Raw genomic sequence first — 288,358 nt, forward strand, 5'->3', positions numbered from 1 at the left:
GCCACTGAGTTATCACTTTTGCCTTATGGCACGGTGCTCCGTCGTGCTGCAAAATACATTGTTCTAAACCAAAGTGTTGTTGAAGTTGCTGTCGGAGGGTGTTTTGGTACCATTCTTTATTCATGGCTGTGTTTTTGGGCAAAATTGTGAGTGAACCCACTCCCTTGGATGAGAAGCAAACCATGAATGGATCCTTTACTGTCTGTATGACACAGGACTGATGGTAGCGCTCAACTTTTCTTCTCCGGACAAGCCTTTTTCCAGATGCCCCAAACAATCGGAAAGGGACGTCATCGGAGAATCTGGCTTTACCCCGGTCCTCAGCAGTCCTTTCAGAATCTGACCTCTTTCTTTGAAGTTCTTGATGATCCTATAAATTGTTGATTTAGTTGTAATCTTAGAAGCCACAATATGCAATTCACCTGATGACTCTTCACAACATTCTGGAGTTAATGCAAATTTCTATTATAAAAGCAGCAACTGTTCCAATTCCCAAACCATGACTGTAGATGTTCCAGCTCTTCCAACCTTCTCTTTGCTCAGAGTTCAGAGTCCACATGACTCGGAGCGTAAAGGCCGTGATCCAGAGGCCATTAGTAATTAGAAAGCTGCAGTTTTATTAGCCTGTGTGTGTGCAGGAACATGAGGGCAGCACAGGAGAAACGGTGAGCTGTATTAGTTTGCGTCAATCTTCCTCTCCCACCTAAACCCTAAACGGCGGAGCTTTTTCTGTCAATCCTTGTGTCCTCACCTCCCGCTGTGTCAGTGCAACTCACCGACTCGCACACAAACACCGCATCGGCACTGGCATCGTGTCAACGGAGCAAATGTGATTCTGATTATTAAAGCTTCATAAATCGGTTTCCCTTTAACATCATGAAGACGCCTCTTAGATCCAGTCGTGATGTTTTTTATTAGCATTTACAGTTTGGTGCCTAAAACTTTCCACCCAGCGCTGAACCAGAACCCGGCCAGCGTCCTCTAACAAAAGGCTTTAGTCTGCAGCAGCACTCAGCTCTCCGTGAAACGAATCTGCAGTCGTTGCATTGTGAAGCTGCGGCTCGGTTCTGCAGTGATGTTAACGTACTGTAACACATGAGCGGGCACGCAGATTTTCACTGCAAGACTGGGCACATTTGTTTTCATTAACACACATTCACTGACCAAAGTTTCTCCCTTAGAGACTCCGAAGCTGGCAGGATCTCCAAAAAAAGCACAAAAATACCTTGTGTGTGTGTGTGTGTGTGTGTGTGTGTGTGTGTGTGTGTGTGTGCGTGCGTGTGTGTGTGTGTGTGTGAGGAGGCTGGAAGCTTGAATTCACACTCCTGGGAGTATTGGTCTATAGCTTCTGTCGTCTAGACAAAAATAATAAAACTGCAGTTGTTAATGTTCTTGTCGCCTCTTACTGGGCTGAAGAAACAACCGTTTCATACGCTGCGTGTGTTCCTCAGAGCATTGGAGGGAAATAAACGTCTACTGGGAGAAGGAAATGAGTGGAATTTCACAAAACCAGAGAAAGATTTACCTACGGATCGTTTCTATCTATTATTTGTGCAGATGGACGGCATGAAAACAATTCTTCAAAAGAAGGTTGACCAGCTCAGTGGCCTAGTGTCTGCCTGAGACTGGAAGATCGGAGGTTCAAATCCTGGTCGGGTCACACCAAAGACTTTAAACCAAATAACTCCTAAGTGCAGCCACTGCTGCAGCTCACCGCTCCCCATGTGTGATGATTACTTTCATGTTTTAGTTGCTGCGTTCCACTTTTGCCGCTGTAAAGCAGCTAATGAGCAAAACTAGATGGAACACAGCCCTCATAACATGGACTTTTCAGCTCTCAAGAAGCTGATTAATCACCCACTAATCCATGTCATCATGTAGGAGCAGATAAACGTGTAAACCATGCAGGATTGTGGTCCTCAGGGATTTGTGATTGGTTACCAAGGGTGATGGTGGTTGAGGGGTTAGGAGTTCACCCTATAATTAGTGGGTTGCAGGTTCGAATCCAGGCTCACTCAGTCATGTCAATTGCTGCGTCCTTGGGTGAGACACTTGACACTGCTTGCTTGGTGGTGGTGGTGGGCGGAGGGACCGGCGGCGCCTGTGCTCGGCAGCCTCATTTCAGTCGGTGTGCCTCTGGGCAGCTGCAGCAATGATGCAGCTCATCACCACCAGTGTGTGTGAATGGATGAATGATTCACTATAGTGTAAAGCACTGTTGAGTCCTCCGACTCAGAAAGGCACTATACAAATGTGCATCGTTTACTGGTCCAGACCATTAGAACAGTTGTTTAACCCCATTCTTGGGTCACTGTCCTGCTTGTTTACCTTCAGGAGACACCCGATTAAAACCAATGAACGATAAACCGACCTTTACTGAAATCCAGAACGTGCGGAGGAAGTTTATCGTCCATGGAATCAGGCGCGTTGATCTCACGCATGTGTGGTGTCCCTCATGGACCCGGATTGGGCACCACTGCATTCCAGAGAAACCAGAACCTCATTAGTAGCTCAATTTGGTTTTGTTGAGTGATGACTGCAGAAAAAGAAAAGAAACATTAAAATCTGCTGCTTCTGAAGTCCTAGTGAGCTGGTGAGGCCAGAACCAGCAGATCAGCAGGATCTGGGACAAAGAGATGCCTGTTTAGAACCAAAACAACACAAGAAGGGGAAATGAATGCAAGAGAACAGCTACCATTGAGTTTACCAAATGCAACGGAATAAAAAAATGGTTAAACATCGGAGAGGTTAGACGTAGAACTGTGTGTTCACCCTGTTTAGAGAAACCAACCAATTATGGGCTTGTTATTCTTCCAACGCATGTAACAACCCCAAACCCACTGGGAATGTGTGTGAAACCATAAACGGTCATTTTTCCTGACAAGTCACGTTTCTCAAATGAAGTCTTAATCCTACATGACAGGAAAGGTTTGCTCGAATTAAAGGAGAAAATGGGAAAAGTGGAACCTATTTTTTTATTTAATGCTTTTTTTTTGTCATTTCTTACAGGTTGGCTGTCAACAAGGAAGCCTCCGGCTGTCTGAAGCTACCATGAAGGCTCAACGTTCACAGGTGCTCCACAGCAACAGAATTCCCATTTAGTTGAAGGGAAGGAAGAGACTTTCCCGAAAAGCCAAGAAGCCTTGCGGTTTCTTTAGCTCTTGTGGAGCTTTTCTTTCGTTTTTGTTCAGCTATGAAGGACTTTTTTCTTCTTCACCACAGCAGGTAGAAGTAAAACTGCAGAGCTGCGACAGAGAACTTGCTGTTCAGAGCGATAAAGCTCACCACCTTAAAGACTTTCTCCGGGATTATTGAGGCAATAGTGACGGTCGTTTTCCTGTTTCTTATCCAGAGCCATTGTTCTGCTACCTGGTCCTCTGAAGATTTTCGGGATTTTAACGGTTTAGACTTTAGAAACTCCTTGTTTTTCCACTAGTAATATATAAAAGTTACAATTTCAATCAAATCAATCAAAGCTTTATTTATAAAGCGCCTTCCACAACCCTGTCGGGAAGCCCAAAGCGCTGAACACGGTACATGAGAAGTACATTTCACCCAAAGCACTTGCAGAGGCCGCAGTGACTGAGGCAGAAGGAGCAGAGGTGATAGGAGGGCAGATGGTTTCCCTCTTCCAAAACTCCTACAGATGGATGAATAAAATATTGGAATAGAGGAAGTCGTGACATCTGGTTGAGAAGTGAGGGATTCTCGTTCCCTGTCTTTTCTTATTCTGCTCACTCTTGTCACTACTACCCCCCCACCGGTCCTCTCCATCCCCCGTCTCTGTGGACGCAGGAGTTCAGCCGGTCACTCAGACAGACAGAAACAAGCTTGAGCGCCGGCTTGTTTCTCCTTTTCTGCTTTGTTCCATCTTGCCGTGACCCCGTGCCTCCACCCCCGCTCCGCTTCCGTGCTCCCTCCCTCCTCCTGCGCTGTACAGTGTGTGATGGTGCACCCCCTCCTCTTGGTCCTGGAGACATGCCTGTACAGGAGATGGCGGTGAGTCCTGTCAAGTCTCTGCACTGGGAGCAGTTCCCCTCCATGTCGCATCGCCGAGTCTACTGCACCCCCGTCTACCACGAAGGCCTGCTGTACGTGCTGGGGGGCTGCAGCGAAACTGGCACGCCCCTGGACAGCGTGGAGGTCCTGGATGTTGAGAGCCAGACGTGGAGCCAGCTGCCGCCGCTGCCCACGGCGCGGGCGGGGGCCTCAGCTGTGGCGCTGGGGGGTCTGGTGATGGTGCTCGGGGGAATGAATCAGCAGCAGAGCCCTCTGGCCTCGGTGGAAGTGTACCATCCCGATGAGGGCAAATGGGAGACAAAAGCCTGTTTAAGTCAGCCGTCGATGGGAGTGACCACAGTGGAGAAAGGTAAGAGGTGTGTGTGTGTGTGTGTGTGTGTGTGTGTGTGTGTGTGTGTAACCCCACTTTGAGGTGTTGTTTTATTCAGCTGCTCTGCACTAAAAAGCCATCTGAGCCGTTAACTTTGAACACACACCTACATAACTCCCAGTGCTTTGTCCTATCGAGGTGTTCCTATTCCAGCCACGCACGGCGAGCCTGTCAAGCTCCGGGTTTTCCTCCATCCTTCACGCCACGAGTTTGCAGGCTCTTGTGTTTGCAGCGCTAATGTTAGCTGGCAGTTTTCATTACAACATCTGATATCAGATTAGATTTCTCTGACAGTTTAGGCGAGACATGCTTTTGCTGAGTTTTGTGGTGGATTTATGGGACAGAACCTTTACCCGTTTCGGCTGAACAGTCCTGAACTTGTTCAGAAACTTTCTCTTTACTTCAGGAAAGCATAATCTTGTCAAATCACTGAAATATTAATTATTCCACTCATGATGAAACAAGCCGTTTTACTCACTCGTTTCTCTCTTGTTTTCAATTTGTCTGAGTTTAGCTGTGCAAACATCCCCTCATTAAATAAGAAACTTCTCATCGGCTCATTAAGGAGTGATGAAGAGAACCAGCTGTTTTGGTGCTTTTGTAAGACAAGCACCAACAACAGGAGGGACAACGTCAGAACTCAGGAGCGCTGAAATAAACTAAATTAGCTGTTAAATGTGGAAGAAGCCCCTGCAGGCGTTACAGGTGCTGAAGGGTCTCCAAGTGGAAGCCGCTCAGATGTGATTAAAGTGGAGTGCTGCTGGGGAGTAATGCTCAGAAAGCTGCCGCTGGGTTCTGATTAGAACCAGATAGCACGTGGGAATCGCAGCATGACCGCTAAGTTTTGTCTTGGGGATGTAATGTAGAGGCTCCCATCATTCAGCTGCAGATGTTTAATGTGAAAATTTCACATTTAGTGGGTAGGTGGTAGGGATGGGTACCTTTGACATTTGAATCGATTCGGTACAAATTCCCGCTACCTACGAATCGATACCGGTACTTAACGGTACCGATTTTAGATACTTTTGAGTGTTTAATATTTTAATTCTCTTTTATAATTAAATATATATTTTTCTCAATATATAACCATATTTGATAAATATCACGATAAATATCATACAACTGTTTGTATTTTAACATCGTCCTTGTAGTTTTATAAGCTGGTAATTAAACTGAAGCAAACATCTTTACTGTGAACTTAATTTACTGTGTATCTTCATTCCTTTTGCCGTCCTTTTTCTTTGATTTTTCCTACTGGGAAGTTAGAATTTCTGAGGAGAAAGCGAACGCACCGTTAGCTGATTACAATAGTGGCAATGGAAGCTAATTTATCAAGCTAACGTTATCTTAAACAGTTTATTTAACTGCTGGAGCAGATTAAAACGATGATGCCCCACACTTAGATCGTTGTCGCTGGTTTCATCTTCACCAATCACCCGTCGCATTTAGTAAAGTGAAGCCAAACTTTAGAGCACGTTCATGTTCTTCTAGTCGGAAATTCGGAGTTCCGAGGAGAAAGCGAACGCACCATTAGCGGAATGGAAGCTAACATATCAAGCTAACGTTATCTTAAAAATTTTATTTACCTACCGGAGCAGATTAAGATGAGGATGTCTCACTTAGATCGTTGTCGCTGGTTTCATCATCACCCAGTTACCCATCACATTTAGTGAAGTGGACCCAAGCTTTAGCGTGCGTTGTTTCTACCATGCTGCTCTGTTTACAACTGGCTCGCAGGGACTGACGACATAACACTCTTGCGCATGCACAACTGTCTAGGCAAGTTCTCGTTATGAAGGACTGGTACCGAAACGAGGCACCGTTTCAAATTACTTGAATCGGTGCTCAGTCGGTACTATGGAATTCGGTCGGTGCCTTAAAAAGTACTGAATTCGGTACCCATTGCTGGTAGGTGGGGCATTTGCTTGTTAATTTGTTAGTAAATGTGACTTTTTTCCCACTTTGGAGTGTTTTTGTGCAGAAATTTTAACTAATGTAGTTTCTTTGCACATTGTATTTTATTTACCCATACTGTAGATGAAGTTTTTTTGTTTGAAGTGGTTTCTATTTATTTTATGGGTAACACTTCCTTTTACAGTCCCCTAATTATTAAGTACTTACATGGTAATTACACAGCAAGTTAAAGTGTATTATTGTGTAATTAAAGTGTATAATTGTAATAAGGTGTAATTATTGGATAAAGCAGTATTTACTTAGATTGATAAAATAAAAACTAGAACTGAACCTGAGTTATACGGTAATAACTGTTTAAGAACTCGGAAACAATAATACACGTTTCCTTACCATGTAATTACCATGTAAGTACTTAGTAATCATTGGACTGTAAAAGAAAGTGTTGCCATCTTATGTTAGAATGTCACGTTTGATTGTTGAACAAAAAAAAAGGAAATATATTTCATCACTGTACTCGTGAAATAGACTGAGAAGCTAAAGGCTAGTCATATAGCACAGCCAAAACCAATGTGTGTAGAGCTCTGCTCTATAAAACATTATTCTGCTGTTACAATAAGTAAAACTTTATTATGTAGCACCTCGTAAGGCATTTCCATGGCAATAAAAATCTCTGCATGTTTATTTTCTGACAGGCTTTCCCATTAAAGTAACACAGAGTTGTTTTCTACTCCTCCACCCTGCTGGTTGAAAGTGGAATTACAACAATTGTAAACCACCCTGCTGCAGCCTGTTGGTTCCTCTCAGAAGCATGACTCAAAACCATGGTCCTGCTGCAGCAATGAGTATAATTCCCCTCCTTCTCAGTCTGTGATCAATGAATGCTGCCCTCCTCTGTCAGTCAGCTGGCCCGCAGAATGCCTGACTGAAAAGGAACGGCTCCACAATGCTGTCAGGTTCCTCAGAGGCATAAAGTCGGTTTTCCACAAGGTGGAAGATAAAAAGGCGGCTTCTTTGGAGTGCTGGAGGGGAGATTTCTTTGAAGAAAAAAGGAGGTGTCGCACGCAACCCGTTTTCAGATTTACGTCATAAGATTGTTGGCTTAGTTTCCCACGAGATGACTTCTGGGTCATTTTCAGACCACATGAATTCAGTTATCCTATTGCTGGACCATTAAATGTTATTCTGCTGATTTTTATTGACAGTGGTTTCATTTTTGTATTTTAGCACACATGAGCAACATCAAATATCTTCAGTTAGAGGAAAATTTCTTGGATGTAAAATGTTCTTTGGAGGAGGAAAAGAGAGTTGTTAATGTGTCCGCTTCATATTTTATAAATATACAGATTCTGTTTGTAGAAGGAGCTCGTTACAGTCGCTTGTAGGGTTGGTTTGCAGATGGAGTGATGCCCTGAGAGTCCTTGATTCAGCACCTTCTTTACTACAACCTACGGGATCAACGTCCTGGTTGATGTGGACCAATCTCCGACCTGTCCATGCATCTCTGAGTATCCCACCTTTGGCCTCGGACTCTCGTCCCGGTCACAACAACAAACAGGCATAAAAAGAAAAAAGACTTTTTTCTTCCAATAATACCTATGAAAATTAAAGTTTTGATTAGTGATGCACCGATAGGAAATTTTTGGGCTGACACCGATATCCAATATAAAGATGTTTGCAGATACCGATAAACTCACATTAATGCTTCTAAAATCAACAGATTTTGTATAAAATGAAAATGATCAAAACTGAATGTACATTATTACGTACACACACCACACACCACACACATTTACGGTTTTGAGATGATTTCATTCACTGTCACACGACTGAACAATTACACATCACCCCCCTCACCTTCTGAAACAGGCAAACTAATGGAGACCAGATGGAAAAAATATCGGTTGTTAACTCATTCGCTGCCAGCGTTTCTCACCGTTTTTACAGTTTTTTAAGAGTCACAGAATGTTGCGCGCTAGGATGATGTCGGCGCCAAAACAACCAAAACAAAGCGGAGACTCACCTCTTACATCAGGAAGAATCCGCGCGTTTCGAGCGTTATCCGTTCTTTCATAATCCGTTGTTGAATTGTGATCGGCAGACGCTTTTCCGGTTCGCGCCTCACTTTTTTTTACAGCAGCGGCCCAAAACGATCTCCTAACACATGGATGTTCTGCTTCCTGATCACGTGACGTGTGACGTATGCGGATGAAGATCGGCTTTAGAGCTGGGGTGTTTGTTCTCACAGTGCGGGGGCTCGTCCGACGCCCACACAGTAGAAACATGCAAATGACGACTTTTTCCAGTGGCAGTGAATGAGTTGATATCGGCCCGGTTTTATTTATCAAACCAATACCGATATGTTAAAAGATGACTAACATCGACCGATACCGATATTGATGCCGATATATTGTCCATCCCTAGTTTTAACGTGATGAAAGGTTTTGTTCATTTTGAAGACATCAGAGCACTCGGGTGCACAGAGGACCTTTTTTAGGTCGCTGCTCTCTTACTGAGCTGTCCTTGATTCGCTGCAAACTAATGATGCACTTAAGTCGAGTTCACTTCTGTGAACATGTGAATCACTTCATACTCATATTTTATTTTGCATTTAGCAAATCTATATATTCAACCACTGAAATCACTTTCTGCTCAGTATTTACATGTTTGTGTTTTTTTATATGTAAATATTTTACATGCATGTAGTTCAAGGATTTTCCCCCTTCGTACATCAGAAGATAAAAAATTAAAATGAGCTATTTCACAAACATGTTATGCAACCTTTAGAAATGATGATTTTTAAAGGGATTATCCTCCACCCCACCCGGGATATTTATGAAAACACCGAAAGCTCCAGATAATGACATCAAAGTGGCATTTTCTTTGAAGACGTGGTATTTAGCTTAAATGAAGGACTAAACTTAAAAAAAACTAAACTTTTTACTTATCTGGAACTTAACTGACTGAGCGAAGCGTTTCCTGTTGCAGGAATCAGTCTGATGACAGCAGCTTCTCCTGGTGCTGAGGCAGAGATGCACTGCAGGGCATGTGCTCGGGTGTCTGCACGCTCACGTCTAACCAAAATCATCGCTTTTTAAAAGATTTGACCACCGGGGTGGCGGGATGCAAACACCTCACCCACTCTTCTTTCTTTTGCATATTTTAATGTGACATCACAGTGAAGAGGCTAATTCTAACCACAACATTTAAATTTAACACATGAAAGGCTAGTAGCTTTCTGCAAATAAATGTATGTAGATTTTGGATAAACACTGAAAACTCAATTCATAATTATTATTCAATAACTCTTTGAGAAATTAAAATGGAAATGAATGCACAGGAGTCAACAGCTGGCAGATACTTAGGTCAGGAAAATCTTCCATTCATATCCACAGAGGGGCGGGACTTAAAATATGTACTGCAACCAGCCACTAGGTGGCACTTGGGCTACTGCATGACCATGCTGTATGCTGGAGTTGTTCTCCCTGCAACGTTCAGACTCCTTACTCCGCATGTCGGTGTAATGGAATTGAATTAGAATTGAATTAATGACCATAGACATTAAAGATCCATATAGAGTATGAACCCTATCTAATGGACACTGGGTTATTTAAATCAGAAGGTTGGTTCTTTTTATTACAGGAAATTTAAAAAACACTTTGCATGTACTGAGAGACAAGAGAAGAGAGAGAGACTGTCAAACGTTTAAGAACATTTATTACTAAATAATTTTAAACAATTTAACAAGACTAACTCTCTAATGATGGATGTTTGTTGGAAAGAAGTGTGAGGTGGAGTGTGTGTGAACGATGTCAAGTTCAGAACCTCTGTGTCCGGAGAAGCGAGTCGGAGTGGGATATGATGTTTTGCTCCTAACTGATCAATGTTTGAGACTCGAAGTCATAAACACGAGACGCCATTTATGTCGCATCCACATACCCTGCAGTGAGACCTCCGTACAGATCCGAATGCCAGGTCCACGGACCCTCCTCTAGTACCGGAGCCGATGAAACGGCATCACAGCACGACAAACCAGTCTTTGGATAGTCTCCAGGTAAACAGCGACAGGTGTTTCACAGCGTCAAAAAGGGGACCCTCCTTGGGTCAGCGAGTTCAGCTTTTATTCTGAAGGAACCGTTGTTGATTGATAACGACAGGTTTTTCCCAGCTTGATAGTTCTTAGCTTAAAAGAAAGTATAGATGGCCTGTCCATACTTCACATAGCATGCGGTGAACTTCAGGGGATCTTGAGATCTTGTTGAATACTGACTTAAAATGGCATTGGAACTGTTTTATTAATCTGGATGTTTTTGATTCTGGACGAATCAAAGTTGACAGATTAAATAAACACCAGAGACTCGCCACGCTTCAGACGGGGAAGATTCTTATTGGATCAGCAACATCAATGTGTCATGTGATTATTTACCTTAGTGTATCAGTGTGTCTAGTGACTAGAATAAATAAGTCCCTGGTTTACTTTTTAAAAACATCGGTCTAGCCACACCCCCCAGGAGCCTCGACAGGCCACACCAGTCTTGTGTCTTGCCAATGACGGCGCCCTGTTGGTTTGGTGGGTGGGATGATGTGAGGGAGCAGAACAGGAAACATGGTAGTGGGTCGTTTGAAATGGTGTAGGTACCAGATAAGCTTGAGGGCCTGCGCCCGCCGATGACGTCACACTAGATGATTGGCTGGACGTGTGACTTGCGGATGTTACACTACCATGTTAGCATGTTGACAATGAAGCTTTCGATTGGCGGTTGTAGTTCTTCGTAGGAAAAATGGACAAACAAATCCATCATGACCATATCTGGTGTATTTAAATAGTAACGTCATTCTTTGAGTAACATTTGTATGAATACATGTAATTGTAATTTTAGACATACTCATGTTAACATTTATTTGGTCCAGACCTTTTGGATACATGCAGCCCTCTTTCTCTCGTGGGACCAGCTGGGTGGAGCGATTATGGGATGTTCAACGTTGCCTACTAGGGTTGTCACGGTAACCGGTGTAGCGGTAAACCCCGGTAAAAAAGTTGACAATAATAATAACTGTCTTGTTTTTAAAAAAAATATATTATCTTGGTGGATTACCGTGGCTGCGGTGTGGGCGCGGTGATCCTTACCAGCCACCGTATCATCTGTTGAAGTTGCCGGCGGCACATGCGCACTTTGTTGTTTACAACCAAAACTTTCTTGAAGCTAAAGCTGAAATAATGACCAAAGGAGGAGACGGCAGTGCTCAGGACATTTATTATCCCTCAAAGAAGACAAAGTCAGAAGTACGGGCAATTTTTGGATATTTGAAGAATGCCGAGGGACAGTTGATAGAAGACGGCTATCCTGTTTGCAGCACGTGCAGAAAAAGTGTCTGTGAAAGGCAGCAATGCTTCAAATCTCATGACACATCTGCGTGACCATCACCCACTACTCTACAGTCAACGCAAGGCAAGCTAAGGTTAGCGTTTTAGCTAAAATGCGTGATCCGAGGATTTGGGTTGAGGGAGAATGCAACGAGTCGCTATATAAAGCAGCCGCAGCGCCGCTACCTGCATATAAACCGTGTCGCGGACACCGCCATGTTGAAATGACGCTATGCATTACGGGGCTCCCAGGGGCAGATAAGAGTTGGTCTCTCTCCGAGAATAATTATGAATTTAACAATGATTACTGCCTGATGACATTTTCCCACATCTGCAAAGCTCACTGGAAGGACACAAACCGAGGACAATATTTTCCTGATATAGGGTTTATTACTCAAGTAAGGGTAAAAAAGTATCTGATTAGAAGGCTACTTGAGTACTGAGTATCATCTAGTCTAATATTTTTAAAATGATGACATCAAACAGACAAAAAGTAAGAGGTTATGGGCAAATATTGGTATTTTAAAGACTAAAGGGGAAAAATGTAAACAAATAAACAATATAATTACAAAATAACACATTTTAGGCAAAATTTAGACACAAACTGAGGACAATATTTTGTAACACGTTTAAAAAAATACCGCGATAATACCGAAAACCGTGATAATTTTGGTCACAATAACCGTGAGGTTAAATTTTCACACCGTGACAACCCTATTGCCTACGCATCTAGTGGAACGCCTGTGTTACAGTTTTTGCATTAAAATAAGACCCTCTACGCGTCGTCTCTCCTACTGATTCTACATTTGTTGTAAGGAGGCTAACGGTTGATTTCAGAAGCAGCAACGTGAGACCAGAGGAGAGCGGAGCAGCAGTTTGGTGAAATAAGTCGGGCTGTTTTATTGCCCCTGAAGTCACCTTGTGTTTTCAATTGGACTAAGTGCTGTGCTGAAGTGGAGTTAGCCCATCTTTAGTTTGCATCTATTAATTTTAGATAAAAAAAAAAAAAGCTAATTTAAATCTTTATTTAAGTCACTGGTTTTTGTATCCTTTTAAATGCTGGTAGTTTTTTTCTTCTAGTTTCTCTCGGCTGAATGAGCAGAAGATGGATGATGTTTGAAGCTGAATACAGCAGGATATTTTTTTTGTCAACACAACACAAACTACTTGGAGAAAATGCAGGCCTTGAGCAAAGCATTGTGCACTCATCGTCTTACAGTGTTGCTCAGGGGGAGCTCCTCTACAGCAGAGGTGGGACACAAGCTCTCCATTGATGTTAGCCCCCATAGACCTGAGTGCAACACAGCCTGAAGGCGTGTGGAGTTCAGAGCACAGCGAGGCTTCTCTCAGCCGAGAACCCCCTCACACTTATCAGCATAAGTGCTGCTGCTGCTCTCCCCACCTACACATGCTGACTGCAGAACATGCAGCGAGAGCCGCCTCTCATCCGGAGATGGGCCGGATTATCGACGCTGAGGTGGATGAGAGTGGCAGAGCAAAGGTCCGCGCAGAGCCTGTAGGAAGTCCAAACCTGATCACTTTAAAAGTCAGACCATTCCCACTTCTTCTGCCACGTTGGTCCTGCATACGTCTGGATTTGGACAGCTTTGGCTGAAGACTGAGTTGCTGATTCTTCAAAGTCAGAGCTCAGATGACTTATTCTGGAAGCCCGCTGTCTGATGACTCTCTCAGTTTACTGTAGACTCTACTGGCTGCGCCTCATCATCTCTGCCGGCGCGCTTTAGCAGGGGCAGCCGGAAGCCCTGCTGGGAGTTTCATTAGGAGCTCATAGAGAGGATGATTACAGAGAAAACCTACACAAACCAGAGCTGGATGCCTGACATCAGGGCTGCATCATGAAACAACACCACTCATTTGTGAATCTTGTCCAGGGTGGGGAGCTTTCTGTGCCCAAAGAGAGAAAATCAGATAAATGAGATGCAAAAACGGGAGATCGTCTGGGTTTACCATGTAGCCGAGGCAAATTGATGATTTTATCTGTTATGACCAAGAAGATGTAATATTCTATATAAATATAAAATATTAACCTGCGAGGTCTTTATTGTAATTATTCAGAAGATCTAGGTTCTTTGCTTTTTCAGTGATCAACCACACTTCATGTTACTTCAAGAAAGAGTCAGGTTTATAAAAGTAAGAATTTATTTTACAAACAATTTAAAACATGACTAATTAATTAAGCATTAACTCCTCCAGACCAAAACATCAGCGCTGCAGCGCAAATAGTCAGTGGTAGAGTCGTGTTGCTGTTAGCCAATCAGAGATGAGCTGTTCGTAAATCAGCAAATAAGACTCCAGATCCGGCCGTTTTTGGTCCTCCGCTCCTTCCGCCAACTTTTACTTCCTGAGGCAGCAGCAGCTCAGAAGGTAAGTGGTTTGTCCAGTAATTGGAAGGTTGCAGGTTCGATCCCGGCTCCGACTGTGTCCTTGGGCAGCCTGCTGGTGGTGGTCGGAGAGACCGGTGGTGCCTGTGTTCAGCAGCCTCGCCTCAGTCAGTGTGCTGCAGAGCAGCTGTGGCTACATCGTAGCTCATCACCACCAGAAGATGGCGCTACACAAATAATGACCAGTTACCACTCCTGAGACGAGCACCAAAGCTTGTCTTCCCTAGCATTCACTTCTAGACTGCAGCAAATTTACTCAAATAACGACTGAATGAGGGCTTTAAGGGCTTCCAGAAATCACTCCTTCCTTTTTTAAAAGGTTTTCCAGCCGTGGAGACACTCGGGACTCAGACCGGAGTCCTTTTAAATCAGCTCTGTTTAGGGATGTGTGCAGCCACTGTTCTCCCTCATAGCTTCGGTTAAAGTTACCCAAACAGAATGAAACTGAATACAGCACAGGGCATTGTGGGTAAACAGCCTCGTCTGTTGCTCATGCATTGTTACAGTTTGTCTGTGCAACAAACCGTGTCATTTTATGCAGCAGCCTGTTTGTTTTCATATGGAGGAAATGGAAGTTACGCCATATAATCTTTTAAATGAGCAAGGCATCTCCATTTGTCTTTTCCTTCAGTAAACCCCGATGCAGCCGAGAAGAGAAATGTATCCAAAAACGTTGGACAAACTAAAAGCTGCAACCTTGTTCAGTCCCAAAGTCCACAACCGAATATTAAATGTGGACAGTTGACCTTATTTGGTGTTTTCCTTTTCCTTTCCTCTGGACTCACTCAGCTGCAGATGTAAAAGACCAAATTATACCCAACACCCAGCATTCCTGTTAATCAGCTGTGCCTAACCCTAACCCCTTAAAGCTGCATTACTTATCTCTGCTGCTTCAGTCTGGGCTCATACAAGCACTACACACACCTGTGTGCGTGCGTGCGAGAGAGAGAGCGAGAGAGAGAGCGAGAGAGAGAGCGAGAGAGAGAGAGAGAGCGAGAGAGAGAGAGAGAGCGAGAGAGAGAGAGAGAGCGAGAGAGAGAGAGAGAGAGAGAGAGAGAGAGAGAGAGAGAGAGAGAGAGAGAGAGAGAGAGAGAGAGAGAGAGAGAGAGAGAGAGAGAGAGAGAGAGAGAGAGAGAGAGAGAGAGAGAGAGAGAGAGAGAGAGAGAGAGAGAGAGAGAGAGAGAGAGAGAGAGAGAGAGAGAGAGAGAGAGAGAGAGAGAGAGAGAGAGAGAGAGAGAGAGAGAGAGAGAGAGAGAGAGAGAGAGAGAGAGAGAGAGAGAGAGAGAGAGAGAGCTGACCTGACCTGACCTGACCTGACCCCAGCCACAACCTCCACATACTACCACCATGATGATAAACCACCACGACTTTGCTAAGGATGTTTTGTACGTGCTCTGAAGAAGTATGTACATAAATCATGGAGCCCCCTGCATTCTGCAGGTCTGAGACACTTTTCTGTCATCAGAGGATCCTGACCACATTAATACTGAATGATGCTCCCCTTCAGGCCCACAGGCACAATTGCACTCAGTGCTGTGACTCATTCATGCCAGACAGACTAGAAATTCTAACTTAACACAGGATTTGATGCAGGACTGGCTAATATAAGAGCAAAACAAAAATGTGATCCTAAAAAAAGATTGACTTGACCCTAATTAGGGCTTGATGTTGTTGAAACGGGAGTGTTGCATTTGCAAACGTGAGGAAAGAACAGAAAGTGGACTTTGTGGAACCGATATATATGTTGAATGTTTTTTTCCTATCTCCAGAAGTTGTAATCCCATTTCCACTTTCTGAACTTCTGGGTAATTTTACCGGACTTTCACCATATGAACGGGTTTTCATTTCACCGGGCCGGCCTGAAAGCACCACCTGGGCCGTTTTAGGGACCAACCAGTACCTGGCAGAGGTATGACCAAGTCACTGCTTTGCAAGGCACAAGTGAGTCAAAAGTCTTTCTAGTCAAGTCCAAGTCAAAGACAACCATGTCCAAGTTGAGTCCAAAATCAATGATATGGAAGTCCAAGTCAAGTCCAAGTTCTTAACTTAAAGAGAAAGTCATCCCCTACTAGATTCTTACTCAACTCCCACTTCCTGTTTGAAAAATGCAACAAATGCTGTTGCCTAGCAGACCGAGAGGGTGGAGCCGCTAACACACACACACACACACACACACACACACACACACACACACACACACACACACACACACACACACACACACACACACACACACACAGGCCCACAACGACATTGTGACATCATATGGTACCAGCTAACGTTCTAGGGTACCTCTTAGCCAATAGCGATGGCAGATTTAAATTGAAATGCAGTGCAGAGTTTTTACCTGACAACGGCACAACACTGAGAGTTTTAGGCAGAAAATTTAAATTTTAACTAAAATGCACTAAAGTGCAAAACTATTGACGACACCTGTCTGCAGCACGATTAGACACACGTTTATATAGTTTATCAGATAAAAGTGTTGATTTGGGGGTGACTTGCTCTTTTACAAGCTTTAATCAAGTCATCTGTCTGACTTGAATTTATTAACAATGATAGTAAATAAATAAATTCCAGAAATAAAGCTTCTTATAGCGTCATTTATTTGCTCAAACAGGAGATAGTGCTGCTGCATTCAGCAAAACAAGATCAAACCCATGGTTTTTGTCCAAGTCGTGCCCCTTTTTGTGCTCAAGTCATCATCAGGCCAACAGATGCAAGTCGATTCAAGTCGTAAGTCATTGGCGTTCAAGTCCGAGTCAGGTCAGAAGTCATTAAAATAATGATTCAAGTCCACACCTCTGACACCCGGATAGGGTATGCACTCAGAAAGACTTGGTGGGACTCGTGTATAAGCCAAATGGGCATTTGTTAAACTGGAAGAGTTGCTGGTGAAGTGGAACACTGAAAATGTGGCAGAAATCCCCTCGTGGCGCCTTGATTCACCCCGCTTCGGGGTGTCCTACTTGGCTGCTTGTCTCACAGCCGTCCTCCCTGTCCCATGAACGGACTAAATAACGGCAGCCTTTTACAGAATAAAACTTTTAATGTTATTAATGTCCATGGACACCTTTTGGCGCCGATGGGTGACGTCCCTCTCTGTCGAAACAGCGACGACATGCTGACGTCTTGGCAAAGACTTAAACGGGCTGACATTACACGGACGCACATCGGCCCACGGGGGCGGAGCCATCATATGTTCCCTGTCGTCTTCCCAACAGAAAGGCAGATGTTGATGGAACGAGTCGTTATCCTGTCAGTCCAGCCAGAACAAATCTGTCCTCCAGCCTTCAGGTCATCCGACGCGTGACATTCAACACAGAATCATGACCCTTTTTTACAGATTTCTTACCAAGTGATAAATATAGGTTTTAATGACATTTTAGGCAAATGCAGACTCAGATCCAGCCATCTGCTCATCCTTCAACTCTAATGAAGACGTTGCCCGAAGTTCTTCTCCAGACAGCCGAGCAGATGCTGCAGAAATGGTCCAAATAGTTTCTGCTACATCAGAAAGCTTCGTGTTTGTGGCTTCATGCTGCTCAGTCTGAACTTTTATGTATCTCTCGCTTACAAACGGCTGGAGCCTCTTGACATTAAAACCTTTTTTTATCTGGAATCATTTAAACTGTTTTCTAATGAGCTACAAGAAATCGTTTGGTCACATTTGTTATGAATATGAAGCAGAAATCATCTTTTTCATCTTAGTTTTACCTCTTTGGACGTTTTCGACCCTTTTTTCTTTTCACATTTATCGTTCTTTATGCCTTCTCCCTACGGCCGTAACACTCTTCTGTTCTGACTTCCTCTCTGCATAACAATGGCGAACGAGATAATAACGTATTAGTGTTGTCTCAATGACGCTGAATATGGATGAGTGTTCCTTATTGTGGCTGAGAGCAGGAAGAGCCACAGATAACACAGTTTACCCCGAGAATGATGAACGCTGGTCTGAAATAAGCCCTAATTTGATCCGTACGATCTGATCCCAGGTCTGTGCAGGGACGGAGGTCGGCAACATAAACAAGGATGCTGAGATTTTTCTCCAGTCCCAGTTCAGATGTTTAGATTTCACAATTAAAAGACAGAAACATGAACGCTGGAGGACGTCGCAGTGGTGTGGGCAGAAAAAGTTAAAGAGCAAGTCACCCCCAAATTAACTTTTTTTTCTGATAAACTATATAAATGTGTGTCTAATCATGCTGCAGACACGTGTAGTCAATAGTTTTGCACTTTAGTGCATTTTAGTTCAAATTAAAAATTTCGGCCTAAAACTGTCAGTGTTGTGCCGTTGTCCGATAAAAACTCTGCACTGCATTTGGATTGAAATCTGCCATCGCTATTGGCTAAGAGGTACCCTAGAACGTTAGCTGGTACCATATGATGTTACAATGTCGTTGTGAGCCTGTGTGTGTGTGTGTGTGTGTGTGTGTGTGTATTTGTTAGTGGCTCCGCCCTCTCGGTCTGCTAGGCAACAGCATTTGTTGCGTTTTTCAAACAGGAAGTGGGAGTTGAGTAATACTCTGGTAGGAGTGACTTGCTCTTTAAGTGTGATGCAGGAATTAATGTTCTGGTGCAGTTGTTTACTTTTCAAAGCGTACGTAGTGGACCTTGTTATAAGAAGATGACCTTTTATTGATCCATCTGGAGAATTAAAAAGAAGTGGAAAACAGAACAAGACGGATTTGTAAAGAGAAGGTTTTGGAACTGGCCGAGAGCGAGCTGCTGCAGCTGGGTCCGCTTTAGCTACAGCTAGCATAAAGGTGAAAAATCTTTTTTTTTTACATAGCGCCTATCAAGATAAAAATCATGAGGCGTGTCACAAAATGAAAAATAAAAACTGATTAAAAATTATCTTAATGAAAAATGGAGGGAAAAGAAGAATTTAGATGAAATAATGTGAAGGGAAAAAGTCACAGAATCACTAGAATGACAGATCTGGTAGGAACAGCGCCATCAGCTACATCAGCCCAGACAAGAGCAGAGCAAATAGAGAAAGAATAGAGGATAATTGTGTCTGGATGTGGATGGAGATTACATTTTACAGCAGCCTGATCATCATTTAAATACGTAAACCAGCACCTGTGTTCTAGTCCACGCTATCAGCATTACTTTAATAGAGGTGTGTGTGTGTGTGTGTGTGTGTGTGTTCCACTTCAAACACTGATCTAACCAACCAGACCAGCGTGTCCAGTAACATATTAATGTTACAATTAAACAGTTTCTCTTCATGTAGGCTAGGAACATTTCACCTGCCGTGGCCCGACGGCTTCTGCTCCACATAAACTTTGTGCGTGATCAAATGTCTCTACAGGAGCTTTCTGAGCTGAAGAGGCTATTCTGCCTCAGACTGGATGAGTCATGCGTCTCTATATTGGAGACGGAAACGAGCGCTATTCAGCCAAAGTTTCATAACTTCGTCTTCGTCTTCGTCTTCCTCCGCTTATCCGGGTCCGGGTCGCGGGGGCAGCATCCCAGTTAGGGAGCTCCAGGCCGTCCTCTCCCCGGCCTTGTCCACCAGCTCCTCCGGCAGGACCCCAAGGCGTTCCCGGACCATATTGGAGATGTAACCTCTCCAACGTGTCCTGGGTCGACCCGGGGGCCTTCTGCCGGCAGGACATGCCCGAAACACCTCCCCGGGGAGGCATCCAGGAGGCATCCTGACCAGATGCCCAAACCACCTCAACTGGCTCCTTTCGATCCGGAGGAGCAGCGGTTCTACTCCAAGTCCCTCCCGAATGTCCGAGCTCCTCACCCTATCTCTAAGGCTGAGCCCGGCCACCCTACGGAGGAAACTCATTTCGGCCGCTTGTATCCGCGATCTTGTTCTTTCGGTCATTACCCAAAGCTCATGACCATAGGTGAGGATTGGGACGTAGATCGACCGGTAAATCGAGAGCCTGGCTTTCTGGCTCAGCTCCCTCTTCCCCACGACAGATCGGCTCAGCGTCCGCATCACTGCAGACGCTGAACCAATCCGCCTGTCGATCTCCCGATCCCTCCTACCCTCACTCGTGAACAAGACCCCGAGATACTTAAACTCCTCTACTTGAGGTAGGACCTCTCCCCCGACCCGGAGGTGGCAAGCCACCCTTTTCCGGTCGAGAACCATGGTCTCAGATTTGGAGGTGCTGATCCTCATCCCAGCCGCTTCACATTCGGCCGCGAACCTACCCAGCAAGAGCTGAAGGTCAGAGCTGGATGAAGCTAGGAGGACCACATCATCCGCAAAAAGCAGAGACGAGATTCTCCTGCCACCAAACTCGACACACTCCACACCACGGCTGCGTCTAGAAATTCTGTCCATAAAAGTGATGAACAGAACCGGTGACAAAGGGCAGCCCTGGCGGAGTCCAACCCTCACTGGGAACAGGTCCGACATACTACCGGCTATGCGGACATAACTCACGCTCCTCTGGTAAAGGGACTGAATGGCCCTTAACAGAAAGCCACCCACCCCATACTCCTGGAGCGTCCCCCACAGGGTGCCCCTGGGGACACGGTCATAAGCCTTCTCCAAATCCACAAAGCACATGTGGATTGGTTGGGCAAACTCCCATGCCCCCTCCATCACCCTTGCAAGGGTATAGAGCTGGTCCACAGTTCCACGGCCAGGACGAAAACCACATTGCTCCTCCTCTATCTGAGATTCAACTATCGATCGGACCCTCCTCTCCAGTACCTTGGCGTAGACCTTTCCAGGGAGGCTGAGGAGTGTGATCCCCCTATAGTTGGAACACACCCTCAGGTCACCCTTCTTAAAGATGGGGACCACCACCCCGGTCTGCCACTCCCTAGGAACTGCCCCTGATGACCACGCAATGTTGTAGAGACGTGTCAACCATGACAGCCCTACAACATCCATAGCCTTGAGATACCCAGGACGAACCTCATCTGCCCCCGGGGCTCCGCCGCTGTGTAGTTGTTTGACTACCTCAGCAACTTCTGCCCCCGAGATCGGACAGTCCATCCCCAGGCCTCCCAGCTCTGGTTCCTCCTCGGAATGCTCATTGGTGGGATTGAGGAGCTCCTCAAAGTATTCCTTCCACCGTCCGACTATAGCCTCAGTTGACGTCAGCAGCTCCCCATCCCCACTGTAAACAGTGTGAGCGAGTTGCTGCCTTCCTCTCCTGAGGCGCCGGACAGTTTGCCAGAACCTCTTTGGAGCCGATCGATAGTCTTTCTCCATGGCCTCACCAAACTCCTCCCACGCCCGAGATTTTGCCTCGGCAACTGCCACTGCTGCACCCCGCTTGGCTATCCGGTACCTGTCTGCTGCCTCCGGAGACCCACAGACCAGCCACGCCCTGTAGGCCTCCTTCTTCAGCCTGACGGCTCCCCGAACCTCTGGTGTCCACCAGCGGGTACAGGGGTTGCCACCACGACTGGCACCGGCCACCTTACGACCACAGCTAGCAACAGCCGCCTCGACAATCGCAGAGTGGAACAAGGCCCACTCGGACTCAATGTCCCCCACTGCTCTCGGGACGTGGTCAAAGCTCTGCCGGAGGTGGGAGTTGAAGATCGTCTTGACAGGTTCTTCTGCCAGGCGTTCCCAGCAGACCCTCACTATGCGTTTGGGTCTGCCAGGTCTACGCGGAATGTTCCCTTGCCATCTGATCCAACTCACCACCAGGTGGTGATCAGTTGACAGCTCCGCCCCTCTCTTCACTCGGGTGTCCAAAACATACGGCCGCAGGTCAGATGATACGACTACAAAATCTATCATCGACCTGTGACCTAGGCTGCCCTGGTACCAAGTGTACCGGTGGGCATCCTTATGTTCGAACATGGTGTTCGTTATGGCCAAACTGTGGCTTGCACAGAAGTCCAATAACAAAACACCGCTCGAGTTCAGATTAGGTGGGCCGTTCCTCCCAATCACACCCCTCCAGGTCAAGCTGTCATTGCCCACGTGAGCATTGAAGTCCCCCAGCAGGACAATGGAGTCCCCTGATGGAGCACTATCTAGCACTCGTCCCAGGGACTCCAAAAAGGGTGGGTACTCTGAACTGATATTTGGCCCATAAGCACAAACAACAGTCAGGACCCGTTCCCCGACCCGAAGGCGCAAGGAAGCTACCCTCTTGTCCCCCGGGGTAAACCCCAACACACAGGCAGAGAGTCTCGGGGCTAACAAAAAGCCAACCCCAGCCCTCCGCCTCTCACCCGGAGCAACTCCAGCAAAGTAGAGTGTCCAACCCCTCTCCAGGTCTCGGGTTCCAGAGCAAATGCAATGTGTCGAGGTGAGTCCGACTATATCTAGCCGGTACCGCTCAACCTCTGCCACAAGCTCCGGCTCCTTCCCCGCCAGCGAGGTGACGTTCCATGTCCCAAAAACTAGTTTTCTTGTCCGGGGATTGGACCGCCAAGGCTCCCGCCTTGGTCTGCCACCCGATTCGCATTGCACCGGACCCTTCATGTTCCTCCTGCGGGTGGTGGGTCCACAGTTGGACGAGCCCATGTATCCGGTTCGGTTTCATAACAGCGAACGTTTTTCCAAGTGACACGTCCCTCAAAGAGACCGGGTTTCCAGACCGTTTCAGTGGGAGGAAATCTTATCGCATCGCCGTGGTTCAGCAGCGAACCCCTCTACAGATCTTCAGCTCACTGTCCACTGTGTGCGCTCCGATCCGCGCTGAGCACATGTCCAGTATAAAGCTCTGGTGTTCTGATGGGAATCATTTCTTGATTGATTTAGTTTCCTCCGGATGTGCGTAACGATTAAAATGCCAGCTCGTCTGTGTGCGTGTCAGTGTGCGTCGGGGTAATTCTTTCAAAACAACCAACATCCTTGAGTTTATCCGTCAAAATAAACAGTCTAATGGAAATATCTGTAACCTGCCATTTAACTGTTTTGCCTTCTTGTGAAGATTGTTGCAAAGAGAAACAACTAAACTTGATTAACCCCAGAGCCACGCGCACTGCGCTGTACTTCTTGTAAATGAGGGGGAAACGATTTAATCGGATCCTTTTCTTTTCAACATTGTTTAATGTAAAAGTTTCATTCAGTACAAACTTTAGTTACACCAATCTAATGAGACAGAGCCTGGATTTGTATTCTGAACAGTTTAAACACGTTTAAAATGGAGACATCTGTGATGCATCTAAAATTCGCACCTGCTCAGCTATTATGGAAATTAAACTAACAAGATTTTAGGCACAGACAACATCCCCCACACTTCTGGAAATCTTGCAACGCGCCTGGGTGTGTGTGTGTGTGTGTGTGTGTACTCATAGGAAGGTTATTGGTAAGAATAATTACCTCTCGCCCTATATTTTATTGGTCATATTGTTATGGCTGATTAATATTTACATTTTAACATTGAGTTTCATTTAAATTAACCTTGATTTAGTGACGACTGATTCAAAATAAATGTATTGTCTGTCTGGCTTTATTCTGCTCACATAAGTTATTAGTCATTAAGACCTAAAATCATCAGCGACGATAGCTTATAGGTCAGAGGTCAAGAGCTTTTCAGACTCTAGGGCAAAGCAGTTCTTCAGTCTTGGTTTCTGGGCTTTGAGACTACTCAAACATCTGCCTGAGGGAAGGAGAGTCAATCACGCTGAGTGGCATCACCTGGTGTACATGTCCTCTAGAGCAGCGGACCTCAAACTGGGGTTCCTGGACCACGAGGGTCCGAGAGCCATCATTTGGTGACCTCGTGTGAGACCAGAGGACTGCATGTGTGTGTGGTTGAGATAATTAGCATAATGGACTATTATGAAGGATCCTTTCAGTACTTCTGGATAAACATTTTGAAAACATTTTATCCTCGTAAAAGATCTCTGGCCCCCAAGAGTTATTTACTGTAACCCTTGTTTTACTCTAATATCGGCTAAAGCAGGCTAGAGACAAATGTTGAGCTGATGATGCTGACGGGGAATTAGAAGCCAATAGTCAGCTCTAGAAATATATATTTTTTCTATTAGTAACAACTGAATATTACAGTGAAATGTACCGTGTTGACCCAAATATAGGACGAGGTTTTATTCATTAAAAATAATTTTAAAATGTGGGGTCATCTTATAACCGAGGTCTAACCATTCACACACTCTGATATTTGTCTGGGGTTGTTACATCACCGTAACAGCAGGGGGCGCCAGGCTGTGTGGTCTTCACAGGAGAAAGGCCCGGAGCAGAGTGGACCAGAAGTGGGCCAACTAAACAAGCTATTAGGTAGATTTATGCAAATTTTAAGATGACAGTGGTTAATTCAGCAGAGGTGCCAAACATGGCATGCATGGATGGCGGTGAGGATGATGCTCAATGGGAGGAGCTGGCAGGTGTAGCGATCTGATGGTACACCGGACCGCAGCAGCATGAGAGTGAGTGAGTAAAGCGAGGCGGAGGATGTCTGTGAATAAAAGCCTCATTTGGCTTTTGGGGGCGACGGTGGCACAGGAGTTAAGTGCTCGCCCTGTAATCGTGAGGTTGCAGGTTCGAGCCCCACTCAGTCTGTCGCTGTCGTTGTCGTTGTGCCCTTGGGCAAGTCAATTAACCCCCCTTGCCTGCAGGTGGTGGTCGGAGGGACAGGTGGCGCCAGTGCTCGGCAGCCTCACCTCTGTCAGTGCGTCCCAAGGCAGCTGTGGCTACATGGTAGCTCATCCCCACCAGCGTGTGAATGTGTGAATGACTGATTGTGTTGTAAAGTGCCTTGGGGGGTTCCAGAACTCTAGAAGGCGCTATATCAAATGCAGGCCATTTTACCATTTTGATTTCACATGTCGGCAAAGTTCTAATAGTTTGCATTAAAATTATGTTTTTGATCAGTATTTGTTCTCAAATTTTCTATAAAAACAGTTTATTTAAAAGCGTTTTTCATTTTGTTTTCCTGAAGATTAGTTTTGGAAATGGTGGGTGGGGGGTGGGGGGTGTCCTATTTTTGGGTCAATAAAGTATTTAGCTACTTATCAACTTACTGCGTCTGACTCGTCTATGCTCATCATCTAGAATCTTCTGGTTCTGATCCCTAGCTGGAAACAGCTCACGTAACGGGAAGGGGGAGAGTTACTCATTTGTTTTGAAAGATGGACTGCATTACCCACATTTGACCACAGGATGTCATTCTTTCTTCATGCACCTTTAATTTGATCACCAATCTTGGAAAACCCCTCCCACCCATTACTTTCCGCTGCGGAGACCACGGACAGCCCCTTCAGAGGCAGACTGAGATGTCCCAGATGTAAAACAGAACGCTACCGTAGGTCATTCACTGCCTCTGCAGTAAAGCGTGTATAACTCCTCAGTTCAACTGGTTTTATCCTGGTACACAATAACACCAATGTGGTATTCCGTATATGCTCAGTACTTGTGCCGTACCAGATGTATGTTAGCATTTATGTGTCCTTTATGCTACATAGTTCCGAAAACCCAAATTTCCTTTTTATTCATTGTTTTAATGGTTGACAGTTATAATAATATCTTATGCGTTTACCTGCAATCTTGTTATGAGTTTTCTTCTTCCTTTTCTCTAAGTGTTTGTGCTGCTGTAACAAGTCCCCACTGTGGGATTAATAAGTCTTTTCTATTCTGCTCTAATCCCTCCTGAAGTTAAATCACGTTGGTTCTTAGTTCCTTTGCCTAATCAGCCGCTCATTGCTCGATAGCTGATGTCTTCTTTGACCTTTTACTTCTCTCTACTACTTCTGTCTGTTTTCATTACTCTGACCTTTCCAAAGAGTTGATTCAGATCAGTCAAGCTCTGATCTTCATTTACACCTGACCCTGGCCTCTCTTCTGTCTGCCAGTCAACCACTGTCCTCTGTGCAGACCCTTGTACATGTTATCGGGTGAAGCCTGCAAAGATGAAACCTTCGTTATCGAAAGGAAGAGGATGTAAATGGTAAATGGCCTGTATTAGATATAGCGCCTTCTAGAGTCCTGGAACCCCCCAAGGCACTTAACAACACAATCAGTCATTCACCCATTCACACACACATACACAGAGTGGTGAGGATGAGCTACGATGTAGCTACAGCTGACCTGGGGCGCACTGACAGAGGCGAGGCTGCCGAGCACTGGCGCCACCGGTCCCTCCGACCACCACCAGCAGGCAACGTGGGTTAAGTGTCTTGCCTAAGGACACAGCGACAGACTGAGCGGGGCTCGAACCTGCAACCTTCCAATTATGGGGCGAGCACTTAACTCCTGTGCCACTGTCGCCCCAATTCCTACATTTATTTTGTGTTTGTTTAGATTTGTTATTCTATGTTCATCAGCATATATTTTTTATTTATAACCACAGAAGATGTTTTTTATTCAGTTCTTTGAAGAAGTTTGTTAATCAGCCTGATCTTATAAAGCTAAACCTGTAAGTCTAGGTTTTCATTTTTTAATGAGGAATATGTTACGTGCTGCAACACAGTTAAGTGTACAAATGTCTGTAATGTCGTTGTCGTCTTCCTCCGCTTATCTGGGTCGCGGGGGCAGCATCCCAACAAGAGAGCTCCAGACCGTCCTCTCCCCGGCCACCCCCACCAGCTCCTCCGGCAGGACCCCAAGGCGTTCCCAAACCAGATTGGAGATTTAACCTCTCCAACATGTCCTGGGTCGACCCGGGGGCCTCCTGCCGGCAGGACATGCCCGAAACACCTCCCCAGGGAGGCGTCCAGGAGGCATCCTGACCAGATGCCCAAACCACCTCAACTGACTCCTTTCGATCCGGAGGAGCAGCGGTTCTACTCCGAGTCCCTCCCGAATGTCCGAGCTCCTCACCCTATCTCTAAGGCTGAGCCACCCTACGGAGGAAACTCATTTCGGCCGCTTGTATTCGTGTGTAATGTCTCCGTTTTTATTTAGAGTGAAAACACAAACCTGCAATTGCTTTTGACTAAGTCAGCGGTTAGTTTAGCCTAAACCGTGCTACAAGAATTAACCACTTTTTCTGTGAAAGCAGAGACCGATTTGCCTCCGTCCTTTAGTGATTAGTCATGATTCATCTCTCAAGTTAATGCAGGTTAACTACTTAACTCTGACTCTGACATAAATGATCTGCTAATGCATACAAATCCTCCCTCATGTGAAAATCTTCAAAAATCCATTAAATAATTAAATTAGCAATAAAAACACACCCAGTCGTTGCCTCGTCGTCTCGTCTTCCTCCGCTTATCCGGGTCCGGGTCGCGGGGGCAGCATCCCAACTAGGGAGCTCCAGGCCGTCCTCTCCCCGGCCTTGTCCACCAGCTCCTCCGGCAGGACCCCAAGGCGTTCCCGGACCAGATTGGAGATGTAACCTCTCCAACGTGTCCTGGGTCGACCCGGGGGCCTTCTGCCGGCAGGACATGCCCGAAACACCTCCCCGGGGAGGCGTCCAGGAGGCATCCTGACCAGATGCCCAAACCACCTCAACTGGCTCCTTTCGATCCGGAGGAGCAGCGGTTCTACTCCGAGTCCCTCCCGAATGTCCGAGCTCCTCACCCTATCTCTAAGGCTGAGCCCGGCCACCCTACGGAGGAAACTCATTTCGGCCGCTTGTATCCGCGATCTCGTTCTTTCGGTCATTACCCAAAGCTCATGACCATAGGTGAGGATTGGGACGTAGATCGACCGGTAAATCGAGAGCCTGGCTTTCTGGCTCAGCTCCCTCTTCCCCACGACAGATCGGCTCAGCGTCCGCATCACTGCAGACGCCGAACCAATCCGCCTGTCGATCTCCCGATCCCTCCTACCCTCACTCGTGAACAAGACCCCGAGATACTTAAACTCCTCCACTTGAGGTAGGACCTCTCCCCCGACCCGGAGGTGGCAAGCCACCCTTTTCCGGTCGAGAACCATGGTCTCAGATTTGGAGGTGCTGATCCTCATCCCAGCCGCTTCACATTCGGCCGCGAACCTACCCAGCAAGAGCTGAAGGTCAGAGCTGGATGAAGCTAGGAGGACCACATCATCCGCAAAAAGCAGAGACGAGATTCTCCTGCCACCAAACTCGACACACTCCACACCACGGCTGCGTCTAGAAATTCTGTCCATAAAAGTGATGAACAGAACCGGTGACAAAGGGCAGCCCTGGCGGAGTCCAACCCTCACTGGGAACAGGTCCGACTTACTACCGGCTATGCGGACCAAACTCACGCTCCTCTGGTAAAGGGACTGAATGGCCCTTAACAGAAAGCCACCCACCCCATACTCCTGGAGCGTCCCCCACAGGGTGCCCCTGGGGACACGGTCATAAGCCTTCTCCAAATCCACAAAACACATGTGGATTGGTTGGGCAAACTCCCATGCCCCCTCCATCACCCTTGCAAGGGTATAGAGCTGGTCCACAGTTCCACGGCCAGGACGAAAACCACATTGCTCCTCCTCTATCTGAGATTCAACTATCGATCGGACCCTCCTCTCCAGTACCTTGGCGTAGACCTTTCCAGGGAGGCTGAGGAGTGTGATCCCCCTATAGTTGGAACACACCCTCAGGTCACCCTTCTTAAAGATGGGGACCACCACCCCGGTCTGCCACTCCCTAGGAACTGCCCCCGATGACCACGCAATGTTGTAGAGACGTGTCAACCATGACAGCCCTACAACATCCATAGCCTTGAGATACCCAGGATGAACCTCATCCGCCCCCGGGGCTCCGCCGCTGTGTAGTTGTTTGACTACCTCAGCAACTTCTGCCCCCGAGATCGGACAGTCCATCCCCAGGCCTCCCAGCTCTGGTTCCTCCTCGGAATGCGCATTGGTGGGATTGAGGAGCTCCTCAAAGTATTCCTTCCACCGTCCGACTATAGCCTCAGTTGACGTCAGCAGCTCCCCATCCCCACTGTAAACAGTGTGAGCGAGTTGCTGCCTTCCTCTCCTGAGGCGCCGGACAGTTTGCCAGAACCTCTTTGGAGCCGATCGATAGTCTTTCTCCATGGCCTCACCAAACTCCTCCCACGCCCGAGATTTTGCCTCGGCAACTGCCACTGCTGCACCCCGCTTGGCTATCCGGTACCTGTCTGCTGCCTCCGGAGACCCACAGACCAGCCACGCCCTGTAGGCCTCCTTCTTCAGCCTGACGGCTCCCCGAACCTCTGGTGTCCACCAGCGGGTACGGGGGTTGCCACCACGACTGGCACCGGCCACCTTACGGCCACAGCTAGCAACAGCCGCCTCGACAATCGCAGAGTGGAACAAGGCCCACTCGGACTCAATGTCCCCCACTGCTCTCGGGACGTGGTCAAAGCTCTGCCGGAGGTGGGAGTTGAAGACCGTCTTGACAGGTTCTTCTGCCAGGCGTTCCCAGCAGACCCTCACTATGCGTTTGGGTCTGCCAGGTCTACGCGGCATGTTCCCTTGCCATCTGATCCAACTCACCACCAGGTGGTGATCAGTTGACAGCTCCGCCCCTCTCTTCACTCGGGTGTCCAAAACATACGGCCGCAGGTCAGATGATACGACTACAAAATCTATCATCGACCTGTGACCTAGGCTGCCCTGGTACCAAGTGTACCGGTGGGCATCCTTATGTTCGAACATGGTGTTCGTTATGGCCAAACTGCGGCTTGCACAGAAGTCCAATAACAAAACACCGCTCGAGTTCAGATTAGGTGGGCCGTTCCTCCCAATCACACCCCTCCAGGTCAAGCTGTCATTGCCCACGTGAGCATTGAAGTCCCCCAGCAGGACAATGGAGTCCCCTGATGGAGCACTATCTAGCACTCGTCCCAGGGACTCCAAAAAGGGTGGGTACTCTGAACTGATATTTGGCCCATAAGCACAAACAACAGTCAGGACCCGTTCCCCGACCCGAAGGCGCAAGGAAGCTACCCTCTTGTCCCCCGGGGTAAACCCCAACACACAGGCAGAGAGTCTCGGGGCTAACAAAAAGCCAACCCCAGCCCTCCGCCTCTCACCCGGAGCAACTCCAGCAAAGTAGAGTGTCCAACCCCTCTCCAGGTCTCGGGTTCCAGAGCCAATGCAATGTGTCGAGGTGAGTCCGACTATATCTAGCCGGTACCGCTCAACCTCTGCCACAAGCTCCGGCTCCTTCCCCGCCAGCGAGGTGACGTTCCATGTCCCAAAAACTAGTTTTCTTGTCCGGGGATTGGACCGCCAAGGCTCCCGCCTTGGTCTGCCACCCGATTCGCATTGCACCGGACCCTTCATGTTCCTCCTGCGGGTGGTGGGTCCACAGTTGGACGAGCCCATGTATCCGGTTCGGGCTGGGCCCGGCCGGGCCCCATGGGCGAAAGCCCGGCCACCAGGCGCTCGCTCACGGGCCCCAACCCCAGGCCTGGCTCCAGGGTGGGACCCCGGTAACCCTCCGGGCCGGGTACTCCGACTCTTCATTTTAACCGCCATGAAAGATCCTTCGAACCGTTCTTTGTCTCACCCTTCACCTAAGACCAATTTGTCATGGGAGACCCTACCAGGGGCACTAAGTGCCCCCAGACAACATAGCTCCTAGGATCATTAGGGCACTCAAACTCCTCCACCACGATAAGGTGACGGTTCAAGGAGGAGTTAACTACTTAACTCTGACTCTGACATAAATGATCTGCTAATGCATACAAATCCTCCCTCATGTGAAAATCTTCACAAATCCATTAAATAATTAAATTAGCAATAAAAACACACCCAGTCGTTGCAATACTGGTAACAAAAGAATAGAAACTCACATTTAATCAAATTTGTATTGGTTTTAAATTCCTCGGCTTATTAAACTCTCTCTAGACCTCTATTATTATCCAGCACTTTATTAGACAATAGAGAACATAAAAAGGCCCACATATTAAAGGATTGGCCTCAGGTTTTAAAGGAGTGAGTTCTTGGAGCCAGAACGTTTGTCTGATTGTGGTCCGTGCTTTGGCAGGGATGTGTTTTGTTAAGGAAACATTTTTGGGGTTCATGTTCAGTTGGTTTGGCTCAAAGAGCCTCTCAATCCTCTCGTGTGAACAGCAAGTCCTCTGATCAGGATTTTTCAGGGTCATGCTTATCTAGGTTTTTTATGATTCCAACAGAGTACATATTTGAAGTGAAAATGTGGCTAATAGTTCTCCATATCTTGAAAAAAAAATCAATATAAAACTTAATGGAAGCTTTTAAAATGTAAAAGGTGGGTTAGTGGAAGAAAAAAAAATGAGTTGCTCTGAAAAAGTCTTGTGGCCTTTGAAGAGCTGATGAGCAGAAAACGCAGGAAATAAAGGTGATGCTTTGTAAAAAGAAACGTATGTTTTTGGTTTAGAATTTACGTGTTAAAGTCATTGTTTTAAAGTTAAAGTCCCATTAGTTATCACACATTGGTGACTTCAGCAGTTTTGGAGACGTTCTAAGGGGTGCTCTTTATCTGCTCTACAGCTGTTAGCTGTTATGCTAGCGATTAGCATTTTCAGTTTGCTGATTGTTTCTGTTTGCATCATGGCGGAGCCTGGAAGTAAAAGTAAGAGTTTTTGTCCAACAGTGTGGATCTTTTTACTTTGTGGTTCATTTTAGTATTGGTTTGCTCATGTTGGCATTAGCTCATTGTTAGCACTAGCTACAGCAGGCTGCAGCAGGCATCATTTGGAATTCTAGAAGGTCCAAGGAAGATCCCGCCTTTCTCGCCTCTGAGTGGCTAGAAAGGCTCTACTGCGATTGGCTATTTCATTTAGCAGCAAACCGGCTGTCCTGCTAAGTGCAGACTGTCCTTCTGCCACTAGTAGAAAGCTGTTTTTGGAAGTTTTGTAAAGAAAATGTGAACTTAGCGCTGCAATAACCATTCTGTCCTGTTTTGCAAAACATTTAGAGTTTTATTTTTCATTAAAAACTGAAAATGTAACATGTGAATTTATAATCTTGTTGCATTTATCAAACTGTTGGACTTACTTTATATCTCGTGGCTTTCAAGCATTATGTGCCTTACCTGGGTATGACATTTAATAAAACTGCCCTATTCTGCCTAGCTGTGTGCATCAGGTCTGTTTCTTTACTAGAATAATGAAAACCGGTGAAAAATAGGTCTAAATCATGATCAGCTTGAACTTAATTTTTGATTAATTGATACACATTTAATCTGATGGTGAGAGATGTGCTCTAACATGTAAACAGCCTTAACCTATTAAAGTGAAGACATAGGATACCCTAATGAAGTAATAAGATTACCTCAATAGAGCCAACAGATAGAAGGTCAGTCTACAGTGTGATAAAATGCAACAAGATTTATTACAAGTTCACATTTGATGTTTTCAGGTTCTTTCATGAAAGAAACTCTGTTTGTTGCAAAACAGGAAAGGATGTTTATTTCAGCGATGAGTTTATATTTTCTTTAAAAAAAAACTCGATCTGACCGTAAACATAAAAACCTGCAGCGAGGGAAAACCGTTTCCTCTTAAATGAAGTAGCCAATGGTAGGAGAGCCCTTCCAGCCAATCAGAGGTGAGAAAGGCGGGACCTTCCTTGGACATCCTAGGATTCCAAAAGATGCATGCAGCAGGGTTGTTTACATTAGTTGTAATTTCACTTTCAACCAGTAGGGTGGAGGAGCAGGAAACGGCTTAGTGTTAGTTTAAGAAGTTATTAACCGTTGGTTAGTTTTCAGGTAGCAGAAGCATATTCCAACAGCAACAATTTTTTTTTCATAGCCACTTATTTGATATAATAAAAGCAATAACTTTTTCTTGGTTATTTTCTAACTGTTGTCTACTCTGATGGGAGATCATCAAAGTTGCACAGCTGCATATTTTCTAAGCTGCTTTGTAGCCGTGCACAGAATCGCAAGTCATGCATCATGCTCTGCCGTAAAATCAAAACGATCCCATACCAAGAATGCATGGATTGGAATGGGTTTCCCACTCCTTGTTAGCAAAGCTTTGAGATTTGGTTATGCGAGTCCACTTCAGGGAAAGATGAGAATCTCTGAAGTCTCGCTGCTCCTCTGCGCCAACAGGAGCCAGTTGAACATCTCGTAAAGGTGCCTTTTTAGACTCCTCTGACTGGAGGTGTTTCAGGCGTGTCCCACTGGGAGGAGATCTTGGTGAAACCTGGACTCACAGTGAGTTTAAGCAACGCCTACCTGAACCAGCGTCTAGAGGGAGCAGGAAAAACCAGCGAAGGGGAGCTGGGTGTAGCTGGAAATAGCAGGATTTTTTCTGACAGTACCAGAATACTTTCACTACTACAGCGAGATGGTGGCGGATGAGTTAAATGCCTGTTTCATAGGGTTGTGGGATCAAGTCCTGCTCAGTCTGTGACAGTCGTTGTGTCCTTGGGCAAGACACTTAACTCACCTTGCTTTCTGGAGGTGGTCGGAGGGACCGGTGGTGCATCGCTTCTGTCAGGGCATCACCACCAGTGTGTGTGCTTGTGTGTTGACTGGGTGTGTTGTAAAGTGCCTTGGGGGGTTGTGGAAACCTAAAAGAGCCCTATGCACCTATTTATGTAACCCTGCAAGACCCAGAAATGATCTCTACACTGTCACATCTACTTAAGGCAGAAATTTAAAAAAAGCATTTTAACATGAAAAAACATATTTTGGGTTCTATTAACACATTTTATGGCAGTTTTGAGCTCAAGTATTAATGAATGTATGAATAATTCAATTCAATTCAATTCAAGTTTATTTATATAGCGCCAAATCACGACAAGAGTCGTCTCAAGGCACTTCACATAATAAAAATTCCAATTCAGGTCAGTTCATTAAGCCAATCAGAAATAAATTTTCCTATATAAGGAACCCAGCAAATTGCATCAAGTCACTGACTGGTGTCAGTGACTATACAGCAATTCTCATACCAAGCAAGCATAAAGCGACAGTGGAGAGGAAAACTCCCTTTTAACAGGAAGAAACCTCCAGAGAATCCTGGCTCAGTATAAGCAGCCATCCTTCACGACTCACTGGGGAGGGGGGCTGGAAAATCTGGAACACCTTACCTTGAAAGTCCTTGAAATTGACTTAGGCGTAGAAACCATGTAGTTACACCCAAAAAAGGCCGGATTAACTATATGGGCAACTGGGCAATTTCCCAGGGCCCGCGAACTCTAAAGGGTCCATTCTCAAAGTGGCGCAACCAAAAAAACTATAATTAGCACACGATCGTTCATGTCCGCACATGTTCTCTACTTTCTGTCATATTTGTGCCCGAAGCGCTCTGCTACTGCGGAGCTCATCACCTGTGCTGCAGTGATTTCACCTCACTGACGCATCGAAACGCGCTCTCCGCTTTGCGGTCAGGAGATCCCTTTGATCTGCTCAGAAGTAACTGATGAGGTGAAAAAGTAAGAATCCAGGCTGCAGTTTTTCTGGAGAGTTTAGAGGAGATGCAGGAAGATGAGAGTCAGACAGGACAGGAAAATAGTTAAATAAAAACACGAAAACAAAGTAAAATGTTGGTAGATTTATCTCCACAACACGTTTTTACTGTATAAAGCAATACGTTCTACACATGTAATATTTATACATCTGACAAAGTTCAGATCACCTTAAAAAACTCAGTCACACACCCAGGGTCGTTTCAAGGCATTTTGGGGGGCCAACGCAAAATGACACTGATGCTGTAGTAAAACAAAAGGTATAATAATTTGTTATTAATAAAACCTTGTTGTAGCGCTAAAGCAGAAAAATGAGATTTTGTCATAAATATGCAAAAATATTTACATATGAATTGTTTTAGAGCCCTTTTATTGGCAGAATCTGATATTAATTTGGTTCTTACAAAAAATGGGTCCCAACCTGGTTTGTGTGGCGTTGCCATAGTGTGACGTCATAGGCACAGATCCCCTGTCCTCTTTTTTGGAAATGGAAATATGGTCACCCTATATTAAACAAACTGTCCACCTGGGCTTTTGCGCTGCACAGAGACGCTTCGCTGCCTATGACTTTGAACGTCAGTTGAGAGCGGTTGAGAGGGCCTCAAGTTAAGACCCTCACCTCATTGGTCAGTCCACATGAGGTGGGTCAAAGGTTACCCTGAGCGGGTTACGTGATGTCAGGCAGTATTCAAGTATTGAGTATATTTACTGCATATTACAGTAAAATATTCTGTATGTGACCAAATTATGGTGATCCTTGGGTCGTGATGATGGGGCCCTTGAATATTGTTGCCCAGGGTACAACAAAGTGTTAATCTGGCCCTGCACCCATCCATCCATTAGATCTTTTTGGAGTACTTTAATAAAGAACCCCTATTTATTTACATCCAACCTATTCATGATCACTTGAGTTAGTTTTACTGAACATTATTATTTTGGTGTACATCATTACTGCAGATGCACCAGTGGACTAAATGTCTGTCTTCCTCACAAATGAACATGTTGAGCTAAATTACATCTCCCGAACCAGAGAGTGTGTGCTGCTACGTCCACTGATGAACCAGTGAGTTTTAACCGCATGAGGAGCTCGTCAGATGAATAATGCAGAGCTTGAACCCTGGTGGATCTGTTTGGTGGAGAGAGAAGAGAAACCGTCTTTCTGCTGTTCTGTGACTATGAGCAGAATGTCAGAAGACACACGAAGTCGCCATGTCAGCATTTTATTTTACACAATCCCATGTTTTGTGGTCCATAAAGCTCTTAGGCGACGTGGCGGTTGAATTCTCTTCACAGCCTCCACAAATAACTGACTTATGAAAGCGAATGACACACACTTACACACACACACCCACTATTTATAGAATCAACCGGGATGCTCGGAGTGCTGGGATGTGTCTTGTTTTTTTCCATCTCTCTCCAGTTTTTGATGAGAGAATGTCTCTTTCTATTCTCATCCATCATCTGCTGGCTTTGCCACATTTTGTAGACGTTTGGAATGCTTCGTACGAAAACAGCGCTACCATTTTAATAGTAAACCTCCTCACACTTCGTTGTTCCTCAGATGTCTGTGAAGGTTCTCAGTCATCCAGGTCATGGTAGTTCTTCATTCTTTCAAAGCTCCTTAGACTTGTTCCTCAGATGTTCTGGCTCACTGAGCAGACACTGAACACTCTTTGTTCTTTAGCAGTCGATGTTACATTTTTTCGTCACATTTTATGACATACCACGGAGGCAGTAATGGAGGAAATGAGTTGTCTTTAGGGATTCAGAGAGTGACCTTCAAGTTGAAGTTCAGCTACTCAGCCTAAATGGAAACACCCTTGGACCACATGCTGGAGATACTGTTTAAAGGCCGTTTAAAGAATAAAAACCAAATGTTTACAGTAAATGGGTAATAAAACACAATTTGGTATGAATTAATGACATATTTTGTTTATTAATATCTGCCTTGTAAACCATCCTTTGAGACTCAAGCAGCCTGTTTAAATTTAAGAAGACCAAAACCCAATTCAGACTTCTGAGAGATGCAAGATAAATCTGCATTATTATCGGTGTTGGTCGATGTTAGTCATTTTACAACATACTGGTATTTGTCGGATATTAACAGATGTTCCCTTCTTGTTTCCGCTTGTGTATCGGTTTCGGGATGGGAGTGGGGTGGGGGGTGATGATGCATAATTGCATTGTGACAGAGGTTCAAGATTAAAGAAGCTTTTATTGTCATTAAACCAGCGTCCCCGTACAATGAGATTACAGTTTCAGAACAACCTGTCCCGAGATTAGACATATGCAGATTCAACAGAACAGAATCAGGCGAATGTCTGTATTCAATCCTCAGGGAGTTTTGTGTTCTTCAGCCAAGACCAAGCAGGGAGCCAGATTCAGATGACGGGGTTATAGTTTTAGAAGCTTAAATGTGTATGGTGTGCCTATTATTTATTTATATGTACATACATATAGATATAGGGGTGTGTATTGACAATAATCTGCCGATACAATATATATCTCAATACAAGAGAGATGATACAAAATATTGCAGTACTAAAAGTTAGACAATATTTGCAATTTTTAAACAGGACTTAGTTGAAAACTCAGATCAGATGCTTCTAAAAGACATCCAGTGTTTTCATGAAACCCCATTCTTTGAATTGTACCACACAAAAGAAATAAAATGTTTGCTTGCTAATCCTCAATATGCATCGATTCAGTAACACAAAATATTGCGAAATTTCAGCGAATCATTATTTTCTTACTTGTAATATTGGTAAATATTGGTTTTCAGATGTAACAGCGATTTTAATGTAGATATTGGCCTACGTTTTCACATTGGTGCATCCCTGTTAGATTTTATTTAATATCGATTTAGAACCAAAACAAGAAAATTTTACAGCTCCAGTCTTAGTACCAGACAAATGATGCCACATGTGAAGTCTTCCAAATGTCCAGCATTGACTAAAAAGCATCGGCTTCTTTAGGGGAATATTCTCTGACAGCGACTCTTTTTACAGCAGCAGAAAAATCTGAAATCTGTCTTTTATTTTGACAGATGAGAAAAGGGTAAGAGGGCACTCTGTGACTCATCACCCAAAGAACAAGAATATTCCAGTGTCTGTACAAGATCTGCTCGGGGTCCGTCGACTGCCGATGACGTCAAAGTAGTTGATTGGCTGAACATGAACCTTACGGAATTATGTAATCACGTTACGTTGTTATCACGTTACGTTGGTCCAGGCAAATTTTTCTGTTGGAAAGATGGACAACTTTTACAAAGAAATCCACCATTACCTCTTTGAAAATACACTTTAAGCATAGAGCTGCATGTATATTAGGGCTGAACGATTAACTGCATGTGCAATTTAATTGCGATGTGACAAAGAGATTTTCTAATCGCACAGGCTGCAATTTGGCAGCCAGTGGTTAGCGCAATGCTAATATACGTGGAAAAACCCATAGGAATGCTAATGCTAATATCACCGATTACATTCTTACAAATTATGAATTAGAAACGTGCCAAATGATTACATTTGGAGTCTAATAGAAAGTAAAACTACCATCAATCAAATAAGTACAGACAGGTATTTTAGTAAAGCCAGAAAACTTTTAACTCGAGTTTTGGCTAGCAGCTATGAGCGTAACTGAACTACGCATTGCTTGTGGAAAAACTAAACACAAAATACTTCAATAAACTGGACACACTTCTTTCCTGCAAATACAATTTCACAGGTGTTGCTAATACCTATGATCCTTCAAGGGATGTGCTCAAAGAGGAGTTCAACATAATGAATACAATATAGTGTTTTATTTTACAAATACCATTATAAACACAAACTTACGTCTTAAGAAACATTATTTTAATAACGAAACTGCTAAATTCTTTCCAACAGTATAGATGTATAGTGTATTTTGTCCGAGTGGGTTTGCCGTACTTTGACGTCATCGGCAGTCGAAGGACCCCGAGCCGATCTTGCACACGAGCAGATCCTGTACCGACACCGGCACAGCGGTCTCCATCCTGTACGACCATTCTAGCACCATTTCTCCTGTTTTTTATAGTTTATATTTCAGAGCCCCAAAATCTGCTTGATCCCTAACATTAAGAGGTTATATTCAAGTGTGACTCTTTTCACATTTAAGTGGAATAAACTATATAATTAAAGCAATTATGATCATTTAAGCTTTAGCAATTACTTGAATATTTGTAAGGATAAAGAAAAATAAGCTTTGCAGTTAGAGATGAATACATTTTTTACCATGATGCTCTGAAAAAAGCAGACTACAGCTCTCTTTCTGGTTCCATGTTAATTATGCCTTCTGCTTTTTTCAGATATGTCAAATGTTTTTGGCTTTTGTGTGAACTTTGTCAGAATTAAATTTACAAAGTCAAAATCGAGCATTTATGTAGGCTGATTCTGGTGATGAGAAGAAGAACGCTAACCTACTTGCATATTAGCGTCTTTCTGCAGTGGAAACTCCATTAGCTATTAGTTTTTATTAAAATAACAATACGTATCCAAAACATTTAACAGAAATTTTACAAACACAAACATTTTAGAAATATACATTTCAGTTATTTGTTTATGTTTATTTATTTGGCAGACGCTTTTATCCAAAGCGACTTACATTTTATAACCTATAGGGTATGTTGTGATCTGTGAGGGAAACCAGAGTACTCGGAGGAAACCCACGCATGCATGGGGAGAACACGCAACTCCACGCAGAAAGGCCGCAGCCGAGTTTCGAACCTGCAACCTTCGTACTGCGAGGCAACAGTGCTAACAACTGCGCCACCATGCAGCCCTAAATCAAAGGTGGCTTCCAGTCAAGACCACAACAATGGTTTGAAGTTACAATGCAATGTCAGGCTTATATTGAGCCAGCTATGGTAGGAAGGAGTCAGCCAGGAGTTGAACCTAGAATCTTCTGATCTGTAGTCAGACGCGTTATCCATTGCGCCACTGGCCCTATGTTGTCAATCAATCAATCAATCAATCAATCAATCAATCAATCAATCAATCAAATTTTATTTGTATTGCACCTTCTACAACATTATCGGAAGCCCAAGGTGCTGAACAACGTCATTAAAAGAAAAACATTCCCAGTACATGGGCATAAAAGCAGGATAAAAACATAAAATCATAAAATATCAAGCAAACACTATTACAGATAAGAGATATCGGAATAAGACTAATCGATTAAAAAACAAATGTCGGACAAAATAAAATCAAGTATCTGGGTTAAAACGAAGAATAGTTAAAACCATAATGTTAGGGCAATTCAAATGACCCTAGCGCTCAAACGCAATCAGATAAAAATGAGTCTTTAAACGAGACTTAAAGACTTGAAGGGATGGTGCCTGCCTAATGCTCCGTGGCAATTCGTTCCACAGAGTTGGAGCCAAAATAGAAAAAGCACGACAACCCCTTGATCGAAATTTCGACCGGGGGACCACCAGAAGTTCCTGCTCGGCTGAGCGAAGAGACCGAGATGGAGCATACCTTTACAAAAGCGCAGTAATGTATGAGGGGGCCCTGCCCTGGAGGGCCTTATAAACGAGAGTTAAGATTTTAAACTTTTATCCATAATTTTATTTTAAAATGTATTTTTTTAGGTTAATACACCAATTGCTGTGTTAAAAACTATAGAGATGTAAACTTTTTAAAAATGGTGAGCAGCAGAAACACATGTATTTCTTTTATCCTGATTATTTCTTTACTCATTAATTGTAATATTTGTATTTTGTTTTACAATTATGTCTTGAATAAACAAGATCAATATATGGTTTGACTGAACATTAATATGATTTGTTAACACTGGCTTTTCCTGGGGCGGCGGGGCAGCAATTTTCTAGGGTTGGCAATGGCCACCCCTGGCCACCCCTTTGGGGCGCCCTTGGCTCTATACTCCTCAGACGTCCTGATGTCAGACTCATTCCTTGTAGAATTACAGAAATGTTCCTAAAACTTTTCACTCTGTCATCAATCGTTTTGGCTCTTAAGAGGAAAACAAACCGATAAAACCAAAGTAAACTGCTTTTAAATAATCTATCCTTTACAGAGTAATCTCTAGTCATTTTTCTCGTCCTCTCCTTGTATTTTCCATGACTCCATCTTGTGTTCTGTTTGGATGACAGATGCGTCGTTTGGCTGCTTCTCCGTGTCCGAGATTAAGACAGATGTTGGAGAACCTGGAGATTTTTGGCTGGGACTTCTCAAACCTGCCAGCAACCATTAATCAGATTCTTAAACCATCAGATAGAGCAGACACGGCTCAGTTTCTCATCATAGCAGCCTGTGACGATAAAATACAGCATCCTTTTAAAAATACGTTTATAAAAATACTAGGAGATCTGGATGATTGATCATGTTTAATAAATCAGAAAAATCCATAACTGGTTACTGGAGCTACGGCATCAGTGTGCACGAGGAGTTATACAGGGTGGTGATTTGTTACTGAGTTAAACACCAAACAGCATCTCCCCCCACTGGTGGAAAATGGAATTACAACGGTCAAAAAACAACCCTGCAGCAGCCTGCTGTAGCTAGCACCATAAACGAGCTCAAACTAACACAAGCCAAGTCTTACTAAATAAGCTACAAATTTAAAAGATATTACTTACAAGTCCAGTTGCAACAAAGCCAGGTCACCATTAGTCAGTGATTCTGTAGCCTCCTTTAGCTCCCTCAAACTAGCGAAGGCTGAGCCGATGTTCACTCTGATGTTAGCTCTTTGCTTCGCCTCCAAAGACGTTACTCTGTGACTTTTACTTCCAGGCTCCACCACGATGCCAACAGAAAAGCAAGCTTCTTCTTGTGTTTTTTATTTACGGGCGAGAAACTGCTAGCTTAGCATGGAAAATGGCTAACAGCCGTAAAGCAGGTAAAGAGTCCGCCTGTGGGTACCTGGTCCACTGAACTGTTATGCGCTGCTTCTGGTCAGCAGAGGGCTGTTAATGTCGTGTTGGTAAACACCACTTTTTAAGGAACTGGTTAAAGTGTTAAAAACTGCTTAGTGTTGCTTTTAAATGCATTGACCTGCCGGTCAAAGATCAGCGAGACGAGAGACAAGGTGCCGAATGAAAGGGAACTGATGTTCCTCCGAACTGGTTCAGGGGGTCAGGTGATCCAGCTGACTGTGACTGATGGAGGTCTTGTGATGAAGACACCACAAGCAACGTTCATGAGGAGCAGCTGGGCTGGCAGATGATGGGGTCAGGTGACAACAGCGGAGGGGCACAGGTGCTTCAGACTCGATTTAGGGGCATTTTTACATCGGATGCATCATACTGAGCACAAACTGTCAGTTTTAGTTCCACCTCGGTGTGAAAGGGACCGTGTTATGACCCCCCCCCCCCCCCCCCCCCCCGCCCCCCGGGCCACATTTATACGTGAGTGTTTGCATTGATCAGCATCGTCATTACTTATCTCTTAAAACAATTATTTTGCACCCAAGAAAACAACTGAATTGGGACTTTATTTATTTTTTTATTTTTTTACAGTTTTGCGTTTTTTGGGCCAAAATATAAATTTTCGTTTTGACTTTTAAATTAGCAGAACACATGAGCCACTCAGCCGAAAACCTTAAATAATCCACGTTTTGTTCTTTAAGTGTTGATTAGTTATAAATGGCCTGTGTCCTACCTGCAGGATCATCAACGTTCATTCCACTTTAATGTTGAATTCATTTAGTTCCAGCTTAAAGAGCAAGTTCACTGAGAAACTGATTTTTACCTGTTATTTTTGATCCTTGAATGATTACATGAGTCTTACAAGCAGTCAGAAGGTGAAACACGCTTCTATCCGCATTTCCTGCATTAGCTGCCAATCACAGGCAAGATGTTTGCTTATAATGAGCATTAATGAGTAAGACATAATTCCTGCTGACTTCTGCACCCCACTCTTCCTACTAACGTCTTCTTCCTGAAACAGGAGCCCGGGATCTTTTTTCTGCTGAAAACAACTCGTAAGGAATTTAGTCGCACTCCAACTGTATTAAAGGAACATCTGAGTCCTTTCATGTCATTGTCACTTTAAAGAACAATAACAGTAGAAGATGCAGTCGACTCGGTGTTTGGCTTGCAAGATAATAAAGGGAAGGGAGTCATAACAAGTAAAACATTTATAATGTATACAATAAATATCATATAAAATGGAGAAAAATGGACCATTTGTCAGTTCTGTTAGTTTAGCCACTTACAAAACAGGCATGGGTCATTAGAAATTTCATCAGGAAAGAAGAAGGTTTCCAATGTGTTTAAGTCTTTCTGGCATCCACCAAGGCCAGGCGTGAGGAAGGAGCGAGTCCATCTTCGTGTTTATTGTAAAACCAGTTTTCATTCCTCCACAGAACTTGTGAGCGAACCATCAATCATCCCGTCAACAGTAAAACACACAAAGCGCTGGCCTTGCAGACTGAGGCGGGTGACCTCCAGAACCCCTTTTGTCCTCAACTGGATTTTCTGAATCAATGAATTAGGTTTATGACTCTTTTGTTTCAGAGTTCGACACATTCATCATCAGTTCGCGAAGCACCAGGTGCTTTCTTATGGCTCTTCTCTGCACTCATCTGCATTGTAAGTTTCCTGCAAGGAAGACACTGCAAAGAAGTCACGAGCAGCAGCGTGCACCGCCGTCGTGGACTGGAAGAGACGGGGAGGGGGGCCCGGAACCACAAGCTGATTGGCTAAAATCTAAAAGAGTGACACAGATACACACATGAATTTATGGAGACAGAAAAGTGGGAAGAAGGGAGAATCTAGGACTCAAAGCACTTTTCCTGTTCACAACACAGCCGAGTAGACGTGTATGTTAATAATGTGCATTGTAAATCACACACACACACGCACGCACTCACGCGCACACACACAGACACACACACACGAACAGACACACACACACACACACACACACACACATACACACACACACAAACACACGCAAACACACACATACACACACACACACACACAGAGACAGACACTCACACGCACTCGCGCACACAGACACAGACTCACACACACACAGACATGCGTGCACAGACAGACAAACACACAGACATGCTAGCACAGACAGACACACACGCGCACAGACACACACAACACACACACGCACAGACACACACAACACACACACGCGCACACACACACACGAACAGACACACACACGCACACGCGCACACACACAACACACCCGCACGCACGCACGCACACACACACACATGCACACATGCACACACACACACACACACACACACAGAGACAGACACTCTCACACGCACTTGCGCACACACACACACACACACACACTCACACACACACAGACATGCGCGCACAGACAGATACACACGCACAGACACACACGCGCGCACACACACACACAACACACACACGCACACACACACACACACACGAACAGACACCTACACGCACACGCACACACACACACACACACACACACACACACACACACACACACACACACACACACACACACACACACACACACACACACACACACACACACACACACACACACACACGCAGGCTGCTTCATTCAGAAATGAATGAGTGCGAGTACAGAAAGAGGCTATAGAGGCGGTTCTTTTTCTTTATCAGGGCAGTAATGTTGGCAGAATTCCCATGCCGCCTTTTCCAAACAGTGATTTAGCCCAACTGTGCAGGACTTCATCTAAAAACTATTAATGCTTAATGCTTTTAGCACAAAAAGCTGCGGGAAACGGCGAGCTGGAGACAACTCTTTAACTTACTAAAGTGATAAATGACATTTTCTGTTGTCTATAAGCCCTGTTTTAGTGTGCCACAGTGGCATGTCACAACTTTCATTTGACTTTTTAGATGGTAAATCAAAGATTTCTCTGCTTCTCTAGCAGGACGAGGGTTTGAGAGCCAGGGAGAAAACAGAAAGGAGGCATGAAAGGAAGCAAAGGAAGCCCATGGTGTAGGAAGTGACTACAGCGGATGGAGGAAAGATGTTGGTTAAGTGTGTGGAGGAATGAGTCAGGGACACAAAGGGTGCGGAAAAGTGGCCGTCAGGCTGGAAGCTGCTGGGGACATGAGGTGTCTAATGAGGCCCGACACCTCTGCATGTCCACAAGGACAGGTTTTTATTTCAGTGTCTTCTGAGCATGCTCAGTGATGATGAGCAGACTGTTATTATAGTGAAGGCTGATCCACAGGACTAATGAATGAAATCTTGATTTATTAGAAAAATTCACATTTTCAAATCAGAAAAAGGTTTTCATTAGAAAATATTTAACTTCCTGCTTCCTGAGCTTTTCATTCTTTTTTTCTTTGGTTTGGACTCATTTTTCCCCAAAGATGTTTTGGATTCGTTGGACTTCATTGATAATAATTAAAGGAATTGTTTCTGAATATTTAGTTTTCTGGTATACTTTCTCCCAAAAAACAAACAAACAACTGATTATAATAAAATGTTATTACTACACATTCTATTGTTTAGAATAAAAATCGCGCAAAAATACAAAATACTGATTGTCATTTAGTAAATTTTACGATACTTTTTTGCTAATTTGAAAGAATTTCTCCACTTAGGAAATGTTCCCAGATTAGATGGAAAATGTCTTGGAAAAAATAAATGATACACACATACCATTACGGTAACACTTTAGTTTAGGGAACACAAATTAACCATTAATTAGCTGCCAATTAATTCAATTCAATTCAATTCAAAAATACTTTATTAATCCCAGAGGGAAATTAGAGTTTCAGTACACACAATTCAGAGATCAGACATACATACATAGACACATGACAAGAATTGGTGACTGTGGTCATTCGCAACCCGAGTCGCGCTACTGTAATAAATCAAGAGGGTTTATATGAGGATAGAGTTTGGGGAGGGAAAAAAGGCACTTCAGAGTTACCCCCCACAGGGAGGGCAGCTTTGCTATGCAAGAAACACCTCAGACAGAAATGCACACAGACTTCAGACATTACACAACATAAGGATCCACTAGGTGGGGAGGTAGGGTTGGGACTCTCCTCACTTCAGTGCGTGCAGCTGCATGGAGCAGCGCTCATCACCTCCGTTTGGACAGGGGAGGGAGATAATGGGTTAGAGAGCACAGTGACTCCTAGATACGGTTCCACGGCCTTCACCGGTCACAGTCCTGCCCAGGCTGGGATAGGGAGAAAGGGTTTCCATAGCGACAGCAGCAGTCCACATTTCTTCTGACTGAGGAGTTTTCACTTCACCCTCACAGGCTTCAAGGGCACTAGATTCAGATAAGAATTGTTTTGGGGACAGACAGAGATAATTTCCTCTCTGCCTTACTGTTCTGTTGGTCCTCAACCCCTCTAGATCCAATAATGGCGTAATTAATCTATCCCAATCCGTGCTGATCCGTCAACTTTCTCCTTGATGGAATCCACCTTTTGTGCCAGAGCCTGAATCTCAGCCAAAGTTCCAAGCTTACGACTCATCTCGACAATTATGAGTTTGAGAGTTTACAGCACGATGCATTCCATCCCTGAGTGCCAGGATTGAGCCAATATTCCTCGGAAGCTTGTTAATTTTCCGGTAAGCCAGGTAACCGCTCAGGCCAAACAGCAGGAATCCCGACACCAAAACAATGAATATCCAAACTTCTTCAGAATCCTCTACAGACAGTTGAGAGAGGCAGATCAGGTTCCACTGTTTCCATGAGTCCACGATATACCCAGCTGGCTCTGTCCCAGAGGGGCATCCGGGAACCCCTTCCCCCATTCTCATCGTTGAAAAAATTTTGTCAATCGCGTTGAGAGACCAACTGACCAGATCCATTTTTAATCATTTCCAGTTTCCAGAAAAAAATGCAGAAAGCGCAGTGCACACGAAGACAGAAAAAAGAGCCTTGGGATAAGAAAGGAGGGAGAGGAGAAAAAAAAGCGTCTGTACTCTCCAAGAGCCGGAAGAAGACGCATATTATAATATGCATATTAGTGGACTACTAAGTCTGAGTTAGTCATTATTAAGCTATTATTAGGTGCTTATTAACAATGCTGTAATTCTAATATTAACAGGCCATAAATTAAGAGTTTTATCAAAATAAGCCATTCATGATGGTTTATTAACCGAAAATAAATGGTTTGTTACTGATTAATGCACATACCTATTAGCTCAAATCAATATGTGGCTTTTAACAAAGTAATTCAAGGGGAATAGTTATTCTGTGTTAATAACCAAAAATATTATGTTGTGGTATTATGTAAATAAACACCAAAATCCAGAGCCTAAACAACAATCAATTAACCACTTGTAAGCACTAATATGTTCCCCTTGAATTACTTCTTTAAAAGCCACATATTGATTAGGGCTGCAACAACGAATCGATAAATTCGATGAAAATCGATTACTAAAAGCGTTGGCAACGAATTGCGTCATCGATTCGTTGTGTCGCACAACTCTTCCAAAAGCGCCCCCCCTTCCCGCCCGCCGTTGCGCGCAGACAGATCAGCGCGAGGGAGAGCCGGCAGTTGTTTGGAAGAGGAACATGGCAGAAGCAGCGAGAGTCAAAAAAGTAAAAGCTTTTTAAGTTTGGGGGCATTTTCAGTTAAATCAGGTGAAGACATGCGTTACCTGCAACGTTTAGGTCAGACTTAGCATGGCACGGGATGATGCAGCGTCTTAAACGCAAGCATGTCGGGATCATCAGCGAGGAAGGAGAGAACTCTGTGTCCGGGTAAATTAAAAACTTTTCAAAAGTGATTCATCCAAGTCCCGGATTATTACACAGGCTAGACATGCCCTAAACTCGTAAAAAAGAGTCTAAAGTCGTGAGCGCGACGCTTATGAGCGGGGGGGACTCGCGCTGCTGCGAACCGGTTCCACCCAAGGCCGGATTAACTGGGCAATTGCCCAGGGCCCACGAACTCTAAAGGGCCCAGGGCACGAGCACAATACTGTATCTATAATTTCCCGCTTTATGAGGACTATGGTGACCGTACGTTCCGTTTTCCCCGGACATGTCCACTTTTCACTCTCTGTCCGGGGCGTCCGGACTCCGGGTTCTTGTATTGATGAAAATGTCCGGCTTTTCATCCAGGAGCAGGGATCGAATTATGGGGGAGCTGTATATCCTACACATCCGGGGAGCCGGAAAAAAGTTTTCTATATTATATCATTTTGGACTCTTTTGAGCAGAGAGCGGCACAGCGCATTGCTGCGCAGCGATCCAGGCAGCTGCTTCCAGCGCACGGTCCATTCTCAAAGTGGCGCAACCAAAAAACTATAATTAGCACACGATCATTCATGTCTGCACATGTTCTCTATTTTCTGTCTTATTTGTGCCTGCAGCGCTCTGCCACTGCGGAGCTCATCACCTGTGCTGCGGTGATTTCACCTCACTGACGCAGCATCGAAAACGCGCTCTGCGCTTTGCGGTCAGGAGATCCCTTTGATCTGCACAGAAGTAACTGATGAGGTGAAAAAGTAAGAATCCAGGCAGCAGTTTTTCTGGAGAGTTTAGAGGAGATGCAGGAAGATGAGAGACAGACAGGACAGGGAAATAGTTAAATAAAAACAAGAAAACAAAACAAAGTGTTGAAAAGTAAAATGTTGGTAGATTTATCTCCACTACATGTTTTTACCTATAAAACAATAAGTTACACACATGTAATATTTATAAATTTGATACTATTCAGATCTCCTTCAACACTCAGTCACACACCCAGGGCCGTTTCAAGACATTTTGGGGGCCAAGGCAAAATGCCCCCCCCCCCCCCCCCCCCATATCTGGGCTCCCCAGAAGCCTCTGTGTAATACATACCCTCTCCAGTAGTGTTAGTTATACAGTGTTTATAAAAGCCCCTCAGGCATTACTGACATGTTCTAATATTATCAGATGAAAAACTAAATTATCAGACATGCTGTCTCATCTGCTTCTTTTGTAAACTTGCAGAAAGTAACAAAACCATTTGAAAGCCACTATTTGTGGATTCTCTGAAAGTTTCCATGGAGTGTGGGACAACTTATTTTTTCAGTCATTTTTGGAAATAGTGATAAATTTTGATTAATTCACAGCCTATGTTTAATTACATTTAAAAATTAGTTGTTTGACATCCCCAGTTATAATAAATGTCTACAGATGAGATCAAACAAAACAGATGAGAATTGCCCTTAAGCTGTTTAATTGGACCAAGCATTTTAGGTCACAGATAGGTGTAGCTTAGGGTCTCTGTCTATACACCTTATAAGACAATTTAGGTGATGGCATGTTGTTTTTCTGCTATTGAACTGTTTTCTAATAATGTTATGTTAAATAAAGTGAAGGAAGGAGAGAAATAACGTTTCCCTAGCAGTTTTTAAAAATTTCCACATGTAATCCGATTAATCGATTAATCGTGTCGAGACCCCATCCGATTCATCGATTATCCAAATAATCGTTTGTTGCAGCCCTAGAGCTGATTAGTTTGTGCATTAATCAGCAACAAACCCTTTACTTTTGGTTAACAAACCATTATGAATGGCTTATTTAGATGAAACTCTTCATTTATGGCCTGTTAATGTTACAACTACAGCATTGGTAATAAGCAACTAATACTAGCTTAATAATGACTAGTCCAGACTTAGTAGTCCACTAATCCATCCATCCATCCTTTTTGATCCGCTTACCCAGAGTTGAGTCGCGGGGGCAGTAGCCTAAGGCGAGAGGCCCAGACTTCCCTCTCCCCAGCAACTTGGGCCAGCTCCTCCGGGGGAATCCCAAGGCGTTCCCTGGCCAGGTGAGAGACATATGGGCCATTCCCATCTTTACCGGGTAGCCCCAGTCGGCCCCAGCCTGGCCCGGTTGATTCCACACATCCTTGCCTTAAGCCGATGTGGGCTGATTCTACCCACCAATCAGACGCTTGCTCTAATGGAAGGTGTGAATTTGCTGTCAGCAGTGGGTGTGTTGGCTCTGGTCGGCCTGAAGCAGACCCCCTCGAAAAGAGGGCTGAAAATGAGCCTTGGTTGGCCCGGAAAAATACCAGGCAACCCAGATATTTAAACAACCTACGCTACCCGGCCCGGGCCGACCCGGTACAGATGGGAATGGCCCAATAGTCCCTTCACCGTGTCCTGGGTCTACCTTTGGGTCTCCTCCTGGTTGGACGTGCCCGGAAAACCTCACCATGGAGGCATCCAGGAGGCATCCTGACCAGATGCCCGAGCCACCTCAACTGGCTCCTCTCGATGTGGAGGAGCAGCGGGTCTACTCCAAGCCCCTCCTGAATAACCAAGCTTCTTAGTTCCTTCTTCCGGCTCTTGGAGCGTGCAGACACTTTTTTCCTCCTCTCCTCCATGTCTTATCCTCAAGGTCTTTGTCTGTCTCTGTGTGCTGGGTGCACGGCTGTTTCTGCATTTTTTCTGGAAACTGGAAACTGAAATCACTAAAATGGTTGATAAAAAATTTTTCAACGATGAGAAAGGGAGAAGGGGCTCCTGGATGCCCCTCCGGGACAGACCCAGTTGGACACATCATGGACTCCTGGAAACAGTGGAACTTGATTTGTTTATCTCAGCTGTCTGTGGAGGACTCTGAAGATGTGTGGATATTCGTGGTGTTGGTGTCAGGTTTCCTGCTCATTGGTCTTGGAGGCTTCCTGGCTTTACGTAAAATTAACGAGCTGTCGAGGAATACTGGCCTGCTCCCGGAGCTCAGAGATGGTTTGCACCGCTCTGTGAATTCACAGACTCACATAATTGTCGAGATGAATCGTAAGCTTGGGACTTTGGCAGAGATTCATTCTTTGGCACAAAAGATAGATGCCATCAAGGAGAGAGTGGACAAATCAGCACGGATTGGGATAGATTAATGTCCACTATTGGGATTTTGAGAAGTTGTGAACCAACAAACTGTAAGACAGAGAGGAAATTATCTCTGTCTGGCCCCAAAGTTAAGTAAAAATCCAACAAACTGAAGTTTTTATTACTGCACCGCTCTAATTGGGTGAACGTTGATTCTCAGAAGTGTAGTTTTTGATTTGGCTTTGTCTATTAACTAAAACCGTTAATGAGGAACTGAGTTTTTCATCAGAGGAACATCTCAGAACGCATCACACTGACCACCAGTCGGATCTAGAATTCACTTGAAGAATTTGGCCTCAAATTTTAGAACTTTGCATGGATCACTGCCTTGATCCAGCAGTTCCTTCCCCATTTGCATTTTCAGGTTCATAATCCAAACTTTTAAAAGGTCTCCACAATCACTTCAATAACAGAATAACACACCAAAACACTTTTAGTACAAAACGCCCTTTGTTAGACTTTTATACCTGTTATTTTTCCATTACTGTGCATTTTAGCTGCGAAGCAATTTGTGACTTTTCAGTGAAATGGGCTTTCATGTACAATTTTACCTTACTTAAAAGTGTAGACCCACTAGGGCTGCACGATATAAAACCTGCAATGTGCGATAACAGTGATTAATATTGCGATGACTATATTACTTGCGATAAACACAAACTTAACTCAGGAACAAAAATAATCAAAGACAAATACATAAAAAATGACAAAAAAAAATCATAAAAATGAGAAAAGCAAAAGATGTGAGGAAAGGGAAAACAAAATGAACAAAAAAGGCAATCAGTGGATGCCAGGAAAAGCAGAATCAGCAGAAAGAGCAGAAAAAAGCTAACTCAGGTGTTTGCTAACCATCAAAATTAAGTGTTGGGACGGACATGAGAACTCATCCAACTGGCCAAATGGGTGAAGAGCTCTATTTGATTTGTTAAAAAAAACATCATGCTTCCATTTGATTGACAGAATGCGTTATGTGTAGCAAACATTTGAGCTGATCATTCATTGCAATATTTATCTGTTGTTTGCGATATGCATATTGTGCATGCTGATATTGTGATAACGATATATTTACGATATATTGTGCAGCCCTAGGACCCACTAAAACCAAACACTGGGTCTGAAGAAGCAGAACATTCATCCATCGTCTATACCCGCTTTTCCATTCAGGGTCGAAGGGGGGGATGGTGCCAATGCACCCTGGACAGGTCGCCAATCCACCGCAGGGCGAAACAGAACATGAGTGACATAAATAAAAGACGACCAATAAACCAAAAGGCAAAATTTGAGCCCATCAGACCACAGTCGAGGTTTTAAAAACAATGTATTTTTGCATAAAGTTGAATAAATGTTGCTTCTTGTCTCCACATAAACACTCCACTGTGTTTATGTTTATGTATTTAGCAGACGCTTTTGTCCAAAGCGACTTGCAGGTGACTCTGAACCCTTTTGCCCAACCCCGTGACCTTTCTCTTTAACCCCTGCAGCTGTGAAAGCATGCTGCACATTAAGCAGGAGGTCCCAACCACACACCAACTTAACCTTTGTTTGCTGCAGGTGTAAAAAGACGGGAGCTGCTCAGTGCTGACACAACAACATCACCATCAGAAAACTCGCTGCCCTGGTTATGCAAATACATGGCACAGAATAACTTTGGTGATATTTTTATACCATCGTGGATTTTCTAAAACACATACTCATTTTTAAATTGATTCATCACGTGTAATAGCTTTGCAGTGATTTAAAATAATTTTCCTAACAGGTGTTCCATCTTTGCCGTGGAGGTCTAAAGGTTATGTCAATTACTACGATTTTGAATAAATGCTGCAGTCCCAGCAAAGATGTACTGACCTCATTTAGAGAATTAATGTCCCTGAACAAATGAGACCTACATTAAACACACGTCGGTTTTTCTCAATCGTTTTAAAGGGTAAGATGATGCATGTGAGGCTGTTTCTGCTCATTTATTACAGTAAATCAAATGAAATCAGGGAAAGGTGAAGTTTGCGCTCAATCTTCAAATGATGGTGCTCACGTTTTTATTCAATACTTCCAGCGTGGACTAGAATTTCTCTGAATCTCCCAATAAACCCATTTTCTCACTTAACATGTACAAGAAATACAAAATGAGCCAAAAACGACGATATCACCTCAGTGGTGGGCTGCAGCATGTGTTTTAATTCCACACACTTCCATGTAAACAAATGTAATCATTTCCTAATTAAGGAACAAATATGGTCATGTTGGCAGCCAATAACAGTTTTATAAGCGATAACATTTTCTAGTGAAAATTAAAGTAAATGAGTTTTTATCCCCATGGAAAATAAATTTACTGATAAAAACCAATGTTGGCGAAAACTTTTGAGCCACGCCTGCCAAACTGGCCAAGATTGGCATTTTTGAACCACAAAGGACTAAGTCCTCGCACGCTTCAGAGTTGTATCTATTTAAAGAGCAAGTCACCCCCTACCAGAGCCGAACTCCGCTACCACTTCCTGTTTGAAAAATGCGCCACAAGGAGGCGTTGTCTGGCAGACCGAGAGGGCAGAGCCGCTAACGTACACACACACACACACACACACACACACACACACACACACACACACACACACACACACACACACACACCTCAAATGCAGACAAGGCAGCTGAGATGATGGCCGATTCCAGCCTAAATTATTGTCCCAGTTCGACCCTTGCACTCTCCCAGTAAACTTTACAACCATCAATCAAAAAAAAAAATCAATCTAAATTTATTTACGAAGCGCTTTTCATGCAAATGCAGCTCAAACCGCTTTACAATATTAAAAACAACCAAACAGCAGTCGGTTTCCCACTCCTCCCACACAAATTCACATAAGAGATCCCCTTTGTTTCTCCCTCCTCCCACCCTCAATCCCATCCCAAGCAGATGAGAAATCCCACACACACACACACACACACACACACACACACACACACACACACACACACACACACACACAATAGAGAAAGGGCAGCTGGCTGAGTGCAGATGTAGTAGATACAAAGAAGACGAAAACACCATCAAAGGAGCCAACTGCACCAGGGGCACCAAGATTGGCAGCAATAGCCTTGGCAAGAGTAGACATGGGAAGCACCCCGGCCGCCACAGTCCACCGCTGCCCCCGGGGCAACCGGCCCCCACAGAGGAAACACTAGTTTACTAATGAGACTAAGATAACAGTTAAGAAACAAATTAAACATAAACAGCTGATAAATAAAATCTAAATAAAACACAGTGATAAAAGATGACCAAGTAGAAACATATAATTACATTTATAAAATATTGTACAACAAACTATTAAGACTGGTTAAAACTAATAATTATTACAAGTTAAAATAAATATGTAAGAAAATATGTGTTATTTAATTAAGAGTAGTAAGTAATAAAACACTGATAAAATATATGTTAAAAATAAATAAATAAAAGGTAAAAACTGGCTAAAATTGATCATAATCACTTAAAAGCTATACTAAAAAGTTGAGTCTTGAGCCATTCATCTAGCGGCCAGCAGTTAGCATTTTGGTTGCCCTCGTTGCCCCCGCCCATCCATCGAGTAAGTAAGTAAGTAAAAGTTTATTTATATAGCGCGGATCTAACATCTGAATGCTGCTGGTCTGAAGAAGTAACTCGTCTGAAAACCCACTTCTGTTCTGGTGGTGGTTCAACAAGCAGTCTGTGAAACAACATTCACATTCTGGCTCGTTTTTTTAGAGCTCCTGAAGATCAAATCTGACCATTTCTACAGATTAAACACTTCTTCAGTCAAGGAACCTGTTCCTCTCTAACAAAAATCCTCTTTGGAGTTCTAGGCAGTATTTAAAGTGCAGACTAGATAAGTAAGAAATTGTTTCTTCACAACTGTGGTGACTCAGCTTCCTGCTAGCTACATGAAGAGACCGGTAGTTAGTAATTGCAGTCCAGCAGAGGAGGGATCTGGACTCTAGGAGGAGGAGCAGATCGTGAAGATGCAGCAAGAACCCCATCCTGCTGCCTGCAGCTGTTGTGTACAGCATTTGTAGCAGAGACAGGAAAATGCATACATGAACCCAAAAACTACTTTAGGGGTGTTTCTCACAAGGAAACGGCAATTAAACATGGTCAGAAACTCATTTAGTGGATTTTGCATGATAAACTTTAACAGGCTTTCCTTTTGTCATTGTTATAAATGCATAAAGAGGATAGGCTAAAACCTCATTTAGGCAATGAAAACCCCTTAAATACAACAAGCTCTGTTTGAGCTGCTTTCCATCTGATAAAGATTTAGATTGGCTTTGTCAGACATTCTTCCTAACGAGATAAAACCCAGCATGATCATGGCTCATTATGCAATTCTAGCTTCAAAGATTCAATAGAGCTCCGGACGTCACGTGACTCTCAGAGAGTAGACGCCATGTTGGCAGGCAACAAATGTAAACAAAATGAACGGGATCGGCTTGGATTTTACTTCGTCGGAATTTACTTCACACTAAAAACGAAGAAATCATTTTATAAAGTCAGAAATTAAATAGACTAAACACCTCCGACCCTTACCGTGCCCCTGGGATACTTTTTAAAAACGCCAGAAGCTGTCCGAGCGGACTTCTTACCGGACCTGGCCGGGGAACGCCTTGGGATTCCCCCGGAGGAGCTGGCCCAAGTGGCTGGGGAGAGGGAAGTCTGGGCCTCTTGATGCTACTCACCTGGTAACGTGTAAAAAAAATTTCTGTTTTCGGCTGTATTTACTCCTCCTGGCGGCCTTCTTTGCTAAAAGCAACATTCCTAAGTGAAATCTGTGTTTTCCTCCCACAGACCCGGAGGTGGAGACAGGGCGACACGTCCGTTAAATCAGTGTTTGAGTTATTATTTTTACTGACAAGTAAAGTTTTGAAAAGAGTCATTATTTTAGTTTTCCAGTTCATGACAGGTGACAGAAAAACAAGCAGCAGCCTCTCAGGTGTACAGGTGATTATTATGGGCTACCAGAGCTCACCATGCTGGGTGACAGGAACAGGAACTGCCCACACAACAACCTCAAAAAGATGGTCTCCCTCCTTCTCATGGCAGCCAGGCTGGGTTTGATTGGTAGATTTAAGCCCTGTGTGATCCTTCACCTGTGTGACATCAGCCCCTTTTCATTATCATACATCAGCTGTTAGGCAGATTTGCTGATCTAAAATAGTTGAATGGAAAAGGACGTTCAAGAACACCAACAGGAAGCTGTTTGGCGAGCGTGACTCAAGAATCTGACCTGATCTCTGCATACGTTTTTGCTCAGAGTAACTTTAGATTTGTTGCTTCTAAAGGTTTTTAGACGATGTCCAAACCTTCACTCAGCTGATTTGCAGTAGTTTACTTAGACAAACAGAACTGACAACAAATCAGACCTTTTAGATAAATGCTGCCACCTCCTTGCTCGTTATTGCGTGAAATGGAAAAGTCACGTGTGGTTTTGCAAGGGTCCGGTGATTTAGTGAACCAACAGTGTGGAACGCCGCCGTTTCCCGTCTAAAACACTCCGTGGGAAGGGACGCTCCGCTGAGCGTGCTAGGAGAATGCTCCATGTGCCACTTACGTATCCAGTGGAAAGGCCAGGTTAGTCTTTGCCATTTTGTATTTTTATAAATAAAATGTATTTATCCTAAAATAGTGAGATGGTTTTTCCAGCGAATCACTCGTTCCCCACCTGGAAGATGTTGTGTTTGGTCAGATTTACTCTGAATTGATAACTCTGTGATTGGGACAGAGGCGTGTCCAGGGATTGGCCTGGGGTAGCACATGCCTCCCTTGAAATCTGATTGACCACCCCATGTGCCACCGCACTAATTTACCTTCAGATGGTCTTTTCATTGTCCAGAAAAGACTTGAGGGTAGAACAAAAAAAAAACATAACCATTGGTGCCACCCATGCACAAAGTTGTGCCTCACCTGGGCCACCCCATTTTAAAAGATCCGGTCACTCCACTGGACTGGGACTGGCAGTTTGTGGAATATCACACGTAATTATCGTTTATCTGTTAAGTGTTATAACATGTAGACAAACGGCCACCTTCTGTAAGAGTTGCAGCATCCGGAGTCTTGATTAGAGCTCATGCTGGAACAGCTTATGTTCCTCACAGCAGACCATGCTGTTGAGTTGGTGCAGAGGTGGGGGGTGTTGCAACTCTGCAGGTGAGCTGCTTTCAAACGTCAGCGGAAAAAGGACGAGCCTTTAAACTGCAGTCCTGCTGTTTTTGGTTAAGACCTTCCCGGTGGACGCTCGCAACATCTTCTGTTACTGACAAATGACTCGAGCTCCCCTGGGCAAACAAACCTATCAGCCAATGAATCCCTAACAGCATCCTGGTCTCTGCTAATGGCCTGATGTCAGGGAACACATCACTATAGTGGAGAATAATTAGTTATGCACTGACTCGCCACCTATAGAGCAGCTCTTGTGTTGTGTTTGTGTGATCCTTGCGAGGACGTGGGCTGCAAAACTCAGCGGTTTGTTATTTTTGTGGATGTATTTCAGAGCTTGCTGTAATTTAATGATCAGTGGTGAACATTATGTGTGAGGTGTACCTGGTGGCTCGATGCTACAGCACCTCACCGGGATAAAATCAGATCATGAATACCGCCGCCGCCTCGTCTCCAACCTGTTCTGTTTTGGAGGAGGACTGAATTTGCTCTAGAAATGAGATCTGCACCCAGGTGGCTGTCGAACCATTTATCATTTTAATAAGGCGCAGCTTGTTTTAGGGCCCTTTGGTGCTTCTTCTCTTTACTGCGTTCTTTCACCAGGGGCCAAAACCAGTTTGACAGATTGCAAAACATCTCTGCGTACAGCTGCTCGGCCCAGTCAGGGGTGCCACAGGTAATATCCTAAATAACAGGTTTGCGATGAGGTATAACTACAATTTTGGTTTTGCATCTTCAGTGAGTGGTGCCATGCTGATTTTTTTATTTGTTTTTCCACCCAAGCTAAGAATCACATCCTGCAAGGCTGACACAAAGTTTTCCTTAGAGGAAAAGCAGCATAGCTTCCAGTAACGAAGTTCACGTGCAGCGAGAGTTTGAAGGGAGTTCTACGCTCTGCTGGATGACTGGAAATATGCTACATTTATTGCACTGCTCCGGAGTGCAGTGTGAAATACAAGAGATGAGGATATCCAGAAATTCTGCTTTTGGATTTATTTTTAGATTTGTTCTAAATTTTCCTGCAGGAAAAACACCAGTGTTGGTTTTTTTATATACTCATAACCTCAAGTCAAAGTGACACTTGACATATTTTTTAGGAAATCATGACGTTCCATTGGGGCTCAAGCTAATCTTTTCTTATTTGTCTGTTTCCATGGTTTCAGTGCTTGGTGAGGACGTGTTTAAACTGGGTCACTGTTTCATGCAAGCTGATCATGAAAATAGTCTCCTACACCTATCTCCTGCTTTAGCTTCTTATAGAAAACAGACGGTAAAACTCTAGGATTAGAAAATCCTGACAGATCTACGTCACACTGTCACTTAACATTCATGGACTCACCCATCTGGACTCACGACGGGGAAGGCTGGTGTTGGTTTAGCGTCCAGGAAACGGCAGAGAACGTCTAGGCTTGTAGAAGCTAATCATTAGCATTAGCAACTCCACCACACTGCAGAACTCCCCCAGATTTGTGTTATTTGTGGAGATAAAACATCAACGCTGTTGCGTTGCTTTTAACCATAACGTGACATGTCCAAATATCAGGAAATAAGACCTCATAACCTGCCATCTGAAGCTCAGCTGTTATGTGGTGCATCGGTATATTTTTTCCCCCCAGAACGACTTGCAAGGCATTCATTCCTACTAGAGACCACTGCAAATTTATTCAATAAATGAGTGATCTACACCTTTAAAAAGACATTCATAGTTTTTTGTGTGTGTGCAGCAGAAGTTAATGCTATACTTGATAAATTACTAGGGATGCACCGATACGATACTGATACCAATTACTGATACCGATACTTCTACCACACAAAAAAATGCAATGAATTGGAATACAGGTTTTATTTTCTCGTCTGTTTTCAACAGGAAAAGACTGTGAGGTAAAAAAAATAAAATATATTAATAGAAATGATCACAAAACTAAAATATTAGGTGAACATTGGCATTGGTAATGGTTCCTGGTATTGGTTAACTTTTACCAGTATCGGTGAATCCCTACTAAGAAGAAATTATCGCTGCATTTCATCCATTTATTATCTTTAATTCTTCGCAAAATCAAATTTTGAGAAAATGCTTTTTTACGGAAATCCTCAGCTTTAGGGTTAGTGGTCTGTTTTCCTCAAATATAACCTCTTTACCTAAATTCTTTCTGGTCAAGAGGATAATAAATGCCCTCTCCGAGGTTATTTGGGTTAACTGTCTGAGATCATGTAGTGCCTTCAACTTCTAGACAAGTCTAATGGTGGATTCTGACCAAATCCGTAGAGGGAGGCCATTTCCATAACCCTCATTAATTTCCCGTCTTGCACTCTGGTGGCAGCATGGTCAGTTTAGAGTAAGAGACACCTCGTTTCCACAGCTCTGGAATTGCATAAAGGTCCGGTCTAATTAATGCAAATTGGAGGGGAAAGAAAATGACGATGACTTTGAACTCTCACAGAATTAAACTTTCCGCTGAGTTTCTGTAGCTTGTGCAACACTTCACTTCAGCTGAACTTTTGATTAGAAACACAAAGTTCACCGTTTGGGTCAGAAATGCTGAATTAGAAGTCAAACCTGTTTATTACTGAAAATCCTGATTCCTCCTGTTGACCTAGCAAGTGTGTGTGTGTGTGTGTGTGTGTGTGTGTGTGTGTGTGTGTGTGTGTGTGTGTGTGTGTGTGTGTGTGTGTGTGTGAGGACCTTGTGGTGGGGCAGAACCACAGCTATATTGTTGCGGTTACGCTCTGCTGTTCTGCTGAAATCCTCGGTGGAACGTCAACTAACGATCCCTACGAGTCTTGCATTACCACTAATCTTACCGAGTGATTACACAGAGCAGAGGGCACCAGATTAGTGGACGACTGTGCCAGCCGTGGTGAAATAATACGACTGCAGAGAATGGTTTCTGTTTTCAAGTGACCAAGACTTGAATTTAGTTTCCTTTTCAGAAGAGAAACGAGAATTTATTTAGTTCTGAGGTTGATTGTCTGGCCAAAGGAGTGGTTGACCCCTTCCAGTTGGAGGAATACCAGTCTGCACAATGAGCCGTTCTCACAACTTCTGCAGGTCTCCGAGAAAACGGTCGTATTTTTCTGTCTCCTATTTACCATATTTCTGTGACCTTGCCAGAAGCAAGCATTGTTTTTTTCCCGTGATAACAAAACGTTTTATGCAACATTTCAGTTTCAGCCGACTCTGAAAAACATTAAAATGGGATAAAATCTGAGTCATCACAGATGTCTGGTTATTAAAGTGATGGTTTTTGGGATGGTCTGATGTGCTTCATCCAAGGAATGCACGCAGGAGGAAAGAAATGTACTTATTTAGGTTTTGTAGCATCACCTAAAGTCTGCAGGCAGTCAGGAGAATTTCAAAGCTAAAACATGATGAATCATTTCAACAGATGGACAATAATACACCCCACTAGGATCTGGATTGTTTAATCTCATTTGCCATCACCCATCATAACCCTAACCCTTTCCATCATTCCGGCACGGCACATGTCCATAAGACTGTTCCACTTTCAGCCATAGGAGATGGAAGCTAGGACAATTTATTTTAAAGTGGACATTTTCGTCCATAACTTTGTAAAGTTTAGACATTATTTTCATCCAAACCAAATTAAGCATCAGAGTTACCATTAGGGGTATTTTTGACACTGTAACACTGATCTAGACGCCCAAAAGTAGTTTCAATCATTCGCTGCCAGCCGTTTCCTGATCCGTGAAGCCCTTCTCTGCCAGCGTTTTTCAGCGTTTTTACAGTTTTTTTAAGAGTCACAGAACGTTGCGCGCTAGGATGATGTCGACGCCAAAACAACCAAAACAAAGCGGAGACTCACCTCTAACATCAGGAAGAATCCGCGCGTTTCAAGCGTTATCTGTTCTTTCATAATCCGTTGTTGAATTGTGATCGGCAGAAGCTTTTCCGGTTCGCTCCTCAATTTATTTTACAGCAGCAGCCCAAAACGATCTCCTAACACATGGATGTTCTGCTTCCTGATAACGTGACGTGTGACGTATGTGGATGAAGATCGGCTTTAGTTCTTACGGTGCGGGGGCTCGTCCGACACCCACACAGTTAAAAAATCTCATGCAGTGAATGAGTTAATTTAAATAAATCCGTTTCGATTATACATATCATTATTAGGTAGTCAAACTATCCTCTAAAGAGGTGAAGTTCTCCTAATGATGGAATATTTGGACTGAAGTTTTCTTTTTCAAGTGGATAATTTTGCCCATTAAAAATTGAGAATAAAAACTGCATCTGTCATAGATTCAGCTGGATGTCTCCATTGCTGGTCAGTTCATAGTGTTTCCCACTGAGAGACAATTGCCGCACACGCGGCGAGCTGTCGCAGCCGATTTGTTCAGCGTGGCCACGCGTAGGATGATGGGTAACGACGTTGCTTTATCGCTACGTTTGAGCTGTGTGAGCGCCGCTGCTCGCCGTGTCCACCACCCTGTCATCAGCCAGCCCCACCGCCGTCAGATCAGCACAAGGGGACAGATCAGGGCGCTAGAGATGAGCACGTCTGGAGAGGACATCAGAAAAAACTAAAATATGAAGCTGCCTGGACGTGTGTGTGTGTGTGTGTGTGTGTGTGTGTGTGTTACCTTGCTGTCACCTCAGGTTAATGCCACCTACCTTGTGTTTGACCAACAATGGCATGCCAGCAGAACATTGCAGCTGCCTTGTCTCAGTGTCTCATCATCTTCGCATGAATACACACTTTCTGCATCTTACTGACATGTGACGCTCCCACGTATTTCCTCGCGCGCGCGCGCACACGCACACGCACACACACACACACACACACACACACACACACACACACACACACACACACACACACACACCTGGATTGGTGAGATTCACCCACTTATTGATGATGCTTCACATCATCTTCAGTGGAAGATCTTGTTTAGCGGTGAGCGCACGCTTTAGCTCAACCGTGCAGCGTCCTACAGACGCATCGTCATCAACTTTAATCCCAAACCTCATTTAAAAATTTCAGAGCTGATTTAGCTGCAGTTTTCCTTGTTGGTTTAGAAACCCCAGCAACAAGGTTCCTTCTGCAGTTACATCTGAACATCATAATCCTTTCTGCCGCTGCTAAACAAAACAGTCCTTTGTCCTCAGACAGAATCAATTATGTCCGCCTTTGTGTGAGAGGAAACCACTCTGAACAAACAAAAGCAGCTGCTTCCAGATGTTTCAGCTGTGAATTTACACTAAATCAGATCGATGCATCATGTAGAACCAAGCAGCAACGGGAGATTGTGGAGATGAGGAGCCACATCAACAGATGTTTATCTAAACTGAAGCGTTGCTTAAGACTTACACCAGAATAACACATCTAAAGGACACTCACACGGTGTTACAATCCTTGGTTTCGGCGTCTTCAGATGCTCACAAAGGTGGGATTGAGTTTATTCCCAGAAAAGCTTAATTTTCAGTTTTGTTCTCCAACTCTCTCACCCTGAGCTGCTGCTTTCCTGCTCATGTAGCTGCAGACTGAAACACCATCTGCCATCAAGGCTGCTGGAGTCGACTCAAAGATAATGTCCAGGTGATGGATTTGTCTGGCAACCCACCTCCATCTGTCCAAAAGAAGACATGCATTGGACTTGGCTGTCCCTCGGAGCATTTTTGTCCATCATGGGTCCAAATGTCAGAATCTGAATGAATTCAAACAGATGCGCAATCTGAAACTTCCACTTTCTACAAGTCGTGACTAATAAAATAACTAGAGATTATGGTGGATTAGTGTGTTTGAACAGCACAGGAGCTGGTTTAGGGGTTGGCTGAGGTTCTGATAATCTGCACGAGAAGTGCTTACATAATCGCTCATTAGTGTTAATTCAGTAAATGACTTTGTGGAGGGTGGAAGCAAGATGTGGATGTATTCTGTATAATTTACCTTACAAAGAGACAACAGGGTGTGTTTCCACTATCGGGTCACGTTACCGGAACTTCCCGGCATGAACTTCCGCTTCACCGGGCCGGGAAAACGGGACTTTTTCTGGGCCATTTTCAGGAGCTTTTGGAGTACCTGGGCAGGAGTAGGTACTTGGAAAGTCCCGGTGGAATAGTTGAGCAGAGCTTTGGTCAATTCACTCTGGTTTTACCTCAGTGGGAAATGACCAAAACAAGCAGCGTTCGTAAAATTAGAAGAGTTGCTTGTGAAGCAGAATGGAAGCACAAGCAAATGAGCGCTGTTGGCTCCTTAAAAATCACTGTTATTGAAGTCCCAACATCAGAAACCGAAGCAGAACTCCCCCCACAACGGCGTACTTCACGAGGCTTCAGTGGCTCAAGCAGCATCGTAAAAAACGATGCTTCTTCTGGTCATTGAATGCCACATTTTCCATCACACAGCATCGCTACCAGTCCTCTGGATGGAACAAATTGCCGTAGTTGGACAGAAACTTTCAATGTTACTGTGTGGACACTTTTGGGTACTGATCAGTGGCGTTGCTCACTGCTGAGGATGCAGCATTTGTATTGAGACGCAGCAGCTGAGAGGACCAGGCCATCGTAGTGCCTGGTCAGTATCCCCTTACCAGAAACTTCTGACAACAGAAACGTACCTATTTGCTCCTTATTGTGCTCTGCTAGCTGGTGTTTCTTTGCTCATGTATAAAAGAAATACTTACCAGTGGAAAAAGGTAAAGGTTTTTGGGATCGGGGGCATTTGCCAAAGAACGGGCAATCCCATAAACTGATGTCTTAACGAAAATCATCAGGCATGTCAGGAAAGCTGCGCTTCATCGTTTACTCCAGTCATGAATAAGTGCAAAGGGTGTAATATGGAGCAGCAAATTCTTGGTAGACTCACAGTTGACTACATTTATATAAAACAGTGAAGCAATCAATCACAACGCGGTCCTTATTTTAGGTAAGTTCTGTGTTCCTAAAAACATCTGGGCTCAAATGTTACCTGGTCAGTCAGGTTTCAACTTAAGTTTGAGCCTTTTGTCTGCGGGGGTGTCTCCTGTCACCCTGAAGCAGTTAAATCTGGGTTTAATCAGATTCAATCAGTCAACCAATCAATCCTTATTTATATAGCTCTTAATCATACAATACATGCAACTCAAAGTGCTTAACAAATTAAAAAGGCCCCGCATACTCAGAATTTTAAAAACAGTGACGATAAAAAACCTTCACAAAACTCATCCTCCGGCACACACACACACACACACACACACACACACACACACACACACCCCTTCCCCCACGGAAAAAACACAATGAACTGAGATCAGATGAGCCAGACCAGCTAAAATAAGGAAACGCCATCAGGGGGGCCATCCGCCCCGACAGCAGCAGCCGAGGCACCGACACAGGGCACCCAGGGCAGGGAGGGCCTAGACCCCCACCGCCACCCAGGCACACCTGGAAAGCACCCAGACCGCCACAGTCGACCACCGTCCCCGGGGCAGAGGTCTCTCAAGAGGAAATACTGGAAAAAGGTTAAATTAAGGTTAAAATATAAAATCACAAGAGCTAAAATGAGAATTGTAATATAAAAAGTTATATAGATATTAAAATTATGTCAATCGTAAATCTTTGGTAAAAAAAACTGTTTAAAAATAGCACGTATAAAGAAAGAAAAAATAAATAAATAAAATAAATAACCTAATTTATTCATTTTTTTAAAAAAGTGATAGTAATTATTTAAAAGCTAAGCTGGGAAGCCATTGTCTACGTGTCATCAGCCCGGGATGCTCCGTTCAAGCCTCCGAGCCACTTGATGCTTTGGAGAAAAGGAACAATTTAAAGGCATTTTTTTCATTGAAAAAAGGAAAATCGGGATTTTACATGATTCCTCTCTAAAAGTGCTTTTCAGGTGTCAGTCATTGGTCTCTCTCTCTCTCTCTCTCTCTCTCTCTCTCTCTCTCTCTCTCTCTCTCTCTCTCTCTCTCTCTCTCTCTCTCTCTCTCTGTGCAAAGTGAGGTGAATATGAAGAAAATGTGACTGTGTGGTGCGAAGGTCAGGACACGGAGGAGGAAACAGAATGTTCTACATGTCTTCGTCCCCAGAGACAAAAGCCTCCCAGATATCAATACCGCCTAGTTTTTCTTGAAGAGCAATGGCTTCCTCACTTGTCAGATGAGACTGATGAGTGTGGATTTAAAATCAGTAGCAGGGAGTTGGTTCAGTTTGTGTCGACTGCACAGGAAATGTTCTAAAGGTTCTTGTTTCCGGGACAGATCAGCACTTTGCGTTTAAACCGTTTCATATTTAGAGATTTTCTTTCATGTTATTATAGAAAAGCTGCATTTGTGTTTATTTTCCTCTTGTCGGACTGTTTATGCAGGATTTATTAATTCTCATTCTGCTTGTCTTTGCAGAAAAGTCCAGGAAACATCACAGTCAAATGATTTGTGTTGGGGATTATTTTTCCAGAATATTTTAATTTAGTTGCAGTGTTTTTGCCGCATTATAACACGTTACCCTGTCAGAAAAAGATCCCCTGCTATGCTGCACTTATGCCACAATTTTGCACAACCTGTTTGGTTACGAGTCCGTGTCCCGAGTCTCCCTTTAGGAATAGTTGATAGTTGGCAGCCTTCCCTAAATTTGATGTAACTTGATGAGTTTCCTGTGATTCATTTTAACAAATGATTAAAGACCAAGTTCACTCGGGTTTTCCTACATTTGCAGTGTTCTCTAGTCTAAATGAATGCCTTGTGAGTCGATCTCCGTGAGACAAAGCTCTTTTGCACTCCTGCTTCAGGAAGTCAGCCAGAGGAGTGGGGAGCACAAGACGGCCGGATTTGGAGTCTTAAGCTAGTTTTCCAGGAAAACTCAGCCTAAAACGTGGTTTGAGTCAGCCCATCTGAGTGTAGTTGTGTTCCCATGCTTGCTCCATGACAGAAAGTGGGTGTGCCCCTCATAGGTGCGGGGGGAGGGATGGGGCGGACCCGCGGCTGTCGCAGGGGGTGGGGGTGCATGATTTTTCATGAGAGGATCAGTAAACAGGGTAAGGTAACCTGTATGCTCCACAGAAACACAACTCAGCTTAAAAATGGTGGTGTTGCTGGACATTTATTTTAGTTTTATGGCTTTTTGTCAGACTCTGAGCCAGGAAATGGCTGCAGGCAAAAAACTCCGGAGCAGCCAGTGACTCCACCCCCAGCCAATCAGCGGCCAGAATCATGATGCCGGCTTGACTCAGCTTTGCCAGGTACCTCAATGGACCAGGAACTAAAAACGGGAGAAAGTAGAGTGAAAATACCAAACAGTGTCCATGTGATTAGTGGTCGGGCCGAGCTGCACCGGTCCGAGTTACTTAGTGCTCCTGGAAAACCACCTTTACATAATGTTATCTGGACCTCCTGCTTCTGATTGGCTAACTCTACCAGTGACTCTGTTTGCTCTGCAACGTTGATGTTTTATCTCCACAAATAACACAAGCCTGGAGGAGTCCTGCTTTGTGGTGGAGTAGCTAATGCTACCAGTTAGCTTCTACTTGCCAAGACGCTCTCAGCTGTTTCCTGGACGCTAACACAACAACAACATTCCCGGTCGTGAATCACGATGGGTGAGTCTGTGAAGACCATTGTTCAGTGTGATGTAGATCTGTCAGGCTTTTCTAATCTGAGCGTTTCCCATCTGTTCGGTGGCTAATCCAGGAAATCGACTATTTTCACATTTAGTCTGCATGTTAAGCTCAAAGTGACTGATTACATTTGAAGTAAAAAAAAACAGGTTCTCCGTTTGCTCTGCAGTGAAAGATTTGACGAGAGCTTCTTTCAGGAGAGCATCATCATCGAGGGGCTTTTATTGGAAATAAAATTTCAAATGCATTTTAGATTTGTGCACACTTTACAGCAAAAGACAAATGACACCCCTGGGTCTCCTAAAACTTCCTTCTCTTCAGCGATAACGGTTAATTGAAAGCTGTGATTTGAAGGTTCATTTAAAATGAAGGAAGGGGAGAATTCACTCATCCCTGAACACATTACTGCCCCTCCAGGGAAGCTAGGGCCCGGTACTGCTGTAGGTGCACTAGGAGGTCATTTAACCCTGAAATGATTCCAGGGTGCCATAAATGCACCAAAACACTAACGCGTGTCTGCAGGAACGAGCTTAAATAGGACGGATACTTTTGAACCATGTAATTACGAAACTTCAAGCACATTCCTTCGTTAGCTGTTTCTGTCTGTCTCTGCAGCCATAATTAATGCAGCTTTTCTGTGCCAGAGCTTTTTGATTCCTGTCAAACCCAATGCGATCGCCACTCATTCTCGGCTGTGAACCGACCCTTTTATTGGGCTCCAGATCATGAGCTAATCTCCTCTGCGAAAGATTTTCTAAAGTTTGATGTGTAACAAAGGCAGAGATTCGCTGCTGCTAGGTAAAAAAAAAAAAAAAAAAAAAAGCTTAATGAGGCGTCGTACCAAAGTCGGGTACTGTAATTATGATTCTGAATCTCTGCCCCGGTGGCACGGCGGCTGCTGGAGTGCAGCAGGTGCAGCGGTGTCTTATGAATCAGTTGTTCCAGGGAGATCTGTGAATGTCGGCAGCAGAAACACAACGGGCGAGGTGTGAGAAAAGGTTTTTCATCAGGTAATTAAAGGAGAGCTGCATCACCGCGGTGAATTAGACAGGAGGTCAGGAAATAAACAGCTTCCTGTTGGCTGATTGCTTCTGAGAGAGTCTCAGGAGATGCTCCAGAATTATAACTTGGCTAATGTTCTCTTCAGTTTTACATTTCATTATTTGTCACCAACAGTTCTTTAAACATTTTGTTTTAAAGGGGTGTTACGTCGATAAGTGTCCCCCCCTCGAGATCTGTTTCTTTTGCACCCAGCTGGGGGTTTGAACCATCGTCTCGCAAAAATTGTGTGTCCTAACCCTTACCCTAACCATAACCGTATAATAAATTATAATTTTCAACAATTATATTTATGCAAAATATTAATTTTTGGTGACAGGGTTATTATGGTTAGGGTAAGGGTTATTTCTTGTGACTGGGTCATTTCCACTTGCAGCTGGGTGCAAAAGAAACAGATCTCAAGGGAGGGACACATATCGATGTAACGGGAACTAGGAAGTTTTGGCTTGCTTTTAGCACCCCTACTGTCCGTTTGAACTAAAAGCAAAACTAATCTCCCTGCTGTGCGTTCGTCTAACAGCTGAAACATCTCCCCGGACTTCATTAGTGTCTACAGGAGTGATTCATCACTAAATTTAACAAATCAGCCGTGTTCATGATCTAAGACATGCAGGAAATGGGCTGGAAGCAGACTGCAGTACCAGTACCTTTCCAAACAGAGCGGCCCGCCAATCTAAAGTGGAAATAGAACATTCTGGCTAGAGATGGGGGCTGGGTGGACTTTCATTAATCATATAAAGCATCTTTTTTGCACATGCTGGCTCAAGAAAAATGATTACCGTATTCTCCGGAGTAAGTCGCACCAGCCATAAAACGTATAATGAAGAAGGAAAAAAAAAACATATATAAGTCGCATTTTTGGTGGAAATTTTATTATTTTTCTTACAAAATCTGAGACCAAGCATTTCACATTGCAAGACAAGTACCGGTAACAATAACAGATTAAACAACCAGGGCGCAGCAGCGCGCCACGGTCTCCGGCAGAGGATATCAGTGTTTAAAACCCTCACAGCGGGACAGGGGAGCTCATTCCTGGTCCGGAGCCGGCCTGCAGCAGCGCGGTATAAATAAATTGGTATATAAGTCACTTTGGTATATAAGTCGCAGGACCAGCCAGACAGAAAAAAAGTGTGACTTATAGTCCGGAAAATACGGTATACTATGGAAAAGTTGCAAAGTGTCCCTTCAAATGTTTTCGATTCTAAGACGGAATGCAGAAGGTCATCTGTGTAAACTCAGTTGACTTCATTAGTAATATTATCAGTGCTTTTTAACATTTCTTATGTTTATGGTGGGGATTAACTAATCAACCTGATCCTCTAATGAGGAACTTTAGATCACCAGCTGTTTGTAACTGGTGTCATCTTCCTGCTGTTTGTCACCCATTTCCCTTTTCTTTAGTTTTCTGGACACGTCCCAAACTTCGTGGGCGTAAGTGAAGTGAATGGTTTAAATGCATGAAGTTAAAGGTAAAAAAATCTAAGAACCAATGCTGCAAAGGCAGGATGTGTAGAAATGTAAACCTTTGGGTCTGTTTTTCACATTCAGAATACGTTAAGCTCAGCAGTTCAGATTGGACCCGACAGGAAGCCAAACATGGCAGCAGTGTAAAACATTCAGGAATGTCAAAAGAAAAGACGCGCAGGTTTACTATTATTAAAATAAATTACGTCATTACCTGTGAAGCCTCCGTGACTGATGTTAAAGAACAGTAAAGAGACCAGGGGTCTCATTTATCAAACACTGCGTAGAATCTTTACTAAAACCATACTTAAGCTGAGCAAAAAATTTTTACTTATGCCAAGTAGGTTTGTGATCTACCAAACAAGGAGTACGCACAGCTGCACGCAATCTCCGCTTTATGGTAAATGGCCTGTATTTGATATAGCGCCTTCTAGAGTCCTGGAACCCCCAAGGCGCTTTACAACACAATCAGTCATTCACCCATTCACACACACATTCACACACTGGTGGGGATGAGCTACAATGTAGCCACAGTTGCCCTGGGGTGCACTGACAGAGGCGAGGCTGCCGAGCACTGGCGCCACCGGTCCCTCCGACCACCACCAGCAGGCAACGTGGGTTAAGTGTCTTGCCCAAGGACACAACGACAGCGGCAGACTGAGCGGGTCTCGAACCTGCGACCTTCCGATTGCGAGGCAAGCACTTAACTCCTGTGCCACCGTCGCCCCTATCTAGAAAGCTTCTCAGCTGCTTTTAAGTCACATCCTGCCCTCACCACGCCCACTTGCTGCCATAAATGTTCAATGCAAAGTGCCTTATGGATCTCATGCATATACATAAGCCGGCTTGTTGCAGCATTTCAATCCCGACTGCAGATCAAGGAAGCGATATTCCACAGAAGCAGAAATTCGGGTACCTGTGGGTGAGGTGGAGAAATGAAAGGAAGTGCTTTTGCAAAACATATGAGAAAATCCACGGAGTGGCACAGCGTTGCTGAAGCCATCAATGTTGTGAGTTCTCCAGAGAGATCTGTGGCGGTTATAAAAAAAAATGGTCCAGTTGGGAAACGATTCCCGGCTGAAAGTCACGCACGCTAACCAGTCAGCCAAACAGAGATCTCCCTAATCCAAGTAGCCAGGGCACATGATCAATTGGGTCACAGTGACAGGACACACACTGTCACAGACGCATGACATTCTGTCTCAATCTGTCCCCCTGCTGATATTCTGCATTCCGTATTCTGCGCTTCAGGCTGTGTGTGAGTGTGCTTGGCGTGTGAGTGTGCGTGTGGGGGGTCTTGTTCTGTGTGAAAACGAAGCAGTACAAGTGATAATGCTGCAGGATTTCATAATTTTATCCTTCTCAGCAGCAGCACTGCAGGTGTTCTCCATGTCCAACATGTGTGTAAGCCAGGACCTTAGTCAACTTAAAGTTGCACACATTTTTCTTCTAATTTTTCTTTCATAAATCACAAAGTTAGCGTGGAAAGTTGCTTACGCAGTTTTCCGACCCCGTTTTGTGCGTAAGCAAGCTTGATAAAGGAGGCCCCTGACCTTTTGGATACGTGTTGCCATCGTTCTTCTTGGACTGCCACAATCATGTGATCTCGACATTCTGCAGTAATCTTGATAGAACCAGCTGCATGGAATGCGTTCGCTGCCGATTTCACGTCTAAGACGCTCACGATGGGAACGGAGGCGCTGTTGAAGTTGCAGTTTAGGTCGGGGTCAGAAGACAGAAATTTCTTACTTCTGTTTGCCCCGCCCCCAGGTGATATGACCAATCAGCAGACATTTGCTTGGTTTGTAGTGATTGTGTTTCAGAAAAAAGAACTACAAGTTAGCAAAATGATGAGTCTGTTGGCACCAGAGGAACAGAACTGATATCAGGAAATCCTCCACCATAGTTGTCGATACTTTGATCAATGCCTTCTGCATTTTTGTGTTGTCTTCATAAAAGAGACGTGTCTTTATGATGTTGTGATTCTCCTCTATGATAAAAGCCTCATCAGTGTTGAAAAACGCATCGTTGCTCTCCCCAAACGATGCTGGAATCAGATAAGCCATTCCATCTCCAACGACGTAATGTTTACGTACTTAAGGAATCGTACTGTCTAATAGTCTTTTATTTAGAAATTTACCAGATGATTTACACTGATACTATGTGTGATTTCCCATCTAGATCTACGTTGACTCATTCGCTGCCAGCCGTTTCTCAATGTTTTTACTGTTTTTTAAGAGTCACAGAACGTTGCGCACTAGGATGATGTTGACGCCAAAACAACCAAAACAAAGCAGAGACTCACCTCTTACATCAGGAAGAATCCGCGCGTTTCAAGCGTTATCCGTTCTTTCATAATCCGTTGTTGAATTGGGATCGGCAGAAGCTTTTCCGGTTCACGCCTCACTTTTTTTACAGCAGCGGCCCAAAACTATCTCCTAACACATGGATGTTCTGCTTCCTGATCACGTGACGTGTGACGTATGCGGATGAAGATCGGCTTTAGAGCTGAGATGTTTGTTCTCACGGTGCGGGGCTCGTTCCGACGCCCAACCAGTAAAAAAAATAATGCAAATGACGACTTTAGTCATCAATGGCAGTGAATGAGTTAACTACAGAGCTTCACATGACCGTGACCTCATCTTCGTGCGGTGAAACGTTCCCGGTGTGGATCAGGGGTAAGGCTCTTGTTAAGGAGGATGGAATGGGAGCAGATTTTACAGTTTGTGAGTAAAGTTTGCAGTGGGTTTTAGAAAGTGTGAAGGAGTTTTGTAAAAGCAGCACTGACTTCCTGTTTCTGGTGAAACAGCGTTTGCATGTTCATTGGCCGCTGTGCGCTGCAGCAAGCCTTGTTCAGAAAGGATTCAGCCCAGCTCTGTTGGTTCGGGTCGGTGTTTTTTTCATGAACACAGACAACTGCTGCTTTTGTTCTGCTGGTATTTATCCACCCCTTCTCCACATTTGTGTTAAACATTTTAAGTCCATAAAACACTTTGATCCTTTAGATCTCTAGTTGAGTTTTTGACATGACCATTGATTTCCCTTTACCCTCGCTTAAAGGGAACACAGAGAGTTCTGCTTATTAAACTGTATCTGGACTATTGACCGCTTCCTTTGATAAACCCACAATAGCATCTGGTCGAGGACCAATCAAATTAACCTCTGACACTTTATCAAGTGAACAATTTGCCACGTTTGACTTTTCTATTTACAACAGACATTAGATGTTGCAGGTTTTCAATCGTGGACAAAGAGTAAATAAACCACATCTATCCCTGAATAAAGAGGGCTAAGAAAATAAAAGAGTGCATCTAAATAAGCCTTTGAGAGTGAACCTGAGCTTAGGTAAGGCAGAAAAATTAGAATGCTGCACTACTTGTTCAATGGGAAGCCAAAAGTGTTATATGGAACCCTAAAAAGGACATTTTGGTGCTCTTAATTTATCTAAAACTGTGTTTATGTGCAAAATCTGAAAGGAGATTCACCTTCTGAGGGCAGCAGATGAACTTACTTTAAGGATAAAAAGTCCCCTCACCTCTGTGTGCAGACTCCAGCTAACAGCAGGTTCAGTGCTTATTGATTGGCTATCGATGGGTTCATTAGGAAGCATGCTGTGCCCTTTAAAGGTCACATGGGAGGTTTTCTTCCTGTCCCTGCAGTAGCACCAACTGTCAGGCCGTCATTACAGGAATAGTGGCCACTTTTGTCCCAGCTAAGTTTTGTTAACCTATTAACATTTATGCGCTTCCTGTTGAATCAGGAAGCAAAAATATAAAATACAAAAATAAACCTGCTACTTTGGCGAGGGGTGTGTCGATAAGTTTTAGCATTGTTTAGCATTGACGAGGCATATTTCCTGAAGATCAGTCCTATAGGGAATGCATATAGAAGTAAAGAACCCTAGAAAGAGCCTTGAGGAACCCCACGTTTCAAAGGTGGCTCTACGATTGGTGGAACGTTGTCCACTCAAATCCAGCAACATAAAAACTGCAGAATCTCCTTGCAGTTAAAAGCAAATTTTTGAAATCTCTAAAGGAAATAGATGAACAAACGCTCGGATCAGAAAGAGCCACACAGATCTATGTCGCACTGTAAAAGTAGCCTTCATGGACTCGCCCATCTTTGCTCATGACGGTGAAAGGCGGTGTTGATTTTTACAGCCAATAGAAAGCCCAACATACCTCGGCTAGTAGAACCTAACTGTTAGCATTAGCAAAGCAAAGAAAGGCAGCATGTTTTTAAACCAGAAATATACAAAATAAAAGCTTTAAATCATCTTAAACTACACACATTGAAATTATTGCTGCCAAACCAGTATAATTTACTGTATCTGAAGTCATTTATATTTAGAGAATTTAAATTCCCTTAGAAAAAGGTTAGAGAAATTATGGATGTTGGATGAACATTATAGGAACTATTCCTGTTTTAAAGCAAATGCTGACGTGAAAATAAATGGAGTTTGTTTGCCATTTTGTTCTGCTTTGTAGTTTGGGGTTTGGTTTTCTGCATCTTCTAATCCGCTTTATTATCTTTCCAGCTTTAAATTTCTTAAATCCAGACTGAGTCAAGAAATATCTAAAAATAAGGCAGGCAGGCTTGATGTTTTATCATGATCAGATTATGTAAATGCTCCAGGAGCAAAAACTCAGGATAACAGACTGTTAGAAAAACTCAGATACCAATCAGAGCTCCGTGGAGCAGAAATACAAATATTTTCACTGGTCAGTTTTTTTACGACTATTATCGCCAAAGAAAAAAGGGTAAGAAAAGGGTTATTTTGATTTTTGAGCAGTAGCTTCCTGTCTGTACCATCGTTTTTCAGTTTCAACTAAGACCACACATCGCATTCATGAAATAGTCACTAACTTCACATTTGTACACACACAAAATTGATATGTGTATGTGTATAATATATATATGTGTGTGTGTGTGTGTGTGTGTGTGTGTGTGTGTGTGTGTGTATATATATATATATATATATATATATATAATGTGTGTATATGTATGAATGTGTGTATATGTATATGTATGTATGTGTGTATATGTATATGTATGTATGTGTGTATATGTATATGTATGTATGTGTGTATATATGTATGTATATGTATATATGTATATATATACACATTTTTCCTTAATAAATAAAGCGAAAAATCCCCTAGTGCAAGGGTTCCCAAATTGGGGGTCCCCACAATTTTGTTTTGTTGAATTTATGAGGTTAGCAAAATTGTATTGTATAATTAAATGTATAAAATCCCTTTAAAACACTCTACAGTACAACCAGAACTCCATATAAAAGTTTTAACTCTGTATGTCTGTATAAAGTTTGTAAATTATCACATTTAATGTGTTTATGCATGTAGGGGTTGAGCTTAGGGGTTTTGTCTTGGACATCGGAAAGGGGGTACTCAAAGAAATGGTTTTGGGACCCACTGCCCTAGTGGCTGCCAATTTTCTCAACCCAACACTCCATGTAAATAAATGGGACATTTACTAAAGACAGGGCAGTAAATAAGTTTATTGGTGTTTTTTATGTAATTTCATGTATATTTTAATCTTAAGTAATGTTTGGGTTTCATACAGACATCACATTTAAACCTTTTATTTGCAGTTTCATCCTTCCTGCTTGGGAGCAAATGGACCATTTCTCTTTTGCAAGTTCTCCCCTGAGAATTACAGATGAAGCATTTTGTGACATGGAAACTGGAAAGTAAAGAGTTTATTAAATCTCATTGATTTTACACATGATCCATAAAATGAGAATGCAATAAAACAGCATTTTGTCAATATTTAGGAGGCCCTGAAAAAAATCTGCATCTTCAAAGGCGCTCGTTTTTTATTTAGAGCTTTAATGTTGAGTTAAAACATTGTTTTTGTCCAAAGAAATTCTCTAAAACAACCAAATATTTTCTATTTGCTCATGTTAAAATATTTTTTATTTCCTTACTCTTACAGATTTATGGCCTAATGACCAAATAATTATCTTTTTCTGTGTATTTATTATCCGACCGACACATTTATGAATAAAAAGAAAGGCAACAAGAAAAACGTTTATCAACAAATATATTTCAGAAATAATTTGACTAACTTAGAGAATAAAGAACAAGATGCATAGTAAAGTATGAACGCTACAGTTGATGTTTTATTCTTCATTTGTGATTTCACACAAGCCATATTTGATTTCACACAACTAAATCTTCATATCTCTGCAAAAAACCCAGCAGAGCATCAAATATGAGGGCTGCATGCTGCTTTAGGAGGGAAGCAAATGGGTAAGAGAGGTGAGAGAGACGAGATAAAAGGATTAAATGATCGGCAGAAGAGAAGAGGGTGAAAGGGGATGTCTGGAGCAGTCAGTTAAATCAAATGCAGAGAAGAGCGATGGAAGTGAGTAGTGAAAGTATAGCAGAGATTATAGTAAAGAAAATAATGGAGAAATGAGATATCCGATGAGAGAGAAGCGGCGAGCTGATTATACACCAGTGTTCTGAAGGACGAGGATGGAAACTTAGAGATCGGTTCGTAGATTGACATGTTTATTTCTGTCCATCATTCGATTGATTAGTTCGCTCCAGGTAGAGATTTGATGCTCTGGCATTGAGCTGTGATGGATTTTGTTTGGAAAGCACCGACCTGCCAAACCACCAGCATGTATTAACAGTCTGAGTATTTCTGTCTCGTTGCCATGGCGTCTCCTGGGGTGATGGGAACACAAGAGACCCTTAATTAAAAGAGATTGTGCTTGTGTAGACCAATGTCCAATTTCCTCCCTGTACCACATAAAAATGTAGAATTGACTTGTTGGTCAAAACCCTTTAAGTTGCACAATAAAGGTAGTAAAAAGCATAAAATCCTTTATTTGGCTGGTGATTGGGTGTTGCCAGTGTCGGTGCAGGATCTGCTCGGGTGCAGGATCGGCTCGGGGTCCTTCGACTGCCTTATGACGTCACATTACAGTAAATCTACTCGGCTTTCACACACACGTTTTGGAAAGACATCAGCAGTTTTGTTAATAAATTCTTGTTTGGTAACACCTAAATGTTTTCTTTATAATTGTTATTTGTTAATAAAACACCATATTATCTTTGTTTTGTAAAGAATGTGAAACTGCATAAAACCAACATCGGACTGACAAAAAATAGAACAGTTCTTGTATGTGAAGCCATGTCTGTTTGTATTAATGTAAAGTTTGTCTGTATATTTCCTTAGTTGTTATCTAAATACATTATTTGACTCAAAATATTTCTTGGTGTCTTGCAATAAAGTTCTAATATTTTATTTTGCCCCATTTCATCAACATCAAGAGCTTTTGAGGGTCACTGTTTATCATTTGCTTATATTTTACATTTCCTTTAGAAATTCAAACATATTTTCTCCAAAAAGTGTTGAGTTTTGGACTACAGGACTACAACCGCTAAGACTACAACCGCAAATTTGTTCTGACCAATCAAAATCATAATGTGATAACGTAACTTCTGTAAGCTTCATGTTCAGCCAATCAACTACTTTAACGTCATCGGCAGTCGAAGGACCCCGAGCTGATCCTGCACCCGAGCAGATCCTGTACCGACACCAGCCATGATTATGAAACTGAAGGGTTGGCACGTTGTAGACGGGCCGAGGCGTAAACCCTTGATTCTGACACCGACTCACCACAGAGTAGCCAAGCCCGAGACTCGGTGGCTTTTATCCCCACAGCAGCAGTGCAGCTGACATCATATGGTACAGGCAACATCACAGGGTGCCTCTAAGCCAGTAGCAGTCGCTGATTCTAATCCAGTGTAGTACAGAGTTTTAACCTGAAGAGGGCGCAATGCATGATGTTTAGGTTGTAAAGATGCACTTTATCATCTTGAGCTGGTGGTGTAAATGTTTATGTTTATACAAGAAACAAAGACTTACAGCTGTTTTAAGATATTACGATAGCATTCTGGTCTTGGGAGGAATTAGTCTCGCTGATTATTGGCAGATGAGCCACCAAACAAGCTGTCAATGCTGGGTAACATGGGTACTACGGTTATTATGGTAACTATGACAAACACACAACCATAAAAAATCCCATTGATGTCATTGTGGCACATCTTAAATACTCTTCTTTTTAAGTACTGACACAAAATATTGGTCCTGCAGTAGTGAACTAAAGTTGTTTCCTCAGAGTTTGGAGTATTTGCTGGTCGGTAAAACGTCACAAATGAAGATATGTTCAACTAAGTAAAGAAAATTCTCTTTTCTTATGGACATCATTTGTGAAACAGTTTTGATTTATTGTCTCATAAAACCAAACAAACCAAAGACTGAGTTTAAAAGCTCCGTTGAGTCTTCATTTCAGTAAAACCGATAGTTTCTTAATGAAATGCTTTTCATGCAGCTGCAGATTTTCTTAACTCTGAGGCAAAGTTTGTTCTTCCCAATATTCATTTTTTATATTTACTGTGCTGAGTTGGTCGTTTCTTCACTGTAAAATTTTTTTTTTTACAAATAACTTTCTTTATAATCTAGAACAACCCTCCAAGCCGTCACCTGTAGTTTTCTGAAGAGCTGAGTTTAAGCCCAAAGTGCGTCAGTTTTTTATTTATTTGTGTTTGTTAATATTGGTGGGGTTGATAATAAAGATGGGTGTGGCTTGAAGATGGGTGCGGACAATAATTAAAAATTATTTTTATATAGGTATTAGTTTGACGTTTAATTTAATATACACTACTGTGTATTGACAGGTGTTAAAATATTTATTCAATAAATAAAAGTTAGAAGTCAGCATCGATCCCACAAACCACTCTTTTTGGACACAACACACACAATTTCACAAAAGCGTGAGTTATTTTAAACTTTGTGACTTTTGTGTGTTTTTTTTACTATAGAATTATAAAGACCCTATTCCCCCCTCACTTCGTTTTTGCTTTCATAACAAAAATTGAAATATCAAAAAGGTACACTGACCCAGATGAATCTGAAATTACTCTCGGAAAACCACAACTGAGACAAGTAAACATAATAGGGTAGGAATTGCTACGTTTTAGGTTGTCATTGATGCAAGATGGCTGTTCCTTTTTCCACTTTTAGAGGATGTAACACAATGGGGGCTCGTCCGGGATTATGCAACCATCCCACAAAGGACTTTTAATGGCACATGCTTTTTGCAAACAGGTTTTATTTATAGGATTTTAAGATGTGCAGTCAGCTGTGTCCTCTCCGGTATTGTATGTCTTTTGTTTCATTCTGTTGTGCTCATGAAATTTTAAAGTGAACAGAGTGAATTCCCTATAGGCCGTAGGAGTGCACCCTCTTTAGGATGTGTCCTGGTTTTTGTTTTTCTAGTGTTGGTGTTATGGAGGTTAGCGTTGGTGGAAATTCTACCATCTCAGGAGCATCCCAGGGATTTGGAGAGATAGGCTCTCCTCACAACATGCTCTATAGGTTATAGGTTATAAATTGTAAGTTGCTTTGGATAAAAGCATCTGCTAAATGAATAAACATAAACATCTCCTGTCCGCTGGTTCATTTGTGCTTAATCGGCCCACCTCTACGCCCCGTGAAGACTAGGGTGGAGATCAGCAAGGGCTCCTCCGATTAGCTAGAGGGAATTCTTGTTGGACCAAAGAACTTGGAGAGTTTCTGATAAAAGCCATAGAGGGCAAAGGTGAAAGAAAAAATTTGTGGTTGAACTTGTTTTAATTTTTTCTTTCTTTTAAGGGAGGAAGTGTTATAGCTGTTGCTGCTTGTCCCAAAAATCAGAAGCTGCAGATGACAGTCAATGCTTTTCCTCCTCCTCCTACCTGCACAGTTGCACTCACTTGGACTGATCACTTTTAAATGGGTTTTAGTTGTTTGAGCTTAGTGAAGCTTAAGAGCTTTTAGAGGCTTTTAACAGACGAGGGACCAGAGTGCTGGCTTCCTCTCGGCTCCCAAACTTGTGTATAGTCACTGGACTTAGTTTGTGAATGCTGGGAGCATTTGGTTGTCTATTTTAAACAAAAACCCATGGCCATTTTAACAGTGTTTTAAGTACTTTTAGATTTGGAGCTTTGTGTCTTTTTTTTTAAAACCCAAAAATAAAATCCTTGTTTACAATTTTAGCTCCTGAAGCACATGCCTCTGTGTTACTCTCTGTCTGAGATGTAACAATGGCGACCTCCACGAATCAAATAACTCTGATTAGCATCAAGCTGTTTTTGGTTGAACTCTTAAATCTGATCTGGCATTTATTTGTTGATGATTTAATATTTTTAGGGGATTGACAGTTACTGCTTGAAAGTATTTCTCATTGTATTATTTTACCATTTTGGTTTTCTTTACAGAAACTGTTGAAAAGTTCATGAAGATCTTGACATCCCACACATTTTACTGGCGATGTCTAAAATCCCACCAGATAAAATGACTCCACCCCTGCAAAGACACAAATGCGCCACGTTCTTTAGAGAGTGTTTGATTTTTTGCAGTGCCTTCCAAAGCTCTTTGGGAGATTCCATGATGGTGCCTGAAACCTCCCCGGTGATGTGGTGATCCTGCCTTGCGGCGCCTCTCCTAGTGCATGCATAATGCCGTGCTTCATGCTCCGACCGTGTTCTCGCTGCACTGCTCACTTAATGCACCGCAGTAGGATCTGATTTACTCAGTGAGACGGCTGAAGCACGTGTGGATTGCTGCGTTCTGAGACAGATTTATTATTGCTTTGTTGTTCACAGTTTAAGTCACAACTCTGCGTATCCATCATCTGAGCGGGCAACTAAGAGTCTCCCTCCTCTCTCTTGTTTGCTTCGTCACAACTTAATCTCCACTAATGGATAGTTAAGATAAAACAGTTTAGGTTTCATGCTTTATGCTCTTGTTTTCCTCTCTTTCTTCTCCTGCTGCAGTGTTTCAGCATGAGCATCATGTTGGCTTGCTCGGTAGTTTTCTCCCTCCTTCTCCCTTTATTCTAATGACACTGCAGTAGCTGAAGATGTCCGTGTGTGCCCTTGAGAAAACCTTGTTCACGGGTCATTTCTCTGACAGCAGACATAAATAATACAGATGAGAGTGGAGTGATGAGACAGAAAGCAGATATCACAGCTGGAGCATAATGACAGGACAAAAGGGCACAGTGATGCATCATTGTCTCTGGCTTCTTGCAGGTGCGAACAACATATTTCTGTAATTTTCTCCAATTATCTAATAATAGCCGGTTCACCACGTTGTGTCACCGATGCAGGAATGTTAAGTTTTCTAAAGTTTTTTTGTTTCCTGTCGTTTTTGCCTCTGCAGATGGGAAAGTGTATGCCCTGGGCGGAATGGGAGCAGACACGACGCCTCAGGCGTTTGTGAGAGTCTACGATGCAGAGAAGGACCAGTGGCAATCGGTGACCGCCATGCCGACGCCACGCTACGGAGCCTCACCGTTCGTAATAGGAAACATAATCTATGTGATGGGTAAGAAATGGGAATCATCTTTTGTTTAAAATATGAAAATAGTACAACAGCAAAACTTAAGCAGTCTGTTCAGTTGATATTGATTGTGGTGGTTACTGCACAATTTAGGACATTCTCAGGTGTCAGATCTAGATTTTTGTGTGTGTATCAGATTTGTGTGTCTGTATCTAGATTTGTGTGTGTGTATCAGATTTGTGTATGTGTATCTAGATTTGTGTGTCAGTATCTAGATCTGTGTGTGTGTGTCTAGATTTGTGTGTGCATATCTAGATTTGTGTGTGTGTGGATCTAGATTTATGTGCGTGTATCTAGATTTGTGTGTCTGTATCTAGATATGTGTGTGGATCTAGATTTGTGTGTGTGTATCTAGATTTGTGTATGTGTATCTAGATGTGTGTATGTGTGTGTGTGTGTGTGTGTGTGTGTGTGTGTAACTCTTGATTTGTAACTTGTGTTTTCATTTTTGTGTGTAACTTCAGCTACAAATCATTGAGTACACACACACAAATCACCTGGTAAACACGGACAAAACTACATTACACACAGATCAGTTTACAAGTACAAAAATCCTTTTGAGACTCTTTTCACACCTGACTGATTTGTGCGTACATGGTGTGTTTGTATGCTTGGTGGGAGCTGGGAAATCCAAATTTCCTTTGGATTTAGTCTAAACTTGGATTGACGGGACAAAAATGTTTTTCTGTGGAAAAATATAGTATCTCTCAAATTTAGATACACATGTACAAATCTAGACACACACGCTCGGATCTTTTGAAACTTTTTTCTCCCAATACTTTTCTGTCACATCCTGCTCATTTGTAGCTCTTGAAAAGTTGAATTTGTGTTTTGCAGCTTTGTGAGCGGCTGCTGGTCTTTGGGATTAGTTGGGATCAGTGGGTGGGTGACTTGGTATACGACATGAATCATCAGGTCTCATGCTGTGTGTGTGTGTGTGTGTGTGTGCGTGCGTGTGTGTGTGTGTGTGTGTGTGTGTTTGAATTAAGGATTTAGCTTACAAGTCAAGGATAGTCAACATGTGCACTTAAAAATTGCTTGTGGGCAAAAATAAAGACTTGTCCTGTGAAACCAGATGAAGAGCATCTTATACTTACTGGACATGAACACCAGCAGCAACAGGATTCCAATCAAAATGTTCCTGCCTCCTTCCAGAGATTCTTTTTCAGATTCAAATGCAGAATAATTAAACCATAAATAACTAATTATTAATTGAAATTTCTACCGTTTATTAAAAACTAAACTCAGTCAGTGTAACGTGTTCGAACTTTTGCTTGCCTGCCAAAAATTTCGCTGCAGCCTTCTGGACGGGTCGTAACTGAGCTAAAGTACTTGGACTCACAGCACATAAGACAGTTATCATGAGTGTAACCTTGGGGGGGCAGGGGGGACCGCCCCCCCCCCCCCCCACACACACACACACACTTTTTCCAAAGTCAACTTTTGTCCACTGCACTTTTTACCGTCCAAAAACAATATGAGGCTATATTAAATAGACTGACTGAGCACTAGGACCAAGAGTGCAGCTAGAATCTGATGTAAATGAGCTCTGTTGATCCGATATTCAAACAATAAGTGTAAAATGGTGACAATGAGTAGGAATGAAAATGTCTAACAAGATGAAAAACTAAGTTGAATTGAATTTTTTGTTTTACTGCCACCTGTGTACTTCACAGTTTAGCCTTCCTGACATTGCATAGGCTGGAGTTTTTGTATACGTACTGTAAAGAACTGATGTGAACATCAAGGCAAGTAAATGGTTTATAGCGTGATTCTGCACAGAGATTATGTAACTCAACTGTTTTCTGCATTGCTTTAATAAAGATGATTTAATAATGCGCTGAAATCCCCCAGAGTAAACATGAAAAAATGCTAAAAGCATAAATGTGCAACTGTTGGCATCAAAGGGGCACCAGAGGGAGTTCAGCAATGTGCGAAAGGGTTCTCGTTTTCCTTCCTGCGTGTCACTCATGTGACTGGAAGTTTTTAATATTACCAGAACGAGTGTCCTCTTAAAATAGCTTCACCAGTGGTGCCTGCAGCCCCTATTAAAGAAGTTTTCTAAGAGTCAGAAAATATGAGACATGTGGAACAACTTTGTTAAAGGTTGAGAAACAAAATGGAGAATCTAAAATTAAAGAAAAATAAATGTGCAAACAAATTAGGACTTATTTAAAGAGCAAGTCACCCCCTAGCAGTCTTACTCCACTCCCACTTCCTGTTTGAAAAAGGCAACAAATGCTGTTGCCTAGCAGACCGAGAGGGCAGAGCAAATAACAAATACACACACACACAGGCTCACAACGACATTGTGACATCATATGGTACCAGCTAACATTCTAGGGTACCTCTTAGCCAATAGCGATGGCAGATTTAAATTCAAATGCAGTGCAGAGTTTTTACTTGACAATGGCACAACACTGACAGTTTTAGGCAGAAAATTTAAATTTTAACTAAAATGCACTAAAGTGCTAAACTATTGACTACACGTGTCTGCAGCACGATTAGACACGCATTTATATGGTTTATCAGATTTAAAAATGTTGAGTTGGGGGTGACTTGCTCTTTAATAAACTGTGACTAATTTGTAAAAATAAAAAGCAAACTTATGCAAAAGTTTCATGAGTGCTGATTTAACATGATTCCAACTGATTATGTTCAGTTTCAGCTTGGTGAGGGGCTTTATTCTTACAGCCTAGCAGGTGTTTCATTTAAAAAATCACCTTAAACAGTTTAAATTAATTTTTTTCTATTTCTTCATGTTTTGACAAACGTGTATTTTTATAAAAAATAACCTCTAGTTATTTACTTTGTTGGGAAACACAAGCTTGACTCTTGAGCATATGATACTGACAATGAGCCTCAAATGAAGTCATGTTGATTTGTGACACCTAAACCAACAGATGGTACAGGTAATTTAGCTGCCAGGTTTTTTGCAACAATACGGTGAAATGAAAATGGAAGAATATTAAAAACATTAAAGCAACATTTATTACATTTCCAGCTTCTCCCTCCTACTGGTTGGAAGCTTAATTACAACAGTTGTCAACAGCCTGCCGAACCCTGCTCTAGCTAGCTTTAACAACATGCTAACGCTAACACGAGCCAGCTAATTCTAAATAAGCCACAAAGTAAAAAGATCCAATCTGTTGGAAAATAAATATTCTTTACAAGTTCAGTAGCAACAAAGCTAGGTCACCATCAGTCCGTGGTTCATAGCCTCTTTAGCTCTCAAGAGTGTAGGCAGTGCCGATGTCCCCTCTGGTTTTAGCTTTTTGATTGCCTCCAAAGGCATTACCCTCATACTTTTACTTCCAGGTTCCACCATAATGTATATTATGACTATAAACGCTAACTGCTAGCCTTTAAATGAGCTACCGGGCACAGTAAGCAGCTACAGAAGGTGGGTAGAGACCTCATTATTTTCTGGTCTGCGGAGAGTTACAGAGTGCTGTCCAACGTGAAGTTGCTCATGTTTCTGCCTCAAGAACCAGAAACAAGTTTTGAAGCAACAGTTTAAAGTGTTTAGTTCACCTGCTGTACGCAGTTCCGGGCGGTCGGCCTGCTAGCATTTTAAACTTCTGCTTCTTGGCCTAAAAGCCTTCAGCTAAATACGGTGCAAGTCGGAGCAATGTGCTAAATAAGAAAGCTCTGACCTCCTGAATTTGGCCACTCTGATGGAATCGAGGATTCCAGAGAGCGATGGGTCTCGGCCGTTTTTACACGAGTCTCTTGTGAATGTTGAGGATTCAGTCTGATGTTTAATTGTTGAGTCTCACACAAAAGCGTCCTTCTGCTGCAATCAGCGCATCTGCTGTTTAATCCTTGAAATGCCTTCTTCTTTCTCTAAAGCTTCCCACTCACGTTGACTCCTTTTTGCTATCGATCTCCACGCCGTACGGCCCACTCTAGCTGACCCTCTTCCACTTTCTTCTTTTACTCCTCCACATTCTCCTCGCTCCAAAATGTTCTCTGTCATTGACTCCTTTGGTTATCTTCTTCTTTGCATTTATTTCTGCATTTTCTCTTCCTTTGCCTCCATAGCTCTTTGACAGCCTCCTCCTTAACGCACGTCACCCCAGTAACAACATTCTCTGAATCATTTTCTGCCTTCTCCCTCATTAGTCTGCTCCCTGTCTCTCCTCTCCCTTGTAGTTGTATTTTGTGGGATTTGTTGAAGTAAACAGCTCGTAGACTTCCTGGCGGAATGCCCAGCTCTTTTGTTTTTGCTTTTTAACCCAACATAAAAGCTGGTCTTATTCAAGTCTTTGGTCGTTGGTTTCCTCACATTGATGCTTGTTTTTAAAGTGCATTCTTAATTTTTTTTGATCCTACATGTATGTTTAAACATTCTTTCCTCAGGCGGTCGTCAGGGGAAGATGCCAGTGACGGCTCTGGAGGCGTTTGACCTGGAGACAAAGAGTTGGACAAGTTACCCTTGCATCCCCAGTCGGAGGGCCTTCTCCTGCTGTGCCTCGAACGAGCGAAGCCTCTTCAGCCTGGGGGGACTTCAGCAGCCGGGACCTCATAACTTCTACTCCAGACCTCACTTTGTCAGCACCACAGAGGAGTATGACCTTGATCAAGGTAAATAGTAAAGAACTGGGAATTATCCAATGGTTGATTTAACTCTTAAACTGCGCAATGCTGTATCAGACTTTTGTCAACTTTAATCAAGAAAACTAAGTTATTTACTCTGTTGTATCAACCCTTTAAGACCGGCGGGCCATTTGCACATCTGTGTTCAGATGCTTGTAAAACTGAAACTATATAAGATAAAACAACATTTTTTTTGCATGTTAAACCGGAGGAGGTACACTTAAATCTCACACACTGAACATGTTCCAATGCGCTGCGTATTTCCGCTAATGAGTTTGCAAAAAACAATCAAAATGCGCAAATAAGAAAAGTGTTTTCATTCAGACAGATGCTGTGTCGTTCTCATCTGCAGCTCACAGGGCTTCACATGCTAGAATAAACATCATCACGTTGTCAACGTGAATTGTCACATTATTATCACTCACCCAATCACTTGCTTTGACGTCATTTTCCCGCGAATTGTAGTTCTTTGTAATCCCAGTCTTTTGGCTTTTTCTTGTGCTTTTTTGCAATAATACATTTACACAAACACATCCTACACACACACTCACACATCCACAAAAAACTCCCGACACACACACACCACTACGAACGTTTTGATGACTCACGGACCCGCCAAACGGTACATCCTCCATCCTCGAAGCAGATGACGCCATTACAGCGCCAGGTGATGTTTTAGTTTCACTTTCAGTTTCCTCACATATATAATCATGCAATATTCTTCATTATTATTATTATTATTATTATTATTATTATTTTTAGTGAGAGAAAAGGAAAACTTTATACTCCTAAAAAATTAGCTACAAATATTTAACATTATTATTTTAGACTCCTGCAGATTATTATTATTTATGTTTTCGTTTTTGTTTATATAAATGAGTGTATCTCAGAAACTAAATTATGGACGCACTTCAAATTCATTTGTGGTTGTTTGAAAGGATTGTGTGAAACTTTTTTCCATTGACAATTTTGACGGATAAAGCTGTGGCATTTCTGTATAATGAAAAATATGTGTAAAATCAAAAAACTATTTTCAATTTCTGTATGGATAATTGCATTTTTTGTGTAAAATATTTTGTTGCTATGAACATTTTACATTTATATAATTAAAATTTAGAATGTAAGGGTTGTAGTGATGTAAGGAAAGTTAAAATACTCCAAAAAAAAATCGCACTGCAGCTCGTACAAATGTAAATGTAAGTTCTGGCAAACTTGTTTTATGGCAGGTCTTAAAGGGTTAAGCCTCCCCTCCCAAAATGGAGTCCAGAAATGGCTTCATGGATAAAAATCTATTTAATGCTAAGTGAGAAACAGAATTTGTTTCTCGTCATCGTCGTCTTCCTCCGCTTATCCGGGTCCGGGTTGCGGGGGCAGCATCCCAGCTAGGGAGCTCCAGACCGTCCTCTCCCCGGCCACCTCCACCAGCTCCTTCAGCAGGACCCCAAGGCGTTCCCGGACCAGATTGGAGATGTAACCTCTCCAACGTGTCCTGGGTCGACCCGGGGGCCTCCTGCCGGCAGGACATGCCCGAAACACCTCGCCAGGGAGGCGTCCAGGAGGCATCCTGACCAGATGCCCAAACCACCTCAACTGGCTCCTTTCGATCTGGAGAAGCAGCGGTTCTACTCCGAGTCCCTCCCGAATGTCCGAGCTCCTCACCCTATCTCTAAGGCTGAGCCCGGCCACCCTACGGAGGAAACTCATTTCGGCCGCTTGTATCTGCGATCTTGTTCTTTCGGTCATTACCCAAAGCTCATGACCATAGGTGAGGATTGGGACGTAGATTGACCGGTAAATCGAGAGCCTGGCTTTCTGGCTCAGCTCCCTCTTCACCACGACAGATCGGCTCAGCGTCCGCATCACTGCAGACGCCGAACCAATCCGCCTGTCGATCTCCTGATCCCTCCTACCCTCACTCGTGAACAAGACCCCAAGATACTTAAACTCCTCCACTAGAGGTAGGACCTCTCTCCCGACCCGGAGTTGGCAAGCCACCCTTTTCCGGTCGAGAACCATGGTCTCAGATTTGGGGGTGCTTAGAAATTTGTTTCTAAATAGGGAAAGAAAATTTCGATGATAGACGCGTTTTCGACAGTGCAGAAGCATCTTTTGCTGGAGAATTTGTGACCTTTTCAGTCTTTATTGCCCTTCTTTTACTCTTCAGCTGCTTTGTGTGTGTTAGTCTGTTATTCATGAACCGGTGGATCAGAGGTTCGCTGAGCAGATTCCTGTAATCTGACCTAATGTGACACACACCAGATCTGCAGTCTTGATTTTCTTCTGGTTTCTGGGACTTTCCAAGAAGTCAAATTAATTTCACTGTGAGAGCCGTAATCTGTGACCCTCCTGCCACACACTTGTCCAACGAGAACTCTTTCACCGTCATCATTGGTACTGCTGGAGGTCCATGAAGAAAGCCGCCAATATATTCCAACAACTGGGCATAATTTATTTCACTTTCAAGAACATTTCCATAGATTTTTCCAGAGATTAATAGTAAAACGCGTTTGTCTCTTTAGTGCCTAAATCTAGGGCAGGTTTTATTGGGAATTTTTTAAATCTAGCAGCATTAAACAAACTCAAACATAAAGTGAAGCAAGTGGGCAAAACATCTTTGGGTTTAAGTTTAAATGAAACCAAAGTTTAGAGGGTTTAGAAGTAGCTCTTAAAATCAGTGACTTGCTTTAGTTCGTCCTCATTGTTATTTAGTACGTTTTGTCCGGGCATCACATCCGGCTGAAATCTCTTCTGAAGCAGCACAATAACAGCACACAGTGTTCCTGCCTTCATAACAGAACATAATCACACCAATTATCATCTAAGTGACACCCTTGATGTTCCTCGATTTCGTTTTTCTGTAGCTTTGTGAAAGTTTAATTTTCAGGAATTCTGTGATGATGATTGATGAGATGAATTTAAAGTAGACTTTGTAAGGTCCGACCTTTATGTAAGTGAACTGGTGGGCTGCTGGTTGAATGGGTTCACTGGTTTCTGATTTGAAGACAGAAAGTAGAACGTTGCTCATTTTAGTGCTTCAACCACAACCGCACTCCGCTGGCCTGACTTTCAAAATGAACGTCAGTATCTAAAACCCTCTGACAGGTGCTGACAGTTAATTATTATTTTGCAGACTGAGACAAGTACGTTGCCTTGTCTGTATTTTTATTATTGACTCGGTTCTTGTTGAAGGACGAGAACAAACTATGAGCACACTATAATATGTTAACATCAGTCAAGCCCCTTAGCACATTACAGACCCCCTGACCATTTATGACCCATGGAGTGATGGTTGCAGAGGAGTTAAGAGCCTGCATTGTAACTGGAGAGTTGCAGGTTTGAGCCCCATGTGTTGTAGTTGCTGTGTCCTTGAGCAAGACGCTGGTCGGAGGGACCAGTGGCACCAGGGTTCAGCAGCATCACTCCCGTCATTGAACCCTAGGGCAGCCATAGCTACAATGCAGCTCAGCACCACCAGTGTGTCAATGTGTGTGTGGGTGAATGACTGTAAAGCACCTTGGGGGGGCTGCACAACCCTAGAAGGAGCTATGTCTAAGAATTGTACTTACTAACCTAAAAAAATGGACGTTCATCCCCACTAATGCTTCCTTCCACACTGATACAGACTCTCCATCACTGGTTCATTTTTGTCTATTGTACAACCCAGACCATGACACCACTCACTACTATCCCCCACAACTCTACTATTTCCACTACCTTGACATATATCACCACCTTCAAACTGCTGCTCATGGCAATACCCTAGATCACACTTATCTGCATACATTCACATGCATATTCCTCTTCTAAGCATCATACTGGCTTCATCCTGTGCATACATGCTAAAATATGCATGCACATTATTTCTCCACTCTCATCCCCTAAAGGAACATCATGTAAAACGTATTCAGTGAAATATCACAAAACAGTCTAATGTCATATGGGAAGGAAGGTTATACTGATACCAATTTAATTCTCAGTCAGCTATGGGGGGTTTCTCATAAAAATAAAGAGGGACATTTGGTTACTGTTTACTAGCAGTGAGTCTGTGAGGTTGCCGAGTCTGCACCAAGCCAACGCTGCACCACAGGAATTTATAATTAGACACCAGCAGACAAAAAGCTCCAGAGTTGTTCAAAGAATCAAAGCTGGCAAACAGGAGCGACCCAGAAGTTATTTCTTGCACCCCTAAGTAGCCACTTGTTTTTGTTTGACTCTAGTATCGGGTGACGCAGACTAGAGGCTAATGTTGAGCTAAGAATGCTAACAGTGAATTAGAAGCAAATAGTTGGTTCTAAAATATTTCAAGCTACTTTTTCAATTACCAACAACTCACGGTGAAATGTGTGTGTGTGAATTGAATAATGAGTCAATCATGCCGTTTTACAGAACTATAACAGCAAGCTAGCTGCATGATGGTTAACATCCACACTTCCTGTGATGTCGGAGACAAGCTACTGTAGTAAGTGTAGAAAATGCTCCCTACCAAAAAACATCCAAAGTACTAACACCAGATAAGTATTTATCTACTTAGGTTTATGTTTATGTTTATGTATTTAGCAGATGCTTTTGTCCAAAGCGACTTACAAGTGATAATCGGCATGTTGCCCTTGAGGCTAACAACAACAATAACAACAACAACTTGACATCAATCATGGAAAGGAGGGGACAAGAAGTGGACAGTAGAGAGAGGGGGGACAGGTGCAGGGAGGGGTGCTAGTTTAGAAGATGCTCTCTGAAGAGCAGGGTCTTCAGGAGTTTCTTGAAAATCGAAAAGGAAGCTCCTGTTCTGGTAGTGCTTGGAAGGTCATTCCACCTTTGGGGAACGATGCGTGAGAAGGGTCTGGATTGTCCTGAGCATGGTGCAAGCCCCCACAATGTGCGTGAAAAATTGAAGCAAACCCAGAAATGAAATAAATTGCAGTTCCACCCTCATCCACTGGTGGCTGGTGTCAGAACCGAGCAAATCCTCATTGACTCCCATGTTGAAAATACCAATTTCACAGCAGAAATAAACATGTTTACAGCCTGGTACCAACACATGTTTTTGGTTTAATAGATCTAGTTTACACTCATGACAACTCTGAGGGGGGTGAATTTTTTTCTCACTTTTCTGTTTAAGTTTATAAAGCCTAAAATTCTGTATAATTAATGAGCATCAGACCCACGTGACCACAGAGCTAGCTCCGTGGAAAGGCCTCAGTAGAGCCTCGGTCTGGCCTTAAAACTGTTCCGTCAGTTTCAGTCGCTCAACTTAGACCATTAGTTGTAGCATTTGTGCGTTCTTTTTTGGATATTATTTGTGCAATTGTTGGACAAAATGACTTGCTGTGGTATTAATTGCACTAATAGAGCATCCAAGGAGTCTCCACTTCATTTTTTTCGGTAAGCAAAATTATATTTATGTATTTTAGGTCACTGCCGAGCTGAGCTTAGATTTTAACATGTACTGTTCCACAATTAAATTTAAATGTAATAGGGTAAAACCCAGTGCATTTAACATAATGCTGCACTTTAGAAAATGGGTTGAAATATAACATGTTGGTGGAGCTGGGTTCCGTCCAAGCCCCCACAATGCGGCTCTAAAATTCGGCCCAACCTGGAAGTACCAAAAACTGCAGTTCCACCCGCATCCACTGGGGGCTGTTGTCAGAAGCGAGCAAATCCTCATTGACTCCCATGTTAAAAATATCAATTTCACAGCAGAAATAAACATGTTTACAGCCTGGTACCAAAACATGTTTTTTGTTTAAATTATCTAGTTTACACTCATGACAACTCTGAGGGGGGTGAAATTTTTTCTCACTCTTCTGTTTAAGTGTATTAAAAGCCTAAAATTCTGTATAATTAATGAGCATCAGACCCACGTGACCGCCGCCTCAGACCCACGTGACCACAGAGCTAGCTCCGTGGAAAGGCCTCAGTGCAGCCTCGGTATGGCTTGGAAACTGCTCCGGGATTTTGAGTCTCTGTGTTTGTGTATTCTTTTTTGGATATTATTTGTGCAATTGTTGGACAAAATGACTTGCTGTGGCATTAATTGCACTAATAGAGCGTCCAAGGAGTCTCCACTTCATTTTTTTCGGTAAGTAAAATTATATTTATGTATTTTAGGTCACTGCTGAGCTTAGATTTTAACATGTACTGTTTAACCATGAAATTTAAATGTAATAGGATAAAACCCAGTGCATTTAACATAATGCTGCACTTTAGAAAATGGGTTGAAATATAACATGTTGGTGGAGCTGGGTTCCGACTATCGGCTTGTGGAGCTCTCGGGAGGCCGATGTTTTCCACCCGTTTCTCCCCTCCCCGCAGCTCGGCGCATCTCTGTCTGATCGTGGCTTCTGTGTGCTGCGCGGGCTGACAGCTTGTGGAGCTCTGGGATGGAAACCTTTCCACCCGGTTCTCCCCAGCGGCAGCTCTGCGCATCTCAGATCGCAGCGGCGCTTGTCTGCTGTGCGGCTGCCAGCTTGTGGAGGTCTCGGAGACCTCTATGTTCCACCCGGTTTTACCCAGCGGTCAGCCCGGCGTATCTCTGACTCAGAAGCTGTGGTTTTGTGCACAGTTAACTCCGGTTGTAGCTAGGTTGCTACCTCCGTTAGCTTAGCTCCCACCTCCGCATTAGCTTTGGGTTAGCTTCAGGTTAGCTTGCAGCTAGTTCGACCGGGTGTCGTCAGTTGATCCCAGCCTTACAGCCCCACCCTCAGCTCCATCTCTCTTCCCTTTTATGGAATTGTCTGGGCTTGACGGAACCTGTGACACAGTCAAAATGGTGGTGGTGGCCACCTCCCATTTTTCTTCAAAAGTGTGTTATTGGAGTCTATGGCAACCCATTCTCCAATATATATATGTCGATGGCGTGGTGTAGGCACTGCTAGCCGACGATCTTGTGATGACTGGAGCGGTCGGGCCGGGCCTTATCAACTTGTATGACTCATCTTTGCTTATAGAAAAGAGTTCGTAGCCGGCAACAGCCATGGAGCTCCCCGAACGGGAATGGGAAAATAGATTTTTGTTTAGAAAATGGACTGCAGTAACCACATTTCACCACAGGATCTCGTTCTTACTTAATTTTTACATTATGCATACACTCATACACTCATCTTACAATTGACTCTTATCTGTATTTTTGTATTTCTGAACAGGACCAGTAAGCCATGTCACATTAAATGGAAAAATCATTGTTAAACATGAAAAGTTGAAAGAAAAGAAAAGTTGTAAAAATAGGAACATTTGCCAACGCTGTTCTCACTTACTAACTAGACTGTATTTTACTGTTATGTGCCAGGCTTGTTGGATTTTTTTGTAAGTTTATAAGTTGCTTTTTTGTGTTTGAAATGGAAAATAATTATCATTTAAAAATATCTGTAAAACTGTATCAGATCAAATGCAGTCCCATAGGATATGTCGCCTCATTCTCGCAGACGTGCGTTGGATTGTTGTCTCCTTAGTGCAGCTCACTGCTGCTCACAACAGGACGATTAAATAAGCCAGGACGGCACAGAAACACAAGAACATTACTGATCTCATATCAGATTATCTGGGAGAATAACTCTGTTTTGTTCCACAGCGGTAGCTACACAAATGTGAACCGTTCTTCTTAGTAATGATTTTATTCTCGGTTCCCGTTGGCAGAACGTGAGGAGCTTGAATGAATTCAATAGCAGAAAATTTAAAAGTAATTCAAATATGGAGCAGTGAGAATCTGAGTGTGGCTATGATATAGAGCTAGTGAACACAAACGGCTTATTTAGGAGCAGCAGCTCACGAGGTAGAAGAAGAAGAAGAAGAAGAAGAACAAGAAGAGGAAGAGGAAGAGGAGGAAGAAGGAAGAAGAGGAAGAAGGAAGAAGGAAGAAGAAGAAGAAGAAGAAAGTATCATTTCTATAGCAATCATGTCTATAGCACCTCTCAGGATAGAAATCACGAGGCGCCTCACAAAAAAAAATGTAAAAATATAAAAAATAATTTAGAAAATGTTTAAAAATATATTCAAAATGAGCAAAAATAGGCAATTGTGATTAAAAAAATGTTAAGAAAGAGAGAGAGTGAACAGGAAAGAGGGAAATCAGTGGATCCTGAGGAAGGTGGAATAGGTGGGGAGAGCAGAATAAAGAGAGAGAGGTGAAGAAGGTCATACAAAAGCCAGCTTGAACAGGTGAGTCTTCAGCTGCTTTTTAAAGGAGACCACTGAGTCCACTGATCTCAGGCTCAGGGGGAGAGAGTTCCAGTCTGGGGGCCACAGCAACAGATGATCTGTCACCTTTGGTCTTTAGCCTGGTGCTGCACAATCAGTAGGCTTTGATCACTGGACCTCAGGGACCTGCTGGGGGTGTAGGGACTAAGAAGATCACCAATGTAAGATGGTGCTTGTCCATGTAAGGCCCTATAGACCAGAACCAGGATCTTGAAATGAAGCCTGAAGTTGACTGGCAGCCAGTGAAGCTGGAGGAGAAGCGGGGTGATGTGGGTGTGTTTGGAGGACTTGGTCAGAAGCCGAGCACAGGCATTCTGAACCACCTGTAGACGGTTCAGGGAGGTTCTGCTCAGACACGTGAAAAGAGAGTTACAGTAGTCTAAGCATGAGGAGATGAACGTGTGGAGAACAGTCTCAAGTTCAGAGCGGGACAGAATGGGACTCAGCTTAGCAACGTTCCTGAGATGGAAGAAGGAAGAGCGGACAGGAGAACTGACATGAGAATCCAGGGTGAGAGCTGGGTCAAAGGTCACGCCAAGATTCCTGACAGAAGGTTTGGTGTGAGAAGCAGGTGTGAGGTAGAGCGGGTTGTCCACTAATCGTAAGGTTGCAGGTTCGATCCCGGCTCCCACCAGAGAATTCTGCTGTTGTGTCCTTGGGTAAGACACTTGATCTGCTTTGCCTGCTGGTGGTGGTTGGTAGCCTGGCCTGCCAGACTCCTCCTCTGTTTAATTCTGCACAGAGAAAGGGTCTGGGAACGCTCCTATTCAAATTACCCCGCCTTGAGGATTCCAACCGAGCCAATCAGCTCTGAGCAGCGTGCATCACACACCACAACGCCGAGTTTGTCCAACATGGCGACTGAAGCGCAGTTCACTGCGGCTCTTTCCTCTTTTCTAAATGACTTGGACATGTCTTTAAAACAACAAGAAGAAGGTCTAAAAGACTTTCTTCTAAAGAAAGGCATTTGCGCTGTCGCCAGATGCCTTTTTTGACTACAGCTAAAATACTACAGCATGGCGGACGTCACACACAGCGACACAGTTTCTCATAAACAACGACGACAGCGGCAAAGGTCGCGGCGGCTCTTTCCTCTGTTCTACATGACTTGAATGTCTTTAAAACAACAAGTAGAAGCGCTAAAAGCCTTTCTGCTAAAGAAATAAAAGATGTTTGCGCTGTTGCCGGATGCCGTATTTTTTACTACAGCTAAAAAAACTAAAGCGGTACAGTCCGTCTTTTTTCTGATTGGTTATTCTTGAGCTGGCTAGTTCCGCCCCTCGTGTGCCTCTCTGCCTGTAAGTTACCAGACTGTTTCTTTGTGCAGAATTAAACAGAGGACAAGTCTGGCAGGGCTAGGTGGTTGGAGGAACTGGTCCGGCCGTCGTGCTTCTGTCAGTACGCCCCAGGGCAGCTGTCGCTGCATTGTGGCTCATCACCACCAGTGTGTGAATGAATGTGTCGTGAAGCGCCTTGGGCGGCTGTAGAAACCTAAGAAGGTTCTATACAAATACAATATTCTAATACACACATTTTATTTTAGAAATGTAATTTGGTGTTGAGGGGCGATGTGAATCCATGCAAAGCCCTTTGAGTTTGCGTTAGGCTTTTATCTCTGTCTCGTTTTCTTTCTTTGTTCTGCTGAGTATTTTCACGATGTAACCATGTTGCTCCAGATTGTTGAAGTTGCAGATCCGGAAAGCGTAGACATGAGAGATAAAAGAACCACGAGGTTAGCCGTCAAAGTCCATTTCCATCTGCAGTGCTCGCTTCTCACTTAAAGGGGCATTATGGAAGTTTGACAGCCAAAACATGTATAGAAATAATACATTTCTTCTTCATACATTCTCCTGCAATGCCCTGGTCCTGTAGAATGAGCCCTGACATTTTTACTGTGATTGCCTGTTTTTCTGTAAAATCACAGAAAAAGAGAGATGCTCGGGTCGAGCAGGCTGCTTCATGCGCGTTCACGCTCAGGCATAGCCCGTAGCATTTGCTATCCGTAGCTTTAGCAGCAGAGAGAGAGAGGCAGTGCCACTTTGTCGCTGTTCCTAACGCCTAGTGACAAAGCTAGCTACATTTCTGAGGACCCTTATCTACTTTCTGTAGAACTTTCTTCTAGATATTTCCTGCAAATTAGCAACAAAATAGTCATTTTCGCTCCGAACCGTTCTTTGGTTTGACGTTGTTTCAGGCGTCATCAAGGATATAAAAGTTACAGATACTGTGAATGTTACTAGAGTGTGGCACACCTTGTAAGATGTCTGACTCCCATGCAGGAGACATGGGTTTGATTCTGGATGTGAACATAGTTTGTTTAGAGTTTCTTTTTCACATTAATGGTATATTTTTTTACAGTAAGATGCCCAAATTTTTATTTGACACTCGCCGAATGGCATTGAATTCACAGATAAAAAAGATGTGGGTTCAACTTTCATTTTGGAACAATTTTTCAAGCAAGGGAAGGGAATGATCCGAGCATGCAGGAGGACTGATCCATCATAAACCTTTGTCGGCTGTGTTGAAGAGAAAGGTACAGAACCAAATTATTTAATTAATTAGCTGCACGTTCTCCTGTCCTCTGTCCTTCGGGCCAGCCACACACACACACACACACACACACGCGGGACTGTCTCAGCTGTTATTTTTGTTGAGGAGTGTGGACGTACAGCATGTGCGCCTCGTGCAGGAGCCTACTATTGAAGCTGCCGTTACGCTTTTGGCCTGAGGGGGCAATCGCGAGCATAAAAATTCAAAAGTCCGTAAAGTCCCTTTAAAGACAAGCAGCAAGGATAAAACATGCAAATCAGCTCTGCTTAATGTAAGATTTAGCGGCTCGAGTTTATCTCGTGAATAATCATGTTTTTGAACGTTAAAGACCTTGTTGTGTGATTTCTGTGCCTCAGTAGAGGTCACAACCCTGTAGGTCTGGGCAGACACTGAGCAGGCTCATTACCTGTTCATTTTCTAAAGGCTTTAACCAAGTGATTTGCATTTAAATGTTCTTCACGTCAGCAGTCAGTGCCGCAAAATAAAAAAAAAAGGTATGGAGGGTTAATGGATGTTCTGTTGCTCACAGTCGCTGAGTCATTCCTGTGAAACACCACCACCCACTAAAACATGATGAATAAAAGCAGTGGTCCATCTTAATTGATGTCGGCTCTGCTTTTGAACTGGAGGCTGTTTGTTTTGGTTTTGCAAACATCAAACACCAAAAAAGTGAGGAAATAAAACAAAAATTGTGTTCATATGATAACAGATGTGTGCAAACAAGTTCTGACCTGAGTGCAAAAGTAAAAATGACCATGATCGCAATGTGAAAGAATAACATTGAAGCCATTTAATGTTCATTTATGCAAGCTGATGAAATGTTCTGAGGCATTAATAAAACGTAGGGTCAGATTAGTCAGATTACAGAACAACGTCGTTACTCTCCAGTCTTCAGGAAAACACATTTAATAACAGATTTTTACCTTCTTTTGTCTGATCTGCCGTAACGATTCCCCTTTTGTGCACCGAAGTATAAATTAGGCTTTATGTGTTTACCTGCCACGTTTCATTGAAGCACTTCACTACTGGTGCAAATCCCAAAAATCTGAAATCATCTTGGCACTCATTCCCTCGTTTAATTGTTCAGAGGCTAATGTTAAAAAGCAAATGCTTACATACACAGGTTTTAAATGATGCTTATTCATTGTATAGTTTTATGTTGCATTTATTGTCAAATATTTAAGATTTCTTGCAAAAATGACGATTGGTGCCATTTTGCGGTTATAAAATACATTTTTGTCCTCGTATCAACCCTGTTTCGTATTCCCTTTTGAATTCTCGCCTGTCCCAACGGAGATGGTGCTGACTGGTTTCTGCTGCAGGGAAGATGCAACAAGTAAAAAGAATATATACTTTAAAAAATGCAAAATGTCCTCTTAGTATAGGCCCTTTTTTAAATAAAAATGGAATGAGAGCATCCATAAAATCCGGAGCTTAGTGAATGTAGAATAGGTGAATATAATAAATCCAGATTCAGTTGGATTAATTTAGCACCTCCGTGTAGACATTTATAAAGGTGTGTGTTCGGTTAGAATGAATGGAGAATTATTGGTGCTCAGTCTAAAACTTTATCATGGATCTGTTCACATCACACTAAAATAATCCGCACCGTTTTATTTCTCACCAAATACAAGCCCGTCAGAAGTATTTTAGTATTAACTGTAGCATGTTTTAACTACATACTAGAATCAACACTGTTTGCTATCAGCTTTGTTAGATTCTGAGAAAAGATCCGAACAAGTTAACAATGAAGCTTCTATTATATATAAATGTCTAGGATATTATATATTCGATAGAAGTTCATATGCCAGTGAGCTTGGTCTATTTTTAATCCAAAGATTAATGTTTAATTTAAGATAATTAAATTTAATAGCAAAGGTTTTTTTATTTCATCAGAAGTTTAAAGGAATATTTGTTTTTTCAATAACCAAAAATATATACACCATTTTGTGTTTCATTTCAAAGAAGAGTCAAGTTTTTAAAGTTAAGAATTTATTACTAACACTTTTAAAAAATGACAATTTGAAATGACAATTTAGAAATGACAATTTTTAACAGACAATTTGATATTAAAACTTGTTTTAAAGGCAAACCTGTGACTGAATGGAAACTAAATGAAATGCGAGGTTTTGGATGCGTGAATGAATCCGAAGGTTTCTTTCAGTGAGAGAAGCGTTTCTGGGTGGAAAGTTGTTTTGCAGCTAACTGAGTCGTTTCTTAGGAAGAACAGCATACAGACACCATCTGTCAAAAGTGTCTACCTCACCAAGATCAGGAGACCCTCTTCTGGATCCGAGATGTCAGGTGGAGATGGTTTCCTCCAGGCATGAGTTTGGTAGAAGGACCTTAGTGCGACCAAATCGGTCCTGAGATGTCTCCTTGGGTCACTTGGCCGGTGGAACTATTTGCGTCTCAAAATAAATAACTCTGAAGGAGTTTTGCATCAGCTGGAAACAGTTGCGTTAATTCGAAGCAAGTCTATCGGCGTGACAGAACAGCTTAGTAAAGATTCGGGCGGCCGTTCCCTCGTCTCCTGGTATGGTTCAAGAACTGAACTTTTGCTGCGGGATTTTTAGTTTTAACAAAAACCCTCAGACCACGCCCTCTCAGCGTCAGAAAGCTTGGTCATGAAGTAAAGACATTTGATGATTTTTCCCTTTACCCTGGATCCCTTCTGAATGAGGCTGGTTAAACGTGCAAGATGGCCTTCTGGTTTACTGAACACACATTAGGAGTATCAACAACAATCATTATTATACCCAAAGCATAATAAGTCATTTCAGTAATTAAAATACATTTATACTGAATCAAGAGATTATTTATGATGGTTGTAATAACAGTAATAAAGTCAAGAGTTTATTAAAATTATTATTTAAAATTATTATTGTGAAACGAAGTGTCCGTCATCTTGGGATGGAACAGCAGCAGATAAAGATGGTTTCAGCAGACATCACGTCTCCTTGCTTGGGTAATCTGTGGAGCAAAGTTATGGCTCGACCCAGCTGGGAAAATGTGACCTTTGTCACAAATTAGAGGCCATTCATGACGCTACATAACGTAACATTTATTTGTGGCTAATCTTATTAAATCTAGGTGCATTAATTTGTGTCTTGTCGTTGATAAAATCAAATAAAAATGTCTTTATTCAGGCTTGTTTCTTCAGGGATAAACTTTGAAGTAAACCTTTGAAGAGTTAGTGTATTTATGAAGAATGAATCTAATGTAGACTCTTCCTTGTACAGCTTTTCTCCTGCTGCCTGTTTAGGTGTAGCTTTTTCATTTATTGGTCATTTCTTAGTTCCGTTATTCATCGATTAGATGCGATGAACAAATCTCACATTTAGTCTTTCAGTCATTTTCATCTGAAATCTCATCAGTTCCTCACATCCTCTCCATTATCCAACAAAGATCATGAGCTTCATCAACTAAAGTGGTTCTCCAGAGCTTGTTAATGTTCACGAAAGACAATAAGTAACCTCAATGATTTGCTGTTCTGAGCTTCCACCGTGACGCTTTGCAGAAATATCTGTTTGCAATTGGCCACATGTGCAGCAAGGTAATAATATGCATGGAAATCTCACTGACAGGTGCTGCAAGCAGCTGTAATTATATGTGGAGGGAAGCTTTCCCTGCAGAACAGGCATGTGTGTTAGCCAAGAAGCTGATTTTGGAATGCTGTCACACAACGCTCGTGAGAAAAATCACTACTACGAGGTGCTTGGAATGATATTGTGAGTGTGATTACGTTTATGTGCATATGTGTATGTGTGTGTGTGTGTGTGTGTGTGTGTGTGTGTGTTTGCATGGGATGGGATTGAGGTTGGGAGGAAGGAGATATAGAAGGGATCTTAGATGCTGATCTGTGGCGGAGGGGTGGGAAATTGACTGCTGTGTAGTTGGTTTTAATATAATATAGCGCTTTGAGTTGCACTCGTATGAAAAGTGCTTCATAAATAAAATTTGATTGATTGATTGATTTGAATTCTGTCATTGCGGCCGAGATTTGCATCTTTGGTCTGATGTGTCGGAGCGTTTCAGGTGGAGACGAGGGAATCTAGATGGATGGGAAATTCAATTCAGTTTATTTATAAAACACCAAATCACAAGTCGTCTTAAGGCACTTCACAAAGTAAACCTTCCAATTGAACCTACTTATCAGTGCACAGTGAGTTCAGTTCATTTTTCCAATTTGTTAAATTTCCTATGTAAGCTGCAGGTTGCATCGAGTCACTGACTTGTGTCAGAGACTTTACAGCAGTCCCCTTAAGCAAGCTTGTAGCGACAGAGGAGAGGAAAACCCCCCTTTAACAGGAAGAGACCTCCAGCAGAACCCGGCTCAGTGTGAGCAGCATCTGCCACGACTCATTGGGGATTGAGAAGAGTAAAAAGAAAAGTAGGGAGTGTATATTCATTAAAGCCACATGTTCACGCTGATTAGGGCCACCCTTTAATCTTTTAATGAACACAGAAGATTACTGAAATGCAGATTTTATCATCTACAAGGTCACGTTAGTGCTTTAAGCATACCATTGAGTGTCTTACGGTAAAACAAAATCTATATTTTGGATCAGAAAGTCTCACAGAAAAGGTCTGCTTTTGGTCCCCTGCAGGTGTTCAGAACTTAGTTTGCTTTAGTCTCGGGTTGTCTTTGTTTATCAGAACAGCCGTTAAACAAACTGAAGTTGAAAATTCTAACTGGATGAATCACAAGCTGACATTTGAGGCACTGATTAGTCCATTCAGAGCTCACACAATTACCAAAAGCACCACTTCAGGTCAGTGTCGTAGGTGCAGCGGCTGTTTGCTTTGATTGCTCTTTCATTAACGTTTCAGATTTAAACCACAAATCTCTGAAAAACACGAGTAGCCTCAGTGGCACGAATGTTATTTCAACAGAAAAAGAGAACGAAGACGGGGTCAGGGTGCTTCTGATGTAGCCCTCACTTACACATTGTTTTAAGGTGGTATTTCATGTCATTTGAGGTTGGTTTCTGAAAAAGTGTCGGACGCCAAAACAACCAAAACAAAGCGGAGACTCACCTCTTACATCAGGATGAATCCGCGTGTTTCGAGCGTTATTCGTTCTTTCATAATCCGCTATCTAATTGTGATTGGCAGACGCTTTTCCGGTTCACGCCTCACTTTTTTTTGCAGGAACGACCCAAAACGATCTCCTAACACATGGATGTTCTGCTTTCTGATCACGTGGCGTGCAACATATGCAGATGAAGATCGGCTTCAGGGCTGAGATGTTTGTTCCCTCAGCGCGGGGGCTCTTTCCGATGCTCAAACAGTAAAAAAAATGCAATTCATTGGGCAGTGAATGAGTTAAATTCAACCCGTTATAGAAAATAATTTGGATTACTTCAATTAAAATAAAAACTGTATGTGCAAACTCTCTTAAAAGTGAATGTCGCCATATTGCATTTGTTTTTGCCACCCAGCCGCTGGCGTATGCGCACCAAGAAAAAACAAAGATCTTACTATGGAAAGCCAACTCCACCTCTGATTCCTGATGCATAAAGATTTCCATGTAAACAACAGAGGTGTGACCAAGTCACTTCTTTGCAATTCACAAGTAAGTCACAAGTCTTTCTAGTCAATTCCAAGTCAAAGACAACCAAGTCCAAGTCCTTAACTTTGATGATGAATAAATTCCAGAAAAAAGATTCTTAAAGCTTCATTTATTTCCTGAAACAGCAGAAAGTTAAACAGAAACTGATTATAAACACAGAGCTGCTGCAGTTAGCCATAAATCTAACCCAGAACGAAGAGTGATTCATGATTTTTGTCCATGTCGGGCCACCTTTGTGCTAAAATATCAAATATGCTCAAGTCATCGTCAAGTCAACAGATGCAAGTCGACTCAAGTCGCAAGTAATTGGCGTTCAAGTCCAAGTCAAGTCAGAAGTAATTAAAATAATGACTCGAGTCTGACTCGAGTAAAAGTCATGTGACCTCTGGTAAATAATGATATAATAAAAGTTTGACAGCATTGTAAAGGTTTATAAAACGAACGTAAACAAACTGCTTTGATGTTTTAGTAGGTTTTGTTGTCCATGTGGCAAGGGTGAGGAGTGAGCACCACCTCACCCTTGCCACATGGACCCAAGACATAGGCTCCCTTTTTAAGGTCTTCGGTATGACCCCAACCAGGATTTGAACCCCAGCCTCCCAGTCTCAGACACTCATACCACTAGGCCACTGAGGAGTTACCTAAGATTTATTGCTTTAAATTAATATTCTGTTGCTGCTGATCTCAGATATGTTCTTAGTTATAAAATGAATAACACAGGATCCTGGAAAAGTTGCAGGACACCACAGAACCACATTTGTACAAATAAAGAGGCCCACCATAAACACTCCACTCAGTTGGTCCAAATTATTATTATTATGTGACCGCATTCACTTTTACTAAAATGCACCTGCTGATTGCATTTAGGAGTTGCCTGCAGAATATTTATGGTGAGCAAATTTGAGGACTTTCCCTCAGCGGTCGGCCATGGATGTCTGACTGTATGTAGACCGTCTGAACCGTTTTTTCTGAACCATCTTCCTGTCATGTTTACTCTCCCTGGAAAATTCCTTTGAACGATTTTAAGATATGATGTTTGGATATGGGATTTTCTATTTCCCCTTCATATCGTTCCTCCTGTAGTTATAAAAGTGGAGCTATTGCTGAGCTCTCGTTCTTCTCGGCGTGTGCTGTTATCGCTCCTTTCAGACCGCAAAACGCAAAGCCATGTGAATTGGTGTTTGTCCAAGGCTGAAAGAACCGGAGCCCGAACAAAACGGGTGACTCACTGTAGCTGGAGAGATTTCAGCGGGATTGGAATAGTGGTTCCCGTGTGCATTCGTTCACAGAAAACTGTCCTTTTAAATAAAATTTAGATACCAAACATAGAAAACTGTTTACTTTTTTTTTGTAATATAAAGAATTTATGGATTTCCACTTGATTTAATAAGAAACACACTGGTTTGTAGGAGGCGAGTGTTCATTAGATTTTTTTCATTTTGAGGCATTAAATTAAATTAAATTGCACTGTGGAAAAACATCATTTATCCTAAAAGGCCGGATGGAAATAAAAGGCTTCCTATTATAAAGTCCTGGTGCCATCAGCGGGTTAATTAAATAAAAGCATCGACCTTTACTACTTATATCACACCTTCCATCTACCTTTTACGTTGTAGCATCATGAAATGTCCTGTTTTTGGCCTAAAGGTCATGATCTGCTGCATCTGCTCGAGCAGAGACATAAAGTCTATGACAGGCTAATCTACATGATAGTGGCCAAGGTCTTTCATGCACTCAGCTCATCTGAACTGCTTCACCTCTGTTACAGCTCAAGACAAAGACGATGAACTCTCTTGATGAACACATAATAAAACAACTGTTATTACCAATAATAATGTGAGCCCAATTTTCAATCAATCTGTGAAATACAATGTTATTACTTGACATTATAATCCTGTGATCAGTAGTATTTTACAAGTTATTATAATCTTGGACATTTGCACTAGACACTGATGACAGTCGTGGTGGCAACCCCCGTACCCGCTGGTGGACACCAGAGGTTCGGGGAGCCGTCAGGCTGAAGAAGGAGGCCTACAGGGCGTGGCTGGTCTGTGGGTCTCCGGAGGCAGCCGACAGGTACCGGATAGCCAAGCGGGGTGCAGCAGTGGCAGTTGCCGAGGCAAAATCTCGGGCGTGGGAGGAGTTTGGTGAGGCCATGGAGAAAGACTATCGATCGGCTCCAAAGAGGTTCTGGCAAACTGTCCGGCGCCTCAGGAGAGGAAGGCAGCAACTCGCTCACACTGTTTACAGTGGGGATGGGGAGCTGCTGACGTCAACTGAGGCTATAGTCGGACGGTGGAAGGAATACTTTGAGGAGCTCCTCAATCCCACCAATGCGCATTCCGAGGAGGAACCAGAGCTGGGAGGCCTGGGGATGGACTGTCCGATCTCGGGGGCAGAAGTTGCTGAGGTAGTCAAACAACTACACAGCGGCGGAGCCCCGGGGGCGGATGAGGTTCGTCCTGGGTATCTCAAGGCTATGGATGTTGTAGGGCTGTCATGGTTGACACGTCTCTACAACATTGCGTGGTCATCGGGGGCAGTTCCTAGGGAGTGGCAGACTGGGGTGGTGGTCCCCATCTTTAAGAAGGGTGACCTGAGGGTGTGTTCCAACTATAGGGGGATCACACTCCTCAGCCTCCCTGGAAAGGTCTACTCCAAGGTACTGGAGAGGAGGGTCCGATCGATAGTTGAATCTCAGATAGAGGAGGAGCAATGTGGTTTTCGTCCTGGCCGTGGAACTGTGGACCAGCTCTATACCCTTGCAAGGGTGATGGAGGGGGCATGGGAGTTTGCCCAACCAATCCACATGTGCTTTGTGGATTTGGAGAAGGCTTATGACCGTGTCCCCAGGGGCACCCTGTGGGGGACGCTCCAGGAGTATGGGGTGGGTGGCTTTCTGTTAAGGGCCATTCAGTCCCTTTACCAGAGGAGCGTGAGTTTGGTCCGCATAGCCGGTAGTAAGTCGGACCTTTTCCCAGTGAGGGTTGGACTCCGCCAGGGCTGCCCTTTGTCACCGGTTCTGTTCATCACTTTTATGGACAGAATTTCTAGACGCAGCCGTGGTGTGGAGTGTGTCGAGTTTGGTGGCAGGAGAATCTCGTCTCTGCTTTTTGCGGATGATGTGGTCCTCCTAGCTTCATCCAGCTCTGACCTTCAGCTCTTGCTGGGTAGGTTCGCGGCCGAATGTGAAGCGGCTGGGATGAGGATCAGCACCTCCAAATCTGAGACCATGGTTCTCGACCGGAAAAGGGTGGCTTGCCACCTCCGGGTCGGGGGAGAGGTCCTACCTCAAGTGGAGGAGTTTAAGTATCTCGGGGTCTTGTTCACGAGTGAGGGTAGGAGGGATCGGGAGATCGACAGGCGGATTGGTTCGGCGTCTGCAGTGATGCGGACGCTGAGCCGATCTGTCGTGGGGAAGAGGGAGCTGAGCCAGAAAGCCAGGCTCTCGATTTACCGGTCGATCTACGTCCCAATCCTCACCTATGGTCATGAGCTTTGGGTAATGACCGAAAGAACGAGATCGCGGATACAAGCGGCCGAAATGAGTTTCCTCCGTAGGGTGGCCGGGCTCAGCCTTAGAGATAGGGTGAGGAGCTCGGACATTCGGGATGGACTCGGAGTAGAACCGCTGCTCCTCCGGATCGAAAGGAGCCAGTTGAGGTGGTTTGGGCATCTGGTCAGGATGCCTCCTGGACGCCTCCCCGGGGAGGTGTTTCGGGCATGTCCTGCCGGCAGAAGGCCCCCGGGTCGACCCAGGACACGTTGGAGAGGTTACATCTCCAATCTGGTCCAGGAACGCCTTGGGGTCCTGCCGGAGGAGCTGGTGGACAAGGCCGGGGAGAGGACGGCCTGGAGCTCCCTAGTTGGGATGCTGCCCCCGCGACCCGGACCCGGATAAGCGGAGGAAGACGAGACGAGAGACTGATGACACGTAATGCTAAAGTCACACTGCACATTTCCTTTTCTCTGATCCAATCAGGACCTTCGTTTCTGGCGCGAGGTGTGGCTTTCTGTGGTGTTTGTATAAACCCTCTTTGGCTTGTCAAATTCTGATTCGCCAGTAAACCAAAATATGACAATTATAAAAACTATCCCACGCCACCTTTTCTTTAGTTCAAAGCATTCTAGAGAAGTCTCGGACAGGCCATCCGGACTTCCTCTTCAGCCAATAAGAACCTCGACAAGCTGGATAAAATCTGTTGCAAGTTACACCTGACCGCAAAGGTTCCTTCAGAATAAAAGCTGAACCTCACGACCCCTTCAGGGTCTTGGAGACGCCAATGAACCTGTCGTGACCTGGAAGCATTCCAAGACTAGTTTGGTCAGCACCGCTGCTTTTCTACCGGCTTCGGTTCCAAGGAGGGTCCAAGAGGACCTCGACATTCTGAATCTGACGGAGGCTTCCCCTGGGGTACGTGGGTCAACAGATGGTGTTTCATGTGTGTTATAAATCTCCTACTAAAGTTTAGAGCGAAACATTCACTCCCACTCAGAACTAACTGCTTCTCCGGATCCACTGGTTCTGAATAACACACACACACACCATCATCACACGTCTCACTCCACCTTAGTCCATCAGTACACAGAGTGTTAAAGTTAGTCTTGTTTAAATTGTGTAGAAATAAATTTCTTAACTATTTTAAACCTGACTCACTCTCTTTCCTCAGAGTTAATATGAAGTGTCACTTAATCCCTGCAATAAACAGTTCTGATCTTCTGGTTAAAATAGTCAAAGATCCATCAGATTGATATTTCATATTTCTATGGAATCTCACATTTTATGGTTCATAAGTAAGATGAAAACGACCCATTCTTTACAACACAAACTGGGAGCTCACACACCTCGGAATGAAAACTACGTTTGTTTCTTTGTATTAAAGACGTTAAAACGTGATTAAAAATAAAATTTTAAATGACTTTGTTTGTTTTTTTTACCGTAAGACGTGGGTCCTAAAGTAGAAATAATGGTGTAAATGTAAATAAAGGGCTTTTCCTTGCGGACCTTTGCAGAAACACTGATTTAAAGTAACAGTCTTCACGAGCCGGGATCGTGGCTGTCCTCGTGCAGACACATTGTTCACGACAGGTCGTCCATTAAAATTTTCCACACGTCTGTGCTGCTCTCTGGATCTATGAAATGGGACATTGTCCTTGACAGAGTATGTGCACTGTAAGTGCTCTCCAGATTCACATAATTCTGAGAATCCTTTCAAAAGCTCTTAACCCGTTTTTCACCCTTAAGGTCTTGGAAACATCTCAGTATATTTAGGAGAATGCCGTGTCCTTGGTGTAAGAAGAGCGCAACATTTCAAATGAGCGAGATTTTAGAGTTTTCCAACCACGTGCACTTTATTTGTTAAAAATAAGAACATCTGCGTTTATTCCATGGTTGGGTGATCCAGAATGTGTTCTTAGGGCAACTTTACTCAAATCTTTAATATATTTGCAGGATTCTTTAGTACGAATTTATGCACTTGCATTTTCACAATGTTTGTTAAAAACCGCTGTTGTTGCAGTAGCTCTTCAAACAGCATCATTTAGTAGAAATAGCAATAATTGTATTATTGAACAATTTGCACCTATGATCTGCTTTAAAAAAAACATAAATTTCTGTGTAAATAACTGATGTTTCGTTTTGTTTTGTTTTGTTTTATTGAGATCCTCATTCGCTTCTGCCTAAATGCAGATGCTAGTCTTCCAGGGGTCTCATACGTTTTCATACAATGATTTACTTTACATAAGATAATACGTTGGAGAGGTTACATCTCCAATCTGGTCCGGGAACGCCTTGGGGTCCTGCCGGAGGAGCTGGTGGACAAGGCCGGGGAGAGGACGGCCTGGAGCTCCCTAGTTGGGATGCTGCCCCCGCGACCCGGACCCGGATAAGCGGAGGAAGACGAGACGAGAGACGAGAGACGATAAGATAATACCATACCATACCATACCACCTTTATTTATATAGCACTTTAAAAACACAGCCATACGGCTGACCAAAGTGCTGAACAGTCGCACAATAATGGAGATAAAGAACATAAAACAGTACTATAAAATACAGCCAACAATAAATAAAGACAAGCCGATAAAAAGTACCAATAAAACCTTACATTGGATGATAAAATAAGAGTAGTAAAAGCCAAACTAACAGCTAACTGTTAAAAGCAAGGGTAAAATAGTGTGTCTTTAGTCTAGACTTAAAATCTGCCAAGGTGGATGCCAGTCGAACTGTGACTGGAAGTTCGTTCCACAGTTTAGGACCTGCAACAGAGAAAGCTCTTTGTCCACATGATTTGTAACACGCTTTCGGGAAGATAATACACACACACACACACACACACACTCACACGCACACACACCCTGGCATCAGTGGTATCCAGAAGCTATACAATTAAGTGTGTAAACAAAAACGTTTTCAGTTTCTTCTGAAAAGAAATGTTATTACTTTCAAATATTAAAAATCTAGGTAATGCATTCCATGCAATCACAGATTTGTAGTGAAATGCTTGTTGAATTTGATTTGTTCTACTGCGTGGTAAAACGCTTTTCATCTCTTATCTGCCGTGTATTATCAGTATGATTGTCGAGAAAAACAATAACTAGCTATGTACTTGCAAAGTTACCTGTTGCAATCTGTTAAAGGTGCATTATGTAAAAACCACATCCTGTGATGAGATTTGTTGAATGCAACCACTTTAAACAACTCCGGAGCTTTTTGCCGGTCGTCGCTGCAGTGTTAGCTCGCAGGAGACGCGGCGCCCCCACACTCACTGATGGTAAACAGTCGTTAGGTCCCTCTTTCCTTTGTTTGGAAAGGAGAACAACTAACAATCCCAGCAGCTGGCTGGATATGAAATATGTTTCAGCAGAAACTTCCTTCCAAAGTGACTGAAACATTCAACTCTTTGGGATTTTCTCATTGTAGAATACATTCTTACATACTGCACCTTTAAAGTTGTAACTTTTTGAAATAATCTGGCCAAAATAACTAGGGAACACTTGGTAATTGTGTCAATTAGGGATGCAACGATACCCCTTTTTTCCAAACCGATACAATACCGATACTTGGATCTGAGTACTCGCCGATATTGATTACCGATACCGATAATTCTACCACACAAAAAAATGCAATGATTTGGAATACAGATTTTATTTTCTTCTCTGCTTTCAGAGAACTATTGTGCCGTACACAGTAAAAAAGCTTCCAGCTGCGATGTGGAAGGGGTGTAACTCGGTAGCTCGTTAGATGCTGACAAAAACATCTAAATGTCCAAATAACAGGAATGAATCTCGTTTGGAGTTTTGCTTTGATCTCATGCGGTTTAGCAGCTTTTGAATCAACAGTTTGATTGTAAAATCCACGAGGGAGAAAAGTACTTTTCATCACTGTAATTTCAGACGAATCCTCATTTTGCCATTATTTAAATGCATCCACTTTGTTCTGTTTCCTCCACTGTCCACTTGGAGATGAAAGGGTTTTATTTGATGTACAAGCACCACCCACAAAGCATGAATTTTTATAAGATTACTGAGAAGCAGAGGATGCTCATTAGCATATCTCGTAACCTGCCGCCTGTGTGTCCTTTTCCTTTTTGCTGGTTTGGTCCAGAGTGCCCCGTAAAGCCCTGTGAGATGAGACCGAGCTGCAATAATCACTTTGGCTGTGTCTCAATTCAGGGTCTGCATCCTTCGAAGGACCCAGCCCACCCGGCCGACGTGGGCTGCGTCCTCCGTCGGCCGGGTAGACCGGATGTTAACGGCTGTGAATTTGGACAGGCCTAGCCTTCATGAACTCCCTCGGCGAACGTTCCGTCGCCTAGCAACCGTGGAACCGCTGGGCAGAAGGGAGAAGGAACTTTAAACGATGGAGCTCGACGTTTTATTTAGCTTTTTAACCCCCAGAAACCCAAATTTAGAAAACAACTGCAACATCTTTTTTTAACCTTTCACATGTTGTTCTAGGAGGCCAGATAAACGGGCCTATTTACACATTTTAACAGTCAATAGTGTTGCAGAACCGAACAATAGGACCTATTAGCAATGTAAATGTAGTTTTAAAAAGAAAAAAAAATGGGGAAGGTTTATTCTTGTAGACTTAAATCTGATGTTGTAATATTACAACCGTGGGTCTCTGGGGGTTAATCATTTCCTTGACTGTTGGAGAGCTAATTCAGAGAAAATACTTTAGACAAGCTGAGCCTGAACAAAGATGTGATAATAGTTTTTAATACTTTCTAAGGGTCTTAATTTGACCAAAACCGATTTATCACCTTTTAAGACTTTTCAAGACCCAGCGGATACCCAGTAATATTAAACAATTCTCATTTGTAAACAAAAATAAAATTCAAGAGTTTAATGCAGAACTGATTTTATTTAGATATTTCTTTTATATGTACATGTTTAATCTTTATTAACCATTTTTTCCTAGCAAAGTAAAAAGCTGTCAAAGTTCTCCCTTCTCTCCTGGGCCCTCTGCTGCTCTGCCTCCCTCTGCAGCCTCATGTCCTCCCTGATCAGCTCCAGAAGCTGGTCATCGCTGTCACCTTCCCCTGGATGCCCATTTTCTCCAGAATAGTCTTAACAAACATGTAAGAAAAGAAACAGGAAGAGAAAAGAGGACAACGGGTTATTCCTTTCATGTTTTCGCAGAAAAAATAAACTCAAACGAGTTTTTAAAATATGAGATGTTATTGTACCTCCATGCCACAGCCGCCAAATACTTTGCTCCGGTGATCATGTGGTCCATCTCCGCCCTAAGCTTAATAAATTACCTGGTTTTCTCTTTTGTTCCTAAAATACAAACTCCTATTAAAATCAGGGGGAAAACGTAGCGGGAGAAGTACGACACCGAGCGGCCGAACATACGAGCCGAGACCGCAATACAAGCAGTTTTACTGCAACATTTCTAACTAAAATAACGTTCATGTATCACAAAAAGCCCTTAACCTAACAGTTTTCTAGTTTATACTGACATTTATATGTGCAATCCTCTCCGACAGCTCCCGCTTCACTGTCCGCCATTGTTTTTAAGTTTTTCTGCTGGCCGGCCCGCAATGCATCTTGGGAAATGCTACCTATTGAAGGATACACCCGACCCATCCTTCATTCAGGCGAAAAGAAGGCCGCATTCGTCGACCGCATTTGAAGGAGTCTTCGAATTGGGACAGGCCTAGTCGCGGCGCTGTGACGTAACCGGCCGACGTAGGATGCAGACCCTGAATTGAGACACAGCCTTAGTCCTGGATCATCTTAAGAATGATCTGGGTAACATCCTCCCTCTTTCAGCAGGTTAACGGTAAAACGTGGGCCGCTCTGTTCCCTGACTCCGAGAAACTTGAATGTTTTCATGTAGCAGAGGATCACGTAGCGCTGTCGCTGCACATTCAAGAAGTTCTGCTAAGTCCACTAAGCTGTAAACTTCTTTTTTCCTTTGCTTTGCACATCCTTCTCACCCTCACGAGGCTTGAGAAGATGCGGATTGAAGTATCGATCCTTGGAATTGATTGGAGAGTGCTACTCATCCGATCCGCAGTGCAGCAGGCATCTCCTGCACGATGATCATGAGTGCGTGTGATCCTCTGTGTGTTCAATATGCCAGTTCGGCTGTGAATAGTTACAAATTGGTGGTTTTGTGTTGCCCAAGAAGATGGGCGCATCCTAAATGTTTTAAATTCATATTTGCTCTTCAGGGTGTTTTAAAATGTATGATTTTTGTGGCAATAACAGAAATGGTGTTCACAGTCCTCAAATTAGAATTATGAGCTAAATCATTAAATAGTTCATTTTATTATGTTTATAACAAGTAAAAATGCAAATATTCTGGATTCACTGTCTTAAACTTACCATTAAGTAACTACTACAAAATTGCAAATATTCTGGATTCACTGTCTTAAACTTACCATTAAGTAACTACTAAATAAAGTTTTGTGTTTCAAATCATTTCTTTTACTTGCAAACTTATTTTGTTTAAAGAGACAATGTGTAGTTTTTACCGTTATCTCTGGAAATGTCCATCAAAATGTTGAAAATGAATTAGATGATGTACAGTCGTTGAAAAATGTTGGTGGCTTGTAACATATAACCATAAAAATCGAGTCTGAAATACAAAAGAGCAGGTCCAAGTCTCCGGGCGACGCCATCTTAGACGCCATGTTTCCTTCTACGGGAGCCTGCAGGACAAAATGCGTCTACTGATTTGTAACAAGTGGTTTTCATCAAATGTTGTTTGACACATTTACACATCCACACTGATGGATGATTAATATTACCTACAAGTCCAGGTCACCATCCATCCAGGATTTTACCTTCTTTAGCTTCCTCAAACTGGCGTCGGCCGTGCCGATGTTCACTCTGGTTTTAGCTCTTTCCTTCGCCTCCGATTACTCCATTACTTTCTTACGTTAACTTCCAGGCTCCGCCATGATGCCAACAAAAAAGCAGACATCTTCTTCTTGCACTTTTTATTGGTGGTGGGCGAACTGAAGGAGCCAACTGATAGCCTTTAAATGAGCTACCAGCATTGTAAGCGACTGTTGCCGTAAAGACGATGGAGACTTTTCCAGTGGTGCCGATCCGAACTACACAAACGTTAAGTTCTGTCCAGTGGGAATCTGCTCACGTTTCTGTCTCTAGAACCACTGAAACCAGTTTAGAAGCACCACCTTTACCTTAAAACCCATAAGTGTAGTTTTTTCTCAGCTGTAACCTTTTACTCCAGCAGCAATCTAACCTTTGACCTTCTGTTAGTATACTTGTTTGCTAACAGAATAATACAGCGTCTTTTTTACATGGGTGTTTAACAGCATGTTGGTTTCATTCTGCTTGCTGCTGGCCAAACGGCTGCTGGCACATCAAAAGCAGCCTACGACTTTCTGCATCACGACCATGTTTGCTCCCACCTGCGTGTGCAGGTCGGACTCATCATCTGTCTTGTCAGCCAGCAGATGCAGATCTGTTCGGGGACAGCGCCGTGCACGCTCTAAACGCAGATGGATGCTGTGTGGGAGCAGGAAACCCCTTCTGACAGTGATGAACCTCACTTTTAACACTTTCCTCTTCATTCTGCAAACTCTTTCCTTGATGAGTCACACACTGAGTTTTTATTTGTCTCAATGTTGGAAACTGTGGTGAGAAAAGGGACTTTGCAGATGAGATATTGAAAAACTGGCCTATTAAAATTCCAGCTGGAGGACAACCAAGATGCTATTTTCTTTGGTGCTGGTACTCTAGTTCACTGACCTCCTAAACCAGTATGTCGCTGGGCTGCTGCTGTTGCAAAGGACATTCACAGAGGGCTTTCCAAAATATCTCATAACAGCTAAAGGGCCTATAGGAAGCATTCGGATTCTTGCAGCTTCACCGTTGTGGTTGTAACAGTTTTGACTAATTTAACAGTCGCTGTATGGGCTTCTGAAACCCATCAGGGTTTCTGTGAGAAAATGGCCGTTTTAGACCAATCTGGTTGATGTATTTCCTGTGTATTCACCTGTCCTTTCAGTAGCTGTGTTTTGAGGAAACTAACCTGATAAAATGGTGTCAAACCGCAGAGATTCATCATGCTACAGTCATGTTATTGCACCTGAAACAGCAGGAGGACACAACTGGCGGATTTTAGGGTCTGCAGGGATTTTCCATGTCGCTGCATTGGGAATAAAGTTTTCACCACCAAAGAGGCTGCAGAACAACGCCAAATAGTTTTTTTAAGAGAAACATCATTTATTAACTGAGTGCCAATTTAGAGCCACATAATTACATCTGAGCCCCTTGTTGCAATCTGTAAGGATCACATTAAGGGGTGGTTTTTACTGCAAACAGCTGTTTTAGACAATGTCAGGCTATCGTGAACACCCCTTGTTCATCTGCAAACTGTTTTTGCTAAGCTAGGAGGCCCAAACTTCCCTCTCCCTAGCCACTTGGGCCAGCTCCTCCGGGGGAATCCCAAGGCGTTCCCAGGCCAGCCGAGAGACGTAGTCCCTCCAGCGTGTCCTGGGTCTTCCTTTTAGGTCTCCTCCATGTTGGACATGCCTGGAAAACCTCACCAGGGAGGAGTTCAGGATACATCTTAACCAGATGTCTGAGCCACCTCTACTGGCTCCTCTCGATGTGGAGGAGCAGCGGGTCTACTTCGAGCCCCTCCCGGATAACAGAGCTTCTCACCCTACCCTAAAACTCATTTTGGCTGCTTGTATCCACAATCTCATTCTTTCAGCCACTACCCAACGCTCACGACCAGAGGTGAGGGTAAGAACGTAGATCGACCGGTAAATCGAGAGCTTCACCTTCCGGCTCAGCTCTCTCTGCACCATGACAGATCGGTACAACCCCCGCATCACTGCAGACGCAGCACCAATCCACCTGGGGCAGGACCTCATTCCTGACCTGGAGGAGGACTTCTACCTCTTTCCGACTCAAGACCATGGATGGATGGATGGATTCTCATCCCAGCTGCGACCGCTCCAACTATTTAAGTAAATGGAACAGTTTTGACGTGGGGCGTTTTATGGGTTGTTAGTCTCCTTGAACCCTCTTATGTACTTTCCTCTGGCCCAACGAAGGGTAAGTGCTGAATTAGCTCTGGTTTGCTCGTGTCAGAAATAGAAACACCTGTTCTCGCTCTGGTTTAGCAAAGGAAATGAAAAACATCACGGCAAAACAAGATTTCACAGGAGAAGAAACAGTGAGGACGCCGCCTGCAGATAAGAACAAAAACAAACCTTTGCAAATGTTGTCATATTTGACGTGTTTTGGTGACTACTGTGTGGATATGTTTATTGGCTGTGATTAGATGTTTGGTGTCTGACTGGAGTACTTGGACATCTATCAAGTTGGTTTCCTGGAGGGAGGCAGCCGTCATTACCACCCCATCTCCTTCTTAGCATCTTCCAATTTCTCCCTTGTGATGGAATTTGGAAACAGGCTGAGGTGCGTTGTAGCTCACCAGGTGATGTAGAGGCGATGCTACCCCCATGCATATTGCAATTTACTTATCTGTGTGTTTGCAAGCCTCTATTTGGAGATTTTTGGTTGCACACGGTGTGTGTATGTGTGTGTTAGTGCATGTGTGTGTGTGTGTTGATCTTATTCAGCACAGTCATGAAAACCAAGTGAAATGTCTGGGAGGGTGGACTGGGAGAGGGAATGGGATTGATTCTGAGCTTTAAATAAACACTCCTCTCCTCCAGCTGAGTTCACCAGACATGTATCTGCCCAACGTGTCAGTCAAACTGCCTGCTTTCACCACCACAGACCGCGTGTGCGTGTGTGTGTGTGTGTGTGTGTGTGTGTGTGTGTGTGTGTGTGTGTGTGTGTGTGTGTGTGTGTGTGTGTGTGTGTGTGTGTGTGTGTGTGTGTGTGTGTGTGTGTGTGTGTGTGTGTGTGTGTGTGTGTGTGTGAGAACAGACCCAGCAGCAGTCGGTCCAACGGTGTCAGCCAAAGTAAACCACTGCCTCGTTGCCCTCCTCAGAACGTTGCAGTTGGCTGGAGCAGAAGAATTAATCTTCGCCGCTGACAAACAACAGCATTTCCTGCTCAAAGTGACTCATTTCCTATGCAGGTTAAAGCCGCAGAGAAAAGTGTTACATGTGAAGCCTTTTTTTTTTATTATTTTTCATAGGAGAATGGTTTGCTGCGTCTCCCAGTTGCTCTCTGCATGACAAGTTTTGTGACAAGCAGAGGAGGTGAGGATGTACACAGAAGTGTTGCCTCTTCTTGAAGCTAGAAGCACTTTGCTGTTACAGAACGATTAGTTGATATAAAAGGGGACGCAGCGGGCATCTGGTTACCTGTTAAGTATTTATTACTTTAATTGTTTGATGTAGAGTTGAGGTTATGATGGGATGTTGACATTTAAACACGTATCCTTGTCCTAACAAACGCGGGAAGTGTCATTGCTGTTGCATCGTCAGCAATGACACTCGAAGGCATATATGGCAACAAAAAAGGTAAATATAAAAATGCAAGTACTAATTAATCTTTACTGGATGCACTTTTGTAAAAATACTGCAAAACAAAACCATAGAAACATCTCTAATTTAGAGATTTTTCTCAGAGGGCACCATCTAGAGGCAGAAAAAAGCAAAGCACACCAATCCTCTCCTCTTGTTCATGCTAAAATACATCCCTTTGAAGTTATTATCCTAACGTTATGCTGTTGATTCATATTTTAAAGACGACTGTAATTTCTGGACTTTAGAGCGCACCTCAATATAAGCCACATCGGGCTAAAAGCTGCAGATATCTACTGAATTGAAAAAGTCAGTGTCGCTCTCCGTGTTGCTGTCATCAACCCGGGGTGAAGCGGTGAAAACACGCAGCACTGTTTTACTGTGAAAAAATCCTCCGGCGCGCTTTCCGTAGCACTCCTTTCCAGCATCTATCATTTTAAAGCCGCACACCTCATTATAAGCCACGTTCAAAGCGTGGGAAAAAGTAGCGGCTTATAGTTCGGAAAATACGGTAACTTGTTTATGGGAGGGTTAGGGTTAGGATAACTCGGTATCAGCCATGGTACTTGTTACAGATGCTGGACTTAGTCCCTGGAAGGCCCAGCTCTGCTCCCTGCTCGGTTCAGGACCGTGGACAGGTCCCCAGTCAGGCTGGCTTTCTACCCCTGTCTGCCTTCAGCACCCCAGCTGCAAGCCATCAGCTGATGAGAGCTGATGGCTTTAAAAGACAGCAGCTGTCAGATCGCTGGGAGAGAACCACAGCTTCACACCCTGTCCTTCTTTCCTCGGTCGTTGGATCTAGGTATTAAACGGTTTCGTCTACGACAAAGAACTTTGATAATTCGGTTGTAAGATAAGTAGTTCTTTTTGGTTAAATCCTTTTGTTTACTGGTCGATCTACGTCCCAATCCTCACCTATGGTCATGAGCTTTGGGTAATGACCGAAAGAACGAGATCACGGATACAAGCGGCCGAAATGAGTTTCCTCCGTCGGGTGGCCGGGCTCAGCCTTAGAGATAGGGTGAGGGCCTTGGACATTCGGGAGGGACTCGGAGTAGAACCGCTGCTCCTCTAGATCGAAAGGAGTCAGTTGAGGTGGTTTGGGCATCTGGTCAGGATGCCTCCTGGACACCTCCCTGGGGAGGTGTTTCGGGCATGTCCTGCCAGCAGGAGGCCCCTGGGTCGACCCAGGACACATTGGAGAGGTTACATCTCCCGGACCCAGATAAGCGGAGGAAGATGACAACGTCTTTTGTTTAATAGCCGTTTTCGTTTTGTGGTCCTTTTTAAAGCTTGCATTTCTTTTCTGTTTTCAGCTTTAGAGCTCGGTTTTACTTTTGGTATTTAGAATAAAGTTTAGCCATCGAGATTTGTTTTCTGGCTATTTAGTTCCGGCATTTTTTGTTCGTTAAAGTATCTTTGTGGTTTTCCCTGAGGCCTTTTGCCTCTGGTGTTTTGATTTCTACCCCGTCGCCTTTGTTTTCGTCAAGAACTGAGTATTTGTGTTTACTCTTTGTTAAAAATACGTTTTTTTATACTCACCCCTTTTTCACACCAGTTATTATGCTACCACTCCTACCACAACTGGCCACCATCTAGGTTTTGTAACAGTACTTCTGTGCATGTTTGCTCTGTGATTGATGCCTGCTGTTGGTTAATGCTGAGTCACTTCAGATCACATGGGGCTCTATGAGTTGGGCGGAAATTTCAGAGTGGCTTTTTACTGTGCTCAGTCTAGGCACACCTGAGCAGTATTCGTGCTGTCTAATCCGCACCTGTGAGGTGGCACAGATCATCTCACCAACACAGATTTAGACAGATTTGGTCATGTTTGTGAGTAATGGATCTTTTTTTTCTATGAAGAATGTTTCAGATCTGTGAGTTCAGATCATTAAAAATGGGAGCAAAAACTGAAGTGTTCATATTTTAGTTTATGCAACAGAAGAGCCAAAGCTCTCACGCTTGTTCGGAAGCATCCTCGCATCTTCCCCTTCCCTTTTCCCACAGCTGATCAGCTGAATTAATAAATTCATTAATGAGCTGCTGGTGCCACTACTCTAATTCCCCACGGCGAAACACATTGGTGTTATCATGGATAAAACTTCCGCCTCTCCTCAGCAAAGGCTTCTCACAGTTTTTGGGAAATCAAGATTTCTAATTTGATCAAGTTTCCGAACATCTTTGAGAAACAAGTTGGTGCTTTTATTCCAGGAGTGCTTTCCTCCCCTCTTAATACGCTCTAATGGGAGTGGAGGTTCTCCAACAGTAAAATGTTTTTGTGAAATCTCTTGGGAGGCGATGCTCAGGAAAAAAATAAACAGCAATTGAAAAACGGTGGAATCTGTAATTCTGATGGAATAGTTAAAATGATAGTTTTGCTTAAAAAAATACATGTAAAAATTCTTCTGTAACGTGTTCTTTTTTTATCACTTAAGAAAAATCTCCAAACTGTGAAGGTTGGTGTCAAAACATGAACTTGAAATGGTTCTCCATGCCAGTGGTTCCCAACCTTTTTCCCAAGGGACCCCTTTTTTTACCAGTAAAATTTTTGACGACCCCCTCCCATTCTCTCTTCAAGTACAAACATTATTAAGAAATGATAAAATTGTTCAAGCACATTTTAATATGCTTTGATTCAATAGATAACAGTAATAGTAGGCTCCAGTACAGAACAAAGTCATTAACAAAACCAAACGGAGCATAATGTGCTTGACAGTTTGTATTACTTTTCTGAACACATTGTTTCTTGTAAACACAGATAAATCAATCATTTCTTTCAATAAATGTTTGACACATAAAAAATACACTGAGCAAAATGTACTTAAATGTGTATATTACTGTTTATACTAGATTATTTACTGTAAAGGCTGTGATTAATCAACCAGTCTTATCTTTAATGAACTTTTGGCACTTGAAAATAAAACAGTGAGCTGAGCAAAATGTTCTTAAAAGTGTGTTACTTTTTCTGTACTAATTATTTCCTGTCTTAATATCAGTAAACTTTTCACTCATGAAAAAAATGTGAGCAAAATGTAGGCTATAAACAAGTAATGAATGAAGTTGTGGGGGTCGGGACCCCCCAGGTTAGGAACCACTGCTCCATGCCTTTATCTCCTCCCGGCTAGATTACTGTAACACACCCTTCATGTTTTAGCAGAAAAGCCCTTGACTGCCTTCAGTTGGACCAGAACTCTGCAGCGAGGCTCCTGACTGGAGCAAACAGAAGAGCACATATCACTCCTATTCTGCGTCTCTGCACTGGTTACCCGTTAACTTTAGAGTTAATTTTAGAGTCCTGATTACAACTTTCAGGGCTCTACATGATCAAGCTCCTCCCTATATTATTGAACTGTTAAAGCCTTATGCTCCAACCCGAGCCCTCCGGTCAACACACCAGAACCTTCTAGAAGTTCCAGAGACCAGATATAAAAGTCGAGGCGACTGCTCCTTCCAGACTGTTGCACCCCGACTTTGAAATGATCTCCCTTTATCCTTACACAGCATTGAAAGTCTGGACATAAAAAAAAAAAAACGCTAAAGACCCTTTTATTTTAAGCTGCTTTGACCAAAATCTTTTATTTTCTCATTTTTAACTCAAATTTCACAGCTCAGTGTTGGAAAACATCACACCGACTCAGGCTTTCTGAGAAACAGTTTCATTTATTTCTGTTTCTTTTTCGTTTGACCTTGAAAGCGATAGAGGGCTGGGATGTGGATAACATGGGGTCAAGAAAACACGTCAGACTCACGACTGGAAGGAAAACATCTCACCTGATTTGAAAAATAAGATTGCACGGTCTTTCCCGTGTTATTTAATGCAGTTTCTGCTCATCTGGTTCACATCAGACCAAGGATTTAAACACCATCTTTCTTAGCAAAAAGGTCACTATCTACTATTCTCACGCCTTTTGGGGTAAAACAAAGAAAAAAAGGTCATGATGTTTGCTTCAGACTCTAACCACAAAATTAGCTTATTGTTTTTTTCTGCCTTATTTGTTGCTTTTTGTATCTTTTGAAGAAAAATAAAAAAGATGATTCATATTTTGAAATTTTTAATGATTTTGGGCAAAAGTATTCGTATTGTCACATATACGTTAGAAATAAATTGGACTGAAGAGTGCATGAAAATGGGTCATTTCATTAAAAACATTTAGGTGAATCAGGGTTTCCTCCAGTGCTTTATAATCCTGGTGGCCCGCCAGGCTTTGCTTGGCCACCCGCCAGGCTAAGCGTCATGCCCCGCCCCCTCCCCGACCCTACCGTGTCCGCTGACATGAATGGCGCAACGAAACTAGAGCCCTCCATCAGCTGATACTGGTGAGAAACAGCAGCGGTACGTGTGCCCCCCCCCATCCCCACCCCCGCTCTCACGGAGGAGCGCTGCGGGCGCGCGACCCCCACCCCCCAGCCAAAGCCGCCAGGCTTAACTCATTTTCTGGGGGAAACCCTGGTGAATAATAAAGGAATTTCCCACCTATAGGCCACTGATGGTACTGCATTCCCGTCTGACTTTAGAACACTAGCAGACGTTCTAAGCTACGACAAAAATTTTCTTCTAACAGTTTAGGGATTTTAAAAACGTTGATAACATATTTCTAACTAAACCACTGAAATACGCATGCTGAACATTTCGATGCAAAAGACCACCTTCAGCCTGGTCTAAATTTTCGCCACTGATTACAATTTCCTTTTATCCATTTATTTTTTACAGTTTCAAAACTATTTAACTGTAACACTTTCAAGATATGTGTAGAAACTATCCATCCATCCATCCATCCATCCACCCACCCACCCACTTATCTGGAGTCGAGTCACTGGGCCAGCAGCTTAAGCAGAGAGGCCCTGACTTCCCTCTCCCCAGCCACTTGGGCCAGCTCTTCCGGGGGGATCCCAAGGCATTCCCTGGCCTGGTGAGAGATATAGTCCCTCCAACGTGTCTTGGGTCTCCCTTTAGGTCTCCTCCCGGTTGGACTTGCCCGGAAAACCTCACCAGGGAGTCGTCCAGGAGGCATCCTGACCAGATGCCCAAGCCACCTCAACTGGCTCCTCTCGATGTGGAGGAGCAGCCAATCTATGCCGAGCCCCTCTCGGATGCCTGAGCTTCTCACCCTATCTCTAAGGGAGAGCCCAGTCACCCCGCGGGGGAAACTAATTTCGGCCGCTTGTATCCATGACCCCAGTCTTTCCGACTGATAAATCGAGAGCCTTGCTTTCCGGCTCAGCTCCTTCTTCACCACAACAGACAGGTTCAGCATTCGCATCCCTGCAGATGCTGCTCCAATCTGCCTGTCGATCTCCCGCTCCCTCCATCCCTCACTCGTGAACAAGACCCAGAGATACTTGAACTCCTCCCCTTGAGGCAGGACCTCTCCCCCGACCCGGAGTTGGCAAGCTGTCCTTTTCTGGTCGAGAACCATGGTCTCAGACTTGGAGGTGCTGATCCTCATCCCAACCGCTTCACACTCGGCCGCGAACCTCCCCAGCAAGAGCTGTAGATCAGAGCTTGATGAATCTAGGAGGACCACATCACCCACAAAGCAGAGATGAGATTCTCCTGCCACCAAACTCAGCGTCTCTTTCGTGGAAATGATGAATAAAATAGTCAAAATAAAGAAAACATGTTCAGAATCGTTCATTTGGCACAAATGAACAAAACACCTAACGGGGAGTGTAAGCGTCACATGACGTCTGCAAAACATAGTGCACAGCTATTGGCTGACCTTTGCATAGATGGGTGCGTGGTGCGTTTCCACTGGACACGGAGCTTTGCATGGGTGTGTCCCAAAAACATGATGCGTTGCTCCACCAAAGTTATGCTTCCAGTCTAGTTTTTACGCGTTGCGCGTTGCGCTTCAACGCGTGGAGCTCAGCTGTTTGGATCAAGCCAGACAGGAAGTCGAACATGGAAACTGTACAACGTCTGAACACCTTCAAAATAAAGTCATGTCAGGTTTTCAGTTGCTTAACTAGTAAAATAAAAGTATGTCACCGTGATCTCCGTAGCCGAGGCAAATCGGACCTTTTTGGATGCATGCCGCCATTTTTCTTCTTGCTTGCTTTCTTATGAACTCGCGTGACTCTCAACTCTCTGTTGACTTTATGACCTTGCAGCACGAGCTGTGTGGGACGCTTTTTCCGCCCTTTTATCCACAAGCTCAGCGCCGTTGACGCATGGAAAGGCCAGCTTAAGTCCATGTTAACCTTTTAACTCCCTCACCAAGAAAAAGCATTGAAGACGTTCCACTTTTTCATTTTTTGACGTGGGGCAATAAGTGATCTAGTTTAATTTTAATAATATACTAATTGTAATAATAAGGTAATAATGCAATGTAATAGTTGCGCTTTTTCCTCAAACAACTCCGTATTCTCTAGAATTTTCTTGTTTTACTATTTTTTAGGGACCTAAGAAACACTCTACTATTTTGTTAACAGTTATGTAACATTCAACATCATTAAATGCTAATTGGAACCATCCGCCCTGTCGGTGCGTCGGCTGCTGCTGTGGATCTGCTGCTGTCGGGGCGGATCCTTATCTTAGCTGGTTTGGCTCATCTGATCTCAGCCCAGTGTGTTTTTTCCATGGAAGGGTGTGTGTGTGCGTGTGTGCGTGTGTGCCGGAGGATGAGTGTTGTGAAGGGGTTTTTATTGTCAGAGTGTTTTTAAAATTCTATGGATGGGAGGGAATGAGGGGCCTTTTTAATTTGCGAAGCACTTTGAGTTGCATGTATTGCTTGATTAAGTGCTATATAAACAAAGTTTGATTGATCTAATAAAAACCTATTATTGCTATGCAGCCATTTTAAAATTTTATCCCAAGATGAGTGAAAATTCTGTCCACATTTATAAATTCTGCTCCCACAACTCCAGCAGCTGCTGTGTTTAGGTTGGAATAAGTTGCAGAACCAAAAGGACAAAACCAAACAAGAAACCTTCTCTTAGAATTTCACTATTTTGACCAACAAAGTAATTTTTATTTGCTTATTTTTAAGTTTTTTTTTTTTGTATTTGTGTAAACTTTCTGCATTCGTCTCTCCTCAACACTCGTAGAAAAGGAGCATTTAGAGCGGGAATGTGTCTCCTCACCTCGTATCCCAAATATAGAAAGTTTGTCTGTTTTGGGGTTTCAAGCCAGAGAAAAGAGAAGCAGCAGAACGCTGGAGCTCCTGCAGCTCTTTGTGTGCAAATTCCATTTTAACTCCTTTCTTCCAGGTTTTCGGCTGTATCCATCAGTTCACCAAACTACATCCCTTCATTCTGACTCTGTCCGTATTTACAATTACAGCTTTAGTAAGTTTGTGTTTCTTCTTATTTATTATAGAGATAAATAAAAGTAGCAGCAGCCTGACTGACCCACATCTGCGCTGAACCTCACCAGTGCTCTTGATCTGTAACCGTGATGAAAATATGAAACTAATCTGATTTAAAGTACTTTTCCCAACAAATTTTGAGGAGACAGGCTGATTCTCCTCAGACAGGACTGACAGCATGTCTTCACATCTGGCAGGTGTTTGGATCAAACCCAGCCGAACATCACGGATGAGGGAGAAAAGAGCCGACTTTGTGGCTGGATGCCTGGGAGGAAGGGTGATCGTAGCCGGTGGTCTGGGTGAGCACCTCCCATCTTTATCCTCTCTCTCATCACGCTTTTCTCTCTGTTAAACACATCTGACCTGACAAGAGATGCAAAGATGTCATCTTGACCAAGTTCTGTGTTAGATTATTATGTTTCTGTTTTATGTCACATCAGTTTAGGGACATCGTGTCCTCTAGGGGCCCAGCATCCCCCTGAAAAGAAAGAAAGAAAACGATATTTTCTACAGCGCCTCAAGATAAAAATCACGAGGCGCTTCACCAAAACAAAACATTTAAAATATATAAATGATTTTATAAAATTATGATAAATATGTTTTAAAGGGACTTTACGGAATTTTGAATTTTTATGCTCGCGATTGCCCCCTCAGGCCAAAAGCGTAACGGCAGCTTCAATAGTAGGCTCGTGCATGAGGCGCGCATGCTGTATGTGCACACTCCTTAACAAAAATAACGGCTGAGACAGTCCCATATGTGTGTGTGTGTGTGGCCCGGAGGACAGAGGACAGGAGAACATGCAGCTAATTAATTAAATAATGTGGTTCTGTACCTTTCTCTTCAGCACAACCGACCAAGGTTTATGATGGGTCAGTCCTCCTGCATGCTCAGATCATTTCCCTTCCCTTGCTTGAAAAATTGTTCCAAACTGAAAGTTGAACCCACATCTTTTTCATCTGTGAATTCAATGCCGTTCGGAGAGTCTCAAATAAAAATTTGGGCATCTTACTGTAAAAAAATATACCATTAATGTAAAAAAAGAAACTCTAAATAAATTATGTTCACATCCAGAATCAAACCCAGGTCTTCTGCAAGTGAGTCAGACATCTTACAAGGTGAGCTACACTCTAGTAACATTAATAGTATCTGCAACATTTATATCCCTTTTGACAGCTGAAACAACGTCAAACCAAAGAACGGTTCGGAGCGAAAATGGCTATTTTGTTGCTAATTTGCAGGAAATATCTAGAAGAAAGTTCTACAGAAAGTAGCTAAGGGTCCTCAGAAATGTAGCTAGCTTTGTCACTAGGCGTTAGGAACAGCGACAAAGTCGCTGAGTTGGCACTACCTCTCTCTCTGCTGCTAAAGCTATGGATAGCAAATGCTACGAGCTATGCCTGAGCGTGAACATGCATGAAGCAGCCTGCTCGACCCGAGTATCTCTTTTTCTATGATTTTACAGAAAAACAGGCAATCACAGTAAAAATGCCAGGGCTCATTCTACAGGACCAAGGCATTGCAGGAGGATGTATGAAGAAGACATTTATTATTTCTATACATGTTTTGGCTGTCAAACTTCCATAATTCCCCTTTAAGTAAGCAAAAATAGATTATTGTGATTTAAAAATGCTAAGAAAGAGAGAGAGAGTGAATAGGAAAGGGGGAAATCAGTGCATCCTGGGGAAGGCGGAATTGGTGAGGAGAGGGTGGTGATGAAGTTCACACCAACGCCTGAACAGGTGAGTTTAAAGGAGACCACTGAGTTCACTGATCTCAGGCTCAGGGAGAGAGGTCTAGAGTCTGGGGGCCACAGCAGCAAATTATCTGTCACCTTTGACATTTAGTCTGGCGCTGCACAACCAGTAGGCTGTAATTTAAGGAGACAGGATTTTTTGTATCATGCTATTTAACATCTTCCAGATGAACGGGCACAATATAGGATAAAATATTACTTTGAGATAACATTTTTTATGAAATTTAATTTAAATTTTGTGACCCATTACTTCAACCCTGAAATAAGATGCTAAGATCCAATAAAGCCCCACCCCAGTGTGATTATCACAATAGTACACAGCTGCAGACCCGGAGATTGCAGATTCAGGCTGTTGTGTCTCATGCATGCAGGGACCCTTAAAAAAGCAGAGGGTGTGCGCATTTAAACAGGTAATTATAGAACTGGTCACTGCTTTGGATTTTCTTAGATTATCCATCGATCCGCTGAAAAGCAAACCAGGTAGAAAACTTCCTCTTGTCTGGATTTTCTTGATAACAAAATAAAATGATTTTTGTGCCACAGCACGCTGACTTGCTCTGAACCAGTCCCTTACTTCTAGTCAGTCTGTCAATTCTGCGTTAGTTAAGCATGACGGCGACAGTTCGCCACACCAGCCTGTTTCATAACACCGTTAACGCAGTCGGTCTCCTACAGCAGGCCATGAAACGTGGAACAGACAGTTAGATTAAAATTTAAGTTGATCAGCGATAAAGGCGTTTTTTACCGGTGAAGGAAGTTGCATTACTCAATAATGTTCTTTTGTTGGTGGCTTTTGAGAAGATTTCATCCAACAGTCCTCCAGTATTTCAAAATTAAATGTAAATGTTCAATTTGCATCATCATTGATGGGCAACTGATAATTTTTTTTATATTTTCTCCTTTTTTTGCTTTATTTTGAAAACTGCAACTTTACAGTCTCTCAAACCCAATCTGCAGCAACAAAAGACACTTTAAGGTTGTTTGTGAAGACTTGGGAGTTATTTATTTGTGTGGGTGCTGAAATCAACAGGAAGAAAGGATGAGGAAAAGTTAAACAAAAGACAAAACGGAGAACTGAGTGGCTAAAATGAGGAAAAGTGGCAGAAAAAAATAATAAGGAAGATTTGAACTCTAGTGAAGAAGATTAGAAGATGTTTTTTCTGTAACAGCCGGATGAGGCTTAGTGGTGATCGGATAATCCAGAAACATAACAAATATTATTCTGATGTAAAAACCAAGAGTTGCCAGAGAAATGTTGGGCTGAGAACTAAACGTGAGTCAAGGAGGTCAAACGACGGAGGAGCAGCCGTAAAGTGATGTGACGTCTGTGAGTCGAGAATCAAAGCAACATCAGGAAGCCTTTGAGCGTCCAGCGGCAAGATGTCTCTTTGTGTGTGTGTATGTGTGCGTCCTCTAGGGAGTGTGTCTCCATAAAAAATAATAAAGGAGATGAGGGTTGAGCGAGCCAAGAACACTTAGAAAAGACCGATGTGGCGCTGCCACTGTGTTCTTCCAACACAACGATGATTAGAGTCTTCCTTTGACAGACAGATGCACACGCTCACCGGTCCATATAATTTGGGGACTTGCTGTGATGCGGGTCTCCATGGAAACGGCCATAACTTAGGTCTGCTTGATGTATAATAACAGTGCGTTGCACCTGAGGTGAAAGATAAGAGGGTAAAGAGGAAAAGATGGCGAAGCAGGTCCTGCAAAGAGGATCAGTTATATTTAACCTTTTGCACAAAAAATGAAAGTGAAAAAGTGAAATGATCTATATTTTATGGATTTTGTAGTTTTATGGAAGGCATACTGGTTTAAAGGTGTGCTTAACTGAAAAGCCATCCCTTATGATTATTTCTGATTCAAACGGGTCACTCTGAGTTTTTCATGCAGGCTGAACATGAAGACAGTCTCCTACACCTATCTCCTGCTTTAGCTTCTGATAGTAAACAGACGGTGAAGCTCTAGGATTAGAAAATCCTGACAGATCTACGTCACACTGTCACTAACATTCATGGACTCACCCATCTGGACTCACGACGGGGAAGGCTGATGTTGGTTTAGCGTCCAGGAAACAGCAGAGAACATCTCTGCAAGTAGGAGCTAACCATTAGCATTAGCAACTCAACCACACACTCTTCCAGACTTGTCATAGTTGTGGAGAAATAAATAAAACATCAATGTTACAGAACAGAGTCAGTGGTAGAGTCGTGTTGCTTTTAGCGAGATGTCCAAATATCAGGATATTAAACTCCATGTCGTGCCATCTGAAGCTCAGCTCTGATGTGGCTCATTTCCTGAAATGGGTGCACCGGAGTGTGTTTTCTCCAGAGTACGGCTTCTAAGGCATTCACTCCTGCTAGAGACCACTGAAAATGTATTGACTATATATATATATATATATATATATATATATATATAGATAGATAGATAGATAGATAGATATGTGTGTGTGTGTGTGTGTGTGTGTGTGTGTGTATATATATAAATATGTATGTATATATATATGTGTGTGTGTATATATATATTTATATATATATATATATATATGTGTGTGTGTATATATTAGAGGTGGGAAAAATGATCGATTCTAAGATGCATCGCGATTCAGCCGTGCATGATTCCGCATCAATGCAGCAACGTGACATAATGAGATTTTCTCCCTATGTCTATGTCGAGGGTCGGCAACCCGCGGCTCTTGCATCCATCTGATGCGGCTCTCTGTGCTTGTAAAATAATGAATGGATATTTAAATAAAATGCTTTATATTTTACTGCATTAATTTTACATCTGTATGCCAATTCTAAATGTAAAGATTGTCTGCGTAAACCTGAACAGTTCCAACCCGGCCTTACTGTGAGACCGGGTTGGAACTGAGCTGACGAGGATGTGAGATTCTGGGATTCTCCCCAGACAGGCTCTTGGATGTGTCGCCACATTGGAGACAGGAACAAGCACTATTCAGCCAAAGTTTCATAATCAGGGAACATTTTCTTAGTGACAAGTCTCGCTTCAGTCGGAGGAATCTTCCTGCATGCGCTCTGGTTCTGCGACGTGCTTCAAGCCCCTCTCCACATCTTCAGCTCGATGTGGACCTTATGTAGTACACACTGACAGTGAGCTGCGCTGAGCAGTGTCCAGCTCAGATGTTCAGATGGGAATCATTTCTTGAGTGATTTAGCTACATCTGCGATGTGCGAAACGAATAAAATGTCAGTTCGTCTGCATGCGTCGGGGTAATTCTTTCTATTCTTTCTCCGTCAAAATAAATAGTCAAATACAGGAACTGTCCGGTCAACACAACACAAGCCCTGCTTTTAACTGTTCTGTTTTCTTGTGAAAATTGTTGCAAAGAGATATAATTTAACTTGATTAACACCAGAGCCAGGCGCACTGCACCGTTGTCTCCGTCACTGTAAATGAGGGAAAAACAAATTGATCAGATCCTTTTCTGACATTCCCCACCTACAAAGTTTAATTACAACAATCAAACGTGACAGAGCCTGGATTTGTATTCTGAACAGTCTAAACATGTTTTAAAAAGAAACGTATGACAAAAGTGGCACCTGCTCAGTAAAACCACCAACAGGGTGAAAAATATCAAAATATTGTAGGCAGAGACGGGCTACAACTTCTGGTTCCACTTTATATAAATCGTTTTATTGATTATCTTTTTATGAAAGATAAATTTGACGTACACGAGCGACCGGTACTGGCTGCTGTCACCTGTTGTGAGCAGCGCTCTGCTGTCTGAGGGTAGGCCCCGCCCACAAATCCGCGGCTGCTGTGGCTCCCAGTGTTTTCTTTACTGTGGGAAACGGGTAATAATGGCTCTTTGATGGGAACAGGTTGCCGACCCCTGGTCTATGTCTATGCGAGGACAATAAAGTTTTGAGGATTTACAATTACTTCTGGGGGCAGAGTTGCAATGACATGCGCACTGCATTGCCCTAGCGCCAATTTAAAACAGAAAAGGCGGACAGGGATACAGGGCCAACATTACCAGTAATCAAAGATGTACCTGTTACATTTAAATCGGATGTCTGGGCTAATTTCGGTTTTGGGATCCTGGATGTGAAAGAATCACTTAACACAGTATTTGTTTGCTATTTTTATGTTCAGTAAAATTCTGTCTTAAAGCTGCTCTACTGAAAACATTATTTCTTATATTATTTAAGTAATTATAGGCAGCACACTTTAAACATTATTGCTCACTATAGTGAATAGATGAATGTTCTGTTTTTCAGGGATTTCAAAATCAAAAAGAAATTGAAAACTATTCTACTGCTTTTATTAAGTAATGAAAACTTTTGTGTTAAGAATCGTGATGCATTTCAGACTCAAATCGAATCGTTAGGCAGATAATTGGAATCGGATTGAATCGTGAGGCAGGTAGAGATGCACACCACTAATATATATATATATATATGTGTGTGTTTGTGTGTGTATATATATATATATATATATATATATATATATATATATATATATGTGTATGTGTTGTTAAATAATTATCCACTGCATTCTTCTTGTGAAGTCTTGAACTTTAAAACCTGACGCTGTAGATGTCCTTGCTACACCTCATCAGAAATGGCCATTACCAGTTTCAGAATACACGTTTTCATGGCTTTGTCTCATTTTTTGGCCGGTGAAATTTATAAATCAGCAAGGGTTTTTGCAAATGTATATTTTCACACTATGCTCATAAAAATGCAGGAGGAGGAAAACTATTCTCCTGCATGAAAGGATGAACAATAACTGTCTCGGGAGGGGTAAGGCGGGAGGAACAACCAGCTTGCTGAAAGACAGGAAATTGTTTTAGCTCTGTGTGTAGCTGGGACAAAAGTCTGATGTAAATCACTCCTATTCTGTGCTTTTGGCTTCACTTTCCATCTGAATTAGACTAAGGCGCACCTGCTGTAATCCTAACACCCCGTTCTCCATTTTGCAGGTAATGAGCCGTCGCCTTTGGGCTCAGTGGAGAGCTACAACCCAGTGAAGCGGCGCTGGGAGTACGTGGAGCCCATGCCTACCGCACGCTGCTCTTCTGCTCTGCTGCAGACCACCAGCATGCTGTTTGTCATCGGAGGAGTTGCCCAAGGACCCAGCAACGCTGTGGAGGTCCTCTGCTTACAGGAAACGCTGTGACACACACAGACTAACGCGAACCCTGGAATAAATACGATCTGGCATTGCTATTTAATTCGTGTATCAGTGGAGACTCCAGAACGTGCACACGAACTGGATCCACAGATTGCACTGAAGTACGGTTTTTATCTTGACGCTCAGCAGAAAGATTTCCCTTTTGCGCTGAGACTTTTTTAGCCATTTATCGAGCATTTTCAAATGGGATGTTCAGAGAAATTTAATGACGAAGCCGTTTGAATACAAGATGAAGGACATTCGAGTAGGTTTCTGTGACTTGCAAGGACAAGGAAATCAGAGGAAGAAAGCACAGAGCAAACATAACCGACACAGACTCGGTGTCTGGAGGAACAACTCGGCTTAGAACTGTTGAGCATTTTTCAGAATAAAAGCAGGGTACTTTTCTGGATATTAAAGGAACTTAGGGCCATAATTGAATTTCTTCTCAGCAGCACCGCTCTGCTTTTGCAGCAACGATACGATCGGACACTTTTCTACCACAGGAGAAAATGCCACTTTGGTGGGTTTTGAAAATGTGGATGTCATTAACGGGTCTCTTTTTCCCGATAGGAAACAATCCTCAGCATACAGCCACTCGCTAAAAGTCAACGAGCTGTCGGTTTGAAGTCCGTTCACTTCGTCCCAACAGCAGCAGAGGCGGACCACAGTCACCGCTTCCTTGATTGAGGAAGAATTGACTGCACTTGAGCTTGTCAGCTCTTTGCTTTTGCTACACATCTCTCCATCCGTGCACCACTGCAATCAATCACTGAGTCCAAACCGCCGCTTGCGCTGTAGCACAGGGAGGACTCCGCTCGTGGAGTGAATGTGGTCACCTGCTGCACTGAAGCATCCCGACAAATCAGCTTCCTGCCTCACAGCGCTAGATTCCCCCTGAGTCATAGCAGTGCGCTTTATTATTAACCTCAACATGAAGCCAGGCAGATGATGGATTTACGGTTAAAACACCTGACCTGAATGTGTGTGGAGTTCCTCTTGAATTTAAGACCGAACAGGGCTCTAACACAGGAAATACAGCTGAGTTGCAGGTTTTCACTAACAATCTGCATTGACTTCAGTGATTTCCCTAACAAATGCATGTCCCTAAGGAGAAACTAATTAGATGTGGCCACAGACAGAATAATTCTGGTGGCTTATCCAAGTTTTTCTGCTTTAGGAGTTCTGGGAATTTTCTTGCAGAGGGGAACGGTGCAGACGCAGTCCTCTTAGCTTTTGGGCTTCCGTATGAGATCTGCTCTTTCAGGACTCGGCTAAGACGTCAGCTTATCACGACCGTTTTGTCGATGAGTGATGTCACTTAATGACAAAAGTTTTATTCTGTCAAAGTACGCCGCAATGTTATTCCTTCAGGGATAAATACTCAGGAAAATAAACTAACTCTTCATAACGGTTAATCTTCAGTTTTCAATGATGCCTACAAACAGGTTTAGTTAATTTGAAGTTTGCGATAAGAAACTAAAATTATATCTTAGTTTTCATATGTGATTTGGTCTGATTGGCAGACAACAACCTTAATATGAATCACAAAACATAAAAAAGACTTCTCTGTTTCACCTCCTCCTCTCTAATTACACGATGCATCATCTAGATGCTCTTCGCCGACGTCCAAAGAATGTAAATTCACCAAAAGGCTGAATGAAATCACAGGAAACGCTGAAAAGTTGGAGAATTACAGGAAGAGAAAGCTGCCTCTGGCCTCAAGGGGAAGAAAACGTTCTGCACATGTTAGCGTGCACACACGCACACGCGCACACACACACACTCGCACGCACACACACACACACACACACACACACACACACACACACACACGAACTGTTTTTACAGGACCACAGCGTTTGCAACACGGGATTCGCCGCGGCTCACTGGGGAGGATTTTGGCATTTATAGTAGCAAAGCTGAAGCTAGAATAAACTGCTATCAGGCACCTCTCAAACCAAGACGGGATAAAGAGAGGTCGCTGCCCCTAGTGAGAGAACATGTATATCTGTGTTTATATAGCTTCCGGCCGGCACTCGGCGTGCAGTATACGTCGCCAACGCAACCACCCTCTTTTGCAGGGGGGCCTCCCACAGTCACTCCAAAGGGATTAGCGGGGCCGTTTAGCCTTCAGAGGTGAGGAACTCATGCGGCAATATTACTACGAGGCTAAGCGCATCAAAATCGAGTTTTTTCACCTTTCCCCTTTGCTCCTCGCTGCATTAACGAGACCCACAAATTGGGATTTATCGCTCAGTAATGACGCGATGGTCTGTCTTATAAAAGAGGCTATTGAAGGCTACAGAAATGTGTTTCTTTGTAGTTTTTGCAAAAGACGTCATTGACCGTTGGCTGTATTTCAGTAATACTCATAGGAAGTAAAAAATTAGGGTTTAATTTTGGTGTCAACCTCAATCAAAGTTAATCCAACTTGTCAAGTACTGTAGGTCGTTCACCTCTACTTCCACGTTTACTTACAGTTAACTTTACACACGTCTCATCAGGTTTTGATAACTCCACTCGTTTAGTGTTGCTGTGCTACTCGCTGTCACATTTAGTGGATTTGTTACATTGACCTTGTTAAAATGAGCTGAAAAAACAATGTTTCATTAACTTTGTTAGGTTGGAAGCAAATCTCAGGTGCTGGTGGGGTTGGCTGCCAGGGGCGTTTAGAAGTGGGGTGACACATCTGGCATGAGGACCGTGGGGGGGTCTTTACAGTACGATCTAAAGGGAAAACGGGCTTCAACACAAACGGTTTTATTTCTGCTTGGCCCTCTTGATTCAGCCAGTGTCTATTTATTATAGCGTAATATTGCTTTAGGACAGTAAAAAGTGCAGAAGTCAAAACTTGACTTTGGAAAAAGAGTGTGTGTGTGTGTGTGTGTGTGTGTGTGGGGGGGGGGGGGCTGTCCCCCCCTGTCCCCCCCAAAAAATTATGTCCATGATCACATGGTAAAAAGCTAAAAACAGTCAATTTTTGATGATATGGAACTTTTCAACTAAAAGGAATAGAAGCACATGCAGATACTTCAGTGTTTTAATATTTCACGGCTGAGGAACTAAAAGTTTTACGCTTTCTCTGAAAACTTTGGAACATGAGCAGCATCTCATTCAAATCTGAACATAACGATCTTTCATGCCGTTCACCTGAGATTTGAGCCAGTTCAGGGATGTGGTTGAGCTTTTCTCAGCAAACTCTGGATGCCGTTCAGACATCAGACAGCAGATAGATGCAGAGGGAGCACAGACACCTGCTCTTGCTGCAGAATAAAGCTCCTAAACAACCTCCAGGCTGCACCGGCAGAGTAAGAAGCTCAGACAGAAATTCAGCATCATCTCCATTTTTCTCTATAAAATTAGGTTAAACGTAAGATAAATCCATGTGTGCATCTTTGATGCACTCACACAGTTCCCCCATGTTTCTATTTTTGTAGGTGTGCACTCAAAATGTATGTGCAACTGTGTCATCGTGTCAGCTCATGGCTGCGTGCTTGTTGTTATGCTTCTGTGTGGGTGTTTAAATGCAAATTCACACCCATCATCATAAGCTGTCTGGAGCTAGAACACCACCTCCTTTGCTGTCCTTCTAGCCTTCACATCCATTTTACGTGTCACGCTGCAGTTGCCATGAACTTCTGGGAGTTTGCCAGAGCTAGCTCTCACTAAAGTCTAGAGTTTTCCTTTAAAACCTTTTCTCTCTTTCCCTCCCTCGCCCTGTCGGCATCAGAGTGTTGCACCAAGGTGATCTCATATAAATCTAGAGTTTGTTTCCAGCTGAAAACACACACAAAGCCTGCCTCCCCATGCGAGGCATGTTTCAGGCTGTTTACCCATCGGGGGGACGTCTCTGCTGCTTCTGACAGCAGGCTGAGGTACAAAACAAAAGAGCAGGATGCTTCAGTGCAGGTAGCAGCTAATTACATGCTGCGTTTCTTTAGCAGGCCGCGAGCGAGTGACGCACGAGCTAATGAAAATGTTTGTGCATGTGTTAAAAAAAACATGGAAGGTCAAAGCGTATTTTGGATTCGTGCACCAGTGTACGACAGCAAGAGCATTAAAGGGACAGTTCAGATCTTTTAAAGTGGGATTCTGGGAAACGTCATTGCCTAGTTACCATATGATTTTATTTACATTAATAGTTTTCCCTGATGACAACATTCCCACAGAAACCCACCAAACCAGATTTGAACTATGACCTCTCCCGTCCCTCCCGGGGGTGTTGCCTTGTGTCTCATCACCTCCCTGACTTTTCAGACATGCCCCCCTCATCCGAGACACATTCAGGGTCCTGTTTCAGTGTAGGCATGCTCTGTGCCTTAACCCCAACAATAAGACCCACAGACTCAGGTTCTGATGAAACAGGGGGTTGATCCTGATGTTTTAACTTTAACTGGACATTTTATAAACCACATGCAGTTTTATTTCCATCTTTTCTGCACTTGGGGTTGTTCCCCAGGCAACGGGAAGCACTGTCGACTCCTGCCGGCAGCATAAATATGTTCCTCTTACATTTGCATAACGTACCCACCTCTCTTCTTTAGTTTAAATGTATTTTTGTGTTGTTTAAGTTCTTAAATGACACTGATGAGGTGATGATTTCCTCATTCTTTATGTTGCCCTCCAGATGTTTGTTACGTGGGTCGAGGCTGTGAGGTGACAGATGTGTTGTGGTGTCATTCAGATCTCAGCTGGGTTCCCCAAAGTGTTTGTTGCTGTAGCTGTGTGTTTTTGCAACACTTTGCAAAAGCGGAAAATATATATTTCTAATATTCACGAATAAAAAGTTATTTCGACTTTATTTGCTCTGATGAGTTGGAGCACGGGCGTGTATTTTAAAGGGGAAGTACTTTGGGGATACCAAGTGAAATGAAAAGGGAAATATGGAACAACAATGTTGTGTTTTATCCATCTTTTGGGGATGAATAAAAAGAATTAAATCGTTAAACAAAAAAATATTTGATAGAGCCATTGCTTTAGGTCAAAGAGGTTTGTACAGACATTTTAGGAAACTGGCACCCTTACTTTCCCTCCTTTTTAAATCCTTTTTCCTGTGCTGTGCAGTTTCCCTGCAGTGATGGTAGAAGCCTGCTTTGTGGTCTCAGTGGATCAGTATTGCCATGTGCTCTGTGTAAAAAAAACAATTGCAGAACTAAACACGCTGAAAAAGAAACCAGATGTTTTTGACTCATGTAGGAGTGTGTGTGTGTGTGTGGTGTGTGGTGGTGGTGGTGGTGGGGGGGGTTAAATCACAATATCCTTGTTAAGTTGTTTTTATTTTATTCCACTGGGATGCCGCCGGTCGCGTAAGCATTGCATAACGTCTACGAAACGTCACACGCGGCTAATATCATACGTTATAGTTGAAGTTTGTTTCCATCAGCCGCCGAGTTGAAGTGTGGTGTTGCGTCGCAGCTGCATGCAACGCTTTCGCTGCAGATTCACATCTGAACCGCTCCTGGTGGGAGTCGTTGTTTTTGTCTTTTAAGTAGGGCTGCTCAATTAATCGAATTTTAATCACGATTACGATCTGAGTTTTGAACGATTATAAAAAACAAAACAAGCCAATTATTTGCTCCTCCCGCCTGCGCTGCCCCGAGTTGCAAATGAAGCGCTCCTCCCACAGTGTTGCCAATTTAGCGACTTTGACGCTATTTCTAGCAGCTTTTCAGACCCCCTTCTTGACTTTTTAACTTAAAAGTATCTAGTGAACACCTCAGAAACATCTCTGGTAACCCTTAGCTACTTTCTGGATAACTATCGTCGACGTTTCCTGCAGGTTAGCTAAACACCGCCTGCTCTCCGGACCGTTCTTCAGGACATTAGGAAAGGGAATGATGTAGCGATGTCGGTCGCTAAAAAAACAGCTCTCGGAGCCGGCTCCTTGTTGGAGCAACCAGAGTGAGTGACACACACACCGCACCTGCGGACTCCTGAGCCACTAAAAACGGCTAAATGTGCGCGTGCGGCGCGCTAAACACACGTGCAGCTTGCCCCGATTGCTGTGAGACCGGGTTGGGGGTGGGGGGTGCAGCTGTGGTTGGGACAATTATTACATTAACTGATGGACTTGTAAATAAATAGTTTATAAATAAGGTAGAAATAAGTTCCTCACGCTGATAACTAATAACTAATCTCTCTGAGGATACGGTGCTAGTGCACTCTCCTACAGCACCTTGACACGACTAAATACGTATTATGCAATTTTTTGTGAACATCAATTTATTTGCATGTATTTGTTATGAATGCCACAGTATAATTCTTGCTGTCAGTATTTGCAAGATATTGGTATTTGGGTCTGTACTGGTTAGACTTAAATGAGTTAAACCAAGGTCATAGCCCTTGGGTCATAAACTATGAGCTATAAGTATATTGGTCTTTTTATACTGGGAATCAGGAGTTATTTTAGTGATCATCTTGTTTCTTGTTTTCGTCCTGATTGTGCCCTGAGCAGTTTTATGACTGAATAAAAACAAATAAAATCAACATAAATTGAAAAATCGTCCTAAATAATCGTGATCTCAATTTCAGTCACCATAATCGTGATTATTATTTTTGCCATAATCGAGCAGCCCTACTTTTAAGTGACGCGCCACTGAGCTTGCAGGACAACCACGTCTGACATGTTACACGCCTCTTATGCAGCCGGTGGAAAGTCCATGAAATAATTACACTTTAGCTTCTCATTACAGTAGAAAGTGTGTGGAATAGGGAGCCTAAATCGTATCGTCTACGGGTCAGCTCATGGCAGTGGCGTGTCCAGATCTTTTTAAATGGGGTGGCCCAGGTGAGGCACAACTTTGTGCATGGGTGGCACCAATGGTTATGCTTTTTATGTTTTACCCCCAAGCCTTTTGTGGACAATGAAAAGCCTATTTGAAGGTAATTAGTGTGGTGACACCTGGGGTGGCCAATCAGATTCCAAGAGTAGCATATGCTACCCCAGGCCACTCCCTGGACACGCCCCTGGCTCACGGGTTGCTGAACGAGGCTATAAAAGCTATTTTCTAATCCGCTTTGTCTTACTCACACATGTAGAACTTCAATCTAAATGAAAAGATAGGATGTGGGTTTCAACTGTCTTTCACAAAATTTAAAATTATCTTGTAAAAATGTGTCACTAAAATGATAACAAATCAGGCCTCGCATACATGACATCACCGCGTGGCAGCTACTTACCACACTGTCAGATTAACGGTGGTTTCCGCCTTGTTTAATGCTCCTGTCATCCTGGAAGAAAGATTCGAAACTCGCTAAGCTAATGTTCTCTTCTTCTTTGTGTCTTTTGGTGTGTTAATTTTGTGAGACAAACATTTGTAGTCTTACTTTCAGTGTTGGGAGTAATGCGGTACAGAAGTAATTAATTACTGTAATGCATTGCTTTTTGTTGTAATGTGGTAATATAAGGCATTACAGGGAAAAAATGGTAATATTTACTCGGTACAATTGTCAGTAACGCAGTAATTACAATGCATTTTAAACCCAGAATCAAGATGCGTTTCTTAAAAATTCAAATTGCGGGAAACCCGAAAAAAGATCCAGTATCTGCATATATTACGTCATTTATGGACTCAGCTTTGCAGGCAGAGAGGACTTAGCAGTACCGGCTCAAATACTCCAGCTGCGTCCTCCACGCGGCCGCTGTAACATTCACAAAATCGCTCCACTAAAACAAAATAATTCACCTGCGATCGTTCATATCAGCGCATGTTCTCTGGTATTTTGTACTTTTCTGACGTGCTTTGCCTCATCTGAGTTAATCTGGGCCCCGGTGATTTTAACTCATTACTGCTGGAGCGCTGCACATGTGAAGATCCCTTTGGCTGACAGTTAGAAATCAGGAAATCTAGGAAACAGTTTTTTCTGGAAGACAGAGAAAAGATGCAGCATGCAGGAAGGTTAGAGAGAGAAAGGGCCAGAAATTATTCAAATAAAATCAAGAAAACAAAACAAAGTGCTTGAAAAGTCAAAAAGTAGGTAGATTTATCCCCAATACACATTTTTACCAGTGAAAAGCAATAATATATAAGCATTTAATATTTATACATGTGATAGAATCAGATCACCCAAGAAGCCAGTCCCACATACAGGGCCGTATCAAGGCATTTGGGGCTAAATAGACTTGGAGCCCCCACCACCTCACTCCCTGCTCAGTTAATATAAGATGGCAGCATGCTGAGAGTACAGTTTGTTGTTTCATTTATTTAATAAACAATCCTTCTAAAGAACAGTTTTTAACAGCAATCCTAGCTCAGACACCACATCACCTTCCACCGGATGTGTCATGAGTTCACCAGGCATCAGATTACCAAACTCATACTGAAGTTGTTTTGTTGAAAGTAACTTAGAGTAATGCAAAAGTAGTATAATGCCTTACATTTTAAAATCAGTAATATTGTAATGTAATGAATTACTTTAAAATGAGGGTAACAAGTAATAAATAACGTATTACAGTTTTGAAGTAACTTGCCCAACACTGCGTGTTTTCACAAAAAATCTAAAATAGCTTTTGCCGTTGTTCAAAAATGGGATCAAAATGTCTGCTCTTTAAAATTCACGGACATCATATGTTAAGTCCATGGCTCATGAAAAATACGGGATTAGAAAATAGCGTTTTTAACCCCGTTGGGTCTGAAGTAGATGGGCACAACTCAGGCCGCTAATATTCAACGTAATCTCTTCATCACATTTCTGTAGAAAATTTAAATGATTAATATTTTAATTTAATCTTTTTATAACAAGTATTTTTTTTCTTTTATCTCTTGGTAGATTTACTTACAAGGGTACAATGTCAATGTGCGAGTGATGCCCATCCTGACTGCTGCTGTGCTCCAAATTTCCCCACCAGGAATCATAAACTAAAGCAAACAGTTTTTTAAATTGTTTTAACACAAATCTAAATAATACAGTTCAATGTCGATCTTTAGTATAAAATGTGCCCTAAATACTTTTAAGTTAAGTCTGCATGGCAAAGCTATACTAATTTTTGACTAACATGGAAATTCAAACTGAACTGGCTTTCCAAAATAAAAGATTTGTTCAGTATAATGGTGGATCATTTATTAACTTTATCAATTAAAGAATTAAAATTGGCACTCACCAGTTTTAGATCATCTCCCAGAGGGCAGTAGACAGATATAGGACTAGAAATAGCAGGTTTTTGATGAAGGTACTATTCCTGATGCTCCATCTGGATGCTTTAAAGGGACTGTAAGGAAGTATGAAGTTTTTATGCTTGCGATCGCCACTCAGGCCTAACGCGTAACTGCAGCTTCAAAAAGTAAGCTCGTGCATGAGGTGTGAACGCTGTACGTGCACACTCCTTAACATAAATAACAGCTGAGACAGTCCCGTGTGTGTGTGGCCCGGAGGACAGAAGAGCACAGCAAATTAAAAAAAATAATGTGCCTCTGTCTCTGCAGCTGCACTTTCTTGTTGGCCGGCCTGGAGGACAGAGGACAGGAGAACACGCAGCTAATTAATTAAATAATTTGGTTCTGTACCTTTCTCTTCAGCACAGCCGACAAAGGTTTATGATGGGTCAGTCCTCCTGCATGCTCAGATCATTCCCTTCCCTTGCTTGAAAAATTTTTCCAAAATGAAAGTTGAACCCACATCTTTTTTATCTGTGAATTCAATGCCTTTCGGCGAGTCTCAAATAAAAATTTGGGCGTCTTTTTAGTTTAAAAACATTATCATTAATGTAAAAAAGAAACTTCAAATAACAAACTATGTTCACACCCGAAATCATACCCGGGTCTTCGGCATGAGAGTCAGACTTATTACTAGGTGAGCCAAAGCGCTGTTGACATTCATTGTATCTGTAACTTTTATATCCTTGATGACAGCTGAAACGACGTCAATCCAAAGAACAGTTCGGAGCAAAAATGGCTAATTTGTTGCTAATTTGCAGGAAATATCTAGAAGAAAGTTCTACATAAAGTAGCTAAGGGTCCTCAGAAATGTAGCTAGCTTTGTCACTAGGCGTTAGGAACAGTGACACAGTGGCACTGCCTCTCTCTCTGCTGCTAAAGCTACTGATAGCAAATGCTACGGGCTATGCCTGAGCGTGAACACGAATGAAGCAGCCTGCTCGACCCGAGCATCTCTCTTTTTCTGTGATTTTACAGAAAAACAGGCAATCACAGTAAAAATGCCAGGGCTCATTCTACAGGACCAGGGCATTGCAGGAGAATGTATGAAGAAGAAATTTATTATTTCTATATATGTTTTGGCTGTCAAACTTCCTTATAGTCCCTTTAAGGTCAGAAATGGTTTGATAGAAATTCAGGATGAAAGAGGAATTAAAAGGACCTGCAGACCATAGATGGGTGTTTTCTTCACCTCACATTCATTTTGGTTTGCCACATTCATTTGAAGATGGTCCAAATTTGGATGTTAGCTTTCTGAAGCTAAATCTGGTCAAATATAGCTCTTATTGCTCAATGCCTTAAATGACTTTTGGCACCATGTATACTTTTATCTCTAGAATTTATATTTGGTCAAAACACATAAATGCGTTCAATTGTTTTTTTTTTTTGCTTTGTAAACACAGCGTTGATTCATTTTTACATTCTTTTAATGACTAGTTTCGGCTAACACTGTAGCCTTCCTCAGAGCACTGCGGACGGTGGCTTTACTTCCTGCTCCATTTATCACATAAATGTTTTTTCCCACCTAGACCTTACACTTAAACTAGCTTCACACCCAAGTGATGCCAACAAAGCTAGAATCGGATAAGAACCAGAACTGATTCCCCTTAAATTAAATTTGAGGATTATTTATTTATTTATTTAATTTGATTAGAAATATGAATAGGACAATTAAATGTACACTTACAGTAGGCACTTCAGGTGCATTTCAGGATTCCTGGGACAAATTCTGGAGATTGAAAATGATAAAATCCCAGCAGTACTCGGTGATCAGATTTCATGCTGTTAGGTATTTTATATGCACCACCTGAAATAACACACCTTACACAATTAGAAACAGAGGGGAGAGAGAGAAGGCCCAAACCCCCTCCGGAGCTTTCCATCGTCTCTCTCCCATATTACCTCCTCTATTACCTTAAAGAAAGTTTAAAGCACATATAGGTAATTTGGTAAATTGTAACAAACCTTAAAATACGTTACAAAGCTTCCTTTGCAATGGGTGAGGGAAAGGCACAGAGACACACTAGAGTCAGAAGCCATTTTTCCTCTCACCAAGAGCCGAAGCTTGTGGAGAGCTTTTATTTGAACATACACACCCACAAATAGCGTGAAACCCCTGTCTGACCAGTTTTCTTCAACTAATGGAAAAACACCTCGAGCCGAAAGGAGTTTTCTGAAAACACCCAAACGTAAAAACAAGTAACTAGGTCAGGGTTTTTCCTAACACATTTAAGCAGCAAGGGTGAGTGAACTCTGCTTGATAAGCAGGTCAGGGTTTTTCCTAACAAATCCCTGTTTAAGGGTGAGGTAACTCTTCACATAGACAAAGGAAAAGATTTCACAACAAAGATGAACATTTAAAAAATACCTATCACATGCATCGCCAAACATAAAAACCTAAACATGCAGCATCATAGTTATTAAAACACAACCTGATTAGTCTGTCCGTAAAACCAGATAATTCCACAGATTTTCACTTGAAAGTCCTTTAGATTCCCAATCGATAGAAGCGACTCATCTGTTTATGCACCAACAGCAATCACGGCGTTTATTTGTATTTTCTTGTCACTCTGCTTGATAGATGTGAACCGGCTGCAGTGAGTTTCAGTTGGTTGAAACAGAAAATGAACAAAGTCGTATTAAAAAGTCCAAAAACCAGAGATAGCTGAATGTGTTGTGGGTGGTTGCAAAATGTGATGTACACTGAAAAAGGCTGCTTTCCTTCACCAAAGCCTGCCAGACTCAGTACGGCAGATAAAATCAGTGGGTTTATAACAGAAAAAAACAAGGATTAATGCTTTGTTGGACCAAGTCACCCCACAGCTTCGTAGCTTTAATTAACAACTGCATGGTGATGGTTAACACACGCAACAAAGTGGATGAAATCCAGATCTGAAGTGTTTACTCTCTGTTGACAGATCCTGAGTGAGAACAGGCACAAATACACAAAACAAACATTTTTCTAACTATGGTGGTTTGGGTGTGATGGAAAATGTACTGGAAACCGTAACCGACTGCAAACAAATGTGTTTCGTTGGGTTTAGTTCCGAGAACATTCTGGCTTTTGGTTTCTGAAACACTTCAAATGCCATAAAATTTTCTTTTTCAGTAACTTGGTTAAAAAATGCGACTAACGTGTTAAATGTTTTTCCAGTGAGTGTTTCAATGGCAGCTTGTGTTGTTTTTGTTGCATCATTAAAGACGTTTTAATGCCTAAACCAAACCGGGAAGTTCGGGTGCTTAAAGCGACTGTGTGTGTTTGCCCTGGCGATAGGCGGCAGTACATATGTGAATCACTGCAAGCAAGCCATATTTTTGTGTTTGAGGAAAACCTTACCAACGGAATAGGGTAAAAAAAATCCCTGGGAGCGCAACCTCCAGCTAAACAAGCACATCCGACCCCCTTTCATCACCGAGTAGAGCGAAGAGGTAAATGTGTAAAACTTTTATAAATGATGAAAATTTTGTAAATGCTCATTACAAGTCAGTACATGCATTTTGTCCTCACGGGCTCCTGTAGAAGGAAACATGGCATCGCCAGAGACCCACCCCCAGGTGTTTTAGACACAACTGCACGGTTTTATGTTACAAAGCCGCCAGTGTCAACAACTGGGCATCATTTCATCCATTTTCAACATCACGATGGATATTTCCAGAGACACTACACATTGTCTCTGTATTCCAAACCAAACCAAATTATAAATAAAACACACAAACTAAACACGAACATTTCCTGGACACCATTTTACACAGAATAAAGAAGAAAGTTAGAATCTCATCAACACACCATTGTTTCTTGCCCAACAGTTGTCTCTGACATCCAGATCTTTTGTTATCTTTGATATTTTTTTAGCATTTCTTTTATTTTCCATTTTCATGGACTTTAGACTCTTTAATTTCAAGATCTAATATAAAAAAGAAAGGTAGTAGAAATTAGAGGGTGTTTAAAAAGAACTGAGTTCCTATTTCCAGCTAGACCTCTATTTCACTTCTTTTTCTTTGTGTAGAAAATTTCTGTGCAGCTTTTTTCTGTTAATTCCTGAGATTTAAAGCTACCCAGAAATTCTGAGATTATTTAGCTTTTTTGTTGAGTTAGATTCATTTTAAGGTTTTTTTCTAGTAATTTCGATCTTTAAAGCTAGCTCCAGCTGATCTGTTGTTGTTTGAGAGAACAGAAAAATGATCAAACACATCCGGAGAATGCTTGGTTCTACAACGTGGAACACACTGATTGTTCGCTCCAATTAGCATTTTTCAGATGTGTGACGAGATCAACGCTACAACCTCATTTTAATCCCAGTGTCTCTGTTCGATGATGACTTGTGGCTGGCAGGCTTTGGTTTTGCGAACCGAGTAGTGGCTGTGGCTCTAGTGCTGTAGTTCAGTGCCTATACTAAATGTGAGGTTGTGCCTCGACTATGAATCCTGTTCTCTAATAAACTACTCTGACTTGTTGTCTGATTCCCTGCATCCTGTGTATTTTTTCCAACCACCATACACGACTTCAGCTCCATCCTTCAGGAGGAACACATGGCAGGGGAATAAAAAGGTCGCAGATAAAAGCGTTTGTCTATTCCACGTGCCTGTTTCCGTTCCTGGCTCCGAAAAGGCAGCGTTGGGAACTGCCGTCAGAGAAATGTCACCGGATTCATAATAGATAAAGCTGACATCAAAACCCACTTCAGATGCAGCACATGGGTGAAGCGCTCCTACAGTGTGAGAATTTTTAAAATGCCGTGGTTCTCCCCTCACACTGGGAGTAGCTGGATGTTGTCAGCTGCTTCTCCAAACGAGTCTTCTCTTTTCGCCCAATTCCCAGAGGGAACCGCCTGTCACTCTGGATGTGTGTAACATTAAACACCACCTGCAGTCTGCAGGACACAAACGCTACGAGGGAGATAAGACAGGGTTTGCTGCATCACTAGAAAAGCAAATTACTGTTCAGCAGCAGTTAATTAGCTGCACAGAAAATTAAATGTGGTTTTCGTAACCGCTAAGATTCGACTGCAAATGGCGGCCAAATGTTTAAGATACACTGAAAGGATTTCTGAAATGCATTAATAACGAGCTTTCTCCTTAATGCTGATGTTCATAATTTACTGTAAAATAAAGATTAGGATTAGTTCCTTCATCGAAAACACCAGATATTCAGTCATATACGTGTCTACTGCCCTCTGGTGGAGTATCTATGGGTGGCAAGGGCCAATTTTATTATTTATTATATCTGTTGTATATTTACATAATAAAATAAAAAAGATTAATTACTGATATATTAACTTTAGCTGTTAAATAGTTTTCTACATTTGTATATGTTGGTATATGACCCCTAGTGGCTGGTTAACTCTTTAATAACTTATATTAAAATCAACATTTTATTAGAAATTGACAGAATCTGGGAGTAGACATCCATCCATCTTTTTATCACATGTCCAGTCATCATTCAGTCATCCATCCAATATGTGATTGGGTGAATGACTGGTTAGTTGTGAAGTGCCTGGGGGTGGGATGTAGAACCCTAGAAGGTGCCATTTCAATACAGGCAATTTATAACCCATCCATCCTTTATCTATCTATCCAGTCATCCATTCATCCACCTGTTCATTTATTCATATGTCAATCTGATACTCTCCATCCATCCTTTTGTCATTGAGCCAATTGCCCGTCCAAGCATCCGCCATCAATTTTCTCATCATCCATTCAGTCGTCCATTCTTCCAGCATGTGAATGTGTGTGTGTGAATGGCTGATTAGTTGTAAAGCACCTTGGGGGGCTGTAGAACCCCAGAATCCATTATTTTTCCATCCATCCATCCACCTTGAACACATTAACTCCAGAAAGTCTATTTCCTCTTCAGACTAAATAGCTTCCCTACAAGCATCTTTACAAAAGCCTTTGAACTCTTGGCCTCCTGTTCATTTATTTTTTTTACTTTCCTTCCTGTTTGTTTCACTGATGGTGTCTTAGCACACCTTTTGGTCACAGCTTTGCAAAGAAAAACCAAAGGTTAGTTTAACTTCTGTCAAAACGAGGTGAAATACCTGCAACCAAAGAAACTCCCCTGTTGTAACCGCTGAAGCACGGTTGGCGTTGAGAGTTGAGGAAATTTAACTAATGAGCTCTTCTCTCTGGAACACTCTAAAAACATGCTCTATTCCGAAGTGGCCTTTAATGAGTCCTGATCCAATTCATGGTGAACATCGGGGAAAGAGTTGAAAGATCTGGAAAAGGAACCTTTCAGACCTGAGACAGCTAAAGCAATAAAATACAAAGGAATTATGTCAAGTATCATTGGAATAATTTCATTTTTCACATTTTCAACATCATTGGTTGATTTTCAGTGACCATTATTATCTTTTTTCAAATTAATGAATTAATGAGGTTATTTATTTATTTAGTTAGTTATTCTTTCTTTATACATGTGTAAGGTTATGAAGTTCATTGTTTTCAACTCCACACAGCTGCCCTCTGTGCACAATAACACCGTGTAGAAAAACCAAGGTCGGGTGTTCCTCAGACTGTTTACATTCCAGGAGAAGAGTCCGAAGGAGAAGAAGAAACTTTACTTAATCAATGTACTTTATTTGTGATTAAAATTATTAAGCAAAACAGATTTTGATCAACAATAATCAAGTGAATGATCTGTGAAATAAATATGTCATGAATTATGTTTAATGAAAACAGGACTACGGCACAGACATACTGATCCTCATCTCCATAGAAACGCATGACACATTGTTCCAACCAATCAGAGCTTTCGGCTGCCGCAGGAGAATCTGGTGTTGACTTCAAGTGTCCAATCCACTTTACTACAACTTATCAACAATTCAGAGATATAAAACAAGGCAACGCCATTTTAAGTCCGTTCCATTTTGACTTCAGTTCTAGTCACCGTCATCCTAAAGATAAGCACAGACTGGCCAGATGTGTTTTCTTCTTTAAACTACGAACTGTGAAGCTGGAGATTTTCGTCGTTTAACAACCAGACGACATCCTTTTCAAAATAAGAGCACCTGCTGACGCGCCGCCGAACGGTACCGGGGTCGACCCTCCAGACTGGCTTTGAAACGTTGTGACCGCTGCACCGACAGCTCCAGCGTACATCCGAGGTTCTTGGACCTGGCATTTCCTGATCTACCTGGGAGACCCCCCACTGGGTACGTACACGGCAAAATAGCGGCTCATGTCATCACTTTATATGCCTCGTGATATCTAGTCATAACAAAGACTACCAGATTCAATTACGTCATCCTAAAGAGTCTGAACCAACCACACACACACACACACACGCACCAACACAACATCCAGATCCATTTTCATCCATCACAGAGTTAGTCCTGGTAGACTGTTTAGAATTTATAATTAAGATATTAAAGATTCTCGAACGATCCCATCTCTCTCTCTTTTCTTGTCTCAAAGTCAATACAGAGTGTTTAATTAAACTCCCTGATGATAAAAACAGCCTATTCTTCTGTTTATAAAAAGTGATCTACTTACAGTGTATTAAAATACAACTCCAGATAGTTACGTCACTTCAATTCCGTTACATATATGGCGAGCCTAGCTTGATATCTGCACAGTTTATTACACTTTGTGCCGACTCTGAGACATTTTATTTGGGATTTTTGGTTCAGTGTCTGTGTGTTAGAGAAAAAAAAAGTGAGCGCTTCCTCATTCAGCTCTCAGAAAGGGGGGTGCACATTCATCACCCTCCGACAGGAGGTGCTGTTTCATCAAAACACCTTAAGTGCTGACGTGTGCTGGCGGCCATTTTGAGGCCTACATCTAAGGGTAAACATTTCTCCTGTTTTATTGCATTGGAACCGTCTGTTTATTGTTTGTCGCGGTGTTTGTGACACTGTGTGCATCCATTTGTGTAATCGGAGACAGAAGACTCCGTCGGAAATTTATTTCCGTTCGATGAGCGCAGGATCCGCGCTGTTCTTAGTCGGAATTCTCGTTAGCACCCGCCGTAGCTTGACTTGCTCTGTAAACGCTGTCAGTCGAGAACAACCGCAGAGCGATACTGCATCCAGATTGCGTACGCTATTCAAACCCTTTCAATCACGGAGCGAGATGCCCGTTGGTTGATCGAGGCAATTTTGAGACCCTGGTCGCTACAGAGCGTTCGCTAGCATTAGCCGACGAGCTAACTAGCCACTCTCGGTGAGAAGGCTCGGGAACGCGTCCCGCGAAGCTTTCTAGCCGTTCCGACGCAGCGGAACTGCATCCTTTAATCCGCTAAACCTTCCGGTACGGAGTACTTTAAGGTAACGTTAGCGGCGGTTCTAATAAACGCTACGGTGTTTAGATTCGTGAGATTGCTACGGGGATCAAAGCCGGGTGTCGGACGACGCATGCGCGGCGGTCCGCCATCTTAGGTGCCCGACACGTAGCTCGACCCGCCATCTTGGGCAGGTAAAATGACAATAATATTTTTGGCATTATTGAACAATTTTGCCCAAAATATTCATTCACCAGCCAAGCTTCCCTGTAACTAATTCTTTAAAAGATCTACAGGTAAGGTTGTTTCTACATAAACATCTAATTAGAAGGCATAATCGAAGAGTAAATTAGTAAATAAAACAGGAAAAGACTATTTACTATTTTGGAAAATGGACTCAGAGGTCACAATGCAATTACAATCCCAACTTCAGGCGGCGATTCAAAGCGCTTTCCTACCTATGATGACTGAGATGAAGAACATGATGAACATGATTTGCGCTCTTCAGAAAGACGGCGAGGACGTCAAACAATTCATGCGTGATTCTCAGGCGACACGGGCAGCAGCTCCGTGTTTGCCTGAGAAGCCACAAAATGAGACTGGAATGCTGCAGGTTGATGTTTTCACAGGTTCTGATTCACAGGAAAACAACAACACCTCAAAGGAAAGCGACAACACCTCACCGGTCGTTCCATCCGTGGCGATGTTAGGCGATGAACCCGCAGATGACGACCGCAGTACCACTACTACCACCGCCGTGACTGAGAAGATTTTGCTTGCACCTCTGGTCGTGAGAAAGGGATCTAATAGGCCCGCAGTGGAGGTCACTGTAAATCAGAGACATCGCTGTGTCGCATTATTAGACACAGGAGCGGACATCTCGCTCATCAGCGGAGCTCTTTACAGCAGCATGTGCGAACAAAGGGGGGAGGACATCTCGCCCCCCACACTCATTTCGGGCCCAAAGGATTTTGACGAGTTCTATGGCGCTCCCTCGCCCGCGGCTGCGACGACTGAGGTCAACATCTCGATAGGAGGCATGTCCTTTAAACACCTCGTGTACATCAGCGAGGAGATGCCGATGCCCATGCTCATAGGGTTGGACTGTCTCCAACGCCTTGACGCTAGAATCAGCGGTGCGTCCGGACAACTGTTTGCACGTGTGCGGAAGCCAAAGCCGTACAAACCGTGGCCTGACACAGGCGGACGCCCTTCGGTGGCATGTCTTTCGCGGGGGGATGCGATTTCGACCTCACCACCACTCTCGAAGCCACCGGGTAGACCCCCGGAACTTCTGTTACAGATTGAGAAGGTAATAGACCAAGCGGATGCTCTCACCAACGATGTCGAGCGAGACCAGCTAAGACAACTTTTGCTAAAGTACCAGGATTTTCTTTCACTTGACTCCTTGGACTGTGGTCTGACCACTATCCATGAAGTCCGGATTCCTACCAGGCCAGATGCACCGCCGTCCTTTGTGCGGCAATACAAGATTCCCCTGGCGTCCATAGAACCGGTCCAGGAAATCATTGACAGCCTCTTGGCTAACGGGGTCATTCGACCCTGCAACAGCACCTACTCGGCTCCGTTGTGGCCGGTACTGAAGCCTAATGGTAAGTGGCGACTTACTATTGACTACCGGCAACTCAACAAACAGGTCCCCTTGTCTAGGTGGCCTATGGCACGCCTGGAGCAGGAGCTTCCAAAAGTGAAAGATGCTAAGTACTTTTCCACCCTTGACATTGCGTCTGGATTCTGGACGATTCCCGTCCACGAATCGGACCAACACAAACTTGCTTTCTCCTTCGCCAACCGGCAGTACACCTTCACCCGGTGTCCTTTTGGTTATTCCAATTCGCCAGCTGAGTTCAACATCTTCTTGAACAAGGCCTGCCCCGATGCTCGAGAGCGTGGGACACTCATCTATGTCGACGACATTCTCATTCGTCGGCGTACGTTGGATGACCACCTGGCCGAACTGGACCATGTCATGGGTCAGCTCGCGGCGGCGGGTGCTAAGATCTCTCTCGCCAAGGGACAGTGGTGCAGGTCACAAGTTCAGTACGTTGGCCTCCTTGTGGGACCACAGGGAGTGCAGCCTCAGCTTGGCAGGATTCAGGGTGTTGCCACCATCACACCTCCAACGAACGTCTCCGAACTTCGCAGCTTCTTGGGGGTCTGCAACTACTCGCGTCAGTTCGTGGAACATTACGCTGAGTTGGCACGACCTCTGACTAATCTGTTGAAGAAGGATGTGGCGTTCGAGTGGGCGGAGCAGCACCAGCAGGCCATGGATGACCTGAAGGCCGCAATGTGCTCGGCTCCGTGCTTGGCGCTCCCCGACTGTGACAAGGAGTTCCATCTTGAGGTTGGTTTCTCAGCTCACTGTTTGAGTGCTGGTCTCTACCAGATTCATGACTGCGACAGGCGTGTCGTGGCCTATGCTAGTAAGCTCTTGACTGGACCTGAGTTGAAATACTCGGACTGTGAAAAGGCTTTGCTTTCCACCATGTGGGCAGTTAAGTACTTTGCGAACTACATTGGCGGACAGAAAATCATCATTGAGACACAGCACCAGCCGGTGACCTTCCTTAACAGTCAGCGCATCAGAGATGGTGTGGTGACCAATGCTCGAATCGCTTCTTGGCTGCTGGCTCTTCAAAGCTTCGATATTGAGGTGCGCTACGCCCAGAACCGACGTAGCCCTCTTGGCATGGGTTTGGCTGCGTGCCAACATTGCTCGGACGACGCCATCACGTCAGTCCCGCCAGCCAGGCCCCCCCAGGCTCTTCTAAACCGCAACCACCATTACTACGACCAGTCATACTGTGCGGGTTTACCGACCGTATACGTGGATGGCAGTGCTTTTCGGCACGGTTCTGCACCTAGTGCGGGCGTGGGTGTCGTCTGGGTAGACGGTGACCGCAGGGAGTCCCGATGTTACTCTCTGGGTGAGAAGACCTCACAGTATGCTGAAGTAGCGGGGATCGTGATAGCGCTACGTAGCGCTAGGGACCGTGGCTTCCGTGAACTGGTGGTTTGCACTGACTCGGACTACGCGCGTCTCAGTTTCTTGTGTCATCTACCGACGTGGAAGAGTAACGGGTTCCAGACCGCTAGCCGGAAGCCCGTCAAAAATCAGGCCCTCTTCAGGGCGTGTGACATTCTGGTGACTGCACTTGACATGCACATTTACTGGCGTAAAGTCAAAGGTCACTCTCGCGCACCCGATCCTGAAAAGGAGTTGAACGATCTTGCAGACTCTTTGGCCAAACAGGGCGCGACCGATGGTCCCCTGTGGGTTTTCGAACCCGGGTGGCTTGAGGGACATGTGTGGTCTTTCCCTGATGAAAACCAGGTGTGTGTAGTTACTCGAGCTCGGGCTGCTAAAGCGTCCGTTTCGGAACCACCCAATGGTGCGGTGGCCGTTCAACCTGCCTATTCGGATACCGATCTTGTCAGTCTTCAATCCCGGGACCCTGCCATCAGCAGGATGATCAAGTACCTTTCTGATCCTAAAACCCAGCTACCGACTTCCGTTGAGCTTGATTCCGTTCCAGAGCTTCGCTCTCTCTTTCGTGTGCGGTTCACGCTGAGGGTCGTCGAAGGGCTGCTGATGCACGCCGCCAAGCCTCCTTCGCCGCCTGTCCTTGTTACTCCAAAACCGCTGAGGAGGGGCATGATCTCGCAGGCTCATGACTCTCCATCCGCCGGTCACAAAGGCGTCAAGGCCACGTTCGGTGCCCTGTGCCAGGTTGCTTATTGGCCGGGGATGCGTCGTGATATCTCGGACCACGTCGAGCGTTGCTTGGTTTGTTGTCAGTTTCAGCCGTCCAACCCTACGCACAGAGCTCCCCTACAAGAAAAAGGACCGACCACTCCATGGTCGGACTTGCAATTCGATTGGGTGGGGCCTATGACCAAATCCACCAGAGGGAGTAAGTACATACTGACTGTCACCTGCGCATTCACCAAATGGGTTGAATGTTTGCCAGCACCTGATGACACGGCTAAGACTACAGCGATCCTCTTGCTGAATCACGTTTTTGCCCGCTTCGGTTTGCCCACGAGGGTTGACTCGGACAGGGGTACCCATTTCACCTCTGACGTGATGAAACATCTTTGGGAACTGTTGGGTGTCAAGTCTAAGTTCCACATTAGCCACCGACCCCAGTCCTCTGGACAGGTCGAAAGGGTGAACCGCACGGTTATTAGCATGCTAAAAAAGTACGTGAAAGCTAACCACCGAGATTGGGATGTGAAACTTCCGTTGGTCCTCATGGCCATACGCGCTACCCCTCACGAGTCTACAGGTGTCTCCCCGTTTGAAATGATGACGGGCAGACAGATGACCCAACCGCTTCACCTGCTGTATCAACGACAGGTTCGGTCCGACACAGCCCCGGCGTGTACGAGCGGCCAATACTTGCAGGACCTGAGAACTCACCTGCTTGCAGCATTCTCGTTGGCACAGGCATCTCTGGAAAAGTCAGCTGAAGGCAGAAAAACTTATTACGGTAAGAAAGCCTCACATTCCGAACTCGATGTAGGTGATCAGGCCTGGTACTACATTTTCGCTCCCAAAACGGGTAACAACAATGCGACCTCGGGAAAGCTGGCTAAGAAACTTTTGCCCAGATGGTCGGGTCCATACCTGATTACAGATAAGATCTCTCCGGTCGTGTATCAGATCAAGATCGCCGACAAAAACAAGGCGCCCGTCTACAAATGGGTACACAGGGACCATATCAAACTGCACAAGGGTCCCACAGATTTGGCCGATACCAACAACGACAATCCACCGACTTCAAAAGGGGGGTGATAAATACGTCCCGTTGGTTCCACAGATTTCTATCTCTGATTACACAAATGTGTCTGTTTGTGAGTGTACATGGTTGCCTTTCCTGTTATACGTCACGTGCAGACTTAAGGTGTGTTGAGACGGACGTGCTGTGGGCTCCTGGAGTCAGGTAACAGGCCAGGTAACAGTGAGTGGGTTAGGCCACATAGTACTGTTGTCCAAAATTTTTATTTTTTTTTTATCTTTACTAATCACAATTCTTTAGGGGTACATTAACATGAACATGATTACTAACCACTGATTTACATTTTAGTACTGATTTACATTTCTGTTTTTTTATAGTACCTTTGACCAGTTGATTTTTACAGTGAAAATTATGTTTGTGATTATCAATTCTTTGATTTATCCTACAAGGCTATAACCAATTTTGCCCCTGTCCTGACACAAGTATTTACAGTGAGGATTCACTGATACCAGTTAGGGTTTCTTTCGTTTTTCTGCTTCTCGCATCATTCCTTTTTGCATCTTACACAGTCAGGGCTGCATCCATTTCTTCACTTCATGGGTAATTACACATAAAACTAACACATAGTACAAAAGGCACTAATAAGAGTTAGGTTTTTATTATTTTTTATTTCTTTGATGACATGAAATGCACTTTTGTCGTGTCTACATTGAAGTGCCTACACTGTGCTCTCTCTCCTCTGCTGAGCTTGTGAGGATCCTGCTTCCTGGGGGTGGATCCGTGACTCGTCATCTGCTTCGACTACTCCTGGGTGGTGCTCCGGCTCGTTGGCCTTGGACGACTGTGGTTCCGGCATGGCTGCTGGGACACCTCATTCGTTGGGATTACTGTCATCTGCTCTTCCCTTTTTGTGGATTACGATAAGTACTCTTTCAAAGTTCAATTTTTATTTGGAATATTACCCTGCCTGCGGATACAACAATCGATTTTTAATTGGAATACTACCCTGTTCGTGGATACGTTCAAGATTTGCTCCTGCTTTGCTTTATTGCCCATGAGGATATGACGTTGCTGTTGCTTCGTTTATGGCTTCCATGGGGAATAATTAATAACCTGCTGACTTGTGTTCTTCCTGAGGAGTATGCGAGACTGTTCTCCGGCGTGGGGTTCGTGCCTCACCACAGATGGCTGTTCCCTTGGGATCGCATCCGGTTCTGTTGTCAAGATTCTTCATAACTTGGGTTTGTTCAACGACCAAGTGGTCTCTTGAAGGACCACATTGACCTTGGAAAGGGGGGATATGTAAGGTTATGAAGTTCATTGTTTTCAACTCCACACAGCTGCCCCCTGTGCACAATAACACCGTGTAGAAAAACCAAGGTCGGGTGTTCCTCAGACTGTTTACATTCCAGGAGAAGAGTCCGAAGGAGAAGAAGAAACTTTACTTAATCAAAGTACTTTATTTGTGATTAAAATTATTAAGCAAAACAGATTTTGATCAACAATAATCAAGTGAATGATCTGTGAAATAAATATGTCATGAATTATGTTTAATGAAAACAGGACTACGGCACAGACATACTGATCCTCATCTCCATAGAAACGCATGACACATTGTTCCAACCAATCAGAGCTTTCGGCTGCCGCAGGAGAATCTGGTGTTGACTTCAAGTGTCCAATCCACTTTACTACAACTTATCAACAATTCAGAGATATAAAACAAGGCAACGCCATTTTAAGTCCGTTCCATTTTGACTTCAGTTCTAGTCACCGTCATCCTAAAAATAAGCACAGACTGGCCAGATGTGTTTTCTTCTTTAAACTACGAACTGTGAAGCTGGAGATTTTCGTCGTTTAACAACCAGACGACATCCTTTTCAAAATAAGAGCACCTGCTGACGCGCCGCCGAACGGTACCGGGGTCGACCCTCCAGACGGGCTTTGAAACGTTGTGACCGCTGCACCGACAGCTCCAGCGTACATTCGAGGTTCTTGGACCTGGCATTTCCTGATCTACCTGGGAGACCCCCCACTGGGTACGTACACGGCAAAATAGCGGCTCATGTCATCACTTTATATGCCTCGTGATATCTAGTCATAACAAAGACTACCAGATTCAATTACGTCATCCTAAAGAGTCTGAACCAACCACACACACACACACACACACACGCACCAACACAACATCCAGATCCATTTTCATCCATCACAGAGTTAGTCCTGGTAGACTGTTTAGAATTTATAATTAAGATATTAAAGATTCTCGAACGATCCCATCTCTCTCTCTTTTCTTGTCTCAAAGTCAATACAGAGTGTTTAATTAAACTCCCTGATGATAAAAACAGCCTATTCTTCTGTTTATAAAAAGTGATCTACTTACAGTGTATTAAAATACAACTCCAGATAGTTACGTCACTTCAATTCCGTTACACATGCTATTTTTAAACAGTTTTTTTTACCATAGGTTTATGATCAACATTATTTTAATATCTATATAACTTTTTATATTGCAATTCTCATTTTAGCTCTTATGATTTTATATTTGTGGGAGTCCTCTGCTCTGGGGGCGGTGGTTGACTGTGGCAGCCTGGGTGCTTTCCAGGTATGCATGAGTGGAGGTGGGGGTCTCCGCCCTCCCTCCCCTGGGCGCCCTGTGTCGGTGTCTCGGCTGCTGCTGTGGATCTGCTGCTGTCGGGGCGGATGGCTCCCCTGATGGCGTTTCCTTATCCTTATCTTAGCTGGCCTGGCTCATCTGATCTCAGCCCATCGTGGGTTTTTTTCTATTGGGGGGGAAGGCATGTGTGTGTGTGTGTGTGCTGGAGGATGAGTGTTGTGAAGGGGTTTTTATTGTCAGACTCTGGGGATGGGAGTGAATGTGGTTATGTGGGACCTTTTTAATTTGTTAAGCACTTTGAGTTGCATGTATTGCATGATTAACTGCTAAATAAATAAAGTTTGATTGATTGATTGTTGATTTTCCTCTATAAAAGAAGAGTACCAAGATTTGTATCCACATCCGCGTGTGCATAAGTAAAAATTAGACTACCAAAACCCGACCACCTCTGGGAGGATGTTCACGCTCTTTGTTTTGGTCCAATTCAGGTTTCTTTTAAAGATATTCCACCAAAAAAACGTAACTGCTGCAGCGGAGGTCGAGGTTATGAAGAAATGAAAGCATCACATTAAGCCTGAATTCTTGGGGGCACAAACTCACGAATGAAGCACAAAGCTGATAAATCCGGTTCAGACTTCCTCAAGAGCAGATACAGGTATGAAACATCTGGCTTTGCATGGAAAGAGTCTCTCTTTCCCCTTTTAAAGTGACAGTGTGCAGTAGATACCTAAATCATTGCAAGCGAGCATTATTTTGTGTTCAAGTAAGACCTTACAAATGGATGGCCATTAGGGTCAAAAGTCCTTGGGATTGCAACCTCCAGGAAAATGACGAGAACATCAGACGCCCTTTCATCACTGGCAACAAGTGAAGAGGTAAATGTGTAAAAGAACAACGTTTATTAATGCTGAAAGTTTTATAACCATTTGTTACGAATCAGGAAATGTGTTCTGTCCTCACGGACTTCCGTAGAAGGAAACATGGCATCTAATATGGCGTCGCCCAGAGACTTAGACCTACTCCCATGTATTTTAGACCAGATTTTTATAGTTATATGTTATGAAACTGCCAATATTTATAACTGGGCATCTTTGAATTAATTTACAACATTTTCAATAGATATTTCCAAAGATTAATGGTAAAACTACACATTGTCACTTTGATTCAAATTACTGACATGAATGACCTTTTGCACCCAAGTTTTCGAGTTTACCTGCAGATCGCCTTCTCACGGCAGCACCTTTCTGGTTCGGATCTGGGCTGCTGGTTAAACTGTAACGCTTGAGGTTCATGAGGAAGTAGATTGACTTTGTTCCGTAATGCATCAGAAATGACCGTCAGTGCTCCTGCTTTTGATGCTGGCACGAGAAACAACAAATCTAACCAAAATCAGGTTTTAACTCATTTCTTTAACATCTTTGTTTTATCTCCATGTTTTTCTCTTTCAGCCTTCTCCATTTCAGACACAGCATCATGTTCAGCTGTGGTTGTGTTCGTAGTCAGGGATGATTTTTCTCTCATGTCACGTGTGCTTGCAGTTGTTATTTCATCGCTTGTGTAAGTTCTGCTTTTATCTGCACTTGACCTTCCTGATTCCTTCCCGTCTCCTCAGAACATCAGCCTTTGCTACCTCCACCTATTGAGCTGTTTCATTTGACGTTTCCTGCCTCAAGATGAAAGGGTTGTATCCTAGAATAAAGGGAGCTCTGTTAATCTAAGATGTAAGGGTGGCATGGATTATTGAGAGCGCAGGAGGAATTTCTCTCTAGCAGCTTTAACCCTCCCACTGTCCTATTGGGTGATCCCGCCAGGAAAGTTCCAAGTTGAGCAGGATTGATGGTTGATCCGATGCCTTTCCTGCTTTAGGAACCACGACTCAATGCTGCAACACAAACACGATCACCTCAAACGCTGCTCATACTCGTTTACTTGCAGAAGTCCACCCCATAGGGCGGACAAGTTTTGCGAGGGGGTCCAGGGACACAAAGAAGACCTCCATGACGTGCTCTTTTTTTTTTTTTTACCGTGTCCTGTCTGGCTGTGAAGCAAGCAGAATTGATGTCTGAATGCTGGTAACAAGCCTTACAGATTTACTCTCAGGTGGAGAATTAAAGCGTCTGCTTTTAATGTCACGCCTGATACTTAAAACTTTATTGTTATTGTTTTTGAATGCTTTGTAATTCCGACCAGACACGGAGACATGGGTGAAAGAGAAAGGAAAAGAAAAGGTGGGGAGAGAGGAGGGGGGGTTCCACAAAAATAAACAATAATGAACAAGAGTCTGCTTCTAGACCTGCAGGAAAAGACAAAAAAAAGCAAAAGGGCAGAAAAAATGGGACACAACAATACAACAAGATCAAGCTATCACTGCGTCAACTTGATGAAGAAATATATAATCCACATTGCTTAACTGAAGAATCACGATAATAAATCACAGTGCATTAAGTGCCCACCATAGTCTTAAGACCTGTGTTTAACATGCCCAAACCCATACTTTTGAGAGCACCATGTGAGCACCTGTGAGTGTACACGCGCTTGTTTATGTAAGGTTTCTCTATAGGAGCGTCCAACAGAGAGTGTGAGGGACCACAGATCCGCCCCCTAAAGATGCGCAGAAGACGGGGGGAGCTCCAAGTCTCAGAGATCCAGGTGCTGCCCCAGAACACAGGAACCCCAAGGAGACTGCAACCAGAAAGGCCCCCGCCCCCCTCGAGAGGCACAGAGGATTGCCCCGGGGGGCCACAACCAGCAGCCTCCCACCCACTAGCCGGCCGAGCCCGGGACCCAGCGACCCGGGACCCAGGGGTGACCACCCCCGCCGGGGACCCAGCAGAGCCCAGGGACCCAGACCCCACCAGGCAGCCACCGGGATCTATCAGGCAGATGCCAAAATCTTAAACCCCCAGACCCGGTTGCCACGAACACTCAGGCAGACCAAGGCACAACCCCTCACACCAGGTGTGGCAGGGGGAGGGGGGACGAAGATCCATATCATCAAAAGAAGTTCCAGGAGAGGGGAGGAGTCAAAGGCCCCACCTGACATATACAGTCATACACAAACACAGTCACACACTCCCTCCCTCATGCTCACACATACACATACAACCAAATACTTACAAAAATGCATGCCGGACACCCACTAATGCTCCCCACACACACCCTATTCACTCTGGTCCCGGTACTGCTGCACATTGGGTACAACCATCACCGGTAACCAGAGTTTGACCCTTTCTGCTGGGGTACTGATGAGCAGGCTCCCCCGCCCAATGCTGAGCACAGCAATCTACCACCCCAGACCCCAACCAGATGGCCAGATCTCCCTCCTAGCCTCCAGCCCCAGGAAGCCAAGCAACAACAGAGGTGGCTAAGACCCCTAGTCTCCCTCCGCCTGCTCCAATATAGTGTTGTGTGATCATGAGGTGTATTCCATGGCTGTGGTGAGCGGACAGTGCGGGCATCATCCGGCCTATGCCAGCTGATGCCACCGCACCACCCCACTTACACCCTCAGCCCTCGGTGTCTAAGTGCGGTTTAAAATTGGAAGTGGGCACCGGCACCCGGGAGGAGGCTGAGATATCCCCCTGCCAAATGCCGTTGAATGTGCTCACTCCCAAGGCCCTAAGTGTGTGTTTGTGTGGAAAGTCGTCAGTGGAAGTGTATAAGGTGCAAATAAAACTGGGGGGCAAGTTGCCACAGGAATGCGGAAATGGGGTCCATACCCGCACTCCCTGACTTGCCCACCCCCCAAGGTCCTATGTGTATGTTTGTGTGATTATGTGAGGGGGCAGGAGGAGAGAAATATGCGGGGATGGGGAGGAATGGCTGGTTGTGCTTCGCCCTCCAGGGAGCCAGCTCACCTACTGGCCCCAATAGGCACCTCTGTTGTCAAACTGGCACCCAGGGCATGGAGACCCCAGCCCATCCTGCCAGGGCCCAAAGCAGCAGCATTACAGAGCCTCACGGAGTCCGAGGGCACCAACCCAGCCCCACCCCAGCAGAATATCTATGCCCATCCCTGCATTTGCACAACTTCCGGAATATATAAGACATGGGACATCCAGGTAAGGTTGGGCCCTCCCCTTCCCCTGTGATGGAACGGCAGAGGAGCCACGGTCTACCTGAGGCCCCCGAACCTGGGCCAGGCACTGCTGCATGTTCCTGCCTTCTTCCCGGCAGCATACATGTCAGGACCCGACCCCCAAGGCCCCGCCCAGATCCCCACCCGGGGCCGGCTACCCCCAAACCCCGAGCACCCAGGCCCCCACCCAGACCAGCGGCAATGCAGCTGCCAGGCAGTGACCCATGGCTGCCACCAAGATCCCCAAGGGGCCCCACTCACAACCGCCAGTAGTCCACCCCCCGAGGCAACCAAGCACCTCCAGAGGGGGGCAACGGCCCCCCAGTCCCAGACACCCCCAGTGAACCCACCTCCAGGGAACATCCGGATACTCCAAACTCAGACCCCACATCCCCCCACCCACACTATCCCGCAGGACAACATCAATGGCCCCCCACCCTCGCTATGTGATGGAATCGATCAAAGGAGCCCAGAGAGATTGATCTGAAGTGGAAGCAGAGGCTATATTAAGTGTAATATGATCTAACAAAAGATTTCTATACTGGTTAATGCAGAGAGTTTCTCTATTTTGCCAATTCAAGAGGATAGTTTTCTTAGCGATGCATATGCCAGTCAGAACCACGTGAACCACAGATGTTTCAATCGGGACATCGTCCAGTTTTCCCAGTAAACAAAGAGAGGGGGTGGTTGGGATATGACATTTCAGAGACTTTGACAGGTCTTCGCCCACTCTACCCCAAAATTCCTGGACAGGTGGACAGGACCACAGTGCATGAATGTAATTGTCAGGAACATTGTTTGTGCAGTGTGTACAGGTGTCAGATTACACAAACCCCATCTTGAACATCCGATGACCTGTATAGTGTACTCTGTGTAGAATTTTGTACTGAATTAATTGTAAATTGGAGAGTCTGATCATTTTAAAAGTTTTTAAACAAGTTTGGGACCAGAAGTTCTGGCCAAAGCTGACTGATAGATCCACCTCCCATTTTTCAATAGGGATTCCTATTCTATCGTCTATTTTGGACAGTGTCTTATATACTTTAGACATTAGTTTGGGGGGTTTGAGATTATAGAAGTCTAATACCCTTGGTGGTGTTTGTAATTCTATTTTATTGAGCTTAAATTTTTGTTTTACTACAGATTTAATTTGGTGGTATTCTAAAAAGCTATTCTTATCTATTCCAAATTGGGAGACTATTCTATTAAATGGGATGAAGTCCAATCCTTCATATATGTGTTCCAGGTATAGGATTCCTTTGTTTTTCCAGTCCGGAAGGTTCATCATTTTATTATTTTGCAAAATATCAGGATTATTCCAGATAGGTGTGCATCTGCATGGTACTAGTGAAGACTCTGTCATTTTAAGATACTCCCACCATGCTGTCAGAGAGGTGCTGATACTAATACTTTTGAAGCCTTCATGTTTCCTTATGCTTGAGCTAATAAATGGTAAGTCTGAAAGCTCTATCATATTGCAAAGTGTCTGTTCTATATCTAACCAGGACTCATCTAGTGGGTTATCTTGCAACCATCTTGGTATATATTGCAGCCTGTTGGCTAAGAAATAATAATAAAAGTTGGGTAAATCCAGTCCTCCTCTGTCTTTGGTCTTCTGAAGCGTTTTTAAGCTAATTCGTGGAGGTTTATCCTGCCAAAGGAATTTGGTAATTGAGGAGTCCAGAGATTTAAACCAGTCAGCTGGTGGTTTGTTTGGGATCATTTAAAATAACTAATTTATTCTGGGTAAGACCATCATTTTAATTGTAGCCACTCTCTCCATGAGTGATATTGGTAAGGATTTCCATCTTGCAAGATCATCAGCATGCGCTGATGGCCGATCACCGGATACACGGCAGCGTTTGAAGCTGATGGCAGCTCGTTAACAAACATCCACAAACAATTAAGACACATTTTTGCCTAATTTATTTACTGACAACGCAAAAAATAATCTGGTAAGTATAACTCACTCAATCTGAAGGTAAGTGAAGAAAGTTTACTAAATTATATTGACGAAGTTTTTGAGTTATTCGTTATGGGTCCGAAGAAATCAGCAGCTGAGGCTGAAACACCTGGGACCAAGAGGAGCCGTCCTCAGGACTCGCCTGAGGCCTCATCTCCCCGGAAGGACATATTAGAATTATTAGATTCTATTGATAAACGGCTTCTGGGATTTGAGGGGCGACTTCATCTGCTCGAGGTTCTTCACCAGGAGTTTCAGAACCTCCGAACATCTCTGGAGTTCAGTCAAGAGCAGGTTGTGCGGCTCGCTGCTCAGAACGCGTCTCTGCGGGAGTCCGTTTCTTCCCTGGAAGAGGGAATGACGCGGATCTCCCAGGACAACAAAACTCTGAAGGAGACGGTTTTGGACCTTCAGGCCCGCAGCATGAGGGATAATCTGGTGTTCGCAGGCCTGCTGGAGCAGACGGGAGGGGCGGAGAACTGCGAGCATACAATCAAGAACTTTCTCCAGACCCAAATGAAGATACCCAAAGAAACGGTAAAAAAACATCACATTTCACCGGGTACATCGCCTTGGAGCTAAAAGAGGAGACAGCAGAAGACCTCGTCCCATCGTGGCTAAATTTGAACATTTTAAGCAGAAGAATCTTGTTGAAAGTCACGGAAGAGAGCTCAAAGGGAAAGATTTCAGCGTTAACGATCAGTTCCCTAAGGAAATTCTGGATCGGCGCAGAGTCCTCTTTCCGCTGCGTAAAAAGTTTATCCAGGATGGGAAGAGAGCTGTCATCTAGGTGGATAAGCTTTATGTGGACAATAAACTTTACAAGGAGCGAGGAGTGACTGACTGGCTGTATTAGCCCAACATCAGGTCAGACATTTATTATTCTTATCAGGATTCACTGGGTTTGATCACGTCAGGATTAAACTGCTGCTAAATCCGTTTTCTAGATGATAAGATCACCTGTTCATCACCACTTAACACCCCTACCACCTTTTTTTTAGTTCTTTCTTTTTTTTTAACCTGTATCTGTATTTTCCTTTCCTTTTTACCTGCTTCTGCACCTTTACACCTGTACGGCACAACCACACAACTTTCCAACACTGCGTCAGACTTGACACACACACACACACACACACACACACACACACACACACACACACACACACACACACACACACACACACACACACACACACACACACACACACACATATTAAATTCACAGCCCAATATCATAATTTATGTGTCAAATTATACAACCACAAACACTGTTGGACCTTTATTATTATTATTATTATTATTATTATTTACTTTTCTGTTATTTATTAACATACTATTTTATACATTTATATACTTATTCCATCTTATTCACATGAAGGCGTCATATTTTAGCTACTCACACACACATCTATGGGTGCACTAAGATTTGTCTCATGGAACGTACATGGAGCTGGCTCCATAGAGAAAAGATTAAAGATTTTTGATCAGCTAAAGAGAGTGCAAGCAGACGTAATATTGTTACAAGAAACTCATAGATCTGCCACATCCGCAGATTAACTTAAAACACCTGAGTTTCCCAGCATGTTCTCTGCCGGCTATAACTCTAGGCAAAGAGGTGTAGCTATTTTAATACACAAAAACATCAATTTCACAGTATTGGACACAGTCTCTGATCCAGAGGGTAGATTTATAATGTTAAAAATATCTGTACAGAACCAAAGCTTATGTATTGTTAGCATATACTGTCCAAATATTGATGACCCTCCATTCTTTCATAATTTTTTCTCTGTACTCTCCGAACACTTGGACTGTCCACTTATACTTGGAGGTGATTTTAATTTTGGGATGAATTCCTTAACAGACAGGCTCAGTACAGCTGGGACTCAGCGCAATTGGCAATCCACTAATATAGTTAAACAGTACATGAGTGATTATGGGCTTTGTGATGCATGGCGATCTCTTCATCCTAACCGTAGAGAGTATACTTTCTTCTCACACGTCCATCACTCATTCACGTTTGGATTATTTTCTAGTCAGCAGCTCATTGTTGGCTGACATTTCAGACACTGAGATACACCCAATAGTTGTCAGCGACCATGCTCCGGTCTCATTAACTCTGGTAAATAAGAAGACAATCCCACCAAGCAAAAACTGGAGGTTTAATACATCACTGCTCAAAGACGAAGGTTTTATAGATTTTTTTTAAAAAGGAGTGGGCTTTATATTTAGAACATAATGACCTGCCTGGAACATCAGCATCTATTCTCTGGGAGGCAGGAAAGGCAGTGATGAGAGGTAAAATAACCTCTTTCTCATCACATAAGAAAAAAACGGAAAACAAACGTATTCAGGAGTTAGAAGAAATCATTAAGTCTTTAGAGGCATCCACAGAAGAGGAGTTAATGAGCAAATTACGTAAAGCTAAATTAGAACTTCATGGAATTATTGACAAAAAGACACAATTTTTAGCACAAAGACTACGAATAGAAAACTTTGAACATAGTAATAAATCAGGTAAATTTTTGGCTACCCAGTTAAAAACAAATAAAGAGAAAACTACTATATCTGCTGTTAAAGACTCAACTGGGAATATAGTTTATGACCCTGAAAGAATAAACAACACTTTCAGAGACTTTTACCAAACTTTGTACTCACCACAGATAAACCCAATAGCTAACGAGATCGATGAGTTCCTTGACAGGACAACACTTCCTAAATTATCAGACAGCCAAGTTACAGTCCTGGACTCGCCACGAACCTCAGCGAGCTCCAGTAGGCCCTTAAATCCATGGCGAATAGGAAAGCTCCAGGTCCAGATGGGTTCCCAGTAGAGTTCTACAAAGAATTCTGGATCATTCTGGCTCCAATATTTTTCAGAAAGGTTGAGTGAAATCGAAGAGAGCGGCAGATTACAGCCAAACATGAACTCAGCCAATATTAGTCTCTTGTTAAAACCAGGCAAAGACCCTGCATTTCCTACCAGCTATCGCCCAATTTCCCTTATTAATGGTGATCTCAAAATAATTTGTAAAGCCCTGGCAAAAAGATTAGAGAAGGTAACCCCCTTCATAATACACCCTGACCAAACTGGTTTCATTAAGGGTAGACAGTCATCCACAAACTCACGTAGATTACTTAATTTGATAGATTTCTCTTACAGTAGAAACATAGAAACTAGTATATTATCTCTAGATGCAGAAAAGGCTTTTGATAGAGTTAACTGGAAGTTCTTATTTGCAACTTTACATAAATTTGGCTTTGGGAACTTCATAAACTGGCTACAAACATTATACAGTTCGTCAACTGCACGTGTCAGGACGAACGGCCAAATATCAGCTAGCTTCTGTCTTCAGAGGGGGACCAGGCAGGGATGCCCACTCTCCCCCTCACTGTTTGCTATCTTTATCGAACCACTAGCGGCAGCAATTAGGCAAACAACATGTATTAAAGGGATAAAGTGTAAGAAAATAGAACATAAATAAGTCTTTATGCAGATGATGTTTTACTCTTTCTCAGGAATTCTCAATCGTCTCTCTCTCATTCAATAGAACTGATAAACTATTTTTCAAAAGTTTCAGATTACTCTATGAACTGGTTAAAATCCACAGTTCTACCAATTAATTTCTCTTTTGTCAATTTACTTAATACACAATTGGAGTCAGGGAATATCACATACCTGGGAATTAATGTCTCTCCCAAGTTAGCAGATCTAACCAAACTAAACTACATCCCACTTTTAAAGAAAGTGGAAGATGATCTTGCAAGATGGAAATCCATGACGTGCTCTTTACTGACAGGAAGTGGAACACTTATGTAGCAGAAAGGGTCAAAGATCACAGAAACCTTGTCACACTTGGGACAGACCAGCGTGGACTTGAAGAGGCTGTATCCCTTGAGGTTCACGTGGCAGGGGTGAGGTGGTGCTCACACCTCACCCTTGCCAAGTGGACCTCAAGAGATACAGGTGCTGGCCAGTAAATTAGAATATCATCAAAAGGTTGAAAATATTTCAGTAATTCCATTCAAAACGTGAAACTTGTACATTATATTCATGCAATGCACACAGACCAATGTATTTCCGATGTTTATTACGTTTAATTTTGATATTTATAGGTGACAACCAATGAAAACATCAAATCTGGTATCTCAGAAAATTAGAATATTCTAAAGGCCAATGAAAAAATGTTTGTTTCTCTAATGTTGGCCAACTGAAAAGAATGAACATGAAAAGAATGTGCATGTATAGCACTCAATACTTAGTCGGGGCTCCTTTTGCCTCAATAACTGCAGTAATGTGGCGTGGCATGGACTCGATCAGTCTGTGGCACTGCTCAGGTGTTATGAGAGCCCAGGTTGCTCTGATAGTCGTCTTCAGCTCCTCTGCATTGTTGGGTCTAGCGTATTGCATCCTCCGCTTCACAATACCCCATAGATTTTCTATGGGGTTAAGGTCAGGCGAGTTTGCTGGCCAATCAAGGACAGGGATACCATGGTCCTTGAACCAGGTGCTGGTGGTTTTGGCACTGTGTGCAGGTGCCAAGTCCTGTTGAAAGGTGAAGTCTGCATCCCCATAAAGTTGGTCAGCAGCAGGAAGCATGAAGTGCTCTAAAACTTCCTGGTAGACGGCTGCATTGACCCTGGACCTCAGGAAACAGAGTGGGCCAACACCGGCAGATGACATGGCACCCCACACCATCACTGACGGTGGAAACTTTACACTGGACCTCATGCAACGTGGATTCTGTGCTTCTCCGCTCTTCCTCCAGACTCTGGGTCCTTGATTTCCAAAGGAAATGCAGAACTTGCTTTCATCAGAAAACATAACTTTGGACCACTCAGCATCAGTCCAGTCCTTTTTGTCCTTGGCCCAGGCGAGACGCTTCTTGCGCTGTTTCTTGTTCAAGAGTGGCTTGACACACGGAATGCGTCACCTGAATCCCATGTCTTTCATGAGTCTCCTCGTGGTGGTTCTTGAAGCGCTGACTCCAGCTGCAGTCCACTCTTTGTGGATCTCCCCCACATTTTTGAATGGGTTTGTCGTCACAATTCTCTGCAGGGTGCGGTTATCCCTAGAGCTTGTACACTTTTTTCTACCACATTTTTTCCGTCCCTTCGCCTGTCTGTTAATGTGCTTGGACACAGAGCTCTGCGAACAGCCAGCTTCTTTAGCAATCACCTTTTGTGTCTTGCCCTCCTTGTGCAAGGTGTCAATGATTGTCTTTTGGACAGCTGTTAAGTCAGAAGTCTTCCCCATGATTGTGGTGCCTTCAAAACAAGACTGAGGGACCTTTTAAAGGCCTTTGCAGGTGTTTTGAGTAAATCAGCTGATTAGAGTGGCAGCAGGTGTCTTCTATATTCAGCCTTTTCAGAATATTCTAATTTTTTGAGATACCAAATTTGGAGTTTTCATTAGTTGTCACTTATGAATATCAAATTTAAATGTAATGAACATTGGAAATACATTGGTCTGTGTGCATTGCATGAATATAATGTACAAGTTTCACGTTTTGAATGGAATTACTGAAATATTTTCAACCTTTTGATGATATTCTAATTTACTGGCCAGCACCTGTAAACCATCAACCCATGAGGACAGTGGGACTATTGCACATGCAAAACTTTCTAGTTGTATCGTCCCTCTCAAACATGGTTAACGAGAAGTTTAGAATGGGTTTGGGGGTGAGGGGAAGGTTAAATATCAAGAGGTTAGAGGTTAGATGAAGGTGAAATGCGAGTTTTACCACGGACTTCGGAAACCGATGCTCTGGCACAGCGAGGCGACTCACGACGCTTCAGAAGCAAACGCTTAGTCATCCATCGTCAGCATGTGTTGATAAACGACACGCAGCAGGAATTTCTAGAGTCATTGTGGTAACTAGGTGCATCTCTAAGGCTGGTGGGAGGGAACAATCGGGTCAAGCTTCAACTTCATTCTTTAAACGACTTTTTTAAGGTCGATTTGGTTTCTGTGAGTCAGAATGTGGAATAAATGTCACATCTTTGGTACTGATTGCAGGGGCGTGTCCAGGGGGTGGCCTGGGGTAGCACATGCCACCCTTGAAATCTGATTGGCCACCCCACCGAATTTCCTTTAGACTTTTCCACAAAAAGCTTGGGGTAAAAAAGAAAAAGCATAACCATTGGTGCCACCCATGCACAAAGAAGTGCACTACCTGGGCCACCCCATTTTAAAATATCTGACCACGCCACTGACTGATTGTTGACAAAGACTAAAAAGAGGGAATGTGATGCTCCAGGCATGAGAAAAGCATGGCAGCATGTGCTCAACTTAGACCTAATCAATGAAAGTGGAGATGATTAGTGAGGAGTTTGTTTTATTCGGTCACGTCATATTTCTGCAACAAACCTCTTGGGTAATAATTAGAACAGCGTACTGTAGACCACATATTTGAGCTAATGATATGTAACGGATGCATTTCGTGTTCATCGTTACTCACATATGCTCCGTGCTGCGTGTGCAGTGTGTGATCTGTGTGTGTTGGCTTGCTGTATCGGAGTAGTTCAACAAAACAAACAGACTCGGTTATAAATAACTCCATGATGTTGTGGGCGGCAGGAACAGAGTAACAGCATGTTTGGATGAAAGGATTTCACACTACTCCAACACGTTCATCCCAGCCAGGCTTCTGATCTTTTTGAGTGCACGAACCGCGACGCTGGATAAGAACAAACACCAGTGGCTTTCAGAAACCCAGACAAACGGTGTTCTGCTTTTTAATAATTAGACCAAAACTCATATCCACCTTGCTCTCCTACATCATTCATCTGCTGAAATGTTCATGAGCATCTTTAACAACATCCCAGTGAGACGTCACCGGAACAGAACGGATTATAAATCTGTGCTGGACCAGACTCAGAGACCAGCATCAGAACAACCATTAATCACTAATTAAAACAAAGCATCAGCACAAAGTCAAATGGTACATCTGAGTTTATTATACCAAATAAAAACCAGGAGATGAGCTCTATTTGGTTCCGATCCATTCTTTGGCATTTTTGTAGTTTTTTAAGACTGAGATGCCTTTCTGGAGACCTCACTGGACTGTGAGCAGACTCATGACACCCAAGACCAGAACAGAACAGAACCTCCACATAGGCACAGGGTTTCTGTGTCCATAGGTTCTGTTGTGACTTGTTAACAAGCTCTATTTTTGTTTCATCTGCTATTGTTATAGAAACCGTTTTTGGTTCAAACCGTGACTGACGGTTCAATCTGAACTTGGAGTCTCTTGGGAGAAGTTCTGGGGCGTTTAAAGATAAACTCTAAACACTCTCATCGTCTTACCTTAACCACATCCAGGTTTTCTGCAGTTCTGTGAACTAGTAGCCTACAGGTGAAACTGGGAAAATGAGAATTGGTGCAAAAGTCCATTGATGTCAGTAATCCGCACCACCACATCACCGCAGGCAATACGATCTTTAAACCACACCACCACATAGAAAGTGCCCTCACATATGGTTCTCACACACACCAAACAGTCTGGACTTTGCTTAAGCATAGTTGCACTACAAAGTCACTAAAATGTGGTTGGCACATCTCTGGACATTATATATAGATATTAGTGGTGGGCATAGATTAATTTTTTTCATCTAGATTAATCTCACTGTAATCTTGGAATTAATCTAGATTAAAATGGCTCATTCAAATTCTGCATATGTGTGTGCTACCTAGATAATGAATAAAAGCAAGTCTTTGAGAATGGAGGCATATTTCTTGTTTCAATAATGCATCACAGACTGATAAAGCAGTTTTACTATGATAACTGATGACGAAAATAAATAATGATCAATAAGCATTTGTGTTTAATAGCTGTTTATTCAGTTCAACAAATTCTGCACTGTAGGTCTACAGAATAGGTCATGATTAACTATTCACAGTCAGTAGCATTTGGTCAATCAGTCCAAGCTCTATTTCTCCTTCTTCCACCAGTCACTCAAGCAGACCAGCTTGTTCACATTGTCTGTTGACAAACTAGATCTTCTCTTCTGCACAATATGGCCTGCTAAAGAAAAAAAGTGTATATATATATATATATTATATATATATATACACACACATACATACATACATACATACATACATACACACACCCACACAGAAGCTATCTGGCCTGGGGAGGGGGTTAAATCTCTGGGGTGCCCTTCCAATGCCCCCCTTTAGTTTGCATGTAGGATCGCCTCTGGTGAATGGGAGCGAGAGCTGGAAATGATGCCACAGCTCACCTGTATGAGCAGAAACCAACTGTTGCTGTTGTCGTCTCTGAAAACGGCAAGGGGAGTTATCATAGCTCAACTTTTCTAAACAAATATAAAAATTTATGAGTAAAACGTTTATTATTACAGGTCAATTTGAGTCGAAGCCACATGAACAATGACCTGTAGAAACAATTTATCACTTTATCACAATAAACAGCTGCTAAAGGAGCTAAACTTAATTGGAAACCGCACCTGTCTGAGAAAGTCTTGTCTCGGTTTTCTCACATCCGAACTCTGCTTCGGCCGCGGACGGTGAAGTGTGGCCCTGGGAAAGCCCGGCTGGAAATGTCGGAGGTAAACAAAACAAAATAAAAAGAATGAAAGTCGGATTTATGGATTAAACTCTGGTGAAAGTACATAAATTATTTACTTGTGCCGCGCGAAGAAAAGGGAGAAGCGCTGCTGGTGGCATAGGTGCGACTGTTCGGCTGCATGGGGAACATTAAACTCCGCGAGCCTGGCGTCCGTCCATACGTACGATGATCCGCGCCGAGTATACATCCGCGCCAACCAGGTATCCATCCGTGCAATGTGAAAGCCATCATAGCTTACTTAGTATAGACCCAGATCCCAACCCAACTCTGAGAATAGATTAACGGCGTCAATTTTTTTATCGCGCGATAAGAGTCTGGCTTTGCCACAGCGCGTTAACGCAGATAACGGCCCACCCCTTATATATATATATATATATATATATATATATATATATATATATATATTTTTTTTTTTTTCATTTCCATTTAATACTTGTTCAGCTGCTGTTTTGTATAGATATTTTTATTTCATACATTTACATACTGTGTTTTGGTTGTACAGTTACTTTATTCTCAACTTCAACTTATATATATTTTATCTTATTTCTTCCCAGCTAAATTTACCTTTTATTCTAATTTGTATTGTATTGTGTATTTTGTTGTAAAGCTATTCTATTATTCAACTTTAATTCAGATATATTTTACCTTACTCTTTCCCAGTTCAATTTACCCTTCATTTTAATTCGTGGTGTACAGTTATTTTATTTTCTACTCTTAGGTCACGAGCAGTTGTGTAAAACATTTCACTGCATTTCGTACTGTGTATGACTGTGCATGTGACAAATAAAATTAGATTTTTTTAATCCAGCTCAGAATGAGAAGGCTTGGGAACTTTCTCCAGGTTCGGGAGTCATTAGCTGATCAGAGCGGGACACTTGGAATCTTTGAACCATTGTCACAATATTCTGATTGTCTGATATTGTGAATGTGGAGTTTTTATAAGCGGCAAGCCACAATCAAAGATTTCAAATGTCTGGATTTGCAATGAATGAGTCTGTCTCCTAGGGTTAGGGTTAAGGTTAGATTCTCCTTTTAAGTTGATTTGCTGACATAAATCAACTTTTGCACCAGATTCTCGTGTTTCCAGGTCTACTTGTACTGACACTCCTCTGGTTCATGTTTTGGTACACATCCCACTGCCAAACAGCACTGGGACTACATTTCACACTTTAAAGTAAATTACAAGCACTTGATGCCATCCATCCATCTATTTTCATCCGCTTATCTGGAATCGGGTCGCGGGGGCAGTAGCCTAAGCCGAGAGGCCCAGACTTCCCTCTCCCCAGCCACTTGGGCCAGTTCCTCCGGGGGAATCCCAAGGCGTTCCCTGGCCAGGTGAGAGACATGGTCCCTCCACTGTATCCTGGGTCTACCTTTAGGTCTCCTCCTGGTTGGGCGTGCCCAGAAAACCTCACCAGGGAGGCGTCCAGGAGGCATCCTGACCAGATGCCCGAGCCACCTCAACTGGCTCCTCTCGATGTGGAGGAGCAGCGGGTCTACTCCGAGCCCCTCCTGAACTGCCGAGCTTCTCACCCTATCTCTAAGGGAGAGCCTAGCCACTCTTTGGAGAAAACTCATTTTGGCCGCTTGTATCCACAATCTCGTTCTTTCAGTCACTACCCAAAGCTCATGACCATAGGTGAGGGTAGGAACGTAGATCAACCGGTAAATCGAGAGCTTCGCCTTCTGACTCAGCTCTCTCTTCACCACGACAGACCAGTGCAACGCCCGCATCACTGCAGACACAGCACCAATCTGCCTATCGATCTCATGCTCCAGTTTTCGCTCACTCGTGAACAAGACCCCGAGATATTAAACTCCTCCACTTGGGGCAGGACCTCATCCCTGACCCGGAGAAGGCATTCTATCCTTTTTCGAATCAAGACCATGGTCTCAGATTTAGAGGAGCTGATTCTCATCCCAGCTGCTTCACACTCGGCTGCGAAACGCTCCAGCAAAAGCTGAAGATCACGTTCTGATGAAGCCAACAGGACCACATCATCTGCAAACAGCAGAGACCTGATCCTCTGGCCACCAAAACGGATGCCCTCCACACCTTGGCTGAGCCTAGAAATCCTGTCCATAAAGGTTATGAACAGAATCGGTGACAAAGGGCAGCCTTGGCAGAGTCCAACTCTCACTGGGAACGAGCTCGACTGTAAACCTCAAAGGTGATTCTACTAGTGATATGGGTGTTTTGGAGCAGGGAAACACCCAAAACATGTTGGATAGCAACACTCGAGGACCAGGATTACCTACTCCTGGAATAGGTGACCAGTGAGGGTTAACAGAATGGTATCCATGTCTGTCGCTACAAGGATAAGCATCTTTAGGATTAGTGAGAAAACGTACATCAGAACCAGGATCTACGGAGTGCTGCAGCCCCACTAGAGATGCCCCCCCTACAGCCAACATTATCAGAAGCCCTACCGGTGCACTGGGAGAGTGGAACAAGCATTACAAACCCAACACACACACCAGGATTTTGCTTTGAGGTGTGGATGTGTGTGTGTGCGCTTTAAGCTCTTTTCTGCCTGGAAGAGAGATGACTAATAAAGAAGCCCTGCAGAGCGAGGCTGTTCGTTTCTATAAGCAACGCTGCTCCACTCGCCTGCCTGCTCTGCTCCCCGTTAATCAGGATGTTGCTCCTGCAGTTCAACAGGTCTCGCTGCCTTTCGTTTTTTAAATTATGGCCAGAAATGTAGAATAAATGAATCATTTCTGATGCCAAATTAACCTTTTGTTTACTAAAGCCACACTTAAAATCATACAACAACAATAATATTTGAGCATTCATAATACTTTTACATCTGCTGCTTTTCTTGAAAACATAATTTTGCCACTTTTTTAACCTTGTTTGGCCAGTCAGTGCCAAGCAGTAGTCTTCTTCTACCATCTAGTGGTTGGAATGTGTAATTACAAAGACTTCATTCTGAGCGTCTGAAGCATTAAAACTCTTTTTAAAATCATCAGAATTTCATTGTAACTTTTTGATTAAATCAGTATGTTTTAATTTAGAACATACTAAAGTAATAATTGTTGTAAAGGGCTTCACGGCGTTGCTAAGCAACAAAAAGGTTTGGCTCTGGGGTCTTTCGATGTGGAGTTTGCATGTTTTACTCTGGTTTCCTTCCACAGACCAGCAGCACGTCATACTGGTCGGTGAGTCTAAATCTGGCTGTTTGTGCCTAATGATGGACCGGTGAGGTTAGACACCAGCTCCCCGTCAGAACATGCAGAACAAAACGGGTTTATAAAGGCGACAATCATCATTTTTATTAGCCTCGTCTCGTCTCGTCTTCCTCCGCTTATCCGGGTCCGGGTCGCGGGGGCAGCATCCCAACTAGGGAGCTCCAGGCCGTCCTCTCCCCGGCCTTGTCCACCAGCTCCTCCGGCAGGACCCCAAGGCGTTCCCGGACCAGATTGGAGATGTAACTTCTCCAACGTGTCCTGGGTCGACCCGGGGGCCTTCTGCCGGCAGGACATGCCCGAAACACCTCCCCAGGGAGGCGTCCAGGAGGCATCCTGACCAGATGCCCAAACCACCTCAACTGGCTCCTTTCGATCCGGAGGAGCAGCGGTTCTACTCCGAGTCCCTCCCGAATGTCCGAGCTCCTCACCCTATCTCTAAGGCTGAGCCCGGCCACCCTACGGAGGAAACTCATTTCGGCCGCTTGTATCCGCGATCTCGTTCTTTCGGTCATTACCCAAAGCTCATGACCATAGGTGAGGATTGGGACGTAGATCGACCGGTAAATCGAGAGCCTGGCTTTCTGGCTCAGCTCCCTCTTCCCCACGACAGATCGGCTCAGCGTCCGCATCACTGCAGACGCCGAACCAATCCGCCTGTCGATCTCCCGATCCCTCCTACCCTCACTCGTGAACAAGACCCCGAGATACTTAAACTCCTCCACTTGAGGTAGGACCTCTCCCCCGACCCGGAGGTGGCAAGCCACCCTTTTCCGGTCGAGAACCATGGTCTCAGATTTGGAGGTGCTGATCCTCATCCCAGCCGCTTCACATTCGGCCGCGAACCTACCCAGCAAGAGCTGAAGGTCAGAGCTGGATGAAGCTAGGAGGACCACATCATCCGCAAAAAGCAGAGACGAGATTCTCCTGCCACCAAACTCGACACACTCCACACCACGGCTGCGTCTAGAAATTCTGTCCATAAATGTGATGAACAGAACCGGTGACAAAGGGCAGCCCTGGCGGAGTCCAACCCTCACTGGGAACAGGTCCGACTTACTACCGGCTATGCGGACCAAACTCACGCTCCTCTGGTAAAGGGACTGAATGGCCCTTAACAGAAAGCCACCCACCCCATACTCCTGGAGCGTCCCCCACAGGGTGCCCCTGGGGACACGGTCATAAGCCTTCTCCAAATCCACAAAGCACATGTGGATTGGTTGGGCAAACTCCCATGCCCCCTCCATCACCCTTGCAAGGGTATAGAGCTGGTCCACAGTTCCACGGCCAGGACGAAAACCACATTGCTCCTCCTCTATCTGAGATTCAACTATCGATCGGACCCTCCTCTCCAGTACCTTGGAGTAGACCTTTCCAGGGAGGCTGAGGAGTGTGATCCCCCTATAGTTGGAACACACCCTCAGGTCACCCTTCTTAAAGATGGGGACCACCACCCCGGTCTGCCACTCCCTAGGAACTGCCCCCGATGACCACGCAATGTTGTAGAGACGTGTCAACCATGACAGCCCTACAACATCCATAGCCTTGAGATACCCAGGACGAACCTCATCCGCCCCCGGGGCTCCGCCGCTGTGTAGTTGTTTGACTACCTCAGCAACTTCTGCCCCCGAGATCGGACAGTCCATCCCCCGGCCTCCCAGCTCTGGTTCCTCCTCGGAATGCGCATTGGTGGGATTGAGGAGCTCCTCAAAGTATTCCTTCCACCGTCCGACTATAGCCTCAGTTGACGTCAGCAGCTCCCCATCCCCACTGTAAACAGTGTGAGCGAGTTGCTGCCTTCCTCTCCTGAGGCGCCGGACAGTTTGCCAGAACCTCTTTGGAGCCGATCGATAGTCTTTCTCCATGGCCTCACCAAACTCCTCCCACGCCCGAGATTTTGCCTCGGCAACTGCCACTGCTGCACCCCGCTTGGCTATCCGGTACCTGTCTGCTGCCTCCGGAGACCCACAGACCAGCCACGCCCTGTAGGCCTCCTTCTTCAGCCTGACGGCTCCCCGAACCTCTGGTGTCCACCAGCGGGTACGGGGGTTGCCACCACGACTGGCACCGGCCACCTTACGACCACAGCTAGCAACAGCCGCCTCGACAATCGCAGAGTGGAACAAGGCCCACTCGGACTCAATGTCCCCCACTGCTCTCGGGACGTGGTCAAAGCTCTGCCGGAGGTGGGAGTTGAAGACCGTCTTGACAGGTTCTTCTGCCAGGCGTTCCCAGCAGACCCTCACTATGCGTTTGGGTCTGCCAGGTCTACGCGGCATGTTCCCTTGCCATCTGATCCAACTCACCACCAGGTGGTGATCAGTTGACAGCTCCGCCCCTCTCTTCACTCGGGTGTCCAAAACATACGGTCGCAGGTCAGATGATACGACTACAAAATCTATCATCGACCTGTGACCTAGGCTGCCCTGGTACCAAGTGTACCGGTGGGCATCCTTATGTTCGAACATGGTGTTCGTTATGGCCAAACTGCGGCTTGCACAGAAGTCCAATAACAAAACACCGCTCGAGTTCTGATCAGGTGGGCCGTTCCTCCCAATCACACCCCTCCAGGTCAAGCTGTCATTGCCCACGTGAGCATTGAAGTCCCCCAGCAGGACAATGGAGTCCCCTGATGGAGCACTATCTAGCACTCGTCCCAGGGATTCCAAAAAGGGTGGGTACTCTGAACTGATATTTGGCCCATACGCACAAACAACAGTCAGGACCCGTTCCCCGACCCGAAGGCGCAAGGAAGCTACCCTCTTGTCCCCCGGGGTAAACCCCAACACAAAGGCAGAGAGTCTCGGGGCTAACAAAAAGCCAACCCCAGCCCTCCGCCTCTCACCCGGAGCAACTCCAGCAAAGTAGAGTGTCCAACCCCTCTCCAGGTCTCGGGTTCCAGAGCCAATGCAATGTGTCGAGGTGAGTCCGACTATATCTAGCCGGTACCGCTCAACCTCTGCCACAAGCTCCGGCTCCTTCCCCGCCAGCGAGGTGACGTTCCATGTCCCAAAAACTAGTTTCCTTGTCCGGGGATTGGACCGCCAAGGCTCCCGCCTTGGTCTGCCACCCGAATTTTTATTAGCTTATTTTTTAAATCGTACAACCCAAAAATGTACGTTGTTGTACTTGTGAAACATGTTTACTTTAATCTATTTATTTGAGCAGGTTTGTGGAATTTTCAACCCTCTTACGTGATGGGATTTCAGTCTTTCACATACCATACCATAGTTTATTTATATAGCACGTTTAAAACGCAGCATGGGAGCTGCCCAAAGTGCTGCACAGGCTAAACCAAAACACGACCAATCCAAGCAACTAAAACAGAAGATAAAAACACCGATCGAAAGTAGATAAAACATGAGGAATACTAAGAACACAATAAAACACTAAAACGAGTCACTGTCTAAAAGCCACATCATAGAAGTGGGTCTTTAAACGAGATTTAAAAACCACCAATGACGGAGCCTGCAGAACAATAATGGGTAGAGAGGTTCACAGGTAAGGGGCAGGATGCACAAATGCTCGCTCACCCCGCGATTTGTATCGCATCCGGGGCGTGCACAGCAGCAGGAGGTCAGCCAACCTCAACGTGCGCGTGGGTACATTGGGAGTGAGCAGGTCAGAGAAAGATAGGGAGGTGCCAGGTCGTTGAGTGCTTTAAAGTCAAAAGTCGATAACTTAAACTGTACTCTGAAAATGACAGGGAGCCAGTGAAGATTTCTCAGGACAGGGGTAATGTGCCAGGACAGGGGTAATATGGCTACGTCGGTGCATATTTGTCAAGAACCTGGCCGCAGCGTTCTGGACGACCTGCAGCCGATTCAGGGCAGAGACCGGAGCACCAACTAGGAGGGTGTTTGCGTAGTCAAGGCGAGAGGTAATGAAAGCATGGATGACTGACTCCAAATGTCTCCCGTTTCAAAATTTGTCTGAGGCGAGTCAGGCGGCGAAGCTGATGAAAGCAAGACCTCACTACGGAGTGCATTACGGATGTTTCACTCATGCAGAGAGCTCTTCAGTTTTGCATCTCTTTAATGTCATGCGCAGTGTGTGTGTGTGTGTGTGTGTTTGCAGCCCAACCATTTTAGCAAATCCGTTATCTACGTCATCGTGAAGTAAAGAATCAGATAACAGGATCAGACCAAATTCCACGTGTCTAACGTGGGAAATCAAAGGAATTGTCATGAAAACAATAATCTACAGAGAGAATTGAGGATTAAAAACTAGTTTTTTTCACAATTTGTTCTCCTTTTATTGCCATTTTAGGACATAAATTCTTACTTTTAATCTAACTACTGCTTTCTTGGTGGTCATAACATTTCTATTGATTCAATTCAATAAAATTCAATTCAAAAATACTTTATTAATCCCAGAGGGAAATTGATTGCTGTAGTAGCTCAGAATAATAATAAAAATCAAGTCATCAAAGAGTTATTGTATATTACAATGGCTGTTGGCAGGAAGGATCTCCAGTAGCAGTCAGTGTTGTAGCGAAACTGAAGAAGCCTCTGACTGAAGACACTCTTCCGTTGTCGGACAGTCTTGTGAAGAGAATGCTCAGGGTTGTCCATCATTTTCTTGATTCCATGGAGAATCCTTCTTTGCATCATCTCCTCCAGTGGTTCCGAAACTGCCAAAACTCTGGCTGAGTCCTTGAAAGGGCTTGGAGTTCCTCCATCTTGTTGGCCAGTGATCTCACATTGCCCATTATGATCGATGGAAGAGATGGTTTGAATTTCCTCTTTCTCTGTCTCTGTTTTGCTCCCGGTCTGCATCCACGCTTCTTGCGTTTTAGCTCATTTGGGATTTGTGGCTTCAGTTGAGGTATTATTTCAGCCTTTCCAAGGTTAATCAGCTGCTCCTGATTGTAAACCAGATTGTTGCCATGGTTACGCATCATAACAAATGCTCAAAAAGTGAAAAAAGTTAAAAAATGGCAGTAAAAATCCTCCAAGCTTCACAGCACTAGAAACAGAAAAGTAAAGTGTCCAAAAAATACAGTTTTTCTTGAGAACCTAGAAGAAAAAATGCCCAAGAAAAGGCAAAACTTACATATAGTCAACAGTTACTCCAAAATGCAGCCACCCAGAGCAGCGCAGTTCCAAGGAAAAATAATTAAATAAATAAAGTAAAGTTAGGCAGAATAATTAATTCAACAGAAATAATGCCCATTTAAAGCAATTTTGATTTGGAAACATCCAAATTTAGAGCAGGTTCATATTTATTGGGTCTCTTTATGAATAAATCTGAGTGGGCTTGATGAGAGAATAACGGGAAGATTTACCATGATTTTTGAACGAAAAGGGATGAAATGACACATTTCAAGATGCTGCAAAATATAAAATAAAGGTTAAAAAGACCAGTCACCCTCAAGGTGATGTGAGAGGAAGCAGCCTACATGTTTTTATCAGTGAGAAAGTATCGAAGATGCGGGGTGGGGGATTATCAGGGCTCACACGCATCAGCCGGGTAACATAATCTCAGATTTAACCCTCCCTCAGTCTACAGACACCATTATTTCATGTGTTTGACTTGATAAAATCAACAAACTATTTTTCTGCTTCTTAACTGCACAGTGTCTCTAATAAAAGTAGAAAAATGCAATAATTATCTTAAGCAAAACAAAGAGGAACAGCATAAAAAATCTGTAAACAAGCTTAAGAAACTATTACAAAAAGTTATATATGATGATTATAAATAATCATAATACACAAAAAGGTTTCCTTTTCACCACAAAAACCTAATCATCAAAATAATCAATTAATCTAAAATACAAACAAAACAAAAAAACATGTAAAATACATTTAAATAAAAATTAAACAAGAGTTGTTTTGTGTTTGAAACAATTCTATTAAAAATAATCTGGGACTAAATTAAAAATAACTGTCGACATAAAAATTATTACAGCACATTTTATGATGGAGAATATTGTTTGCAGTATTCTTTTATACTAACGTAAACTAGATTATTATTATTATTTGTGCTGTTTGTGATGGTATTGTCGTTGTCGTCTTCCTCCGCTTATCCGGGTCCGGGTCGCGGGGGCAGCATTACAACTAGGGAGCTCCAGACCGCCCTCTCCCCGGCCACCTCCACCAGCTCCTCCGGCTGGACCCCAAGGCATTCCCAGACCAGATTGGAGATTTAACCTCTCCAACGTGCCCTGGGTCGACCCGGGGGCCTCCTGCTGGCAGGACATGCCCAAAACACCTCCCCAGGGAGGCATCCAGACCAGATGCCCAAACCACCTCAACTGGCTCCTTTCGATCCGGAGGAGCAGCGGTTCTACTCCGAGTCACTCTCGAATGTCCGAGCTCCTCACCCTATCTCTAAGGCTGAGCCCGGCCACCCTACGGAGGAAACTCATTTCGGCCGCTTGTATCCGCAATCTCGTTCTTTCGGTCATTATCCAAAGCTCATGACCATAGGTGAGGATTGGGACGTAGATCGACCGGTAAATCGAGAGCCTGGCTTTCTGGCTCAGCTCCCTCTTCACCACGACAGATCGGCTCAGCGTCCGCATCACTGCAGACGCCGAACCAATCCGCCTGTCGATCTCCCAATTCCTCCTACCCTCATTTGTGAACAAGACCCCGAGATACTTAAACTCCTCCACTTGAGGTAGGACTTCTCCCCCCGACACGGAGTTGGCAAGCCACCCTTTCCCGGTCGAGAACCATGGTCTCAGATTTAGAGGTGCTGATCCTCATCCCAGCCACTTCACACTCGGCCGTGAACTTACCCAGTGAGAGCTGAAGGTCAGAGCTGGATTAAGCCAGGAGGACCACATCATCCGCAAAAAGCAGAGACGAGATTCTCCTGCCACAAAACTCGACACACTCCACACCACGGCTGCACCTAGGAATTCTGTCCATAAAGGTAGTTGTTACGACTGGTGATGGTATGCATGGACGTAATTTTTTGGGGGGACAGGGGGGACATGTCCCCCCCACTTTTTCCAAAATCAAGTTTTGACCCCTGCAATTTTTACCATCCAAAAACAATATTATGCTATATTAAATTGACACTGGTTGAGCTCTAGGACCAAGCGGAAAACTGTTTGTGTTGAAGCCGGTTTCCCATCAGAGCATACTGTCAAGATCCCCCCACCCCACATCCACACAAACTTGTGGGATGTTTCCCCATCAGATGCATCGTATTATTAAGCCCAGTATGTCCCAATCTTAATCTTGATATTATCCTTTGATCTCTACTATTCATTCTTATATTTTTCCATTTTCCTACTTTCCCTTGTATCTGAAACAAATGTCTTCCTTTCTCTCCCCTTTCCCACATTCTTTGCCACTCTTACATTACATGTGCTTTAATGATAGATTTAATTTCAGCGGCACTATATGCAATATTTATTATTTCCCTATTTCTTATTGCCTTTTTTGCAAAATAATCTGCCATTTCATTTCCTTCTACTCCTCTATGTGCCGGTACTCATAAAAATTGAAATTCAGTACCCAAATTCCCTAATCTAAATATGGTCTCATATCTCATATAATACATCTGTTCGACTCTTGGTAGACATTAATTCAACTGACACTAATACAGATAATGAATCAGTACATATAATTCCTTTTTTAATTCTATTTTGTTCCATCCATTGAAGACTAAATAAGATAGCCAACATCTCCACTGTGTACACAGATAAATGATCTGGAGTTCTTTCCCTAACTACTACTCCTATATGTGGTATCACAAATGCAAAACTGGTTTTCCCCCCTACCAGTTGCTTTGATCCATCTGTAAAGATTTGCACAAAAGACTCATAGCTATTTAACCTATCTTCTGTAATTTTATCCCAATTACCTTTTCCCCCACTGCTTCTCATTTTATCATAAATACTATAATCAACACACACTTCCGGAAATATCCATTTTGGATTAACCGTATATAAAAACTTTTTAATCATGGATCTTACTCTCTTTTGCCCAATCTTGCACTTTCCAGCTACCATAATCCTTCTTCATTTTCTCCGTTTCCCAACACGGACTCAGGGCCCTTTTTGTCATGTGTTCGTTGTCCTCACACCCTTGTATACTTGCCCAATAATTCAAAGCTATCTGTTTTATTATAAGCTGTATTGGCATCTCACCCATTTCCACCTGTAGTGCCACAATAGGTGTAGTTTTTAGAGCTCCGCAATACATTTTTAATGCTTGACTTTGTATGGTTTCAATCCATTTCATCAATGTTTTAGATGCTGAACTATAAACTATACTCCCATAATCTATCACTGATCGTATCATTGCACAGTACGTGTTTTTTAATGCCTGAGCACTAGCTCCCCACTCACATCCTCACACATTTCATTATATTTATTACTTTCTTGCATCTTTCCTCTATTTTAGTTATATTATCCTTCCATATCAACCTTTTTATCAAACATTACTTCTAAATATTTAAACTTATCTACTTGCTCCAACTATTTGCCATACAATGTTAAATTCTCCATCACTTTCTTGCCCTTTGTAAACACTATACTTTTAGTTTTTTCCACTGAAAATTTGAAACCCCATTCATATGACCAGTTTTCCACCATCTTAATTGCTTCCTGAACTTTCTTTTGCACATATTGGATATTTTTCACTTTCTTCCATATTGCTCCATCATCTGCAAATAATGCCTTACCAAACTCATTCTGAAACACACCATCTATCATAATAGTAAATAATATCGGACTAATGACACTTCCTTGAGGAGTGTCATTTTCCACTTTACACCCCCTAGAAAGCGTACTTCCTATTTTTACTTGAATACTTCTCTCACTCAAAAAATCTTCAATCCAGCCTCTTGGTTCTTCTGGCCGCGCCCTTTTAAAATCTGAGGAGCTGATTAGGGATTGAGCGCAGCTGGAAGGTGGGAAGGAGGAGCAGGAGCGGAGGAGGGGCTGCCCCTCTCTACAAGGGAAGTGGAGCAGGAACAGGAGCAGGTAGAAACCGGTGATCATAACAGTAATGAACAGAACCGGTGACAAAGGGCAGCCCTGGCAGAGACCAACCCTCACTGGGAACAGGTCTGACTTACTACCGGCTATGCGGACCAAACTCACGCTCCTCTGGTAAAGGGACTGGATGGCCCTTCACAGACAGCCACCCACCCCATACTGATGGTATTGTGTTTACCTTAACCCTTAGGCAGTGCATATAATTGCACTGGTGGGGTGCCTGCCAGCGGCGTGCAAATTTAAAATAAAACATCTGCACATTTAAAAGCTGCAGACGTGAACTTCCTGTGTTTTAATGAGCAAGGTTGAGTTTTGTGTGCATTATTAAATCATTTGGAAACGGTCGTGTTTGTAAAATTAAGTCATTTAATTAAAACATTGTTAGATTTTATTTTGCAGCATAACTTTGAGTGTTGCATCAAACATCTGGAGAAAAATGCTCTCATCCATTAAGACCAATTTATCTTTTAATCATAAATGATAACATTGACTTAGGTCTGAAAACGGGTCAAACTGGTTTGCTGAACTGTAGCGTGTGGTTTCTTTTCAGCTAACCGTTATCAGATTTGACGCACCGCCACACCAGAAGTTTTTATTTCCACCAGTTTTATAGTAAATTAGACATTTTCTCAACTGGTTTAAAATTATAATCAAGAAAATTATTTCCACACAAAAAATCTTGACTATATAACATTGCTTAAAAAAAAACCTTTCCAGATGTTTTTCCTTTAAACTTGATAGATCTGAAACACAAACATCGAACAATCCACTCTTAATGTTGGGACGTATTACCAAGTTTGACTTGTAGAACAAAACTACATAATCTGTGAAGCTCCAGCATGACAATCACCCCAAACCTGAGCGTCGTTTTCATCAAAAGTATAAACCTTAATGAAACCAGTTTGGTCAGGGTGTATTATGAAGGGGGTTACCTTCTCTAATCTTTTTGCCAGGGCTTTACAAATTCAACATTAATAAGGGAAATTGGGCGATAGCTGGTAGGAAATGCAGGGTCTTTGCCTGGTTTTAACAAGAGACTAATATTGGCTGAGTTCATGTTTGGCTGTAATCTGCTGCTCTCTTCGATTTCCCTAACCATTCTGAAAAATATTGGAGCCATTTAGATGTTATTTAATTCTCAAAATCAATAAACAAAATCAGCCACCTGCTAGTTTTTTATTCGAAGCTAGGAATTAAACAGTTCTTTGTTTTAAAATTTCAAACGCTGCAGTATTTGGTCTTACTGAAACATATGTCACTTAATTTTTGATTGTCATACAGAGAGATTTCCAGCAGATAAGAAAGCCCTTTACCATCATAACTGATATGGAAATAAACAAGATCATACGCTCAAAGCTTTGTGCATTTCTATTCTTTGCTTCTAATAAACTCAGCTGAGAGTCAACTTTCATGTTTCCTGAGAACGCTTGTGAGGAAGAAGCAAGTGTCAGATCTGAGTTTCCTGCCTAGATAGAAGATTTGGTTTCAAAAACACAACCCAGAAGATTGTGTGGGTTCGCTTCTGCTAACGTAGCTCCAGCTGGTGGCTGAGTCAGTTACACATCAGCTCGGATCTCTGCAGCGATAAACGGAAAGTGTGTGGTCAAGACGGCTCTGCAGGAATCAGAGGCAAGACTCTGAAATCAAACCATCCTCCGTTAATCTCTGATGGAAAGTTCATATTAGTAAGATATTAGTTGAGTATATTAGTAGAGTATTGGTAGAGTATATTAGTAAAGTTTAGCAGAATTTGTTTGTAGGGAATATTAGTAGATTATAGTATTACAGTATTAGTAGAATATATTAGCAGAGTATTATTAGAGTATAGTAGTAGATTTTATTAGTACAGTATTAGTAAAGTATATTAGTAGAGTTTATTGGTAGAGTATAATAGTAGAGTATATTAGTAAAGTATTGGTAGAGTATATTAGTCGATTATGTTAGTACAGTATTAGTAGAGTATGTTAGTAGAGTATTATTAGAGTATATTAGTAGATTATGTTAGTACAGCATTAGTAAAGTATAGAGGTTTTTGGTAGAGTATATTAGTGGAGTATATTAGTACAGTATTAGTAGAGTATATTAGTAAAGTATAATAGCAAACTATTAGTGGAGTATATTAGTAGAGCATTGGTAGATTATCAGTAAAGTATATTAGTAGAGTATATTAGTAAAGTATTAGTTGAGTATATTACTAAAGTATTAATAGAATATTAGTAGAGTATTAGTCGAGTATATTAGTAAAGTATTAGTTGAGTTTATTAGTAGAGCATTGGTAGATTGTATTAGTAAAGTATATTAGTAGAGTATATTATGTGAGTATATTAGTAAATTTTTCGTTGAGTATATTAGTAGAGTATTAGTGGAATATTAGTAGAGTATTAGTCAAGTATATTAATAAAGTATTAGTCGAGTTTATTAGTTGAGTATACTAGTAGAGTATTGTTAGATTATATTAGTAAAGTGTTCGTAGAACATATTAGAAGAGTATTGGCGGATTATATTAGTAAAGTATTTGTTGAGTATATTAGTAGAGTATATTAGTAAATTATTAGTAGTATTAGTAGGGTATATTAGTAGATTTTGTTAGTAGAGTATATTAGCAGAGTATTAGTAGAGTACATTAGTAGAGTTTGTTAGTAGTGTTAGTAGAGTATATTAGTAGAGTATATTAGAACAAAAAAGTGGAGCGGATTTTCAGTTGGATCATATTATCGAATGCTAGTCGTCTTTTCAAACCCTAGTATCCATACTTGTACCTGAGTAATGAATGTAAATACTTTTGACACCTCTGATTTCTATAGGTCAACTTTACTGAGAAATGTTTTTTAATGATTATTTCTGATTATAACGGGTCACTCAGAGTGTTTCATGCAGGCTGAACATGAAAAATGTCTCCTACACCTATCTCCTGCATTAGCTTCTGATAGAAAATAGTTGGTGAAACTCTAGGATTAGAAAAGTCAAAACAGACCTAAAATTGACCTTTACATTTTTACTGCAAACGAGAAAATAATGAACCTTTAGTGAATTTATAAAAACATAGCATTATTATCAGGATAACGGCACATTTATGTATAAATGTAGAGTAATTGTTTAGTTATTTGGTGTGGAAAAAAATTCTTTTTTTCCAGTAAATTCTGCCGGTTAGTCAGGGTTAGGGTCAGAGACTTTCATAAAGAGACTAAGATGCCGGCCTGTTCACTAAATAGCCAATTTTCTGGTAAAACTCTGATGAGTTTCAACTTCCCACACCTTTAGTTAAGATTCTATTTAAGATTCAAGAATTTTGTCAGTTTGGAAAAGAAAACATAAACGAGCTAGAAAAAAAGTCGTATAAATGAAAATTTTAAAATAAATGACGTAAAGGAAAACTTTCCAGAAACATTTTTACACTTTGATTTTTTAAAATTTGTCATAAATGAAAACTTCTGCTAATAAAAGATCAATCCACCACTTAAAGCAGCTGTTAAAACTGATATTAGTGTTTTTGTTGCTTAAAAGCTAAAACTGTTCTATTTATTCTACATTTCACACATTTGTGTGACTCATGCATCTTTAAATTCTCTATTTCAACATTTATTAATATTTATAGTCAAGGATCTCTGATAACATTAAAAATTACAAAATGCTGTTTCAAAGAAAAAAAATTCAAGTGAGTCTAGAGAGAAAACAAGCTGTAAAACCTAATCGGACCCACTCTTATCTGTGGGTTAGTCCGGTCAGATAACATCCTGTAAAGTGCACAACATTTACCAGCAACACCCATCAGGGTTGCGCTCTGTTTTTTTTTTATTCCATTACGCTTAATGCACCTTGTTGCATTAAACGTGGGTAGTGTTCACTTGCTGGTGCATGGGTGCAGAACCACTAAACTTTGCAGCTCAGCTGTAGTTTGCAGCTGGTGCCTGATACCCTGACCCTGTGGGTCATGAGGTCAACATTCTTGATTGTTTCAAGGCTCAAACACCAACACGGTTCAACAGCAAAAGGGAAAAGTGATTTTGCTGCTTCAGGAAGTGCCGCTCGAAGGAAATAAGAGCATGGATTTCCATCTTGGTTGTCATGGTTACCTGTGACATGTTGTTGAAAAGCAGGATTATATATATGCGCTGTATTAATCACATAGCTTGGATTGTCCATTTAGGGAGGAAAGCAGGTGTGTGGAAGCAGGATGTGCTCCAGAAACACCTGAGCTCATTTCCAAGACAGGTGTGATTAAGTTTTATATGTCAGAAAATTAGTTTGCGTAACTTTTAAAGTAGAGTTTTGGTAAGGATTCACTTTTATAAATGAGGCCCCCGGTGCTTTGGTTTCAGGAAGTAGAAAACAACAGGATTACGAGTCTACAGCTGGTGTTTTTCAGATTGCAACTTGTGAACATGCCGCAATAAACTTGGCACAAATACTTCACACAAACTCAAATACAGGAGGCAGCTGCACACATGTAATTTCAATTAAGGGTCCTTTTATTACCATCGCTAAGAGACAATAGGGGGTCCCTTTATTACCATTATTAACTATTAAGTGTCCTCAAGGGCCAGGTGGGGCTCTGATTATTAATGCATTACACCAGTGGTTCCCAACCTTTTTCCCAAGGGACCCCTTTTTTACCAGGAACATTTTTGATGACCCCCTCCCATTCTCTCTTCCAGTACAAACATTATTAAGAAATGATAAAATTGTTCAAGCACATTTTAATATGCTTTGATTCAATAGATAACAGTAATAGTAGGCTCCAGTACAGAACAAAGTCATTAACAAAACCAAACAGAGCATAATGTGCTTGACAGTTTGTATTACTTTTCTGAACACATTGTTTCTTGTAAAGCAAAATGTTCTTAAAAGTGTTACTTTTTCTGTACTAATTATTTCCTGTCTTAATATCGGTAAACTTTTCACTCATGAAAAAAAGTGAGCAAAATGTAGGCTATAAACAAGTAATAAATGAAGTTTTAACCCCCTTAAAGTGGAGCGGTCCTGGCGACCCACTGAGAGGCTTTGGCGCCCCCTTGTGGGGGTCGGGACCCCCAGGTTAGGAACCACTGCATTACACAATATGGTTAAGCAGTTGTTAATCATTTATCCAACAGTTTATTAAGGCTTAATAATGCACTAAGTAGCATTAATAAAGGCAGCCTTATTGTAAAGTGTTACGGCATTTTCGAGTCCATAGGCGTGCCAAGCTTCTGGGTGCCAGTATTTCCCTAAATCTCTGGTATCTTCGCCAAAACACATTCTTTAGAATAACTGGTGGTGGGCAATCCCTGGTGTGTGGTCTTAGAGCAGTTACTGAGCTAAAAACAACGAGCGAGTGTAAACACAGGTCTCACACGTCCTTTCAGAGCATTTATGTTGCAGACATTGATGTGGCCAAGCCTAAAACCTCAGTTATTTACATCCACAAACATATGTTCACAACAGAGGATTTGTACATGTCCACTTTGCCGTTCATCTCCACATCCATGTGGATAATGGAACAAACCGTAACGTCTTCATTTTGTGGGATACCTGGCTACATGAGTTCTAGGACTTCCTCATTAATATTCATAATATGCAAATCTCCACAATAAATGCTTAGCTATGTTAGAATGTTGTTAAGAGGCATGAATAAAATGGGTTTTGTGTTAGTAGCTTTAAGGAAGAGAACAGTGATGTTCTGTCAAAATTAAAATACCGGTCACTGTGCAGCAGATTAGCGTAGCACACGAATGTTTAAACCTCCTGGCATCACTTCTAAAAGCTTCTAGATGCTGGTTGATAAACTCAGGCAGGATGTCGTTACTTTTTCGTTATCTCTCGATAAAATATTCCATCCTTTCTAAGAACATCATTAGTTTTGACATTTCTCTGATGTGTGACTCCCTTAAATCTTTTGTATTCACGTAATTCATAAGTACTGGAAAATATTTTTAAAGTAATGGAATATCATGTTAATAAGAATTTAAATGTTTTATGTGTACTAAAATAAATAAAATGGTTCTTTTTTGGTGAAACTCAAAGGAGGGACAATGTATTTCCCTTCTAAAAAGGTATTTCAATTAATTTTTTATCATAAAAAATGCAGGATCCTCAAGTATTTTAATTTTTATTCAAAATTATAGTTTGCATCTTATTTTAAAATATCAACAATTAATAATAATGTTCGGTCAAGTTTTGATTTAAACCAGTTCCTGGAGGAAAATAGTTTTTTTGGGGGGGAAATGTGAATAAATTATTAAAATTTTATTTATTACAAATAAATAAATTAATACATAGATAAATAATTATATAAATAAATAAAACACATTCCTGTGGTGATTCGGGATGTTTTCCTCACCTGTTAAGCAGGAGAAAAACACACATTTTAAATATTTAATTCTATTGAAATTCCCAAATTACTAGAGCCGACTTTGTGGCACGAAGACAAAACTGCATTTTCCAGAGGTGTTTATATTTTTGTGTAACAGTAAATAGTCCTTTATATATGTTTCACTGTTTTACATAATTAAGCATTGATTAGGGTTTATTTGTAAGGAAACACAAGCACAGTCTTCACATATTACAGAATTCACATTTTCATTATTATTTTTAATCCATTCATTATTATCATTATTAGTATTTTATATAAAAGTCTGTTTCTAATCACTGATGGGCCGTCTTTGGCTTCTTTCTATTTTTGGCGCGAACTCCCTCGTCAATATAAACAGGTTGAGATCATCTGAGTCTCAGTCTTGAGTCATGAGCTGTGGTGACGATGTGGTTCCTTCTCCTGTTCCTCCACTCCTTCACTCACTTTGAGCCCGTCAGCTTAGAAGGCAAGTTGTTATTATTATTATTAGTTTAATAAAAACTTACTCTGCTAGTCACGTTTGTGCAGCAGCTGCTGTGAAGATGGCAAACAAAAATGTTGTAATTAACTTTGTGAAATAAAAAGTTTTTTTTCCAGATTTCACAAACTCCACAAATGATTGATGAATAATTTTTAATTAAGGAACTAAAAGAAAAATAAGTCTTCAACAATTTTCTCAATAATTAGATTTTTGATTGGTAACTGGACACGTACATAATATGCAACTCCTCCCCATATTCACCTAAAAGGACATAAATGCATTAAAAAGGTTTGTTATTTGATAGAAATGTTGTTATTTTCACCACTTGATCAGGTTTAAAACGCCTTTCACCAGGCTCAGTCATGATGGAAAAACTCTTGAATTAATTTCATTTATATAATTTATTCACTCATTAAGCTACATTTAGGATAATTAGTCTTTGCAAGATACAAAATTAGATATTTTTCACACGAAATATCTAAACAATTGTTTTCATATGTTTTCTGTGATTTTATTTCACTTGCTCTGTCTTAAAAATGTTATAACTTGATGAAAATAATTAATTTGGTTTTTTAAAAGGTCACAAATGTTTGTCTCATTAGAAAAAAAACCCCATCAGTTTCCTTGGATTTGTTGCTTTGTTTATTGGTCATCAGAAACTAAAACAGGGTCTGGGTCAGTTTTTCCAGGATTTCTATATTTAATAAACATTTATCAGTAGTGCTAATAAGTCTACTTTTAGTGAACATCAAATTAAACTTGAAACTAATGATGTGGTTAAAATATTTGGTACATTTGTGCAACAACAGCCTCTAAACAGAACTTGTGTCGCTGTCAGGCGTCACAAAAATCACTTTGATGGCCACAAAAGGCCCGTTGGCCACATTTTGGACACCCATACAATAATGAGTTTGTTAGGATGTATAAACTCTGATTTGATGCTTTCAGATCCCATCTGACCTTTCAGGGCACCCCAGACGACATTTGGTTGGATTATATTCAGGTTCAAACTTCTGTCCAGTTTCGAGATGTTTTCATTGCAAATCTTATTCCTGTTCCTCAATGGGCTGCGCAGTGGTTAGAGCTGTTGCCTTGCAGCGAGAAGGTCCTGGGTTCGCTTTCCGGCCTGGGATCTTTCTGCGTGGAGTTTACATGTTGCCTGTGCATGCGTGGGTTCTCTCCGGCTCCCTCCCACAGTCCAAAAACATGACTGTTAGGTTGATTGGTCTGTCTAAATTGTCCTTAGGATTGAGTGTGCGTGATTGTTTGTCCTGTGTGTCTCTGTGTTGCCCTGCGATGGACTGGCTCTGTCCAGGGTGTACCCCGCCTGATTGCCCAATGACCGCTGGAGATAGGCAGCAGCCCCCCCCCCCCCCCGGCGGACAAGCGGGTTGACAGTGGATGGATGATCCTAAATTTAACTTGTATTTATGTGGTTTAAAGTTATTTTTACAGAAGCAGCTTGAGGATGAAACCGTTCACCAAAGCCATGCCTGATGAGAAGTTTGTCCAAAAAGATTGACAGCAGTTACCCAAAGAGAGATCTGAAAAGACGCTATGAAAAATCCATTTGTTATGTTTATTGTTTATTTAAAGGAAAAGTTTTAAAAGATTTTTGTAGCTTTTAGCAAAAGATGAACAGGAACCCTCGTTGAAAAGTGTTAACCTTCATTCTACTGAAACCTAAAATATGAAATCCGCGATATGGATCAAGTTCCCGCAGTTTCAGCCACAAACCTTCTGCTTTTCCACCAGATAATTTCCGTCTCTTCCTGAGGAGCAGCCAGGGTCCTTGTGAAGGTCATGTGGAGGTCTCGTATAACGGCGAGTGGGGCTACGTTGGAGACAAATATTGGAACACGACCACCGAAGAGGTGGTTTGCAGGAGCACTCACTGTGGGACGCCGGTGGAGAACTCAACCAGAAGTGTTCGCAGGTCCATGAAGAAGAAGGTTTGGCTCAACGAGCTGAAGTGTGACGGTAATGAGAGCAACCTGTGGGACTGTCCCAACTGGCCCGGCCCAGGAGTCAGCTTCTATCAGAAACCCACGGTGAAGAAGGTCAGATGTTCATGTAAGTTCTTTCTGTTTCACAACATCTGATGCAACGGAAAAAGGCCTAATATTAGCCAGATATTAAATCCCAACACTGTTGAAGGAGTTTTCTAATAAAGATTCATTAGAAACATTTTTGTTGTGGCCTTGAAAACTTTTCCTCACAGATAAAATCAAAATCGAGCTGAAACCACACCGATGTGAAGGAGCTGTTTGGTACTCTGTCAACGGGAAACATGAAGGTTACATTTGCAACGACAAATTCTGTAAGAATCTCAATTATTAAACTATTATTTATTATAAACTGGAAACATTAGAAAAGGGTGCAAAAGTCCACTGAATACAGTAATTCAGCTCAGACCGAGAGATCATCTAAAGGCTCAGGAACCCTCTGCAGGTTGAGTAGTCTAAATGTTGAACCTGTTCACAATATTCTGACATGTTTAACGTGGGGTTTTCATCAGCTGTGAGCCACAATCATCCCAATTATAACAAATAAAGGCTGAAATATCTGGATTTGCATGGAACGAGTCTGTCTCAGGGATTAGCTCAATCTTTTAGGTTGTTTTACTGACATAAACAAATTTTGCACCAGATTCAAATTTTTCCAGTTTTATCTGTATTTTGCAGAAATGTCAGCAGAAAAGAATCCTGGATGTGTTCACAGTAGGAAACTTAGTTAAAAAAAGAGTACAGATAGCAAATATGCAACATCCACCCCAATGTATCACAACTCTAGAACGGTTCTAGTTTTAGACAGAAAGCAAAACTTTCTAGAAGTATTTAAACAATTAATTTTTCTCCTAAATGAAGCCGAGGCAGATGCGGAGCGTTTGTGTGAAAGCCTGCAGTGTGGAAGCTTCAGTAAGAAGCTGAATCACGAGTGGACGAAGGATGAAAAGCAGCAGACGGGGATGAAGATCGATTGCTCGGGTCTTAATAATGTGACTGATCTGTGGCAGTGTGCACAACAACAAACCACATGTAAATCGCCCGCCTCCATCTCGTGCAAAGGTAACAAAGTCACTCCCAAACACGCATGCACATGCACTCGTGCAAAACTGTGAAAATACCAGTGCTGGTGTATTTAAACAGGCCACGACGTCCTGCAGCTCGTAGGAAACCAGGCTGATGTTTGCTCCGGACAGCTGGAGAAACTAAGCGACAACGAATGGAAACCTTTTCAAAAACACAAAGTTGATGCGGCAAAGCTGTGCAGCCAAATGCACTGCGGCACCTTTGGTGTCTACGACCAGCTGAACCAATCCCTGGCTTGCTCAGGTAACCTAATTCATGTGATTTCAATAAATATACAGTCTCCATGTCACTTCATGTCCAGATGCAGGCTAAAGATCTGGTGTTGGCCCTCCAGACAGAGTCGAAGTGTTTCTGAAGAACGACATGGGAGAGAAGTGTTATGGTGAGGTCATGATCCGGCGGAACGGCACCGATCGTGCCGTCTGCGGCTCCATCTGGACTGAAAAGGAGGCTAAAATAGTCTGCTCAGAGCTAAAGTGTGGGACAGTAAGTTTAATGCTAAGATGATGAATCCAGCTATTTTAATTTAACTGTGATTGTGATTCTTCCCAAGGCACCAGGGCGTAGCCAGCTGGTGCCGCCAAAGTGGCGGCGCAGCTTTAGCCTGTATTGATGGCTAGCTCAAACTCAAGAGCAGACTTTTAACACTGAAGGGGCAGAATTTTTATATTTTAGCACATGTCTACAGCACAAATGCACACTCATTCATTCAGTATATCAGCAGAAACGTTGATTTGAGGGTAACTTACAATTTAAAGCTACAAAGTGAAGAGGAACATTGAAGTAACTTATGTCAACTGGTTCCACTGAACCCAGTTGTTTAAATGTAAAGCATAATATACATAATGTTAAATTACCCTCAAGCAACTGGTTTAATGGAACTACATTATACAACTTGGGTAAGTTACTTCAACGTTTCATTCATAAAGTACTGAAATGTTACTTCCTGACGCTGTTCGATGATATAAAGAATTTCCCCAAAGTCCCTCCTCCCCGCCCCTGATCCATCCTTTTATTTATGAACATTATTCAAATATTTTAGAAACAAATTCATGGTCCAAGAACAATCTAGTTCTGTATTCATTTTCATTTAACCCTCCCACTGTCTTCACAGGTGACCCCGCAAAGAAATTTAACCAATGAGCAGGGTTGATGGTGATGGGGTCACCTATGAAGTCAGTGGGAGGGCTGTTACATTTTCTGACTCGTTTGCCCAAAGAGGAAGTCATAGAGCTCAGATTTGAGATGTTTTCCAGCTTGAACTCTGCAGAGTTGAATAGAGTGTTTCACAGCTCCTGCAGAACCAGATGAAGGCTGCAGTTAGAATCAGGTGTGTCTGAGCAGGAACACATTGAAAACATGCTTGTTAGTGCTATGAGGCTGTTTGAAGCGTGGCTCTTGGCTCTTTTCTGAAGGGGAGGCGGAGCTAAAGCTATCCAAATTTCGAAATCTCCTCCTCTCCTTGATGACATCACGCTACGTACCAAAGCTATCAAATAGAATGTTTTTTTATCTTAAATATGATTTAAATATTTTTAAAGATACATTTTTATGAGAAAACTATTTTCTGTCCTGCATGTTCCGTATTTTGGTTGATTTAAGCCAATCCACAGCCTTTATTTGGGATTGACGTGTCTCAAATTTTTTCTTGTAGGTTTTAAAACATTCAGTAAAACAATCAGAACAATCAGCAGGACGGAGACGAGAACCAGGGTTGATGGACCACGTGAAGTGTGAAGGCAGCGAGGCGTCGCTGTGGCACTGCCGAGCTAAACACGTGAACTTAAAATGTCCCTCTGTACCTCAGGTTATCTGTTCAGGTGAGGTGTGGAGTTGTCATAAATAAAATACAAAGTTTAGAAAGGCTTTCCAGATCATTTTGATTTTGACCTTTTTCCTTTTGATACAGAAAGCATGGCCATGAAACTGGTGGACGGTCCCGGAAAATGTGCTGGGAAACTGATGGTCAAGAGCGAGGGCCGGTGGAAACAAGCCAGTAAAGCCAGTTGGTCTAAGAAAGACTCAGATTTTGTCTGTCGACAGCTGAACTGCGGTGACAAAAGTAGAGATAACGCTTTAAAATTCAACAAGGGTGGAAGTGAATTGATCAAGATGAAATGCAGCTCAGGAAAAACGATCACACACATACACGACTGCATTGATCCCAACCAAATAAACCCAACTGATGATCCGTTGGCAATAACCTGCGAGGGTGAGAATTTCTCTCTTTTCTATCGTTTCCGTTGATTCTTAATGGTGGTTTACTTTATGAAGGTAAACATAAATCAAAAGTTAAACAACTTTAATTTATAGCATGAACCTGAGAAGTAGGGATGAGCGAGTACACCACTATCTGTATCAGTATCTGTTCAATCATCTAAATTATCTGTATCTGTACTCGGAGTGGGCATGGCCTAACCCAGAAGTGGGTGTAGTTTACATCAATACGTTATTTTAAGTCTGATCAGAAGTTGTGTATTGTTTATTTGAAAACTATTTACAGAGCAGCCTCAGAGTTGAGATTAAATGTTTTTGATCACAATAGTAAAAGGAACTATTACAGAACAAGTTTTTCAATAAAATCAGAACATTATTATTTAAGTGCATGAATTAAGAGAGAGAGAAGAAAAGATCTTTTCTATAGCGCCTCTCAAGATAAAAATCACGGGGCGCTTCACAAAAACAAAACATGTAAAATAGAAAAACGAATTTAGAAAATGATTAAAATATATTTAAAATGAGCAAAAAATAGACAATTGTGGTTAAAAAATGTAAAGAAAGATAGAGTGAATAGGAAAGAGGGAGTGGATCCTGAGAAGAGGAGAGAGAGAAAGAGGAAAAAAAATAACCCCGACCAGAGCGGAGGCAGTGACTGATGCAGCACAAGCCGTTTTCAGCTGTCTTGTCAAATGTACCACGTACGTTACGAAAAAAGTTACTTTAAATGACTTTAAAGTAACTTTAAAAAGAAGCAAACTGAAGAAAACCTAGGAAATACTGGAGAAACGTGAACAGTGAAGCAAGCACAGAGTTCCGTTACTGTATGTGTGCGTGGATGGACCGGACGCGGACTGAGCTGTGAGCTCCAGACTGCAGAGTTTTGTGTGTAGGGATTGGCCAGTCAAATGGGCGCTCCATTTGACTGGCCAATCACAGAGCGTGAAGACAGTCAGTTACCCAATGAGGATTTTCCTTCAGCACGATTACAGATATTTACGAGTTTTACTCGTTTCTTGCTCGTACTCGTCAAACATCCTTTATCCGTACCGGATACTCGTATATGAAATGAGTATCCGGCTCATTCCTACTGAGAAGTAAAAGCAAAAATCCAAACACATTTTAGGTGATTTATCTACAAACAACCAGCCAGAAGGAGAATAACACCGACTGCCATGTTTTTCACTGTGTACAATGTTCTTTTAGCATGCATGCGTCTCTTTTTTTCTACTACAGGTGCTGGCCAGTAAATTAGAATATCATCAAAAGGTTGAAAATATTTCAGTAATTCCATTCAAAACGTGAAACTTGTACATTATATTCATGCAATGCACACAGACCAATGTATTTCCAATGTTCATTACATTTAAATTTGATATTCATAAGTGACAACTAATGAAAACTCCAAATTTGGTATCTCAAAAAATTAGAATATTCTGAAAAGGCTGAATATAGAAGACACCTGCTGCCACTCTAATCAGCTGATTTACTCAAAACACCTGCAAAGGCCTTTAAAAGGTCCCTCAGTCTTGTTTTGAAGGCACCACAATCATGGGGAAGACTTCTGACTTAACAGCTGTCCAAAAGACAATCATTGACACCTTGCACAAGGAGGGCAAGACACAAAAGGTGATTGCTAAAGAAGCTGGCTGTTCGCAGAGCTCTGTGTCCAAGCACATTAACAGACAGGCGAAGGGACGGAAAAAATGTGGTAGAAAAAAGTGTACAAGCTCTAGGGATAACCGCACCCTGCAGAGAATTGTGACGACAAACCCATTCAAAAATGTGGGGGAGATCCACAAAGAGTGGACTGCAGCTGGAGTCAGCGCTTCAAGAACCACCACGAGGAGACTCATGAAAGACATGGGATTCAGGTGTCGCATTCCGTGTGTCAAGCCACTCTTGAACATGAAACAGCGCAAGAAGCGTCTCGCCTGGGCCAAGGACAAAAAGGACTGGACTGATGCTGAGTGGTCCAAAGTTATGTTTTCTGATGAAAGCAAGTTCTGCATTTCCTTTGGAAATCAAGGACCCAGAGTCTGGAGGAAGAGCGGAGAAGCACAGAATCCACGTTGCATGAGGTCCAGTGTAAAGTTTCCACCGTCAGTGATGGTGTGGGGTGCCATGTCATCTGCCGGTGTTGGCCCACTCTGTTTCCTGAGGTCCAGGGTCAATGCAGCCGTCTACCAGGAAGTTTTAGAGCACTTCATGCTTCCTGCTGCTGACCAACTTTATGGGGATGCAGACTTCACCTTTCAACAGGACTTGGCACCTGCACACAGTGCCAAAACCACCAGCACCTGGTTCAAGGACCATGGTATCCCTGTCCTTGATTGGCCAGCAAACTCGCCTGACCTTAACCCCATAGAAAATCTATGGGGTATTGTGAAGCGGAGGATGCAATACGCTAGACCCAACAATGCAGAGGAGCTGAAGACGACTATCAGAGCAACCTGGGCTCTCATAACACCTGAGCAGTGCCACAGACTGATCGAGTCCATGCCACGCCGCATTACTGCAGTTATTGAGGCAAAAGGAGCCCCGACTAAGTATTGAGTGCTATACATGCACATTCTTTTCATGTTCATTCTTTTCAGTTGGCCAACATTAGAGAAACAAACATTTTTTCATTGGCCTTTAGAATATTCTAATTTTCTGAGATACCAGATTTGATGTTTTCATTGGTTGTCACCTATAAATATCAAAATTAAACGTAATAAACATCGGAAATACATTGGTCTGTGTGCATTGCATGAATATAATGTACAAGTTTCACGTTTTGAATGGAATTACTGAAATATTTTCAACCTTTTCATGATATTCTAATTTACTGGCCAGCACCTGTATTTTATCTACCTTTGGCTTTGAAACTATCAAACCAACCTTGATGTTTTTCTGCACATTATTTCATGTTTGTGGCTAGAATGTAGCTCATCACCATCAGTGTCATTTATCATAATTGGGCTTCAAGTGAGACAACATACTTTCCAGGATGTCTAGCTAACTTTATACGGACATGTAGTTGGGGTACCTTCTGCATTACTAATACAGTCACCTATTCTGTTTTAAATTTCCATTCAGTTAAGTACACATATTTGAAAATTACATTTAAGAATTAGAGGTTAAAGGGTTTTAGCGTGGCCATGCACACAAGGGTTTTCTTGATTTTTATTATTTTAAATTGGTAAAAAAGCTAATTGTACTGATCTAAGCCACTTTCATTTTTGAAAAATATTAAATGCAACTATTTCTTATTTCAGTAATCATACATTTTCCTTTAAAGCTTCCCTTTTCATCCATCCATTTACAAAACGTCTTTGCAGAACACAAGGTCGTGCTGCTGAATGGCTCGTGTTCTGGCCTCGTGGAGATAGAACATGGCGACAGAAGCTATTTGCTCTCTGGGTCCAATGAGACGTGGAACCAGGAAGCAGCAGACACAGTCTGCAGACAGATGCATTGCGGGAAGGCATTAAACTTCAGTGTCTCCCTTCACAACAAGAAAGAACCTCTATGGGGAGAATCTCGCCGCTGCTCGTCCAACGACACATCGTTGTTCGAGTGCAACGCCATAGCTCTTCCACCTGACCACAATGACACCGTCGCCAGTGTGACGTGCTCAGGTAGCCTTTCTGGAGTTTTTGCTCATTTGAATGAATCCTTATGCTTTCATTGGGGAACGTTCTCCAACAGCTGTTTGGTTTGTTGTCCAACAGGGGAGATTAATATGACTCTATCCAGTGGCTGCTTTGGATTTGTGGAAATTTCTGCAGCAGGAAAAAAGGGGCGTGCGTGCGGTGACACCTGGACAAACGACATGTCCAAGCAGCTGTGCAGGGATCTGGGTTGTGGGAATGACATCCTGGAATCAAACAAGCAGGACAAAACCCAAATCTCTTTCAAAAGTTTCCATGGCAGGGGACGCTACTCCAGCCCAAGCACATACAGCTTTAACCTGATGGAGCACGGTGAAAGGTGTGACCAAAGTGCTGTCTATGTTGTCTGCACAGGTAACAAGGAGCATTTTTTTTTGTTTTTTGTTGGGAAATCTATTATATTGTATTTAGTACATTTAAAATGTGTTTTATTTGGTTTTTGTGAAGCGTTTTGTCTCTTTATTGGTCTTATTTATGGAACAAACAGGCCTGAAACCTGAAAGACAACAATGAAATGAAAAAAGTGACCAATGCACCTAAAAATCTAACTAACGTTTTATTATTGCAAAATATTGATTTTGAACTGACTTCAGGACAGAGATATAAAGCTGGTACCAGATGCTCATTAGGGTCACTCACTGGGTCTCTCATGGCCGACTGAAGGAAGAATTTAATCTTGACATGGCGAGAAAATTGTCTCGTCTCATCTTCTTCCGCCTATCCGGGTCTGGGTCGTGGGGGCAGCATAGGGAGTTCCGGACTCTCTCCCCAGCCACCTCCACCATCTCCTTCGGCAGGAACCCAAGATGTTCCTGGGCCAGTTGAGAGATGTACTTTCTACAATGTGTCCTGGGCTGACGAAGGGTCTCCTGCCGGCAGGGCATGCCTGAAACACCTCCCTGGGGAGGCGTCCAGGAGGCATCCTAACAAGATGCCCAAACCACCTGAACTGACTCCTCTCGATATGACTCTACTCCGAGGGTTGTCCCACTGCTGAGGTTCTGACTTTGTTTAAAGTTTGTCAGCTGTCAGGGGGGTTAGGGTTAGACAGTAGCCTGCCCTGACTTGGCACGCAGCACCTTCAGCCAAGTGTAAAAATAGCTATGAGATACACTGAGAGTGAAGGAAACTAAAAAAATCTGCATTCTCACACACAAACTATTAAAAGTCTCACGTTTTAAAGCATAAGAAGATTTTTGGGGGAAATGCAGAGGACCTATAAGTAAATGAAGTCAGTTGCATTGTAAAATAACAGACAGCCCTTTTTGTCCCCCCTTGTTGCAGGTAGTGTCAAGCCAAGATTCAAGGCGTCCCAGGATAAGTGTTCTGGTAACATAGAGATGAGTTATGATGGAAAATGGTTACCAGTGTCCAAGGACTCGCTTGAACATCCTCAAACTCGAAACACCATCTGTGGGGAGCTGAAGTGTGGTGATGCTGAAAGTGTGACCGACTACTTTGGACCTCCAGTGGTGGATGGTGCCATCAAGATAGGATGTTCCTCAGGGAAAATGGAAACTTGCCAAATTTCTATTGAGAAACAACCTAAAGCATCCTTAGGGGGCCTCCGATGTGCTGGTTTGTGTGGCTTCTATCTTGTATCTCCCATCGTAACATTTTCTTGAACACGTCTGCATCCTAGGAATGAACGGGTGTAGTTAGACGACCCAATGAGGGTGACTTTCTTAATCTGCTTTCTCCAGAGTGGAAGAAGATGGCCTTGGAAGTTGACCATGCCTGTGAAGGAGATGTCTCCATCTACTCGAAAGGAGCATCTGAGGACAAACGGTCTGTAGTTTCCAGTCAAGGCTGGACTGAAGCTGAAGGACGGATTCTTTGCCAGAACTTGAGATGTGGCGACTTCTTATCAACAAATGAGTTGTTGTTGGATGAGAGTGAGACTCTTTGGGGGAAAACCTTTAAGTGTTCTGGTAATCCTCAAAGTATTTGGGACTGTGAAACAGAAAAGCTGCAAGCAAAGCCAGAGAAAAAGGCCTATCTAAAATGTCAAGGTAAATCCTATTTTGGTTGAACTGCTCTTTGGTAATTAGCATGGCCTAAGTTTGACCGTAAACCAGGTTATCCGTGCCATTTGTTACCAGCAACAAAACAACTATCTTGTTTTACTTTACTTAGTTGTAAAAAAACAGAAATAAATGATTAAATTTGGTTCCTGCATGTAGACATGTATATAACTAGATAAGGCAGGGGGTTATTTTTCACTGAGGATGTTACTATGGCAACCATTTCAACTATTGAACGACGTGGACTGCCTCAGGGTAGCATAAATAGTGAATCTGAAGTTTATAAAAATTTTATTAAAATTTAAACATTTTTCTTTCCTTTTTTTCTTGCTGCTGGTTCCATAATTAAAATCATCCAAACAAACCTTTTTCATCGTTTTCCTTCCTAGCAAAGCCCAAGGTCACACTTGCACAAAAATGTTCGGGAGAATTGAAGATAGACAGTTCTCCTGTGTGCAAGACGGGGTGGAAAACCGAATATTCTCACAGGGTTTGTCAAGAACTGAATTGTGGAAATGCCATTGAACAAGACTTGGAAGGCTCATCCTACAATGCAGAGAAATTTTATGTCCAATGTGATGACCACATTCATCTCATTAGTCAGTGTAAGAGAGTCCTTGGAAAGTGCCAAAAGTCCGTTTCTATTTCCTGCACGGGTAAGTGTGCACACATTCTCTGTTTAAGCAAATTTATCAGCATCTTTTAAAAGGGTCCAAATGTTAAAACCATGCTTTATTTGTTAGTCCTAGTAAGTATTTAGGTAACATGTTACACTAAGGGTCTCTTTATTAATGTCACTTAGTGCATTATTAAGCATTAATAAACAAAGTGTCTGTTTTAAAGGTTCCCGATGTTAACCGGTATTAGTTGTCTGCTTAGTAATGCATTACTCAATATTAACATTAAGCAGTTGTTAATACTTTATTTAATGGTGTATTAATGCTTAATTATGCACTAAGTAACATTGATACCAAGTTTTTGTTCCCCTCGAATGTTTAATGTTCTTTTTCACAGAGAGTGTTGAGTTCAGCTCCACACAGAGATGCGGCGGTCTGGTTGAGATCAGGTATAATATCAATCGGTACCTAAAAGTGTGCAACGCAAACTTGGATCAGCCCGCGCTGAACAACCTGTGTCAGAGGATCGGCTGTGGTCCGTACAACTACTCAAGCACAGAGGGCCCATTCAAAGAGGTGTGTTTGCATCCTGTAACGTTCCACATCAGAATAAAGAAGTTTCATGAATAAAAAAAAAAGAGTTTTCATTTTATTACAGGCCAGCTTGGCAAGCCTGGAATGCCCAGCTACTTACCGGGATGCTCGGTACTGCATCAAACAATGTCAAGCTACAACCCGAGCTTCCATCTATTGTGAAGGTAACCACAATCTTCAGTACTTCTTCTCTGTTGTCCTGAGATTGAGACAAAACATTGATGCATTGATAGAAAGATAAAGTTAATCACTCACTCCTTTTCTGTTTGTTCAGGCTATCAGCCATCTAGAACAACACCAAGTCCCACCCAGAAAACCAATCCAATACCTATTATTACAGCCGTGGGATTTGTTCTCATCCTGGTTATACTGATTGGCGTTTTTGTAAGATACCATGTTGTCATGAGAAACAGGAGATCCAGAAGGTCAGGTGGGTATATTTTCACAAACTGAAATCCAGCTGGAGGTGTTTCTGCACATCTGCATCAGTTTGTTGTTACTTGGTCATGTTTTAACAAATGGAACAGGTGCTTCCTATTTTCCACCTCTAGAGGGCAACCTTTCCTCGTACTTCCTCACCAAGTCAGCTGCTGACTAGTTCAAAGCCAGAGTTAAATCCGAAAACTTTTCCTAATCCATCTAATTTGTGCACGAGGTTATATTTAATTAGTTTTTTCTGTTTTGACGGTATCTTGTACAGGCCCGATGTCCAATAAACTCTTCAGACCCGTTCCTTTATAAACTATTTTGAAATCTCTTTTGCATTTTTCAAAGCAGCAAATTCGCTGCCAGGCCAGGGATCTGAGTGGGAAAGTGGGAACTACGAAGATGTGGACAAATCCAATGAAATCCAGTCTACTCATGATGGTGAGTCTCAAAATGTACCAATTCATTAGCTTGCCCTTTACCTCTTGTGGCATTGATTAAGTTTCACACATTATTGATGGTATTTTCAGCAGCTTAGGAACCTAAAGATCAACAAAGATCTTAAAATGTTTTTAAAAAGTTGTTTTTGCAGGATTCCGATCAGAATCTGAGTTCATGCCGGAGAAAGATGGAGAAAGTTACGACGATGTGGATGAAGTGACCGAGTCTCAGCCCCTGACGGCTCCAGGTTCCTCTGCAGCTGCCCCCAAAGACAACTCCATCCAGGAAGAAGGTCAAAACCAGAACGATGGAAAGTTTTTAAACAATTTAAATCAATTCTTTTTTTTTCTTTGCACATTAAAATGACTGCCTTTTATCTTACGGAGGTTTACTTGGGTTTAACAGATGGTGTGACCTTCGAAGTGGACGACCCACAGGAGGACAACTACGACGACATTGGGGTCACTTCTGAGGCGACGCAGGTTAAAGTGGATGTCTACGACAAACCCAAAACCACTGCTGGAAGTGACACAGAAGCTGCTGAAAATCTGGTGCAGAATGATGGGGATTATCTGGTACCGGGCCAAGAGGGGTGAGCCAATAACGGGCCGAGATCTTCTTAACATAAAATCTATAAGGATGGATGACAGGAAAACCAATTAAAAGATTTTCAAAGTGAGACCTTTACAAACCACATTATTTTTTATCATTGTTCTCATTCTTGTGTGCTGTAAATGTGCCCATCCTGGTCTAGTTTAAAAACGGCTGGATTTTGGTTGTTCTTTCATCCCTGCAAATACACAATTTATTTGGTGCATTTGGCTGAACAGTTTCAAACACGTTTAGAATAAACACACTCTTTGGCCAAGCTTGATAAGGGAAAAAATTCACCCTGTTTTTGCATTAAGCATGCTATTTGTATGAACCGGACCCTTCAGAGTTTCTGTTCTGCTCTTGTATTCTAAATCCGGGATTCCCAAAGTGTGGTGCGCGCACCCCCGGGGGTGCGCGCGCGAGCTGCCGCTAGGGGGTGCGCAAGATGAAAAGTGTAATGGCTGCGGAGCTCAGAGAAGTCTGTCAGGTGTCACCATTAGCGTTGCCAGAAAACTCATTTGTGGGTGGGCCAAAGAAAAAGTAAGTGGGCCCAATAAATGTAATTGAAAACAAGTATATTTTACTTGTGTGTGTGTGTGTGTGTCCTCCACATGTGCCCTAACTTCATAATAACAATGCGCCGAGCTTCAGCACTCTGGCCTGCGCACGCCGATATGTTCCGTATCATTTTTAACGGTGTAGGAGGAATCTGAAGGTGGTGAGTAATTCTGGCAGATTGTAATTAACACCTGTCTCATGCAGGTGTTCTGACATTGTAAACCTCACACGCGCTGAAGATCTGAAGTTTAGAGTGCGTCTGTCAGAGGTCAGACGCGTTCCGGAACCACGGCTCACGGGTGCACAAGTGAGCACATCTGGGCTGGGCAGAAGTCATTTTACAACATTGGTTTAAATAGCACCATTAACGAGACACAGTGACTTAAACGCTTCAAGTTGTGAAGCGCGTTCCATCCGCGAGACGCATCACCAAGCGGAAAGTGAATGCGTCAAGCATAAACCAAGCTTCGTGGAGCTGTGCCCCGCGCGCGCGCGCACACACACACACACACACAGATTCAATAAGTGCACGCTGCACAAACTCCGGCGCGCCAGACTGATACCGTCAGACTGAAGGCAGAAATGAGCTCTGCCTCTTCTGTGATAAAAACTTTTAAGAGGTTTTATAACAACATTTTTCATTCCAGGTCAAATTAAGATATTAGCTTCTATTTTGGGATGATGTATTAAAGTCGGGTCCGCTCCATCCAGTGACTCCGAACCTGCAGCATTTGTTATTCCTGTCCGCGTGGCAGCGGATCGCAGATTCAGCCACACCATAAAACAGCAATAAGTCGGTCTGAGGCAAAAGTGAACCTCATGGCTAAAGCTTTTTCCTTTTCCCCTATAGACATCTGATTACGCACCAGTAGGTGGCCAGTTCAGGTTTACGCAGAGCAGAAGGAAGGAGAGCGCTCTGGCCGCACAGATTAAACGTTCCTACTTTAAGAAAACCGTTAAATTTCATTGTTTATGTGCTACCTGGGCACTCTAAATATTTATTTAAAATTAAATCAAAGGAAATTGTAATGGTATCGAATGCTTATTAATTACTATTTAAAAAATGAAAGTAATGGGGAAAAAGGTCGATCATATTTTTTTAACCGTCTGTATAACTTGACGTCTGATATAGATATATATATATAGCCATGCCGTGATGTGTGTGTGTGTGTGTGTGTGTGTGTGTGGGGGGGGGGGGTGCGTCGACATGGTCGGGACATAGAAGGGGGTGCGCGGCTAAATAAGTTTGGGAACCACTGTTCTAAACCAACTAACTGACCCGTTTACAGTGGTTTCAATCTTGCCATCGTCTTGCATATTTTAGATGTTTCTCTGATTTGAATCAGTGGGTGAGCCAAAGGCATCTGCAGAACTTGGTGACCTGATGAACAGGTGATTCTACCATTGGATCAGGTGTGTTGGAGCAAAACAAGAACTAAAACTGGCTGGATAGTGGCCCTCAAAAGCCGGGAATGGATTTAACTATGCTAACATAGCAACTTTAAAATAAACTGTTTTGTTTGATTCATTTTCATTCTATAACAAATGAGCAATAATAAAGAAATCAAAGTGGCGCTTGCCACCTGTAGGTCCTCCACCAGGGGGCAGTAGACATGTATAGGACTGGATGAGACAGGTTTCTGAAGAAGGGACTAATCCTGATACTCCATCAGGATGGTTTAAGGCCAGAAGTGGTTTGATGGGAATTTTTGATGATAGATTAATTTTCTGCATTGAAAAAAATATATATTTTTAAGCTTTCTGTTGTAACTAAAATGTAAAACAATTAAACAACTTATGTAAAATATAGTATAAGTTAGCCGCAGTTGAATGTAACATTGGATTTTTTTTTTTTTTTTTTTACCGTGTCCTGTCTGGCTGTGAAGCAAGCAGAATTGATGTCTGAATGCTGGTGACAAGCCTTACAGATTTATTCTCAGGTGGAGCATCAAAGCGTTTGCTTTTAATGTCACGCCTGATACTTAAAACTTTATTGTTATTGTTGTTGAATGCTTTGTAATTCCGACCAGACACGGAGACAGAGGTGAAAGAGAAAGGAAAAGAAAAGGTGGAGAGGGGGAGGGGGGGGGGTGTTCTACAAAAATAAACAATAATGAACAAGAGTCTGCTTCTAGACCTGCAGAAAAAGACAAAAAAAAAAAACAAAGGGACACAAAAAAAGGGACACAACAACAATACACCAAGATCTACCTATCACTGCGTCAACTTGATGAAAAAAAAAAATATATATATATATATATATAAAATCAACATTGCTTAACTGAAGAATCACGATAATAAATCACAACGCATTAAGTGCCCACCATAGTCTTAAGACCTGTGTTTAACGTGCCTAAGCCCATACTTTTGAGAGCACCTGTGTGTGTACACGCGCTTGTTTATTTAAGGTTTTTCTATAGGAGCGCCCAACAGAGATTGTGAGGGACCACAGATCCGCCCCCCAAAGATGCGCAGGAGACAGGGGGAGCTCCAAGTCCCAGAGATCCAGGCGCTGCCCCAGAACGCAGGTATCCCAAGGAGACTGCAACCAGGAAGGCCCCCGCCCCCCTCGAGAGGCACAGAGGATCGCCCCGGGGGGCCACAACCAGCAGCCGGCAGAGTCCCTGGAGATATCAGCGGCAAGCCCACAGGCCCGCCCGCAGCCTCCCACCCCCTAGCCGGCCGAGCCCGGGACCCAGCGACCCAGGACCCAGGGGCGACCACCCCCGCCGGGGACCCAGCAGAGCCCAGGGACCCAGACCCCACCAGGCAGCCTCCGGGATCTAACAGGCAGATGCCAAAATCTTAAACCCCCAGACCCGGTTGCCACGAACACTCAGGCAGACCAAGGCACAAGCCCCCACACCAGGTGTGGCAGGGGGAGGGGGGACAGAGATCTATATCATCAAGAGAAGTTCCAGGAGAGGGGAGGACCCAAAGGCCCCACCTGACATATACAGTCATACACAAACACAGTCACACGCTCCCTCCCTCATGCTCACACATGCACATACAACCCAAGACTTACAAAAATGCACGCCGGACACCCACTCATGCTCCCCATACACACCCTATTCACTCTGGTCCCGGTACTGCTGCACATTGGGTACAACCATCACCGGTAACCAGAGTTTGACCCTTTCTGCTGGGGTGCTGATGAGCAGGCTCCCCCGCCCAACGCTGAGCACAGCAACCCACCACCCCAGGCCCCAACCAGACGGCCAGATCTCCCTCCTAGCCTCCAGCCCCAGGAAGCCTAGCAACAACAGAGGTGGCTAAGACCCCTAGTCTCCCTCCGCCTGCTCCAATATAGTGTTGTGTGATCATGAGGTGTATTCCATGGCTGTGGTGAGTGGGCAGTGCGGGCATCATCCAGTATATGCCAGCTGATGCCACTGCACCACCCCACTTACACCCTCAGCCATCAGTGTCTAAGTGCGGTTTAAAATTGGAAGTGGGCACCGGCACTCGGGAGGAGGCTGAAATATCCCCCTGCCAAATGCCGTTGAATGTGCTCACTCCCAAGGCCCTAAGTGTGTGTTTGTGTGGAATGTCGTCAGTGGAAGTGTATAAGGTGCAAATAAAATTGGGGGGCAGGTTGCCACAGGCATGCGGAAATGGGGTCCATACCTGCACTCCCTGACTTGCCCACCCCCCAAGATCCTATGTGCATGTTTGTGTGATGATGTGAGGGAGCAGGAGGAGAGGAATATGCGGGGATGGGGAGGAATGGCTGGTTGGGCTTCGCCCTCCAGGGAGCCAGCTCCCCTACTGGCCCCAATAGGCACCTCTGTTGTCAAACTGCCACCCAGGGCATGGAGACCCCAGCCCATCCTGCCAGGGCCCAAAGCAGCCGCATTACAGAGCCTCACGGAGTCCGAGGGCACCAACCCAGCCCCACCCCAGCAGAATATCTATGCCCACCCCTGCATTTGCACAACTTCCAGAATATATAAGACATGGGACATCCAGGTAAGGTTGGGTCCTCCCCCTCCTGGACCTCCCCCTCCCCTGTGATGGAACGGCAGAGGAGCCAAGGTCTACCTGAGGCCCCCGAACCCGGGCCAGGCACTGCTGCGTGTCCCTGCCTTCTTCCCGGCAGCATACATGTTAGGACCCAACCCCCAAGGCCCCGCCCAGATCCCCACACGGGGCCGGCCACCCCCAAACCCGAGCCCCCAGGCCCCCACCAAGACCCGCCCAGGGGTATTGCAGCCGCCAGGCAGTGACCCATGGCCGCCGCCAAGATCGCCAAGGAGCCCCACTCACAACCGCCAGTAGTCCACCCCCCGAGGCAACCCAAGCACCTCCAGAGGGGGGCAATGGCCCCCCAGTCCCAGACACCCCCAGTGAACCCACCTCCAGGGAACATCCGGGTACTCCAAACTCAGACCCCCCACCCCCCCACCCACACCATCCCGCAGGACAACATCAACGGCCCCCCACCCTCGCTATGTGATGGAACCGATCAAAGGAGCCCAGAGAGATTCATCTGAAGTGGAAGCAGAGGCTATATCAAGTGCAATATGATCTAACAAAAGATTTCTATACTGGTTAATGCAGAGACTTTCTCTATTTTTCCAATTCAAGAGGATAGTTTTCTTAGCGATGCATATGCCAGTCAGAACCACGTGAACCAAAGATGTTGCAATCGGGACATCGTCCAGCTTCCCATTGGATTTTTGTAAAAGTTATTTTGTTAAAACTTACTGTTAATACATTTGTTTGCTAGATAACACATTTTATGTGTTATGTATTTTCAGGGATGTTTGTGAATGTTAAGTCATTTTTAAGTTCCACTTCTGATGTTATCCATTTAATCATTATTCATAAATTTGCTCAACTTTTTCTTTTAGTCATTTATCATAATAAATATTCAGCCATAAAATAGTTTTAACTTTAGTTTGTTGTTTCCCAGCTTTCCTCCTCTTCCAGCTTCCAGTGATGCTCCGAGACTCCATGAATTTGTTTGGATAACGGCTTGGATGTTGAGTATCAAACTGTATGTTAAAAAGCTCATTTATAGTTTGATACACAGCACAATAAGCCGTTTTAACCACAAGACGTCAGTTTGAAGCCGTGAGAGTGTTTCACTGTTTTGTTTTGTTGATGTGACGTTCCCATGACACATTGCACACTTTCTCCCAGTGGTCCTGACACTCGAGAGCTCACAGCAAATGTTTCCGCGAGCCGCTCCATCCACAGCGTAATGACAGATCTGCAAGAGGCTAGCGTGTTTTGTCAAGTTATCCAAGAGCCTCTAAGATCAGAGGCAATGATACACCCAAAGGGACTAATTTGTAAGCTCGTAGCCCTCAGAGATAAACATCACGCCCAGCGTCGCTGTCAGATGCTTTGCTGTAGATCACGGTGTGGGATTAACCCTGCTTTGTTTCTGAAGTTTAAATAGATGCACAGGAGACATTCTGATCCATTAATGATAGGAGTTATCACACACACATACTCTATTGACAACCAAGATCATTCCTTGAACTTCTCTACACTCGCCATGAAAGGATTACACTCATGTTTTCACACAGTTTGGTTCATGAACTTGATTTTAGCACCTCAGGTGAACCAACCTGAGCCTGAAAACAGGATAATGTGTAATAAACAAAAATAATTAACAAATAACGCTCATATTTGTTATTTTCAATGTATTGATTCACAGAAACAATAATACTTCTGTGTGTAAGGAAGCAGAAACAGCTCTCGTTTTTGGACCTGCACCTCTAGCTGGCCAACAGAGATAAAATACTTATAATATTAATATTTAATACCTGTCCCATTCAGGTAAACTTACTTCTCCATTTAGCAGAGCTTACATCATTTAAATTAGTTTCTCATCAAACAACTTTGGCCCTGTCGAGTTAATTAAAAAAAAGAAAAATGAAAAAGTGCTGCTGGTCAAAAGTGTGAAAGGAATGAGAAATATTACAAGATATAAACTTCATGTTAGTCCAATTAAATAAAACCATTTCTGCTTTTACATTTAAAGAAAATAACTTATGCAACTGATTTTCTAATATGTTTAAAATCCAAAAATACTCATGGCCAAAAACAAGTCACTACCTGGATTTAGCTAAGCAAACAGGTATGAGCCACCATTACTGCATCAATCAGCTGCACAAGGTATTTAACTCATTCACTGCCAACCGTTTTCTGATCACTAAAGCCCCTCACTGCCAGCGATTTTGAGTATTTTTACTGTTTTTTGAAGAGTCACAGAATATTGTGCTCTATGACTATGCAAACACCAAAACTACCAAATGAAAGAGTTAACTCTCTTCTTTCATCAGGAGAAAACGGCTCGTTTGAACCCTTTTCCGTTCTTTCACAATTTGCTGTAGAACACAGGTGGGTTTCACCAGAAATGCCTGTTTCTGAAATGTAACGCAGTAAACGGTCTTTGACACTAATATACTTAGCTTTTTTTACACCTCAGACACCCCAAAAGCAGTTACCTTGGGTAATAATAGTAAAACCAAACTATAAAATGGTTTTTGACAAGAAATTTGATGTTTATTCACAAATGTATAACAATAAATAATCATTTTTGTCAAAGGTAACAATTTCATTTGCAGGCATGCAATCTTACAGAAAGTGCTGTTGTAGTTATACCCATGTGTGTGTGTGTGTGTGTGTGTGTGCGCTTCTACCCCTGCACAGAGACAGAGTATCTCACTGTGGTGTGGTAATCTATATAACACTGTCCTGCGTGCAAGGAGACACAACAGACTTTGCACATCATTTTCGTCTCTCTGCGAGTTCCTCTGCGTATGCAGACCCTACATCTTTTTGTTGGTCTTGACTTCTTACTGGTGGGTTTCAGGTAACAGTTTGTGTCTGCCAAGGTCTCCATCTAGCCTGCTCTCTGGGTCAGTGTTATAGGGTGCTCTCAGAGTATGTTTGACATCCTCCAAGTCCCCATCCTCAACACCTGCTCCTTCCTCTTCCTCTACCTGTTCCCCCACCTCACTCCCTTTCCGCTCGTGTACCTTCAAGGTCCAGGATTCACTACACTACGAATGAACTTCAAAAGTGTGTTACATCCCCCTGGGTTTCTGGCTCGGTACAGGATATAGGCGTTAAACATGCACATTTGGAACAGATAGGCAACAAACTTCTTGGACCAGTTCAGCGACCTGCGGATGAAGGGGTAGTGGGAAATGCTTTGGTCCAACTTATCAACTCCATTCATGTGAGAGTTGTATGCAACAACACACTCTGGCTTGAACTGAGCAACCTTGTCTTTGTGCCCCTTCTGACACACATCAACTTTCTGCATCCCATCTTGGTGGCAGGTTGTCACCATCTTCACTAATCGTTTGTCCTGCCATGCTACTACCATGACTTTGTCATTGTGCTGCACAACTTTATCCCCAATCCCTAGATCGGTTTTTACCAAATCCCTGATGACCTGAGGCTCCCCCCTATTCTTCCTCAGTGTTCCACAGACATTGGTCTGTGCTTCCAGTAAGCGCTCACACAATGCTACAGAATTGTAGAAGTTATCCATATACAGTGTATAGCCATGACCTGAAAGGTGATCAAGAAGAGAAAACACGGTGTCTGGCAAACTACTACCTTCCCCAAAAAAAGGCCTCATATTGAAACAATAACCTGTGGCAGAGTCACACAATATGTAGGACTTGATTCCATATTTCACAGGCTTTTGTGGGTTGTACAACCTGAAAGATAAGCGCCCTCGCCACAGCATCATACCCTCATCAATGCAAATGTTTTTGTCTGGCTGATACATCTGCTTGAATTTTTCCACAATGTTATCTAACACTGGGCGGACTTTGTACATTTTGTCATTCACATCCAGATTTGCATCGTCATTGTAATGCAGAAACTTCCATAAAATCTGAAACCTGTTCCTTGACATGGTTTTGCTGAAATAAGGTGTGGAATCCACCTCATCCACACTCCAGTACATTTCAGTGCTTGGTTTTTTGACATAGCCGGTCAGGAAAGTTAGTCCAAAGAAAGTTTTCAGTTCTGAGACTGACACTGGCTTCCAAGCATTACCTCTGCTATGTTGTGGTAGGTCAGCGTGTGCTTGAAAATACTGAATTGCATACAGATTGGTTTGATGCACAACATGATCAAGCAGCTCATCAGTCAGGAAGAGCTCCAGGAACTTAGCTGGCACATCACAGTCTATGTCTGCAGCAGCATCTTTGGGTCCAGAGGTTGCAGTAAAGAGCATCTTGTTGGGTTGCCAGCCAGCGTCATCCCAGTCCAAATCCTGCCCTCGACTCCTGCTTGATGCACGACCTGTAATCACACACACACACACACACACACACACACACACACACACACACACACACACACACACACACACATTATTTATTTATTTGTTTGTTTTTATATTTATTTATTTGTTTGTTTGCCTCTCTAACCTCTTTTCTTTGCAGTACTAGTTGTGGCAGGGGGAGCTTTTCTGGGTGCACGATCTGTAGATTGAAAATATCTTCAAATAATAATCAAAAATCAAACGATTTCCATTATAAATCTGTAAAGAAAGAAGCTGGAAACAAGTGTTGGGGAGACTGTGACATTCATGAAAGTAGGGGAGACGGGAAAGCGGGGAGAAAAGAATGACGCGATCACATCAAACAAATAACACAGCCGTTAGCTGTTAGCTAGCTGTTACGTTACCTTCTTCATTTTTTCTTTTATCGTCTGGTGAAGAATCTCTGCTGCTCCCGGTTGGTCCAGACGGCAACCATTCATCTGAAGAATCTGGGTCAGGTTCGCTAAAATGATCCGAGTCGGAACTGTCTGCTGAAATCGCTGTCTGTAGCTCAGATGAAACATGTTGCGGCGTATGCCTTTCGTCTCCGCTTGGCCCGGGTTGGTTGTCATCTTTTCTTTTGATAGGAACACGATGCAAAGTGTTGCTACCGCGTAAGACTTTGTTGAAGTGTGAGCTGCATAAGATTATCTGATTTGCGTCTCGCCTTAGGCATAGTGGCTTCCCAAAACCAGCTCCTATTTCATGGATCGGCTTCTTCCTGATCACGTGACACGTCACTGACGCACACACAGATGAAGATCATTTTTAGATGATTGGTGTTTACTGTCAGGGTGCGTGAGCTTGTTCCCTACCACCTCCCGTTAAAAAATGTAGTTGACGACTAAAATCGTCATTGGCAGTGAACGGTTGTATTTAAAATGACGACTTTAGTCGTCAATGGCAGTGAATGAGTTAATACAACTGGTGTACTGAGCTGCTTCTCATTCCATAAAAGAGCATGTGGAAAAACACATCTGGTGGTCGTGGAAAAGATGTTAGTCTGTGTGAGAAGGGTCAGATGTTTTCTCTGCTTGATTCATGCCAATGATCTAAGGAAATGCTGAACCTTTGTACAGTGGTCAAACTCCATCATCAATGCAAGAAAAAATAATGCAACACTGGATGGAAATACATCTGCTGACATTGCAGAAGTTTATTGAAACAGCAACACAAAAAATGTGTGCCTTCAGCTAAAGGTGGTCCTACAAATTATTGGAGTGTGTGATCTTTTTTTTGGATGGAGATTTGTCCTTTTGGCCAGACAGTGAATTTGCTTAAAAAAATACAATCATACATTAGAATGTGTGATTAAAATGTATAAAATCATCATACATTAGTTTGTGTGATTAAAATGTATAGTCTTCATACATTAGCAGGTGTGATGAAAAAAGTGTAAAATCATCAAACAGTAAGTTTCAATAAAATGTATAAAATCATCATACATTAGTAAGTGTGATTAAATCATATAAAATAATCATACATTATTAAGTTTGATGAAAAAAGTGTAAAATCATCATTCATTAGTAAGTTTCAATAAAATGTATAAAATCATCATAAATTAGCAAGTGTGATTAAATTGTATAAAATCATCATACATTAGTAAGTGTGATGAAAAAAAAGTAAAATCATCATACATTAGTAAGTTTGAATAAAATGTATAAAATCAGCATAAATTAGCAATTGTGATGAAAATGGTGTAAAATCATCATACATTAGTAGGTGTGATTAAATCGTATAAAATCATCATACATTAGCAAGTGTGATGAAAATGTAAAAAATCATCATACATTACACCTTTTTCATCACATTTGCCAAAGTCATTGTATATTATTAAGTGTGATTAAATCATATAAAATCATCATACAATAGTAAGTGTGATTAAAATGTATAAAATCATCATACATTAGTAAGTGTGATGAAAAAAGTGTAAAATCATCATACAATAGTAAGTGTGATGAAAAAAGTGTAAAATCATCATACAATAGTAAGTGTGATGAAAAAAGTGTAAAATCTTCATACATTAGCAAATGTGATGAAAAAGGTGTACAGTCATCGTATATTAGTAAGTGTGATTAAATCGTATAAAATCATCATACTTTAGTAAGAGTGAATAAAATGTATAAAATAATCATACATTAGTAAGTGTGATGAAAAATTGTAAAGCCATAATACATTAGTAAGTGTGATGAAAAAGTGTAAATCCATTTTACATTAAGTGTGAATAAAATGTATCAAATCATTATACATTAGTAAGTGTGATTAAAATGTATAAAACCATCGTTCTTCAGTAAGTGTGATTAAAATGTATCAAATCATCATACATTAGCAAGTGTAAATAAAATGTATAAAATCATCATACATTAGTAAGTGTGATTAAAATGTATAAAATCGTCATTATTTTTCGGGGCATCCTACCTGTTCTCGGGGTCGTCGAGCCCACTGGGAGGTTTTGGCACATCCTGATTTCGGGGTGGTCAAGATCATTCTCCTCCTCTGCTGTTTTTGCCCCGTCCTGTATTTTCACGGAAGCTGCTGTTCCTTGAGTTTTTGATGGAGGTCAAACCCCCTACGCACGCCAACATCTTCTGGGGTGGTAGGGTCGGTCTTCCCGCTCCATATCTGCTTCCCTTCACTTGAGCCTCCGCCTATGGACCCATTTAGATCGTGATATGCACCTGCTCAGACAGTTTGTCGAGTACCTGCCACCAAGCTGGGTTTCCTCGCGTCGCTCCTTCAGTACACCTACTTCCTGGTCCACGCCTGCAGGGCCTACGCCAGCAGGTCCTCTATGCTGCAGCCTCTTCAGAGTTGCGCCTGCTGCTGCAGCCTCTTAAGGGTCTCACGCCTGCTGCAGCCTCTTCAGGGTCCCACGCCTGCTGCTGCAGGCTCTACTGGGTCCCACGCTGGCTGCTGCAGTCTCTACTGGGTCCCACGCCTGCTGCTGCAGTTCCTACAGGGTCCCACCCCGGCTGCTGCAGTTTCCAGGTCCCGTTCCAGTTCCTGTGTGAGTCAAGTGTTCCCAAGTCTCCTGTGTTATGCGGATTTGTGGGCGTCTGGGAATCGCCCCTGTGTGTGTGTGTGTGTGTGGGGGGGGGGGGGGGGGGGGGGGGCACTGTCACGGTCTGCCCCTGCCTCCCTGACAGTGTCTCTCCTTCCCTTGATTAGTCCTTGTTTTCACCTACCCCTTGTTTACCTGCCCATGTTTTCCTCATTTGCCCTGTGTATTTATACACCCCTCCTTAGTAAGTGTGATTATTATGTATAAAATCACCGTACATTAGTGACAATTAGTAAGTGCGATGAAAAAGGTGTAAAGTCATCATACATTAGTAAATGTGATGAAAAAGTGTTAAATCATCATACATTAGTAAGTGTGAATAAAAGATTTTAAATCATCATACATTAGTAAGTGTGAATAAAATGTATAAAATCATTTTACATTAGTGAGTGTGTGAAAAAAATGTATCAAATCATAATACATTAGGAAGTGTGGTTATTGTGTATACAATCATCATACATTAGTGTGATTAAAATGTATAAAATAATCATACAGTAGTGTGATGAAAAAGTGTAAATCCATCATACATTAGTGTGATGAAAAAGTGTAAATCCATCATATATTAGTAAGTGTGAATAAAATGTATAACATCATCATACATTAGTGACAATTAGTAAGTGTGATGAAAAAGGTGTAAAGTCAGCATACATTAGCAAGTGTGATGAAAATGTGTAAATCCATCATAAATTAGTAAGTGTGAATAAAATGTATAAAATCATCGTACATTAGTAAGTGTAAATAAAATGTATAAAATCATCGTACATTAGTAAGTGTGAATAAAATGTATCATATCATAATACATTAGTAAGTGTGATTATTATGTATACAATCATCATACATTAGTGTGATTAAAATGTATAAAATAATCATACATTAGTGTGATGAAAAAGTGTAAAGCCATCATACATTAGTAAGTGTGATGAAAAAGTGTAAATCCATCATACATTAGTAAGTGTGAATTAAAAAGTGTAAATCCACTTTACATTAGTAAGTGTGAATAAAATGTATCAAATCATTATATATTAATAAGTGTGATTAAAATTTATAAAATCATCGTTCTTCAGTAAGTGTGATTAAAATGTATCAAATCATCACTATTTTTCGGCGCATCCTACCTGTTCTCGGGGTCGTCGAGCCCACTGGGAGGTTTTGGCGTATCCTGTTTCGGGGTGGTCAAGATCATTCTCCTCTTCTGCTGTTTTTGCCCCGTCCTGTATTTTCACGGCAGCTGCTGTTCCTGGAGTTTTTGATGGAGGTTAAACCCCCTACGCACGCCAACATCCTCCGGGGTGGTAGGGTCGGTCTTCCTGCTCCATATCTGCTTCCCTTCACCCGAGCCTCCGCCTATGGACCCAGTTGGATCGTGATGTGCACCTGCTCAGAAAGTTTGTCGAGTACCTGCTGCAGAGCTGGGTTTCCTCGTGTTGCTCCTACAGTACACCTACTTCCTGGTCCACGCCTGCAGGTCCTACGCCCTCAGGTCCTCCATGCTGCAGCCTCTTCAGAGTTCTGCCTGCTGCTGCAGCCTCTTCAGGGTCCCACGCCTGCTGCTGCAGGCTCTACTGGGTCCCACGCCTGCTGCTGCAGCCTCTACTGGGTCCCACACCGGCTGCTGCAGTGTCTACTGGGTCCCACGTCTGCTGCTGCAGTTCCTACAGGGTCCCACCCCGGCTGCTGCAGTTTCCAGGTCCCGTTCCAGTTCCTGTTTAAGTCAAGTGTTCCCGAGTCAAGTGTTCCAGAGTCTCCTGTGTTGTGTGGCTTTGTGGGCTTCTGGGAATCGCACCTTGGGGGTGGGGGGTACTGTCACGGTCTGCCCCTGCCTCCCTGACAATGTCTCTCTCCTACCCTTGATTAGTCCTTATTGTTTTCACCTGCCCCTTGTTTACCTGCCCATGTGTTCCTCATTTGTCCTGTGTATTTATACCTCCCTCCTTAGTAAGTGTGATTATTATGTATAAAATCATCGTACATTAGTGACAATTAGTAAGTGTGATGAAAAAGGTGTAAAGTCAGCATACATTAGCAAGTGTGATGAAAAAGTGTAAATCCATTATACATTAGTAAGTGTAATGAAAACGTGTAAATCCATCATACATTAGTAAGTGTGAATAAAATGTATAAAATCATCGTACATTAGTAAGTGTAAATAAAATGTATAAAATCATCATAAGTGTGGTTATTGTGTATACAATCATCATACATTAGTGTGATTAAAATGTATAAAATAATCATACAGTAGTGTGATGAAAAAGTGTAAATCCATCATACATTAGTAAGTGTGATGAAAAAAGTGTTAAATCATCATACATAAGTGTGAATAAAAGATTTAAAATCATCATACATTAGTGAGTGTGAATAAAATGTATTAAATCAATTTACATTAGTGAGTGTGTGGAAAAAAAAGTATCAAATCATAATACATTAGTAAGTGTGATTAAAATCTATCAAATCATCATACATTAGTAAGTGTGGTTATTGTGTATACAATCATCATACATTAGTGTGATTAAAATGTATAAAAAAATCATACAGTAGTGTGATGAAAAAGTGTAAATCCATCATACATGAGTAAGTGTGATGAAAAAGTGTAAATCCATCATACATTTGTAAGTGTGAATAAAATGTATAAAATCATCATACATTAGTGACAATTAGTAAGTATGATGAAAAAGGTGTAAAGTCATCATACATTAGCAAGTGTGATGAAAAAGTGTATATCCATCATACATTAGTAAGTCTGAATAAAATGTATAAAATCATCGTACATTAGTAAGTGTAAATAAAATGTATAAAATCATCGTACATTAGTAAGTGTGAATAAAATGTATCATATCATAATACATTAGTAAGTGTGATTATTATGTATACAATTATTATACATTAGTGTGATTAAAATGTGTAAAATAATCATACATTAGTAAGTGTGATGAAAAAGTGTAAACCCATCATACATTAGTAAGTGTGAATAAAATTTCTCAAATCATTATACATTAGTAAGTGTGATTAAAAGGTATAAAATCATCATACATTAGTGACAATTAGTAAGTGTGATGAAAAAGGTGTACAGTCAGCATACATTAGCAAGTGTGATGAAAAAGTGTAAATCCATTTTACATTAGTAAGTGTAATGAAAACGTGTAAATCCATCATAAATTAGTAAGTGTGAATAAAATGTATAAAATCATCGCACATTAGTAAGTGAAAATAAAATGTATAAAATCATCGTACATTAGTAAGTGTGAATAAAATGTATCATATCATAATACATTAGTAAGTGTGATTATTATGTATACAATCATCATACATTAGTGTGATTAAAATGTATAAAATAATCATACATTAGTAAGTGTGATGAAAAAGTGTAAAGCCATCATACATTAGTAAGTGTGATGAAAAAGTGTAAATCCATTTTACATTACTAAGTGTGAACAAAATGTATCAAATCATTATACATTAGTAAGTTTCATTAGTAAGTGTGATTAAAATGTATAAAATCATCGTACATTAGTGACAATTAGTAAGTGTGATGAAAAAGGTGTAAAGTCAGCATACATTAGCAAGTGTGATGAAAAAGTATAAATCCATTTTACATTAATAAGAGTGATGAAAAAGTGTAAATCCATCATACATTAGTAAGTGTGAATAAAATGTATAAAATCATCGTACATTAGTAAGTGTGAATAAAATGTATAAAACCATCGTACATTAGAAAGTGTCAATAAAATGAATCATATCATAATACATTAGTAAGTGTGATTATTATGTATACAATTACTATACATTAGTGTGATTAAAATGTGTAAAATAATCATACATTAGTAAGTGTGATGAAAAAGTGTGAACCCATCATACATTAGTAAGTGTGAATAAAAAGTGTAAATCCATTTTACATTAGTAAGTGTGAATAAAATGTATCAAATCATTATACATTAGTAAGTGTGATTAAAAGTTATAAAATCATTGTACATTAGTGACAATTAGTAAGTGTGATGAAAAAGGTGTAAAGTCAGCATACATTAGCAAGTGTGATGAAAAAGTGTAAATCCATTTTACATTAGTAAGTGTAATGAAAACGTGTAAATCCATCATACATTAGTAAGTGTGAATAAAATGTATAAAATCATCGTACATTAGTAAGTGTAAATAAAATGTATAAAATCATCGTACATTAGTAAGTGTGAATAAAATGTATATCATAATACATTAGTAAGTGTGATTATTATGTATACAATCATCATACATTAGAGTGATTAAAATGTATAAAATAATCATACATTAGTAAGTGTGATGAAAAAGTGTAAAGCCATCATACATTAGTAAGTGTGATGAAAATGTATAAAATAATCATACATTAGTAAGTGTGAATAAAAAGTGTAAATCCACTTTACATTAGTAAGTGTGAATAAAATGTATCAAATCATTATATATTAATAAGTGTGATTAAAATGTATAAAATCATCATACATTAGTGACAATTAGTAAGTATGATGAAAAAGGTGTAAAGTCATCATACATTAGCAAGTGTGATGAAAAAGTGTAAATCCATTTTACATTAGTAAGTGTGATGAAAAAGTGTAAAGCCATCATACATTAGTAAGTGTGAATAAAATGTATAAAATCATCGTACATTAGTAAGTGTGAATAAAATGTATAATATCATAATACATTAGTAAGTGTGATTATTATGTATACAATTATCATACATTAGTGTGATTAAAATGTGTAAAATGATCATACAATAGTACGTGTGATGAAAAAGTGTAAACCCATTATACATTAGTAAGTGTGAATAAAAAGTGTAAATCCATTTTACATTACTAAGTGTGAACAAAATGTATCAAATCATTATACATTAGTAAGTTTGAATAAAATGTATCAAATAATTATACATTAGTAAGTGTGATTAAAATGTATAAAATCATCGTACATTAGTGACAATTAGTAAGTGTGATGAAAAAGGTGTAAAGTCAGCATACATTAGCAAGTGTGATGAAAAAGTGTAAATCCATTTTACATTAATAAGAGTGATGAAAAAGTGTAAATCCATCATACATTAGTAAGTGTGAATAAAATGTATAAAATCATCGTACATTAGTAAATGTGAATAAAATGTATAAAACCATCGTACATTAGTAAGTGTGAATAAAATGTATCAAATCATAATACATTAGTAAGTGTGATTAAAATCTATCAAATCATCATACAATTGTAAGTGTGGTTATTGTGTATACAATCATCATACATTAGTGTGATTAAAATGTATAAAATAATCATACAGTAGTGTGATGAATAAGTGTAAATCCATCATACATTAGTAAGTGTGATGAAAAAGTGTAAATCCATCATACATGAGTAAGTGTGAATAAAATGTATAAAATAATCGTGCATTAGTAAGTGTGAATAAAATGTATAAACTCATCATACATTAGTGACAATTAGTAAGTGTGATGAAAAAGGTGTAAAGTCATCATACATTAGCAAGTGTGATGAAAAAGTGTAAATCCATTTTACATTAGTAAGTGTGATGAAAAAGTGTAAATCCATCATACATTAGTAAGTGTGAATAAATTGTATAAAATCATCGTACATTAGTAAGTGTGATTAAAATGTATAAAATCATCGTACATTAGTAAGTGTGAATAAAATGTATCATATAATAATACATTAGTAAGTGTGATTATTATGTATACAATTATCATACATTAGTGTGATTAAAATGTGTAAAATAATCATACATTAGTAAGTGTGATGAAAAAGTGTAAACCCATCATACATTAGTAAGTGTGAATAAAAAGTGTAAATCCATTTTACATTAGTAAGTGTGAATAAAATGTATCAAATCATTATACATTAGTGTGATTAAAATGTATAAAATCATCGTACATTAGTGACAATTAGTAAGTGTGATGAAAAAGGTGTAAAGTCAGCATACATTAGCAAGTGTGATGAAAAAGTGTAAATCCATTTTACATTAGTAAGTGTGATGAAAAAGTGTAAATCCATCATACATTAGTAAGTGTGAATAAAATGTATAAAATCATCGTACATTAGTAATTGTAAATAAAATGTATAAAATCATCGTACATTAGTAAGTGTGAATAAAATGTATCATATCATAATACATTAGTAAGTGTGATTATTATGTATACAATCATCATACATTAGTGTGATTAAAATGTATAAAATAATCATACATTAGTGACAATTAGTAAGTATGATGAAAAAGGTGTAAAGTCATCATACATTAGCAAGTGTGATGAAAAAGTGTAAATCCATCATACATTAGTAAGTGTGAATAAAATGTATAAAATCATCGTACATTAGTAAGTGTGATTAAAATGTATAAAATCATCGTACATTAGTGACAATTAGTAAGTGTGATGAAAAAGGTGTAAAGTCAGCATACATTAGCAAGTGTGATGAAAAAGTGTAAATCCATTTTACATTAGTAAGTGTGATGAAAAAGTGTAAATCCATCATACATTAGTAAGTGTGAATAAAATGTATAAAATCATCGTACATTAGTAATTGTAAATAAAATGTATAAAATCATCGTACATTAGTAAGTGTGAATAAAATGTATCATATCATAATACATTAGTAAGTGTGATTATTATGTATACAATCATCATACATTAGTGTGATTAAAATGTATAAAATAATCATACATTAGTGACAATTAGTAAGTATGATGAAAAAGGTGTAAAGTCATCATACATTAGCAAGTGTGATGAAAAAGTGTAAATCCATCATACATTAGTAAGTGTGAATAAAATGTATAAAATCATCGTACATTAGTAAGTGTGATTAAAATGTATAAAATCATCGTACATTAGTGACAATTAGTAAGTGTGATGAAAAAGGTGTAAAGTCAGCATACATTAGCAAGTGTGATGAAAAAGTGTAAATCCATTTTACATTAGTAAGTGTGATGAAAAAGTGTAAATCCATCATACATTAGTAAGTGTGAATAAAATGTATAAAATCATCGTACATTAGTAATTGTAAATAAAATGTATAAAATCATCGTACATTAGTAAGTGTGAATAAAATGTATCATATCATAATACATTAGTAAGTGTGATTATTATGTATACAATCATCATACATTAGTGTGATTAAAATGTATAAAATAATCATACATTAGTGACAATTAGTAAGTATGATGAAAAAGGTGTAAAGTCATCATACATTAGCAAGTGTGATGAAAAAGTGTAAATCCATCATACATTAGTAAGTGTGAATAAAATGTATAAAATCATCGTACATTAGTAAGTGTGATTAAAATGTATAAAATCATAGTAAAAGTAAGTGTGAATAAAATATATCATATCATAATACATTAGTAAGTGTGATTATTATGTATACAATTATCATACATTAGTGTGATTAAAATGTGTAAAATAATCATACAATAGTAAGTGTGATGAAAAAGTGTAAACCCATCATACATTAGTAAGTGTGAATAAAAAGTGTAAATCCATTTTACATTAGTAAGTGTGAATAAAATGTATCAAATCATTATACATTAGTAAGTGTGATTAAAATGTATAAAATCATCGTACATTAGTGACAATTAGTAAGTGTGATGAAAAAGGTGTAAAGTCAGCATACATTAGCAAGTGTGATGAAAAAGTGTAAATCCATTTTACATTAGTAAGTGTGATGAAAAAGTGTAAATCCATCATACATTAGTAAGTGTGAATAAAATGTATAAAATCATCGTACAATAGTAATTGTAAATAAAATTTATAAAATCATTGTACATTAGTAAGTGTGAATAAAATGTATCATATCATAATACATTAGTAAGTGTGATTATTATGTATACAATTATCATACATTAGTGTGATTAAAATGTATAAAATAATCATACATTAGTAAGTGTGATTAAAAAGTGTAAAGCCATCATACATTAGTAAGTGTGATGAAAAAGTGTAAATCCATTTTACATTAGTAAGTGTGATGAAAAAGTGTAAATCCATCATATATTTGTAAGTGTGATGAAAAAGTGTAAATCCATCATACATGAGTAAGTGTGAATAAAATGTATAAAATCATCGTACATTAGTAACTGTGAATAAAATATATAAAATCATCATACATTAGTGACAATTAGTAAGTATGACGAAAAAGGTGTAAAGTCATCATACATTAGCAAGTGTGATGAAAAAGTGTAAATCCATCATACATTAGTAAGTGTGAATAAAATGTATAAAATCATCGTACATTAGTAAGTGTGATTAAAAAGTGTAAAGCCATCATACATTAGTAAGTGTGATGAAAAAGTGTAAATCCATTTTACATTAGTAAGTGTGATGAAAAAGTGTAAATCCATCATATATTAGTAAGTGTGATGAAAAAGTGTAAATCCATCATACATTAGTAAGTGTGAATAAAATGTATAAAATCATCGTACATTAGTAAGTGTGATTAAAATGTATAAAATCATAGTACATTAGTAAGTGTGAATAAAATGTATCATATCATAATACATTAGTAAGTGTGATTATTATGTATACAATTATCATACATTAGTGATTAAAATGTGTAAAATAATCATATATTAGTAAGTGTGATGAAAAAGTGTAAACCCATCATACATTAGTAAGTGTGAATAAAAAGTGTAAATCCATTTTACATTAGTAAGTGTGAATAAAATGTATCAAATCATTATACATTAGTAAGTGTGGTTAAAATGTATACAATCATCGTACATTAGTGACAATTAGTAAGTGTGATGAAAAAGGTGTAAAGTCAGCATACATTAGCAAGTGTGATGAAAAAGTGTAAATCCATTTTACATTAGTAAGTGTGAATAAAATGTATAAAATCATCGTACATTAGTAAGTGTGATTAAAATTATGAAATCATAGTACATTAGTAAGTGTGAATAAAATGCATCATATCATAATACATTAGTAAGTGTGATTATTATGTATACAATTGTCATACATTAGTGTGATTAAAATGTGTAAAATAATCATACATTAGTAAGTGTGATGAAAAAGTGTAAACCCATCATACATTAGTAAGTGTGAATAAAAAGTGTAAATCCATTTTACATTAGTAAGTGTGAATAAAATGTATCAAATCATTATACATTAGTAAGTGTGATTAAAATGTATAAAATCATCGTACATTAGTGACAATTAGTAAGTGTGATGAAAAAGGTGTAAAGTCAGCATACATTAGCAAGTGTGATGAAAAAGTGTAAATCCATTTTACATTAGTAAGTGTGATGAAAAAGTGTAAATCCATCATACATTAGTAAGTGTGAATAAAATGTATAAAATCATCGTACATTAGTAATTGTAAATAAAATGTATAAAATCATCGTACATTAGTAAGTGTGAATAAAATGTATCATATCATAATACATTAGTAAGTGTGATTATTATGTATACAATCATCATACATTAGTGTGATTAAAATGTATAAAATAATCATACATTAGTGACAATTAGTAAGTATGATGAAAAAGGTGTAAAGTCATCATACATTAGTAAGTGTGATTAAAAAAGTGTAAATCCATCATACATTAGTAAGTGTGAATAAAATGTATAAAATCATCGTACATTAGTAAGTGTGATTAAAATGTATAAAATCATAGTACATTAGTAAGTGTGAATAAAATGTATCATATCACAATACATTAGTAAGTGTGATTATTATGTATACAATTATCATACATTAGTGTGATTAAAATGTGTAAAATAATCATACATTAGTAAGTGTGATGAAAAAGTGTAAACCCATCATACATTAGTAAGTGTGAATAAAAAGTGTAAATCCATTTTACATTAGTAAGTGTGAATAAAATGTATCAAATAATTATACATTAGTAAGTGTGATTAAAATGTATAAAATCATCGTACATTAGTGACAATTAGTAAGTGTGATGAAAAAGGTGTAAAGTCAGCATACATTAGCAAGTGTGATGAAAAAGTGTAAATCCATTTTACATTAGTAAGTGTGATGAAAAAGTGTAAATCCATCATACATTAGTAAGTGTGAATAAAATGTATAAAATCATCGTACAATAGTAATTGTAAATAAAATGTATAAAATCATCGTACATTAGTAAGTGTGAATAAAATGTATCATATCATAATACATTAGTAAGTGTGATTATTATGTATACAATCATCATACATTAGAGTGATTAAAATGTATAAAATAATCATACATTAGTAAGTGTGATGAAAAAGTGTAAAGCCATCATACATTAGTAAGTGTGATGAAAATGTATAAAATAATCATACATTAGTAAGTGTGAATAAAAAGTGTAAATCCACTTTACATTAGTAAGTGTGAATAAAATGTATCAAATCATTATATATTAATAAGTGTGATTAAAATGTATAAAATCATCATACATTAGTGACAATTAGTAAGTATGATGAAAAAGGTGTAAAGTCATCATACATTAGCAAGTGTGATGAAAAAGTGTAAATCCATTTTACATTAGTAAGTGTGATGAAAAAGTGTAAATCCATCATACATTAGTAAGTGTGAATAAAATGTATAAAATCATCGTACATTAGTAAGTGTGAATAAAATGTATAAAATCATCGTACATTAGTAAGTGTTAATAAAATGTATAATATCATAATACATTAGTAAGTGTGATTATTATGTATACAATTATCATACATTAGTGTGATTAAAATGTGTAAAATAATCATACAATAGTACGTGTGATGAAAAAGTGTAAACCCATTATACATTAGTAAGTGTGAATAAAAAGTGTAAATCCATTTTACATTACTAAGTGTGAACAAAATGTATCAAATCATTATACATTAGTAAGTTTGAATAAAATGGATCAAATAATTATACATTAGTAAGTGTGATTAAAATGTATAAAATCATCGTACATTAGTGACAATTAGTAAGTGTGATGGAAAAGGTGTAAAGTCAGCATACATTAGCAAGTGTAATGAAAAAGTGTAAATCCATTTTACATTAATAAGAGTGATGAAAAAGTGTAAATCCATCATATATTAGTAAGTGTGAATAAAATGTATAAAATCATCGTACATTAGTAAATGTGAATAAAATGTATAAAACCATCGTACATTAGTAAGTGTGAATAAAATGTATCAAATCATAATACATTAGTAAGTATGATTAAAATCTATCAAATCATCATACAATTGTAAGTGTGGTTATTGTGTATACAATCATCATACATTAGTGTGATTAAAATGTATAAAATAATCATACAGTAGTGTGATGAATAAGTGTAAATCCATCATACATTAGTAAGTGTGATGAAAAAGTGTAAATCCATCATACATGAGTAAGTGTGAATAAAATGTATAAAATAATCGTACATTAGTAAGTGTGAATAAAATGTATAAAATCATCATACATTAGTGACAATTAGTAAGTATGATGAAAAAGGTGTAAAGTCATCATACATTAGCAAGTGTGATGAAAAAGTGTAAATCCATCATACATTAGTAAGTGTGAATAAAATGTATAAAATCATCGTACATTAGTAATTGTAAATAAAATGTATAAAATCATCGTACATTAGTAAGTGTGAATAAAATGTATCATATCATAATACATTAGTAAGTGTGATTATTATGTATACAATCATCATACATTAGTGTGATTAAAATGTATAAAATAATCATACATTAGTGACAATTAGTAAGTATGATGAAAAAGGTGTAAAGTCATCATACATTAGCAAGTGTGATGAAAAAGTGTAAATCCATCATACATTAGTAAGTGTGAATAAAATGTATAAAATCATCGTACATTAGTAAGTGTGATTAAAATGTATAAAATCATAGTAAAAGTAAGTGTGAATAAAATATATCATATCATAATACATTAGTAAGTGTGATTATTATGTATACAATTATCATACATTAGTGTGATTAAAATGTGTAAAATAATCATACAATAGTAAGTGTGATGAAAAAGTGTAAACCCATCATACATTAGTAAGTGTGAATAAAAAGTGTAAATCCATTTTACATTAGTAAGTGTGAATAAAATGTATCAAATCATTATACATTAGTAAGTGTGATTAAAATGTATAAAATCATCGTACATTAGTGACAATTAGTAAGTGTGATGAAAAAGGTGTAAAGTCAGCATACATTAGCAAGTGTGATGAAAAAGTGTAAATCCATTTTACATTAGTAAGTGTGATGAAAAAGTGTAAATCCATCATACATTAGTAAGTGTGAATAAAATGTATAAAATCATCGTACAATAGTAATTGTAAATAAAATTTATAAAATCATTGTACATTAGTAAGTGTGAATAAAATGTATCATATCATAATACATTAGTAAGTGTGATTATTATGTATACAATTATCATACATTAGTGTGATTAAAATGTATAAAATAATCATACATTAGTAAGTGTGATTAAAAAGTGTAAAGCCATCATACATTAGTAAGTGTGATGAAAAAGTGTAAATCCATTTTACATTAGTAAGTGTGATGAAAAAGTGTAAATCCATCATATATTTGTAAGTGTGATGAAAAAGTGTAAATCCATCATACATGAGTAAGTGTGAATAAAATGTATAAAATCATCGTACATTAGTAACTGTGAATAAAATATATAAAATCATCATACATTAGTGACAATTAGTAAGTATGACGAAAAAGGTGTAAAGTCATCATACATTAGCAAGTGTGATGAAAAAGTGTAAATCCATCATACATTAGTAAGTGTGAATAAAATGTATAAAATCATCGTACATTAGTAAGTGTGATTAAAAAGTGTAAAGCCATCATACATTAGTAAGTGTGATGAAAAAGTGTAAATCCATTTTACATTAGTAAGTGTGATGAAAAAGTGTAAATCCATCATATATTAGTAAGTGTGATGAAAAAGTGTAAATCCATCATACATTAGTAAGTGTGAATAAAATGTATAAAATCATCGTACATTAGTAAGTGTGATTAAAATGTATAAAATCATAGTACATTAGTAAGTGTGAATAAAATGTATCATATCATAATACATTAGTAAGTGTGATTATTATGTATACAATTATCATACATTAGTGATTAAAATGTGTAAAATAATCATATATTAGTAAGTGTGATGAAAAAGTGTAAACCCATCATACATTAGTAAGTGTGAATAAAAAGTGTAAATCCATTTTACATTAGTAAGTGTGAATAAAATGTATCAAATCATTATACATTAGTAAGTGTGGTTAAAATGTATACAATCATCGTACATTAGTGACAATTAGTAAGTGTGATGAAAAAGGTGTAAAGTCAGCATACATTAGCAAGTGTGATGAAAAAGTGTAAATCCATTTTACATTAGTAAGTGTGAATAAAATGTATAAAATCATCGTACATTAGTAAGTGTGATTAAAATTATGAAATCATAGTACATTAGTAAGTGTGAATAAAATGCATCATATCATAATACATTAGTAAGTGTGATTATTATGTATACAATTGTCATACATTAGTGTGATTAAAATGTGTAAAATAATCATACATTAGTAAGTGTGATGAAAAAGTGTAAACCCATCATACATTAGTAAGTGTGAATAAAAAGTGTAAATCCATTTTACATTAGTAAGTGTGAATAAAATGTATCAAATCATTATACATTAGTAAGTGTGATTAAAATGTATAAAATCATCGTACATTAGTGACAATTAGTAAGTGTGATGAAAAAGGTGTAAAGTCAGCATACATTAGCAAGTGTGATGAAAAAGTGTAAATCCATTTTACATTAGTAAGTGTGATGAAAAAGTGTAAATCCATCATACATTAGTAAGTGTGAATAAAATGTATAAAATCATCGTACATTAGTAATTGTAAATAAAATGTATAAAATCATCGTACATTAGTAAGTGTGAATAAAATGTATCATATCATAATACATTAGTAAGTGTGATTATTATGTATACAATCATCATACATTAGTGTGATTAAAATGTATAAAATAATCATACATTAGTGACAATTAGTAAGTATGATGAAAAAGGTGTAAAGTCATCATACATTAGTAAGTGTGATTAAAAAAGTGTAAATCCATCATACATTAGTAAGTGTGAATAAAATGTATAAAATCATCGTACATTAGTAAGTGTGATTAAAATGTATAAAATCATAGTACATTAGTAAGTGTGAATAAAATGTATCATATCACAATACATTAGTAAGTGTGATTATTATGTATACAATTATCATACATTAGTGTGATTAAAATGTGTAAAATAATCATACATTAGTAAGTGTGATGAAAAAGTGTAAACCCATCATACATTAGTAAGTGTGAATAAAAAGTGTAAATCCATTTTACATTAGTAAGTGTGAATAAAATGTATCAAATAATTATACATTAGTAAGTGTGATTAAAATGTATAAAATCATCGTACATTAGTGACAATTAGTAAGTGTGATGAAAAAGGTGTAAAGTCAGCATACATTAGCAAGTGTGATGAAAAAGTGTAAATCCATTTTACATTAGTAAGTGTGATGAAAAAGTGTAAATCCATCATACATTAGTAAGTGTGAATAAAATGTATAAAATCATCGTACAATAGTAATTGTAAATAAAATGTATAAAATCATCGTACATTAGTAAGTGTGAATAAAATGTATCATATCATAATACATTAGTAAGTGTGATTATTATGTATACAATCATCATACATTAGAGTGATTAAAATGTATAAAATAATCATACATTAGTAAGTGTGATGAAAAAGTGTAAAGCCATCATACATTAGTAAGTGTGATGAAAATGTATAAAATAATCATACATTAGTAAGTGTGAATAAAAAGTGTAAATCCACTTTACATTAGTAAGTGTGAATAAAATGTATCAAATCATTATATATTAATAAGTGTGATTAAAATGTATAAAATCATCATACATTAGTGACAATTAGTAAGTATGATGAAAAAGGTGTAAAGTCATCATACATTAGCAAGTGTGATGAAAAAGTGTAAATCCATTTTACATTAGTAAGTGTGATGAAAAAGTGTAAATCCATCATACATTAGTAAGTGTGAATAAAATGTATAAAATCATCGTACATTAGTAAGTGTGAATAAAATGTATAAAATCATCGTACATTAGTAAGTGTTAATAAAATGTATAATATCATAATACATTAGTAAGTGTGATTATTATGTATACAATTATCATACATTAGTGTGATTAAAATGTGTAAAATAATCATACAATAGTACGTGTGATGAAAAAGTGTAAACCCATTATACATTAGTAAGTGTGAATAAAAAGTGTAAATCCATTTTACATTACTAAGTGTGAACAAAATGTATCAAATCATTATACATTAGTAAGTTTGAATAAAATGGATCAAATAATTATACATTAGTAAGTGTGATTAAAATGTATAAAATCATCGTACATTAGTGACAATTAGTAAGTGTGATGGAAAAGGTGTAAAGTCAGCATACATTAGCAAGTGTAATGAAAAAGTGTAAATCCATTTTACATTAATAAGAGTGATGAAAAAGTGTAAATCCATCATATATTAGTAAGTGTGAATAAAATGTATAAAATCATCGTACATTAGTAAATGTGAATAAAATGTATAAAACCATCGTACATTAGTAAGTGTGAATAAAATGTATCAAATCATAATACATTAGTAAGTATGATTAAAATCTATCAAATCATCATACAATTGTAAGTGTGGTTATTGTGTATACAATCATCATACATTAGTGTGATTAAAATGTATAAAATAATCATACAGTAGTGTGATGAATAAGTGTAAATCCATCATACATTAGTAAGTGTGATGAAAAAGTGTAAATCCATCATACATGAGTAAGTGTGAATAAAATGTATAAAATAATCGTACATTAGTAAGTGTGAATAAAATGTATAAAATCATCATACATTAGTGACAATTAGTAAGTATGATGAAAAAGGTGTAAAGTCATCATACATTAGCAAGTGTGATGAAAAAGTGTAAATCCATCATACATTAGTAAGTGTGAATAAAATGTATAAAATCATCGTACATTAGTAAATGTGAATAAAATGTATAAAACCATCGTACATTAGTAAGTGTGAATAAAATGTATCAAATCATAATACATTAGTAAGTGTGATTAAAATCTATCAAATCATCATACAATTGTAAGTGTGGTTATTGTGTATACAATCATCATACATTAGTGTGATTAAAATGTATAAAATAATCATACAGTAGTGTGATGAATAAGTGTAAATCCATCATACATTAGTAAGTGTGATGAAAAAGTGTAAATCCATCATACATGAGTAAGTGTGAATAAAATGTATAAAATAATCGTGCATTAGTAAGTGTGAATAAAATGTATAAACTCATCATACATTAGTGACAATTAGTAAGTATGATGAAAAAGGTGTAAAGTCAGCAGACATTAGCAAGTGTGATGAAAAAGTGTAAATCCATTTTACATTAGTAAGTGTGAATAAAATGTATAAAATCATCGTACATTAGTAAGTGTGATTAAAATTATAAAATCATAGTACATTAGTAAGTGTGAATAAAATGCATCATATCATAATACATTAGTAAGTGTGATTATTATTTATACAATTGTCATACATTAGTGTGATTAAAATGTGTAAAATAATCATACATTAGTAAGTGTGATGAAAAAGTGTAAACCCATCATACATTAGTAAGTGTGAATAAAAAGTGTAAATCCATTTTACATTAGTAAGTGTGAATAAAATGTATCAAATCATTATACATTAGTAAGTGTGATTAAAATGTATAAAATCATCGTACATTAGTGACAATTAGTAAGTGTGATGAAAAAGGTGTAAAGTCAGCATACATTAGCAAGTGTGATGAAAAAGTGTAAATCCATTTTACATTAGTAAGTGTGATGAAAAAGTGTAAATCCATCATACATTAGTAAGTGTGAATAAAATGTATAAAATCATCGTACATTAGTAATTGTAAATAAAATGTATAAAATCATCGTACATTAGTAAGTGTGAATAAAATGTATCATATCATAATACATTAGTAAGTGTGATTATTATGTATACAATCATACATTAGTGTGATTAAAATGTATAAAATAATCATACATTAGTGACAATTAGTAAGTATGATGAAAAAGGTGTAAAGTCATCATACATTAGCAAGTGTGATGAAAAAGTGTATATCCATCATACATTAGTAAGTCTGAATAAAATGTATAAAATCATCGTACATTAGTAAGTGTAAATAAAATGTATAAAATCATCGTACATTAGTGTGATTAAAATGTATAAAATCATAGTACATTAGTAAGTGTGAATAAAATGTATCATATCATAATACATTAGTAAGTGTGATTATTATGTATACAATTATCATACATTAGTGATTAAAATGTGTAAAATAATCATATATTAGTAAGTGTGATGAAAAAGTGTAAACCCATCATACATTAGTAAGTGTGAATAAAAAGTTAAATCCGTTTTACATTAGTAAGTGTGAATAAAATGTATCAAATCATTATACATTAGTAAGTGTGGTTAAAATGTATACAATCATCGTACATTAGTGACAATTAGTGTGATGAAAAAGGTGTAAAGTCAGCATACATTAGCAAGTGTGATGAAAAAGTGTAAATCCATTTTACATTAGTAAGTGTGATGAAAAAGTGTAAATCCATCATACATGAGTAAGTGTGAATAAAATGTATAAAATCATCATACATTAGTGACAATTAGTAAGTATGACGAAAAAGGTGTAAAGTCATCATACATTAGCAAGTGTGATTAAAAAGTGTAAAGCCATCATACATTAGTAAGTGTGATGAAAAAGTGTAAATCCATTTTACATTAGTAAGTGTGATGAAAAAGTGTAAATCCATCATATATTAGTAAGTGTGATGAAAAAGTGTAAATCCATCATACATTAGTAAGTGTGAATAAAATGTATAAAATCATCGTACATTAGTAAGTGTGATTAAAATGTATAAAATCATAGTACATTAGTAAGTGTGAATAAAATATATCATAATACATTAGTAAGTGTGATTATTATGTATACAATTATCATACATTAGTGTGATTAAAATGTGTAAAATAATCATACATTAGTAAGTGTGATGAAAAAGTGTAAACCCATCATACATTAGTAAGTGTGAATAAAAAGTGTAAATCCATTTTACATTAGTAAGTGTGAATAAAATGTATCAAATCATTATACATTAGTAAGTGTGATTAAAATGTATAAAATCATCGTACATTAGTGACAATTAGTAAGTGTGATGAAAAAGGTGTAAAGTCAGCATACATTAGCAAGTGTGAAGAAAAAGTGTAAATCCATTTTACATTAGTAAGTGTGATGAAAAAGTGTAAATCCATCATACATTAGTAAGTGTGAATAAAATGTATAAAATCATCGTACATTAGTGACAATTAGTAAGTGTGATGAAGAAAAAGTGTAAATCCATTTTAAATTAGCAAGTGTGATGAAAAAGTGTAAATCCATCATACATTAGTAAGTGTGAATAAAATGTATAAAATCATTATATATTAAAAAGTGTGAATAAAATGTATAAAATCAACATAAATTAGTGACAATTAGTAAGTATGATGAAAAAGGTGTAAAGTCATCATACATTAGCAAGTGTGATGAAAAAGTGGAAATCCATTTTACATTAGTAAGTGTGATAAAAAAAGTGTAAATCCATCATACATTAGTAAGTGTGAATAAATTGTATAAAATCATCGTACATTAGTAAGTGTGATTAAAATGTATAAAATCATCGTACATTAGTAAGTGTGAATAAAATGTATCATATAATAATACATTAGTAAGTGTGATTATTATGAATACAATTATCATACATTAGTGTGATTAAAATGTGTAAAATAATCATACATTAGTAAGTGTGATGAAAAAGTGTAAACCCATCATACATTAGTAAGTGTGAATAAAGTGTAAATCCATTTTACATTAGTAAGTGTGAATAAAATGTATCAAATCATTATACATTAGTAAGTGTGATTAAAATGTATAAAATCATCGTACATTAGTGACAATTAGTAAGTGTGATGAAAAAGGTGTAAAGTCAGCATACATTAGCAAGTGTGATGAAAAAGTGTAAATCCATTTTACATTAGTAAGTGTGATGAAAAAGTGTAAATCCATCATACATTAGTAAGTGTGAATAAAATGTATAAAATCATCGTACATTAGTAATTGTAAATAAAATGTATCATATCATAATACATTAGTAAGTGTGATTATTATGTATACAATCATCATACATTAGTGTGATTAAAATGTATAAAATAATCATACATTAGTGACAATTAGTAAGTATGATGAAAAAGGTGTAAAGTCATCATACATTAGCAAGTGTGATGAAAAAGTGTAAATCCATCATACATTAGTAAGTGTGAATAAAATGTATAAAATCATCGTACATTAGTAAGTGTGATTAAAATGTATAAAATCATAGTACATTAGTAAGTGTGAATAAAATATATCATATCATAATACATTAGTAAGTGTGATTATTATGTATACAATTATCATACATTAGTGTGATTAAAATGTGTAAAATAATCATACATTAGTAAGTGTGATGAAAAAGTGTAAACCCATCATACATTAGTAAGTGTGAATAAAAAGTGTAAATCCATTTTACATTAGTAAGTGTGAATAAAATGTATCAAATCATTATACATTAGTAAGTGTGATTAAAATGTATAAAATCATCGTACATTAGTGACAATTAGTAAGTGTGATGAAAAAGGTGTAAAGTCAGCATACATTAGCAAGTGTGATGAAAAAGTGTAAATCCATTTTACATTAGTAAGTGTGATGAAAAAGTGTAAATCCATCATACATTAGTAAGTGTGAATAAAATGTATAAAATCATCGTACAATAGTAATTGTAAATAAAATGTATAAAATCAGTGTACATTAGTAAGTGTGAATAAAATGTATCATATCATAATACATTAGTAAGTGTGATTATTATGTATACAATTATCATACATTAGTGTGATTAAAATGTATAAAATAATCATACATTAGTAAGTGTGATTAAAAAGTGTAAAGCCATCATACATTAGTAAGTGTGATGAAAAAGTGTAAATCCATTTTACATTAGTAAGTGTGATGAAAAAGTGTAAATCCATCATATATTAGTAAGTGTGATGAAAAAGTGTAAATCCATCATACATGAGTAAGTGTGAATAAAATGTATAAAATCATCGTACATTAGTAAGTGTGATTAAAATGTATAAAATCATAGTACATTAGTAAGTGTGAATAAAATGTATCATATCATAATACATTAGTAAGTGTGATTATTATGTATACAATTATCATACATTAGTGATTAAAATGTGTAAAATAATCATATATTAGTAAGTGTGATGAAAAAGTGTAAACCCATCATACATTAGTAAGTGTGAATAAAAAGTTAAATCCGTTTTACATTAGTAAGTGTGAATAAAATGTATCAAATCATTATACATTAGTAAGTGTGGTTAAAATGTATACAATCATCGTACATTAGTGACAATTAGTAAGTGTGATGAAAAAGGTGTAAAGTCAGCATACATTAGCAAGTGTGATGAAAAAGTGTAAATCCATTTTACATTAGTAAGTGTGAATAAAATGTATAAAATCATCGTACATTAGTAAGTGTGATTAAAATGTATAAAATCATAGTACATTAGTAAGTGTGAATAAAATGCATCATATCATAATACATTAGTAAGTGTGATTATTATGTATACAATTATCATACATTAGTGTGATTAAAATGTGTAAAATAATCATACATTAGTAAGTGTGATGAAAAAGTGTAAACCCATCATACATTAGTAAGTGTGAATAAAAAGTGTAAATCCATTTTACAGTAGTAAGTGTGAATAAAATGTATCAAATCATTATACATTAGTAAGTGTGATTAAAATGTATAAAATCATCGTACATTAGTGACAATTAGTAAGTGTCATGAAAAAGGTGTAAAGTCAGCATACATTAGCAAGTGTGATGAAAAAGTGTAAATCCATTTTACATTAGTAAGTGTGATGAAAAAGTGTAAATCCATCATACATTAGTAAGTGTGAATAAAATGTATAAAATCATCGTACATTAGTAATTGTAAATAAAATGTATAAAATCATCGTACATTAGTAAGTGTGAATAAAATGTATCATATCATAATACATTAGTAAGTGTGATTATTATGTATACAATCATCATACATTAGTGTGATTAAAATGTATAAAATAATCATACATTAGTGACAATTAGTAAGTATGATGAAAAAGGTGTAAAGTCATCATACATTAGTAAGTGTGATTAAAAAAGTGTAAATCCATCATAGATTAGTAAGTGTGAATAAAATGTATAAAATCATCGTACATTAGTAAGTGTGATTAAAATGTATAAAATCATAGTACATTAGTAAGTGTGAATAAAATATATCATATCACAATACATTAGTAAGTGTGATTATTATGTATACAATTATCATACATTAGTGTGATTAAAATGTGTAAAATAATCATACATTAGTAAGTGTGATAAAAAAGTGTAAACCCATCATACATTAGTAAGTGTGAATAAAAAGTGTAAATCCATTTTACATTAGTAAGTGTGAATAAAATGTATCAAATCATTATACATTAGTAAGTGTGATTAAAATGTATAAAATCATCGTACATTAGTGACAATTAGTAAGTGTGATGAAAAAGGTGTAAAGTCAGCATACATTAGCAAGTGTGATGAAAAAGTGTAAATCCATTTTACATTAGTAAGTGTGATGAAAAAGTGTAAATCCATCATACATTAGTAAGTGTGAATAAAATGTATAAAATCATCGTACATTAGTGACAATTAGTAAGTGTGATGAAAAAGGTGTAAAGTCAGCATACATTAGCAAGTGTGATGAAAAAGTGTAAATCCATTTTAAATTAGCAAGTGTGATGAAAAAGTGTAAATCCATCATACATTAGTAAGTGTGAATAAAATGTATAAAATCATTATATATTAAAAAGTGTGAATAAAATGTATAAAATCAACATAAATTAGTGACAATTAGTAAGTATGATGAAAAAGGTGTAAAGTCATCATACATTAGCAAGTGTGATGAAAAAGTGTAAATCCATTTTACATTAGTAAGTGTGATGAAAAAGTGTAAATCCATCATACATTAGTAAGTGTGAATAAAATGTATAAAATCATCGTACATTAGTAATTGTAAATAAAATGTATAAAATCATCGTACATTAGTAAGTGTGAATAAAATGTATCATATCATAATACATTAGTAAGTGTGATTATTATGTATACAATTATCATACATTAGTGTGATTAAAATGTGTAAAATAATCATACATTAGTAAGTGTGATGAAAAAGTGTAAACCCATCATACTATAGTAAGTGTGAATAAAAAGTGTAAATCCATTTTACATTAGTAAGTGTGAATAAAATGTATCAAATCATTATACATTAGTAAGTGTGATTAAAATGTATAAAATCATCGTACATTAGTGACAATTAGTAAGTGTGATGAAAAATGTGTAAAGTCAGCATACATTAGCAAGTGTGATGAAAAAGTGTAAATCCATTTTACATTAGTAAGTGTGATGAAAAAGTGTAAATCCATCATACATTAGTAAGTGTGAATAAAATGTATAAAATCATCGTACATTAGTAATTGTAAATAAAATGTATAAAATCATCGTACATTAGTAAGTGTGAATAAAATGTATCATATCATAATACATTAGTAAGTGTGATTATTATGTATACAATCATACATTAGTGTGATTAAAATGTATAAAATAATCATACATTAGTGACAATTAGTAAGTATGATGAAAAAGGTGTAAAGTCATCATACATTAGCAAGTGTGATGAAAAAGTGTAAATCCATCATACATTAGTAAGTGTGATGAAAAAGTGTAAATCCATCATACATTAGTAAGTGTGAATAAAATGTATAAAATCATCGTACAATAGTAATTGTAAATAAATGTATAAAATGATCGTACATTAGTAAGTGTGAATAAAATGTATCATATCATAATACATTAGTAAGTGTGATTATTATGTATACAATCATCATACATTAGTGTGATTAAAATGTATAAAATAATCATACATTAGTAAGTGTGATTAAAAAGTGTGAAGCCATCATACATTAGTAAGTGTGATGAAAAAGTGTAAATCCATTTTACATTAGTAAGTGTGATGAAAAAGTGTAAATCCATCATATATTAGTAAGTGTGATGAAAAAGTGTAAATCCATCATACATGAGTAAGTGTGAATAAAATGTATAAAATCATCGTACATTAGTAAGTGTGAATAAAATATATAAAATCATCATACATTAGTGACAATTAGTAAGTATGATGAAAAAGGTGTAAAGTCATCATACATTAGCAAGTGTGATGAAAAAGTGTAAATCCATCATACATTAGTAAGTGTGAATAAAATGTATAAAATCATCGTACATTAGGAAGTGTGAATAAAATGTATCATAATACATTAGTAAGTGTGATTATTATGTATACAATCATCATACATTAGTCTGATTAAAATGAATAAAATAATCATACATTAGTGACAATTAGTAAGTATGATGAAAAAGGTGTAAAGTCATCATACATTAGCAAGTGTGATGAAAAAGTGTAAATCCATTTTACATTAGTAAGTGTGAATAAAATGTATCAAATCATTATACATTAGTAAGTGTGATTAAAATGTATAAAATCATCGTACATTAGTGACAATTAGTAAGTGTGATGAAAAAGGTGTAAAGTCAGCATACATTAGCAAGTGTGAAGAAAAAGTGTAAATCCATTTTACATTAGTAAGTGTGATGAAAAAGTGTAAATCCATCATACATTAGTAAGTGTGAATAAAATGTATAAAATCATCGTACATTAGTGACAATTAGTAAGTGTGATGAAGAAAAAGTGTAAATCCATTTTAAATTAGCAAGTGTGATGAAAAAGTGTAAATCCATCATACATTAGTAAGTGTGAATAAAATGTATAAAATCATTATATATTAAAAAGTGTGAATAAAATGTATAAAATCAACATAAATTAGTGACAATTAGTAAGTATGATGAAAAAGGTGTAAAGTCATCATACATTAGCAAGTGTGATGAAAAAGTGGAAATCCATTTTACATTAGTAAGTGTGATAAAAAAAGTGTAAATCCATCATACATTAGTAAGTGTGAATAAATTGTATAAAATCATCGTACATTAGTAAGTGTGATTAAAATGTATAAAATCATCGTACATTAGTAAGTGTGAATAAAATGTATCATATAATAATACATTAGTAAGTGTGATTATTATGAATACAATTATCATACATTAGTGTGATTAAAATGTGTAAAATAATCATACATTAGTAAGTGTGATGAAAAAGTGTAAACCCATCATACATTAGTAAGTGTGAATAAAGTGTAAATCCATTTTACATTAGTAAGTGTGAATAAAATGTATCAAATCATTATACATTAGTAAGTGTGATTAAAATGTATAAAATCATCGTACATTAGTGACAATTAGTAAGTGTGATGAAAAAGGTGTAAAGTCAGCATACATTAGCAAGTGTGATGAAAAAGTGTAAATCCATTTTACATTAGTAAGTGTGATGAAAAAGTGTAAATCCATCATACATTAGTAAGTGTGAATAAAATGTATAAAATCATCGTACATTAGTAATTGTAAATAAAATGTATCATATCATAATACATTAGTAAGTGTGATTATTATGTATACAATCATCATACATTAGTGTGATTAAAATGTATAAAATAATCATACATTAGTGACAATTAGTAAGTATGATGAAAAAGGTGTAAAGTCATCATACATTAGCAAGTGTGATGAAAAAGTGTAAATCCATCATACATTAGTAAGTGTGAATAAAATGTATAAAATCATCGTACATTAGTAAGTGTGATTAAAATGTATAAAATCATAGTACATTAGTAAGTGTGAATAAAATATATCATATCATAATACATTAGTAAGTGTGATTATTATGTATACAATTATCATACATTAGTGTGATTAAAATGTGTAAAATAATCATACATTAGTAAGTGTGATGAAAAAGTGTAAACCCATCATACATTAGTAAGTGTGAATAAAAAGTGTAAATCCATTTTACATTAGTAAGTGTGAATAAAATGTATCAAATCATTATACATTAGTAAGTGTGATTAAAATGTATAAAATCATCGTACATTAGTGACAATTAGTAAGTGTGATGAAAAAGGTGTAAAGTCAGCATACATTAGCAAGTGTGATGAAAAAGTGTAAATCCATTTTACATTAGTAAGTGTGATGAAAAAGTGTAAATCCATCATACATTAGTAAGTGTGAATAAAATGTATAAAATCATCGTACAATAGTAATTGTAAATAAAATGTATAAAATCATTGTACATTAGTAAGTGTGAATAAAATGTATCATATCATAATACATTAGTAAGTGTGATTATTATGTATACAATTATCATACATTAGTGTGATTAAAATGTATAAAATAATCATACATTAGTAAGTGTGATTAAAAAGTGTAAAGCCATCATACATTAGTAAGTGTGATGAAAAAGTGTAAATCCATTTTACATTAGTAAGTGTGATGAAAAAGTGTAAATCCATCATATATTAGTAAGTGTGATGAAAAAGTGTAAATCCATCATACATGAGTAAGTGTGAATAAAATGTATAAAATCATCGTACATTAGTAAGTGTGATTAAAATGTATAAAATCATAGTACATTAGTAAGTGTGAATAAAATGTATCATATCATAATACATTAGTAAGTGTGATTATTATGTATACAATTATCATACATTAGTGATTAAAATGTGTAAAATAATCATATATTAGTAAGTGTGATGAAAAAGTGTAAACCCATCATACATTAGTAAGTGTGAATAAAAAGTTAAATCCGTTTTACATTAGTAAGTGTGAATAAAATGTATCAAATCATTATACATTAGTAAGTGTGGTTAAAATGTATACAATCATCGTACATTAGTGACAATTAGTAAGTGTGATGAAAAAGGTGTAAAGTCAGCATACATTAGCAAGTGTGATGAAAAAGTGTAAATCCATTTTACATTAGTAAGTGTGAATAAAATGTATAAAATCATCGTACATTAGTAAGTGTGATTAAAATGTATAAAATCATAGTACATTAGTAAGTGTGAATAAAATGCATCATATCATAATACATTAGTAAGTGTGATTATTATGTATACAATTATCATACATTAGTGTGATTAAAATGTGTAAAATAATCATACATTAGTAAGTGTGATGAAAAAGTGTAAACCCATCATACATTAGTAAGTGTGAATAAAAAGTGTAAATCCATTTTACAGTAGTAAGTGTGAATAAAATGTATCAAATCATTATACATTAGTAAGTGTGATTAAAATGTATAAAATCATCGTACATTAGTGACAATTAGTAAGTGTCATGAAAAAGGTGTAAAGTCAGCATACATTAGCAAGTGTGATGAAAAAGTGTAAATCCATTTTACATTAGTAAGTGTGATGAAAAAGTGTAAATCCATCATACATTAGTAAGTGTGAATAAAATGTATAAAATCATCGTACATTAGTAATTGTAAATAAAATGTATAAAATCATCGTACATTAGTAAGTGTGAATAAAATGTATCATATCATAATACATTAGTAAGTGTGATTATTATGTATACAATCATCATACATTAGTGTGATTAAAATGTATAAAATAATCATACATTAGTGACAATTAGTAAGTATGATGAAAAAGGTGTAAAGTCATCATACATTAGTAAGTGTGATTAAAAAAGTGTAAATCCATCATACATTAGTAAGTGTGAATAAAATGTATAAAATCATCGTACATTAGTAATTGTAAATAAAATGTATAAAATCATCGTACATTAGTAAGTGTGAATAAAATGTATCATATCATAATACATTAGTAAGTGTGATTATTATGTATACAATCATCATACATTAGTGTGATTAAAATTTATAAAATAATCATACATTAGTGACAATTAGTAAGTATGATGAAAAAGGTGTAAAGTCATCATACATTAGTAAGTGTGATTAAAAAAGTGTAAATCCATCATACATTAGTAAGTGTGAATAAAATGTATAAAATCATCGTACATTAGTAAGTGTGATTAAAATGTATAAAATCATAGTACATTAGTAAGTGTGAATAAAATATATCATATCACAATACATTAGTAAGTGTGATTATTATGTATACAATTATCATACATTAGTGTGATTAAAATGTGTAAAATAATCATACATTAGTAAGTGTGATGAAAAAGTGTAAACCCATCATACATTAGTAAGTGTGAATAAAAAGTGTAAATCCATTTTACATTAGTAAGTGTGAATAAAATGTATCAAATCATTATACATTAGTAAGTGTGATTAAAATGTATAAAATCATCGTACATTAGTGACAATTAGTAAGTGTGATGAAAAAGGTGTAAAGTCAGCATACATTAGCAAGTGTGATGAAAAAGTGTAAATCCATTTTACATTAGTGTGATGAAAAAGTGTAAATCCATCATACATTAGTAAGTGTGAATAAAATGTATAAAATCATCGTACATTAGTGACAATTAGTAAGTGTGATGAAAAAGGTGTAAAGTCAGCATACATTAGCAAGTGTGATGAAAAAGTGTAAATCCATTTTAAATTAGCAAGTGTGATGAAAAAGTGTCAATCCATCATACATTAGTAAGTGTGAATAAAATGTATAAAATCATTATATATTAAAAAGTGTGAATAAAATGTATAAAATCAACATAAATAAGTGACAATTAGTAAGTATGATGAAAAAGGTGTAAAGTCATCATACATTAGCAAGTGTGATGAAAAAGTGTAAATCCATTTTACATTAGTAAGTGTGATGAAAAAGTGTAAATCCATCATACATTAGTAAGTGTGAATAAAATGTATAAAATCATCGTACATTAGTAATTGTAAATAAAATGTATAAAATCATCGTACATTAGTAAGTGTGAATAAAATGTATCATATCATAATACATTAGTAAGTGTGATTATTATGTATACAATTATCATACATTAGTGTGATTAAAATGTGTAAAATAATCATACATTAGTAAGTGTGATGAAAAAGTGTAAACCCATCATACTATAGTAAGTGTGAATAAAAAGTGTAAATCCATTTTACATTAGTAAGTGTGAATAAAATGTATAAAATCATCGTACATTAGTAAGTGTGATTAAAATGTATAAAATCATAGTACATTAGTAAGTGTGAATAAAATGCATCATATCATAATACATTAGTAAGTGTGATTATTATGTATACAATTATCATACATTAGTGTGATTAAAATGTGTAAAATAATCATACATTAGTAAGTGTGATGAAAAAGTGTAAACCCATCATACATTAGTAAGTGTGAATAAAAAGTGTAAATCCATTTTACATTAGTAAGTGTGAATAAAATGTATCAAATCATTATACATTAGTAAGTGTGATTAAAATGTATAAAATCATCGTACATTAGTGACAATTAGTAAGTGTGATGAAAAAGGTGTAAAGTCAGCATACATTAGCAAGTGTGATGAAAAAGTGTAAATCCATTTTACATTAGTAAGTGTGATGAAAAAGTGTAAATCCATCATACATTAGTAAGTGTGAATAAAATGTATAAAATCATCGTACATTAGTAATTGTAAATAAAATGTATAAAATCATCGTACATTAGTAAGTGTGAATAAAATGTATCATATCATAATACATTAGTAAGTGTGATTATTATGTATACAATCATCATACATTAGTGTGATTAAAATGTATAAAATAATCATACATTAGTGACAATTAGTAAGTATGATGAAAAAGGTGTAAAGTCATCATACATTAGTAAGTGTGATTAAAAAAGTGTAAATCCATCATACATTAGTAAGTGTGAATAAAATGTATAAAATCATCGTACATTAGTAATTGTAAATAAAATGTATAAAATCATCGTACATTAGTAAGTGTGAATAAAATGTATCATATCATAATACATTAGTAAGTGTGATTATTATGTATACAATCATCATACATTAGTGTGATTAAAATTTATAAAATAATCATACATTAGTGACAATTAGTAAGTATGATGAAAAAGGTGTAAAGTCATCATACATTAGTAAGTGTGATTAAAAAAGTGTAAATCCATCATACATTAGTAAGTGTGAATAAAATGTATAAAATCATCGTACATTAGTAAGTGTGATTAAAATGTATAAAATCATAGTACATTAGTAAGTGTGAATAAAATATATCATATCACAATACATTAGTAAGTGTGATTATTATGTATACAATTATCATACATTAGTGTGATTAAAATGTGTAAAATAATCATACATTAGTAAGTGTGATGAAAAAGTGTAAACCCATCATACATTAGTAAGTGTGAATAAAAAGTGTAAATCCATTTTACATTAGTAAGTGTGAATAAAATGTATCAAATCATTATACATTAGTAAGTGTGATTAAAATGTATAAAATCATCGTACATTAGTGACAATTAGTAAGTGTGATGAAAAAGGTGTAAAGTCAGCATACATTAGCAAGTGTGATGAAAAAGTGTAAATCCATTTTACATTAGTGTGATGAAAAAGTGTAAATCCATCATACATTAGTAAGTGTGAATAAAATGTATAAAATCATCGTACATTAGTGACAATTAGTAAGTGTGATGAAAAAGGTGTAAAGTCAGCATACATTAGCAAGTGTGATGAAAAAGTGTAAATCCATTTTAAATTAGCAAGTGTGATGAAAAAGTGTCAATCCATCATACATTAGTAAGTGTGAATAAAATGTATAAAATCATTATATATTAAAAAGTGTGAATAAAATGTATAAAATCAACATAAATAAGTGACAATTAGTAAGTATGATGAAAAAGGTGTAAAGTCATCATACATTAGCAAGTGTGATGAAAAAGTGTAAATCCATTTTACATTAGTAAGTGTGATGAAAAAGTGTAAATCCATCATACATTAGTAAGTGTGAATAAAATGTATAAAATCATCGTACATTAGTAATTGTAAATAAAATGTATAAAATCATCGTACATTAGTAAGTGTGAATAAAATGTATCATATCATAATACATTAGTAAGTGTGATTATTATGTATACAATTATCATACATTAGTGTGATTAAAATGTGTAAAATAATCATACATTAGTAAGTGTGATGAAAAAGTGTAAACCCATCATACTATAGTAAGTGTGAATAAAAAGTGTAAATCCATTTTACATTAGTAAGTGTGAATAAAATGTATCAAATCATTATACATTAGTAAGTGTGATTAAAATGTATAAAATCATCGTACATTAGTGACAATTAGTAAGTGTGATGAAAAATGTGTAAAGTCAGCATACATTAGCAAGTGTGATGAAAAAGTGTAAATCCATTTTACATTAGTAAGTGTGATGAAAAAGTGTAAATCCATCATACATTAGTAAGTGTGAATAAAATGTATAAAATCATCGTACATTAGTAATTGTAAATAAAATGTATAAAATCATCGTACATTAGTAAGTGTGAATAAAATGTATCATATCATAATACATTAGTAAGTGTGATTATTATGTATACAATCATACATTAGTGTGATTAAAATGTATAAAATAATCATACATTAGTGACAATTAGTAAGTATGATGAAAAAGGTGTAAAGTCATCATACATTAGCAAGTGTGATGAAAAAGTGTAAATCCATCATACATTAGTAAGTGTGATGAAAAAGTGTAAATCCATCATACATTAGTAAGTGTGAATAAAATGTATAAAATCATCGTACAATAGTAATTGTAAATAAAATGTATAAAATGATCGTACATTAGTAAGTGTGAATAAAATGTATCATATCATAATACATTAGTAAGTGTGATTATTATGTATACAATCATCATACATTAGTGTGATTAAAATGTATAAAATAATCATACATTAGTAAGTGTGATTAAAAAGTGTAAAGCCATCATACATTAGTAAGTGTGATGAAAAAGTGTAAATCCATTTTACATTAGTAAGTGTGATGAAAAAGTGTAAATCCATCATATATTAGTAAGTGTGATGAAAAAGTGTAAATCCATCATACATGAGTAAGTGTGAATAAAATGTATAAAATCATCGTACATTAGTAAGTGTGAATAAAATATATAAAATCATCATACATTAGTGACAATTAGTAAGTATGATGAAAAAGGTGTAAAGTCATCATACATTAGCAAGTGTGATGAAAAAGTGTAAATCCATCATACATTAGTAAGTGTGAATAAAATGTATAAAATCATCGTACATTAGTAAGTGTGAATAAAATGTATCATAATACATTAGTAAGTGTGATTATTATGTATACAATCATCATACATTAGTGTGATTAAAATGTATAAAATAATCATACATTAGTGACAATTAGTAAGTATGATGAAAAAGGTGTAAAGTCATCATACATTAGCAAGTGTGATGAAAAAGTGTAAATCCATTTTACATTAGTAAGTGTGATGAAAAAGTGTAAATCCATCATACATTAGTAAGTGTGAATAAAATGTATAAAATCATCGTACATTAGTAAGTGTGAATAAAATGTATCATAATACATTAGTAAGTGTGATTATTATGTATACAATCATCATACATTAGTGTGATTAAAATGTGTAAAATAATCATACATTAGTAAGTGTGATAAAAAAGTGTAAACCCATCATACATTAGTAAGTGTGAATAAAAAGTGTAAATCCATTTTACATTAGTAAGTGTGAATAAAATGTATCAAATCATTATACATTAGTAAGTGTGATTAAAATGTATAAAATCATCGTACATTAGTGACAATTAGTAAGTGTGATGAAAAAGGTGTAAAGTCAGCATACATTAGCAAGTGTGATGAAAAAGTGTAAATCCATTTTACATTAGTAAGTGTGATGAAAAAGTGTAAATCCATCATACATGAGTAAGTGTGAATAAAATGTATAAAATCATCATACATTAGTGACAATTAGTAAGTATGACGAAAAAGGTGTAAAGTCATCATACATTAGCAAGTGTGATTAAAAAGTGTAAAGCCATCATACATTAGTAAGTGTGATGAAAAAGTGTAAATCCATTTTACATTAGTAAGTGTGATGAAAAAGTGTAAATCCATCATATATTAGTAAGTGTGATGAAAAAGTGTAAATCCATCATACATTAGTAAGTGTGAATAAAATGTATAAAATCATCGTACATTAGTAAGTGTGATTAAAATGTATAAAATCATAGTACATTAGTAAGTGAGAATAAAATGTATCATATCATAATACATTAGTAAGTGTGATTATTATGTATACAATTATCATACATTAGTGATTAAAATGTGTAAAATAATCATATATTAGTAAGTGTGATGAAAAAGTGTAAACCCATCATACATTAGTAAGTGTGAATAAAAAGTGTAAATCCATTTTACATTAGTAAGTGTGAATAAAATGTATCAAATCATTATACATTAGTAAGTGTGGTTAAAATGTATACAATCATCGTACATTAGTGACAATTAGTAAGTGTGATGAAAAAGGTGTAAAGTCAGCATACATTAGCAAGTGTGATGAAAAAGTATAAATCCATTTTACATTAGTAAGTGTGAATAAAATGTATAAAATCATCGTACATTAGTAAGTGTGATTAAAATGTATAAAATCATAGTACATTAGTAAGTGTGAATAAAATGCATCATATCATAATACATTAGTAAGTGTGATTATTATGTATACAATTATCATACATTAGTGTGATTAAAATGTGTAAAATAATCATACATTAGTAAGTGTGATGAAAAAGTGTAAACCCATCATACATTAGTAAGTGTGAATAAAAAGTGTAAATCCATTTTACATTAGTAAGTGTGAATAAAATGTATCAAATCATTATACATTAGTAAGTGTGATTAAAATGTATAAAATCATCGTACATTAGTGACAATTAGTAAGTGTGATGAAAAAGGTGTAAAGTCAGCATACATTAGCAAGTGTGATGAAAAAGTGTAAATCCATTTTACATTAGTAAGTGTGATGAAAAAGTGTAAATCCATCATACATTAGTAAGTGTGAATAAAATGTATAAAATCATCGTACATTAGTAATTGTAAATAAAATGTATAAAATCAACGTACATTAGTAAGTGTGAATAAAATGTATCATATCATAATACATTAGTAAGTGTGATTATTATGTATACAATCATCATACATTAGTGTGATTAAAATGTATAAAATAATCATACATTAGTGACAATTAGTAAGTATGATGAAAAAGGTGTAAAGTCATCATACATTAGTAAGTGTGATTAAAAAAGTGTAAATCCATCATACATTAGTAAGTGTGAATAAAATGTATAAAATCATCGTACATTAGTAATTGTAAATAAAATGTATAAAATCATCGTACATTAGTAAGTGTGAATAAAATGTATCATATCATAATACATTAGTAAGTGTGATTATTATGTATACAATCATCATACATTAGTGTGATTAAAATGTATAAAATAATCATACATTAGTGACAATTAGTAAGTATGATGAAAAAGGTGTAAAGTCATCATACATTAGTAAGTGTGATTAAAAAAGTGTAAATCCATCATACATTAGTAAGTGTGAATAAAATGTATAAAATCATAGTACATTAGTAAGTGTGAATAAAATATATCATATCACAATACATTAGTAAGTGTGATTATTATGTATACAATTATCATACATTAGTGTGATTAAAATGTGTAAAATAATCATACATTAGTAAGTGTGATGAAAAAGTGTAAACCCATCATACATTAGTAAGTGTGAATAAAAAGTGTAAATCCATTTTACATTAGTAAGTGTGAATAAAATGTATCAAATCATTATACATTAGTAAGTGTGATTAAAATGTATAAAATCATCGTACATTAGTGACAATTAGTAAGTGTGATGAAAAAGGTGTAAAGTCAGCATACATTAGCAAGTGTGATGAAAAAGTGTAAATCCATTTTACACTAGTAAGTGTGATGAAAAAGTGTAAATCCATCATACATTAGTAAGTGTGAATAAAATGTATAAAATCAACATAAATTAGTGACAATTAGTAAGTATGATGAAAAAGGTGTAAAGTCATCATACATTAGCAAGTGTGATGAAAAAGTGTAAATCCATTTTACATTAGTAAGTGTGATGAAAAAGTGTAAATCCATCATACATTAGTAAGTGTGAATAAAATGTATAAAATCATCGTACATTAGTAATTGTAAATAAAATGTATAAAATCATCGTACATTAGTAAGTGTGAATAAAATGTATCATATCATAATACATTAGTAAGTGTGATTATTATGTATACAATTATCATACATTAGTGTGATTAAAATGTGTAAAATAATCATACATTAGTAAGTGTGATGAAAAAGTGTAAATCCATTTTACATTAGTAAGTGTGAATAAAATGTATCAAATCATTATACATTAGTAAGTGTGATTAAAATGTATAAAATCATCGTACATTAGTGACAATTAGTAAGTGTGATGAAAAATGTGTAAAGTCAGCATACATTAGCAAGTGTGATGAAAAAGTGTAAATCCATTTTACATTAGTAAGTGTGATGAAAAAGTGTAAATCCATCATACATTAGTAAGTGTGAATAAAATGTATAAAATCATCGTACATTAGTAATTGTAAATAAAATGTATAAAATCATCGTACATTAGTAAGTGTGAATAAAATGTATCATATCATAATACATTAGTAAGTGTGATTATTATGTATACAATCATACATTAGTGTGATTAAAATGTATAAAATAATCATACATTAGTGACAATTAGTAAGTATGATGAAAAAGGTGTAAAGTCATCATACATTAGCAAGTGTGATGAAAAAGTGTAAATCCATCATACCTTAGTAAGTGTGATGAAAAAGTGTAAATCCATCATACATTAGTAAGTGTGAATAAAATGTATAAAATCATCGTACAATAGTAATTGTAAATAAAATGTATAAAATGATCGTACATTAGTAAGTGTGAATAAAATGTATCATATCATAATACATTAGTAAGTGTGATTATTATGTATACAATCATCATACATTAGTGTGATTAAAATGTATAAAATAATCATACATTAGTAAGTGTGATTAAAAAGTGTAAAGCCATCATACATTAGTAAGTGTGATGAAAAAGTGTAAATCCATTTTACATTAGTAAGTGTGATGAAAAAGTGTAAATCCATCATATATTAGTAAGTGTGATGAAAAAGTGTAAATCCATCATACATGAGTAAGTGTGAATAAAATGTATACAATCATCATACATTAGTGTGATTAAAATGTATAAAATAATCATACATTAGTGACAATTAGTAAGTATGATGAAAAAGGTGTAAAGTCATCATACATTAGCAAGTGTGATGAAAAAGTGTAAATCCATTTTACATTAGTAAGTGTGATGAAAAAGTGTAAATCCATCATACATTAGTAAGTGTGAATAAAATGTATAAAATCATCGTACATTAGTAAGTGTGAATAAAATGTATCATAATACATTAGTAAGTGTGATTATTATGTATACAATCATCATACATTAGTGTGATTAAAATGTATAAAATAATCATACATTAGTGACAATTAGTAAGTATGATGAAAAAGGTGTAAAGTCATCATACATTAGCAAGTGTGATGAAAAAGTGTAAATCCATCATACCTTAGTAAGTGTGAATAAAATGTATAAAATCATCGTACATTAGTAAGTGTGACTAAAATGTATAAAATCATAGTACATTAGTAAGTGTGAATAAAATATATCATATCATAATACATTAGTAAGTGTGATTATTATGTATACAATTATCATACATTAGTGTGATTAAAATGTGTAAAATAATCATACATTAGTAAGAGTGATAAAAAAGTGTAAACCCATCATACATTAGTAAGTGTGAATAAAAAGTGTAAATCCATTTTACATTAGTAAGTGTGAATAAAATGTATCCAATCATTATACATTAGTAAGTGTGATTAAAATGTATAAAATCATCGTACATTAGTGACAATTAGTAAGTGTGATGAAAAAGGTGTAAAGTCAGCATACATTAGCAAGTGTGATGAAAAAGTGTAAATCCATTTTACATTAGTAAGTGTGATGAAAAAGTGTAAATCCATCATACATGAGTAAGTGTGAATAAAATGTATAAAATCATCATACATTAGTGACAATTAGTAAGTATGACGAAAAAGGTGTAAAGTCATCATACATTAGCAAGTGTGATGAAAAAGTGTAAATCCATCATACATTAGTAAGTGTGAATAAAATGTATAAAATCATTGTACATTAGTAAGTGTGATTAAAAAGTGTAAAGCCATCATACATTAGTAAGTGTGATGAAAAAGTGTAAATCCATTTTACATTAGTAAGTGTGATGAAAAAGTGTAAATCCATCATATATTAGTAAGTGTGATGAAAAAGTGTAAATCCATCATACATTAGTAAGTGTGAATAAAATGTATAAAATCATCGTACATTAGTAAGTGTGATTAAAATGTATAAAATCATAGTACATTAGTAAGTGTGAATAAAATGTATCATATCATAATACATTAGTAAGTGTGATTATTATGTATACAATTATCATACATTAGTGATTAAAATGTGTAAAATAATCATATATTAGTAAGTGTGATGAAAAAGTGTAAACCCATCATACATTAGTAAGTGTGAATAAAAAGTGTAAATCCATTTTACATTAGTAAGTGTGAATAAAATGTATCAAATCATTATACATTAGTAAGTGTGGTTAAAATGTATACAATCATCGTACATTAGTGACAATTAGTAAGTGTGATGAAAAAGGTGTAAAGTCAGCATACATTAGCAAGTGTGATGAAAAAGTGTAAATCCATTTTACATTAGTAAGTGTGAATAAAATGTATAAAATCATCGTACATTAGTAAGTGTGATTAAAATGTATAAAATCATAGTACATTAGTAAGTGTGAATAAAATGCATCATATCATAATACATTAGTAAGTGTGATTATTATGTATACAATTATCATACATTAGTGTGATTAAAATGTGTAAAATAATCATACATTAGTAAGTGTGATGAAAAAGTGTAAACCCATCATACATTAGTAAGTGTGAATATAAAGTGTAAATCCATTTTACATTAGTAAGTGTGAATAAAATGTATCAAATCATTATACATTAGTAAGTGTGATTAAAATGTATAAAATCATCGTACATTAGTGACAATTAGTAAGTGTGATGAAAAAGGTGTAAAGTCAGCATACATTAGCAAGTGTGATGAAAAAGTGTAAATCCATTTTACATTAGTAAGTGTGATGAAAAAGTGTAAATCCATCATACATTAGTAAGTGTGAATAAAATGTATAAAATCATCGTACATTAGTAATTGTAAATAAAATGTATAAAATCATCGTACATTAGTAAGTGTGAATAAAATGTATCATATCATAATACATTAGTAAGTGTGATTATTATGTATACAATCATCATACATTAGTGTGATTAAAATGTATAAAATAATCATACATTAGTGACAATTAGTAAGTATGATGAAAAAGGTGTAAAGTCATCATACATTAGTAAGTGTGATTAAAAAAGTGTAAATCCATCATACATTAGTAAGTGTGAATAAAATGTATAAAATCATCGTACATTAGTAATTGTAAATAAAATGTATAAAATCATCGTACATTAGTAAGTGTGAATAAAATGTATCATATCATAATACATTAGTAAGTGTGATTATTATGTATACAATCATCATACATTAGTGTGATTAAAATTTATAAAATAATCATACATTAGTGACAATTAGTAAGTATGATGAAAAAGGTGTAAAGTCATCATACATTAGTAAGTGTGATTAAAAAAGTGTAAATCCATCATACATTAGTAAGTGTGAATAAAATGTATAAAATCATCGTACATTAGTAAGTGTGATTAAAATGTATAAAATCATAGTACATTAGTAAGTGTGAATAAAATATATCATATCATAATACATTAGTAAGTGTGATTATTATGTATACAATCATCATACATTAGTGTGATTAAAATTTATAAAATAATCATACATTAGTGACAATTAGTAAGTATGATGAAAAAGGTGTAAAGTCATCATACATTAGTAAGTGTGAATAAAAAGTGTAAATCCATTTTACATTAGTAAGTGTGAATAAAATGTATCAAATCATTATACATTAGTAAGTGTGATTAAAATGTATAAAATCATCGTACATTAGTGACAATTAGTAAGTGTGATGAAAAAGGTGTAAAGTCAGCATACATTAGCAAGTGTGATGAAAAAGTGTAAATCCATTTTACATTAGTAAGTGTGATGAAAAAGTGTAAATCCATCATACATTAGTAAGTGTGAATAAAATGTATAAAATCATCGTACATTAGTGACAATTAGTAAGTGTGATGAAAAAGGTGTAAAGTCAGCATACATTAGCAAGTGTGATGAAAAAGTGTAAATCCATTTTAAATTAGCAAGTGTGATGAAAAAGTGTAAATCCATCATACATTAGTAAGTGTGAATAAAATGTATAAAATCATTATATATTAAAAAGTGTGAATAAAATGTATAAAATCAACATAAATAAGTGACAATTAGTAAGTATGATGAAAAAGGTGTAAAGTCATCATACATTAGCAAGTGTGATGAAAAAGTGTAAATCCATTTTACATTAGTAAGTGTGATGAAAAAGTGTAAATCCATCATACATTAGTAAGTGTGAATAAAATGTATAAAATCATCGTACATTAGTAATTGTAAATAAAATGTATAAAATCATCGTACATTAGTAAGTGTGAATAAAATGTATCATATCATAATACATTAGTAAGTGTGATTATTATGTATACAATTATCATACATTAGTGTGATTAAAATGTGTAAAATAATCATACATTAGTAAGTGTGATGAAAAAGTGTAAACCCATCATACTATAGTAAGTGTGAATAAAAAGTGTAAATCCATTTTACATTAGTAAGTGTGAATAAAATGTATCAAATCATTATACATTAGTAAGTGTGATTAAAATGTATAAAATCATCGTACATTAGTGACAATTAGTAAGTGTGATGAAAAATGTGTAAAGTCAGCATACATTAGCAAGTGTGATGAAAAAGTGTAAATCCATTTTACATTAGTAAGTGTGATGAAAAAGTGTAAATCCATCATACATTAGTAAGTGTGAATAAAATGTATAAAATCATCGTACATTAGTAATTGTAAATAAAATGTATAAAATCATCGTACATTAGTAAGTGTGAATAAAATGTATCATATCATAATACATTAGTAAGTGTGATTATTATGTATACAATCATACATTAGTGTGATTAAAATGTATAAAATAATCATACATTAGTGACAATTAGTAAGTATGATGAAAAAGGTGTAAAGTCATCATACATTAGCAAGTGTGATGAAAAAGTGTAAATCCATCATACATTAGTAAGTGTGATGAAAAAGTGTAAATCCATCATACATTAGTAAGTGTGAATAAAATGTATAAAATCATCGTACAATAGTAATTGTAAATAAAATGTATAAAATGATCGTACATTAGTAAGTGTGAATAAAATGTATCATATCATAATACATTAGTAAGTGTGATTATTATGTATACAATCATCATACATTAGTGTGATTAAAATGTATAAAATAATCATACATTAGTAAGTGTGATTAAAAAGTGTAAAGCCATCATACATTAGTAAGTGTGATGAAAAAGTGTAAATCCATTTTACATTAGTAAGTGTGATGAAAAAGTGTAAATCCATCATATATTAGTAAGTGTGATGAAAAAGTGTAAATCCATCATACATGAGTAAGTGTGAATAAAATGTATAAAATCATCGTACATTAGTAAGTGTGAATAAAATATATAAAATCATCATACATTAGTGACAATTAGTAAGTATGATGAAAAAGGTGTAAAGTCATCATACATTAGCAAGTGTGATGAAAAAGTGTAAATCCATCATACATTAGTAAGTGTGAATAAAATGTATAAAATCATCGTACAATAGTAATTGTAAATAAAATGTATAAAATGATCGTACATTAGTAAGTGTGAATAAAATGTATCATATCATAATACATTAGTAAGTGTGATTATTATGTATACAATCATCATACATTAGTGTGATTAAAATGTATAAAATAATCATACATTAGTAAGTGTGATTAAAAAGTGTAAAGCCATCATACATTAGTAAGTGTGATGAAAAAGTGTAAATCCATTTTACATTAGTAAGTGTGATGAAAAAGTGTAAATCCATCATATATTAGTAAGTGTGATGAAAAAGTGTAAATCCATCATACATGAGTAAGTGTGAATAAAATGTATAAAATCATCGTACATTAGTAAGTGTGAATAAAATATATAAAATCATCATACATTAGTGACAATTAGTAAGTATGATGAAAAAGGTGTAAAGTCATCATACATTAGCAAGTGTGATGAAAAAGTGTAAATCCATCATACCTTAGTAAGTGTGAATAAAATGTATAAAATCATCGTACATTAGTAAGTGTGATTAAAATGTATAAAATCATAGTACATTAGTAAGTGTGAATAAAATATATCATATCATAATACATTAGTAAGTGTGATTATTATGTATACAATTATCATACATTAGTGTGATTAAAATGTGTAAAATAATCATACATTAGTAAGTGTGATAAAAAAGTGTAAACCCATCATACATTAGTAAGTGTGAATAAAAAGTGTAAATCCATTTTACATTAGTAAGTGTGAATAAAATGTATCAAATCATTATACATTAGTAAGTGTGATTAAAATGTATAAAATCATCGTACATTAGTGACAATTAGTAAGTGTGATGAAAAAGGTGTAAAGTCAGCATACATTAGCAAGTGTGATGAAAAAGTGTAAATCCATTTTACATTAGTAAGTGTGATGAAAAAGTGTAAATCCATCATACATTAGTAAGTGTGAATAAAATGTATAAAATCATCGTACATTAGTGACAATTAGTAAGTGTGATGAAAAAGGTGTAAAGTCAGCAAAGCAAGTGTGATGAAAAAGTGTAAATCCATTTTAAATTAGCAAGTGTGATGAAAAAGTGTAAATCCATCATACATTAGTAAGTCTGAATAAAATGTATAAAATCATTATATATTAAAAAGTGTGAATAAAATGTATAAATCAACATAAATTAGTGACAATTAGTAAGTATGATGAAAAAGGTGTAAAGTCATCATACATTAGCAAGTGTGATGAAAAAGTGTAAATCCATTTTACATTAGTAAGTGTGATGAAAAAGTGTAAATCCATCATACATTAGTAAGTGTGAATAAAATGTATAAAATCATCGTACATTAGTAATTGTAAATAAAATGTATAAAATCATCGTACATTAGTAAGTGTGAATAAAATGTATCATATCATAATACATTAGTAAGTGTGATTATTATGTATACAATTATCATACATTAGTGTGATTAAAATGTGTAAAATAATCATACATTAGCAAGTGTGATGAAAAAGTGTAAATCCATTTTACATTAGTAAGTGTGATGAAAAAGTGTAAATCCATCATACATTAGTAAGTGTGAATAAAATGTATAAAATCATCGTACATTAGTAAGTGTGAATAAAATGTATCATAATACATTAGTAAGTGTGATTATTATGTATACAATCATCATACATTAGTGTGATTAAAATGTATAAAATAATCATACATTAGTGACAATTAGTAAGTATGATGAAAAAGGTGTAAAGTCATCATACATTAGCAAGTGTGATGAAAAAGTGTAAATCCATCATACCTTAGTAAGTGTGAATAAAATGTATAAAATCATCGTACATTAGTAAGTGTGACTAAAATGTATAAAATCATAGTACATTAGTAAGTGTGAATAAAATATATCATATCATAATACATTAGTAAGTGTGATTATTATGTATACAATTATCATACATTAGTGTGATTAAAATGTGTAAAATAATCATACATTAGTAAGTGTGATAAAAAAGTGTAAACCCATCATACATTAGTAAGTGTGAATAAAAAGTGTAAATCCATTTTACATTAGTAAGTGTGAATAAAATGTATCCAATCATTATACATTAGTAAGTGTGATTAAAATGTATAAAATCATCGTACATTAGTGACAATTAGTAAGTGTGATGAAAAAGGTGTAAAGTCAGCATACATTAGCAAGTGTGATGAAAAAGTGTAAATCCATTTTACATTAGTAAGTGTGATGAAAAAGTGTAAATCCATCATACATGAGTAAGTGTGAATAAAATGTATAAAATCATCATACATTAGTGACAATTAGTAAGTATGACGAAAAAGGTGTAAAGTCATCATACATTAGCAAGTGTGATGAAAAAGTGTAAATCCATCATACATTAGTAAGTGTGAATAAAATGTATAAAATCATCGTACATTAGTAAGTGTGATTAAAAAGTGTAAAGCCATCATACATTAGTAAGTGTGATGAAAAAGTGTAAATCCATTTTACATTAGTAAGTGTGATGAAAAAGTGTAAATCCATCATATATTAGTAAGTGTGATGAAAAAGTGTAAATCCATCATACATTAGTAAGTGTGAATAAAATGTATAAAATCATCGTACATTAGTAAGTGTGATTAAAATGTATAAAATCATAGTACATTAGTAAGTGTGAATAAAATGTATCATATCATAATACATTAGTAAGTGTGATTATTATGTATACAATTATCATACATTAGTGATTAAAATGTGTAAAATAATCATATATTAGTAAGTGTGATGAAAAAGTGTAAACCCATCATACATTAGTAAGTGTGAATAAAAAGTGTAAATCCATTTTACATTAGTAAGTGTGAATAAAATGTATCAAATCATTATACATTAGTAAGTGTGGTTAAAATGTATACAATCATCGTACATTAGTGACAATTAGTAAGTGTGATGAAAAAGGTGTAAAGTCAGCATACATTAGCAAGTGTGATGAAAAAGTGTAAATCCATTTTACATTAGTAAGTGTGAATAAAATGTATAAAATCATCATACATTAGTAAGTGTGATTAAAATGTATAAAATCATAGTACATTAGTAAGTGTGAATAAAATGCATCATATCATAATACATTAGTAAGTGTGATTATTATGTATACAATTATCATACATTAGTGTGATTAAAATGTGTAAAATAATCATACATTAGTAAGTGTGATGAAAAAGTGTAAACCCATCATACATTAGTAAGTGTGAATAAAAAGTGTAAATCCATTTTACATTAGTAAGTGTGAATAAAATGTATCAAATCATTATACATTAGTAAGTGTGATTAAAATGTATAAAATCATCGTACATTAGTGACAATTAGTAAGTGTGATGAAAAAGGTGTAAAGTCAGCATACATTAGCAAGTGTGATGAAAAAGTGTAAATCCATTTTACATTAGTAAGTGTGATGAAAAAGTGTAAATCCATCATACATTAGTAAGTGTGAATAAAATGTATAAAATCATCGTACATTAGTAATTGTAAATAAAATGTATAAAATCATCGTACATTAGTAAGTGTGAATAAAATGTATCATATCATAATACATTAGTAAGTGTGATTATTATGTATACAATCATCATACATTAGTGTGATTAAAATGTATAAAATAATCATACATTAGTGACAATTAGTAAGTATGATGAAAAAGGTGTAAAGTCATCATACATTAGTAAGTGTGATTAAAAAAGTGTAAATCCATCATACATTAGTAAGTGTGAATAAAATGTATAAAATCATCGTACATTAGTAATTGTAAATAAAATGTATAAAATCATCGTACATTAGTAAGTGTGAATAAAATGTATCATATCATAATACATTAGTAAGTGTGATTATTATGTATACAATCATCATACATTAGTGTGATTAAAATTTATAAAATAATCATACATTAGTGACAATTAGTAAGTATGATGAAAAAGGTGTAAAGTCATCATACATTAGTAAGTGTGATTAAAAAAGTGTAAATCCATCATACATTAGTAAGTGTGAATAAAATGTATAAAATCATCGTACATTAGTAAGTGTGATTAAAATGTATAAAATCATAGTACATTAGTAAGTGTGAATAAAATATATCATATCACAATACATTAGTAAGTGTGATTATTATGTATACAATTATCATACATTAGTGTGATTAAAATGTGTAAAATAATCATACATTAGTAAGTGTGATGAAAAAGTGTAAACCCATCATACATTAGTAAGTGTGAATAAAAAGTGTAAATCCATTTTACATTAGTAAGTGTGAATAAAATGTATCAAATCATTATACATTAGTAAGTGTGATTAAAATGTATAAAATCATCGTACATTAGTGACAATTAGTAAGTGTGATGAAAAAGGTGTAAAGTCAGCATACATTAGCAAGTGTGATGAAAAAGTGTAAATCCATTTTACATTAGTAAGTGTGATGAAAAAGTGTAAATCCATCATACATTAGTAAGTGTGAATAAAATGTATAAAATCATCGTACATTAGTGACAATTAGTAAGTGTGATGAAAAAGGTGTAAAGTCAGCATACATTAGCAAGTGTGATGAAAAAGTGTAAATCCATTTTAAATTAGCAAGTGTGATGAAAAAGTGTAAATCCATCATACATTAGTAAGTGTGAATAAAATGTATAAAATCATTATATATTAAAAAGTGTGAATAAAATGTATAAAATCAACATAAATAAGTGACAATTAGTAAGTATGATGAAAAAGGTGTAAAGTCATCATACATTAGCAAGTGTGATGAAAAAGTGTAAATCCATTTTACATTAGTAAGTGTGATGAAAAAGTGTAAATCCATCATACATTAGTAAGTGTGAATAAAATGTATAAAATCATCGTACATTAGTAAGTGTGAATAAAATGTATCATATCATAATACATTAGTAAGTGTGATTATTATGTATACAATTATCATACATTAGTGTGATTAAAATGTGTAAAATAATCATACATTAGTAAGTGTGATGAAAAGTGTAAACCCATCATACTATAGTAAGTGTGAATAAAAAGTGTAAATCCATTTTACATTAGTAAGTGTGAATAAAATGTATCAAATCATTATACATTAGTAAGTGTGATTAAAATGTATAAAATCATCGTACATTAGTGACAATTAGTAAGTGTGATGAAAAATGTGTAAAGTCAGCATACATTAGCAAGTGTGATGAAAAAGTGTAAATCCATTTTACATTAGTAAGTGTGATGAAAAAGTGTAAATCCATCATACATTAGTAAGTGTGAATAAAATGTATAAAATCATCGTACATTAGTAATTGTAAATAAAATGTATAAAATCATCGTACATTAGTAAGTGTGAATAAAATGTATCATATCATAATACATTAGTAAGTGTGATTATTATGTATACAATCATACATTAGTGTGATTAAAATGTATAAAATAATCATACATTAGTGACAATTAGTAAGTATGATGAAAAAGGTGTAAAGTCATCATACATTAGCAAGTGTGATGAAAAAGTGTAAATCCATCATACATTAGTAAGTGTGATGAAAAAGTGTAAATCCATCATACATTAGTAAGTGTGAATAAAATGTATAAAATCATCGTACAATAGTAATTGTAAATAAAATGTATAAAATGATCGTACATTAGTAAGTGTGAATAAAATGTATCATATCATAATACATTAGTAAGTGTGATTATTATGTATACAATCATCATACATTAGTGTGATTAAAATGTATAAAATAATCATACATTAGTAAGTGTGATTAAAAAGTGTAAAGCCATCATACATTAGTAAGTGTGATGAAAAAGTGTAAATCCATTTTACATTAGTAAGTGTGATGAAAAAGTGTAAATCCATCATATATTAGTAAGTGTGATGAAAAAGTGTAAATCCATCATACATGAGTAAGTGTGAATAAAATGTATAAAATCATCGTACATTAGTAAGTGTGAATAAAATATATAAAATCATCATACATTAGTGACAATTAGTAAGTATGATGAAAAAGGTGTAAAGTCATCATACATTAGCAAGTGTGATGAAAAAGTGTAAATCCATCATACATTAGTAAGTGTGAATAAAATGTATAAAATCATCGTACATTAGTAAGTGTGAATAAAATGTATCATAATACATTAGTAAGTGTGATTATTATGTATACAATCATCATACATTAGTGTGATTAAAATGTATAAAATAATCATACATTAGTGACAATTAGTAAGTATGATGAAAAAGGTGTAAAGTCATCATACATTAGCAAGTGTGATGAAAAAGTGTAAATCCATTTTACATTAGTAAGTGTGATGAAAAAGTGTAAATCCATCATACATTAGTAAGTGTGAATAAAATGTATAAAATCATCGTACATTAGTAAGTGTGAATAAAATGTATCATAATACATTAGTAAGTGTGATTATTATGTATACAATCATCATACATTAGTGTGATTAAAATGTATAAAATAATCATACATTAGTGACAATTAGTAAGTATGATGAAAAAGGTGTAAAGTCATCATACATTAGCAAGTGTGATGAAAAAGTGTAAATCCATCATACCTTAGTAAGTGTGAATAAAATGTATAAAATCATCGTACATTAGTAAGTGTGACTAAAATGTATAAAATCATAGTACATTAGTAAGTGTGAATAAAATATATCATATCATAATACATTAGTAAGTGTGATTATTATGTATACAATTATCATACATTAGTGTGATTAAAATGTGTAAAATAATCATACATTAGTAAGTGTGATAAAAAAGTGTAAACCCATCATACATTAGTAAGTGTGAATAAAAAGTGTAAATCCATTTTACATTAGTAAGTGTGAATAAAATGTATCCAATCATTATACATTAGTAAGTGTGATTAAAATGTATCCAATCATTATACATTAGTAAGTGTGATTAAAATGTATAAAATCATCGTACATTAGTGACAATTAGTAAGTGTGATGAAAAAGGTGTAAAGTCAGCATACATTAGCAAGTGTGATGAAAAAGTGTAAATCCATTTTACATTAGTAAGTGTGATGAAAAAGTGTAAATCCATCATACATGAGTAAGTGTGAATAAAATGTATAAAATCATCATACATTAGTGACAATTAGTAAGTATGACGAAAAAGGTGTAAAGTCATCATACATTAGCAAGTGTGATGAAAAAGTGTAAATCCATCATACATTAGTAAGTGTGAATAAAATGTATAAAATCATCGTACATTAGTAAGTGTGATTAAAAAGTGTAAAGCCATCATACATTAGTAAGTGTGATGAAAAAGTGTAAATCCATTTTACATTAGTAAGTGTGATGAAAAAGTGTAAATCCATCATATATTAGTAAGTGTGATGAAAAAGTGTAAATCCATCATACATTAGTAAGTGTGAATAAAATGTATAAAATCATCGTACATTAGTAAGTGTGATTAAAATGTATAAAATCATAGTACATTAGTAAGTGTGAATAAAATGTATCATATCATAATACATTAGTAAGTGTGATTATTATGTATACAATTATCATACATTAGTGATTAAAATGTGTAAAATAATCATATATTAGTAAGTGTGATGAAAAAGTGTAAACCCATCATACATTAGTAAGTGTGAATAAAAAGTGTAAATCCATTTTACATTAGTAAGTGTGAATAAAATGTATCAAATCATTATACATTAGTAAGTGTGGTTAAAATGTATACAATCATCGTACATTAGTGACAATTAGTAAGTGTGATGAAAAAGGTGTAAAGTCAGCATACATTAGCAAGTGTGATGAAAAAGTGTAAATCCATTTTACATTAGTAAGTGTGAATAAAATGTATAAAATCATCGTACATTAGTAAGTGTGATTAAAATGTATAAAATCATAGTACATTAGTAAGTGTGAATAAAATGCATCATATCATAATACATTAGTAAGTGTGATTATTATGTATACAATTATCATACATTAGTGTGATTAAAATGTGTAAAATAATCATACATTAGTTAGTGTGATGAAAAAGTGTAAACCCATCATACATTAGTAAGTGTGAATAAAAAGTGTAAATCCATTTTACATTAGTAAGTGTGAATAAAATGTATCAAATCATTATACATTAGTAAGTGTGATTAAAATGTATAAAATCATCGTACATTAGTGACAATTAGTAAGTGTGATGAAAAAGGTGTAAAGTCAGCATACATTAGCAAGTGTGATGAAAAAGTGTAAATCCATTTTACATTAGTAAGTGTGATGAAAAAGTGTAAATCCATCATACATTAGTAAGTGTGAATAAAATGTATAAAATCATCGTACATTAGTAATTGTAAATAAAATGTATAAAATCATCGTACATTAGTAAGTGTGAATAAAATGTATCATATCATAATACATTAGTAAGTGTGATTATTATGTATACAATCATCATACATTAGTGTGATTAAAATGTATAAAATAATCATACATTAGTGACAATTAGTAAGTATGATGAAAAAGGTGTAAAGTCATCATACATTAGTAAGTGTGATTAAAAAAGTGTAAATCCATCATACATTAGTAAGTGTGAATAAAATGTATAAAATCATCGTACATTAGTAATTGTAAATAAAATGTATAAAATCATCGTACATTAGTAAGTGTGAATAAAATGTATCATATCATAATACATTAGTAAGTGTGATTATTATGTATACAATCATCATACATTAGTGTGATTAAAATTTATAAAATAATCATACATTAGTGACAATTAGTAAGTATGATGAAAAAGGTGTAAAGTCATCATACATTAGTAAGTGTGATTAAAAAAGTGTAAATCCATCATACATTAGTAAGTGTGAATAAAATGTATAAAATCATCGTACATTAGTAAGTGTGATTAAAATGTATAAAATCATAGTACATTAGTAAGTGTGAATAAAATATATCATATCACAATACATTAGTAAGTGTGATTATTATGTATACAATTATCATACATTAGTGTGATTAAAATGTGTAAAATAATCATACATTAGTAAGTGTGATGAAAAAGTGTAAACCCATCATACATTAGTAAGTGTGAATAAAAAGTGTAAATCCATTTTACATTAGTAAGTGTGAATAAAATGTATCAAATCATTATACATTAGTAAGTGTGATTAAAATGTATAAAATCATCGTACATTAGTGACAATTAGTAAGTGTGATGAAAAAGGTGTAAAGTCAGCATACATTAGCAAGTGTGATGAAAAAGTGTAAATCCATTTTACATTAGTAAGTGTGATGAAAAAGTGTAAATCCATCATACATTAGTAAGTGTGAATAAAATGTATAAAATCATCGTACATTAGTGACAATTAGTAAGTGTGATGAAAAAGGTGTAAAGTCAGCATACATTAGCAAGTGTGATGAAAAAGTGTAAATCCATTTTAAATTAGCAAGTGTGATGAAAAAGTGTAAATCCATCATACATTAGTAAGTGTGAATAAAATGTATAAAATCATTATATATTAAAAAGTGTGAATAAAATGTATAAAATCAACATAAATAAGTGACAATTAGTAAGTATGATGAAAAAGGTGTAAAGTCATCATACATTAGCAAGTGTGATGAAAAAGTGTAAATCCATTTTACATTAGTAAGTGTGATGAAAAAGTGTAAATCCATCATACATTAGTAAGTGTGAATAAAATGTATAAAATCATCGTACATTAGTAATTGTAAATAAAATGTATAAAATCATCGTACATTAGTAAGTGTGAATAAAATGTATCATATCATAATACATTAGTAAGTGTGATTATTATGTATACAATTATCATACATTAGTGTGATTAAAATGTGTAAAATAATCATACATTAGTAAGTGTGATGAAAAAGTGTAAACCCATCATACTATAGTAAGTGTGAATAAAAAGTGTAAATCCATTTTACATTAGTAAGTGTGAATAAAATGTATCAAATCATTATACATTAGTAAGTGTGATTAAAATGTATAAAATCATCGTACATTAGTGACAATTAGTAAGTGTGATGAAAAATGTGTAAAGTCAGCATACATTAGCAAGTGTGATGAAAAAGTGTAAATCCATTTTACATTAGTAAGTGTGATGAAAAAGTGTAAATCCATCATACATTAGTAAGTGTGAATAAAATGTATAAAATCATTGTACATTAGTAATTGTAAATAAAATGTATAAAATCATCGTACATTAGTAAGTGTGAATAAAATGTATCATATCATAATACATTAGTAAGTGTGATTATTATGTATACAATCATACATTAGTGTGATTAAAATGTATAAAATAATCATACATTAGTGACAATTAGTAAGTATGATGAAAAAGGTGTAAAGTCATCATACATTAGCAAGTGTGATGAAAAAGTGTAAATCCATCATACATTAGTAAGTGTGATGAAAAAGTGTAAATCCATCATACATTAGTAAGTGTGAATAAAATGTATAAAATCATCGTACAATAGTAATTGTAAATAAAATGTATAAAATGATCGTACATTAGTAAGTGTGAATAAAATGTATCATATCATAATACATTAGTAAGTGTGATTATTATGTATACAATCATCATACATTAGTGTGATTAAAATGTATAAAATAATCATACATTAGTAAGTGTGATTAAAAAGTGTAAAGCCATCATACATTAGTAAGTGTGATGAAAAAGTGTAAATCCATTTTACATTAGTAAGTGTGATGAAAAAGTGTAAATCCATCATATATTAGTAAGTGTGATGAAAAAGTGTAAATCCATCATACATGAGTAAGTGTGAATAAAATGTATAAAATCATCGTACATTAGTAAGTGTGAATAAAATATATAAAATCATCATACATTAGTGACAATTAGTAAGTATGATGAAAAAGGTGTAAAGTCATCATACATTAGCAAGTGTGATGAAAAAGTGTAAATCCATCATACATTAGTAAGTGTGAATAAAATGTATAAAATCATCGTACATTAGTAAGTGTGAATAAAATGTATCATAATACATTAGTAAGTGTGATTATTATGTATACAATCATCATACATTAGTGTGATTAAAATGTATAAAATAATCATACATTAGTGACAATTAGTAAGTATGATGAAAAAGGTGTAAAGTCATCATACATTAGCAAGTGTGATGAAAAAGTGTAAATCCATTTTACATTAGTAAGTGTGATGAAAAAGTGTAAATCCATCATACATTAGTAAGTGTGAATAAAATGTATAAAATCATCGTACATTAGTAAGTGTGAATAAAATGTATCATAATACATTAGTAAGTGTGATTATTATGTATACAATCATCATACATTAGTGTGATTAAAATGTGTAAAATAATCATACATTAGTAAGTGTGATAAAAAAGTGTAAACCCATCATACATTAGTAAGTGTGAATAAAAAGTGTAAATCCATTTTACATTAGTAAGTGTGAATAAAATGTATCAAATCATTATACATTAGTAAGTGTGATTAAAATGTATAAAATCATCGTACATTAGTGACAATTAGTAAGTGTGATGAAAAAGGTGTAAAGTCAGCATACATTAGCAAGTGTGATGAAAAAGTGTAAATCCATTTTACATTAGTAAGTGTGATGAAAAAGTGTAAATCCATCATACATGAGTAAGTGTGAATAAAATGTATAAAATCATCATACATTAGTGACAATTAGTAAGTATGACGAAAAAGGTGTAAAGTCATCATACATTAGCAAGTGTGATTAAAAAGTGTAAAGCCATCATACATTAGTAAGTGTGATGAAAAAGTGTAAATCCATTTTACATTAGTAAGTGTGATGAAAAAGTGTAAATCCATCATATATTAGTAAGTGTGATGAAAAAGTGTAAATCCATCATACATTAGTAAGTGTGAATAAAATGTATAAAATCATCGTACATTAGTAAGTGTGATTAAAATGTATAAAATCATAGTACATTAGTAAGTGAGAATAAAATGTATCATATCATAATACATTAGTAAGTGTGATTATTATGTATACAATTATCATACATTAGTGATTAAAATGTGTAAAATAATCATATATTAGTAAGTGTGATGAAAAAGTGTAAACCCATCATACATTAGTAAGTGTGAATAAAAAGTGTAAATCCATTTTACATTAGTAAGTGTGAATAAAATGTATCAAATCATTATACATTAGTAAGTGTGGTTAAAATGTATACAATCATCGTACATTAGTGACAATTAGTAAGTGTGATGAAAAAGGTGTAAAGTCAGCATACATTAGCAAGTGTGATGAAAAAGTATAAATCCATTTTACATTAGTAAGTGTGAATAAAATGTATAAAATCATCGTACATTAGTAAGTGTGATTAAAATGTATAAAATCATAGTACATTAGTAAGTGTGAATAAAATGCATCATATCATAATACATTAGTAAGTGTGATTATTATGTATACAATTATCATACATTAGTGTGATTAAAATGTGTAAAATAATCATACATTAGTAAGTGTGATGAAAAAGTGTAAACCCATCATACATTAGTAAGTGTGAATAAAAAGTGTAAATCCATTTTACATTAGTAAGTGTGAATAAAATGTATCAAATCATTATACATTAGTAAGTGTGATTAAAATGTATAAAATCATCGTACATTAGTGACAATTAGTAAGTGTGATGAAAAAGGTGTAAAGTCAGCATACATTAGCAAGTGTGATGAAAAAGTGTAAATCCATTTTACATTAGTAAGTGTGATGAAAAAGTGTAAATCCATCATACATTAGTAAGTGTGAATAAAATGTATAAAATCATCGTACATTAGTAATTGTAAATAAAATGTATAAAATCAACGTACATTAGTAAGTGTGAATAAAATGTATCATATCATAATACATTAGTAAGTGTGATTATTATGTATACAATCATCATACATTAGTGTGATTAAAATGTATAAAATAATCATACATTAGTGACAATTAGTAAGTATGATGAAAAAGGTGTAAAGTCATCATACATTAGTAAGTGTGATTAAAAAAGTGTAAATCCATCATACATTAGTAAGTGTGAATAAAATGTATAAAATCATCGTACATTAGTAATTGTAAATAAAATGTATAAAATCATCGTACATTAGTAAGTGTGAATAAAATGTATCATATCATAATACATTAGTAAGTGTGATTATTATGTATACAATCATCATACATTAGTGTGATTAAAATGTATAAAATAATCATACATTAGTGACAATTAGTAAGTATGATGAAAAAGGTGTAAAGTCATCATACATTAGTAAGTGTGATTAAAAAAGTGTAAATCCATCATACATTAGTAAGTGTGAATAAAATGTATAAAATCATAGTACATTAGTAAGTGTGAATAAAATATATCATATCACAATACATTAGTAAGTGTGATTATTATGTATACAATTATCATACATTAGTGTGATTAAAATGTGTAAAATAATCATACATTAGTAAGTGTGATGAAAAAGTGTAAACCCATCATACATTAGTAAGTGTGAATAAAAAGTGTAAATCCATTTTACATTAGTAAGTGTGAATAAAATGTATCAAATCATTATACATTAGTAAGTGTGATTAAAATGTATAAAATCATCGTACATTAGTGACAATTAGTAAGTGTGATGAAAAAGGTGTAAAGTCAGCATACATTAGCAAGTGTGATGAAAAAGTGTAAATCCATTTTACACTAGTAAGTGTGATGAAAAAGTGTAAATCCATCATACATTAGTAAGTGTGAATAAAATGTATAAAATCAACATAAATTAGTGACAATTAGTAAGTATGATGAAAAAGGTGTAAAGTCATCATACATTAGCAAGTGTGATGAAAAAGTGTAAATCCATTTTACATTAGTAAGTGTGATGAAAAAGTGTAAATCCATCATACATTAGTAAGTGTGAATAAAATGTATAAAATCATCGTACATTAGTAATTGTAAATAAAATGTATAAAATCATCGTACATTAGTAAGTGTGAATAAAATGTATCATATCATAATACATTAGTAAGTGTGATTATTATGTATACAATTATCATACATTAGTGTGATTAAAATGTGTAAAATAATCATACATTAGTAAGTGTGATGAAAAAGTGTAAACCCATCATACTATAGTAAGTGTGAATAAAAAGTGTAAATCCATTTTACATTAGTAAGTGTGAATAAAATGTATCAAATCATTATACATTAGTAAGTGTGATTAAAATGTATAAAATCATCGTACATTAGTGACAATTAGTAAGTGTGATGAAAAATGTGTAAAGTCAGCATACATTAGCAAGTGTGATGAAAAAGTGTAAATCCATTTTACATTAGTAAGTGTGATGAAAAAGTGTAAATCCATCATACATTAGTAAGTGTGAATAAAATGTATAAAATCATCGTACATTAGTAATTGTAAATAAAATGTATAAAATCATCGTACATTAGTAAGTGTGAATAAAATGTATCATATCATAATACATTAGTAAGTGTGATTATTATGTATACAATCATACATTAGTGTGATTAAAATGTATAAAATAATCATACATTAGTGACAATTAGTAAGTATGATGAAAAAGGTGTAAAGTCATCATACATTAGCAAGTGTGATGAAAAAGTGTAAATCCATCATACCTTAGTAAGTGTGATGAAAAAGTGTAAATCCATCATACATTAGTAAGTGTGAATAAAATGTATAAAATCATCGTACAATAGTAATTGTAAATAAAATGTATAAAATGATCGTACATTAGTAAGTGTGAATAAAATGTATCATATCATAATACATTAGTAAGTGTGATTATTATGTATACAATCATCATACATTAGTGTGATTAAAATGTATAAAATAATCATACATTAGTAAGTGTGATTAAAAAGTGTAAAGCCATCATACATTAGTAAGTGTGATGAAAAAGTGTAAATCCATTTTACATTAGTAAGTGTGATGAAAAAGTGTAAATCCATCATATATTAGTAAGTGTGATGAAAAAGTGTAAATCCATCATACATGAGTAAGTGTGAATAAAATGTATAAAATCATCGTACATTAGTAAGTGTGAATAAAATATATAAAATCATCATACATTAGTGACAATTAGTAAGTATGATGAAAAAGGTGTAAAGTCATCATACATTAGCAAGTGTGATGAAAAAGTGTAAATCCATCATACATTAGTAAGTGTGAATAAAATGTATAAAATCATCGTACATTAGTAAGTGTGAATAAAATGTATCATAATACATTAGTAAGTGTGATTATTATGTATACAATCATCATACATTAGTGTGATTAAAATGTATAAAATAATCATACATTAGTGACAATTAGTAAGTATGATGAAAAAGGTGTAAAGTCATCATACATTAGCAAGTGTGATGAAAAAGTGTAAATCCATTTTACATTAGTAAGTGTGATGAAAAAGTGTAAATCCATCATACATTAGTAAGTGTGAATAAAATGTATAAAATCATCGTACATTAGTAAGTGTGAATAAAATGTATCATAATACATTAGTAAGTGTGATTATTATGTATACAATCATCATACATTAGTGTGATTAAAATGTGTAAAATAATCATACATTAGTAAGTGTGATAAAAAAGTGTAAACCCATCATACATTAGTAAGTGTGAATAAAAAGTGTAAATCCATTTTACATTAGTAAGTGTGAATAAAATGTATCAAATCATTATACATTAGTAAGTGTGATTAAAATGTATAAAATCATCGTACATTAGTGACAATTAGTAAGTGTGATGAAAAAGGTGTAAAGTCAGCATACATTAGCAAGTGTGATGAAAAAGTGTAAATCCATTTTACATTAGTAAGTGTGATGAAAAAGTGTAAATCCATCATACATGAGTAAGTGTGAATAAAATGTATAAAATCATCATACATTAGTGACAATTAGTAAGTATGACGAAAAAGGTGTAAAGTCATCATACATTAGCAAGTGTGATTAAAAAGTGTAAAGCCATCATACATTAGTAAGTGTGATGAAAAAGTGTAAATCCATTTTACATTAGTAAGTGTGATGAAAAAGTGTAAATCCATCATATATTAGTAAGTGTGATGAAAAAGTGTAAATCCATCATACATTAGTAAGTGTGAATAAAATGTATAAAATCATCGTACATTAGTAAGTGTGATTAAAATGTATAAAATCATAGTACATTAGTAAGTGAGAATAAAATGTATCATATCATAATACATTAGTAAGTGTGATTATTATGTATACAATTATCATACATTAGTGATTAAAATGTGTAAAATAATCATATATTAGTAAGTGTGATGAAAAAGTGTAAACCCATCATACATTAGTAAGTGTGAATAAAAAGTGTAAATCCATTTTACATTAGTAAGTGTGAATAAAATGTATCAAATCATTATACATTAGTAAGTGTGGTTAAAATGTATACAATCATCGTACATTAGTGACAATTAGTAAGTGTGATGAAAAAGGTGTAAAGTCAGCATACATTAGCAAGTGTGATGAAAAAGTATAAATCCATTTTACATTAGTAAGTGTGAATAAAATGTATAAAATCATCGTACATTAGTAAGTGTGATTAAAATGTATAAAATCATAGTACATTAGTAAGTGTGAATAAAATGCATCATATCATAATACATTAGTAAGTGTGATTATTATGTATACAATTATCATACATTAGTGTGATTAAAATGTGTAAAATAATCATACATTAGTAAGTGTGATGAAAAAGTGTAAACCCATCATACATTAGTAAGTGTGAATAAAAAGTGTAAATCCATTTTACATTAGTAAGTGTGAATAAAATGTATCAAATCATTATACATTAGTAAGTGTGATTAAAATGTATAAAATCATCGTACATTAGTGACAATTAGTAAGTGTGATGAAAAAGGTGTAAAGTCAGCATACATTAGCAAGTGTGATGAAAAAGTGTAAATCCATTTTACATTAGTAAGTGTGATGAAAAAGTGTAAATCCATCATACATTAGTAAGTGTGAATAAAATGTATAAAATCATCGTACATTAGTAATTGTAAATAAAATGTATAAAATCAACGTACATTAGTAAGTGTGAATAAAATGTATCATATCATAATACATTAGTAAGTGTGATTATTATGTATACAATCATCATACATTAGTGTGATTAAAATGTATAAAATAATCATACATTAGTGACAATTAGTAAGTATGATGAAAAAGGTGTAAAGTCATCATACATTAGTAAGTGTGATTAAAAAAGTGTAAATCCATCATACATTAGTAAGTGTGAATAAAATGTATAAAATCATCGTACATTAGTAATTGTAAATAAAATGTATAAAATCATCGTACATTAGTAAGTGTGAATAAAATGTATCATATCATAATACATTAGTAAGTGTGATTATTATGTATACAATCATCATACATTAGTGTGATTAAAATGTATAAAATAATCATACATTAGTGACAATTAGTAAGTATGATGAAAAAGGTGTAAAGTCATCATACATTAGTAAGTGTGATTAAAAAAGTGTAAATCCATCATACATCAGTAAGTGTGAATAAAATGTATAAAATCATAGTACATTAGTAAGTGTGAATAAAATATATCATATCACAATACATTAGTAAGTGTGATTATTATGTATACAATTATCATACATTAGTGTGATTAAAATGTGTAAAATAATCATACATTAGTAAGTGTGATGAAAAAGTGTAAACCCATCATACATTAGTAAGTGTGAATAAAAAGTGTAAATCCATTTTACATTAGTAAGTGTGAATAAAATGTATCAAATCATTATACATTAGTAAGTGTGATTAAAATGTATAAAATCATCGTACATTAGTGACAATTAGTAAGTGTGATGAAAAAGGTGTAAAGTCAGCATACATTAGCAAGTGTGATGAAAAAGTGTAAATCCATTTTACACTAGTAAGTGTGATGAAAAAGTGTAAATCCATCATACATTAGTAAGTGTGAATAAAATGTATAAAATCAACATAAATTAGTGACAATTAGTAAGTATGATGAAAAAGGTGTAAAGTCATCATACATTAGCAAGTGTGATGAAAAAGTGTAAATCCATTTTACATTAGTAAGTGTGATGAAAAAGTGTAAATCCATCATACATTAGTAAGTGTGAATAAAATGTATAAAATCATCGTACATTAGTAATTGTAAATAAAATGTATAAAATCATCGTACATTAGTAAGTGTGAATAAAATGTATCATATCATAATACATTAGTAAGTGTGATTATTATGTATACAATTATCATACATTAGTGTGATTAAAATGTGTAAAATAATCATACATTAGTAAGTGTGATGAAAAAGTGTAAACCCATCATACTATAGTAAGTGTGAATAAAAAGTGTAAATCCATTTTACATTAGTAAGTGTGAATAAAATGTATCAAATCATTATACATTAGTAAGTGTGATTAAAATGTATAAAATCATCGTACATTAGTGACAATTAGTAAGTGTGATGAAAAATGTGTAAAGTCAGCATACATTAGCAAGTGTGATGAAAAAGTGTAAATCCATTTTACATTAGTAAGTGTGATGAAAAAGTGTAAATCCATCATACATTAGTAAGTGTGAATAAAATGTATAAAATCATCGTACATTAGTAATTGTAAATAAAATGTATAAAATCATCGTACATTAGTAAGTGTGAATAAAATGTATCATATCATAATACATTAGTAAGTGTGATTATTATGTATACAATCATACATTAGTGTGATTAAAATGTATAAAATAATCATACATTAGTGACAATTAGTAAGTATGATGAAAAAGGTGTAAAGTCATCATACATTAGCAAGTGTGATGAAAAAGTGTAAATCCATCATACCTTAGTAAGTGTGATGAAAAAGTGTAAATCCATCATACATTAGTAAGTGTGAATAAAATGTATAAAATCATCGTACAATAGTAATTGTAAATAAAATGTATAAAATGATCGTACATTAGTAAGTGTGAATAAAATGTATCATATCATAATACATTAGTAAGTGTGATTATTATGTATACAATCATCATACATTAGTGTGATTAAAATGTATAAAATAATCATACATTAGTAAGTGTGATTAAAAAGTGTAAAGCCATCATACATTAGTAAGTGTGATGAAAAAGTGTAAATCCATTTTACATTAGTAAGTGTGATGAAAAAGTGTAAATCCATCATATATTAGTAAGTGTGATGAAAAAGTGTAAATCCATCATACATGAGTAAGTGTGAATAAAATGTATAAAATCATCGTACATTAGTAAGTGTGAATAAAATATATAAAATCATCATACATTAGTGACAATTAGTAAGTATGATGAAAAAGGTGTAAAGTCATCATACATTAGCAAGTGTGATGAAAAAGTGTAAATCCATCATACATTAGTAAGTGTGAATAAAATGTATAAAATCATCGTACATTAGTAAGTGTGAATAAAATGTATCATAATACATTAGTAAGTGTGATTATTATGTATACAATCATCATACATTAGTGTGATTAAAATGTATAAAATAATCATACATTAGTGACAATTAGTAAGTATGATGAAAAAGGTGTAAAGTCATCATACATTAGCAAGTGTGATGAAAAAGTGTAAATCCATTTTACATTAGTAAGTGTGATGAAAAAGTGTAAATCCATCATACATTAGTAAGTGTGAATAAAATGTATAAAATCATCGTACATTAGTAAGTGTGAATAAAATGTATCATAATACATTAGTAAGTGTGATTATTATGTATACAATCATCATACATTAGTGTGATTAAAATGTGTAAAATAATCATACATTAGTAAGTGTGATAAAAAAGTGTAAACCCATCATACATTAGTAAGTGTGAATAAAAAGTGTAAATCCATTTTACATTAGTAAGTGTGAATAAAATGTATCAAATCATTATACATTAGTAAGTGTGATTAAAATGTATAAAATCATCGTACATTAGTGACAATTAGTAAGTGTGATGAAAAAGGTGTAAAGTCAGCATACATTAGCAAGTGTGATGAAAAAGTGTAAATCCATTTTACATTAGTAAGTGTGATGAAAAAGTGTAAATCCATCATACATGAGTAAGTGTGAATAAAATGTATAAAATCATCATACATTAGTGACAATTAGTAAGTATGACGAAAAAGGTGTAAAGTCATCATACATTAGCAAGTGTGATGAAAAAGTGTAAATCCATCATACATTAGTAAGTGTGAATAAAATGTATAAAATCATCGTACATTAGTAAGTGTGATTAAAAAGTGTAAAGCCATCATACATTAGTAAGTGTGATGAAAAAGTGTAAATCCATTTTACATTAGTAAGTGTGATGAAAAAGTGTAAATCCATCATATATTAGTAAGTGTGATGAAAAAGTGTAAATCCATCATACATTAGTAAGTGTGAATAAAATGTATAAAATCATCGTACATTAGTAAGTGTGATTAAAATGTATAAAATCATAGTACATTAGTAAGTGAGAATAAAATGTATCATATCATAATACATTAGTAAGTGTGATTATTATGTATACAATTATCATACATTAGTGATTAAAATGTGTAAAATAATCATATATTAGTAAGTGTGATGAAAAAGTGTAAACCCATCATACATTAGTAAGTGTGAATAAAAAGTGTAAATCCATTTTACATTAGTAAGTGTGAATAAAATGTATCAAATCATTATACATTAGTAAGTGTGGTTAAAATGTATACAATCATCGTACATTAGTGACAATTAGTAAGTGTGATGAAAAAGGTGTAAAGTCAGCATACATTAGCAAGTGTGATGAAAAAGTATAAATCCATTTTACATTAGTAAGTGTGAATAACATGTATAAAATCATCGTACATTAGTAAGTGTGATTAAAATGTATAAAATCATAGTACATTAGTAAGTGTGAATAAAATGCATCATATCATAATACATTAGTAAGTGTGATTATTATGTATACAATTATCATACATTAGTGTGATTAAAATGTGTAAAATAATCATACATTAGTAAGTGTGATGAAAAAGTGTAAACCCATCATACATTAGTAAGTGTGAATAAAAAGTGTAAATCCATTTTACATTAGTAAGTGTGAATAAAATGTATCAAATCATTATACATTAGTAAGTGTGATTAAAATGTATAAAATCATCGTACATTAGTGACAATTAGTAAGTGTGATGAAAAAGGTGTAAAGTCAGCATACATTAGCAAGTGTGATGAAAAAGTGTAAATCCATTTTACATTAGTAAGTGTGATGAAAAAGTGTAAATCCATCATACATTAGTAAGTGTGAATAAAATGTATAAAATCATCGTACATTAGTAATTGTAAATAAAATGTATAAAATCAACGTACATTAGTAAGTGTGAATAAAATGTATCATATCATAATACATTAGTAAGTGTGATTATTATGTATACAATCATCATACATTAGTGTGATTAAAATGTATAAAATAATCATACATTAGTGACAATTAGTAAGTATGATGAAAAAGGTGTAAAGTCATCATACATTAGTAAGTGTGATTAAAAAAGTGTAAATCCATCATACATTAGTAAGTGTGAATAAAATGTATAAAATCATCGTACATTAGTAATTGTAAATAAAATGTATAAAATCATCGTACATTAGTAAGTGTGAATAAAATGTATCATATCATAATACATTAGTAAGTGTGATTATTATGTATACAATCATCATACATTAGTGTGATTAAAATGTATAAAATAATCATACATTAGTGACAATTAGTAAGTATGATGAAAAAGGTGTAAAGTCATCATACATTAGTAAGTGTGATTAAAAAAGTGTAAATCCATCATACATTAGTAAGTGTGAATAAAATGTATAAAATCATCGTACATTAGTAAGTGTGATTAAAATGTATAAAATCATAGTACATTAGTAAGTGTGAATAAAATATATCATATCACAATACATTAGTAAGTGTGATTATTATGTATACAATTATCATACATTAGTGTGATTAAAATGTGTAAAATAATCATACATTAGTAAGTGTGATGAAAAAGTGTAAACCCATCATACATTAGTAAGTGTGAATAAAAAGTGTAAATCCATTTTACATTAGTAAGTGTGAATAAAATGTATCAAATCATTATACATTAGTAAGTGTGATTAAAATGTATAAAATCATCGTACATTAGTGACAATTAGTAAGTGTTATGAAAAAGGTGTAAAGTCAGCATACATTAGCAAGTGTGATGAAAAAGTGTAAATCCATTTTACACTAGTAAGTGTGATGAAAAAGTGTAAATCCATCATACATTAGTAAGTGTGAATAAAATGTATAAAATCAACATAAATTAGTGACGATTAGTAAGTATGATGAAAAAGGTGTAAAGTCATCATACATTAGCAAGTGTGATGAAAAAGTGTAAATCCATTTTACATTAGTAAGTGTGATGAAAAAGTGTAAATCCATCATACATTAGTAAGTGTGAATAAAATGTATAAAATCATCGTACATTAGTAATTGTAAATAAAATGTATAAAATCATCGTACATTAGTAAGTGTGAATAAAATGTATCATATCATAATACATTAGTAAGTATGATTATTATGTATACAATTATCATACATTAGTGTGATTAAAATGTGTAAAATAATCATACATTAGTAAGTGTGATGAAAAAGTGTAAACCCATCATACTATAGTAAGTGTGAATAAAAAGTGTAAATCCATTTTACATTAGTAAGTGTGAATAAAATGTATCAAATCATTATACATTAGTAAGTGTGATTAAAATGTATAAAATCATCGTACATTAGTGACAATTAGTAAGTGTGATGAAAAATGTGTAAAGTCAGCATACATTAGCAAGTGTGATGAAAAAGTGCAAATCCATTTTACATTAGTAAGTGTGATGAAAAAGTGTAAATCCATCATACATTAGTAAGTGTGAATAAAATGTATAAAATCATCGTACATTAGTAATTGTAAATAAAATGTATAAAATCATCGTACATTAGTAAGTGTGAATAAAATGTATCATATCATAATACATTAGTAAGTGTGATTATTATGTATACAATCATACATTAGTGTGATTAAAATGTATAAAATAATCATACATTAGTGACAATTAGAAAGTATGATGAAAAAGGTGTAAAGTCATCATACATTAGCAAGTGTGATGAAAAAGTGTAAATCCATCATACATTAGTAAGTGTGATGAAAAAGTGTAAATCCATCATACATTAGTAAGTGTGAATAAAATGTATAAAATCATCGTACAATAGTAATTGTAAATAAAATGTATAAAATGATCGTACATTAGTAAGTGTGAATAAAATGTATCATATCATAATACATTAGTAAGTGTGATTATTATGTATACAATCATCATACATTAGTGTGATTAAAATGTATAAAATAATCATACATTAGTAAGTGTGATTAAAAAGTGTAAAGCCATCATACATTAGTAAGTGTGATGAAAAAGTGTAAATCCATTTTACATTAGTAAGTGTGATGAAAAAGTGTAAATCCATCATATATTAGTAAGTGTGATGAAAAAGTGTAAATCCATCATACATGAGTAAGTGTGAATAAAATGTATAAAATCATCGTACATTAGTAAGTGTGAATAAAATATATAAAATCATCATACATTAGTGACAATTAGTAAGTATGATGAAAAAGGTGTAAAGTCATCATACATTAGCAAGTGTGATGAAAAAGTGTAAATCCATCATACATTAGTAAGTGTGAATAAAATGTATAAAATCATCGTACATTAGTAAGTGTGAATAAAATGTATCATAATACATTAGTAAGTGTGATTATTATGTATACAATCATCATACATTAGTGTGATTAAAATGTATAAAATAATCATACATTAGTGACAATTAGTAAGTATGATGAAAAAGGTGTAAAGTCATCATACATTAGCAAGTGTGATGAAAAAGTGTAAATCCATTTTACATTAGTAAGTGTGATGAAAAAGTGTAAATCCATCATACATTAGTAAGTGTGAATAAAATGTATAAAATCATCGTACATTAGTAATTGTAAATAAAATGTATAAAATCATCGTACATTAGTAAGTGTGAATAAAATGTATCATATCATAATACATTAGTAAGTATGATTATTATGTATACAATTATCATACATTAGTGTGATTAAAATGTGTAAAATAATCATACATTAGTAAGTGTGATGAAAAAGTGTAAACCCATCATACTATAGTAAGTGTGAATAAAAAGTGTAAATCCATTTTACATTAGTAAGTGTGAATAAAATGTATCAAATCATTATACATTAGTAAGTGTGATTAAAATGTATAAAATCATCGTACATTAGTGACAATTAGTAAGTGTGATGAAAAATGTGTAAAGTCAGCATACATTAGCAAGTGTGATGAAAAAGTGCAAATCCATTTTACATTAGTAAGTGTGATGAAAAAGTGTAAATCCATCATACATTAGTAAGTGTGAATAAAATGTATAAAATCATCGTACATTAGTAATTGTAAATAAAATGTATAAAATCATCGTACATTAGTAAGTGTGAATAAAATGTATCATATCATAATACATTAGTAAGTGTGATTATTATGTATACAATCATACATTAGTGTGATTAAAATGTATAAAATAATCATACATTAGTGACAATTAGAAAGTATGATGAAAAAGGTGTAAAGTCATCATACATTAGCAAGTGTGATGAAAAAGTGTAAATCCATCATACATTAGTAAGTGTGATGAAAAAGTGTAAATCCATCATACATTAGTAAGTGTGAATAAAATGTATAAAATCATCGTACAATAGTAATTGTAAATAAAATGTATAAAATGATCGTACATTAGTAAGTGTGAATAAAATGTATCATATCATAATACATTAGTAAGTGTGATTATTATGTATACAATCATCATACATTAGTGTGATTAAAATGTATAAAATAATCATACATTAGTAAGTGTGATTAAAAAGTGTAAAGCCATCATACATTAGTAAGTGTGATGAAAAAGTGTAAATCCATTTTACATTAGTAAGTGTGATGAAAAAGTGTAAATCCATCATATATTAGTAAGTGTGATGAAAAAGTGTAAATCCATCATACATGAGTAAGTGTGAATAAAATGTATAAAATCATCGTACATTAGTAAGTGTGAATAAAATATATAAAATCATCATACATTAGTGACAATTAGTAAGTATGATGAAAAAGGTGTAAAGTCATCATACATTAGCAAGTGTGATGAAAAAGTGTAAATCCATCATACATTAGTAAGTGTGAATAAAATGTATAAAATCATCGTACATTAGTAAGTGTGAATAAAATGTATCATAATACATTAGTAAGTGTGATTATTATGTATACAATCATCATACATTAGTGTGATTAAAATGTATAAAATAATCATACATTAGTGACAATTAGTAAGTATGATGAAAAAGGTGTAAAGTCATCATACATTAGCAAGTGTGATGAAAAAGTGTAAATCCATTTTACATTAGTAAGTGTGATGAAAAAGTGTAAATCCATCATACATTAGTAAGTGTGAATAAAATGTATAAAATCATCGTACATTAGTAAGTGTGAATAAAATGTATCATAATACATTAGTAAGTGTGATTATTATGTATACAATCATCATACATTAGTGTGATTAAAATGTGTAAAATAATCATACATTAGTAAGTGTGATAAAAAAGTGTAAACCCATCATACATTAGTAAGTGTGAATAAAAAGTGTAAATCCATTTTACATTAGTAAGTGTGAATAAAATGTATCAAATCATTATACATTAGTAAGTGTGATTAAAATGTATAAAATCATCGTACATTAGTGACAATTAGTAAGTGTGATGAAAAAGGTGTAAAGTCAGCATACATTAGCAAGTGTGATGAAAAAGTGTAAATCCATTTTACATTAGTAAGTGTGATGAAAAAGTGTAAATCCATCATACATGAGTAAGTGTGAATAAAATGTATAAAATCATCATACATTAGTGACAATTAGTAAGTATGACGAAAAAGGTGTAAAGTCATCATACATTAGCAAGTGTGATGAAAAAGTGTAAATCCATCATACATTAGTAAGTGTGAATAAAATGTATAAAATCATCGTACATTAGTAAGTGTGATTAAAAAGTGTAAAGCCATCATACATTAGTAAGTGTGATGAAAAAGTGTAAATCCATTTTACATTAGTAAGTGTGATGAAAAAGTGTAAATCCATCATATATTAGTAAGTGTGATGAAAAAGTGTAAATCCATCATACATTAGTAAGTGTGAATAAAATGTATAAAATCATCGTACATTAGTAAGTGTGATTAAAATGTATAAAATCATAGTACATTAGTAAGTGAGAATAAAATGTATCATATCATAATACATTAGTAAGTGTGATTATTATGTATACAATTATCATACATTAGTGATTAAAATGTGTAAAATAATCATACATTAGTAAGTGTGATGAAAAAGTGTAAACCCATCATACATTAGTAAGTGTGAATAAAAAGTGTAAATCCATTTTACATTAGTAAGTGTGAATAAAATGTATCAAATCATTATACATTAGTAAGTGTGGTTAAAATGTATACAATCATCGTACATTAGTGACAATTAGTAAGTGTGATGAAAAAGGTGTAAAGTCAGCATACATTAGCAAGTGTGATGAAAAAGTATAAATCCATTTTACATTAGTAAGTGTGAATAAAATGTATAAAATCATCGTACATTAGTAAGTGTGATTAAAATGTATAAAATCATAGTACATTAGTAAGTGTGAATAAAATGCATCATATCATAATACATTAGTAAGTGTGATTATTATGTATACAATTATCATACATTAGTGTGATTAAAATGTGTAAAATAATCATACATTAGTAAGTGTGATGAAAAAGTGTAAACCCATCATACATTAGTAAGTGTGAATAAAAAGTGTAAATCCATTTTACATTAGTAAGTGTGAATAAAATGTATCAAATCATTATACATTAGTAAGTGTGATTAAAATGTATAAAATCATCGTACATTAGTGACAATTAGTAAGTGTGATGAAAAAGGTGTAAAGTCAGCATACATTAGCAAGTGTGATGAAAAAGTGTAAATCCATTTTACATTAGTAAGTGTGATGAAAAAGTGTAAATCCATCATACATTAGTAAGTGTGAATAAAATGTATAAAATCATCGTACATTAGTAATTGTAAATAAAATGTATAAAATCAACGTACATTAGTAAGTGTGAATAAAATGTATCATATCATAATACATTAGTAAGTGTGATTATTATGTATACAATCATCATACATTAGTGTGATTAAAATGTATAAAATAATCATACATTAGTGACAATTAGTAAGTATGATGAAAAAGGTGTAAAGTCATCATACATTAGTAAGTGTGATTAAAAAAGTGTAAATCCATCATACATTAGTAAGTGTGAATAAAATGTATAAAATCATCGTACATTAGTAAGTGTGATTAAAATGTATAAAATCATAGTACATTAGTAAGTGTGAATAAAATATATCATATCACAATACATTAGTAAGTGTGATTATTATGTATACAATTATCATACATTAGTGTGATTAAAATGTGTAAAATAATCATACATTAGTAAGTGTGATGAAAAAGTGTAAACCCATCATACATTAGTAAGTGTGAATAAAAAGTGTAAATCCATTTTACATTAGTAAGTGTGAATAAAATGTATCAAATCATTATACATTAGTAAGTGTGATTAAAATGTATAAAATCATCGTACATTAGTGACAATTAGTAAGTGTGATGAAAAAGGTGTAAAGTCAGCATACATTAGCAAGTGTGATGAAAAAGTGTAAATCCATTTTACACTAGTAAGTGTGATGAAAAAGTGTAAATCCATCATACATTAGTAAGTGTGAATAAAATGTATAAAATCAACATAAATTAGTGACGATTAGTAAGTATGATGAAAAAGGTGTAAAGTCATCATACATTAGCAAGTGTGATGAAAAAGTGTAAATCCATTTTACATTAGTAAGTGTGATGAAAAAGTGTAAATCCATCATACATTAGTAAGTGTGAATAAAATGTATAAAATCATCGTACATTAGTAATTGTAAATAAAATGTATAAAATCATCGTACATTAGTAAGTGTGAATAAAATGTATCATATCATAATACATTAGTAAGTATGATTATTATGTATACAATTATCATACATTAGTGTGATTAAAATGTGTAAAATAATCATACATTAGTAAGTGTGATGAAAAAGTGTAAACCCATCATACTATAGTAAGTGTGAATAAAAAGTGTAAATCCATTTTACATTAGTAAGTGTGAATAAAATGTATCAAATCATTATACATTAGTAAGTGTGATTAAAATGTATAAAATCATCGTACATTAGTGACAATTAGTAAGTGTGATGAAAAATGTGTAAAGTCAGCATACATTAGCAAGTGTGATGAAAAAGTGCAAATCCATTTTACATTAGTAAGTGTGATGAAAAAGTGTAAATCCATCATACATTAGTAAGTGTGAATAAAATGTATAAAATCATCGTACATTAGTAATTGTAAATAAAATGTATAAAATCATCGTACATTAGTAAGTGTGAATAAAATGTATCATATCATAATACATTAGTAAGTGTGATTATTATGTATACAATCATACATTAGTGTGATTAAAATGTATAAAATAATCATACATTAGTGACAATTAGAAAGTATGATGAAAAAGGTGTAAAGTCATCATACATTAGCAAGTGTGATGAAAAAGTGTAAATCCATCATACATTAGTAAGTGTGATGAAAAAGTGTAAATCCATCATACATTAGTAAGTGTGAATAAAATGTATAAAATCATCGTACAATAGTAATTGTAAATAAAATGTATAAAATGATCGTACATTAGTAAGTGTGAATAAAATGTATCATATCATAATACATTAGTAAGTGTGATTATTATGTATACAATCATCATACATTAGTGTGATTAAAATGTATAAAATAATCATACATTAGTAAGTGTGATTAAAAAGTGTAAAGCCATCATACATTAGTAAGTGTGATGAAAAAGTGTAAATCCATTTTACATTAGTAAGTGTGATGAAAAAGTGTAAATCCATCATATATTAGTAAGTGTGATGAAAAAGTGTAAATCCATCATACATGAGTAAGTGTGAATAAAATGTATAAAATCATCGTACATTAGTAAGAGTGAATAAAATATATAAAATCATCATACATTAGTGACAATTAGTAAGTATGATGAAAAAGGTGTAAAGTCATCATACATTAGCAAGTGTGATGAAAAAGTGTAAATCCATCATACATTAGTAAGTGTGAATAAAATGTATAAAATCATCGTACATTAGTAAGTGTGAATAAAATGTATCATAATACATTAGTAAGTGTGATTATTATGTATACAATCATCATACATTAGTGTGATTAAAATGTATAAAATAATCATACATTAGTGACAATTAGTAAGTATGATGAAAAAGGTGTAAAGTCATCATACATTAGCAAGTGTGATGAAAAAGTGTAAATCCATTTTACATTAGTAAGTGTGATGAAAAAGTGTAAATCCATCATACATTAGTAAGTGTGAATAAAATGTATAAAATCATCGTACATTAGTAAGTGTGAATAAAATGTATCATAATACATTAGTAAGTGTGATTATTATGTATACAATCATCATACATTAGTGTGATTAAAATGTGTAAAATAATCATACATTAGTAAGTGTGATAAAAAAGTGTAAACCCATCATACATTAGTAAGTGTGAATAAAAAGTGTAAATCCATTTTACATTAGTAAGTGTGAATAAAATGTATCAAATCATTATACATTAGTAAGTGTGATTAAAATGTATAAAATCATCGTACATTAGTGACAATTAGTAAGTGTGATGAAAAAGGTGTAAAGTCAGCATACATTAGCAAGTGTGATGAAAAAGTGTAAATCCATTTTACATTAGTAAGTGTGATGAAAAAGTGTAAATCCATCATACATGAGTAAGTGTGAATAAAATGTATAAAATCATCATACATTAGTGACAATTAGTAAGTATGACGAAAAAGGTGTAAAGTCATCATACATTAGCAAGTGTGATGAAAAAGTGTAAATCCATCATACATTAGTAAGTGTGAATAAAATGTATAAAATCATCGTACATTAGTAAGTGTGATTAAAAAGTGTAAAGCCATCATACATTAGTAAGTGTGATGAAAAAGTGTAAATCCATTTTACATTAGTAAGTGTGATGAAAAAGTGTAAATCCATCATATATTAGTAAGTGTGATGAAAAAGTGTAAATCCATCATACATTAGTAAGTGTGAATAAAATGTATAAAATCATCGTACATTAGTAAGTGTGATTAAAATGTATAAAATCATAGTACATTAGTAAGTGTGAATAAAATGTATCATATCATAATACATTAGTAAGTGTGATTATTATGTATACAATTATCATACATTAGTGATTAAAATGTGTAAAATAATCATATATTAGTAAGTGTGATGAAAAAGTGTAAACCCATCATACATTAGTAAGTGTGAATAAAAAGTGTAAATCCATTTTACATTAGTAAGTGTGAATAAAATGTATCAAATCATTATACATTAGTAAGTGTGGTTAAAATGTATACAATCATCGTACATTAGTGACAATTAGTAAGTGTGATGAAAAAGGTGTAAAGTCAGCATACATTAGCAAGTGTGATGAAAAAGTGTAAATCCATTTTACATTAGTAAGTGTGAATAAAATGTATAAAATCATCGTACATTAGTAAGTGTGATTAAAATGTATAAAATCATAGTACATTAGTAAGTGTGAATAAAATGCATCATATCATAATACATTAGTAAGTGTGATTATTATGTATACAATTATCATACATTAGTGTGATTAAAATGTGTAAAATAATCATACATTAGTAAGTGTGATGAAAAAGTGTAAACCCATCATACATTAGTAAGTGTGAATAAAAAGTGTAAATCCATTTTACATTAGTAAGTGTGAATAAAATGTATCAAATCATTATACATTAGTAAGTGTGATTAAAATGTATAAAATCATCGTACATTAGTGACAATTAGTAAGTGTGATGAAAAAGGTGTAAAGTCAGCATACATTAGCAAGTGTGATGAAAAAGTGCAAATCCATTTTACATTAGTAAGTGTGATGAAAAAGTGTAAATCCATCATACATTAGTAAGTGTGAATAAAATGTATAAAATCATCGTACATTAGTAATTGTAAATAAAATGTATAAAATCATCGTACATTAGTAAGTGTGAATAAAATGTATCATATCATAATACATTAGTAAGTGTGATTATTATGTATACAATCATACATTAGTGTGATTAAAATGTATAAAATAATCATACATTAGTGACAATTAGAAAGTATGATGAAAAAGGTGTAAAGTCATCATACATTAGCAAGTGTGATGAAAAAGTGTAAATCCATCATACATTAGTAAGTGTGATGAAAAAGTGTAAATCCATCATACATTAGTAAGTGTGAATAAAATGTATAAAATCATCGTACAATAGTAATTGTAAATAAAATGTATAAAATGATCGTACATTAGTAAGTGTGAATAAAATGTATCATATCATAATACATTAGTAAGTGTGATTATTATGTATACAATCATCATACATTAGTGTGATTAAAATGTATAAAATAATCATACATTAGTAAGTGTGATTAAAAAGTGTAAAGCCATCATACATTAGTAAGTGTGATGAAAAAGTGTAAATCCATTTTACATTAGTAAGTGTGATGAAAAAGTGTAAATCCATCATATATTAGTAAGTGTGATGAAAAAGTGTAAATCCATCATACATGAGTAAGTGTGAATAAAATGTATAAAATCATCGTACATTAGTAAGAGTGAATAAAATATATAAAATCATCATACATTAGTGACAATTAGTAAGTATGATGAAAAAGGTGTAAAGTCATCATACATTAGCAAGTGTGATGAAAAAGTGTAAATCCATCATACATTAGTAAGTGTGAATAAAATGTATAAAATCATCGTACATTAGTAAGTGTGAATAAAATGTATCATAATACATTAGTAAGTGTGATTATTATGTATACAATCATCATACATTAGTGTGATTAAAATGTATAAAATAATCATACATTAGTGACAATTAGTAAGTATGATGAAAAAGGTGTAAAGTCATCATACATTAGCAAGTGTGATGAAAAAGTGTAAATCCATTTTACATTAGTAAGTGTGATGAAAAAGTGTAAATCCATCATACATTAGTAAGTGTGAATAAAATGTATAAAATCATCGTACATTAGTAAGTGTGAATAAAATGTATCATAATACATTAGTAAGTGTGATTATTATGTATACAATCATCATACATTAGTGTGATTAAAATGTGTAAAATAATCATACATTAGTAAGTGTGATAAAAAAGTGTAAACCCATCATACATTAGTAAGTGTGAATAAAAAGTGTAAATCCATTTTACATTAGTAAGTGTGAATAAAATGTATCAAATCATTATACATTAGTAAGTGTGATTAAAATGTATAAAATCATCGTACATTAGTGACAATTAGTAAGTGTGATGAAAAAGGTGTAAAGTCAGCATACATTAGCAAGTGTGATGAAAAAGTGTAAATCCATTTTACATTAGTAAGTGTGATGAAAAAGTGTAAATCCATCATACATGAGTAAGTGTGAATAAAATGTATAAAATCATCATACATTAGTGACAATTAGTAAGTATGACGAAAAAGGTGTAAAGTCATCATACATTAGCAAGTGTGATGAAAAAGTGTAAATCCATCATACATTAGTAAGTGTGAATAAAATGTATAAAATCATCGTACATTAGTAAGTGTGATTAAAAAGTGTAAAGCCATCATACATTAGTAAGTGTGATGAAAAAGTGTAAATCCATTTTACATTAGTAAGTGTGATGAAAAAGTGTAAATCCATCATATATTAGTAAGTGTGATGAAAAAGTGTAAATCCATCATACATTAGTAAGTGTGAATAAAATGTATAAAATCATCGTACATTAGTAAGTGTGATTAAAATGTATAAAATCATAGTACATTAGTAAGTGTGAATAAAATGTATCATATCATAATACATTAGTAAGTGTGATTATTATGTATACAATTATCATACATTAGTGATTAAAATGTGTAAAATAATCATATATTAGTAAGTGTGATGAAAAAGTGTAAACCCATCATACATTAGTAAGTGTGAATAAAAAGTGTAAATCCATTTTACATTAGTAAGTGTGAATAAAATGTATCAAATCATTATACATTAGTAAGTGTGGTTAAAATGTATACAATCATCGTACATTAGTGACAATTAGTAAGTGTGATGAAAAAGGTGTAAAGTCAGCATACATTAGCAAGTGTGATGAAAAAGTGTAAATCCATTTTACATTAGTAAGTGTGAATAAAATGTATAAAATCATCGTACATTAGTAAGTGTGATTAAAATGTATAAAATCATAGTACATTAGTAAGTGTGAATAAAATGCATCATATCATAATACATTAGTAAGTGTGATTATTATGTATACAATTATCATACATTAGTGTGATTAAAATGTGTAAAATAATCATACATTAGTAAGTGTGATGAAAAAGTGTAAACCCATCATACATTAGTAAGTGTGAATAAAAAGTGTAAATCCATTTTACATTAGTAAGTGTGAATAAAATGTATCAAATCATTATACATTAGTAAGTGTGATTAAAATGTATAAAATCATCGTACATTAGTGACAATTAGTAAGTGTGATGAAAAAGGTGTAAAGTCAGCATACATTAGCAAGTGTGATGAAAAAGTGCAAATCCATTTTACATTAGTAAGTGTGATGAAAAAGTGTAAATCCATCATACATTAGTAAGTGTGAATAAAATGTATAAAATCATCGTACATTAGTAATTGTAAATAAAATGTATAAAATCATCGTACATTAGTAAGTGTGAATAAAATGTATCATATCATAATACATTAGTAAGTGTGATTATTATGTATACAATCATACATTAGTGTGATTAAAATGTATAAAATAATCATACATTAGTGACAATTAGAAAGTATGATGAAAAAGGTGTAAAGTCATCATACATTAGCAAGTGTGATGAAAAAGTGTAAATCCATCATACATTAGTAAGTGTGATGAAAAAGTGTAAATCCATCATACATTAGTAAGTGTGAATAAAATGTATAAAATCATCGTACAATAGTAATTGTAAATAAAATGTATAAAATGATCGTACATTAGTAAGTGTGAATAAAATGTATCATATCATAATACATTAGTAAGTGTGATTATTATGTATACAATCATCATACATTAGTGTGATTAAAATGTATAAAATAATCATACATTAGTAAGTGTGATTAAAAAGTGTAAAGCCATCATACATTAGTAAGTGTGATGAAAAAGTGTAAATCCATTTTACATTAGTAAGTGTGATGAAAAAGTGTAAATCCATCATATATTAGTAAGTGTGATGAAAAAGTGTAAATCCATCATACATGAGTAAGTGTGAATAAAATGTATAAAATCATCGTACATTAGTAAGAGTGAATAAAATATATAAAATCATCATACATTAGTGACAATTAGTAAGTATGATGAAAAAGGTGTAAAGTCATCATACATTAGCAAGTGTGATGAAAAAGTGTAAATCCATCATACATTAGTAAGTGTGAATAAAATGTATAAAATCATCGTACATTAGTAAGTGTGAATAAAATGTATCATAATACATTAGTAAGTGTGATTATTATGTATACAATCATCATACATTAGTGTGATTAAAATGTATAAAATAATCATACATTAGTGACAATTAGTAAGTATGATGAAAAAGGTGTAAAGTCATCATACATTAGCAAGTGTGATGAAAAAGTGTAAATCCATTTTACATTAGTAAGTGTGATGAAAAAGTGTAAATCCATCATACATTAGTAAGTGTGAATAAAATGTATAAAATCATCGTACATTAGTAAGTGTGAATAAAATGTATCATAATACATTAGTAAGTGTGATTATTATGTATACAATCATCATACATTAGTGTGATTAAAATGTGTAAAATAATCATACATTAGTAAGTGTGATAAAAAAGTGTAAACCCATCATACATTAGTAAGTGTGAATAAAAAGTGTAAATCCATTTTACATTAGTAAGTGTGAATAAAATGTATCAAATCATTATACATTAGTAAGTGTGATTAAAATGTATAAAATCATCGTACATTAGTGACAATTAGTAAGTGTGATGAAAAAGGTGTAAAGTCAGCATACATTAGCAAGTGTGATGAAAAAGTGTAAATCCATTTTACATTAGTAAGTGTGATGAAAAAGTGTAAATCCATCATACATGAGTAAGTGTGAATAAAATGTATAAAATCATCATACATTAGTGACAATTAGTAAGTATGACGAAAAAGGTGTAAAGTCATCATACATTAGCAAGTGTGATGAAAAAGTGTAAATCCATCATACATTAGT

General features: G+C 38.4%; 3 protein-coding genes and 1 non-coding gene across 5 annotated transcripts; 2 read left to right on the forward strand and 2 right to left on the reverse strand.

Moving 5' to 3' along the window:
* Nucleotides 1-3,755: 3,755 nt before the first annotated feature.
* On the forward strand, nt 3,756-128,964 carry klhdc8b (kelch domain containing 8B). The gene is made up of 5 exons (XM_070544968.1): nt 3,756-4,369; nt 79,571-79,735; nt 84,113-84,337; nt 122,115-122,216; nt 128,626-128,964. Exons 1-5 carry the CDS (start codon nt 3,979-3,981, stop codon nt 128,820-128,822), a joined length of 1,080 nt encoding a protein of 359 aa, XP_070401069.1. The 5' UTR covers nt 3,756-3,978; the 3' UTR covers nt 128,823-128,964.
* Nucleotides 39,170-39,242, reverse strand: trnac-aca (transfer RNA cysteine (anticodon ACA)). Its single transcript has one exon. It is a non-coding gene; the product is annotated as a tRNA-Cys (tRNA).
* A 57,904-nt stretch (nt 128,965-186,868) lies between the features above and the next one.
* Nucleotides 186,869-200,927, forward strand: LOC107373594 (antigen WC1.1). Of its 2 annotated transcripts, none has more exons than XM_054738197.2 (19): nt 186,869-187,149; nt 188,920-189,237; nt 189,386-189,484; nt 190,032-190,232; nt 190,314-190,499; nt 190,591-190,742; nt 191,911-192,076; nt 192,166-192,468; nt 195,797-196,096; nt 196,190-196,483; nt 197,414-197,707; nt 197,833-198,141; nt 198,543-198,809; nt 199,168-199,346; nt 199,429-199,528; nt 199,639-199,794; nt 200,142-200,231; nt 200,371-200,523; nt 200,637-200,927. In XM_054738197.2, exons 1-19 carry the CDS (start codon nt 187,089-187,091, stop codon nt 200,825-200,827), a joined length of 3,819 nt encoding a protein of 1,272 aa, XP_054594172.2. In that variant the 5' UTR covers nt 186,869-187,088; the 3' UTR covers nt 200,828-200,927. The 2 variants fall into 2 exon arrangements, with proteins under 2 accessions (XP_054594172.2, XP_054594173.2); XM_054738198.2 differs by having other exon boundaries at nt 200,383-200,523.
* Nucleotides 200,928-208,248: 7,321 nt separating this feature from the next.
* On the reverse strand, nt 208,249-210,445 carry LOC107373593 (piggyBac transposable element-derived protein 4-like). Its single transcript, XM_015941722.3, has 3 exons — nt 210,054-210,445; nt 209,795-209,848; nt 208,249-209,666 (listed from the first exon to the last, which is right to left on the reverse strand). The coding sequence occupies exon 3, from the start codon at nt 209,596-209,598 to the stop codon at nt 208,384-208,386; it is 1,215 nt and encodes a 404-aa protein (XP_015797208.3). The 5' UTR covers nt 209,599-209,666; nt 209,795-209,848; nt 210,054-210,445; the 3' UTR covers nt 208,249-208,383.
* Between the last annotated feature and the right edge of the window lie 77,913 nt (nt 210,446-288,358).

Source organism: Nothobranchius furzeri, chromosome 15 (assembly GCF_043380555.1).
Source record: "Nothobranchius furzeri strain GRZ-AD chromosome 15, NfurGRZ-RIMD1, whole genome shotgun sequence".
NCBI lineage: Eukaryota > Metazoa > Chordata > Actinopteri > Cyprinodontiformes > Nothobranchiidae > Nothobranchius > Nothobranchius furzeri.

What these genes read in the sequence shown, in the direction of transcription:
- klhdc8b (XM_070544968.1), top strand. Translation starts at nt 3,979, where the DNA reads ATGCCTGTACAGGAGATGGCGGTGAGTCCTGTCAAGTCTCTGCACTGG. An exon ending in AAACATAATCTATGTGATGG is followed by an intron (nt 79,736 to 84,112) that starts GTAAGAAATGGG and finishes TTCTTTCCTCAG; the next exon opens with GCGGTCGTCAGGGGAAGATG. An exon ending in GATCGTAGCCGGTGGTCTGG is followed by an intron (nt 122,217 to 128,625) that starts GTGAGCACCTCC and finishes TCCATTTTGCAG; the next exon opens with GTAATGAGCCGTCGCCTTTG.
- LOC107373594 (XM_054738197.2), top strand. Translation starts at nt 187,089, where the DNA reads ATGTGGTTCCTTCTCCTGTTCCTCCACTCCTTCACTCACTTTGAGCCC. An exon ending in TGTCTATGTTGTCTGCACAG is followed by an intron (nt 196,484 to 197,413) that starts GTAACAAGGAGC and finishes CCCTTGTTGCAG; the next exon opens with GTAGTGTCAAGCCAAGATTC. An exon ending in CAACTCCATCCAGGAAGAAG is followed by an intron (nt 200,524 to 200,636) that starts GTCAAAACCAGA and finishes TGGGTTTAACAG; the next exon opens with ATGGTGTGACCTTCGAAGTG.
- LOC107373593 (XM_015941722.3), bottom strand. Translation starts at nt 209,598, where the DNA reads ATGCTCTTTACTGCAACCTCTGGACCCAAAGATGCTGCTGCAGACATA.